General features: G+C 35.8%; 13 protein-coding genes, 1 long non-coding RNA gene, 7 other non-coding genes and 1 pseudogene across 71 annotated transcripts in view; 8 read left to right on the top strand and 14 right to left on the bottom strand.

Annotated features, from left to right (window-relative positions):
* LOC126715062 (AAA-ATPase ASD, mitochondrial-like) overlaps window positions 1-8,287 on the bottom strand; it is an 11,147-nt gene extending 2,860 nt beyond the window's left edge. The window contains exon 1 of the mRNA XM_050415491.1: window positions 8,019-8,287. Within this exon, the coding sequence (XP_050271448.1) occupies window positions 8,019-8,180 (162 nt within the window). The 5' untranslated portion in view covers window positions 8,181-8,287. The remainder of the gene's footprint in view (window positions 1-8,018) is intronic.
* A 65,731-nt stretch (window positions 8,288-74,018) lies between these two features.
* On the bottom strand, window positions 74,019-76,107 carry LOC126715060 (AAA-ATPase ASD, mitochondrial-like). The gene has a single exon (XM_050415489.1). The coding sequence runs from the start codon at window positions 76,045-76,047 to the stop codon at window positions 74,446-74,448; it is 1,602 nt and encodes a 533-aa protein (XP_050271446.1). The 5' UTR covers window positions 76,048-76,107; the 3' UTR covers window positions 74,019-74,445.
* A 40,441-nt stretch (window positions 76,108-116,548) lies between these two features.
* On the bottom strand, window positions 116,549-118,511 carry LOC126715061 (AAA-ATPase ASD, mitochondrial-like). The gene has a single exon (XM_050415490.1). It carries the CDS (start codon window positions 118,460-118,462, stop codon window positions 116,909-116,911), a length of 1,554 nt encoding a protein of 517 aa, XP_050271447.1. The 5' UTR covers window positions 118,463-118,511; the 3' UTR covers window positions 116,549-116,908.
* A 26,646-nt stretch (window positions 118,512-145,157) lies between these two features.
* Window positions 145,158-145,251, bottom strand: LOC126716211 (small nucleolar RNA R64/Z200 family). Its single transcript, XR_007652030.1, has one exon. It is a non-coding gene; the product is annotated as a small nucleolar RNA R64/Z200 family (small nucleolar RNA).
* A 45-nt stretch (window positions 145,252-145,296) lies between these two features.
* Window positions 145,297-145,383, bottom strand: LOC126716208 (small nucleolar RNA U54). Its single transcript, XR_007652027.1, has one exon. It is a non-coding gene; the product is annotated as a small nucleolar RNA U54 (small nucleolar RNA).
* A 108-nt stretch (window positions 145,384-145,491) lies between these two features.
* Window positions 145,492-145,569, bottom strand: LOC126716276 (small nucleolar RNA SNORD18). The gene has a single exon (XR_007652079.1). It is a non-coding gene; the product is annotated as a small nucleolar RNA SNORD18 (small nucleolar RNA).
* Window positions 145,570-145,682: 113 nt separating this feature from the next.
* Window positions 145,683-145,760, bottom strand: LOC126716275 (small nucleolar RNA SNORD18). Its single transcript, XR_007652078.1, has one exon. It is a non-coding gene; the product is annotated as a small nucleolar RNA SNORD18 (small nucleolar RNA).
* Window positions 145,761-145,873: 113 nt separating this feature from the next.
* Window positions 145,874-145,951, bottom strand: LOC126716274 (small nucleolar RNA SNORD18). Its single transcript, XR_007652077.1, has one exon. It is a non-coding gene; the product is annotated as a small nucleolar RNA SNORD18 (small nucleolar RNA).
* A 114-nt stretch (window positions 145,952-146,065) lies between these two features.
* LOC126716206 (small nucleolar RNA Z199) lies at window positions 146,066-146,150 on the bottom strand. Its single transcript, XR_007652025.1, has one exon. It is a non-coding gene; the product is annotated as a small nucleolar RNA Z199 (small nucleolar RNA).
* Window positions 146,151-153,187: 7,037 nt separating this feature from the next.
* LOC126707209 (thaumatin-like protein) lies at window positions 153,188-154,364 on the bottom strand. The gene is made up of 2 exons (XM_050406803.1): window positions 154,296-154,364; window positions 153,188-154,066 (listed from the first exon to the last, which is right to left on the bottom strand). Exons 1-2 carry the CDS (start codon window positions 154,360-154,362, stop codon window positions 153,351-153,353), a joined length of 783 nt encoding a protein of 260 aa, XP_050262760.1. The 5' UTR covers window positions 154,363-154,364; the 3' UTR covers window positions 153,188-153,350.
* Window positions 154,365-166,808: 12,444 nt separating this feature from the next.
* On the bottom strand, window positions 166,809-168,149 carry LOC126703494 (thaumatin-like protein). Its single transcript, XM_050402456.1, has 2 exons — window positions 167,982-168,149; window positions 166,809-167,642 (listed from the first exon to the last, which is right to left on the bottom strand). Exons 1-2 carry the CDS (start codon window positions 168,147-168,149, stop codon window positions 166,989-166,991), a joined length of 822 nt encoding a protein of 273 aa, XP_050258413.1. The 3' UTR covers window positions 166,809-166,988.
* A 1,851-nt stretch (window positions 168,150-170,000) lies between these two features.
* LOC126703484 (uncharacterized) lies at window positions 170,001-172,670 on the bottom strand. Its single transcript, XM_050402448.1, has 3 exons — window positions 172,405-172,670; window positions 170,774-172,348; window positions 170,001-170,292 (listed from the first exon to the last, which is right to left on the bottom strand). The coding sequence occupies exons 1-3, from the start codon at window positions 172,668-172,670 to the stop codon at window positions 170,001-170,003; spliced, it is 2,133 nt and encodes a 710-aa protein (XP_050258405.1).
* Window positions 172,671-179,876: 7,206 nt separating this feature from the next.
* Window positions 179,877-181,126, bottom strand: LOC126715059 (thaumatin-like protein). Its single transcript, XM_050415488.1, has 2 exons — window positions 181,052-181,126; window positions 179,877-180,806 (listed from the first exon to the last, which is right to left on the bottom strand). Exons 1-2 carry the CDS (start codon window positions 181,113-181,115, stop codon window positions 180,091-180,093), a joined length of 780 nt encoding a protein of 259 aa, XP_050271445.1. The 5' UTR covers window positions 181,116-181,126; the 3' UTR covers window positions 179,877-180,090.
* Window positions 181,127-184,598: 3,472 nt separating this feature from the next.
* On the top strand, window positions 184,599-187,633 carry LOC126715058 (serine/threonine-protein kinase D6PK). Its single transcript, XM_050415486.1, has 2 exons — window positions 184,599-185,738; window positions 186,616-187,633. Exons 1-2 carry the CDS (start codon window positions 185,053-185,055, stop codon window positions 187,481-187,483), a joined length of 1,554 nt encoding a protein of 517 aa, XP_050271443.1. The 5' UTR covers window positions 184,599-185,052; the 3' UTR covers window positions 187,484-187,633.
* Window positions 187,634-196,736: 9,103 nt separating this feature from the next.
* On the top strand, window positions 196,737-198,067 carry LOC126715057 (uncharacterized). 2 transcript variants are annotated; one of them, XR_007651790.1, is made up of 2 exons: window positions 196,737-196,937; window positions 197,284-198,067. It is a non-coding gene; the product is annotated as an uncharacterized LOC126715057 (long non-coding RNA). The 2 variants fall into 2 exon arrangements; XR_007651791.1 differs by having other exon boundaries at window positions 197,191-198,067.
* Window positions 198,068-199,162: 1,095 nt separating this feature from the next.
* LOC126715050 (7-deoxyloganetin glucosyltransferase-like) lies at window positions 199,163-201,246 on the top strand. Its single transcript, XM_050415482.1, has 2 exons — window positions 199,163-200,014; window positions 200,105-201,246. The coding sequence occupies exons 1-2, from the start codon at window positions 199,498-199,500 to the stop codon at window positions 201,034-201,036; spliced, it is 1,449 nt and encodes a 482-aa protein (XP_050271439.1). The 5' UTR covers window positions 199,163-199,497; the 3' UTR covers window positions 201,037-201,246.
* An 815-nt stretch (window positions 201,247-202,061) lies between these two features.
* On the bottom strand, window positions 202,062-269,547 carry LOC126715054 (uncharacterized). 50 transcript variants are annotated; one of them, XR_007651758.1, is made up of 9 exons: window positions 269,349-269,547; window positions 268,575-268,660; window positions 266,597-266,815; window positions 263,604-263,663; window positions 261,629-261,701; window positions 256,953-257,115; window positions 253,624-256,855; window positions 218,193-218,409; window positions 202,062-202,440 (listed from the first exon to the last, which is right to left on the bottom strand). It is a non-coding gene; the product is annotated as an uncharacterized LOC126715054 (transcript). The 50 variants fall into 50 exon arrangements; XR_007651761.1 differs by lacking the exons at window positions 218,193-218,409; window positions 253,624-256,855; window positions 256,953-257,115; ... (3 more) ...; window positions 268,575-268,660; window positions 269,349-269,547 and adding exons at window positions 204,816-204,915; window positions 205,013-205,175; window positions 206,121-206,174; window positions 222,446-222,499; window positions 259,131-259,385 and having other exon boundaries at window positions 202,062-203,043; XR_007651759.1 differs by lacking the exons at window positions 202,062-202,440; window positions 218,193-218,409; window positions 253,624-256,855; ... (4 more) ...; window positions 268,575-268,660; window positions 269,349-269,547 and adding exons at window positions 204,597-204,708; window positions 204,816-204,915; window positions 205,013-205,175; ... (1 more) ...; window positions 222,446-222,499; window positions 259,131-259,385.
* On the top strand, window positions 215,111-216,972 carry LOC126715049 (7-deoxyloganetin glucosyltransferase-like). The gene is made up of 2 exons (XM_050415481.1): window positions 215,111-215,754; window positions 215,844-216,972. Exons 1-2 carry the CDS (start codon window positions 215,235-215,237, stop codon window positions 216,773-216,775), a joined length of 1,452 nt encoding a protein of 483 aa, XP_050271438.1. The 5' UTR covers window positions 215,111-215,234; the 3' UTR covers window positions 216,776-216,972.
* Window positions 235,595-237,389, top strand: LOC126715051 (7-deoxyloganetin glucosyltransferase-like; annotated as a pseudogene).
* On the top strand, window positions 250,220-252,035 carry LOC126715048 (7-deoxyloganetin glucosyltransferase-like). Its single transcript, XM_050415480.1, has 2 exons — window positions 250,220-250,931; window positions 251,021-252,035. The coding sequence occupies exons 1-2, from the start codon at window positions 250,412-250,414 to the stop codon at window positions 251,950-251,952; spliced, it is 1,452 nt and encodes a 483-aa protein (XP_050271437.1). The 5' UTR covers window positions 250,220-250,411; the 3' UTR covers window positions 251,953-252,035.
* A 6,511-nt stretch (window positions 269,548-276,058) lies between the features above and the next one.
* LOC126715053 (probable prolyl 4-hydroxylase 7) lies at window positions 276,059-281,225 on the top strand. The gene is made up of 8 exons (XM_050415483.1): window positions 276,059-276,429; window positions 276,522-276,608; window positions 276,697-276,754; window positions 276,941-277,045; window positions 278,514-278,571; window positions 278,668-278,843; window positions 279,029-279,089; window positions 280,674-281,225. Exons 1-8 carry the CDS (start codon window positions 276,323-276,325, stop codon window positions 280,979-280,981), a joined length of 960 nt encoding a protein of 319 aa, XP_050271440.1. The 5' UTR covers window positions 276,059-276,322; the 3' UTR covers window positions 280,982-281,225.
* Window positions 281,226-284,351: 3,126 nt separating this feature from the next.
* LOC126707197 (transcription factor MYB35) lies at window positions 284,352-286,575 on the top strand. The gene is made up of 3 exons (XM_050406797.1): window positions 284,352-284,525; window positions 284,634-284,763; window positions 285,720-286,575. Exons 1-3 carry the CDS (start codon window positions 284,393-284,395, stop codon window positions 286,573-286,575), a joined length of 1,119 nt encoding a protein of 372 aa, XP_050262754.1. The 5' UTR covers window positions 284,352-284,392.
* The last annotated feature ends 1,783 nt before the right edge of the window (window positions 286,576-288,358 follow it).

The raw sequence follows: 288,358 nt of genomic DNA, 5'->3' as shown, positions 1-288,358 counted from the left end.
ACAGTTGATCAAAACTCACTCACACCTAATTCTAGAAGCTGTGAAGCACTTGAATCATATGAACATAAACTCCTGAAACACAACAATACACCATGATCATTGTAAGCAGAAAATTATAAATGCATATGAAACAGGCAATAGGAGATCAAGCATAAGATGGAGTTAATAAACAAACCATGGCTTGATCAACCAGGTGAACACCACAAGGTAGTGATCACAGTGTTCATTCACACTTGGAATGATCACAAGGACATACAAGTTAACAAGCACAAGGCAAGACACTTGTATGTACAACACTCAACCAATGCATAGCACACAAGGCATATGCATCTAGGAACAATCCTACAAGGGCACAAGAGTGACAGTACATAAACCACAATGCAGAACATTTGGATTTAAAATACTGATTTCACATAGCATAAAGGCTGCACTTAAGCATGGTACAAACCACATGGCCTACAAACTTATGCATAAAACATAAACCCTCAAAGCTTACAAAAGCATATGGGTACAAACTAACAAATACCAGAATAACAGTTTTACAAAACATAGTATATCAACTTAAAGAGAAGAAGGAAACAAAAAATAAAGACACTCCCCCTTAGATAGTGACACTCCCCCTTAGGGTAATATCCTCCCCCTCTGATTATGCCTATCACTCCCCCTTTTTGTCATGGAATAGGCTAGTCATCCTCTTCTAGTTTTCTCGGAATCTGATCCAACTGAGTCTGAAGAGAAGTAAACTTCATGTCCCATCGGTTGCTTTGATGGTGTAGAGAAGCTGTGAGTCCAGACATCTTTGTATTCACCTCGTGGACAGAGGAAACAATGCGATCAAGTTTCTCATCGAGGGAGAGATTGCTGAACTGAGAGTCACTGTGAGATGCAGAAGTTTCTAGGACATAGATCGTCATAGACCGGTGATTGACGAAAAATTGGTCTATTAATGTGAAGAATTTCGGCCAGGTATGTAGGAGAGACAGAAAAGCTCTTTTGCCGAACCCAGCACTTAAGTTCATCTCCCTCCACAATTGCATTAGCATAAAATTCTTTAACCAACTCGTCATACACGATATCCGGATCCGAGAGAAGGTAATTCCAATCCTTGTGAGCAAAGCATATCGGGATGTCAGTGTTATGAAGTGAAGGCAAATCCACTGCTCTCTCTAGTAGTGGTGTGGCATGAAGAAAGAAGTTCTCATATGACTGATATGCTGAATAGGATCTGAACTTATTGGGATCGAATCGCTGTGATGAAGAGCGAGTCACTTTCGGGAGAGGTGTGTCTTCATCAACATCAATTACAGGTTCCTTCCCTTTGGAAGAACCTTTTTTCACAGCAGCCTTTTTGAATGGAGACATGACCAGTCTGTATTATAAACAAGAGAAATGACAAAAACACAATCCAACAGACTATATCAGCAGAGGGTTAGTGAAAATGTAGGAACAATGGAGAAACCCTAACAGCTGGATGAGTATGGTCAGAAAAAAAATTAGGGACACCAAAGGCCCAACTTAGAACTACACAGTAGAGAGATCAAATATGCCTACAAAAACAGCTGTAAAGGGACGAAAATCAACACCACATTAACAAGATACCACACAAGATCAAAGGGAAATATGATAGCAACAACAGATCAGACAAAAATTAGCTAACCCTAGCTAAGCATATGATGAAGAACACAGCCAACAAAATAAATGAGCTTAAAACCAGAAGCACAGGTTATCATAAGCTAAGAAAGGACAACGATGACATCAAAGCCCAACACAAAACCCACATTCAGAAGTGAATAATCCAGAGGGAAAAACATAACAACAGGACAATTAGAGTGCAAGACAAGGAACCATACCTGTGAGTCGACGATTTTTAGCGGAGAAGAAGCAAACAATGGAGATCGACAATGAAGGCACGGTGAGAAAGGGAAAGTGCAGAAGAAGAAGACAATGAACAGTCACAAAAAGATCGAGGGAAAAACAGAACATTTTAAAAACTGCCCCTGTATGACCAAAACACGCGATTTTCGCGACTGGGTCAAGTCGCCACACAGTCGCCAGCTCAAGCCGCCAAAGCACTCAAGATGAAAATTGTGAAAAATTTTTCTAAGTGTTTTTCGCGACTGGAAGGTCTACCCGCGAGTGAGTCGCGAGCTGAGCCGCGAAAATCTCTGAGTGAATCTCGCGACTGGACCTTCCACTCGCGAACAAGTCGCCAAAACTGACCAGCGAAGATGCGACTGAAACACGCGACTTGACACACCCGCGACTGAGCCGCCAAAACAGGGCAAAACTGTATTTTTGAAATTTTCAGATTTTTCAGCAAAACACTTTCCAAAAACACCTAAAACACTCAAAAATCTTTTTGTGCTTGAATTAACAAAGATTGAGTATGTGAAAACACATTTTATCAAGTACAATCACACAAATGAATATGGCATTTATCAAACATAAACTTGTGTGTTGTGTGTGGATAACAACAATGAAATAGTCCTTTGTCTAATGTGAAGCTTCAATGATCAATTCAACCAAGGCATACACAATTAGCACTAGATCATGTGACCAATCTCAATTATAGAAATATGAATATATGACTTCCCACACAACTTGATAACATAACTTGGAGCCTTTCATTTGACTCCACTTTCAGCCATAACATTTGATCTTTTGAGGCAATCATCTCTCATTGTGAGAGGGATATATAACATTTTTCTTAGAAGAATAGGCCTTTGGCCCTTTTTGAAAGAAATTTCACTTTAAATATAAAGTCGCTTACCCTTTTTCCTAGTCAAATACTAGAATGTGCGACAGGCTTTTGCAGCTCAATATCTCTTGTCATTTGGAGATTTACATTTAGGGAGCTCTTTTTAGCAAAAAAAATAAAACATGGGAAGAGATATAGACACAAGTCTATGCAAGTTTCAAGATCAACATAACCATTTACTAATCATTCATGACAAGTTTGAAGATCTATTTACAACAATCACATAGATTTCAAGATTTTTCCCAAAGTGATATGAGTGCATGAAAACAAGCAATGCTCGACAATGCACAAAGCCATTAGCACAAAGGTACAAGGCAAAACGAGTTTTAAGACAAAAAAAAAAAACTCAACAAAGTCAATCAAGTGTTTTGATTTTCAAATTCTTTATGTGATTTTTGGATTTTTGACTCAAGAAACAAAAAGAATGAATCAGACACAAACAAAACCAGCAGCAAACACAAAAGAACAAGCAAGCAAGAAACAAGTTGCAAAAAAAATGTGTGCTCCAACACAGACAGATATATAAACAGTGAAGCACACAACACACAAGAGAGTCAAGGAATTGTACCGACACCAATGGTCTTACGGAGGGATTCAAACCGTGGACCATCGAGAGGCTTGGTGAAGATATCCGCCTTTTGATTGTCAGTGTGTATGAACTCAAGACACACAACTCTTTCCTCTACCAAATCCCGAATGAAATGGTAACGTATCTCTATGTGTTTGGATTTTGAATGCTGAACAGGATTTTTGGAAAGATTGATGGCACTGGTGTTGTCACAGAAGACACACATCGTTTCTTGAGGAATTCCATAGTCATGAAGTAATTTCTTCATCCAAAGAAGCTGAGTGCAGCAACTTCCAGCAGCGATGTACTCTGCTTCTGCAGTAGATAGAGACACTGAATTCTGCTTCTTGCTCATCCACGAAACAAGATTGTTACCAAGATAAAAACAGCCACCTGAAGTGCTTTTCCGATCGTCTACACTTCCAGCCCAGTCAGCATCCGAATACCCAGCAAGACACGCATTTGAGTCTTTTGAATACCACAGACCATAGTTTGCAGTACCACTCACATATCGAATGATTCGCTTAGCAGCAGTCAGATGAGATTCCTTCGGATTAGCTTGGTACCTGGCACAAACGCCCACACTGAAAGCAATGTCCGGTCTACTTGCTGTAAGATAGAGCAAACTTCCAATGATGCTCCTATACAACGTGGGACTTACTTCAACTCCTGATGAATCCACATTCAGTTTAGTGGCAGAGCTCATGGGAGTGGAGGCATGTTTTTTGGAGTCTAGGCCAAACTTCTTGACAATATTTCTGGCATACTTCTCTTGAGATACAAATATACCCTCCTTCTGTTGTTTGACTTGAAGACCCAAAAAGAATGTGAGCTCCCCCACCATGCTCATTTCAAACTCCTTCTTCATCTCCTCAGAAAATTCAGTAGCACGATCTTCGATAGTTGCTCCAAACACTATGTCATCAACATAGACTTGTGCCACAAGGAGATAATCTTCATCATTTTTGACAAATAGAGTTCGATCAGCATACCCTCTCTTGAAACCTCTATCTAGAAGATAATGTGTAAGACGGTCGTACCAGGCTCTAGGCGCTTGTTTTAAACCATATAGTGCTTTCTTTAATCTTAATACATGATCTGGAAAATGAGGATCCTCAAATCCTTTTGGTTGCTCAACAAAAACCTCTTCATTTAGATATCCATTCAGAAATGCACACTTAACATCCATTTGATAAAGTTTGAACTTCAAGGTGCACGCAATGGACATGAGGATTCGAATGGATTCGAGTCTTGCCACCGGAGCAAATGATTCATCAAAATCCACCCCTTCTACTTGTGTGTAGCCTTGAGCCACCAATCGAGACTTGTTTCGAATTATCTCCCCATCTTCATCAGTTTTGTTTTTAAAAATCCACTTTGTGCCTATAACATGAACGTTCTCAGGCCGTGGAGCAAGTTCCCACACGTCATTTCTCACAAACTGATTCAGCTCGTCATGCATTGATTCAACCCAATTCTCATCTAGAAGAGCCTCTTCAACCCTCTTTGGTTCAAACTGTGCAAGATAACAGTGATATGTTACATGATTGGCTAGCAGAATATTTCCTTTCCTGAGGCGAAGACCGTCATCAAGTGATCCTATGATATTACTTTCCGGATGATTCTTGAGAATTCTTGAGGAAGGCCTTTTTGAAGTGGAAACTTCATCACTACGAGAGATAGGAGGATGAACTTCTGGTGGAGTAAGAGGACTTGAAGTTCTAGACATCGATCTCGTTTCCCTTCTTGGGTTGATGGGAGTCGATTCTACTTCTGGTATAGGTTCTTCACCTTCTATATCCAAAGCTTCTACCTCAACATCAGGCTCTTCGGTGCTCGGCCCTTCTACATCATCAATCATTTCCACCTTAGGTAAGGCATCATCAATCTTGACATTTATGGATTCCATCACAGTCTTTGTTCTCTTGTTGAACACTCTATATGCTCGACTTGTAGTAGAGTAGCCAAGAAAAGTACCCTCATCACTTCTTGCATCAAACTTCCCAAGATTCTCTCGATCATTTAAGATATAACATTTACTTCCAAATACCCGGAAATACTTCACTTTAGGCTTCTTCTCATTCCATATCTCATATGCAGTCTTCTTTGTACCAGCTCGAAAGAAAATCCTATTGCCAATGTGACACGAGGTGTTGACAGCTTCTCCCCAAAAGTTTTGAGGTATTTGCTTATTAAGCAACATGACTCTTGCCATCTCCTGAATCACACGATTTTTTCTCTCTACCACTCCATTTTGTTGTGGAGTTTTGGGAGCTGAAAACTCTCTTTTAATACCACTCTTCTCACAGAAGGATTCGAATCTTGCATTCTCAAATTCTCTCCCATGATCACTTCTAATCTTGGCTATTGGAATCCCCTTTTCATTTTGTAGTTTCTTGCACAGAATCTCTAGCCTCTCACAAGCTTCTGATTTTTCTCTAAGGAATTCAACCCAAGTGTATCTTGAGTAGTCGTCCACAATGACCATGATATATCTTTTTCCCCCTAGGCTTTCAGTTCTGGTGGGCCCCATCAGATCAACATGAAGTAGCTCCAAGCAACGAGAGGTGGCTATCACATTTACCTTGTGATGGCTTGCCTTGGTTTGCTTCCCCATTTGACATGCACCACAAATGGTCTTCTCTACTTTTCCAAACTTAGGAAGTCCCTCAACTGCTTCAAGTTTGGAGACTTTGGCAACTTGTTTGAAGTTGGCATGCCCAAATCTGTGATGCCACAGCTCCAACATATCGACCCGAGCACTTCTACATGATATTGGTGCCGTGGGAACTATTCCATAACAATTATCCGTAGTCCGATTTCCTTCCAAAACCTGAATCCCCTCTTTATTGATGATCAAACATCCTTTCTTGGAGAATTGTACCAGAAAGTTGTCATCACAAATTTGAGTGATGCTCAGCAAATTTGCCTTCAGCCCCTTTATGAACAGCACATCTTTCAACAGAGGCAAACCGGGTATCTCAATGATTCCTTTGCCTAGGACTTGAGCATGGCTTCCATCCCCAAAGGTCACATAGTCACCCACCTTTTCTTTGAGTGACTTAAACAGTGACTTATCCCCTGTCATATGGCGAGAGCACCCACTATCAAGATACCACAGACAAGCATTAAACACCTTTAAAGAGGTATGCACAAAAATGTTCACATGTGACAGACACTCTTGACCTTCAAACACAAACTCATCATCAGGTTTCATGCTACTTTCAGATTGATTTTTCATTTTCAGATTCTCAATCATTTCACACAAAATTCTATTCTTTCTTTTATATTTCTTAATCAATGATTTTGATTCAGATATGCTACTGTGTAAGACAAGATTCTGATTCTCAAGAAATTTCAGCATGTGAACAAAAACTCTAGCATGTTTCTTAGTGTTTAATAACTCTACAAGGTCATCAGTAAGACACCTTTCAGTCATGTGCATAGAGACATTTTCACAAACACTTGAGCTACAATTCAACATGGTATAAACAAGAACAGCAACCACAACACCGGGGTCTAGGATCACACAAATGGTAATGACACCAAACAGCTGTGTACCCGCTCTGATACCAAATGAAAGTTCAAAAACGTGTACAAAAACACTTTTGAACGTTTAGACCCCCAAAAACCAATTTAATCAACACACGCAATATGTTAAACAATAGTGTGCGGAAACTTAACATATGCTATAACATGGTATTGATTAAACAACTATCTAAGCCACAACAAAATAAACCACAGCAGATAATGTAAAGGCAGAGATAGAGAGGAAGGAAGATGCAAACACAGCGATAACACCAGATATGTTATCGAAGAGGAAACCGAAGACCTCGGCGAAAAACCTCTCCGCCGCCCTCCAAGCGGTAATCAATCCACTAGAAAATACAGTTGGGATACAAGGACAGCAGTAGACCCTCCAAGCCTAATCTACCCAATGCACCTAAGCCCTCCAAGCTTCTTGCTCCAACGAGGTTGCGCCGAACCTTTTTCTTCTCTAGCTTTCCGGATTCCGCTACTACACCGTAGCATCCACCAATGAATATTGGCTCCTTCCTAACTGCTTCCCAGAACTCCAAACGTCTGTCTCACAGAGATGATAATGGTGAGAACCAGGTTTGGTATAATGGCCTCTCAAGGATTTGACAATGGAGAGGAAGAGAGTGAGGGATTTTGATGAGACTCTAAGGTAGAGATTGTGGGTGAAACAATCTGGTTTTTCTTTAGGGTTTCTCTCTCAAAATTCTCTCTGGAAGCTCTCTTTCAAACGTGGGTTAAAAGGGTATTTATACTGGAGAGGAGTGGAATGCGAAACGTCAGGTTTTACCAAAACAGGGGTGGCTCGCGGCTTGACCTCGCGGCTTGACTAAGTCGCGAGTTCCAGTCGCGAGTTAACCGTATGGCCAGTTGTCCTGTTTTGTCCTGTAGTGCTCCAGCTAGCATGACTGTTCATCTTCCAGCATGCTTGGCACGTGTGCATCTTCTGGCGGGTTGAAGCCGCGAGACCAGTCGCGAGTCCCAGCCGCGACACTCTGTTTTCTTGCACACTCTTGAGCAATCTTCACACTATCTCACTCACTACCCTTACAACAAACCCACCTAAATACAGGGTTACTAAATGCTGAATTACAAGCAAATTTGGCACGGAATAAAGCCAATTAGATGGTTGAATAAATTCAACCTTACAAACGTAATATTGATATAGGGGTACACGAAACTCACCAATTTCATACCATAACTAAGGATAGAGCTACGAAGATGATCAGGGAAATAGTTGTCAAACATTGTCCAAAAAAACATAGTGGTAGCAATCGATGTGCCAACTAGAGACCATGTTTCCCCCATCATCATCATTTTTCTCTTTGTGAAACCTTTTATGAATAGTTTGAGAATAATGCTTGCTCAAGAAAGAGTAACCCTGAGCTACATTTATTTAGAAATTTCGCCAGCTTAGGGCTTTTTATTATTATTATTATTATTATTATTATTACAAGTCCAGGGGCGGCGGTACGCTATAGTCAGGGTTCAAACCTGACCTGAAAATTATATATATATATATATATAATATTTTTTTTAAAAAAAATTGTTTTGAACCCCCTGCAATACAGATTTGCACCCCACCATCAACCTGACCCCTTTATTTTTTAAAGTCCAACTTAAACTCTAGAAAAAAAAAAAAAATTGGTCTTTAATCTTAGAAATAAAAAACCCATAAGTCAAAATTTGAAAATTCATAAATTAAAAAAAGGGTCAAATAAAATAGCTGCCTGACCTCCAAAAAGGTTGCCTCTACTTCACACACACCAAATCTACCGCTGCCTGACTGTCCTTAATTAATCTGCCGTCGCCACTTGTGTGAGTGTGTTTATAGGGTTTTGTATCGCCGCCCCTATGCAGTGTTATCTTTTGATTTTTTGTTGTTGAGTTTTTGAATCTTGAACTGTGTGCGGGAGCTATGGCGTTAAAAACTGTGTTCTGAACTTCTGATATTTGTTGTTGAGGAACTCAACTTGAGTTTTGAGTCTCTAAAATTTGACCGTGTGTGTGACTATGTGTGGGCCTGTGGGGTTAGTGGGTTATAGACTTATAGGACTTATTACTTTTATTACTTTATAGTGTTTTATTGTTGTTGAATACTTGAGTTTGTGTTTCTTTACTGTTAGGTGTTGGCATGTTGCAGAGTTGCTGTGAGTGTTTTATTGATTTGATATAAAGTTTTATTACTTGTCACTTTGACTATTTGGCTAATTTGTAATTTGTGGGTAGTTTTTTAATTTTTGTTGAATGTGTGTTGTGAGTGGTTATTGGCTATGTGATTTGGTCAATACATTTATACTAAAGACAATAAAAATATAAAATATTTAAAGAATTCTAAACTTATAAATTAAAGAATAACAAAAAAATCACTTAACAACAATAATTAATATATTTATTGTATTAGAAATTAATAAGTCAAATAAACTTATAGTTTATTTTTTGTTCTTTTGCTAGTACTATAGATAAATTTGTAATAAGGAAATCTCATAGGCTGCAAGATTCATTTTCTATCCAAGATTCATCTTCTAAGCATGGTCATGTTGATGTGAACAATCTTCTAAGCATGGTTGTGATATTGATACATTCAAATCTCTTTTATTTTAAATTTTATATAATTTACGTTTCTTATTAACTCCTTGAACAAAAATCCTAGAGCCGCCCGTACAACTCTAGATGGAGCAGTCACCCAAGTCTTGAATCCTTGTCTACCAAGTTTCCAAAGGTACTAATTATAAAATTCCCACTTCACAGTTAGCATACTAGGGAGTACATAGGGAGTCTTCGTCCTCGCATCCAACAAAAGCAACTTGTGTTTTTAATAGCGACCACAATAATTTTTATTAGCTCTCCATTTTGGACCACAATCTTATCCTGTTGCCAAAGTCTTTTGAGCTTCCATTACTTACAGAACAGTACCAAGGATAAATAAAAAAGAAGTATTATGATCACCTTACTTAATAGCTATTTTTGTTCCCCCTTCTGATCGATAGTTACAGTAATAGAAGAGAGAAATTTGTACCTTAATTTTTATCATAAGCAATTTATATATAATAATAAGAGGTGAAACTGAGAGAAATTCAAATTAAAATTCCAAATTTGAGTTCCAATTTTGTGTCATGTGTCCTAAATTATTTATTTTCAAATAGTTTTATTTATTAATTTTAGAATCAAATGTAGGACAATATCTATATATATTGAAAGTTCAATTAGTATGTAAAACACTAATGAATGTTTAGATCCCCAATTTTAACAATACCAACACAAGCTTATACACAAACAATATATGTGTGGAATGATGTATATAAGCTATAACGAAATAAGTAAAACACTCTAAACCATAATTAATCACAAACACAACAGTAATTAAAAGGTAAAGAGTAAGGGAAAAGAGATGCAAATACAAAGATAACACCAGCAAGTGTTATCGAAGAGGAAACTGGAAACCTCAGCGAAAAACCTCTCTACTACCCTCTGAGCGGTAAAATGATCCACTAAAAAATAAAGTTGGGATACATGAATAGCAGAAGACTCTCCAAGCCTAATCTACCCAATGCACCTAAGCCCTCCAAGCTTCTTACTCCAACAAGGTTACGCCTAACCTTATCTTCTTTAGCTTCCCGGATTCCGCAATAAGCCCATTGCATCAACCAAGTAAACTGGTCATCTCTGAACTGCTTCATATGCACCAAAATGCCTCTTCACTGATATGGGTATGGTGAGATAAGGATTTGGCAAAAAGTACCTTTCAAGGATATGTCAATGGAAAGGGTGAGAGTAGAGGATGTAAGGTTGAATTTATTCAATCATTTTGTTGGCTTTATTTCATGCCAAATTTGCTTGTAATTTAGCATTTAGAAACCTTGTATTTAGGTAGGAATCATGTAAGGGTAGTGTGTGAGAGAGTGTGAAGAAAAACTCAAGAGTATGCAATCAAGAAGAGCCTCACGACTAAATCTCATGACTGGCTTGCAACTGGCAAGTCGTTAGAATGGCACACGTGTGAAGCATGTAAGGGGAGCTGAAGGGTCACGCCAGCTGTTGCACTACAGGATAAAACCTCCAGTCTGGCAAGGCAGTTAGCTCGCAACTCAAACACGCGACTCGTTCCAGTCGTGAGATCGAGTCGCTAGAACACCCTATTTGGTTGTAACTGACTCTTCGCATTCCATACACACCCTACTATAAATACCCTTTGTTAAGACATATGTGATTCACTTGATAGAAACATATATCACTATTTTATGTAATTCACTAATCCTTTGATAAAACGCACTTTACTTGTAATTGGGTAGATCTAGGATGTATTTAATGCTTCAAAAAACCTTGTTTCAAGTTCAAGTATTAAAGTCATGCAAGTCTGTCCAAGATTCAAGTGCAGAAAGTGTTGTTCATTAAGGCTTGACAGCTAGCTTAATAGCTAGCCATCTATTGAGCCTTGAAGAGCTGTTCTAGCCCATGGCTTGACAGTAGCTTGACAGATTGGCATCTGTCGAGGTTTATGAAAAACAGAGTTTTAGTTATGTTTTGACTCCAATCCGTGATTATATGTTTGGGTTTTCTTTTCTCACAACCCTAGACATATAAAATGATTATTTTAAGGGCCGTCAAAGGTGGAACAAGTTGCACAAGTGTTGAGCAAAAGTTTTGTTCAAGGAAATTGTGACCGGAGATAGAATTTGCCCTAATTCATCTTTCCTGTGAAGAAGCTGTTGTGTTTATGCATTGTAGGGTTTTATAACCAAGAAACTTCTCGATCTTCATTGTGTAATGAATTGAAGAACTTTGCAGCCAACAACTTTCTCTAGTTAGTGATTGAAGTCGCGTACTGGGATCCACACAATTGGTTAGTCACGTACTAGGAGCTGTGCATTATAAAGAGAGATTGTCACTACAGAACAAGTCCAATTGGGTATTAGGGTAAGGGTTCAACTATAGGTTGGTATAAGGTACTGGGATTCCTTTACTTGTAACCGCTTGTTTTGATAATAGTGGATTCTCAGGAGTGGTGACTTTAAAATCACTCGGTGGGGTTTTTGTCATGTTTGTTTTCCCCATTCGTAAACAAATCACCGTGTCAATTTATTTTCCACTGCATAATTTAATTTATTGGTGATTTTTTTATGCTACCACGCGTTTGTATGTTAATTTGATTAATTAATAAACTTGGCTAATTAATCAATTAATTCATCACAAGGGGTTAATTCGTTTTTGGCCTATCAAGTGTTATCAGAGTAAGCACACTTTAATTAGGATTAACCTTTGTTGTGTGATCCATTGACCCCTATTGTCATGGATAGAGGACAGTCTCTCATTATACCTCCTTTATTTGATGGCATTAACTATGCATACTGGAAAGTACACATAAGAGCTTTCTTGCAGTCTCTAGATGAAAAAGTGTGGCAAGCTGTGGAGATAGGCTGGACCAAGCCGAAAGAAGCGCTGGTCGATTGGGATGATGACAAGATCAAGGCGGCAAACTTCAACAGCAGAGCATTGAATGCTTTGTTTAGTGCAGTCATTAATGAGGAATTCAAGAAGATATCCTCCACTAAAACTACAAAGGAAGCATGGACCATCCTCCAGACAACCTATGAAGGAACTAAGGCTGTCAACGATTCAAAGTTTCAGAGGCTCACTACAGGCTTCGAAGAGATCAAGATGGAGGAGGATGAGTCGTTCAATGATTTCTATGCCAAGCTTAAGGACATAGTGAACTTAGCTTTCAATTCTTGGGGAAACCATTCCTAAACCCAAGATTGTGAGAAAGGTGTTCAGATCTCTACCTGGAAGATTCCATGCTAAGATCACCGTGATCGAGGAATCAAAGGAAATCAACAAGATTTCTTTGACCAAGCTAGTTGGTAATCTGCAGACCTATGAGTTAGGTTTAATAAGAATTGGCAAGTCGGGTAAGGGCAAGAGCATGGCATTGAAGGCCAAGAGCAGTGGTACTGATGAGTCTTCAGATGATGAAGATTCTAAGATAAAGTCCTATATTACAAGGCAATTCAAGAAGTTCATGAAGAATGCCAATAGGAAGGGCTTTGACAAGGATCGCAGGCAATTAAGTTCCTCTTAGTTCAAAAGCCAAGACAAGGGGAAGAAGGATGCTAGGGATGGCGGTTAAAACACTGTTCTCGTAGGACCAAAGTGCTTTGGGTGTCAAGGCTTCGGTCACATGAAATAAGAGTGCCCTACATATCTCAAGACCATTGGGAAGAGCAAGTCATTTGCTACTACATTGAGTGACATCGAGCCTGAGGATGATTCCAACAACGAGGATGACGGAATCCTGAATGCCTTCACTACCACTGTCAATCCTATTAAGGGGATTGTTGAAGACATGGATGAAGAAAAAGAATTGGTGGAGTCCAAGTTTGAGAAGATGGATGAACAAGATGACATCCATACAGCCTATGAGAAGTTATACAAGGTCTCAAAGAAGCATGAGAAGATGTATAGGTTGACCACCAAGAAACTTAGTGATGTAGAGCTGGAACGAGAAAAGCTTTCCACAAAGTTTGATGAAGCCAATTAGACTATTGGAGCACTAAGGTTTGAAAATAATTTCTTGGCTGAGAAGACTAAGAAACTTGAGGCAGAACTATTCCAAGTCAGAGCTCAGTTGGAAAGGACTTCGATTTTTCTTCTCCTAGTATTGCTTCTACTAGTACTACTGTTTTTGTTCCTCCTGCTAATAATATTGAAACTGAGAAGAATGTTGTTAAAAATTATTTAACTAGTAAGAACATAGACAAGGGTAAATCTATCTCAAGAGCACCCCCTAAGTAGGATAAGAAATAAGCTAAAAATCCTAGGGCTAAGAAGGCTAACTTTCAAAAGTCTAAAAAAAAGAACCAGTATCTCTGTCATCACTGTGGAGTAATCGGTCATACTCGACCTAATTGCTATAAGTGGTTAGCCACTCAACAGAGTAACGGTATGATAGCATCAGGAAACTAAAATCAATTTCCATCCGCTTTTGCTCCTCTTAGAGATCTTCTCAAAGCCCTCATGTTCCTTTCGAACGTGAACGGTTTCAATTCTTCCCCCTCATCACCAGTTCAAGGGTTCACTCAAAGGAAAGGTTCTTCCAAGGTGTGGAAAGAAAAGGGCTCCAAGTGATTCTGTCACTTCTTCTTCTTCTCTCTCTCTCTCTCTCTCTCTCTCTCTCTCTTATTTTTGTTTGCATTACTTGTGTGTTTTGCTTTATTGTTTTGAGTCAGTCTAGTTTTTATGCTTTACTTTGTTTAACATGTTTTTGTTTGTTTTCAGTTTTGTTTATTTTGTTTTTCATATAAAAATAAAAAAAAAATTGAAAAATCAGAAAAATACAAAAACAGTGTGTGTTTTGTGTACATTGGTACTTGTATACTTTGGATGGCCAATGAAACAAAGTTTTCTAAACTTTGTATCTCTTGTAGCTTAGATGAGCATCTCTATGCACAACTAAGCAAGTGAGTTTTGTGGCTCTTGTTTGTGATGAGTAAGATCAAGTAATCTCTTGTACTTAACACTTGTATCACTCTTTTTGACGGAAAGGACTAGAAAATCTTAAGAGAAAGGCATAAATAACCATCTTACCACTGTTGCTCGCCAATCATGAAATGACATTTGTATGCAACAACATAACAAAAGTGAAATGTCAAATGCTTAACATAATTGGGTATTTCTTTTCTCTCTCTTATATGCTCATGCATGATTTGCTCAAAAAGAAAAATATGCAAAGAAAAATAAAGAGCAAAAAGATCAAAATATTTTATATATGATTGCAAGCGTGTATTCTAGAAGATGTGGGAGTTATAGAATGTACCTCAAAGGTGATAGTCCCCATCAAACAGTTATGATTGTGTGTGAGTTAAAGTGATTTTCTTATATCTCAAATCGTTATAACTTGTATACACTTATGCAATCTTACGATGTTTTTCACACGCAACCCATAATATTCTTTGTCACTCTTAATACATGTGCAGGTACAATTTGATTTGGCCATCACAAGGTTTACATGTGTTAATGTATGCTCACTAAACTGTCTTGACTTGTTTTTGAAATATAAAATTGGTTAGACTTTTTTAGTGTGCGTGTGTGTGTGTGTGTGTGTTTTTGGATCAAAATGCTTATATTTTTGTTGAGAGATGATTTTGAGAGTTTAAAATGTTGTTTGGATCCTTGGTTGAGTTGCATGCTTAATTGCATTAATGTTTGGATTTTTCCCTTCTTGAAAAACTATTTTAAAGCAACCTCGACAGATCCTCGACACCTTTCGACACCTGGCTTATCTGTCGAGCTCTTCAGTTGCTTTTTATCACAATCTTGACACCTCTCGATAGCTAGGTGGATCGATTGAGAAAGTTCCTGTCCCCTCGATACCTCCTCAATCCATCGAGCTTGTTTTGCTGTGGACACCTCTCGATAGATACATCTATTGAAGCTTTTAAAGCTCGACACCTCTCGACACCTCTATCTGTCGAGAATTACTGAACACCTATATATTTGTTCAGCGTGATCCGGTCTTCATTTTCTTGATCTCTCTCGATCTGTCCGTGCCTTTTCACCTTCCAAACTTCTCTCTCACACTCCAAACTTCATCTCAAAGAGATTTTCAGCCTTAATCAAGTTCTTCTTCATTTGGTAAGTATCTAAATCTCTCATATTCATGCATTTCATGATTTTTAACCTAAGTTTTTGGGTTTTTGAAAATTTTTTTGGGGTTTTTCAAAATTGATGAAGTTATTGTGAAATTTTTGGGTTGGTTTTTGTGAAAATGCTTTAATCTCTTCATGCATTGCATCCCATGTGCATTATCACTATATTTTCATGCATTTAGATGTGTGTTACATATGTTAAATTGTTTGTGTGCTAGTAGTTTTGGATTGGGCTGAGCCCATGATGATATTACTGTTGCACGTCACATGCTCATGCATTTTCATGCATACGTCCTTTACATTCAATATATTTTTGTATATTTGAATTGCTTTAGGACTTTTTTGAGTGTTTCTTTCTTCCCTTCCCCCCTCCCCCCCTTACTCTCTAGTTTACGTTAGTGCGTCATAGCACCAAAACGTAAGTCAGCTCTGTCTCGGAACCCTCTTCGTTCTGAGGCATCTTCGTCTTCTGATCCTACCCCCTCTTCTGTTCAGTTCCATGATAAGGATGCCTGAAAGGCCTTCTTGGAGAACTTTTCTCGACAAGGTGTTCATTCGAAACGCTGAGTCATTTTGTCGGACTTCTCCGACACTAACCTACCCACTGTCATTCACAGTCGGGGTTTGGAGTCACTGTATGACATCCCAGTCACTTGTCCATCTGTGCTGATCCAGGAGTTTTACTCCAACATGCATGGACTTGATTATTTAGTACCCCTCTTTCATACTCGCATTTGAGGTACGCGTACAGTGGTCACACTGGAGTTGGTATTCGATGTGCTCCGTGTCTTGAGGGTAGAGCATCCTGACTACCCCGGTTGTGAGCATCTGAGGACTGTGTCCAAAGACGAGTTGATTTCTGCTTTTTACGAGCGCCCTTCTGATTGGGGTGATCGTCAATTTACTCCATGTTCGACCTTTGCTAAAGGTCCTAGATTCATGAACATGGTTATGACTTTTGTTTTACACCCTCTTTCTCACTATAACTCTATCACAGAGCCTCATGCTCGATTTTTGCTTTCTTTGTTAGAGCACCTCACTATAGATTTTCCCTCACATTTCATTCTTTCCATTATAGATGTTTATAGGGATATGGCGACCTATGATAAGCTCATTTTCCCTTCAGCTATCATGTGGATTTTACGCCATTTTTCTATTCTCTTTCTCGTTTCTAACCATTTCTCCGTTATGTGTGCCATTGACGCTGCTACCGTTAAACAAAGCAAGGCATAGTTTCATTCGAGGCGGTCCAGTACGGCAACTCCTCCCATTCCTTCTGCTTTATCCACATTCAGTCCCTCCTCTTCTATGGGCCGTGTGACACTCGAGGACATCATGGGGCGGCTTCAGCGCATGGATGCTTGTCTTGACACTCTCAATGATGAGTTGTGTCAGGTGAACACCCGTGTTGGACGTATTGCTCGATGTCAGGCTGAGATGGGCGGTTACACCGTAACTTCCACTCCTATGGCCTTTGCGGATGAGAGTGATGGCTCCGACGGTGCTGATGATGCTGATGATGATGATGCTACTGCTTCCGATGATGAGGATGATGGAGATGCTAGCTCACCCAGCAATGATGAGATGTCTTCTTAACTATGAGGGTAGTCATAGTTAGGGGGAGAGTTAGTATAGGAGATTTTTGTTAAGAGGAGTGTGCACATTGAGGGATGTAGTGAGGCTTTGAGGTATTTTTTTTTTCTTTTCTTTATATTTGAGATACATCACATCTTGTATATTGGTCTTGTGACCATTATTGACATACATTGTACTTATATTCTTTACATATTGATGTGTGTTTTTTTTCTTTCACCTATCCTTACATGTATTGTTTCTTTTTTATCTTTATGCACATGTTTCTTGTACTTGTATGCAATCTATTATTTCTATTTCACACAAAGATGCCTTGACGAATTTTGTTTAAAGTGTTTCAGAAATACAGGTTGTCAAAGTCTTCTTGCCATAAACTCTCTTCTTGCAAAATTTTTCAAGAGTTTGTGTTAGGATAGATTTTATTGTATTTAACAAGTGAATATGAGTTGAGTGATTTATGACTTCTCTCATATCTCATTTGTTTGTTGTGTTTTTGTCACGGATTGCCAAAGGGGAAGATTGTTAGGACATATGTGATTCACTTGTTAGGAACTTATGTCACTATTTTATGTAACTGGTTAATCCTTTGACAAAACGCACTTTACTTGTAATTGGGTAGATCTAGGATGTGTTTAATACTTCAAGAAACCTTATTTCAAGTTCAAGTGTTAAAGTCATACAAGTCTATCCAAGATTCAAGTGTAGATAGTGCTGTTCATTAAAACTCAATAGCTAGCTCGACAACTAGCCATCTATCGAGCCTTGAAGAGCTATTCTAGCTCGTTGCTCGACAGCAACTCGACAGATAGGCATCTGTCGAGGTTTATGAAAAACAGAGTTTCAGTTCTGTTTTGACTCCAATCCGTGATTGTATGTTTTGGCTTTCTTTTCTCATAACCCTAGACATATAAAATGATTATTTTAAGGGTCGTCAAAGGTGGAACAAGTTGCAAATTGTGACTAAAGATAGAATTTTCCCTAGTTCATCTTTCTTTTGAAGAAGCTGTTGTGTTTATGCACCGTAGGGTTTTGTAACCAAGGAGCTTCTCGATCTTCATCGTGTGATGAACTGAAAAACTTTGCAGCCAACAACCTTCTCTAGTTGGTGATTGAAGTGGCGTACTAGGATTCACGCAATTGGTTAGTCACGTACTAGGAGCTGTGCATTACAAGAAGAGATTGTCACTACAAAACAAGTCCAATTGGGTATTGGAGTAAGGGTTCAACTATAGGTTGGTATAAGGTACTAGTATTCCTTTACTTGTAATCGCTTGTTTTGATAATAGTGGATTTTTGGGAGTGGTGACCTTAAAATCACCCGATGGGGTTTTTGCCGTGTTGATTTTCCCCATTCGTAAACAAATCATTGTGTCAATTTATTTTCTACTGTATACTTTTGTTCATTGGTGATTTGTTTGTGCTACCACGCTTTTGCATGTTAATTTGATTAATTAATAAACTTGGCTAATTAATCAATTAATTCATCACAAGGGGTCAATTCATTTTTGGCCTATCACCTTTATACCCACGAAATGTAGAGAGCTTCCAAAGAGAATTTGAAGAGAGAAACCCTAAAGAAAAACAAGATTGACTCATCCACAATCTTTATCATTTGATTCTCCAAATTCCTCTACTCTCACCCTCTCTATTGATACATCCTTGAGAGGTACATTTAGCCAAATCCTTATCTTACTATACCCATATCTATGAGAAAGTATTTTGGTGTTTGGAAAGCAGTTCAAAAGGGACCAATTCATTTCGGTTGATGCAATGGGCTATTGCAAGATTCGGTAAGCTAGAGAAGACAAGGTTCGGCGTAACCCTGTTGGAGCAAAAAACTTGGAAGGCTTAGGTGCACGAGATAGATTAGGCTTGGAAGGTCTTCTGCTATTCATGTATTCCAACTTTATTCTCTAGTGAATTATTGACAACTTGGAGGACGGCAGAGAGGTTTTACACCGAGGACTTCAGTTTCCTCTTTGATAACACATCGCTGTGTTGTTTTTGTGTTTGCAACTCTCTTCCCTTAATCTTTGCCTTTTAATTACTACTGTGGTTGTGATTAATTCTAGTTTAAATTGTTTTACCTATTCTATTTTAGCTCATTATCATTTTCCGTACATACATTGTTTGATTATAAGCTTGTGTTAGTAATTTATAAATTGGAGGTCTAAACGTTCACAGTTGTTTTATACACTATTTCAACATTCAGAGGAATTTGGACAATCAAATGATGAAGATTGTGGATGAGTCAATTGTTAGGACATATGTGATTCACTAGTTAGTACTTATGTGATTCACTTGTTAGGAACATATGTCACTATTTTATGTAATTGGCTAATCATTTGACAAAATGCACTTTACTTGTAATTGGATAGATCTAGGATGTGTTTAATACTTTAAAAAACCTTGTTTCGAGTTCAAGTGTTGAAGTCATGCAAGTCTGTTCAAGATTCAAGTGCAGAAAGTGTTGTTCATCAAAACTCGAGAACTAGCCATCTATTAAGCCTTGAAGAGCTATTCTAGCCCGTGGCTCAACAGCAACTCGACAGATAGGCATCTGTCGAGGTTTATGAAAAACAGAGTTTCAGTTCTGTTTTGACTCCAATCTATGATTGTATGTTTGAGCTTTCTTTTCTCACAACCCTAGACATATAAAAGGATTATTTTAAGGGCCGTCAAAGGTGGAACAAGTTGCACAAGTGTTGAGCAGAAGTTTTGTTCAAGCAAATTGTGACTGGAGATAGAATTTGCCCTAATTCATCTTTCTTGTGAAAAAGCTACTATGTTTGTGCACCATAGGGTTTTGTAACAAAGGAGCTTCTCGATCTTCATTGTGTGATGAATTGAAGAACTTTACAGCCAACAACCTTCTCTAGTTGGTGATTGAAGTCGTGTATTGGGATCCACACAATTGGTTAGTTATGTACTGGGAGCCGTGCATTACAAGGAGAGATTGTCACTACAAAACAAGTCCAATTAGGTATTAGGGTAAGGGTTCAACTATAGGTTGGTATAAGGTACTGGGATTCCTTTACTTGTAACTGCTTGTTTTGATAATAGTGGATTCTCGGGAGTGGTGACCTTAAAATCACCCGATGGGATTTTTGCCGTGTTGGTTTTCCCTATTCGTAAACAAATCACTATGTCAATTAATTTTCCGCTGCATACTTTAGTTTATTGGCGATTTGTTTATGCTATCACACGTTTGCATGTTAATTTGATTAATTAATAAACTTGGCTAATTAATCAATTAATTCATCATAAGGGGTCAATTCGTTTTTGGCCTATCATCAATCTATTTTTTTTTCCTCTAGGGTTTCTCTCTTAAAATTCTCTCTGGAAGCTCTCTATATTTCGTGAGTATAAGGGTATTTATAGTAGTGTATGTGAGGAATGTGAAAAGTCAATTTTCATCCAAACAGGGTATTTTGGCGACTTATCCTCGCGAGTGGAACGAGTTGTGAGTTTGAGTTATGAGCTAGAGTTACGAGCTAACTGCTTGGCCAAACTGTATATTTTGTTCTGTAGTGCTCTAGTTGTCGTGACCCTTCAGTTTCCTGCATGCTTCACATGTGTGCCACTTTGGCGACTTGCCAGTTGCGAGTTAGTCGCAAGACTCCTTTGATTGCACACATCTTAAGTTTTCTTCATACTCTCTCACACAAACCCTTACATAATTCCCACCTAAACACAGGGTATCTAATTGGTAAAATACAAGCAAATTTGGCACGGAATAAAGGCAACACGTGATTGAATAAATTCAACCTTAAAATCTCCCCCTTTGGCTATTCTGTGAGAAAACCCTAAAACAAACTCTAGACTTAAAATGTGAGTTGGGAACAGTTACCAAAACTCACTCACACCTAACTCTAGAAACTGTGAAGCTTTTGAACCAAACGAACAAGTTTTCCTGAAAACAATAGCACAAGATGATCACTGTAAGCAGAAATCTTGAAATACATATGGAACAAGCACAGTGCGATCAAGCAATAATGACTATAGCAATAAAGCATGGCTTGACCAAACATGAACAATCACTATAAATAGTGATCACAATGATCATTCACACAAGAAATGAACATCTAGACATGCAAGCAAATAAGCTCAATTCAAAATGTCATTTGCATGTCCAACACACAACCGATACAAAAACACAAAGGTACATGCATTGAGGATACAAGATCCAACAAGGGTACAAGTGTGGAGTACAAAAGAAAATACATAACATTAACTAAAAGTACCAGGCTACAAAAGCAAAGACACATAATAAAGTATGGTTTAAATAACTAAAGCATTGAAGCATTCATAACACACCATGTCCAAATATTTTAAAAGCCAAGTACTAATGTTATAGAGTACTTAAAATCCAAACTAAGGTACTAAAAACCAAATATTTTAAAAGCCAAGTACTAATAAAGCATTCAAGCATTCATAATAAAGTTTTTTTTTTTTTTTTTTTTTTTTTTGTGAGCTAACATTTGCAGGTGTGAACGAAATTTCAAAAAAAAAAAAAAAACAATTTAAATGCTTAAGGTAACTTCTTCCCTTTATACTTGAATTTATTTTGACTTTGATACATTGAGGACAATGCAATATTTTAGTTGGGGGGAGAGGTTTAAACTTTTTGCTACACCTTGCATGATTTTTCTTTCTTTCTTTTCAAATCCAAAAAAAAAAAAAAAAAACCTTGAATTTGAATGCTAAAGAGTTATAAGCTTTATTTTTATATCATGTGATGGAATGATTAATCTTGAGTTGGTTATACTATTTGCTATATTAAGACTCTTTCATGAAGAGCACAATTGGAAATTTTTTAGTACAATAGCTAGGTTAGCGGACGGTTGGATGTTGAATATGCATGGATCATGAACAAGCTAGATATAAGCTGAAACTCAACCCATATAAAGAGTTCTTGAGCCTTACGTTTCTTTGTGAGAGTATATCTTTGTTTGAACTCTTAAATTTCTCTCATATGCTTCAACTTTTGTAAAAGATCTCTGATAGTTTTTAGAACCCTTAAAACCACAATCAGATTAACCTAGATAATTAGCCAAGTGATTACTTACTCAAATTAACAAAACTAGGTTAACACAAATACATCATATCAATGTATAGCAGCAGAAAATCAAAAACACAACGATATGATAACCCAGGAAAACCAAACCGGTAAAAAAACCTGGGAGGATTTAACCCAGCTACTTAGACCACTAACATCCTATTGCTACCCACCAGTAGAAACTTACTAACACGACTACGTGCAAGCTCCGACACCACGGACTCCTTCTTTCTTTGGCCTTTGCAAAACACAAACACCCACGTTTGTGACTTTGAGATCCCATTCAAAGGTTTAGCAACACAAACTCTTCTGTTTGTGACTCCAAGACCACCCTTGAAGGTTTAGATCATCAGCACCTTTGATGACTAGAGAAGGCAACAACTTCAACAACACCGGATCTTGAGATTCTTCAAGGAATAACATCGGTAGAAGACATAAGAGAGCTTTTGGGTACAAAACCCTAGATCTACAAAAGAGGCACAAGATGCACTCTAATCTCTCTAAAAAACTCTCAAAACCCCACCTAGGATTAGCTTATAATGTCCTTTAAATACTGGAAAAAACAGCTCACAATTTAGGCTTCAAATGGATAAGTTATGGCCTTTTTACATTTGTTGATTTTGCTGATATGTGATTTTCGATCAATCGAAAATCACTAGCATCAATCGAGTATCAATCGAACCAACTAGCTTGTAACTCATTTGTTTTATCCTGAACTTGAGTTTTTTGTCTTGGGCTTCAATGTAGACCATTCTAAACTAATGAGACTTAGTTTTTGTCATGCTTTGTCATGGTTTGCCAACATTACAAACTCAAAACCTAAAAATCTCCCCCTTTGGCAATCCGTGACAAAACACACATACAACATAATGCCCATATACAATAAAATGCCCAAATATATCACAAATCCCAATCTAAGACTCCTAACCAAGAAGTTGAAAGAAGAGGTAGAAGGTCTTGATCAAAATGTACTTGTCTTTCTTGAAACACTCAACAAACACATCACCGCATGTGTGGAAAGAAAGACATATAAACAATAATATTAAACAGAATATAAAAACAAAAGTAAATTCTAACTCTCCCCCTAAGTTCGATAAATCAAAAAGTTTTTATATTCTCCCTCTTTCAAAAAAAAATAGGATTCCCACATTTCATTTATTTGTCCCCCTTTTTGTCACGTATTGACAAAGACAACTCAAACAAAGAGTAGAGTGACAGAAAAAAAAAAAAAAAAAAAAAAAAAAAAAAAAAAAAAAAAAAAAAAAAAAAAAAAAAAAAAAAAAACCCAAACCGAGGAAACATAAAACAGATTAGATCTAAAAAAAAAAAATAGAGACAACTCCCCCTATGAAGAACAAAGGTTAAAAACAAGCTTCTCCCCCTATAAAAATAGGAAACACAAAACAAGTGTTTGGGAAAAAAAAACCGTTTTGGGGAAAAATTTAGAAGGTGGGGAAAATAAAGACACACAAATCAAACTTAAAAACTAAGTTGAGGATACACATGAAGAAAAATATTCTCTCTTTCGATAAATGCAAACATGACACTATGTGACCCATAAACAATTGCATGAGTAAAGAAAATATTTGCACATTGATTATCCATCTTATCTCTTAAGAAAAATATTTTTTGCAGTTTACACATGAAAATAGCATATACTAAGAAGTACATAACTCAAAAATTAATCAATCAATTTTTAAATCAAGTTGAGTACCCAATTTAGCAAAGTGTATGCATGTTATGTGTGAAAACAATGAGAGATATGACAGCAAAATTGCAAGATGGATAAAGAAAACAATGCACTACATGTGAATCCTAAACATAAATGATGTATGAAAAAAAATTTTTGATCAAAAACTAAAATCAAGGAACTTTAATCTTGGATGGCCATAACAAGATCACACACAATATAATGTACCAAGTTTAGCAAAGAGTAACTTGTGTAGTGTGTGCAACTAGCAAAAGCTTGAGATATATGTGAGGTGATATGTAAATAGAAATCAATCACAAAGTCTACGAAATTCATCACATAGAATTTGAAAGAGATTATCACCTAAAGAGTTACATCATATAACTCCCACATCTCCTAGAAAACAAGCTTGCAATCATGTAAGTTTTTTGATTTGCCTCATAATATACACACTAATTTTGTTTGAGCAGAAACTTATTAAAATAGCCGAGATAATGTACACACCAATTTTATTTTTTTGATTTAACATTAAGTCCTGTTAGGTTCTAAATGTTTAGAACAATTGGCAAATCGTGAACACAAACTTGTCTAGATATAGATCTTAAAGTCTATAGGTATTATTAGATAATGCTCAAGGTGATTCAAGCCAAGATTCAAGAACATACAAGCTGCAGGAAGAAGATTTCATAATCTGTCTGGTTTGATCGATCGAAAGACAGGCTCGATCGATCGAAAGTCCTATCTACAGAATTTTAATTAAGCACAAACAGCAGTTCAAGCCCATTAAGGATTAGGGTTTCTAATTTACTTCTCCCAGTATATAAAGGAAACCCTAAGCACGTTTTTATGTGGCTTTTCAAAGAGAAAAGAGTGTGCCTCTTTTATATTTAGGGTTTTGTTCCTAAAAATCTCTCTTATGTCTTCTACTGATGCTATTCTTTGAAGAATCTCAAGATCCAGTATTGTAGAAGTTGTTGCCTTCTCTTGTCATCAAAGGTGTTGATGATCTAAACCTTCAAGGGTGGTCTTGGAGTCACAAATAAGAGAGTTTGTATTGCTAAACCTTTGAGTGGGATCTCAAAGTCACAAACGGGGGTGTTTGTGTTTTGCAAAGGCCAAAGAAAGAAGGAGTCCATGGATTCGGAGCTTGCACGTGGTCGTGTCAATAAGTTCTACTGGTTGGTAGCAATAAGAAGTCGAGCGTGGGGGCTTATAAGTCTTATTGTATGAACTTCGATTCTCTCTAGTGGATTTGTTTTTTACCTTGAGGATAACTAGGTCAAATCTCCCCCAGGTTTTTACCGATTTGGTTTCCTGGGTGATTATATCTTGTGTTATTTATTTTCCGTTGTTTTGCATGATTTGATCTTTGTTATTGTGATAACCTAGACTTGTTTAATTGGACTAAGTAACAACTTGGCTAATTACCTAGGTTAAATCAATTGTTTTAAGGGGTCTAAAAACTATCAAGTCCAATAATGTACACACCAATTTTAACAATTAAACTGAGGCTACACCTTATGTTCTTTTTGTGCATGTGCTACACTTTCTCGAGCACAAAATCTTACGATATGCACTAAGGTGTTCATGATTGGCTAGTAAACAGTGGTGAGATGGTTATTTATGCCTTTCTCAAAAGGTTCAAGTTCGACAATCAAAGACATGTGATTTCAAGATCAAGACAAAGTGATCAAAAACTATAAACATCTCCCACACCACATGCACTACAAAGCTCAAACTAGTAAAGTGCAATAAAAGAAGCTCATCCAAGCTAAACAAGGTACATAAACATGTTATGTAAAGATAATATGGCCAAACCTTGATTATAAATCCAAGATGTGAAATACAAAACACAAAAATCTTTTTGGTTTTTAAAAAATTTATGACCAAAAACAAAAAGCACACATTATGCTAAATGAACAATGCAAATGCAATGCATGACAATGCTTAACTAAGCTATAGAGGGTACACAAACAAGAAATATCAATTTCTTAATTAACCCATGAGTACATGTACAAACTAGTACATACTCATACAAAATTATAAATAGCTTAGCACTTATATAACACATACTATTCAAGTTTCTCCACAATGTCAAGCATGTTCTAAATCAAGAGAAATATCATAATTCATGTAATCCTCAAGAAAAATAAAACAAGACTCAAAATAAAATATTTTTGTCTTTTTGAAATTTTTCAATGTTTTTGGATTTTTTTTTAATAAAAAAACAACCTAAAAAATAAAACAACCAAAAACAAAACAAAACATGTCCACAAACAATTGAAAGAATTAAATCAAGGACAAGTAAACAATACTCACATTAGTAAGTCTTTTCTCACCCATATAGCACGAGTCTTTGGCTTTGTAGGTAAAAATCCATGAGAGACCGAGTGTATTTGAGGGATTACACCAATCTTCTGAGAGAGACTGAAATCCTACAAATTCCTTTCACAAGCCAACAAGTCAAATTTTTCAAAAGAATATGAAACAATTTATATGGACTTATGGCAGGATAAATATCATCACAAATCCTAGACTAAAACACAGAATGCTTAAATTTCATTTTATGACAATTAGGACGAATGTGACCGGAGACACCACAAAAGTGACAAACAGGAACAAATTTAGGAACATCAGTATTCCTAACAACAAATCTGGTCTCAGATTTTGGTTTTTGCCTCAACAAAGAACAATTTGGTCTAATATGACTAACAACACCACAAAGATGAGGTAGGCACAAAAACATATTTATTATGCTCTCTTACAGTAAGTTCAGACTTAGGTTTAGAAACTTCAGCGTCTACATCAGAACTTTTACCTTTGTCTAACCTAGCAAAATAAGCATTTTCTTTATTATTTCTCTTAAAAGGAGGGATATAAACTTTCTCAGTTTTAGGCTTAAGAGAAACAGAAATACTTCTGTTATCAACAACAGGCTTGGTACTAGTCAAATTTTCAATTTTAGCTTTAAATTCAACCAACTCTTGTTCCAAGCTTTTCATCTTCTCATTTTGAGAGGAAATTTGATTTCTCAAAAATTCATTCTTTTTATTTGATTCATCTAATCTTGATGGTTTTTAGACCCTTTAAAACAATTGATTTAACCTAGATAATTAGCCAAATTGTTACTTAGTCCAATTAAACAAGTCTAGGTTATCACAATAAGAAAGATCAAATCATGCAAAGCAACAGAAAATATATAACACAAGATATGATCACCTAGGAAACCAAACCGGTAAAAACCTGGGGAGGATTTGACCTAGCTATCCTCAAGATAAACTTGAATCCACTATCTTGAAAGAATCGAAGTTCATACAATAAGACTTACAAGCCCCCACGCTCGACTTCTTATTGCTACCAACCAGTAGAACTTACTGACACGACCACATGCAAGCTTCGAATCCACGGACTCCTTCTTTCTTAGATTCACCACCAGATACAAGCACACCCGCTTGTGTTTTCTTTAAACTTCAATGGCAACAACTGAGTTGATCATCAAGGTGTAGATAAAATCTCTTCCTTGAAAACCCTAAGTTTGTGTAAAGGAAAACTTCTCTAGATCTCATAAGAGATTTACACAAACCGCAATATGAGCAACACTAAAATGTGACTAGGGTTTGCCTTTTATACTTAGGACAAATAAGAAACCCTAAAAACGTTTTAAAACACCTAGGGCTGAGTTAGAAAAATCTGCAGAAAATCATTCTGCCCGAGCTTCGATCGATCGAGCCAGACCGAAATGCATTAATCTTTTCTGCATTCAGCTCGATTCCAACTTTACATAAACGGACAACTTTGAGCAAGACTAAAACACTTCTAAACACATTGTTTTGATCATGGTTTGCCAACAATACAAATTAGAGTTCTAAATACATAAAAACCTAAGTCTTTAGAACCTAACAAACTCCCCCTTTGGCAATCCATGACAAAACACAACTAGACGCTCAAAGTTTACAAAATAAAAAGCCCTTTACAAAAATACTGCTCATAAAACAAATTCAATCCTAACTACTATCCATCAGTTGCAAGTGTAGACAGCAGCTCAATTGAATCAACCTGTATATTTCCTGAAACACTAAACAAAATGCATAACCGCATGTGTGGAAACAATACAAGTAAACAAAATAAATTCTTGAAATCAAACAACACACAATAAAGACATATATCAATGAATAACTCATAAATATAAATCAATAAACAGTTTGAAACAAGAAACATATAAAATACCAACAAAAAATATACTACTCCCCCTAACATGAATATCCCATCAAAAACATGGCAAGAGCTAAAAAGGTAAAGTACAAAGTGATACGCCCGACCAAAATGGTAATCGTCCACACAAGGCAAGATAGGGATGATCTTGATAAAATCGTCCCAAGAGAGAAGGTCGTCGCTCAAACATCCGGACACTCGTTCCCACTCTTCGCGGAGCGGTTACAAGACATTAATCAATCTTCAGACCGTTGGGAATGGCAACTCATCATTAACACCCAGCAAAGACGTTACCAGGCTAGATTAAAGCCTCCATCAAGACTCCACCAACGGCTAGAAGAAAGGACCTGCAAACACACATATAAAAGAGCTAAACCCCGAGAGGGGCAGGGTAAGAAAACACTCTAGAAAATTACTCCCATTGTTCTCCTTTGTCAATCTTACTGACTTTGGCATCGGAGACCTTTTTGCAGGCACAACGCCGGCAAACTACTTCCTTTCGTTCGTTCACGAGTTGCAGAAGATTGGTCTGGCGAGGAACAGTTTCATCTGGACGATCATAAATCAACTGACGATCAAATCATCATCAGTTTGGCGCCGTCTGTGGGAACGACGATAAACGTAATCTGTCCCCAGTCCAAATGGAATCTAGTACAAACCCAGACCCTGCTGCGCTGGCCCTACAAGTCCAGTCGCTGTCAGCAACCGTGGAAGAACTCACAAGACAGAACCAAGAAATGAAACAACGACTACTACAAGAAAGCAATCGTGCGGATAGGGGAGACGATGAAGACAGCAACAGAAGGCGGACAAGTACTCCAGAGGAAGCAAGTTCGGACCTATTGAGAGAAATGAGGAAAGAGATGGACGAGCTAAGAAACGCCATAAAAGGAAAGACGGACCAAAGTTTGGAGAGAATCGTCCGGAAGACGGATTCGCCCTTTACCATAGCTGTCCAGGAGTGCCCTGTACCCTCCAAATTCCGTCTACCACAACTAGAACCTTTCGACGGGCTGAAAGACCCCTTGGATCACCTGAATACCTTCAGGACGACCTTAGGCCTCCAACAGCCACCTGACGAGATCTTCTGTCGCTCATTCCCTACGACCCTCAAAGGAGCAGCTAGGGAATGGTTCAACAAGTTGCCAACATCGTCCATCGAAAATTTCGAACAGTTGAGCAACTCCTTTGTCCGTCACTTCGTGGGGGGGCAGCGACCAAAGAGAACTGCCGACCACTTACTTACCATCAAACAAGGAGAGAAGGAACCACTGAGGTCCTACGTGACACGCTTCACCCGAGGAATGTTGGAAATAGATGAGACGGATGACAAGGTACATCTCACAACCTTCAAAGCAGGATTGAAGTCCAGGGATTTTGTAGCATCCTTGGCAAAAAACCCCCCTAAGACGATGGCCGAGACACTGTTAAAGGCTCAGAAGTACATGAACGCGGAGGAAGCTCTGGCAGCTATTGATGGAGCAGATAAGAGCAGGGAAAAGAAGAAGGAAAAGGAGGACGATCGAAGAGGGCTAAAACGAGAACGTCATGACAGGAGAAATGACGATCGAAGAAGGGACGATAAAAACCCTCGTCCGTCAAAGTTCACCCCGCTGGCGATGCCCGTAGATCAAATTCTAACAGAAATAAGGGACGAACCATCCCTAAAGTGGCCAAAACCACTCCAGTCAGCACCTGGATTACGCGATAAGAGGAAATACTGCCATTTCCATAAAGATCATGGGCACTACACGGAGGACTGCAGGGACCTGAAAGAGCAGATTGAAGAGCTCATCCGTAATGGGAAGCTACAACAGTATGTAAAAAGGGGGGATTTCAGCAGGTACGGACAGAAGAGCCAGCCAGTGAATGCACGAAGAGACGAAGATCGCCCCCAACCTCGTCCACAGAATGCGCTAGGGGAAATAAAAACCATCGCCGGGGGACCAACCGCCGGAGGGTCATTCAAGTCTCTCAGGAAGTCATACCAAAGACAGGTAAACAGCGTCCACAGTGTACCACCGTCAAAGCAAAGACGCACCAGTGAAGACTTGCATTTTTCTGAGGAGGATGCCAGAAGTGTGAAGCAGCCCCATGATGATCCACTCGTCATTATGATCATGATCGAGGGGTTCAACACGCGAAGAGTCCTGGTCGACAGCGGAAGTTCTGCAGATATAATCTATCTTCCTGTTTTCCAACAACTAAAGCTGGACCCAAAAAGACTTCGTCCTTTTGAGTCTCCCCTAGTCAGCTTCAGCGGAGACAAAGTGTACCCCAGAGGAATCACGACGTTAACAGTTACAGCCGGGTCATATCCCCTTCAGGTAACCAACCAGCACAATTTTCTAATAGTAGACTCACCCTCGTCCTACAATGTGATCATTGGCAGACCAATGCTTAATCGTTGGAAAGCTGCTATCTCCACATACTGCCTAAAGGTGAAGTTCCCAACAGAGCATGGAATCGGGGAGATTAAGGGTGATCAAGTGCTGGCCAGGGAATGCTACCATGCCGTCCTGGCCTCAAAGGAAAACCATACGTGGACGATTGAGGAGAAGACACCAGAGATTATGGAGAAACTTGAAACGATAGATCTGGCTGAAGGGAACCCTCCAAGGACGACCCAAATAGGGACGAGCATGAGCCAAAAGACGAAAGACGAAATCGTCAGCTTTCTGAAGAGCAACCTCGACATTTTCGCCTGGAGTCACAGGGATATGCCAGGAATCCCAGCAAGCCTCATCCAGCACCATCTGAATGTTGATCCCGAAAAGAAACCTGTCCAGCAGAAAAGGAGAGTATTTGCTCCCGAGCGAAATAAGGCAGTAATGGACGAGGTAAATAAGTTGCTTGCAGCAAGATTTATCCGAGAAGTTCACTATCCAGAATGGTTGGCCAACGTAGTCATGGTCAAAAAGTCAAATGGGAAGTGGAGGATGTGTGTCGACTTCACAGACCTGAACCAAGCATGCCCAAAAGATAGCTTCCCGCTGCCCAGAATCGACCAGCTAGTAGACTCCACAGCAGGACACAAACTTCTCACATTTATGGACGCGTTTTCAGGATATAACCAGATACAGATGGCCGAAGAAGACCAAGAGAAGACCGCTTTTATCACCAGCCAGGGACTCTACTGCTATCGAGTCATGCCTTTTGGGCTCAAAAATGCAGGGGCCACCTATCAAAGATTGGTGAATCAGATGTTCGAGAAGCAAATCGGGAGAAATGTGGAGGTTTACGTTGATGATATGCTCCTCAAGAGCAAGGAAGAAGAAAACCATCTGGACGACCTCAGAGAGACGTTCAACACTCTCAGACGATATAGCATGAAACTAAACCCGTCCAAATGTGCCTTTAGGGTTTCCTCGGGAAAGTTTCTCGGGTTTGTAGTATCACAGAGAGGGATTGAAGCAAATCCCGAGAAGGTCAGGGCCATCCTGGAAATGTCTTCACCCAGGACGGTCAAAGAAGTGCAGTCCCTGACAGGGAGAATTGCGGCCCTCAACCGGTTCGTCTCGAAGGCAACGGACAAATGCCTTCCGTTCTTCAAAACTTTGAAGAAAGCGTTTTCATGGACGGAGGAATGCGAAGCGGCCTTCCAAGAGCTAAAAAGTTATCTTAGCAACCCGCCCCTCCTGAGCCCGTCCAAAGAAGGTGAAGAGCTATTCCTGTACTTAGCCGTCTCAACCACAGCTGTCAGCGCGGCATTGATTAGAGAAGATGGTGGTTTACAACTTCCTGTGTATTACGTTAGCCAGGCCTTCCAGGGCGCCGAGGCACGGTACCCGCGTATGGAGAAGATCACCTTCGCCCTGATTATGGCCTCAAGGAAACTCCGTCCGTATTTTCAAGCCAATCCCATCGTCGTGATGACGGATCAGCCCATTAAAAAGGCAATGAACAAACCAGAAGCAGCAGGAAGAATGGTGCAGTGGGCAGTCGAGCTCAGCCAATTCGACATAAAGTATCGTCCAAGGGTGGCAATAAAAGCACAGGCACTAGCAGATTTTATAGCAGAGTTCACCGTCCCTGAAAACGTAGAGAACATCTGGACGGTTAATACTGATGGATCGTCCACCTAACACGGAGGCGAAGCCGGCATCGTCCTCACTTCTCCCGAAAAGAATGTTATCAAGTATGGAGTCCAACTTAAGTTCCCGGTGACCAATAATGAAGCAGAATATGAGGCACTGCTGGCAGGGTTAAGAGTGGCTCGAGCACTAGGAGCTGAGAATGTTGTGCTCAGGAGCGATTCCCAACTCGTCATTGGACAAGTAAGAGGGGAGTACGAGGCAAAGGAAACAAGGATGCAGAAATACCTCAAGCTGACAAACCAATTGATCAGTTCCTTCAAATACGCAGAGTTCGTCCAAATCCCTAGAGAACAGAACACAGAAGCTGATGAGGTGGCCCGAAGTGCCTCAACGGACAGTGGAGGTAAGAAGTCCGATTGGAGGATGGAAGAACAGAACCATCCCAGCATACTGGAACTTCAGATTTCCACCGTCCACACAGACAGTGGATGGACGAATCCGATAATCACCTTCCTTCAAGAAGGACGACTACCGGATGATCCAGAGGAAGCTAAAAAGATCAGAAAACGAGCAGCCAGATTCACGATACTTAATGACGAACTTTATAAAAGAGGCTACTCTCAGCCGTATTTGAGATGTGTTGAAAAGGAGGAAGCCAGGTACATCCTTGAAGAAGTGCATGGTGGGATCTACGGAGATCACGCGGGGGCAAAGTCTCTCTCCAGAAACATCATGAGAGCTGGCTACTTTTGGCCAACAATGCAACAAGACGCAGCTGACTTTGTGAGGACGTGTGACAGTTGCCAGAGGTATGGGAATGTTCAAAGAATCCCCGGAGAGAAGATGACCACAATATCATCTCCCTGGCCATTTGCGCAATGGGGGATCGACATCATGGGTCCCTTACCTCAGGCAAAGAGACAGGTGAAGTTTCTGCTCGTCGCCATCGACTACTTCACAAAATGGGTGGAGGCAGAAGCTCTGGCGACAATCACCGAAGCAAAGGTACAAAATTTTGTTTGGAAAAATATTGTTTGCAGGTTTGGTATACCAAGGACGATCATATCAGACAACGGTCGTCAGTTCGACAGCCAAAGCTTCAGGTCATTTTGCTCGAACTTAGGTATCAAAAATAAGTATTCATCACCAGGGCATCCCCAGGCCAATGGACAGACGGAAGTAACCAACCGGATCCTGCTGAAGATCATCAAGTCCCGATTGGTGGGGGCAAAAGGAATGTGGCCTGAGGAACTGCCAGGCGCCCTATGGGCATACAGGACGACAGCACGGACACCAACTGGAGAAACACCATTCAGTCTAACATATGGCACAGAAGCAGTCATACCAGTCGAAGTTGGTCTCACAAGCTTGAGGAGGGAATTTTTTAACGAACAAACCAATGAGAACCAATTGAAGGAAAACTTAGACAGCCTGGACGAGATCAGAGATCAGGCAGCTGAGAAAATGGCGAAGTACCAGCAGAAGATAGCAGAATATTATAATCAAAGAGTGAAGCTAAGAAGATTCAACATTGGTGACCTCGTCCTTAGAAAAGTCACCCCTGCCACAAAGGACCCAACACATGGTAAGTTGGGACCGTCCTGGGAAGGACCCTACAGAGTCGTACATTATTCGCGTCAGGGCAGCTATCACCTGGAGGATTCAGAAGGGAAAAGACTACCTCGTCCATGGAACGTTGAGCATCTAAAGAGGTATTACGAAAAGGAACCATAAACTTCATTGTAAAACCAATTTGATACTTCTATCTTATGTAAGCAATTGTTCGAGTTATAAGTATTATCCAGCATCCTTTGAATATTATCGAGCAAGTCATTCATCACTGTTCCAAAGATAAGCACAGGCGATCGTCCCTAAAAAAGCTTAATGACGATAAAATTCCTTAAATGGATGTACATCGTCCCTAAAAAGCTTAATGGCGATAAAATTCCTTAAATGGATGTACATCGTCCCTAAAAAGCTGAATGGCGATAAAATTCCTTAAATGGATGTACATCGTCCCTAAAAAAGCTTAATGACGATAAAATTCCTTAAATGGATGTACATCGTCCCTAAAAAGCTTAATGGCGATAAAATTCCTTAAATGGATGTACATCGTCCCTAAAAAAGCTTAATGGCGATAAAATTCCTAAAATGGATGTACATCGTCCCTAAAAAGCTTAATGGCGATAAAATTCCTTAAATGGATGTACATCGTCCCTAAAAAGCTTAAGGACGATAAAAATCCTTAAATGGATGTGCATCGTCCCTAAAGAGCTTAATGACCATGAAACTCCTTAAATGGACGTACATTGCTTAGTGACGATAATGGATGTGCGTCGACCCTGAAAGCTAAATTACGTCCTCAATGGATACAAATCATGAACAAAATTACGTCGTCTAAAGAATAATGACGGCAAAATTCTTTGGACGAATTACATCGAAGCGCCACGACGACAAAAGTTCCTTAAAGAGATGGACGTCGCCTCTAAGGCTAAATTCCCTCGATGTCCATGTACATCGCACAACATGGTCTCATTTGTACAGAAGAGCAAGAGGGACAAACCCTTCAAATTGATCAACACAATTTTATCCATACAGGACGACCAAAAAGTCAGGTAATGGGAAACATTTCCAAAAATCAAAAGAGCAAGCACAGACATTTATAAATTCAAATGTAAAGTTAGATTGTTCAAAAAGGGGCCCCAAAAACAGGAGGGGCATCCAAACAACTGCTGTTCTTCACTTGGTGCATAAAAAAAAAAAAAAAAAAAAAAAAAGGAAATTTCCTTAAGGCAAACTAGGCTGAAGGGGGAATTTCATCGTCCTGGGTAGTCTGAGGTGGTTCGACGCCGGTGGACGCTCCTGTTTGAGCCGCCTCGTCCTCCTCAATCTCCTTATCAACGGCTTCAAAGTCCAGATCGTCAAGGCTCACGGCAGGACCATGCTTGACGAGATACCTTCGCAGCAGCTCGAACCCTTTAAAGTACCACTGGAAGAGAAGGGTGTTGTATTCTTCAGAGGATTGGAAGGCAGTGATGGCTTTGGCTACTGCAACCTTCATCTTCTGAGCAGCCGTCGCTAGAAGTTCGTCCTTCTGCTTCACGGTTTGTCTCTCAAAATCCAGCTGCTCCGTCAGCACGCGGACTTGCTCCTTAGAAGCGTTGAGAGAGTCCATAGTTGTGATCAAGTCCTTGCGCAAACCAGAAGCTTCAGCCTCCAAAGCGTCTACCTTCGAGTTGGCCACGACGGCCTTCTCCTCATTTGCCAGGTACTGAGTGGTGATGTGCATGGTCTCCCCCAACACCTATGGACGAATACAAAGTTAATAAAAGTTAGCTCAATAAAAAACGACAAAGATGAAAAACGAAAAAAAAACAAGATGTATGACGATTCACCTGCACGAGTTTGTGGACGTGGCGGCTCACCATCTCGTGTGAAGGAATGCTCGTAACTTCCCTCATCTCAGCAGGGGTAAAGAGCTCGGTAGCACGGTCCATGGCCGTCCCTGCATCTGACCAAACGCTGGCATCAGCTTTCCCTTTTCCCTTGCTAGCAGCTTTCTGCTTCTTCGAGGGACGAGCAACCTCCTCGATTAAAACTCCAGGAGATGCAACCAGACCTTCGTCCAGATCAAGGGTAGGTGTGGACGACCCTCTCTCCACTACCTCTTTCTCCTTCTCCCTATTCGTGATCCTCAGCCGCTTCTGGCCTATGCTGGAAAGGGGCTCATTCTTTTTGCCCTTGATTTTAGCATACATCTCCTTGTTGAATTTTGACGTCATTTCTACCAAGGACGAATAAAAAAAAGAGGCGTAAGGACGAGTAAAAAGAATGCAAGCAAACACAAAGAAAAAGCGTGAAGTGCAACTTACGTTTTCTCTCTTCACGGTCAAGAGTACTGAGAACGTAAAGTGAAGGTTCTGGCCCCAGGCAGTGACGAGCCAAGGTTCGCGGATCAATCAGCTCTCCAAAATCTTCTATCGTCCTGGCGTATTCAAGAGCAGCCTGCACTCGCTTGGCAAACCTGGCCTCTAGCTCCGGACGGTCTTTCACTGCAAAAGGACGACGTCAAGACACAAGCTAAAAAAAAAAAAAAAAAAGAGGGCCCAACAACATTGGGAGACACGCACCAATCAACGGGGTCTCCCATCGTCGCAGCAACCTAGGAACATTCCCCCACAGATCGTCGGGCAATGTCTCCCAACCGTCCCCAGATACAAAGAAGTATCTTGACTTCCAGTAGCGAAAGGACGATGGAAGGTCAGCTACCAGACGGGCCTTCCTAGACCAAGGGACGAACTCGTAGTACCCAAACTCCCTGGACTCTTTTAGACGATACAAGTAGACAAACTCATTAACTGAGATCATATCCCCGTCAGCAATGGTCGTCCAGATCACCATGCAGCTAATCACTATTCTCCAAGAGTTAGGCATAAGTTGCCCCGGTGCAAGGTTAAAATGGTAAAGAAGCTCCATTATGAATGGATGGACGGGGAATCGGAGGCCACACGAAAAAGCTGCCTCGTAAAAGCAAACTTCTCCGTGGGCAAAGGCACAAGCTTTTTCGCCCTTCCTGGGTAGACGAGCCTTAGTTCCCTCTGGAAATTGAAATCTGTCCTTAAACTTACTAAAAACCTCAACTTTTAAGGAGCAATTTTCCTTCAGGGCATGAAATCGACGGGCCGTCGCCGGAACAGGGGAATGGGAGGACGAAGGAGCACGGGAAGGAGTGGTGGTTATAGCGACGATCCCGGTCTCTTCCTCAACCACATTTGAGGACGAACCCCTCTCTAGATCACCTAACCCTTCTTCTAAACCCATATTTTCCCCTCTTAGTTGCCCTCTAATAGACCGGAACCAAGCCTGAGACTCCAACAGAAGGGGGTATAAAACACCCAACGCCGAACCTAACCCAGAACCCCTATTAACAAATTCCTCCACCACTGGGTACGAACCGGCGAGGGAAGGCGCACCCAATAGGTCACCAGAAAGCTCTACCAAGGAACCTAGGCGGGCAAGGAGAAAGGCTACGGAAGGGAAGCTACGCCTAACTTCGAAGGTGTCCACCATTAAAGGAGAGAAAAAGAAAAAAAAACTAACCCCACCACTCAGTGAGAAGAGAAACCAGTACAAAAAAGGAAAAAGAATTCAAGTGACACAAATGCAAGGGAAAACTGAAAAGGAAAGAAAAGCGTAAAATGGGGTGGGCGTACCTGGAAGTTAGGAAGAAAACTGAGGAGCAAAATACGCGTAGGAGAGAACAACTGCACAGACAATGGAGAAATGAAAAAAGGAAAAACCAAAAGAGATCAAACGTTTCTGCCTTGGAAAGTGCGGGAAAACTGAAAAGACACTCACCGGAAACGAGGCACTCCTACCAGTAGAAACCAAACACGTGGCGCTGAGAGGATTCATAGCCGCCACTACGCAATCAATGCGGAGCAGAATTCCAAGCGCCATTACTGAAAAATAAATGAATAAAAAATGAATGGTCATAACAAACTCTTCATATTCCTATAATCATCCAAATAATGGACGACCATGGAATAGGGGGCAGCTGATACGCCCGACCAAAATGGTAATCGTCCACACAAGGCAAGATAGGGACGATCTTGATAAAATCGTCCCAAGAGAGAAGGTCGTCGCTCAAACATCCGGACACTCGTTCCCACTCTTCGCGGAGCGGTTACAAGACATTAATCAATCTTCAGACCGTTGGGAATGGCAGCTCATCATTAACACCCAGCAAAGACGTTACCAGGCTAGATTAAAGCCTCCATCAAGACTCCACCAACGGCTAGAAGAAAGGAACTGCAAACACACATATAAAAGAGCTAAACCCCGAGAGGGGCAGGGTAAGAAAACACTCTAGAAAATTACTCCCATTGTTCTCCTTTGTCAATCTTACTGACTTTGGCATCGGAGACCTTTTTGTAGGCACAACGCCGGCAAACTACTTCCTTTCGTTCGTTCACGAGTTGCAGAAGATTGGTCTGGCAAGGAACAGTTTCATCTGGACGATCATAAATCAACTGACGATCAAATCATCATCACAAAGTAAAGCACCTAGATACAATCTAAACTCCACAAGCTCCAACCAAACAAAAAACTCTCCCTGAAATAAAAAACTCAACAAAGTACTCCCCCTTTTTGTGACGGAATGCCAAAGGGCAAACAAAATCCATCATCAAAAGAGAGGTGGTCTAAACTGCGCTAACTCCGCACGTAAGGCACGAATCTCATCTAGCACGTCCACCAAAATCTGTCCATGAGCCGCCTGAACGGTCAAGACATGATCCAACATACGACGAATGTCTGAATCATCTGAAGCAGTCGGTGGAGGAACATTAGCAGCAGCATCAGCACTTGTAAAAGAGGGAGGAGGGGGAACAGCACTAGATGACGCACCTCTAGGACGTGAAGGAACAACTCTCAAGTGAGCAGCCCTCTGTCTAAGAAAGGTGGCACCCATGGGAGCAACAACATGCACAGGCTCACCAGAAGGGAAACCATCTAGACCTAAAAAGAGCAAAATCCTATGAATGAAAATAGGATGAATAAGCGCATGCCCTACGGTAGAACTCCTATGAACCTCGTTCAAAGAACGAAGGAACAGATGTGGAAAACTGATAGACGCTCTAGAAACGAACGCATACAAAAACACATATCGCTCTAAAGGGATGGTGTGAAAGTGAGAAATAAGCCATAACGAATGACACGCTATCTTAAAGAAAAGATAGGCAGTCTCGGTAAGCTCAGCTGACGTGATCCGAGGATCAGAACCCCATTGGATAGATGACCCAGTGATGTATGACATGACAACATCTAAAGAGGGTGACTCATCATAGGGATAGTCAGGCTCCTGAACAACCGGAACACCAAGAGCCTCAGCCACTACCCGAGGGGTAATGGTGAACTCAACACCTCGTATCCAACTCCTAACAAGGGTGTTGGAATCATAGACGTGGCAAGAGAGGTTCGAGAAGAACCCTCTAATCAAGGCGGTCGGGGGTGGATGATCTATCTCTAAAAGAGACAATCAACCTCTAGACTCAAAATTAGCCCTAATGGCCTGATCAATCTCATCTAAAACTACAGCTCGCTCAGCCCATATCTTACGCTTACTGTTCAAGGTCTCAAAGGCTTCTCGACTCTTATCATTCCTAAACACCTCACTCCTAGAAGGAGACTCAGAGGAAGTGGAAGGGGTCCTATGAGCTCTAGTTTTCCTAGGCATGGTGCTAGGATAAGGACCAAAACACAGAGCAAAAGAACAAAAACACAAAAGACAAAACCAATGGCAGACTGCAAGTTAGCACAAAAACAAATATAGAATAAAAATCTATATGATGCATGAACAAATTGAATGGTATGATGCATGTTCTAATGCAGTGCAATTAAGTCCAAAAAGTTCAAATTCACAAAATTGGCTTGAACATAGAGGTATTAACACAAATACCCCAAAATTTGGAAAACCACTTGTTCAATTTTGGAAGATATTGACGAATTGATCAGCATACATGATAGAGTTCAAAAAATAATGACCAAATACATCAATTTAACAAGCCAATTTCATCAATTTAACCCAATTTTGACAAAATCCCCAATTCGGATCAATTTCAAACCCTAGAATTTCCAATTTTTCAAAAACCATAAAATTGATCAAATTAACCATCAAGGATCATTAATATAACATCCTAGAACAAAAACCCAATGATCAATTTCACCACAAAAGGTTTGAATCATCAACAACCCCAAAATATGAAAAGTGCTGAAAATACCCAATGAATATGCATGAAAAATGCATGAAATCATGAAATAAAATGCAAAAGGGCAAAAAGGACTTACTGGCCTTGGAAGACAAAAACCTTGCAAAAATCTCGGAAGAAAACAACAAAAAATCTTTGGAGGAAGACTAAAACACTTCTAAACACATTGTTTTGATCATGGTTTGCCAACAATACAAATTAGAGTTCTAAATACATAAAAACCTAAGTCTTTAGAACCTAACATCTTCTCATCATGAGAGGAAATTTGATTTCTCAAAAATTCATTCTTTTTATTTGATTCATCTAATCTAACAACCAATTCCTCTTTTTCAAGATTAGCCAATTTTAACTTTTCCTTGAATTTCTTAGCAATTTTCATAGATTTCAATAATTCCTTACCACTTGATGGTTTCATAGATTTCATCGCTCTGATATCACTTGATGGTTTTTAGACCCCTTAAAACCACAATCAGATTAACCTAGGTAATTAGCCAAGTGATTACTTCGTCAAATTAACAAAACTAGGTTAACACAAATATATCATATCAATGTATAGTAGCAGAAAATAAAAAACACAACAATATGATAATCCAGGAAAACCAAACTAGTAAAAAAACCTGGAGAGGATTTAACCTAGCTATCCTCAAGGTAAAAAGCAAATCTACTAGAAAGAATCGAAATTTTACAATAGCGACTTAGACCACTAACATCCTATTGCTACCCACCAGTAGAAACTTACTGACATGACCATGTGCAAGCTCCGAGACCACGAACTCCTTCTTTCTTTGGCCTTTGCAAAACACAAACACGTACGTTTGTGACTTTGAGATCCCACTCAAAGGTTTAGCAACACAAACTCTCCTGTTTGTGACTCCAAGACCACCCTTAAAGGTTTAGATCATCAGCACCTTTGATGACTAGAGAAGGCAGCAATTTCTACAACACCGGATCTTGAGATTCTTCAAGGAATAACACCAGTAGAAGACATAAGAGAGTTTTTTGGTACAAAACCCTAGATCTACAAAAGACGCACAAGATGCACTCTAATCTCTCTAAAAAAACTCTCAAAACCCCACCTAGGGTTAGCTTATAATGTCCTTTAAATACTGGAAAAAACGGCTCGCGATTTGGGCTTCAAACGGATAAGTTATGGCCTTTTTACGTTTGTTGATTTTGTTGATTTATGATTTTCGATCAATCGAAAATCACTAGCATCAATCGAGTATCAATCGAACCAACCAGCTTGTAACTCATTTGTTTTTACCCCGAACTTGAGTTTTTTGTCTTGAGCTTCAATGTAGACCATTCTAAACTAATGAGACTTAGTTTTTGTCATGTTTTGTCATGGTTTGCCAACATTACAAACTCAAAACCTAACAATCTCTATATATTTTGGTTGACTACTGGAAATATTATGGGGAGATATACCATGATCTTACTTATTTTTTTCCATGGGCATACTGGTTTATGTGGAATTTTAGGAGATGAGAGACTAAGGCCATCAATCTTTTGCCACCAACTATACAAATATTCAACTTACCTTTACATTAACCATTGTCACTATCATTTGAGCCATGAGAAATATTTCCACAATACCAAAAAAAAAAACATTTTTATTTAGGGGTGTTCTCTTGGGAGTTCAAGTTTTGAGATATTGAAGCATTTAGATGCCACCATTGTCTCTCTTTTCTTCCAAAAAAAAAAAAATCGAAAAAAAAAAAGAAAAAAAAAGAAAAAAAAAAAGAAAAAAGAAAGAAAGAGAAGACATACATAATCAATCAATAAATCATTGGTGTCCTACACATCTTTCATGTATTTCAGAAGGGTTATATTGTTGAGTAAATGTTATTTTGATTCAAGTTGGTTGTTATCGCTATGAGTTGGGTTTGGCTTGAATTTTCTACATTTGATTCATATACCTCATATTTCAAATAGAGCAATTCGCCTTCATAAGATTATACTACCATCGAACTTAAAGTCCTACTTGATCCTAAAGGTGCATGGCTGGTATGTGATTGGGATAAAAACTAAGGATGAGAATGGTATTTACCTCATGTTTCCAGGAATTCAACATCCTTTCCAAAAGATCTTTTTTCCATTGTTTTAGCGGCTGTTTTTGTATACACATGTGATATTCTTAAAACTTCTTCTTTTCTTTTTGTTCACATGTGATTTGAAGAGAGAAACCATTACTTCTATATGTGTTCTTTCAAAGTGTTGATGACTTAGGAGAGGTTTTGGAGTAGAGGCTCTAATCTAGATTATTCTTGGTCTATGCATGTTTGGAAAAGCCGGTTTGATTGGATGGACTATGCACACTCACACTCCAAAAGTGAAGCTAGTGAAAACTCTTTAATATGATAAATAGTATCTCAGCTCAAAATTGAAAGTCCATTTGTATGATATAATGATAAAGCAGACTAACATTTGCTACAGGAATTTTCAAGAAACCTTTGACTTTTGTGGGTAGAGTCATTGCAAACCCTCACGAGAGTAAACTCTTCTACCAGGGTGACCTAGGGGTTCAAAGACTTGCTGCACATGAGAAGTGCAGTCATGTAGCCCACAAAAATAACAATATATTAAGGCGCTAAGGTTTAGAGATACAACACATTTATTGGTAGTCTTAACAATATTTATTTTATAACTCAACTAAAATTCATAAGAAGGATGATCTTAGTCAGATGATTTAACAATAAGAACTCAAGAATTAGTTGTCTAAGGTAGTTTTATGAAATTGATTGATTTTAGGCAAAACAAAACTAGTAAATTAGTTCGTAGGAAAAACTAAGCATTTAACGTGCCTGGTGTCTACAATAAATCAAAGAATTATACAGAACTAAACACTTTTTCTAGATGAGTAAGTAAAACAATCAAAAACATAAAAACATAAGCATTAAAACCAATAAATAATTGTTAAGAACATACCAATAAATAGTTGGGTTTCACTACTTGCCTTAGCAAGGCTTCTAGTAAGCCATAACACAAATAAAACTCTAAAAATTGTAAATAAACTTTAAGAAAACCTAAATTATGTTCTACGGCAGCTCTCCCTTGAATTTTGCCCTAAAGAGCCTTTAAGGTCAAGGAATCCTATTACAAGTTGAATTTCCGTTTGGAGAAAATCTCAAGTTTTTAGGCTTCACTTAACCAACGTTTTTGGCCCATTTAACTTCACAATTCAGACTTTTCGTAAACTAAAACGTTGTAGCCCTTTAAGTTAACTTTCCAGCCTAACTTGAATCATCTCGATTAGACATCTGAGCTGAAAGTTATGCTTGAAATGCTAACTGGTGGGCAGGCTAGAATCCTAATCTGAATTGGACTTGGATTTGGTATAAATTTCCTTTGATTTCTTACCCCAACTAGACTCGAATTTAATTGGGTTGGCCTTCTTTGACTTCATCATGGGCCATGGCTCTTGTAAAAGTAAAGTCCATTAGTTTTCTTCTTTGCACAAATCCACTTATTTAATTTCATTATCCTACAAAAGACAAATTCACGCATTAAAATTCAATTAAACACAAAATTGATTATTCAGTATTATTCCAAAACCAACTATAAAATGCATGTATTAACTCAAAATAAGTATGATAATACTTTTTAATAATGATATAAATATGTAAAATTAAGTTATTATCAACATCCTCTGAGGCTTTGAACATTTCAACTACCTTTATTTGAGGTTTTATATTCTGGAGATGAAACTCATACAACTAAGGCTCTAAACCTGTGAGGCCCATTCTAAATTGTTCCCCATACATCAAACTAATACAGAAATCTCAATTGCCAGTTTTACAAATGTGAATTAACAACACAATCACTCTCTAATCCAATAACATTCATGAGCTTCTCTTTCACATTCCCTCAGAAAGATAGAGTTCGAAATGAAAGGCAATTTTCAGAGGTTGAAAACAATGAAACAGAGAGGTTGAAGATGAGAGAATTACAGAGAAGCCAGAGAAGGAGATCTGAGAGAATTAATGATTACAATTGGTTTAAGGCTTAATTTATACATCTAATCCCGTAACAAATTTACAAAGCTAACTGATTTTCTGATGTGTATAGACCGGCACCAACCAACCCTGTAAGCAATACGACTGCGTTTCATATCTCAGTTCTTTTTTCTCTTAGTTGATAAAACGACATCGTAGGACTTTTAAGTCTGCGACATCGTTTCCTTTCATGCTTGATTAGTGAAACTGTATTGGAACTTGGATGGTGAAAACGGTGCTATTTGGTTCTTTTGGTTAACAACCTCGTGATGTGGTTCTTTCTTTTCATCCATATTACATCAGTATATAACTACAATGGCAAAATATGTTACACACAGTGTGTGTTACCGGTGTGTTTTCATAACTAAAAACATGAGTTAATTAACCTCACGTTTTCAATTTACAAAAACAAAATTGAAAAGACACAGTACACTGTGCGTAACAACTAACACCGCCTTAATTGCATATAATATTAATCTTGTTTCTTCCCCTCTTGGCATCTTCAGTTTTGCTTTTGAACGTAAAACTATTTTAATCTTATAGTTGAAATGCATTTTAAAAAATCTAATTGGCCAGGGTGAGTTAGCCCATTCAATTTTTGCAATAGGGCATTCAAAGCCTCTTCTTCAGCTTCACAATGCATCTATTTTCTTTTTATGTCCGTTCTTTTTTGGATTACATCTCTAGCCAGTATTATCTGGCAAAGCTATTTTCAGGGGGGAAAAAAGTTTTTTGAGTCTTTTTTGAATCTTTAAATCCCACAACTTTTTCCAATACCTATTTTCTATATGACTATTTTCTTTGACCCCTATTCAATTGGGATAGTTGATAGAACAACTTCATTGAGAGCTTGAAGGATCGGGGACCTATAAGAGAGTTTTCCATGTTGGCCTTGAGATGGATGAATATGTAGGATTTTCCTAGTTTATTCTCTGTGGAAGGTTTTCCAAACTTCTTTCATTACATCTAACTCAAATTATATATGACATGGAATTTTTTTTTAATCTAAGATTGAAATATACTCTAACTTAATATAAGTGAATATATATGTGAAATTTCCTACTGTCCTTGAGATAGATAAATATGTAGGATTTTCCTAGTTGATTCTCTGTAAAAGGTTTTCCAAACTTCTTTCATTACATTTAACTCGAATTATATATGACATGGAATTTTTTTTTTTTTTTTTAAATCTAAGATAGAAATATACTTTAACTTAATCTAAAGTAAATATGTATGTGATGTTAATTTCCTCCTGGAGACTTAAACTCTAACCCTTCCCCTCCCACTTCACAACCACTTCACAAGAACTTATACTTGTAAAATGACCACTATCCCAAGAGTATGCGATAGAGTAATAAAAAAAATTAATAAGATATTGATTCTTTCGCTTTCTCCTTCTTCTTTTTTCCATTTTATTTTATTTTATTGTTATCTTATTTTATTTTTATCATAATTTTGAATATACCATTCTCACCCAAAAAAATCTTGATTGAAGTATAACCCTATCATTCTAATTCAAATAATAAGTACAATAATGATGGGTAAATCAACTCCTAGACTCAACAAAGAATCATAGTGATAGTTCTTTTCTCTTAAAAAAAAATAAAGACTAGAATATCTAGCCTATGTTATTAAAATGCTAAATGAAAGATTTAAAAGATGACAACATCTATATATTACTAAAAGCTGAAGCGTAACATTTATTGTCGTTATGCTCACGCTGAGCCACATCAACGGCTATGTCATTATTTTCTTTTTAGTAATAAACTAAATTATTTTATTTCCATTAGTCTTTTAACGATTCTACAATTTTCACTTCAGCTTCCATAACACCCCAATCCTTTCAACTTCCCAAGCTCTTTAATGCCTTAGACTCTCCCTCTCCTCCTATCTTGGCTCTTCATCTTCTCATTGAATCCAACCAGTTCATACCTATTCAGTTGCCACCATCATTCCTATAAAATCAAAGAGATGATATATAAACCGTTAGACGCCCTCTATCTCTTTTAATCGGAAGATGAATGGTTTTAAATTTAGCTCTTGTCAAAAAAGAGCTCATTTCAAAGTAGTAATCTTATATTCTTGAGTGGGTATATCACTTTGATCCTTAAAATCATATGGTATGTCAAGTTTGATTTATATATTAGAGTATTATATGTTTTTATTTTTTGTTTTTATGTCTCTTTTACTATGACAGCAAAATGGCTTACTCTCTATTTCAATGCTAAATGTAATCCCAAAATTTGCAATTCTTTGTTTCCACGTGTTTGATAAAATGACTAAGAAAAGGATTTAAAAAAAAAAAAAAAACAAAAACAAAAACAAAGATGGTTGTAGGGATGAAGGACCTAGAAGTGTATATTAGGCCGTGGGCCTTGTCCGAGGATAGGTAAGCTTTAACGGAAAGGTACCAATTGGTGAGTTATGGGAGGATTCTGGTTATAAAGGTATGGTAAGGTTGTCTTAGGAGAAATTCCTCCTCGACTAAGTAGAGCAGAGGTTAGAAGGTTTGGTTTGCCATCAGGAGCTACGCTCCAGACGATTCTACTAGTAAGAATAAACATCAGGAGGGAATAGGACAGAGGGAAGCTAAGAAATATCTAAGATAAAGCTGCTACCACCGCAATAAAAGCTCTGCAGCTAGTCTCTAGCCGCATTAATGTGGAGATGATACCTAAACAGTTATATTCAGTCTTACAATTATTCCCAATGATTTCAAGAAGGTGTTGATGGAACAAGGATAGAAGCCAGCAACTTGATCTACACGTGGAAGGTTGAGATGAAGCAAACAGGGTAATATAAAGGAGAAAGACCCCAATTACAAAGGGGCATCAGAGAATCTGTAGAAAGAAAAAGACTGTAGCACTAAGAACTGGATTTGTAATCAAGTCTAAAAGAAATATATTCAAGAACTACTCTCCTCGAACTTTGCCGAGGAAGGATTTCTTCACACAAAACCTGTTTTTCTTTGTTTTTATTTCCATTTTTAATTCATTGTGAGCATTGTCCAATTCATTGAAACCTAGTTTTCAACCTACTCACTACAAATTCATTGTATTGGGCTTTTTGGGCCTTAATCCTTTTACCTTTTGGGCCCATGATCCAAAAAATACCCTTACAATTGGCACCGTTTGTGGGAATTACTTGAGTTTTAGTGAGATCAACATTCAGCCATGGTGGGTTCAGGTCCTAACCGGGGATAATCTGTTGGTTCCTAGCGCCAAGATCATTTCCTCAACCTTGAACATAGGAGAGATCGTGAAGTTAGTGTACATACTACTCAAACTAGTAGGAGCCAATCTTGAAGTGGGAGTCATGTCTCTCATGAAGAGAATACTAAAAGCATGCAGTTGGAGATTGACCACCTACAGAGGAGGTTACGACGCGAGCGATGGAGAAAGACTCCTTCAAGCTCTAATCCTTCTTGTGACGATGATAGGGATGACAACTACAAGTCTAGGTCAAGGAATCCTCCCAGTAAGACTTTTTCATATGATAAGGATCACCATTATAAGCGTAGAAGTAAGAGCCCATCTCGTAAAGGTCTGGGTAACAATGCTATGAGTGAGGCATTGAACCAAATTTCTAAGTCACCTTTTACACGTAGAATTGAAGGAGGAAAGCTTCCTTGGCGGTTTACTCAGCCAACATTCACCATGTATAATGGCAAAACGGACCCTGTGGAACATGTTAGTTACTTCAATCAGAGAATGACTGTTCACTCAAAGAATAAGACTTTGATGTGCAAGGTGTTCCCATCCAGTTTGGGGCCCGTGGCAATGAGGTGGTTCGATGGTCTACAGGGAGGTTCTATTAACTTCTTTAAAGAACTTACCGGAGTGTTTGGGGCTTGTTTTGTTACTTGTAGTAGATTTCCTCGGCCCTTAGACTCCCTGTTATCTATGACTATGTGAAAGGAGGAGAAAACATATTTTGAAGATACTAGGAAATGTTTAATGAGATAGATGGAAACTTTGATGATGTGGCTATAAGGACTTTCAAGGTTAGCCTACCTGCCGAGCATGATTTGAGAAAATATTTGACAAGGAAGCCTATTAGAAGTGTGTGTCAGCTTATGGATTGCATTGACAAGTTTAAGCGGATCGAGGAGGACCAATAATAGGGGAAAGGGAAAGCTAAGGTGGTCCCACAAGATAGAAGGGATTTTAGGTTGGATAGATACAACAATAACCGACCTTGGAGACATTTTGCTAGACAATCCGGATCTCTTGCTACTCAGGTGGTCAGCACTGTGTTCCGAGAGCCTGTGCACCAAATCCTAGAAAAAAACAAGAGTGAACCGTACTTTAGCTGACCAAATAAGATGAGGGAAGACCCCATGAGGTGTAACCAAATCCTTCACTGCCAATACTACCAAAAGCCGGGGCACACTACAAAAGATTACAGGACGTTGTGGAATCATTTGGAGAAATTGGTTAGGATTGGGAAGTTAAAGCAATTATTGTATCAACCCAATGGACAGGGTAGTCAGGCAGGGTCGGGAGCTTAGAGAAATGCTTCTACAAGACCACCTCCAGTTACAATTAGTGTCATTCTTGTTGCTCCAGGAAGGACTAGTTCTCAGCCATTTAGGGTGATGTCTATAGCTCGGCCATCTGTAGAAGACTCGTCCCCTGATCCAAAAAGGGGTAGAATGGAGGTCCAACCAGCATTGAGCTTTTCAAATGAAGATAAGGTTGGAACCTTGCAGCCACATAATGATGCCTTGGTGGTCACCCTCAAGATAGGTGGGTATGATGTGAAGAGGGTGTTGGTAGATCAAGGCAGTGGCGTAGAGATCATGTACCTTGACCTGTTTAAGGGGTTGAAGTTGAGGATCGAGGACCAAGCCTGCTATGATTCCCCTCTAATAGAATTTGATGGGAAGATTGTCTTTCTGAAGGGCCAAATTCGACTACCTTTTCAGGCATGGTCAAAAGTCATAGAGGTGAACTTTATCGTGGTAGATGCCTACTCCTTCTATACTACTATTGTGGCAAGACCTTGGCTTCATGCCATGGGGGCCGTATCTTCCGCCTTACACTTGAAGGTGAAGTATCCTTCCGGGGACCAGGTTGAGGAGCTGGTTGGGAGCCAATCTATGGCTAGGCAATTCTTGGTGGCTGCAATTAGACATCAAATTGGAGGTGAGTCCTCGGCCTCTGCTGAACAGGGTTTATAGCAATCAACAATGCTAATGTTGTCCACAGATATGGTGATAGAAGGGACAAAGTGTGAGGATTTGGAAAAAGTTATCATTGGTGATGACGAGAAGAAGTTTTTCCAAGTCGAAGTTCGATTGCCTCCTCAAGAGAAGGAAGAGCTGATGGTATTTCTTAGGAAAAAGGCTGATATGTTTGAATGGAGTGCCTACAAAGCTCTTGGGGTAGATCCAAATTTCATTTGCCATCATTTAAACTCCAATCCATTTGTCATCCCCAAAAAGCAACCACCTCGGCGCTCATTTTAGGGAACATTCTAATGCTGTCAAAGAGGAGGTGATCAAGCTTAAGTGAGCCGGGGCCATTAAAGAGGTGTTTTACCCTGAGTGGTTAGCCAATACAGTGGTGGTGAAGAAAAAGAGTGGGAAATGGAAAGTATGTATAAACTTCACAGATCTAAACAAAGCTTACCCAAAAGATCCCTTCCCCATGCCTCGAATAGATCAATTAGTGGATGCAACTGTAGGCCATCCTCGGATGAGCTTCTTGGATGCTTTCCAAGGATATCATCAGATACCATTAGCTTTGGATTATCAAGAGAAAACTACTTTCATTACACCTACTAGAAATTATCATTACAAAGTGATGCCCATCGGATTAAAAAATACAGGGTTAACTTATCAAAGAATGATGACCAGGATGTTTGAACCTCAATTGGGCAAAAATATTGAGGTCTACATAGATGATATGGTGGTAAAGAGTAAAGTAGAGTCCGAGCACATGAACGACCTCGAGAATATTTTTGAAATACTGAGAAAACACAAATTGTGCCTTAATACTTCTAAGTGTTCTTTTGGCGTTGGCTCGGGCAAGTTTTTGGGTTATATGGTCACTCATCGTGGAATTGAGGTCGACCCTAATCAGATTAGAGCAATAACAATCTATAGCCTCCTTGGAATCTCAAAGAGGTCCAGAAGTTGACATGAATGACTGCTGCTTTGAATTAATTCATTTTTCAGTCAGAAGATAGGTGTAGGCCTTTCTTCCAATTGTTGCATAAGTGGAAGGGATTTGAGTGGATGGAGGAATGTACCTCAGCCTTTCAACAACTGAAGGAATATCTTTCTCGGCCACCCATCATGTCCAGGCCCGAGGAGGAGGAGGTCTTATTTGCTTACATTGTTGTATCCTCTCATGCGGTGAGCCTAGTACTAATACGGGTTGATAATGGGGTACAAAGACCAGTTTATTATGTGAGCAAATCGTTGCATGAAGCGAAGCTGCATTATCTACCATTGGAAAAGGCCATCTTGACAGTGGTGCATGCTACATGGAAGCTCCCTCATTACTTCCAGGCTCACACCATTGTGGTTCTCACCTAACTTCCTCTTTAATCACTACTTTGGAAAGCTGACTACACAGGGAGAATTGCAAAAGGGGGTACGATCCTAGGAGCTTTCGATATCAAGTATATGCCTCGCACCTCCATTAAGGGCCAGGTCCTTGCAGATTTGGTGGCTGAGTTTACTGAGTCTCCAGTGGAAAAGGATAGGGAAAAGCAATGCATGGATGGAAAATCAGCTGGTGTGGTCTCCCTGCAAGAGCCTTTATCCTTGAGGGTATACGTTAATGGTGCAACAAATCAAAGAGGATCTAGAATAGGGCTAGTTGTAGTATCTCCTGAAAATATCATTATTGAGAAATCCCTTAGGTTGGGTTTCTTGGCCATGAACAATAAGGTTGAGTATGAGGCTCTATTGGTAGGAATGGCTATGATTTAGAGAATGGGAGGAAAAACAGTGAAGGTATTTTCATATTCGAGGTTGGTTGTAAGCCAGGTAAAGCGAGAATTGGAGACTAGGGATTTGAGAATGCAAGAGTATTTGAATCAAGTTAGGCACATGCAATTAGGGTTTGAGTCCTTCACCCTATTGCAAATCCCTAAAAGCAGAAATACGCATGCTGATTCTCTTGCCACTCTAGGAACCTCATCGGTGCAGAGTTTACCTCGGTTTATCCTTGTTGAGAATTTATGTAAGCCTACTAAGATAAAGAGGGGGAATGTCCAAATTCATCAAATTAGGGTAGGACCTAGTTGGATGGATTCTATTATGCTATTCCTTAAGGACGACATCTTGCCCGAGGAGAAGGGGGAGACTAACGAAGTGCAAAGAAAGACTCCTTGTTTTTGGCTATCTAAGGATCAAAAGTTATACAAGTGCTCTTTTTCTAGGCCATATTTGCTATGCGTCCATCCTGAGGCAATAAAGCCACTCCTAGAAGAGTTACACAAAGGGATGTGTGGAAGTCATACTGGAGACAGATCATTGTCTCACATGGCCCTCACTCAAGGGTATTAGTTTCCAAATATGCAAAAGAAAGTACAAGAATACTTGAAGAAGTGTGACCAATGTCAGAGATTTGCTCCAAACATTCATCAGCTAGAGGGTGTCCTTAATCCTCTCTCTAGTCCCTAGCCTTTTGCTCAATGGGGCTTGGATATTCTAGGGCCCTTCCCTAAAGCAGTAGGAAATAGGAGATGGCTTTTGGTCGGCACTGATTACTTCACCAAGTGTGTTGAAGTTGAGCCACTAGCAAATATTAGGGATGTGGATGCCTACAAGTTTATGGGGAAGAATATTGTCACTCGATTTATGATTCCTCATACCTTCATCTTAGACAACGGTCTTCCGTTTGATAGCAAATCTTTTAGAAGATATTGTTGTGAATTGGGTATCAAGAATAGGTATTCGACTCTAGCTTATCCATAAGGAAATGAACAAGCCGAGGCTGTCAATAAGGTTATAGTAAATGGACTCAAAAAGAGGTTGGATGATGCAAAGGCTAAATGAGTGGAAGAGCTGCCACATGTTCTTTCGACATATTGGACTACCTCTCGTAGGTCGACAGGGGAAACACCATTTTTAATGACTTATAAGGCCGAGGCTGTGATTCCTCTAGAGACTGGATTCCCAACACTAAAGACAAGCTTGTTCACTCCAGATAGTAATGACAACCAATTGGGAAAAAGTCTAGATTTGATTGAAGAGTGGAGAGAAAATACGAGATAGTTCAATTAGCATATTATCAACAGAAGCTCAAACAGGGGTATGACTCAAGTGAAAGATTAAGACCATTAGCACTTAGAGACTTGATGTTAAGAAAGGTGTTGGGCACTGCAAGAAACCCAGCATGGGGAAAATTAAGGCCCAATTGGGAAAGGCCATACCGTATCACCTTGATAGCTGGTATAGGTGCATATTTCCTAGAAAATCTAGATGAAAATGTTGTACCATGCCTATAAATAACCTGCAAAGGTAATATTATTAACGAAAGGCAGTTCTGCCATGTTTTTATTTATGGCATTATGTGTTATGTTTATTACTTGTTTGAACATTAAATAGAACCTTGGTCATGCCTGACTCCTCGGACCACATACCTTAGGTAAATTAATATTCCTTATTACTTGTTTGAATATTAAACAGAACTTTGGTCATGTCTGGCTCCTTGGGCCATGTATCTTGGGTAAATTAATATTCCTTATTACTTGTTTAAACATTAAAGAGAACCTTGGTTATGCCTGACTCCTCGGACCGCATACCTTGGGTAAATTAATACTTCCTAAACAAGTATTCATGTGTTAAATAGAACCTAGGTCAACTTTGGTTCCTCGGACCATATACCTTGGGTAAATTAGCACTATTCAGCATCTCTCTAGGTGTTAAACAGAACCTTAGTCATATTTGGTTCCTTAAACCACATGCTATGGGTAAATTAACACCTATCCTTGTTTTGGTGTGTTGTCAAGTGGATGAGCAGGTAAAACTGTAAGTAAATGCATGGTTCACCATTATTTAATATTAAAAAGAAGAGCCTAAAGCACACATGGTCAAGTGAATAATTTGTTTCATATGTATAAGCCATGTTTTTGAGGTTAAGAGTATATTCTGACAAAGGTTATGGGCCTAAAAGACTTAACTTATTAGGTTATTGATTGCATAAACTATGGTAGTTACGTTATCACTTGAGTAAGCAATTGTTAAAGTCCAGAATGATAGTATATCATGAATTGAAAGGGATTATAGATTGTCCTTATATTGATTAAGTGCAGAGTAGGGCAACAATTATATTTCGCTTTGCACAATTGTAATAAAGCATGAAAGAAAGTTAACACTTGTCATTAGATAAAGCCTTGAAAAAGGGGCAAAATAAGTACAACTTTGAAGATAAAAGCCACATTTACAAAAAAACAAAAAGTCTATACACTTTAGCCTAAGCCCTATTTGATCTTCAGGGGAGGGTTGTCTTTTCCTGTGGCCTTTGTGGATTTGACAGTTTCAGCTATTGTGGAGGCTAGACCTTTGCCCTTGAGGTCCTCCTTGGCAGGTATGGGAAGGGTGGCTAGAACAATCTCAAGGTTCTGAGAGGCCTCTTTACCCTTAGAAGGGTCCTTGGGTGCAGCTGGAGGCCTAGTAGCTTTAAAGACCACTCCTTGGGTTGTATCTTTTTCTTTCTTAGTGGCCTTGGCTTGCTCTACTTCCTTAGGAGGACTGTTGGAAGAGGGAAGGACCTTGGCAGGGCTGCCCTTATCATCATCTACCTCTTTGGAGACAACATCAACATTAGGGCTCGAGGTACTTAAGGCACGAATCGCTAGAGGATAGTAGACATGCTCTACTCTCCTAAGGGTAGATGAGGCCTTAAACCCAGCCTGGTTGAGAACCTCATTCCACACTTGGAGGCAATATGTTCTACATACCCCCGAGACCTCAGCCCTGAGTGCTTCATCGGTCTCTATGACCCCTAATTCATAGCCATCTTGTTCAGCCTGGTCCCTGACCTTCTTAGCCTCTTCCAGCTTCTTCTTCTTCAGGATCCCAATCTGCTCCTTGGCTACAAATAGCTAGTCCTCGGTCTGGCAAAGCTGTTTACGTTGACTCTCCGCCTGCCTCTTAGCTCCTTCTAGGGTGACCTCAGCTCTCTTTTTGTCCCTATCAGCCTTTGTTAACTTGGCATTCAACTCTTGAATCCTCTTCTCTACCACATTGAAGGCTTCCACAGCAACTATGTGCCTGCCCTCCTCCTCCTTCATCTGCCTATGGGAGCTGTTCACCAGCTCCTTGACCCTATGCGCAACTTGAACAGCCTTTCAAGAAAAGAAGTATAGTGGTTAAAGCATATAGTTATAATCTTAAATATAAGAAGACCAGTTAATAGAATTACTAGTGCAAGGTCCTTTTTCCAACTGAGAAACATTTCGTGTTTCCTCATTGATCTCAGGTCGGCCATGTCCCTAGGCAATAGTAAAGCCTGTTCCACAACGTTGGCCATGTATCCAACCTTCCCATTCTAGAAGTCCTTGATGGAAGCATTGGTGGGTAGGGGAGCTCCGTCCAACACTATGGAAGGGGTCTAGCTGGAACTTCGGCTTGGTGGTCACTCCTCTTGTCCATAATAGCTCCTTCACTAGAGGACCTTGTTTGTGTGGTCCTGGTGAGTTTGCTCCCTTTCTGGGGCTTAGCTTCCTTGGAGGGAAGACCCTTTCTCTCGTCCACCACCTCCTTCCCCTTCTGGTCTCGTTTCCTCTTCTTGTTAGTAGGGTCAAGTTAGGAAACCTAGGCAGAAAGAGGAGTGGGGGGCTTGGTCTGAACTACCTTCTCGAGCACTGTTAGGACATATGTGATTCAATGTCAGGAACACATGTCAATATTTTATGTAATTGGCTAATCCTTTGACAAAATGCATTTTACTTCTAAATAGGTAGATCTAGGATGTGTTTAATACTTCAAGGAACAAGGTTTCAAGTTCAAGTGTTAAAGTCATGCAAGTCTGTCCAAGAAACAAGTGAAGAAGTGTTGGATTTTAAATTTCGACAACTAGCTTGACAGCTAGTTTCTATTGAGGTTTAAAAAGCTGTTTCAGCCCAATGCTCGATAGCTACTCGACAGTTAAGCTATCTGTCGAGGTTTATGAAAAACATATTTTCTGTTCTGATTTTCATCCAATCTGTGGGTATATATTTAGGCTTTCTTTTCTCACAACCCTAAACATATATAAAGATTATTTTAAGGGCCATCAAAAGTTGCCTTAGTTCATAAAAATTGTGACCGGAGACAGAATTTGCCCTAATTCATCTTTCTCTTAAAGAAGCTGCTATGTTTGTACACCGTAGAGTTTTGTAACCAAAGAGCTTCCTGATCTTCATCATGTGATGAATTGAAGAACTTTGCAGCCAACATCTTTCTCAATTTGATGAGTAAGCCGCATACTAGGAACCGCTCATCAAATTGGTTAATCACGTACTAGGAGTCGTGCATTGAAAAGGAGAGATTGTCACTACAAAACAAGTCCAGTTGGGTATTGGGCTAAGGATTCAACTGTATGTTGGTATAAGTACTAGGATTCCTTTACTTGTAATCTCTTGTTGTGATAATAGTGGATTCTCGAGAGTGGTGACCTTAAAATCACCCAATAAGGTTTTTGCCGTGTAGGTTTTTTCCCATTCGTAAACAAATCACCATGTCAATTTATTTTTCACTGCATTTAGACATTTGGTGATTTGTTTGTGCTACCACGCGTATTGCATGTTAATTGAATTAATTAATTAACTTCAATAATCAATCTATTAATTCATCACAAGGGGTCAATACATTTGTAAGGTTGAATTTAATCAACCATCTTGTTGGCTTTATTCCGTGCCAAATTTGCTTGTATTTCAGCATTTAGTAACCCTGTATTTAGGTGGGTTTTGTTGTAAGGGTAGTGAGTGAGATAGAGTGATTGAATGCTCAAGAGTGTGCAAGAAAACAGAGTCTCGCGGCTTGATCTCGCGGGTGACTCGCAACTGCAAGCCGCCAGAAGCAGCACACGTGCCAAGCATGCCAGAAGTCAAAGCGTCATGCTAGCTGGAGCACTATAGGACAAAATAGGACAACTGGTCGTTCTGTTATCGCGCAGCTGGAACTCGCGACTCAGTCAAGCCGCAAGTCCAAGCCGCGAGCCACCCCTGTTTTGAAAAACCTGACATTTCACATTCTTTTCTCACCCCAGTATAAATACCCCTCATACCCACAAATGAAAGAGAGCTTCCAGAGAGAATTTTGAGAGAGAAACCCTAGAGTAAAACAAGATTGATTCATCTACAATCTTTACATAAGAGTCTCTTCAAATTCCTCAACTCTCTTCCTCTCCATTGTTAAACCCTTGAGAGGCATTTTACTAAAAGCTTTTCTCACCATATCCATTACTGTGAGAGGGCTATTTGGTGTTCTGGGAAGCAATTAGGAAGGAACCAATCTACATTGGTTGATGCTATGGTCAAGTAGCGGAATCCGGGAAGCTAGAAAAGAAATAGGTTCAGCGCAACCTCGTTGGAGCAAGAAGCTTGGAGGGCTTAGGTACATCGGGTAGATTAGGCTTGGACGGTCTATTGCTGTTCATATATCCCAACTACATTTTCTAGTGGATTATTTACCGCTTGGAGGGTGGCGGAGAGGTTTTACGCCAAGGGCTTCGGTTTCCTCTTCGATAACACATCGTGTGTTGTTCTTGTGTTTGCATCTCTCTTCCCTTTATCTTTGCCCTTTATTTTCTACTGTGGATGTGATTTTAATTGGGTTAGAGTGTTTACCAATTCTGTATTAAGCTTTTATTTCATGTTCCGCACATTAATTGTTTGATATAAAGCTTGAATTGTTAATTTGTAAATTAGGGGTCTAAACGTTCAGGGTGTTTTTACACTATTTGAACTTTCAACATTCTTGGCCTATCTAATGGTATCAGAGCAGGCACACTCTGATTAGGGTTAATCTTTACTATGTGATCCATTGACCCCTATTTGTCATGGATAGAGGAAAGTGTCTTATTATACCTCCTTTATTTGATGGTACTAATTATGTATACTGGAAAGTACGCATGAGAGATTTTTTGCAGTCATTAGATGAAAAGGTGTGGCAAGCTATGGAGATAGGCTGGACCAAGCCTACGGAAGCGCCAGCCGACTGGGATGATGCTAAGATCAAGGCAGCAAACTTCAACAGCAAAGCATGGAATGCGTTATTCAATGTAGTCACGAATATGGAATTCAAGAAAATTACCTCTACTAAAACTGCTAAGGAAGCATGGACCATTCTCCAGAAAACCTATGAAGAAACCAAGGCTGTTAAGAATTCAAAGCTTCAGAGGCTTACTACAAGCTTTGAAGAGATTAAGATGGAGAAGGATGAGTCATTCAATGAGTTTTATACCAAGCTTAAGGACATAGTGAACTCAGCTTTTAATCTTAGAAAAAACATTCTCGAACCCAAGATTGTTAGAAAGGTTCTCAGATCTCTACCCAAGAGATTTCATGTCGAGATCACCGTGATTGAAGAATTGAAGGACATTGACAAAATTCCTTTGATAAAGCTTGTTGGCAACCTGCAGACCTATGAGTTGGGTTTGACAAGTATTAGGAAATCAAGCAAGGGCAAGAGCATGGCATTGAAGTCCAAGAGTAGTGACACTGATGAGTCTTTAGATGATGAAGATTCTAAGATGAAATCCTATATCACTTGGCAATTCAAAAAGTTTATGAAGAATGCCAATGCTAAAGGATCTGACAAAAACAGAAAACAGTCTAGCTTGTTTCAATTCAAGAACTAAGACAAAGGAAAGAAGGATGCTAGGGATGGCGATCAGTACATTGTTCCCTCAGGACCAAAATGCTTTGGGTGTCAAGGCTTCGGTCACATGAAACAAGAATTCCCTACGTATCTCAAGACCATTGGGAAGAGTAAGGCACTTGCTGCTACATTGAGCGACACTGAGCCTGAGGATGATTCTAATAATAAGGATGATGGAATCCTAAATGCCTTCACTACCACTGTAAATCCTACTAAAGGGATTGTTGAAGATGTGAATGAATAAGAAGACTTGGTGGAGTTTAAGTTTGAAAAGATTGATGAACAAGATGACATCCACACAGCCTATGCAAAGTTATACAAGGTCTCGAAAAAGTATGAGAAGTTGTATAAGTTGGCCACCAAGAAGCTTAGTGAAGTGGAGCTTGAACGAAAAGAAATCTCCACGAAGGTTGATGAAGCCAATCAAACCATTGGAGCACTGAGATTTTAGAATAATTTCTTGGCTAAGAAGACCAAGAAGCTTGAGGCAGAATTGTTCTAAGTCAGAGCCCAGTTGGAAAGGACTTCAAGTGCAAAGTTCGATGAGATGCTCAGTCTTCAGAACTCTGCTTTCAATCGAACCGGTTTAGGACATGATTTCTCTTCTCCTAATATTGCTTCTTCTAGTACTATTGTTTTTGTTTCTCCTACTAATAATGTTGAATCTAAGAACAATGATGTGAAAAATGTGTTAGCTAGTGAGAACATAGACAAGGGTAAATCTATCTTAGGAACACCCCCTAAGTAGGATATGAAAGAGATCAAAAACCCTAAGGCTAAGAAGGGAAACACTCAAAAGCCTAAACAGAAGAAGCAGCATCTTTGTCATCACTGTGGAGCGATTGGACATACTCGACCAAATTGCTATAAGTGGTTAGCCACTCAACAGAGCAAAAGCATGATCTCGTCGGGAAACCAGAATCAATTTCCATCCTCCTTTGCTCCTCTTGGAGATCTTCTCAAATCCCTTATTTTCCTTTCGAACTTGAACAGTTTCAATTCTTCCCCTCACTGCCAGATTAAGGGTTTGCAAAACAAAAAGGTTCTTCCAAGATGTGGAAGGAAAAAACCTCCAAGTGATTTAGTCACTTTTTCTCTCTCTCCCTTTGTTGTTTTTGTTTTTGCATTACTTGGGTGTTTTGCTTTCTTGTTTTGAGTCAGTCTAGTTTTATGCATTGCTTTGTTTAACATGTTTTTGTTTGATTTTTTTTAGTTTTGATTTATTTTGTTTTTCATAAAAATAAAAAATAAATAAATAATTGAAAAATCAGAAAAATACAAAAACAATGTGTGTTTTGTATACATTGGTACTTGTATACCTTGGATGGCCATTGAAACAAAATTTTCTAAACTTTGTATCTTTTGTAGGTTAGATGAGCTTCTCTTTGTGGCTCGTGTTTATGATGAGTAAGATTAAGTAATCTCTTGAACTTAACACTCGTATCACTCTTTTTGACGGAATGGACTAGAAAATCCTAAGAAAAAGGCATAAATAACCATCTTACCACTGTTGCCCGCCAATCATGAAATGACATTTGTATGCTTCAGTATAGCAAAAGTGAAATGTCAAATGCTTAACATCATTGGGTATTTCTTTTCTATCTCTTATATGCCCATGCATGATTTGCTTAAAAGAAAAATATGCAAAGAAAAATATAAAAGCAAAAAGAATCAAAATGCTTTATATATGATTGCAAGCATGTCTTCTAGGAGATATGGAAGTTATAGGATGTATCTCGAAAGTGATAGTCCCCATCAAATAGTTATGATTGTGTGTGAGTTAAAGTGATTTTCTCATATCTCAAATCGTCATAATGTGTAGACACTTATGTAATCTTGCGATGTTTTTCACGCACTATGGAAGGGGTCCAGGCTGGAACTTTGGCTTGGTGGTCACTCCTCTTATCCACAATAGCTCCTTCACTAGAGGACCTTATTTGCATGGTCTTGGCGAGTTTGCTCCCTTTCTGGGGCTTAGCTTCCTTGGAAGGAAGACCCTTTCTCTCGTCCACCACCTCCTTCCCATTCTGGTCTTGTTTCCTCTTCTTATCAACAAGGTCAAGTTGGGAAACCTGGGCAGAAAGAGGAGTGGGGGGCTTGGTCTGAACTGCCTTCTCAAGCACTGTTAGGACATATGTGATTCAATGTTAGAAACATATGTCAATATGTTATGTAATTGACTAATCCTTTGACAAAACACATTTTACTTGTAAATGGGAAAATCTAGGATGTGTTTAATACTTCAGAAACAAGGTTTCAAGTTCAAGTGTTAAAGTCATGCAAGTCTATCCAAGAATCAAGTGAAGAAGTGCTGGATTTTAAATCTCGATAGCTTGCTCGATAGCTAGTATCTATTGAGGTTTAAGAAGCTGCTTCAGCCCGATGCTCGACAGCTATTCAATAGCTAGACTATCTGTCGAGGTTTATGAAAAACAGATTTTTTTGTTCTGATTTTCATCCAATCCATGGGTATATGTTTGGGCTTTCTTTTCTCACAACCTTAAACATATATAAGGATTATTTTAAGGGCCATCAAAGGTTACACAAGTGTAGAGCAAAGTTGTGTTCATGAAAATTATGACCAGAGACAGAATTTGCCCTAGTTCATCTTTCTCTTAAAGAAGCTACTATGTTTGTACCCCATAGGGTTTTGCAACCAAGGAGTTTCGTGATCTTCATCATGTGATGAATTGAAGAACTTTGCAGTCAACATCTTTCTCAAGTTTGTGAGAAAGCCGCGTACTGAGATCCACGCATCAAATTGGTTAGTCACGTACTAGGAGTCGTGCATTGAAAAAGAAAGATTGTCACTACAAAAAAAGTCCAATTGGATATTGGGGTAAGGCTTCAACTGTAGGTTGGTATAAGGTATTGGGATTCCTTTACTTGTAACCGCTTGTTGTGATAATAGAAGATTCTCGGAAATGGTGACCATAAAATCACCCAGTGGGGTTTTCGACATGTAAGTTTTCCCCATTCGTAAACAAATCACCATGTCAATTTATTTTCCGTTGCATTTAGATATTTGGTGATTTGTTTGTGCTATCACACGTATTGCATGTTAATTGAATTAATTAATTAACTTGGCTAATTAATTTGTTAATTCATCACAAGGTGTCAATACGTTCTTGGCCTATCAGGCACATTCCCTCCTCCGTGAGACTTCAGCAGATCCAGGAGGCTTGATCTGGCTTTGTGCTGCAGCACCATGGCTTTAGGAACCCTGGAGGCTTCTTGGATGTGGCTTACTTGAGTTGGGGGACTGTGGCTGAAATCACTAGTTGGGACTTCTAAGGATTGATGCTGGTCAAAGACTTCGAAGTTGTCCTCGAAGTCGGAGACTTCAACTATTTCTTCTTCTTCCCCTTCCTTGATGGCTGGTTGGGAAGGGGTTGCCTCCTCGGCTATGTACTAGAGAGGCAGTTTTACCTCTTGTACAGCTTTTGGAGTAGGGCCTGAGTTAAGGAAACCCGGTACATCAACGTTGATCAAGTGTAGACGGTAGTCTTTCACCTTGACCATGTACTTAGGCGCCTGAAAGCTAGTTGACAAAGGGTTGTAGCCAAGGATGAGAAGAGTTGCCCTCAATTGCCCATTTTGTGAACAAAAATCTCGGCCTTGAGTATTGAAAGTTCAAAAACGTGTACAAAAACACTTTTGAACGTTTAGACCCCCAAAAACCAATTTAATCAACACATGCAATATGTTAAACAACTAGTGTGCGGAAACTTAACATATGCTATAACAAGGAATTGATTAAACAACTATCTAAGCCACATCAAAATAAACCACAGCAGATTAATGTAAAGGCAGAGATAGAGAGGAAGGAAGATGCAAACACAGCGATAACACCAGATATGTTATCGAAGAGGAAACCGAAGACCTCGGCGAAAAACCTCTCCGCCGCCCTCCAAGCGGTAATCAATCCACTAGAAAATACAGTTGGGATACAAGGACAGCAATAGACCCTCCAAGCCTAATCTACCCAATGCACCTAAGCCCTCCAAGCTTCTTGCTCCAACGAGGTTGCGCCGAACCTTTTTCTTTTCTAGCTTTCCGGATTCCGCTACTACACCGTAGCATCAACCAATGAAGATTGGCTCCTTCCTAACTGCTTCCCAGAACTCCAAACGACTGTCTCACAGAGATGATAATGGTGAGAACCAGGTTTGGTATAATGGCCTCTCAAGTATTTGACAATGGAGAGGAAGAGAGTGAGGGAATTTGATGAGACTCTAAGGTAGAGATTGTGGGTGAAACAATCTGGTTTTTCTTTAGGGTTTCTCTCTCAAAATTCTCTCTGGAAGCTCTCTTTCAATCGTGGGTTAAAAGGGTATTTATACTGAAGAGGAGTGGAATGCGAAACATCAGGTTTTTCCAAAACAGGGGTGGCTCGCGGCTTGACCTCGCGGCTTGACTAAGTCGCGAGTTCCAGTCGCGAGTTAACCGTATGGCCAGTTGTCCTGTTTTGTCCTGTAGTGCTCCAGCTAGCATAACTGTTCATCTTCCAGCATGCTTGGCACGTGTGCATCTTCTGGCGGGTTGAAGCCGCGAGTCCAATCGCGAGTCCCAGCCGCGACACTCTGTTTTCTTGCACACTCTTGAGCAATCTTCACACTATCTCACTCACTACCCTTACAACAATCCCACCTAAATACAGGGTTACTAAATGCTGAATTACAAGCAAATTTGGCACGGAATAAAGCCAATTAGATGGTTGAATAAATTCAACTTTACAATCTCCCCCTTTGGCTATTCCGTGACAAAACCCTAAAACAGACTCTAGACTTAACATGTGAGTTGGGAACAGTTGATCAAAACTCACTCACACCTAATTCTAGAAGCTGTGGAGCACTTGAATCATATGAACATAAACTCCTGAAACACAACAATACACCATGATCATTGTAAGCAGAAAATTATAAATGTATATGAAACAGGCAATATAAGATCAAGCATAAGATGGAGTTAATGAACAAACCATGGCTTGATCAACCAAGTGAACGCCACAAGGTAGTGATCACAGTGTTCATTCACACTTGGAATGAACACAAGGACATACAAGCTAACAAGCACAAAGCAAGACACTTGTATGTTCAACACTCAACCAATGCATAGCTCACATGGCATATGCATCTAGGAACAATCCTACAAGGGCACAAGAGTGACAGTACATAAACCACAATGCAGAACATTTAGATTTAAAATACTGATTTCACATAGCATAAAGGCTGCACTTAAGCATGGTACAAGCCACAAGGCCTACAAACTATGCATAAAACATAAACCCTCAAAGCTTACAAAAGCATATGGGTACAAACCAACAAATACCTGAATAACAACATCAAACATATATATAAAAGTTTATCCAAGAGTATATGAAGAAAGTTAGAAACAGTTATACACCAAAACACAGTGTATCAAAACCAAAATAACCATTAGTTTAGAAGATAAGACGAAAACAAAAATATGTGTGTGTGTGTACTCCCCCTATCGCTATGCACACTTCCCTTTGAACTTTTCTCCCCCTTACTGAATGCTCTCCCCCTTTTTGTCACGAATAGCTAAAGACTCTCGTCCAACTTTCTTTGAATCTCATCTAGCTGATTCTCCATAGTCTCGAGTCGCATTTGGACATGGTTTTTTGTGGAGTAGAGAAGTGCCACAAGCTCATCAATCCGTTTCTGAATATGCTCAAGAACACTGCCGACTCTGTCAGTAGGAGAAGCAGTTTGTGCTTGCGGAATACCAGCCGGTGAAGCTTCAGGAACATCACGAGATGCAGATGTGGTATGTGCAGGTGTCTCTGAGTCAGGGGCAAATGAAGGACCCGGAGAGATATGAGCATGTCTTGGTGATTTGGAGGAGTGACTTCTGCTTGCTTGAAGAGTGAACAAAGAAATGGGACGTTGACGAGTCAACATTTTACCATCTGCAGGAGGAGTAATGCCTGCATTAAGGATGAGCTTCATGACGAGACTGCAAAATGGAATGATTCCTCGAGCTGTAGATCGACAAGCGGTCTTCCTCAGGTTGTAGTAGATGTGAGCACATATATCAATGGGGGCTCCGGTAATGAGATCACACAGAAATATAGCTCTCCCAAGATTGATGAATGTAGTGTTGGACAGTGGGTAGAGGTTGGTGAACATGATCAACTTCAGTGTGGTCAACTCAGGTGCAAACTTTGCGGTGCTGATTGAAGTTCCTGCACTAGACACCTCATGATCGTGTCCTAGGATTTGTAGAATTTCCCCAACCTCTGGATTTCGTTCATCATAGGGAGTTAAATTCACATTCTGAGGTCTGGTGATGCTGAGAAGATCTGCGATGGAGTCTGGGGTAACACTAAACTCTGTTCCTCTGACCCAGAAAACGAGGACAGGTCCAAGATCAGAGGCATTGGAGAAGCATTCTTTGACCAGCTCATCCATTGGATCATCAAAGTTTCCGAACAAGTTTGCCCAGTCTCGTTTCTCAAAGATTTGAGGGATGAATGTAGTCCCTAAGGTGTTGAACTCTACTACCCGCTCCACTATAGTTGTTGACTTGTCAAACACATTTGAGTAGGCGTGTGAGTTCAGGGGAACTCTGAATCTATCCTCATTGGGATCTTGAGATGCTTGAGATGATAGACGAGTCCTTTTAGCAACTGGGGATGCTGATTCGTCAGCAACAATGTCTTTACCCCTGGAAGATCGACGAGACATCTGCAAGAGAACAGACCAACAGAAAAGAACCAAGCAACAATACCCCACAAAAGATTGTCAACAAGATTCAGTATAAACAATATTTCAATATAAAAACCCAGACTGAATATAGTGCAGACCCAAACAATCCTTCCAACAAACCACAGAAGCACAAATCAATACGTGCATCAAACTTGGTGAAAGTGCACCAAGACAAAGAGAGACGCAACAACTGTCATTGAGACAGGTTAACATGACCATGATATGCAATAACAAACAGCATATGAACATTTAGAACAGATAGCAAACATCACTCCAACAGAGACATGAACATGGGGAAAATATTTCAATCATGAAGAAACCTAACATCCACACATCAATATTCAGGCAAGAGTAATGAGTAAGTCACATAAACACCAAACCCATTTCAGAAAAGATTCTCAGATTCAATAATCAGCAAAAATTCAGAACAATGAAAAACACATTGACTGCTCAGCATGAAAACGGGTGAGAACAATATCAAAAACAGGATACTCCAAACCCATTACACATAGAGATAAGAATAACGAACACAATACCAGTCCAAACAGTAACAGAAATATGCAGGAAAAAGAAACTGAGATTGAAAAATCAAAACCCATACCTTTTCTTGATGATTTGGAGAAGAAATGAAGCACCAAAAGGGTTTGAAAAATGGATTCACGAAGAGGTTTGGGAGAAAACAGCAGTTTTAAGAGAAGATGAACAGTTACAAAAGTTCGAGGGAAAACTGAAAGAGGTTTAAAAACTGCTCCCGTTTCTGCAAAACACGCGATTTTCGCGACTGGTTCAAGTCGCCACACAGTCGCCAGCTCAAGCCGCCAAGGCACTCAAGAAGAAAATTTTGAAAAATTTTTCTAAGTGTTTTTCGCGACTGGAAGGTCTACCCGCGAGTGAGTCGCGAGATGAGCCGCGAAAATCTCTGAGTGAATCTCGCGACTGGACCTTCCACTCGCGAACAAGTCGCCAAAACTGACCAGCGAAGATGCGACTGAAGCTCGCGACTTGACATACCCGCGACTGAGCCGCCAAAACAGGGCAAAACTGTATTTTTTGAAATTTTCAGATTTTTCCAGCAAAATACTTTCCAAAAACACCTAAAACACTCAAAAATCTTTTTGTGCTTGAATTTACAAAGATTGAGCATGTGAAAACACATTTCATCAAGTACAATCACACAAATGAATATGGCATTTATCAAACATAAACTTGTGTGTTGTGTGTGGATATCAACAATGAAATAGTCCTTTGTCTAATGTGAAGCTTCAATGATCAATTCAACCAAGGCATACACAATTAGCACTAGATCATGTGACCAATCTCAATTATAGAAATATGAATATATGACTTTCCACACAACTTGATAACACAACTAGGAGCCTTTCATTTGACTCCACTTTCAGCCATAACAATTGATCTTTTGAGGCAATCATCTCTCATTGTGAGAGGTATAGACAACATTTTTCTTTGAAGAACAGGCCTTTGGCCTTTTTGAAAGAAATTTCACTTTTGATATAAGGTCGCTTACCCTTTTTCCTAGTCAAATACTAGAATGTGCGACAGGCTTTTGCAGCTCAATATCTCTTTTCATTTGGAGATTTACATTTAGTGAGCTCTTTTTAGCAAAAAAATAAAAAAAATGGGAAGAGATATAGACACAAGTCTATGCATGTTTCAAAATCAACATAACCATTCACTAATCATTCATGACAAGTTTGAAGATCTATTTACAACAATCACATAGATTTCAAGATTTTTCCCATAGTGATATGAGTGCATGAAAACAAGTAATGTTCGAAAAAGCACAAAGCCATTAGCACAAAGGTACACGGCAAAACGAGTTTTAAGACAAAACTCAACACAGTCAATCAAGCTTTTTGATTTTCAAAGTTTTACGTAATTTTTGGATTTTTGACTCAAGAAACAAAAAGACTGATAAAACACAATTAAGAAATATTCACAAACAAACAACCAAAAACAAACACAACAAGCATACCAAACAAACATAGTCACAAAGCATAGGAAGTATTAATGCATGGACATGTTGTAATGCTTACGCATGAGTACCCCTTTTCACCCACACGTCACTTGCGTTTGGGGTGATTTCCTTAAAGGATTGGGTACGGGAGTTAGGGCTTTCAAACCTTCGTGAGAAGCTTTCCAAGCAGTTGGTGAATGCACCAATCATCTTCATCACGTCCATCATTCCGGGATCTCCATTTTGCTCTCTAGGTTGATCCCCTGCCCAAGTTCTCCTATCAACTCTTGGTCCTCCTGACCTTTGAGGAGTAGCACTGTTCATTGCCCTCAGCTTTTGGCAATTTGGTTGAGTGTGCCCTTGAAGTCCGCAATAATGGCACACATACATTCCTCTAGGACCTCTTTGTGGTCGTGGACGTGACTTGGCACGAGACTCGGACCTGCCCATAGACTGATTCCGATGATTCAGCATCCGTTGGTCCACCACATTCTTCTTTTTCTCCACCTCGAGGTTCACACTCGTAGAGTTAGCTACAACTGGATCTTTGGACTTCACAAACTTCACTTCTTTGGTGATATTTCCAGTTGAGCTACTTCCTCCGGTATATCCCAGTCCGGATTTGTCTGAGAAGCTCTTTTGAGATGATATAACATCATCAAGCTTCTTGGTGGTGACCCTTTCTATTTTTGCATTTGCTTGAACAACCTCATTCTCAAGGAATCTCACTTTAGTGTAGGCTTCGGACAGCTCACCATTAAGAGTTTCAATCTCGCATTTGGCCTCCCTATACCGGATTAGGAGACTTTTGTAGTCCTCCTCAGCCTTCTTCATCTTTCTCACAGCAGCCTTGGCTACCCTTGTGTATTCACCTGATTTCTCCAAAAGTGAGTTGTAATTTTCTTGAAGAGTTGCTGTGCTTTCTTCTTCTTCAGCTTCAGATTCTTCAGCAATTCCTAGTGAGTCATCCTCACTATGTTCTCCAAGGTCTTGAACAAGCAAATTCAATTCATCCGAAGACTCAACATGAGCAATAGTCATGAAAGCTGAGTAGTTTCCTTCTCCATCACAGCTCTCTTTAGATTTCGAGTCGGACGAGTCTGAATCACTCAAGGTCGTGGCATACACCTTGCCTTTTGATTTCAAATAGTTAGGACATTCCCTCTTGAAGTGTCCATGCCCGTTGCATTCAAAACAAGTAACACCTTGTGTGGATTGGGATTCTTTTCCATCTTTCCTTTGGAAATCCCTCTTCTCCCTTCCAGAATTTTGGAATTTTCTCTTATCATCAAATTTTCCATTGTTTTTGAATTTCAAAAACTTCTTGAAATTTTTAACAAGATAGGCTACATCCTTGTCCACCATATCTTCTCCCGAAGAGCCTTGATCTTCCACCTTCTCATTAACGGTCTTTAGAGCAATGGATTTACTCTTCCGTTGATTTGGCAGCGACATTTCATAGGTCTGTAGAGAACCAACCAGCTCCTGCACCTTGATGTCATCAAGATCCTTGCTCTCTTTAATGGCTGTCACTTTAGCACGGAAGCTTTCCGGCAATGATCGAAGGATCTTCCTTACAATCTTAGAGTCCTCCATCTTCTCCCCCAAGTTAAACTTGCTGACAACTACTTCATTTAACTTCCCATAGAACGAGTCGAAGGACTCATCCTCACTCATCTTGAGTTCCTCAAACCGAGTGGTCAGCATTTGTAACTTGGTATCTTTCACCTTCTTCGTGCCTTCATAAGTTGTTTCCAGAATCTCCCATGCATCTTTGGCAATAATAATGTGAGAAATCCTGTGAAATTCATCTGGAGACACACCACAGAAAATAGCATTTAGTGCTTTACTGTTAGCATTAGATGCAGTAAGTGCTGCCTTATCCCATGTGGATTTGGTTGCTTCAGGTTTGGTCCAACCCATCTCAACAGCATCCCACACGGATTCATCAATAGAGCATAAAAAGGCTCTCATACGAACCTTCCAAAATGCATAATTACTTCCATCAAAATATGGAGGTGCATTAAGGGATTGAGACCTATCCATCTCAAACAGAAAGGGAGTCAAGGATCACACAATGGTTATGAAACCAAACAGATGTGTACCCACTCTGATACCAATTGAAAGTTCAAAAACGTGTACAAAAACACTTTTGAACGTTTAGACCCCCAAAAACCAATTTAATCAACACATGCAATATGTTAAACAACTAGTGTGCGGAAACTTAACATATGCTATAACAAGGAATTGATTAAACAACTATCTAAGCCACATCAAAATAAACCACAGCAGATTAATGTAAAGGCAGAGATAGAGAGGAAGGAAGATGCAAACACAGCGATAACACCAGATATGTTATCGAAGAGGAAACCGAAGACCTCGGCGAAAAACCTCTCCGCCGCCCTCCAAGCGGTAATCAATCCACTAGAAAATACAGTTGGGATACAAGGACAGCAATAGACCCTCCAAGCCTAATCTACCCAATGCACCTAAGCCCTCCAAGCTTCTTGCTCCAACGAGGTTGCGCCGAACCTTTTTCTTTTCTAGCTTTCCGGATTCCGCTACTACACCGTAGCATCAACCAATGAAGATTGGCTCCTTCCTAACTGCTTCCCAGAACTCCAAACGACTGTCTCACAGAGATGATAATGGTGAGAACCAGGTTTGGTATAATGGCCTCTCAAGTATTTGACAATGGAGAGGAAGAGAGTGAGGGAATTTGATGAGACTCTAAGGTAGAGATTGTGGGTGAAACAATCTGGTTTTTCTTTAGGGTTTCTCTCTCAAAATTCTCTCTGGAAGCTCTCTTTCAATCGTGGGTTAAAAGGGTATTTATACTGAAGAGGAGTGGAATGCGAAACGTCATGTTTTTCCAAAACAGGGGTGGCTCGCGGCTTGACCTCGCGGCTTGACTAAGTCGCGAGTTCCAGTCGCGAGTTAACCGTATGGCCAGTTGTCCTGTTTTGTCCTGTAGTGCTCCAGCTAGCATGACTGTTCATCTTCCAGCATGCTTGGCACGTGTGCATCTTCTGGCGGGTTGAAGCCGCGAGTCCAGTCGCGAGTCCCAGCCGCGACACTCTGTTTTCTTGCACACTCTTGAGCAATCTTCACACTATCTCACTCACTACCCTTACAACAATCCCACCTAAATACAGGGTTACTAAATGCTGAATTACAAGCAAATTTGGCACGGAATAAAGCCAATTAGATGGTTGAATAAATTCAACCTTACAAGTATTTTGGTCAGGTCTGGCTTGTTGACAAGGCCAAAGTTCGGAATAGCAGAATACTTGTCTGCAAATTCATCAAAAACCAAAAGTATTATTATAAAACAATACATACAAAGGGAAAAGTAAATTACAAGTACCAATAGAAAGGTTGAGCAAAGAGAATGTTAGTTAAAAAAAAGGAGGTATTGTTAGAATCATAAGCCTAGACCTAAAGTACCCCACCTGGTGTCCCTTCTCTAGTTGGATAGTGAAGCCCATCGTGCCACTCTCCTAAGACAATTAGAAAGTCCTTATTCATGCCCTTATTAGACTCAAGGAGACACGATATGAGCCTAACCGCGGGAACTCTAGTTTTTAGGTAATACCCCTACACCATTAATTTATAATGGTTATAAACCCAATTAACGTCATGATAGGTGAGGTTCACACCCATCTTCTCATTGAGAGCATCTACGCTACCTAAGATCCTAAACATATTAGAAGCACACTGGGTGGGGGAAAGTATATGGGCAATTAAATAATCCCTAGTTAATCTACCCATAGGGATTCTCATCCCCCCCCTCTATAAAGGCGATCATAGGGATTACAACTTCTCCCTCTTGTCTCAAGGTATGTCATTCCCCCTGTTTACGATACCTAATCGAAACCCTGGTGGGATTCGATATTGAGCTTTGAAGCTCTCTATGCCCTCGGAGTATCTACTAAGTAAGGGAATCTACCCATTTGGAATAAATGACAAAAGGAATAGGTGGATGAGATGGAGTTAGAGTAGCCGAGGAAGAAAGGGTTCTAAATAAAAAGGAACATAAGAGAAAAGGAGAAGATGAAAAGAAGAGAATGCTAAAGATGACTTACGGAAAGGAAGAAAGGCTCCTCAAACTAGCTCTTGATGTTTGAGTGTACAAAAAGTGAAGTAGTCAAAGTTTTCAAGCAATATATATATATATATATATGAAAAAGAAAAGCAAGCAGGAAAACTCTCGCTCAAGTCCCCGTAAAATCCTTGGCCGTTGGATCTCCATCGTACCGTGGAACGTGGGGAACATGGAGCCGCAGAAATTAAATGCAGGCGCGTCCCAGATGTCGAAATGTCAAGAGCGTGCTTCGAGCAGTTGAAAAGACACCTGCATAGACATAAGTGACGTATGAGAAGAGCAGAAAAATTGCTGTAACATCGAAATCCTCCTTTTTTTTGAGGAGCAAAAGAGGAAAATTTCGAGGGGCTATTATAGGGATGAAGGGCCTAGGAGTGTATATTGGGCCGTGGGCCTTGTTCGAGGACAGGTAGGCTTTAATGGAAAGATACCAATTGGTGAGTTATGGGAGGATTTTGGTCATAAAAGTTTGGTAAGGTTGTTCGAGGAGAAATGCCTCCTCGGCTAAGTAGAGCAGACCATCAGGAGCTACGCTATGGACGATTCTACTGGTAAGGATAAACATTAGGAAGGAATAGGATAGAGGGAAGCTAAGAAATATATAAGATAAAGTTGCTACCACCACATTAAAAGCTTTGCAGCTAACTGTCTGACCACATTAATGTGAATGTGATACCTGAACAATGATATTCAACCTTACAGCTATTCCCAAAGATTTCAGGAAGGTGTTGATAGGACAAGGATAGAAGCCAGCAACTTGATCTACACATGGAGGGTTGAGATGAAGCAAACAGGGTAATATAAAGGAGAAAGACCCCAATTACAAGGGGGCATCGGAGAATCTATAGAAAGAAAAAGACTATAGCATTAAAACTGGAATTTTAATCAAGTCTGAGAGAAATATATTCAAGAACTACTCTCCTTGGACTTTGCCGAGGAAGGATTTTTTCGCATAAAACCTATTTTTCTTTGTTTTATTTCCATTTTTAATCCATTGTGAACGTTTTCCAATTCATTGAAACCTAATTTTCAATCCACTCTCTATAAATTCATTGTATTGGGTTCTTTAGGCCTTAATCCTTTTACCTTTTGAGCCCAAGATCCAAAAGTTGCCCCTAAAATGGTCATGTAGAAGAACAAATAGGAAGAACAAATGTTGAAGAATACTATTATGTTAGTAAACTTCATTCATAAATGGGTTTTCAATGCTATGAAAAGTTCCTAAGGTGTGTTTCATTGGATTTATTGTTGTAATGAATATAGTAAAAAGAATATTAGGCAACAATAATTTGGATTCATTACCCTCTTCTCCATTAACATGTTCTAGCAGTTGTTGGTTTTTTTCCCCTTTTACTACTTGGATTTCAGAATTTGAAATAAAGAATAAAAATTTGCATAACATACACTTCATATTGGGGTGCGTTGCACCAAAAAAATAACAAGGCATATAATATACTTATATTACAAATAATTTTTATTTTCATTATCCACATCATCTTTGTCAAAACAGAATAAACTATCTAAAAATTTTGTAACTCTAATAATAATAATAAAATTCCTGTCTAAAACAATTCATCGAATATAGAAGTCATCAAACACGATAAAAATGACTCTTTGTTTACTTAGGTAATACAAACGTATGAATATATGAGTATGTTCTCTATTTTTTTTTTTAAATTACTTTAAATTGCAATCAATTGTCTTCTCCTCCATTATATTAGAAAAAAGAATTTAGGTTTTAATTATTTTTTTTATTATTTAGTATCAATAAATCACAATAATCATTCAAATAATAGTTACATTCTTACTCATCTAGATATCTATAACCAAATCAACATACTATAACATGGAGTCCACAAGTATAGGAGTAATAGTCAAGTCTGATTTATATATTAGAGTATTATGTGTTTTTATTTTTTATTTATATGTCTCTTTTACTATGATTTGCTGTCAAGCAAAATGGTTTGCTCTCTATTTCGATGTTAAATGAAATGTACGATTTGCAATTCTAGGTTTCCACGTGTTTGATAAAATGACTATAAAAATTATTCCAAAAAAAAAAAAAACCAAAGATGGTCATGTAGAAGAACAAATAGGAAGAACAAATGTTGAAGATTACTATGATGTTAGTAAACTTCATTCATAAATGGGTTTTCAACGCTATGAAAAATTCCTAAGGTGTGTTTTATTGGATTTATTGTAGCAATGAATATAGTAAAAAGAATATTAGGCAACAATAATTTTGATTCATTATCCTCTTCTTCATTAACATGTTCTAGCAGTTGTTAGTTTTTTTTCCCCCCTTTACCACCTGGATTTTAGAATTTGAAATAAAGAATAACGATTTGCATAACATATATTTCACATTGGGGTGCATCGCACCCAAAAAATGACAAGGCAAATTATATACTTATATTACAAATAATGTTTATTTTCATTATCCACATTATTTTGGTCTAAACAGAATAAACTATCTAAAAATTTTGTGACTCTAATAATAATAATAATAATAATAATCAAATTCCTATCTAAAATGGTTCACCGAATATAGAAGTCATCAAACACTATAAGAATGACTCTTTGTTTGCCTAGGTACGTAATACAAACATATGAATATATGAGTATGTTCTCTATTTTTTTTTAATTACTTTAAATTACAATCAATTGTCTTCTACTCCATTATATTAGGGGGAAAAAAATTTAGGTTTTAATTTTTTTTTTTTAATTACTTAGGGTGTGTTTGGATAGAACTTATTTTGTTGAAACTGAAAACTGAAAACACTGTAGCAAAATAATTTTTAAATATGTGAATAGTACTGTGGGACCTATTTTTAATGAAAAAATTGATAAAAAATGAAATTTGTGGATCCATGAACAGTGCACGGATGCACTGTTCATGAAAAACTGGTCAAGTATTGTGACTACTGTTTATGTATCGTACATGAACAGTAGCCGCTTGTGAGGGGGAAAACACGTAAAAAAAAAAAAGCAGAAAACGCTGAAACGGAGCAAACGCAGCAAACGCAGTATGCAAACAGGTACTTAGTATCAATAAATCACAATAATCATTCAAATAATAGTTACATTCTTACTTATCTAGATATATATGAACAAATCAACATACCATAACATGGAGTCCACAAGTATAGGAGTAATATTCAACTGCAGAAAAATTTACACTAAGATTTGTCTTCTTTTCATTTTCTACATTTTTTTTATGTCAATTTAAATTCATTATTTTTGTAAAACCATGTTTACTCTACACTATTTAATTATGAAGTTTCTAGGGCATGTCATATATATAAAGGCTGATTTAAATGATTTCTTGACAAATCTTTTTTGAATAATTTAATAAGTTAACGTTATATATCTTTGGTTATTTTTTTTTAGTAATGGTAGTTTATTAACTTATTTGGTAAGAATTTCCTTTTGATGATTCACAAAATGATCATTAAAAATATTTCCACACATCGTGTGGATTTGTGACTAGTTATTATATATTATGGTGATCAGAGGAAAGAAAGAACACGTAAACAATGTCATTCTTATTTAACAAACTAAGACACATACAATGTCTAGTATCTAAGAAATTTCTGACCATCATAATACTATTATACAACATCGCCCCAGCAAGGCCAGTATGGTACACGTGGTATTACCCATTACTATCACGTGGCATAGGGTCGATGAGCCCACACTGGAGACCCCCTTTTTTTTTAGCAAAAAAGGAAAAAAAATACTATTACACAACATCCATCTTTCCCTTTTACTCTTTTTTTTTTTTTTTTTTTTTTTTTTTTTTTTATGAACCTATTACACAAAAACCTAGTACACCAAGCTATTCAACTTATTACACGACGTCCATTCAACCTATTTTATTATACATATAATGCAGAGCACACAATAACACCTATTCACGTCATTCCTAATTGTATGCTAGTTAACTTCAGGCGGTGACTCCATTTTCTTTCACCTCATTAGCCAACGTCTTATCATCTTTCACAACTTCAACACCATTCTCTTTCGCATCTTTAGCTAAAGACTTATCAATTTTCACATCTTCTTGAGTAGCTTCTAGCTTCTCTTTCTCTTCTTTCTCTGCCTTTAACCGTGCCTCTTCCTCAGCCTTCTTTGTTGCTTCCTCTTTGGCCGTCTTAATAGCTTCAATCAATTTCTTCAAACAAGCCTCAGCATCTTCATTCAGTGACTTGGGCATCAAATTCTCAGCAACATCAGCAGGAGTAATATTGGTTTCCTCCAACAAGTGGCCAATAGTCGCAAACAAAGGGTGTGAGTCAACATCCAAGTAATTTTTGGCAAGAACCTTGAATGCTTCAAAGCCACAATAAGACAATTCTATGTGCTTATCCATACGTCCCCTCCTAATGAGAGCCGCATCAAGCTTTTCCACGTAATTAGTTGTGAAAACAATGATCCTCTCTCCCCCAATAGCAGACCAAAGCCCATCTATAAAATTCAACAACCCAGAGAGAGTGACCTTACTATTGCTGTCTTCTTCACCTTTGGTCATTTTACTAATAGGATCCTTGGCTTCTTCATCCTTCGCTTTCTTTTTTTCATTCTTTCGTTGACCCGTAAGATCAAGTGAGCAATCAATATCTTCTATCACAATGATCGACTTACCTGTGGTTTCGATCAAAAGCTTTCTCAGCTCTGTGTTGTTCATAACCGTTGTCAATTCAAGATCATAGATATCATACTCCAAGTGGTTGGCCATGGCAGCAATCATGCTTGACTTACCAGTTCCAGGAGGACCATAAAGAAGATAGCCGCGCTTCCAGGCCTTGCCAATCTTTTTGTAGTAGTCTTTTCCCTTGCTGAACTTTTCGAGGTCATTGACGATTTCCAACTTTTTCTTTGACTCCATGGCCAAAGTGTCGAAAGTTGCTGGGTGCTCAAAAGTCGCATGGCTCCATTTCCGTGCTCTGTACCTTTCCCAACTCTGGCTAGGATTGTTAGTGTACAGCTTCCTTTGTCGATTGCTCACCGTTATTGCCTTCCCTTTTTGAATTACATGATTGATGTAAGTCCCATTGACAAAATCTCTGTGCGACTTATGGAAAGTGAGCTGGTAATACCTCTTCTCGTCCATCTGCGGGTAGTATGAAAATGACTGCTGGGTTCTTGTGTATTCTTTCTGGACAGCCCACGAAAGCTTTACCCCTTCAAATTCATCAGTAACTCCTTCGTTCTCGTCCATGCTCAGTTGTACAGGTTGACTGCTGTCTTTGACATCTACTGCCTTAAGATATTTAGCTTCCCTGGAGGACTTTCCACTGAGGTATGTTTCAATGGCAGCATAGGCATCACTACGCTTGACACCCATGTACTCCTCACTGTCGCCTATGAATTCAGGGAACCTAATATAGATATAGGGGCTCACGAGACTCGCCAATTTCATACTGTAACTTATGATGGAGCTACGAAGATGACCAGGGAAATATATTTCTAATATTTTCCAAAGAAACACTATGGTAGCAATCTGCAATGAGCCACCTAGAGACCATATTCCCCCCATCATCGTCATTTTTTTCTCTCTCAAACCTTTTATGAATTGTTTGAGAATAATGCTTGCTCATGAAAGTGTAATACGGAGCTGCCTACATTTATATAGAATTTTCGACAGCTTAGGGCTTTATTTTATTTTATTATTAATATTACAAGTCTAGACGGAGTAGTTACCCAAGTCTTAATCCTTGTCAACCAAGTTTCCAAAGGTACTAGTTATATACTAGGGGAGGTATTGTGCAAATCAGCTTCCTTCAACCATTCAAATTAGTTAGTTAGGCACGTTTTCAAACAATTTAGAAAACTAACATCTTGAGTTTTTGAAACTCGAGATCCATATTAGAACTCGAGTCTGAAAGACTCGCTTTATATCTCAAGTCTTAAAACTCGAGTTTCATGCAAAAAAATTTAACCTATAGTGGCGTTTTTAAGACTTACAGTGACGTTTTAAAACCCTATAGCGACGTTTTCCTGCAAAAAAAATTTTTTATAAGTGCAGGCTTAAGGAGTCCTATAGTGGCGTTTTTAAGCCCTATAGTGACGTTTTATAGACCTATAGCGGCGTTTTTTGCAATTTATGAAAATCGAGTCTCTAAAACTCGATTTTCAGCGCAATTTTTTTTCTCCATATCGAGACTTAAAAACTCGAGTTCCAGATGTTATTTTTCAAAATTGTTTTGAAATATGACAATTAACTAAATTGTTTAATATTTATTGTTATTTTAAAAAAAAATTCTATACTAGGGAGTAGGAACCACAATAATTTTTAATAGCGACTCGTGTTTTTAATAGCGACCACAATAATTTTTACTAGCCCTCCATTTTGGACCTTAATCTTAATATTTTGCCAATGTCTTTTGTGCTTCCATTACTTACAGAACACTCCCAAGAAAAATTGAAGCACGTTTTAGATGCTAGGGTAGGGACCATTCACTCAACCCGTCTTCGTCCTCACTTCCAACAAAAGCAACTTGTGTTTTTAATAGCGACCACAATAATTTTTATTAGGCCTCCATTTTGGACCTTAATCTTAACATTTTGCCTATGTCTTTTGTGCTTCCATTACTTACAGAACACTCCCAAGAAAAATTGAAGAGAAGCATTGATCACCTTAATTAATGGCTATAGTTTTTTTTTTCCCCTCTGATCGATAGTTACAGTAATCGAAGAGAAGAATTCGAACCTTAATTCTTATTATAAGCCATTTAGCTAAGTTTAGCAGTAGTACTAAATTAGTGTTGATTACCCATCCAAGCGCCTTCGTCTAACCTTATAGAACTAATTCAAATACGTAATTTTTTTCTTCTTAAGTGAAAGTTAAAGGGATTCGAACTCCCGAATTTAAACCCAATAAAAGAGGATCGTGCTTGGATAGATCAATTGCCAAAAAATTATAATATACATAATTATATAGGAGTTTAAAGTTTGAGGCAACAAAAATTATATATTTTTCAATCCAAACATGAATCTTTTCTCAATTATAAATCTTCCTTCTACATTTTTTATCTTTTATATTTTTCTCCTTTTATAGGTTTTAGACCTGTAATAGATATTGATAAAATAGAAAAGATTTACTTTTTCTTTTTTGGCTAAAATGTAAATTGCATTCTCTAAATTTGACTGAAATTCATTTCAATTCCTTAACTTTATTTTTTAATTACAATTTTTTAATGAAATTGGATGAAAGACCTTAATTGAATAAATTTATAATTTAGAAAACTCAATTAAATGAAAAGTTAGAGTATTGAAATGAATTTCAGTCAAACTTAGAGGATTTGATTTGCATTTTAGCTTTCTTTTTTTAAATGAAGTTTGACACACAATATTTTACTAGTTTTTCTTCTTTTTCCTTAAATATTGAAAAACTTTTAGTTCATATGTTAGCCCCAAAAATAAAAATCCGAGTTCTATTTTTATATCATAGGAAGTTACCCTTGGTATATAGAGTTGGTAGGTTTTGCTTAGATCTCTTGAATCTAACTTTGTTGTATTGTTGTATTATGATCATAGTTATTAGAACTACATCAAATATCAAATGGTCACGGAACTGTGGAAGTGATTATTTGAGTTTTTAAAATATACCAAATATTGAAACTGATAAAATATTAGTGTTCATAAATTTATTCAAATGTAGAATTTATTGATTTTTTATTATTTAAGTTTAAAAGAAAATTTAGAAACCTATAAATAAAAGGGCAATTGAAGAAAGACATGGTTATTTAGTCAAAATAACATAATATATAAAATAAAATAAAAAATACTTGTAAAAAATCTTGCAGTTCAATTGACACTTCAATTCCATTAAAACCATACTGTTTGATAATTTTAATTACCTATCATTTTTTTCACTGTTTAATTGATTTTGTTTTCAAATCCAATATTTCTTTTTGGACAAAATTTAGTAACAAAATTAGTTGTAGCCTAAAACTATAAACTTACTTAATAAAATAAATATTACTACATATTTTGAAAATCTAATCGTTGAATTACATGTTTTTTACACTCTTAATACATATGTCAAATTTTGTGTCAATCAGATATTATTTACTATATAATCTATAAGCTTATATTTTATGCATAATTTTAAACTACAAAAACTTGTAATTTAAACAATTTCTTGATGACATAGCTATTGACCTTTAATTTTCTATAAATTTTGCAAGTATAAAGGATATACGAAGAAGATAATTTTAATAATTTTAATTAAAACCATATTGTTTGATAATTTTAATTAACCTATCATTTTTTTTATTATTTAATTGATTTTGTTTTCAAATCCAATATTTCTTTTTGGACAAAATTTAGCTGCAAAATTGGTTGTAGCCTAAAACTATAAACTTACTTAATAAAATAAATATTACTATATATTTTGAAAATCTAACCGTTGACTTGCATGTTCTTTACACTTTTAATACACATGTCAAATTTTGTGTTAATCGGATATTATTTACTATATAATCTATAAGTTTATATTTTATGCATAATTTTAAACTACAAAAACTTGTAATTTAAACAATTTATTGATGACATAGCTATTAATCTTTAATTTTCTATAAATTTTTCAAGTATAGAGGATATATGAAGAAGATGTAATCCAATGGAGGATTTATCAAAATTCACTTCTTATAAAAAGATATTGGGTAAGTTTTTAACTTTAGGCTACAACCAATTTTGTAGCTAAACTTTGTCCTTTCTTTTTTATCAATCCAAAATTTTACACAGGTCAACAGTAATTGGATGATACAAAAATGGGTTAGGTAACTATGATTTCGACCCCTCAAAGTTAGGTTGGAAAGCAGCCACAAAGCTACTCTATTGTTTGTTCATCTAGTGTTACTAGGTAATTTCATAGTTGACGTTAAGGAAACCACATGTGCTCTAAAACTATTGTAGTGAAAAGATATTTCTTAAATTTGGATTTCCATTACCACCAGGGGCGGCTCTACCCTTTGTTCAGGAGTTCAAATGAACCCCTTGACTTCCCAAAAAAAGCTTTTATATATTTATAATATTTTTTTTGTTAGTTTAATTTTTTAATTTATTCTTAAAAATATTTTTGCACACCCTAACTTAAAATTTATATACCTTTATTACAAGTATTTCTAACTCTAGAAGTGCGAGTAAATGTTTGTGAATTGTAAGTGCCAGTGAATTGTAAGTGTCACTTTTTATTATAAATTTATATTATATGTGTGTGAGTGTGTTTAATATTAATTGTATGCATTACTTTTTTTTTTTAATGTTATTTGTGTGAATTTACTCAAAAAAAATGTTATTTGAGTGAATAATGATGTGTGTGGATATTTGTGTATACAATATGAATATAATATAACTTTATATAATTTAATAATTAGGAAATAGAGAGGGTTTATTACATGTGTGTATATTGTTATCATATTATAATAACTTTTTGTTATAAAGTCAAAAAAACTATAAAGTTAATGTATTATTTTATGTATGAATGAGTGTAGTTGTATGCGTCAATAATTAATACAAAACCAATGAGTTAAGTTTATTCATTTAGTTTAAAATATTTTTTATAAAAACAATGAAAAATTAATAGATAATAACAACTGCATAAAAATAAAAATGTTAGACAAACTTAACAAAATAAAATGGTCAAAACTACCCACATTTGCAATAAATACTCATAATGAACAATCTTTCTTTCTTTTTTTTGCTTTTTTTTTTTTTTTTTTTTTGTTTCCCACAATGTTTTCTTAAAGCTTTCAATCACAGACTAATCACCATTCAAAATTTGAAACTTGTAAAAGGAAATTATAAAACTTCATAATTTTTTAGTCAATAACTTGATAATTTCAAGTTCTATTTTTATTTAAAAAAAATTAATTTAAATTTCTTAATGACCCTCCTAAACAAAATTCCTAGAATAGCCACTGTTTACCACCATTAATAATAGTCTTGTATCTATAAAGGAGTTTTTAAGCGGATGGCATGTACAAGAACAATTTTAACCCCTTTATACAAAGAAATAGCATGGTTTTGAAACCCAAAGAATTCAAAAACCTAGACAAAAGAGAAACTCAAGGTTTTTAAGCGAATGGCGCATTTTCTGTTGAAGAAATTTCTTTGTGGAGGAACCATGAGAAGAACTTTCACATTAACTTTAAGAGAGAATCTTGACTAAAATATTTTGTTTACATATACAGACGTTATATTCAAAATTCTTTCAAAAGTGAGCCTAGCAAGAAGAAAAGGACTTCAGAGTTATTTTTAGATTTTTTTTCCAACAACAAGTCTACGAAGAAGAAAAGACTTGAGATGTTATTTTCAGAATTATTCCAACCACAAGCCCCAACAAGTCTAGCTATGTCCAGCGTCAAGAGTGATGAAATATATATATATATATATATATATATATATGATCACAAGCATATGAAACATCAGCACCTAATTAAGGACTATTTTCTTTAACTTGAATCAGTTTATCTTCCTTTCCTTGTCTCCTAAACCTATTATATTTGTTGTTCAACTTGTTAAAGCCCAGTTTTTCAACCCACTCTCAACAAATTCATTGTATTAGGCATTTTGGGCCTAAGTCCATCCACCTTTTGGGTCTGGGACTCAAATTTTGTCCTTACAATTATTATATACTAAATTTAGAAGTTTGGTAGTAGGTTTTATTTTTTATTTTTTATTTGGTATCCTCTAGCTCATCTTTGAATATTCCATTTTTATGTCCCCTGGTCTCATTTTTGGGGTGGGTTATTGCTTTGCTTTCGACTTTGTTGAATATTTTTTCATAAATAACTTTGTTGAATATTTTGAGAGGACAACTTGTTAAGTGACTTATAATGTTCACAACCCCTATTTGATTACATATAATGTTTAATAATAATGCTTGGAAGCAATCTTATTATGGAATCGTGATCGATATGTACCAAGGAGTACACCATTAATTCTTACGTTATATGATAAAGAAATGAGTCATCGTTTGGTTTAAGTACAAAAACCATTTTAACCCTTTTATACAAAGAAATAGCATGGTTTTGAAACCCGAAGAATTCAAAAAACTGGACAAAAGAGAAACTCAAGGTTTTTAAGCAAATGGCGCGTTTTCTGTTGAAGAAATTTCTTTGTGGAGGAACCATGAGAAGAACTTTCACATTAACTTTCAGAGAGAATCTTGACTAAAATATTTTGTTTACATATACAGACGTTATATTCAAAATTCTTTCAACAGCGAGCCTAGCAAGAAGAAAAGGACTTAAGAGTTATTTTCAGAATTCTTTCCAACAACAAGTCTAAGAAGAAGAAAAGACTTGAGATGTTATTTTCAGAATTATTCCAACCACGAGCCCCAACAAGTCTAGCTATGTCCAGCGTCAAGAGTGATGAGATATATATATATATATATATATATATGATCAGAAGCATATGAAACATCAGCACCTAATTAAGGACGATTTTCTTTAACTTGAATCAGTTTATCTTCCTTTCCTTGTCTCCTAAACCCGTTATATTTGTTGTTCAACTCATTAAAGCCCAATTTTCCAACTCACTCTCTACAAATTCATTGTATTAGGCTTTTTGGGCCTAAGTCCATCCACCTTTTGGCCGGGTCTGGGACTCAAATTTGGTCCTTACAATTATTATATACTAAATTTAGAAGTTTGGTGGTAGGTTTTATTTTTTATTTTTTATTTGGTATCCTCTAGCTCATCTTTGAATATTCCATTTTTATGTCCCCTGGTCTCATTTTTTTGGGGTGGGTTATTGCTTTGCTTTCGACTTTGTTGAATATTTTTTGATAAATAACTTTGTTGAATATTTTGAGAGGACAAATTTTTAAGTGACTTATAATGTTCACAACCCCTATTTGATTACATATAATGTTTAATAATAATGCTTGGAAGCAATCTTATTATGGAATCATGATAGATATGGACCAAGGAGTACACCATTAATTCTTAGGTTATATGATAAAGAAATGAGTCATCGTTTGGCTTAAGTACAAAAACCATTTTAACCCCTTTATACAAAGAAATAACATGGTTTTGAAACCCGAAGAATTCAAAAAACTAGACAAAAGAGAAACTCAAGGTTTTTAAGCAGATGGCGCGTTTTCTGTTGAAGAAATTTCTTTGTGGAGGAATCATGAGAAGAACTTTCACATTAACTTTAAGAGAGAATCTTGACTAAAATATTTTGTTTACATATAGAGACGTTATATTCAAAATTCTTTCAACAGCGAGCCTAGCAAGAAGAAAAGGACTTAAGAGTTATTTTCAGAATTCTTTCCAACAACAAGTCTAAGAAGAAGAAAAGACTTGAGATGTTATTTTCATAATTATTCCAACCACGAGCCCCAACATGTCTAGCTATGTCCAGCGTTAAGAGTGATGAGATATATATATGATCACAAGCATATGAAACATCAGCACCTAATTAAGGACGATTTTCTTTAACTTGAATCAGTTTATCTTCCTTTCCTTGTCTCCTGAACCCGTTATATTTGTTGTTCAACTCATTAAAGCCCAGTTTTCCAACCCACTCTCTACAAATTCATTGTATTAGGTTTTTTGGGCCTAAGTCCATCCACCTTTTGGGTCTGGGACTCAAATTTGGTCCCTACAATTATTATATACTAAATTTAGAAGTTTCGTGGTAGGTTTTATTTTTTTATTTTTTATTTGGTATCCTCTAGCTCATCTTTAAATATTCCATTTTTATGTCCCCTGGTCTCATTTTTGGGGTGGGTTATTGCTTTGCTTTCGACTTTGTTGAATATTTTGAGAGGACAACTTGTTAAGTGACTTATAATGTTCACAACCCCTATTTGATTATATATAATGTTTAATAATAACGCTTGGAAGCAATCTTATTATGGAATCATGATAGATATGGACCAAGGAGTACACCATTAATTCTTAGGTTATATGATAAAGAAATGAGTCATCGTTTGGTTCAAGTACAAGAACCATTTTAACCCCTTTATACAAAGAAATAGCATGGTTTTGAAACCCGAAGAATTTAAAAAACTGGACAAAAGAGAAACTCAAGGTTTTTAAGCGGATAGTGCGTTTTCTGTTGAAGAAATTTCTCTGTGGAGGAGCCATGAGAAGAACTTTCACATTAACTTTAATAGAGAATCTTGACTAAAATATTTTGTTCATAACAGCGAAACTAGCTAGAAGAAATGGACTTGAGAGTTATTTTTAGAATTTTTTTTCCAACAAGTCTATGAAGAAGAAAAGACTTGAGATGTTATTTTCGGAATTATTCAAACCACGAGCCCTAACAACTCTAGCTCTGTCCAGCATCAAAAGTGATGAGATATATGATCACAAGCATATGAAACATCAGCACCTAATTAAGCACCAAACTGAGAACCCAAGGCATCCTCCAAATTAAGTTATGAACCCAGCGAATAAATTCATTAATAGATTCTGTAAATAATATATTTATCATTCTTTATTACATTCTTTCTATGCACAACAAATATATAATCGCATCATTCCCTCTTCAAAATAATAATAATAATAATAATAATAATATTGATATTATTATTATTATATACTAAATTTAGAAGTTTGGTAGTAGGTTTTATATTTTATTTTTTATTTGGTATCCTCTAGCTCATCTTTGAATATTCCATTTTCATGTCCCCTGATCTCATTTTTGGGGTGGGTTCACTACCAAAAAAAAAAAAGACCTATAGTGGTGTTTGTGAAATGCCACTATAGGTCCTAAAAATGCCACTATAGGCCCATTTAGGCTATAGTGGCGTTTGTAAACCCTACTCCACATACACATCCATGACACTCTTGCCCCATCACTTGAGCATAGGCATCATCTGATGCCTAAAGAACGCCTCCACCACGACTACTCTCTCCAGTTAATTGGATTCCAACACTTAGCAGTTCTTACATCCTCCCATTTTTTTCATAATTTTACCAAATGACTTATTAGATTCTACATATAGTGCAAAAAAATATGTTTATTTATAAACATCAATTTCCTTGTCAATTTAAAAAATAAGCAAGTCACGAAGGATTAATAAAAAAAATACTTACAATGTTTTCAGCGGCTCTATCTGTTATAGGTGTCCCATCTTTACGTCTATAAACTTTGTCATATAGTACAGCACGCTCCACTGGCGCACCTTTTTTTTTTTTTTCCCTACAACACGTTCATTATATCCATTAATTATTGTGCTAAGTACACCTCTTAACAAGTAAGACAACATTCAAAAAAACACAAAAAAAAAAGTAAAACAAGCTGCCTTATTTCTATATGTTACAAATCTGAAATCTTTAGGAAACAAATACATGAAGCAGATTGCAATGCTTATATATTGGTTCCAAGATCATGCATGGTTGAATAATAACATAATGACTTTGGCTTGGCATTGTAGAAAACATTAAAATATAAATTTTTCCATACTTGAGAGAAAATTTGAAAGAGAGCAAAAAGTTCTACCATCAATGCTTTTAGAACCTTCATTTGGATCCCTTGATACAAATATCTCCTCCCATCACCCTTTAGCACTTCAAATGAACTTTAAGCCCCTCTAAGGGGCAAATAATAATTAGAAACAGATATTGATAAGTTATTTGTTAGTAAACATGGTTTATAAAAATCAACAGCCAGTGTAATATTAAATTCAATGATAGATTCTAAACAATCTTCCCAAAAGAATTGTTGACAATTTCTAAAATTGATCCCAAAACTGTGACTATATGTCATGTATGGATTGATTCCCAAATATTTTCCAAGGGTATAAGTAAAAATTATTTTCTTTAAAAAGAGAAAAAATTATTTGCTAAGTAAATACGAAGGAGACGAGTAGATCAAGGCCTTATGATGTAGAGCTTATATTGTCTATAATTTCCTTAAAAAGTAGTCCAAGATTAATAAATCAAATTTGCAAGTATGGTTGCTAAGAAATTTTCTTTTTCAAAATTAAATTCGGACTTTCACAAACCACTCTCTAATAGATGAACTTATATCAACTAACGCAACACAAACTATAGCAGCTCCATTCATAATATGCTTAGCCCAAGATAAGGCTTATGAGTGTTAAACCATGATATAGCTTTAGAGCAAGGCCACGAACAATGAAGCACATGACTTTTTCAATAAAAGTAACCTATTTAACATATTTGCTTTTTGATATGATTATTATGGTAGGAGACTGAATTGTCAGAATAGCATAAGAAAGATAGATAGATAGATACATAGATATATGTATATATATATATATATATATATACATTGTAGCACTAAATCTCATATTTAAATCAATAGCCTATTTAACATATTCAGTTTTTGTTTTTTCATAGAAGTAATGTAAGAGGTAGAGATCATACTATTTTAACAACCAATTGTGTGTAACTTCTTGGTTCAGTCATAGGTATTTCCTTTTGGAGTCCATGGCTGGCCTTGTTCTTCAGAGCCTTTGTCTATGAATGCAATCACACAAATCACCACCAAACAACATCATCAATCTAATATAGTACATAAAGTCCAATAATATCAACTCATTATTACCGCAAATAATATAAAGGCAAAAAATGTTAGTACCTATATTTCCTCTTTAAACCAGTATTCCACCAACTGCTTCCACTAATCTTCATCACAATTTTGTGGTTTACTGTTCACAACCTGTTGTTGTGTCATACTTTCCAAACAACGTTCGACCTTTAGCTTGGTCCTACACTCCCTTCTCAGGTTCCCCAATTGTTGCATTGCCCAGTCCTCTTATTTCGCTGGCAAGACTTTGTCTGCAAGGATGTCCCATCGTCTCTAGAAAGAACACACTTAGTCAACATACATGTTAAAATTGATCCTAGTTGAAATTATAATTAGTACAGCTACTCATAATGATACTCTAGTCTATATTACTTCATCTAGCATAACTACGCATAACCATAATTACTTATAATATGATACTATTAAAGCAACATGTCAAAGTTGTTGTCACTATTACCTCAATCTCCCCCCAACACTCTCGTCTATACTAGATAGACACTTCCCGCCAATCAATAGGCACTAGTGGGCACATATAGTACAACCTCGTAATAGTGCTTACACACCTTTTGAATGTCGCCCCACTTTCCCCAATTGGTTGGCCTTCGCCATTCAAATGTAGTACATGTTTTGTTCTCAGCAGCAAATTCCAAATGTCTCGTAGTAGCGTACTACCACGTTTTATACGTCTTGCAGCATTAGCAGGGGTTGCTATCACATCATCTGTATATAGTGAATCACAATGAGAAACTGTTTTCCAATATTCACACACAACTAGTACACACATGGAAGCAAGAATTTGAAAAGTAGAGTTCATACCTGGAGGTTGTGTGGCATCATTGTCACATGTAGTGCCATGTGGAATGTCTTCCTCTAGTGCAACATCATGTGTCTCTTCTTGTTAGCTCCCTACTGCATGAGAAGAGCCCTACCCACTTTCCACTAACTGTAGCTGCCGTTTTCTACCCATTCCTTCCTCTAAAACTTGAAAAACACAAACATAATAATAATTATACACCAATAATTGCATTGAAAGGAAGTACGAAGGCTACAATGCTTATAGTAACAATGAATACCATGTACTTAGTTAGGATATACTTCAAGCAAGTAATCATCTACCATATTAAATAACTATCATTAAAAAATACCATGTGCTAGATTTAAAGGTTTGAACATAAAGGGACATATGCTATCAACAATTTAGGAATACATGCTTTAGTAAACTGTACATACATGTAATAAATAATATCTACAGATCATCAATGTACTCATAATCTTCTTCGTCGTCATTAACGTCATTCTTGTCTATGTCATCCTATCCAGGAACGGCTATGTCCTCAATGACTGAGACGTCAATTGTTATGCCCTCTATATCATCTCGAGCCCAGCCTTGGTTGTCATTTGCACCAACTAAATAATCATTCGTACTTATATTGTAAGGATCTTGCTCACAATGTGTATATGCATCATCGTCATCACACTGTGGGCTAGTACCACTATCAAACATATCTCTCGCTATAGTTTTAACAACAACATACCAATCTTTCTCCCTTTTGTTTGCAACATAAAATACTTTTGAAGCTTTAGATGCCAAGACAAATGGTTCATCAATTATTTTATCCTTACGATGTATCAAGCAGGTCAAATTTACCATAGGAAACCCAAACTCATCAACCTTATATCCCCTAGTACTATGAACGTCAACCCATCTAGAAGTACGAGTAAGACGTGTCTTATACGGTCACTATAATTCAACTCAATAATATCAATTAAGACACCATAGTATGTTATGCCACCTTCCGTGACAACACTAACTCCACTATTTTGGGTTTTTCTATATGCCTCATCATCCACACATCTGAATTTTAATCCATTTTTTACATAATGCTTCATCTGCTTCACTGTCTCATATGGCCATCTAGATAGTGTTATTATTGTATCACTCAGTCTCGCCCTATCAATATTAGTCATTTTCACCACCTAACAGAATCAAGCACATTTATTATTAGTAATACAATACTAATTATTACAATGTTACGAATAATTAAGGTGCATGTTTCAAACGTACGTGACATCTAAGCCAACTACAGAACTACTCCATGTAGTGCTTATTTATAACATCCTCGGATATACGACGGTGGGCATTTTGGAGTTCTTCCTCCACCAATTTTCTATGCATCTTGTGTAGGAAATTATGTTAGTCTTATGATGAGCTAGCATTATTGGATTGACATGCAGCGATATCGGTAAACTTCTCTATTGCTTACTCAATGAACTTGGTAATTTCTTTGCTACTAAATAGAACATATCGATGAGCTTAGGTTAATTCCATATTCGCTAGTTGCATGCTTGACACACCCCCTATAGATTTTTCTCAAACAACCTAGTAGATTGATTGGATATAGTTTTAACTCCTTCCATGTTCCATGCACAAAATGTTAAACACTACTCCATAAAGTACCCCTCAGCAATAGATCTCTCTTGAGCAGCTCTATTTCGCACGTAGAATTTAAGTTGGGAGAGGTACCTAATTAGAATAAGAATATTAAAATTTGAACATTAAATTTGAATGAAACCATGAAGCATGTACTGTTTTACATATTTCTTACCTCTCAATGAGATACATCTAATGGTTGTGAACTGGCCCACACATCTTGGCCTCGGTGGCCAAATGTATTACCAAATGTACCATAACTATGAAGAATGATAAAGGAAATATCTTTTCAAGTTCACACAACATCACTACAATGTCCTTTTCAAGATTCTCAATCTCGAAAACCTTCAACGTTTTCTAACAAATTTCCTTGAAGAAATAGGATAACTTAATCAAGGGCCTGGTTACCAAAGCCAGCATTGATTCGTGTAATGCTATTGGGAGGAGTTGCTGCATCAATATGTGATTATCGTGACTCTTCAACCCTGAAATCATGCAGTCTTTGAGATTGACACGTCATGAAATATTGGAAGCATACCCATCGAGAACTTTTACATCCTTCAGAACTTGTAGGAACCCACCTTTATCTCTTACAATCATATTAAAACAAGCGTGCAGTATCGTATATTTATTGTCGATGCTTGATTTTAGGTGAAGAGCACTTTGTATACCCATGGCCTGTAAGTCAAGGCATGCCTTTGGATTATCCTTTGCCTTGCCCTTCAAACTTAGCAACGTGCCTATTATATTGTCTATCATGTTCTTTTTTATGTGCACAACATCAAGATTGTTACACAACTTTTGATCCCTTCAATAAGGCAATGTGACTAGTATTCTTCGCTTATTCCAAGCACCTACATTTTCCTCCCCTCTCTTTCTTTTTTTGAATGTAGCTTAAGCTTTCTTACCTAGACCGCGTCCAACTAAAATTTCTGTATCCATAAGTATACCTAACCCCAATGGTGGCATAGGAGCCAATCTCATATCTTAAGTACCATCAAAGTTTGTATCTTCTTTCCAAAATGGGTGATCTCTATCCAACCAACGCTGATGTCCCATGTAACAGGCTTTGTGGCCATGTTTTGAAATAGCAAGAGTCTGTATCAATGGCACAACAAGGACAAGCAAACATGCCTTTCGTACTCCAACTAGACAAATCCGAGTATGCAAGAAAATCATTTATGGTCTACATTAGTGCTGCATGCAATTGGGATTTGTTTTAGAAGATGCATCATACGCCTCTACTCCAACATCTTATAACTTCTTAAGTTCCTCAATTAAAGGTTGTAAGTACAAATCTATAGCTATTCCAGGTGAGGAAGGACCAGGAACAACTAATGAAAGCATCAAAGATGACATTTTCATGCACATCTAAGAAGGGAGATTGTATGGGACCAAAATGACCAGCCATGTATTGTGATTGGTACTTAAAATGCCAAACAAGTTGAACCCATTTGATGCTAATCCAAGTCTAACATTACGAGGCTCAGATGAGAAATCTACATACTTAGTGACAAACATTTTCCATGCTTCTGAGTTAGTGGGATGCCGCATTATCCCATCATCAATATGCCCAATCGCATGCCACTTCATATATCCTACTAAATCGGGTGACAAAAATAGCCGTTGTAATCTTGGTTTCAAAGGGAACCACCGTAGCATCTTCGCAGCTTTCTTCTTCCCCTTATTGGATGATGCATTATTCGGTTCTCCAAAAGTTGTGTTCTGTTCTTTCCACCTAGACTCTCCACAAAATTTGCAAGCCTTTAGGTTAGCATACTTCTTCCAAAACAACATGCAGTCATTAGTACAAGCATGAATGTAAGTCTTGCACAACTTGAAGCAACAAGGTAAATGATTTGTTGGACCAACCACAAAGAGACTTCAGCTAGTACAACACAATGATGGCTGAGAATATTCTAAATTTTGTACATGCTTTGTATAAAGGTTTCTCCACATCTTCTATCATTTTGTAAAACCTTTTTGCATCATCATTAGGACCTTCTACCAATTGTTGCATGCTAGGATCTTCTACCGGTTGTTGCACACTAGGACCTTCATCCATTGGTTCCGGTGCCATATCATGCATGGCGAACAAATTATGCAACATCCCACCAAAATTCTCGTATTCATTCAAGTTTTCCTGCACATGACTACTCCTAACTTTAGCAGGTGTCGTGGTCAACTGTAATTCCCCATGCATCATCCAAGTTCTATAATTAGAAAGAATCCCAAAGTCTTTTAGGTGACCACATACAACTTCTGCCGGAAGGAGTTCACTATGCACACATTTGCAACAAGGGCACAGCATCTTCCCATCGTGTGCATTAAGAGACACAAATTCCACGAATCTTTTGACACCTTCAAAATATTCCCTAATACCCCTCTTCTTGTCCATCCAACTCCTATCCATTGCTAAACAATATCTTAACACAATCTCCTACAACACCGCTTCATTAGTGCACATATAAACCAATGGTTAGATCCTAATCTCTTAACATCTATAGCATTAAACATAAACATAAGATATGTAGATGACTTATAAATGTAATATACTAATCATTTTAGTCATAAGATTATATTTAAGTAATAACTGCGTACACAAGTATATAGTAACTTTTATACATGTTCATTCAATATATTCTGGATTCTCAATTTCATAAAGCCATAACCATAAATAGCAACTCAACGTATACATCTATTCCAGAATTTGAATACATTAATATTATAAGAAGTTAACCAATGGCACACAATATGCTACACAGGAATCATCAAATATATAAAATACATAGAACGCATTCAACACTCCCAATATACACTAAAAACCACCTTATATCAACACACAAGCCACCCGCTTGCACCAATTCAACAACCCACCATATGACCATAGAGCAGATATATCACATATAATTGATCTTGTAACAACCCACACAAGACGCAAGTCACCTGATGCAAAACACCTCTCAATACAGAGGGGAAAAAACGTTAAACTAGTAAATAAAAAATAATATTTATTATCATTGTTTCTATGTACCATTACTAGTCCTATGCTTCTACCCTCAATCTAGTTTCATCAAATTTTGTCGCTTTCCATTCATAACACTTAATATCAACATAGATGACAAATTTAATTGAAATTACTCTGCCAAATTATGATAAACGAGTTAAGATTAAATCATTGTAAATGTGCATGCTAATAGTAAACAAACATCCTTTGACCACAAGAGAAAGAAAAGAAGGAAACTTATAAAGTCAGATACTAAGTAGGATAATGCATTACGTAAAAGACAAATAATCATATAATAGGTTGCCTTAAAATTTCTGTAACTCAGATTGCATAAAAATCTTGCTTATTATTTAACACTCAAGCCAAAAAATTAATTGATGTTTTCAGGAGACAAGATTTGAATCCATCATTAGTATAAATAAATAAACAAATAAACCCTCCAAAACCATTCCCCCACTTTTCGCAGATAATAGAAAGCTAAAAAGTGAAATTGTTTTTGAAAAGGACAAACCATCTATATTAATTTTTAACATAAATCAAATGTTAAATATTTGTAAAGTATATGTTTATTTGTGAGAACACTTAAGTAATTGAGAAAAAAAACCGAGATAGAATGAACGAAATGACCTAAATGTAGGATTTTATTGGATCTTGAAAGATTCTTGCCTTTTTTATATTCATATATATAATCTGTAATAAAATCATGGGAACTAATGCAAAATAAAAACTTTCACCATTAAACAATGAGTTTTACAACAATAATCTCCTGAATAAATGCTAAAGGCTATCAAGAACATATCATTCTTGAATCAGGGGATAAAATAGACCATTACTTCAATTAAGGAGAGCCACAGTATGAACACACACACACACACACACAAAAATCATAAAAATTAAAACTATCATCAACTTAGTATTAACAAAATAAAAAATGAAAAGACATAAAAATAATTGTTTCTTTAATACTGTTGAGGGGAAAATTTTGATGTTCCCAAATAGAATATGGGGTAGCCAAGCTGAAACTTGACGATGGGCCCTTGAAATAAAGCCCAAAGGCTATCGGTGTGGTGTAAATCCACCCAAGCAAGAGATAGAGGTTGCACCCTAACAAGAAGACAACAATAAAGCATAATAAACACGTTAGTGTTGTTAGTTTGTTATATTATTAGTCCTTTTACAGTATGATAGTTCAAATCAGTCCTCCAACGGTAAGAGTAAAATTACACTTAGTCCAGAAAAAACAGATTTAAACAGTCCAATGGTTAATGATTAAATAAGTTTAGGAATGTGTTAACTCCTGGGAGTCCTTTCATGTCTCGGTCAGGGGAGTTCATTATACTTTCAACCATCATTACATCAATGTGAGGGAAAAGTTCAATTGTTACATATACGTTATATCCTTCAACTGTAAAATAAAAAGTAAAAATTAAAGGTTCCATAGGAATAGATAGTTTCCAGAACATTATGGCCTTCATCATAATAATACTAAACAAGGATTAAAGTCTCATAGTTACAAATAAAAGAGGAAAAAAAAGGATGGAATGAAGGGAGAGAAAGATCTCCAACTCAGTGCAGCAAGTATTAAGCTAAGATTTTGGTTGGTATGTGTTTATAAGGCATGAACGAGGTGAATGTGGACTATTTTGAGTGAGTGGGATAAAATTAATACTAAGATTGAAGCTTTTTGTGAGTAATGGGCTATTTGTGTCTAGTTGGAGGACATTTTTGAGCTGTGGTTGTGTAGACGGGTGAGAAGAATATATGGGATTAGATGAGTGTAGGCTGAAGATGATGAGTGGTGAGCTTAAGGAGAGCTGAACCACCAACAAAAATGGCCAACGAATCCAAAGTCTCAAAGGAGGGTAGCTGTAACACCCCAACCCAATTTTATAATTAAACTATGTGTTTGAGTGGTTAATTATTATTTTTAAGCCACTTACTTTCTAAAATTAATATAAGAGTATTTAATAAACATATCCACCAATAAACATATCTAGAAATCTTGATGGATCAAGAAGCTGTCGAGGATTCTGTCGAGACCTGAAGAAGAAACCTTGATAGAAAGGAAGCTGTCGAAGATGTGTTAGAAGCTGTCGAGCTTGAAGAAAAAAGGTTTTTCAAGAAGGGAAAAACACATAGAGATTAATGCAATAAACAAGCTACTCAAACAAACATCTAAACCACATATTAAGCTCTCAAATCTCATCTCAAACAAGATGCAAAGCATTCATAGATCCAATAATACACACACACGCTAAACAAGTCTAACCTATTTTATATTTCAAAAACAAGTCAATATAGTTTAGTGAGCATATATCAACACATGTATCTCCTGTGATGGTCAAATCACATTGTACCTAGACATGTTTCAAAAGTAGCAAAGAGTTTGCGTGTTGTGTGTGAAACATAACAAGAGTGCATAAGTGTCTCATATAATGAAGATTTGAGACTAGAGAAAATCAATTACACTCACACACAATCATAAATGCTTAATGGAGACTATCACCTTTGAGGTACATCCTATAACTCCCACATCTCCTAGAAACACGCTTGCAATCATATTAAAAGCATTTTGATCTTTTTATTTTTATTTTTTGCATATTTTTCTTTTTGAGTATAGCATGCATGGGCATATAAGAGAGAGAAAAGAAAATACCCAATTATGTATGTTTAACATCCCAAGTTTGCTGTGCCAAAGCACACAAATGTTATAATTGATTTGTGGGTTTTAGTGGTGAGATGATTATTTATGCCTTTCTCTTAGGATTTTCTAGTCCTTCCCATCAAAAAGAGTGATATAAGTATGAGATATAAGAGACAATCTTAATCATATTCATCACAAACACGAACCACAAGACTCACTTGCTTAGTTGTGCATCGAGATGCTCATCTAAGCTACAAGAGATACAAAGTTTAGAAAACTTTGTTTCAATGGCTATCTAGGGTACACAAGTATCAATATATACAAACACACACTACTTTGTATTTTTCTTATTTTTCAATTTATTTTTATTTTTATGTAAAACAAAATAAAGCAAACTGAAAACAAACAAACAAAAACATGTAAACATACAAAGCAAAAACTAGATGCAAATGCATGAAAAGGGAGGAAAGAAAAAGTGACTGGATCACTTTGAGCCTTTTTCTTTTCAAACTTTGGTTTTGAAGGAAGATCATTTCCTAGAGTTGAACCTTTGTTACGGAGGTAAGGGGGAAGAATTGAAATTGTTCAAGTTCGAAAGGAACATGAAGGCCTTAAGAAGATCTCCAAGAGGACCCAAAGATGGTGAAATCTGACCTTAACCACCAGATGATAACACACTATAGCTCTGTTGAGTGGCTAACCACTTATAGCAATTTGGACAAGTGTGTCCCGAAGCTCCACAGTGATGACAGAAATGTGGTTTCTTTGGTTGAGACTTCTTATTTTTAGCCTTTTTGCTCTTAGGGTTTCTAGTCTCTTTCTTCTCTATGGGTGCTCCTAGAATAGATTTTCCTTTGTCTAGATTGTTCTCACTAGCTATCTTAGTTTTAGTTTCATTTTTCTCAAGATTTTCATTATTAGCAGGTGAGACAAAAACAGTCTTACTAGAGGAGGCAATATGAGAAGAGTTAGGGAGTTCATACCCCAAGCCAATTATGTCAGAAGTTGATTTTTGGAGGTTCAGTATTTCATCCAGCTTTGCACTAGAAGTCTTCTCCAATTGAGCTCGAACTTGGAACAATTTTGCTTCAAGCTTCTTGGTTCTTTCAACCAAGAAGTTGTTCTCGAACCTCAATGCTCCAATGGTTTGACTAGCTTCATCAACGTTTGTGGATAGCTCCTTTCATTCCAGCTCCACTTCACTAAGCTTCTTAGTAGACAGCCTATACAACTTCTCATGCTTTTTAGATACCTTGTATAACTTTGCATAGGTTGTATGGATGTCATCCTGTTCATCCATCTTCTCGAACTTGGATTCCACTAAGTCCTCTTCTTCATCCACTGCTTCTACGATCCCCTTAGTAGGATCCACTGTGGCAGTGAAAGCACTCAAGATTCCCTCATCATCACCATCATCTGACTTAGTCTCAAACTCAGTATCACTCAAGGTAGCAGCAAGAGCCTTGCTTTTCCCAATCGACTTGAGATATGTTGGACATTCTTGTTTCATGTGTCCAAAACCTTGACATCCAAAGCACTTTGTTCCAGAGGGAATAGTATACTGACCGTCATCCTTAGCATCCTTCTTCCTTCTATCTTGACTTTTGAATTGAGAAGAACTAGATTGCATACGGTCCTTGTCAAAACCTTTCACATTGGCATTCTTCATGAACTTCTTGAACTACCTAGTGATGTAGGACTTCATCTTAGAATCTTCATCGTCTGAAGACTCATCAATCTCATTACTTTTGACCTTCAGTGCCATATTCTTACTTTGGCATTCAAAGCAATGCTGTTGAAGTTTACCGCTTTCATCTTAGCCTCATCCCAATCAGCCGGTGCTTCCTTTGGCTTCACCCAGCCAATTTCCACAGCTTGCCAAACCTTCTCATCTAAAGTCTGCAGAAAAGTTCTCATGTGTACTTTCTAGTATGCATAGTTAGTGCCATCAAATAAAGGAGGTATAATAAGAGACTATCATCTATCCATGACAAACGGGGGTTAATGGATCACATAGCAAAGATTAAACCTAATCAGAGTGTGCCTGCTCTGATACTACTTGACAGGCCAAAAACGAATTAACCCCTTGTGATAAATTAACCAATTAATTTAGCCAAGTGAATTAATTAAGTTAATTAACATGCAAAGCGTGGTAGCACAAACAAATCACCAATTAAACTAAGTATGCAGCGGAAAATAAATTGACACGATGATTTATTTACGAATGGAGAAAACTTATACGGCAAAAACCCCACCGGGTGATTTTAAGGTCACCACTACTGAATTCCACTATTATCACAACAAGCGATTACAAGTAAAGAAATCATAGTACCTTATACCAACCTACAGTTGAACCCTTACCCTAAAACTCAATTGGACTTGTTCTATAGTGACAATTTCTCCCTTTGATGCACGGCTCCCAATGCATGACTAACCAATTGTGCGGATCCTAGTACACGACTTCAATCATCAACTATAGAAAGTTATTAGCTGCAAAGTTCTTCAGTTCATCCCAATGATGAAGATCAAGAAGATGCTCGATCACAAAACCCTACGGTGCACAAACACAGCAACTTCTTCACAAGAATGATGAACTAAGGCAAATTTTATCTCCAGTCACAATTTGCTTAAACAAACCTTGCATAACACTTGTGCAACTTGTGAACACTTTGACAACCCTTAAAATAATCCTTTTATATGTCTAGGGTTGTGAGAAAAGAAAGCCCAAACACATAATCACAGATTAGAGTCAAAACAGAACTAAAATTCTGTTTTTCATAAATCTTGACAAATACCATATCTGTCAAGCTGCTGTCGAGCCACGGGGCTGAATAGCTCTTTAAGCTCGATAGATGACTAGCTGTTAAGCTTTAATGACAGGCACTTTTGAGCTTTAATGATAGGCACTTTTCAGCTTGAATCTTGGACAGACTTGCATGGCTTCAACACTTGATTTTGAAACAAAGTTTCTTGAAGTATTAAACACATCCTAGATCTACCTAAATACAAGTACGATACGTTTTGTCAAAAGATGAGCTAATTACATAAAATAGTGACATATGTTTCTAAACAAGTGAATCACATATGTCCTAACAATCTCCCCCTTTGGCAATCCGTGACAAAACCTGTTAGGACATATGTGTTTCACATGTTAAGAACATATGTCTTGATTTTATGTAATTGGCTTATCCTTTGACAAAACGCATTTTATTTGTAATTGGGTAGATTTAGGATGTGTTTAAATACTTCAAGAAACCATGTTTCAAGATCAAGTGTTGAAGCCTTCAAGTCTATCCAAGAAAACAAGCTGAAAGTGCAGAATTACTAAAGCTCGACAACTAGCATGTGTCGAGATTTAGGGAAGCTGTTCAGCCTGTGTGCTCGACACCTGCTCAACAGCTGCTTGACACCTCCTATCTATCAAGGTTTAAGAATTTTAGAATTCTGATCTGATTTTCTTGGGATCTGTGAATGTGTCTTTGGGCCTTCTTTTCTCCTAACCCTAGACATATAAAAGGATTTTTTTAAGGGCCATCAAACAGTTCACAAGTTGCTCAAGCATTAAGCAAACTCTGTTCAAGCAAATTGTGACCGGAGACGAAGTTCTTGCCCTAATTCATCTCTTTCTCTTGAAGAAGTTGTTGTGTATGTGCACCGTAGGGTTTTGCAACCAAGCATCTTCTTGATCTTCATCGTGTGGATGAACTGAAGAACTTTGCAACCAACAACCTTCTTAGTTGGTGATTGAAGTCGTATACTGGGATTCGCATAATTGGTTAGTCACGTACTTGGAAGCCATGCATTGAAAGAGGAACTGTCACTACAGAACAAGTCCAATTGGATATTGGGATAAAGGTTCAATTGTAGGTTGGTAAGGTACTTGGGATTCCTTTACTTGTAACCGCTTGTTGTGATAATAGTGGAGTTTCGGGAGTGGTGACCTGAAAATCACATGGTGGGGTTTTGCCATTAGGTTTTCCCCATTCGTAAACAAATTACCGTGTTATTTATTTTCTGCTACATAATTAATTTATTGGTGATTTGTTCGTGCTGCCACGCATTTGCATGTTAATTAACTTAATTAATTCACTTGGCTAAATTAATTGGTTAATTTATCACAAGGGGTCAATTCATTTTTGGCCTATCAAAACCACAACAAACAAATGAGATATGAGAGAAGTTATAAATCACTCAACTCATATTCACTTGTTGAATACAATAAAATCTATCCTAACACAAACTCTTGAAAAACTTTGAAAGAAGAGAGTTTATGGCAAGAAGACTTTGACAACCTGTATTTCTGAAACACTTAAAACAAAACTCATCAAGGCATCTTTATGTGAAATAAAAATGATAGATTGCATACAAGTATAAGAAGCATGTGTATAAAGAAAGAAAAGAAACAACACATGCAAGATGGGTGAAAGAAACATGCATCAACATATAAAGAAAATTAGTACATGTATGTCAATAATGGTCACAAGACCTAAGGTACAAGAATAAATGTATCTAAAGTAGAAAAAAGAAAAAAATACAAGTAATCCTCACTACATCCCTTAATATGCACTCTCCCCCTAACAAAAATTTCCTATGCTAACCCTCCCCCTAAGTATGACTACTCATATATCCAAAACTACTCCCCCTTTTTGTCACGAGTGACAAAGGGTAAGAGTGTCAAGTAGATATCTCGTCATCGCTGGCTGAGCTAGCATCACCATCATCCTCATCATCAAAATCAGCATCATCATCATCAGCAGCAGCATCATTAACATCACTCTCATCCGTAAGGGCCATAGGAGTGGAAGGCATAGTATAACCACCCATCTCAGCCTAACGTCGAGCAATGCGTCCAACACGAGTGTTCACCTGACACAACTCATCACTGAAAGTGTCGAGGCGAGCATCCATGCGCTGAAGCTACGCCATGATGTCCTCTAGAGTCACTCGGCTCAAGGAAGAGGAGGGAGCAGATGTGGATGGAGCAGAAAGAGTGGGAGGAGCTACCATACCGGACTGCCTCGATCAAAACTACGCCTCGCCCCATTTAACGATGGCGTAGTCAATGGCACATATAACGGGGAAGTGATTGGAAGAGAAAAAAGGAACAGAAAAATGACATAAAATATGCATGATAGCCGAAGGGAAAATGAGCTTATCACGGGTAGCCATATCCCTATACACATCTATAATAGAAAGAATGAAATGTGTAGGAAAATCTATAGCGAGGTGCTCTAACAAAGAAAGCAAAAATCGAACACGAGGCTCTGTGATAGAGTTATATTGAGAGAGTGGGTGCGAAACAAAAGTCATCACCATGTTCATGAATCTAGGACCTTTAGCAAAGGCCTTACATGGTGTAAACTAACGATCACCCCAAACACAAGCACACTCGCAAAAAGCGGAAATCATCTCATCTTTGGACACAATCCTTAGACACTCACAATCGGGGTAGTCAAGAAAATTTACCCTTGAGACACGAAGCACATCGGAGACCAACTCCGGTGTGACAACAATGCGTGTACCTCGAATGCGAGTATAAAGAGAGGTACTGAAGAATCAATTCCATGCATGTTGGAGTAAAACTCCTAGATCAGCATGGAAGAACATGTGATTAGGACGTCACAAAGTGACTCCCAACCCTAACTGTGAATGACATTGGGTAGGTCAGTGTCGATGAAGTCCGCCAAAATAACTCAGCGTTCCGAATGAACACCTCATCGAGAAAAGTTCTTCGAGAAGTCCATTCGGGCATCCTCATCATGGAACCAAATAGAAGAAGCAGTAGGATCCGAAGATGAAGTGGAGGCCCTATAACACAAAGGGTTCTAGGATGGAGCAGACTTACGTTTTGGTGCCATTAACGCACTAACGTAAACAAGAGAGAGATGGGGAAGAAAGAGACAATCAGAAAAGCTCTAAACAATTCAAATATATAGAATTATACTGAATGTAAGGTACATATGCATGAAAATGCATGAGCATATGATGTGCAAAGTAAAAAGCATCATGGGCTCAGCCCAATCCAAACCTACCAGCACACAAATAGTTCAACATGTATAACACAACTAAATGCATGAAAATACATTTATAATGCACATTTAATGCAATGCATGAAGTTTTTAAGATTAAATCTTCAAAACCCATCCCAAAAATTTATATTAAAAAAAAAAAAAAAAAAAAAAAAAAACTCAACAATTTTGAAAAACCCCAATTTTGCAAAAATCCCAAAAACTTAGGTTTCAAAGAATGAAATGCATGAAAATGAGGGATTAGAGACTTACCAAGTGAAGAAAAACTTGATTAATCTCTAAAAATGTTTGAGGAAGAGGTTTAAGGGAGAGAGGAGAGTGTGTGGGAGGTGAACAGCCACGGACAGATCGAGAGAGATCGAGAAAATGAAGTCCAAATCACACAAAACCTATATATAGATCCTCAGTAATTCTCGACAGATAGAGGTGTCAAGAGGTATTGAGACAAGTGTAAAGATAGGTGTCGAGGAAAAAAGGCATCGATAGATGAAGCTATCGAGGGACAATTCAAAAAAAGCTAAAAAGAATCTCGATCGATCCACCAACTGTCAAGAATCTATCGAGGGTTCAAGAACTTTCTCGACCGATCCACTAGCTGTCGAGACAGCAAACGAGATTGCGATAAGAAACAGCTTAAGATCTCGACAGATAGGCCAGGTGTCGAAAGGTGTCAAAGAGGTGTCGAGGTTGCTTAAAAAGAGTTTTTCAAGAAGGGAAAAACACAGATATGAATGCAATTAAGCATGCAACTCAACCAATGATCCAATCAACATTTTAAACTCTCAAAAACTTCTCTCAACAACAATTTTTAAGAACATGGATCCCAAAAACACACACACACTAAACAAATCTAACCAATTTTATATTTCAAAAACAAGTTAAGATAGTTTAGTGAGTATACATTAACACATGTAAACCTTGTGATGGCCAAATCACATTGTACATGCACATGTATTAAGAGTAGCAAAGAATATTGTGTGTTGTGTGTGAAAAACATCGCAAGATTGCATAAGTGTATATATGTTATGATGATTTAAGATATCAGAAAATCACTTTTAACTCACACACATTCATAACTGTTTGATGGGGACTATCACTTTCGAGGTACATCCTATAACTCTCATATCTCCTAAAATACACGCTTGCAATCATATTTAAAGCATTTTGATCTTTTTTCAGCAAATCATGCATGGGCATATAAGAGAGAGAAAAGAAATACCTAATTATGTTAAGCAATTGACATTCCAATTTTGCTATGCCAAAGCACACAAATGTCATTGGCATTGCACTTTTGCTATGCCGAAGCATACAGATGTCATTTCATGATTGGCGAGCAACAGTGATGAGATGGTTATTTATGCCTTTCTCTTAGAATTTTCTAGTCCTTCCCGTCAAAAAGAGTGATACGAGTGTTAAGTACAAGAAATTATTTAATCTTACTCATTACAAACAAGAACCACAAAACTCACTTGTTTAGTTGTGTATAGAGATGCCTATCTAAGCTACAAGAGATACAAAGTTTAGAAAAACTTTGTTTCAATGGTCATACAAGGTACACAAGTACCAATGTACACAAAACACACATTGTTTTTGTATTTTTCTGATTTTTCAATTTTTTTATTTTTATATGAAAAAAAAAATAAACAAAACTAAAAACAAATAAAAACATGTTAAACAAAATAAAGCATAAAACTAAACTGACTCAAAACATGAAAGCAAAACACACAAGTAATGCACACATAAAAACAAGAAGAGAGAAAGAGAAAAGTGATAGAATCACTTGGAGCCTTTTTCCTTCCACGCCTTGGAAGAACTTTTCCTTTGAGTGAACCCTTGAACTGGCGATGAGGGGGGAAAATTGAAACCGTTCAAGTTCAAAAGGAACATGAGGGCTTTGAGAAGATCTCCAAGAGGAGCAAGAGAGGAATGAAGCTGATTCTAGCTTCCAGATGCTATTATGCTATTGTTTTGTTGAGTGGCTAACCACTTATAACAATTTGGTCGAGTATGACTGGCAACTCCACAATGATGACAGAGATGTTGCTTCTTCTGTTTAGGCTTTTGAGAGTTAGCCTTCTTAGCCCTAGAGTTTTTAACTTCTTTCTTAACCTGCTTAGGGGGTGCTCCTAAGATAGATTTACTCTTGTCTATGTTCTCACTAGATATATCAATTTCAATATTAGTATTCTCAATTTCAACATTATTAGTAGGAGGAACAAAAATAGTAGTACTAGTAGAAGAAATATTAGAAGAAGATAGACCATACCCTAAACCTGTTTGATCAGAAGCAGATTTCTAAAGACTGAACATCTTATCAAGCTTTGCACTTGAAGTCATCTCCAACTGAGCTCTGACTTGAAACAGCCACTTCAAGCTTCTTGGTCTTCTCAGCTAAGAAATTATTTTCAAACCTCAATACTCCAATAGTCTGATTAGCTTTATCAAACTTTATGGAAAGCTCTTCACGATCAAGTTCCACATCACTGAGCTTTTTGGTGGCTAGCCTATAAAGTTTCTCATGTTTCTCAAAAACCTTGTATAATTTCTCATAGGCTGTATAAATATCATCTTGATCATCCATCTTCTCAAACTTAGACTTCACCAATTTCTCTTCTTCGTCCACATCTTCAACAATCCCTTCAGTAGGATTAACAATGGCAATGAAGACATTCAGGATTCTGTCATCCTCATTGTCGGAATCATCCTCAGGCTCGGTGTTGCTCAAAGTAGCAACAAATGCCTTACTCTTCCCAATGCTCTTGAGATATGTAGGACACTCCTGTTTCATGTGACCGAAACCTTGACACCTAAAGCACTTAGGTCCTACGGGAACAATGTATTGACCACCATCTTCAGCATCCTTCTTCCTTTTGTCTTGACTCTTGAACTAAGAAAAACTGGATTGCCTACAGTCCTTGTCGAAGCCCTTCCCATTAGCATTCTTCATGAACTTCTTGAATTGCCTGGTGATGTAGGACTTCATCTTAGAATCTTCATTGTCTAAAGACTCATCCGTGTCACTACTCTTGGCCTTCAGTGCCATGCTCTTGCCTTTACCCGATTTGCCAATTCTAATTAACCCTAGCTCACAGGTCTGTAGATTGCCAACCAGCTCTGTCAAAGGAATCTTGTCAATATCCTTTGATTCCTCGATTGTTGTGATCTTTGCACGAAATCTCTCAGGTAGAGATCTGAGCACTTTCCTCACAATCTTGGGTCCAGGAATGGTTTCCTCAAGATTGAAGGCTGAGTTAACTATGTCCTTGAGCTTGGCATAGAACTCATCGAACGACTCATCCTCCTCCATCTTAATCTCTTCAAAGCTTGTAGTAAGCCTCTGAAGTTTCGAATCCTTGACAACCTTAGTTCCTTCATAGGTTGTCTAGAGGATGGTCCATGCCTCCTTTGCAGTTTCAGTGGAGGATATCTTCTTGAATTCCTCATTAGTGACTACACTATACAAAGCATTCAATGCCCTGCTATTGAAGTTTGCCACCTTGATCTTGGCTTCATCCCAATCGGCTGGCACTTCCTTTGGCTTGGTCCAGCCTATCTCAACAGTTTGCCACACCTTCTCATCTAGAAACTGCAAAAAAACTCTCATGCTTACTTTCCAGTATGCATAGTTAGTGCCATCAAATAAAGGAGGTATAATTAATGACTGTCCTCTATCCATGACAAACAGGGGTCAATAGATCAACACAGCAAAGATTAACCCTAATCAGAGTGTGTCTGCTTTGATACCACTTGATAGGCCAAAAACAAATTAACCCCTTGTGATAAATTAACCAATTAATTTAGCCAAGTGAATTAATTAAGTTAATTAACATGCAAAGCGTGGTAGCACAAACAAATCACCAATTAAACTAAGTATGCAGCGGAAAATAAATTAACACGGTGATTTGTTTACGAATGGGGAAAACCTACATGGCAAAAACCTCACCAGGTGATTTTAAGGTCACCACTCCCGAAATTCCACTATTATCACAATAAGCGGTTACAAGTAAAGGAATCTCAGTACCTTATACCAACCTACAGTTGAACCCTTACCCCAATACCCAATTGGACTTGTTTTGTAGTGACAATTTCTCCTTTTGATGCACGGCTCCCAGTACGTGACTAACCAATTGTGCGGATCCCAATACGCGACTTCAATCACCAACTAGAGAAAGTTGTTGGCTGCAAAGTTCTTCAGTTCATCCCAACGATGAAGATCAAAAAGATGCTTGGTCACAAACACAGCAACTTCTTCACAGGAATGATGAACTAGGGAAAATTCTATCTCCAGTCACAATTTACTTGAACAAACTTTGCTCAACACTTGTGTAACTTGTGAACACTTTGACGGCCCTTAAAATAATCCTTTTATATGTCTAGGGTTGTGAGAAAAGAAAGCCCAAACACATAATCACGGATTAGAGTCAAAACAGAACTGAAATTTTGTTTTTCATAAACCTCAACAAATACCCTATCTGTCGAGCTGCTGTCAAGCCACGGGTTGAACAACTCTTTAAGCTCAATAGATGGCCAGTTGTCAAGCTAGCTATTGAGCTTTAATGACAGGCACTTTTCAGTTTGAATCTTGGACTGACTTGCATGGTTTCAACACTTGATCTTGAAACAAATTTTCTTGAAGTATTAAACACATCCTAGATCTACCCAAATACAAGTAAAGTGTGTTTTGTCAAAGGATAAGCCCATTACATAAAATAGTGACATATATATCTAACAAGTGAATTACATATGTCCTAACAATCATAATCAATTTAATTCTTATTTAAAATAAAAATAAATATATTAAATTATTAAAAATCTAAAATTTGAATAAAATAGTCCAATCAAATATAAAGAAATATTTGCAAATGTATTTTTCACCTCGTAACTTTCGTAAGGCAAATAAGAAATATTAAATTCTATGCAAACATAAATAAATATTGAGTTATATATATATATATATATATATGGATTCTATGGAGAAAAAAGTTTTGGCAATATTGTTTTTTGACATATTGAGAAGCATTGGGGCTTCTAGAAAAAGTGGCTTTAACAAGTTGGTTGGTATGGACCATATCATATAGGTCATAAGAGGATGCTAACACAATGGAATAGTTTAGTCTAGGATAGTACCCAGGGTAGTAAAACGGTTAGCAATGTCAATAAGGGAAGCAGGTTCATGTTTAATAATTTGTTTAGTAGTATCTGTAGTAGGGTGTTTATCTTTGGACCTTCTACTTGCCATTGTGGCATTACAGGAATTCATGGGTAAGGAAATCAAGGATGGCATTTTGAGAACCTTTAATATATTCAATATCAAAATCAAAAACACTTAAAACAGTTTGCCATCGGGCAAAAATATGTTTTGAAGCAATATTTTCAACATCTTTTTCTATAACATATTTAGCAATTTTGTAATCAATGCATAACAAAAGCTTTTGCTTATGCTTGGAAAATGCACCTAAATCCCACCGTGCAGGGGCTAACTTACTTGGCATAGTCATTGGCAAGGCCCGTGGCCTTGTTATTCCAACCTCAGTGACATATATATATATATATATATATACACACAGAGTCACACACACACGCATCTATGATTTATTGTAAAATTATTATGAGATAAAACTACATTAAATCCTAACCCAATAAACAAATTTATTGTGAAAATAGTGTAAAAGTAACATTACTTTAAACTGTAGCCCAATACAAATTTAAATTCTTTTTCTTTATATTCCCTCCCTTCACCTGCCACACATCACTCTCATCAACTTTACATCTGCATATACAAGGGTAAAATCCGTTACACAAAGTGTGCATTACATATTGTGTGTTTTCATAACTAAAAATATGAGTTATTAAAATCACGTTTTCATTTTGAGTTTAGATTCAGTCCAAAGCTGGCGTAAAACACTGCTTATACGCCAACCAATGGAAATATGCCACGTCGTTATTTGACTTATTTCACAATTCTTGTGTTTCATCTCTCTCCTCTCATAGACCTCCCATCTTCTTCTTCTTTGGATTTTCTTTCTCTCTCCATTCCTTCTATAACTCTCTCTTCTCGCCCTTTTTTTTTCCTTTTTCATACCATCAAATCCATTGCTTTCCTACTTGTGGTACTCATCTTCCCTGCACTGATCCATGCATCAACACAATGACAGTGGGCATTAAATTTGACAGTAAAAAGAGAGCCTGAAAACAAACATATCAAACTCAAGAAGTAAAAACTTTAAACTTTAAGCTCCTAAAAAAAAAAACAGTTTCAGCACCTAACAAAACCCACAAAAATTAATCATGAAATATCTCATATATAAATTCAAATCCACTTGAATTCATTCAAGATCAACTCTAAACTTAACATGAAGAGCTAAAAATCCTCCATCACAAAACAAAACACAATCAATAATATTACAAATAAATAGAGTTGTGATGGAGAAGGGAACTACTCCACATTTATGACTATTGCTCATGTTGAATCTTCAGAGGATTTGAACTTGCTTGTACAAGAACTTGGGGATCATAGTGATGAAGAATCAATGGGAGTTGTCTAAGAATCTGATACTGAAGAAGATGAAATTCAACCGGCCTTCAAGAGAACTATAACTCACTCCTTGAGAAATCAAGAGAGTATACAAGGATAGCCAAGGCAGTCGTAAAGAAGATGAAAAAGGCAGAGGAGGACTATAAAAGTCTTCTAGCGCGGTATAAGGAGGCCAGGTGTGAGATAGAAACGATGAATGGTGAGCTAACTGAAGCTTATTCAAAAATCAGATTTCTTGAGCTAGAGGTAGTACAAGCAAATGCCAAGATAGAGAGGGTATCCACGAAGAAGCTAGATGATGTTATTTCATCTCAAAAACATTTCTCCGACAAGTCTGAGTTGGGATATACTGGAGGGAGTAGCTCATCGGCCAATGTCACCAAAGAAGTGAAGTTTGTGAAGGCCAAAGAGCCGGTTATAGTTGTCTCTACTTCTGAGAAAGTAAAGGGTGAAACGAAGAAGAATGTGGCTAACCAACGGGTGCTGAACAAGCCTTGTAACCAATCAGTGGTTAGAACTGAAGCCAAAGGAAGATTACCTTTGAAATCACAAAGAAGTCCGAGAATGAACCATGTATGTCATCATTGTGGACTTCAAGGACATACAAGACCAAATTGTCATAAGCTGAAAGCATTGAATAATGCTAGGGATCAAAGGTCAAGAGGACCAAGAGATAACAGGAGGAATTGGATTGTTGGGCAACCACGAAGTCAAAATGAAGATTCTGGTGTGATGGATGTAATGAAGATGATTGAGGCATTCACCACATGTTTGGCAAACTTCAACAGCAGGTTTGAAGATCACAATTCACGTACCCAATTCTATAGGGATATCACCCCGAACGCATGTGACGTGTGGGTGAAGAGGGGTACTCATGCATGATTATCTCCCATGTCCATGCATCAATACTTCCAATGCTTGGGATCATAGGTTCATGCATCATATCATGCATTGATTTCTGTTTATAGCATGTCTTCTTTTACAAGTTTTTTTTTTTTTGTGTTATTTCAATTCTTGCTCTACTTTTGAGTGTGTTCAAAATTCAAAAACCCATAAAAATTGAAAAATCTTCAAAAAGTTTGATCGCTTGTCTTTGTGTATATCACATGTGAGTTTGGCCTAGTACCTTCGTACTAATAGCATAGTACATTTTCGAGCTTAGCTTGTTTCTATATGCACATCTATCTGTGTGGAAGAAATCTTGAAAACTATGTGTGATTGTTGTAAATAGATCTTCAAGCTTGTCATGAATGATTGGTGAATTGTCTTGATGATCTTGATACTTGCATAGACTTGTGCCTATATCTCTTCCCACGTTATTTTTTTGTTTTTTGCAATTGAGCTCTCCAAATGTAAATCTCAAAGTGAAAAAGAGATATTGAGCTGCAAAAGCCTATCGCACATACTAGTATTTGACTAGAAAAAAGGGAAAGCGACTTTTATATTGAAATGTATGGTGCTCAAAAAGCCAAAGGCTAATCCTCAATGTTGAAATATCAAAAATTTCAAGCACCGATCTCAAAAAGAGATGTATTTATCCAAAAAAGGATCGAATGTCATGTTTTATGCAGAAGCCAAATGTAAAGCTTCTAAGTAGTGTAATCAATTTGTGGGAGGTCATATATGTTCATTTCTATAATTGAGATTGGTCACTTGACTTAGTACTAGTTGTATATGACTTGATTGAATTGATCATTGAAGTTTCACACTAGTCTAAGGACTATTTCACACTTGATACTCACCCACAACACACAAGACTTTGATTCAATGAATGCTTATCTCATTTGTGTGATTGCACATGTTCAAATGTGATGCGTATGCTCAAGTACTTGATGATCAAACCCAAAAATATTTTTGAGTGTTTTATTTGTTTTTGAAAGTGATTTTATACTTTCGTGCTGTTTGTTTTTGTTCAAAATGCATTTTTGTGTTTTTCATCAAAAACTGGTTTAAAGGCTGTTTCACGAGAAGCTCACGACTTAGAGCTTCCCACGAAAGGTGCTTGAGGGAAAACAAAAATTATATTTTTCATACAAAAACTCTCGCTACTGCCTCGCAAGTATTTCACGACTAACCTCTTCTCGCGAAATGGTTTCTAGGCAGTAAGAAGCTGCTTCAAAGCCAACGTGATGCTCCTTGGTCAGATGACCAAGATATTGGCGAATACCACATATGATCAAGAAAAGAGTACCTATAATCACATGAAAACCATGAAAGCCAGTTGCTAAGAAAAAGGTAGAACCATAAATACTATCCGAAATAGTGAAGGGTGCTTGATAATATTCCATTCCTTGAAAGCCAGTGAATACTAGAGCTAGTGAAACGGTAGCTACTAAAGCATAAATTGCCCGTTTTTCCTTCCCCGCGAGTATAGCATGATGAGCCCAAGTTACGGCAACTCCAGAGCGGGCAGGCGATACGTCGCCTAGGTTGACAGGGGAGGAGCGAGCGAAAGCCAAGTCAAGAAAGGAAATCGAAGATTGTGCTGCCGAGCCAAAGACTATGAAAATAGTCCAAAAGAAGATAGTAAAAAATAGAATGAATAGACATCTTCTTCAAGTATATGAATGATCTAATATACCATCGGTAGAAGCTTCAATTGAGAATGCTAGCTTTTCTATTCCTTTCTCCAACACTTCGAGTCCTGCCACTAGACCGTAAAGCTGCAAGTAGAAAGAATGAGCCACACCACTGGGCCCTTTCAGTCTAGCGTATGCCTTTGTTTGAAGTCTGTTCTCCCGACCTTGACACTTGATCAAGAAGGCCTGGGCGATTTTTTATTCCAATCGTTTAGCTCTCTTTCTACTCGCCTGCCTACTATACTATACTCCTCTTGTAATATCCACCAAAATACCCGTCTCGCATCTCCGCGTGGAATCTCTCAACACAATATACATTGTCTCGCTGTCTTCGGCGGAATGGGCATAATAGCATTGTCAATCTCGCGATCCATCGCCTTATCGAATTAAGATCGGGCCAAGCTCTCCGGTTTACCCTGAATTGTATCTATTCTTTGGGGTTCATGATCTGCTTTTATCTTAGTAGGCCTACTTTATGGTGAGTAGCTCTTTCTTTTATGATATGAGAATTACTTTCTAACGCGCATGAAAATAGGCCAAAGAATAGGTCTCAATTCACAATTGCTTTTTTTTGGTACCAGTCGGACTTCCTTCTCATCATATTGGAAAGCCGCACTCGTCTCTGATGTATAGGAAGTAGTTTGCCTCACATACATCCTTCCCAACCACCCGGCTTTAGCGTATGTCGGCGATACCCGTGGGTGGAAGAAAGACCTCTTATCAAAAGAACGAGTGGCGTGACGCGATCTACTCAATTAATGGGGAACAGTCTACCGTGGTGGTTTAAACTTCAGAGAGCAAACACAAGAAGATTCTTGATTTTTGATCGATCTGCCAGTCTTTGAAGGAAGCATGCCCGTCGTACCAAAAACTGAATTTTTCTCAAAATCACACAGAAGCTATCGCGACTGTCTCGCTACTGTCTCGCGACATAAAGCTTCTCGCGAAAGGTTTTAAGCTTCAGTGGCTTTTCTCGCGACTGCTTCGCCACTGCCTAACCCACGAAAAACGCGTGTTTTCAGTCTAAATGTAGCAAATGTGACAGGTTTTCAAACATTTTTCTTTTCCCTTGCACAAGCCTCTCGAACCCCTTTCAACCCAGATTACTATTTCATTCAAACCCCAACATTTTCAAGCAAATTTCTGCAAAATCCTTTCAAGGTATGTATTTCTTACAATTTTCTCATCTTTTAGGTTCGGATTATGCAGAATTTATGCTTAGGGTTTTGAAAATTGGGGATTTTCGAAAATTGATTTGGGTTTCCTTTTCCAGTGAATTTTTTTTCAAAATCTTTGATTGGGCTGTGTTCCATCTGCTGTTTATGCATCTGTGTTGGCCCCATGTGGCATTTTGAGCATGTATTGAGGCATTTTTCCAAATGTTCATGCATTTTTCATAACTGTTGTGCATTGTTGCATGCTAGGTGCTTAACAGATTGTCTAAGTGACAGTTCTGTGTTGTTTTGGACTCAACTGAGTTCCAATCTTCTGTGTTGGGCTTGTTTGACCATTTGTATCATTCTTCTTAATCATCTTGTGTGTACTTTACACACTTGGTTTAGCTTGTGCCTCAATGCCATGCCATGCACACCCTAGGCACCCTCTAGGCACACTATCATGCATCAGCACACACACCCATATGCACACACATGCACACCTACTTAACATCATGCATTGTGTCTATGTGTTCTTAGTTTGACTATTTTAGCATGTTGGTTTATGTTATTTGTACTCCATTTAAGTTAGTTTTTACCCTGTTTTGAACTAACTTGAATCTAATCAAGTTTTTGTGCTTTGTTTTGTGTTTTTGCACATGTTTGTTTGTATGTGTTCATTTGTACAGATGGCACCTACTAAGCATGCAGCCACCAAGAAAACATCCAAACGTGCACGCACTGATTCTGACAACTTCAAGTCAGTAGAAGCAGATATGAAATACAATGATTGCTACAAGGGTGCAACCATTATCATGGAAAGGGTAGTACAATTGGAATCACTTGAGGACACTTTCATCCCTGAGGTGTTCAAAGAAAGAACTTGGACCAAATTGTTGAACCCGGTTGGGGTTGTGTATTCAGAGATTATCAATGAGTTTTTCTCCAATGCAGTTGTTAACGGGGATCACATTGAGTGTTGGGTGAGGCACAAAGAATTTGTAATCACAAGGGAAATCATCCAAGATTTTTTAGAGGTTCGTCCTCCCTCACAGCCAATTACAGTGCAATATGAGGATAGATTGGGGTCTACTAATGAGATAATACAGACACTTAGTGGCACACCGAAAAAGTCATCCATGAACACAATACCATTCTCACCAAAGATGAGGGCTTTGGCATACATGATGATTCATAACTTGTATCCGGTCACCAACCTCACTACACTGTCTGCTCCAAGAGCAAGATTTTTGTATGATCTCTTTACCTATAAAGAGATAGATATTTGTGGGCATATCATCCATGTATTGAAAAAGAGCATTGAGAAGCAGAATTCAAGGACTGTAATGCCTTTTCCCTCATTGATTATGGGATTGATTGTTAAGGCAAAACTGAAACTCCCGAGTGGTCTGACAGTAGTCCAGAGGGACTATCCTATTGGTGTACACATAGTAAATAGGAGCACAGCTCACATCAAGGGCTCTAAAACAGGTGTGCATACAATACCACGGGGTCGAGTTGAGGACATGGGTGGTGATACTGAGGAGGAGATTGATAGATTTACTTCTACTCCAAAGTCTTCAACACAGCCATCCTCTTCTGCAATAGCACGAGGACCAGATAGACTCGATCGCCTACTAGATAGAGTGGATCAGATGTTCACCATGCTAGACTCCCATGTGCAACACACAGTGACCCAGTTTGCGTACATCCAAGGACAAATCACTGCACTGTCTTCTCAGATTGAGGATTTGTCCATGGTGCGGGGATCGGATTCAGAGTCAGATCAGTTCTAGCCCTTTGGCCATTCCGGTCAAAAATTGGGAGAAAATTTTGAGGGGGAGCTGAGGAAGAGCTTGCACAATGTTAGGGGGAGCTGAGGAAGAGCTTGCACAATGTTAGGGGGAGCATAGGTTCAGACTTAGAAACATTGGTTTATTGGTTATCAGTTTATTTAGGGTTATTTTTGTTGCTTCTTTAACTACTAGTTTATGTTGATACTTGTATTGTTTTGTTTTAAAACCTCAACACATGTCATTTTAGTTAATTTCAGTGTTTATTCAGTATATTGTGTTTGTGAATTTCTCAATGCTTGTGTAGCATTCTCTGTGTACTTCTAGATATTGCTAATATGTCTTGAGTACTTCACACTTGTGCCCTTAGTAGGATTGTTCCTAGATGCATATATACTTCGTGTATTTTGCATTGGTTGTGTGATTGGACATGCAAGTAATCATAAGTGATTGCTTTGTTGTACATGTCCAAATGAACATTTACTTGTTATATGTTCATTGAAGTCATTCTTTAATGACTGCCCTTATTTGATCAAGTGTTTGTTTGCATGATATCTATTGTTTACATACTTGATCACACTATGCTTGCTCTTGTTCATACCTTGTGTTCAACTTGTCATAAGCTTAATGAAAGTTTTGTTTATGTGCGAGTGTTTCAGGTTACAGGTATAAACTGCAAGTGCTTCACAGTTTCTAGATTAGGTGTGAGTGAGTTTTGCCTTTGTTCACAAACTCACGTTTAAGTCTAGAGTCTGTTGTTAGGGGTTTTGTCACAGAATAGCCAAAGGGGGAGATTGTAAAGTTGTGATTTACAAATTTGTATTGTGTTGGCTTTTATTCCTTGCCAAATTTGATTGTAATTTTATTCAATCTTTTGTACCCTGTATTTGTTGTGGGAATTTATTGTAAAGGTTGTGTGATAGTGAGAGAGAGTGTGAAGACTCAAGCTATTGAAGAATGAAGTGTTTTTGCTGGTAGCTCGCGACTTAGCATCCCGCGAAGTAACTCATGTGCCCTGCACATGCTGGAATGTGAAGAGTCAGGCCAGATGGAGACAGCTGTGTCTCGCAAGTATCTCACGGGTAAGGCCTTCCCGCGAGACACCCACGAGACATTCTGTTCTGCCATCCTGTCCATTCTGATACACACTTTCTGTGCCTACACTATTTATACCCACATTACCCATAAATGCTTGAGAGAGCTTTAGAGAGAAAACCCTAGCTAAAACACTTGAGAGTTAGAAATTGTTAATCCAACAATTCTCTACACCTTTGTTTGTGGATTTTCCTCATCTCCTACCTCTCCATTTCCATACCATTGAGAGGTCAATAGCCCAAACACTTACCACACCTTTTGAGAGTGTCCAGTAAGGTTTTAGTGCTGCTAAGAAACATCGGAAGAAGCCAAAGATGGCAAATGCAATATGGAGCTTGTTGCAGGATTCGAAAAGCTAGACAAGACACGGTTCCGAGAAGCCTTGTTGGAGTAGGAGCTTGGAGGGCTTAGGTACAGAGGGTAAATTAGGCTTGGAGGGTCTCTTGCTTACCCATGTATCCCAACTGATTGTCTAGTGAATCGATTTCCGCTTGGAGGGCGGCGAAGAGGTTTTTCGTCGAGTTCTTTGGTTTCCTCTTCGATAACACGTCTCGGTGTTATCTATGTTTGCATCTCTCTTCCCTACTCTTGTTCATTTTATTTTACTACTGTGTTACTTTAAATATGGATTAGAGTAGCTCTCTTGCATGTTTGCTTGCGTTTACACTATTCCGCACTTAGTATCAAGTTAGTGTAAAATCAATCAAGCCGTAATTTGAATTGGGGGTCTAAACGAGCTCTAGTGTTTTCACACATTTCGAGCTTTCACCAGCCAAAATACAAACTTCGTCTAGAATGAGTTTTAGTGTTACTTTTCTTTTCCATCAACTTGTTTCTGTCTCTGAAACTTTCAGATTTAATGCCCACTGACATTGTGTTGATGCATGGATCAATGCAAGGAAGATGGGTACCACAAGAGAAGGAAAGCAATGGATTTGAAAGTATGGAAAATAAGAAAGAAAGGGGGAGAGAGAGAGAGTTACAAAGGGAAGAGAGAGAAAGAAAATTCAAAGAAGAAAATAGGTAGGTTGGACAGAGGAAAGAGATGAAACACAAGAATTGTGAAATAACGATGTGGCATGTTTTCATTGGTTGACGTAAAAGCAGTGTTTTACACCAACTCCAGAAAGAATTTAAACTCTTTCATTTTATGAAAACAAAACTAAAAACACACAACCCACTGTGTGTAACAGACACTGACACCGCCTTAACTGCATATAATATGAATTTTGTTTCTTCCTCTCTTAGCATCTTCAGCTTTGAACGTTGCACTATTTTAATCTAGTCATATATATAATTAAAATGCATTACAGAATACCTAATTGGCCCGTGTGAGTTAACCCATTCAATTTTTGCAATTGGGAAATCTATAAAAGATGCATCAAAGCCTCTTCCTCGGCTTCACAATGCATCCCTTTTCTTTTATGTACATTCTTTTTTGGATTACATATCTAGTCAGGATTATTTACCAAACAATTGGGTAAGCTATAAAAAGATGCATCAAAGCCTCTTCGTCGGCTTCACAGTGCAACCCCTTTCTTCTATATCCATTCTTTTCAGAGTTACATCTCTAGTGATCAGCATTATTTACCAAGCTATTTTCAGAGAAAACGTTTTTCTTGAATCTTTGATTCCAATAACTTTTTCTAGGCAATAACTATTTTCTAAATACCTTCTTCTTCTTCTTTTTTACCCCTATTCAGTTGGAATAGTTGATAAAACGACTTCATTAAGAGCTTACTTGAAGGATTGGGGACCTATAAGAGAAAATTTTCCATGTTGGCCTTGAGATAGATAAATTTGCAACTTCCTTATTCTCTATTGAAGGTTTTCCGAACTTTTGTTTCATTACAACTAACTCGAATTGTGTCATGAAATTTTGAAAAAAAAGATTTATAAGGTATTGATTCTCTTTTCTTACTTTTTATTTATTTATTTATTTTATTGTTATCGTACTTTTCAAAATATCATTCTAAAAATTAAATAAATAAATAAAAATATCTTGATTGGAGTATGACCCTATTAATGTAATTCAAATAATAATTACAATATTAATGGGTAAATCATCATTGTGATAGCCTCTTTTCGCTTAAAAAATGAAAGCTCGAAAATGTGTTAAAACACAAGAGCTGTTTAGACCCCCAAATTAAAATTACGGCTTTACTCTAACTTAAACTAAATGCGGAATAAAGTAAATACGAGCGAATAAACAAATAAATTACTCTAACCCATAATCATAAAACCACAGCAGTAAAATGAAAGGTAAAAGAGCAGGGAAGAAGAATGCAAACACAAGATAACATGCCGATGTGTTATCAAAGAGGAAACCAAAGAAGTTGGTGAAAAACCTCTCCGCCGCCCTCCAAGCGATAATCGATCCACTAGACAATCAGTTGAGATACACGAATAGCAAAAAACCCTCCAAGCCTAGTCTACCCAATGCATCTAAGCCCTCCAAGCTCCTACTCCAACAAGGTTTCTTGGAACCGTGTCTTGTCTAGCTCTCCGAATCCCACAATATGCCCGATTGCATCCGCCAAAGCCTGGTTTCTTCCAATACTTTCCAACAACACCAAAACCTTACTTAACACTCTGAAAGAGTGTAGTAAGTATTTGGGTTATCAACCTCTCAATGGTATGGAAATGGAGAGGTAGGAGTTGAGAAAAAACCACAATGGATTGTGTAAAGAAATGTTGGTATAACAATCTTTAACTCTCAAAGATAGTGACTAAGGTTTTCTCTCAGAAGCACACCTCAACATATATGGGTAATAGGGGTATATATAGTGTGGGTAATGATAGAGTGTATCAAAAATGACAATCTAGCAAAACAGAATATTTTGTGGGTGTCTCGCATGAAGGCCTTACCCGTGAGATACTCGCGAAAACCAACTGTCTCCATCATGTCCTGACTCTTCGCATTCCAGTCATGTGCAAGGCACATGCATCACTTCGCGAGAAACTTACTCGTGAGATACCCGCGAAAACAGCTTCAGTCTTCAATTAGCCTTAAGTCTTCACATTCTCTTTCTTTCACACACAACTCTTACAAATAAAAACCCCACATGAAATACATGGTACATAAGATTGAATAAAATTACAATCAAATTTGGCATGGAATTAAAGCCAACAAAAACATAATTGTAAATTACAACTTTACAAAAAATAAGGACCAAAATATCTAACCAAGTTGTTAAGATGACAAAAGGAAAGATTTAGAGGATGACAGTAGTATATATTGTGGCGATAAGAAGAAATAAAGAACACGTTAACACTGTGGTTCTTATTAAACAAACTAAAATACATATATACAAACAAACTTAGAATCATACATATATACAACGTCTATTCAACCTAGTATCTGACTAGTTTCTGACTACCACAAGACTAATTCACAACTATATAACTATTACACAAATTTAGATACATATATACATATATACAACGTCTATTCAACATAGTATCTGACTCGTTTCTGACCACCACAATACTATTACACAACTATAGAACTACTACGTCAAATTCACACTTAAGACTTATTTTATTATACATATACATTATGCACAGAGCATACCATAAAACCTATTCTTCACTTCAGTCCTTGTATCCTAATTTCTTCAAGCGATGACACCATTATCTTTCACAACTCCAACGCAATTATCTTTCACTTTAGCTAAAGAGCCATCAACTTTCAAATCTTCTTGCTTCTCTTTCTCTTCTGTCTCCGCCTTCAACCGCGCCTCCTCCTCAGCCTTCATTTTTGCTTCGTCCTTGGCCGTCTCAAGAGCTTCAATCAATTTCTTCAAACATGTCTCAGCATCTTCATTCATAGACTTAGGCATCAAATTCTCAGCAACATCAGCAGGAGTAATATTGGTTCCCTCCAACAAGTGGCCAATAGTCGCAAACAAAGGGTGTGAGTCAACATCCAAGTAATTTTTGGCAAGAACCTTGAATGCTTCAAAGCCACAATAAGACAATTCTATGTGCTTGTCCATACGTCCCCTCCTAATGAGAGCCGCATCAAGCTTTTCCACGTAATTAGTTGTGAAAACAATGATCCTCTCTCCCCCAATAGCAGACCAAAGCCCATCTATAAAATTCAACAACCCAGAGAGAGTGACGTTACTATTGCTGTCTTCTTCACCTTTGGTCAGTTTACTGACAGGATCCTTGGCTTCTTCATCCTTCGCTTTCTTTTTTTCATTCTTTCGTTGACCCGTAAGATCAAGTGAGCAATCAATATCTTCTATCACAATGATCGACTTACCAGTGGTTTCGATCAAAAGCCTCCTCAGCTCTGTGTTGTCCTTAACCGTTGTCAATTCAAGATCATAGATATCATACTCCAAGTGGTTGGCCATGGCAGCAATCATGCTAGACTTACCAGTTCCAGGAGGACCATAAAGAAGATAGCCACGCTTCCAGGCCTTGCCAATCTTTGTATAGTACTGTTTTCCCTTGCTGAACTTTTCAAGGTCATTGACGATTTCCAACTTTTTCTTTGACTCCATGGCCAAAGTGTCAAAAGTTGCTGGGTGCTCAAAAGTCACATGGCTCCATTTCCGTGCTTTGTACCTTTCCCAATTCTGGCTAGGATTGTTAGTGTACAGCTTCCTTTGTCGATTGCTCACCGATATTGCCTTCCCTTTTTGAATTACATGATTGATGTAAGTCCCATTAACAAAATCTCTGTGCGACTTATGGAAAGTGAGCTGGTAATACCTCTTCTCGTCCATCTGCGGGTAGAATGAAAATGACTGCTGGGTTCTTGTGTATTCTTTATTGACAGCCCACGAAAGCTTTACCCCTTCAAATTCATCAGTAACTCCTTCGTTCTCGTCCATGCTCAGTTGTACAGGTTGACTGCTGTCTTTGACATCTACTGCCTTAAGATATTTAGCTTCCCTGGAGGACTTTCCACTGAGGTATGTTTCAATGGCAGCATAGGCATCACTACGCTTGACACCCATGTACTCCTCACTGTCGCCTATGAATTCAGGGAACCTAATATAGATATAGGGGCTCACGAGACTCGCCAATTTCATACTGTAACTTATGATGGAGCTACGAAGATGTCCAGGGAAATATATTTCTAATATTTTCCAAAGAAACACTATGGTAGCAATCTGCAATGAGCCACCTAGAGACCATATTTCCGCCATCATCATAATTGCTCTTTTTGAAAGCTTTTATGAATTGTAACAATTGTTAGAGAAGGATGCTTGCTCATGAAAGAATAATGCTGAGCTACATTATATAGAAATTTCGACAGCTAGCTTAGGGCTTTTTTATTATTATAATAATTTTGTTATTATTATTATTATTACAAACCAAGATAGAGTAGTTTACGTACCCAAGTTTCCAAAGGTACTAATTATAATATTCCCACGCTTCACAAGTGGCACATTTTAGATACAAACAAAAGCAAGTTGTGTTTTTTATACCGACCAGAATAATTTTTATCAGCCCACCAATTTGGCCGAGCTTCCAGTTTTTTTTTTTTTTTTTTTTTTCTTATGAAATAGAAAACTTTATTGAAACAAAAGAGGGGCTGCCTTACGCAGATTTGCCGGCCTCCACCAAAATTATATAATCAAAAGCATCAGGGCAATGCCCTGAGCTTCCATTATTTATGGAACACTATTAAGGAAAAATAAAAAAGAAGTATTGATTGCCTTCATTGTTAGGGCATTTTTTTTTTCTACTACCGATAGTTATAATGATAAGAAAGAGGAATTTGAACCTTAATTATTATCATAAGCCATTTACCTTAATAGGCAAAGTTTGGCAGTAGTACTAAATTAGTATTGATCACCCATCCAAGCGCCTTTATATATCTAACTTTATAAAACAAATTCGAATACAGATTTTTTTTTCTACGTAAGTGAAAGTTAAGGGGATTTGAACTCCCAGATTAATGATATTTTAATATAAAAAATTCTGTAATAATAACATAATATATTCATTATATAACATTTTTCTATTTAAGGATTTTTTACACATGAATATATACATTTTTTTATTTTAAAATCTCACTTATGATGCATATAAAAGGATTGTTTGTTGCAAGATAAACTACAACTCATGTGAATTATGATATTTTAGTTAACACTCATAAAATATCAAATTCTTATAGTTCAAAAACTACACTAGCTATATGACCATATATACGCACCAAAAACTTTAAATTTTAAATTTTATTATGCGATTATCCTTATATTTTATTATATATGCACAAATATTTATGAAGAATAATAAACTATTCTATCAAAAATTTATACCAAATATTGAAACCAATAAAATTTATCCAAATGTAGAATTTTATTTATTTATTTATTTTTACACAAAAATGACTAAAAATAAGGCGTTTGAATTGATCTTTTGATTAATTATTTTAAGTTTAAAAAACTTTAGAAACCCATAAGTAAAAGTGCAATTGCAGAAAAATATGGTTATTTAGTCAAATAACGTAGTATTAAAAAAATACATGTCAAAAACTTTGTAGCTCAATTAATACTTTAATACTAATAAATCATATTGTTTAATACTTTTAATTAATCTGCCATTTATTTTTACTGTTTAATTGATTGTTCTCAAGTCCAATATTTCTTTTATATCAATCCAAAAGAAATATTTCTTTTATAGTTGGTTCCAAAAGGAGTAGGGACGTCGGAAAGCAACCACAGATTAGCTAATGCTACTCTTTTGTTTGTTCTTCTGGAGTTACTAGGTAATTTCATAGTTTTGTTGGAAGTGCCCTAATATTATTGCAGTGAAAAGTTATTTCTAAAAGAGTTTTTGAGCGGATGGTGTGTTATAGAATTCTGTTAAAGAAGATTCTTTGTGGATGAATCATGAAAAGAAATTTCACATTTTAAGAGAGAATCTGGACTAAAATTTTTGTTAGTACATAGAGATGTTATATTTTCAGAATTCTTCCAACAACGAGGCTAAGAGAAGAAGAAAAAACTTAGAGACGTTATTTTCTGAATTCTTCCGATAACGAGGCCAAGAAGAAGAAAAATATGTTTTTTTTATTTTTTTATAGGCAGAAGAAAAAGACTTAAGTGTTATTTTCCGAATTTTTCCAACAACGAGCCTAAGAAGAAGAAAATACTTGAGATGTTATTTTCAGAATTCTTCTAACCATGAGCCCTAACTAGAAGGAAATACTTACATCAAGAGGGATGAGATGATCTCAAGCATATAAAACATCAGTACCTAAGCACCAAACTGAGAACTCAAGGCATCATCATCCAAAGTTATGAATTAACCCAACGAATATATTCATTGATTCTGTAAAATAATATCTTTATCATTCTTTATTACATTCTTTCCATGCAAAACAGATATTTAAACCGCATCTTCCCTCTTCATAAATCTCATTATTATTATTCTTATTAGGGGTGGGCTATTGCTTTGCTTTCAACTTTGTTGAATTTTTTTTTTTTTTTTTTTTTTAGATACTTTGTTGAAATTTTAAAAGGTTGGTTGTAGGAGTTTTTTTTTTTTTTTTTGTTAATAGTGTTCTCTAGTTCATCTCTGAATACTCCATTATCATGTTCCTTGGTCTCATTTTAGGGGTGGGCTATTGCTTTGCTTTCAACTTTGTTGAATATTTTGAAAGTACTTTTAGGGTCAATTTGGTTTGGAAGATGGAAAAGTGGAAGGATAGAAAATTGAGAGATGATGAAAAAGTGGGAGGATAAAAAAAAAAAAAAAAAATAGTTTTTCTCATTTGTGTTTGGTTGGAGAGTAGAAAAATGAAATGATAGAAAATAGAGGTTGTATAAATTTACTTAAATACCCTTATTACATAATTTTTTATATATAAATATTTTATTAAGAAAATAAAGTATTGTTGGAATAAACAAATAAAACAACCTAAACCTTCAAAATGAAGGAGAAAAAAAAAGCTGAAAAAAAAATCACGTTAGTTTTTTTAGGGGTGGTGGTACGGTAGATGGGTAACTTCCATCCACTCTCCTCTCATCCCCATTTTCTCTCCAATTTTTTTAGGGGGACTAAAAAGTGGTGGGCCTAGAGAGAAAACAGTTGGATCCCACCATTTTTTTTCTCCCAAAATCTCCCCAACCAAACACCCCTCCCACCCAAAATCTCCCATATTTTCTCTACTTTATTATTTTCCATCCTCCCTATATTTTCACTCCAACAAAATGTAACCTTAATAGGAAACGAGTGAAGTGATTCATAATGTTCACAACGCCTATTTGATTACATATATTCTATGGTTTTGGTTCAATGGGGAAAGACCAAGTGGCTCGATGGCAAACACATTGTGAGTGTCCCAAATCATAACCTTCAAATTTTAAACATGTCGTCTTAACAACACTTGGAAGCAGCCTTATTTGGAGTCATCCTAGATATGAACCGAGTAAACCATTAATTCTAGGGTTATATGATGGAAAATGCATCATCATTTGAATTTGGTTTAAGTACAAGAACCATTTTAACTCCTTTATAAAAAAGAATAGTTGAACCAGAGATGAGTAAGTTGTTGGTACAAGATTATAATGGTATTATAGGCACCCAACCTCTCCTAATTAAATAGATTAATTAGTATGCACTAGTGTTATGACTTGAGTCCATATTATTCAAAGAAATCACCAAGTTAGATCCATAATCAAAACATGCATTGAGATAAATTGCATGAAAGAAAACATAATTTTTTTTTTTATAATTCGATAGTTATAATGGGAAATATGGGGATTTGAACCCTGAATATCTTTAAAATACTAAGGACATGTTTGGTAGACTATAATAAGCACTGTAATGTAATAGTTATTCCTATGATTTAGTTATTCTTTAGTTTGGTTATGTTTTTATTATAAGGAGTAGTCATTCCTTATGAATAGCTATTCTTCAAAATGAGGAATAATCATTCCTCTTTAAAAGGTTGTATTAGTTATTCCTTAGTAAGTACAATAATTTCAAAACTTAATATATTTCCAAATAAGCAAACTTTCCATATACATCTAACAATTATAAAAATAAAAAATCATAAAAAATAACATATATCTCTTTTAAATTTAAAAATAACAATTTTTAAGGAGATATAATTGTATAAGTAAGATATTTCCTAAAATAAATGTTAAATTTCATTCTAATGTTATAACTCACAACCAAACTAATGAATAGGTTTAGTTATTACATTACAACACATTTTATTACTAGTAATAAAGATTACAATTCCTATTGTAATTCTCATTCAGTGTACCAAACGTACCCTAAGAGATTAAAACTAATTTAGTTACAAGGTTTTTGACAAAAATAAAAACATTCCTATAAGGGTGAAACTTAAGTACATTACCTTATGTATAGTATATTAGCTAAATCCTCTAATGGAATTCAAATACATAACTATATATATATATAGATTATCTTGGAAATAATAATTATATTTTCTATATTTATTAGTCAATACAATTAAGTATTTGGATTTAATTAAAAAACCTATATAATGTATTGCACTTAAAACAGTGTACCGAGGTTATTGCTCTTTATATAAAATAAAATAAAAAAATAAAAAGAAGAAGAAGGAATCAAAAGAAAGCATTTCAACATAACAAACAAATTCAAAGAAGCAAATCATTTTCTATGCATGGAGTAGCAGGGACCCGCCATGTCCATGCTTCACGTGTACGTATGTATATATGCATGCTCAAATCATCAATATGCATGCATGTGTACCCATTTTTCATAATCGTTCATGAACTTTAATTATCTAGCTAATTAAATTCACAACTTCAATCCAAATTAGCATGTGTAATCATTTTCGATGGTGGTTTATAGGTGTTTAAGGAGTCAAAACAACCCAAATATTGAGTTACAAAGCAAATCAAATAAATATATAAAAACCATATATATGACCAACAAAACAAAACAGAAAAACCAAATAAATTTAAAAAAAAAAAACACTCATATTTTCTCTACAGAAATTTCTGCTCATGTTCTAAGTCGGGATAGCATGTATTTCCCTTTTCAAACATGTAGTGTGCATTTGGCTCATCTTAAAAAGCTAACTTATTTTACTATTCAACTTATTTTTACTATTATTTATGAGCCCCACTGCACTTTTGATACTATTCATAGGGTTCTACTGTACTATTTCAGCTAACTTTTATCTTTATCTATAGTACTTTCAACAAAAAGTTTTCAATTTCAGCAAAATATCATGGAAAATTTTTAATTTAAAAAAAATATAAAACAATTTAGGGTGTCCTATGATTGTTTCAAAAATTTTACAGGACAAAACTTGACTATAAATTTAGTTGTCGCTTAGGCCATTTTTGTGGTTCTTAAAGAATCAATTTCATACCGGATGTCATTTTGGTTTGGTTAGAAAAACGATATATTTCGGTATTGATCAATACCAATAAGCTGTCAAAGTTGAGATAAATTGTTAAATAAAAGAATTGAAAAAGTAAAGACAAAAACTAGTAAATAATAAATTAAAGTATTCTAAGCATTAATAATTAAATTTTAGTTAACAACAATAATTTAACTTAACAACAAAAAATATTAACTTTATTATAGTAAGAGATAATAAATGATTTTCACTTTTTTTTTTTATAAAGTTTCAACCTATAAGGTCTGCTTATGATAATTGTGATATTTATCATCAGACTAAAACACTATTCGGTTTTCACATCATAGTAGGTGACCCTTGGTAGTTGGTAGGTTTTGTTTAAATCTCTTGAATCTAACAGTATTGTATATATTGTTGTATTTTGATCATAGTGATCAGAACTACGAGTATCAAACGTTCAAGCGATCGATATATGTGCTGATTTATTAATTCAACCATTGGATAATTGATTCAATTGTTAGATTAATAGTTAATTAATTTAGTTTTAAAAGTATATAAATGCAATAAAAATGAAGACGAAGTACCAAAAAAATTGAATTGGTAATCAATTTAGACATAAATATACAATCATACCAAATATGGAAAAAATATATATAATTACCAAATATTGAAACTAATAAAATATTATTATTCATAAAATTTATTCAAAAGTAGAATTTATTTGTTTTTTATTTTTACACAAAAATGACTAAAAATAAGGCGTTTGAATTGATCTTTTGATTAATAATTTTACTTTTAAAATTTAATTTTAGAAACCCATAAATAAAAATTCAATTAAAGAAAAATGATCCAAAAATGGGTGGTTAGGTAGCTATGATTTCAACCCCTCATAGTTGGGTCGAAAAGGAGTAGGGTCGTAAAGCAACCACAGAGCTAGCTACTCTTTTGTTTGTTCTTCTGGTGTTTACTAGGTAATTTCATAGTTGATGTTGGGGAGACCACATGTGCTCTAACATTATTGCAGTGAAAAGATATTTCTTAAATTTTTGGATTTCCATTACCACCAATAGTCTTGTATATCTATAAAGTTCAAAGGAGTTTTCGAGTGGGTAGCGTGTTATTTTCAAAATTCTTCCAACAATGATGCTAAGCGAAGAAGAAAGAGACTTTATTTTCAGAATTCTTCCAACAACGAGGCCAAGAAAAAGAAAAAGACTTGAGATGTTATTTTCGGAATTTTTCCAACAACAAGCCTAAGAAGAAGAAAAGACTTGAGATGCTATTTTCAGAATTCTTCCAACCACAGGTTCTAACAATAAGGAAAGACTTACATCAAGAGGGATGAGATGATTAAGCATATGAAACATGATCACCTAATAAGTTCCAAATTAACTGAAAACCCAAGGCATCATCCAAAGTTATAAACCCAATGGATAAATTCATTGATTCTTAAAATATCTTTATCATTCTTTAATCTTTATTACATTCTTTCTATGGAAAACAAATATCTAATCCCATCATTCCTTCTTCATAAATCTCATTGTTAATTATTATTATTACTATTTTACTAAATTTAGAAAGTTGGTTGTAGGGTTTATACTCTCTCTCACACACACACTTATAGTCTCCAATAATTGTAGGGCTTTGACATCCACCAATCTGATTAAAGGAGTTATTTATTTGGTATTCTATGGGTCATATCTTTGAATATTCCAGTATCATGTCCATTATTGGTCTCATTTTAGGGGTGGGTTGTTATTGCTTTGCTTTCGACTTTATTGAATATTTTGAGAGGACTTTTAATAGGAAAGTGTTAAGTGACTCATGATGTTCACCACGCCTATTTGATTACAATATATTGTTAGGTTTTTGTTCGATGGGACAAGACCAAGTGGCTTGATTGCAAACATGCACGTTGTGAATTTCCTAAATCGTGACCTTCGAATGTTAAAGTTAAACATGTCATGTTAACAACGCTTGGAGTCATCCTTATATATGTACAGTATTATAACTTGAGCTACAAGGCTCTTAATAAAAATAAAAACATTTAGTGAAACTTAAGTACGTTACATTATATATATACACGGTACATTAGAATTTTTTATTTTTTATTTTTTGGAAATGGTTTCAATCTATGGAGTCGGTTCTTGATGATTGTTCTTTATTATTGAACCAAAATATCAATTAGTTTTTGTGTAGAGAAGGATCGAAGCTCATATCTCTTATTCGACCACAAGAAATTTTACCAATTGAACTAAACGGAACCCACATATTAGATTTTTTAATTAAACTTAAACACATAACTACACATATTAGATTCTTTAATTAAACTCAAACATATAACTACACATTAAATTCTTTAACTAGTATATATATACTAATTAAACTAACTAGAATCTACATATTAAAAATAATAATTGTGTTGTATTTTTATTAGTCAATGCAATCAAGTATTTAAATTTAATTGAGGAATCTATATCATGTATTGCGCTTAAAACAGCATGACTAAGGTCTGCTCTTTATATAAAGAATAAATATAAAAGAAGAAGAAGGAATCGAAAGAAAGCATTTCAACGTAACAATCAAATATCAAAGAAGCAAATAATTTTCTATGCATAGAGTAGCAGGGACCCATATTCACGTTTCACGCCTACGTATGCATGCTCAAATCATCCATACGCGGTGCATCTGTACCCATTTTTCATAATCGTTCATGAACTTTAATTATCTAAATTTACAATTTCATTGCAAATTAGCATGTGTAGTCATTTTGTATGGTGGTTACGTGTTTAAGGAGTCAAAACAACAAAAATATTGAGTTTCAAAGCAATTCAAATAAACATATAAAAACCATATGACTAAAAATAAAAGCTCTCATATTTTCTCTACAGAAATTTCTGCTCATGTTCTGAGTCGGAATAGCGAGTATTTCCCTTTTGAAGCATGTATTACTACTGGAGCAAATATCATGAAAAAATTTTAATTTAAAAAATATAAAACAATTTAAAGTGACCAATGATATTTGTTTTAAAATTTTCAAATATTAAGCAAAAAGGAAAATATTTTGCGAGAGATAACCAAATAAATAAATAAATAAAATCAGAGAGAGTTCAGACAGTGTTAAAAGTTCTATGTGATTTATCAATGTTACTCAGTCTTCCTACACTAGACCAAAAGTTAATGCTTTTTCTCTCCGACATGCCTTCACCAACAGTTCTGCGCATAAATATTTAGTGTGTTTGGCAAAAATTATTTCTACCAACTTATTTTTGTTACTATTCATGGGTCCCACTACACTTTTTTATACTATTTATGAATTTCCATGATTTTTTTATTTATAAAGTTTCAACCTATAAGGTCCACTTGTGATGGTTGTGATTTTTATCATCAAATCAAAACACTAATCGGTTTTTGATGTAAGTGAAAATTGAACTCTTGATCTCTTATTCAACTATCAAAGACTTTTCTAGTTGAGCTAATTATTGGATCCCATTGATTTCCAAGATTTATTCTTAATAGCAATAATTAATATCTTCAAAATAATATGCCCAATAAACTTATATTTTATCCTTTATTCCTTTGCTGATTATGAATAAATTTTTAATAAGGAAATCACATGTACTGAATGATTCATCTCCTACCTAAGATGAAACAAGAAAATATATTATAAGAGGTCTTTGTCAATCTCTTCAAAATGAATTTGATTACCCCTTAGAACATATTTTAAGAGCCACCATAGGTCAAGATAGAGCAATTACCCAAGTCTTGGTGCATGTACCTCTCGAATCCTTGTCCACCAAGTTTCCAAAGGTACTAATTATAAAATTCCCACTTCACAGAAAAAACATTTTAAATACTTGGGAGTAGGAACCAAGGGAGTCAATCTCGTACTGGAAGCTATATCGATTTGACCAATAGAACGATATATTTCGGTACCAATCAATACCGGTATACCGTTTTGGGTTTATCGCTATTTTATATATATATATATATATAAAAGTTTACCATAAAACATTACCTCAATTCAGAATAAATTATTAATGGTTTTAGACTTTAGCATCAAAAAAAAAAAAAAAAAAACAAAAAACACATACACACACAATATAAAACACAGAAAGCTTAATTGTTCATTGCATACTAAGAAAACAAATAATATGAATAAGTTAATGCAAATAAGTTACCATTCTGCTCTTACAAAAATTCAAAAATTACAAAATTTTAAAAAAAAATGAATAAAAAAAATAAAAATAAAAACTTTTTTTTTGTACCGGCCGGTATGCCTAGTACCAACCGGTACACCCAAAATCCGCCGGTACGTCCGGTACATAGCCAGTACGCCCGGTACTTAAACTAGTACGAAACGTTGGCATTTCAAAACCGGTACAATACATACCGGCCAGTACCGGTACAGTATCAACCACCTTGATAGGGACTACAAACTGTACGTATTCATTCTCACATCCAACAAAAGCAAGTTGTGTTTTTTCTATAGCGACCACAATAATTTTTATCAGCCCGCCATTTTGGACCTCAATCTTAACATGTTGCAAGTCTTTCGAACTCCCATTACTTACTGTACACTCCCAAGGAAAAATTAATAAAAAGAAGTATTGATCACCTTAATGGCTAAGGTTTTTTTTTTTTCCCCCACCGGTAATTACAGTACAGACAGTTATAATAATAGAAGAGAGGAGTTTGAATCTTAATTCTTATCATAAACCATATTAATTACCTTGATTGGCTAAGTTTAGTAGTAGTACTAAGTATTTATCAACCATCCAAGCACCTTCATATGTCTAATCTTATAGAACTTATTCAAATACACAATTTTGTTCATCCTAAGTGATGAAAGTTAAGAAGACTCGAACTCCTAAATTTAAACCCTTTAAAAGAGTACAGAACCTAGTAAGTCCTATGATTATTGGCCACATAACACAATTTTGCTATCTGTTTGACATGGTAAGATATATTTTTCAAATATATATATATATATATATATATCAATTGCCAAAAAATTATAATATACAATTATACATAATTCTTATTATATAAGATTAAACTTTGGGTTGACAAAAATAATACGCCACCCTAGCTCTCCCAAAAATTAATTTGGACATTTTGTTGAACCATATTTACGGCTCCGTTCTAAAATAATATTAATAAGTGGGTTCCAAAAGAAATTTCACATTTTAAGAGAGAATCTTGACTAAAATTTTTCCTAGTAGACTTTATTTCAGAATTCTTCCAACAACGAGGCTAAGTAGAAGAAAACACTTGAGATGTTATTTTCAGAATTCTTCCAACAACGAGGCCAAGAAGAAGAAAATGGCTTGATAGTTATTTTCAAAATTCTTCCAACCACGAGCCCTAACAAGAAGGAAAGACTTACATCAAGAGGGATGAGATGATTAAGCATATGAAACATGATCACCTAATAAGTACCAAATTAACTGAAAACCCAAGGCATCATCCAAAGTTGTAAACCCAATGCATAAATTCATTGATTCTATAAATAATATCTAAAAAGGAGAAAAATCACCATCGTCTATCATAAGGCAAAATAAGAGAAATTTAGCCAGCTTCGTCCATCATGCCAGCATCATCCATGTGATGAATGACTATAGCATACATTAACTGAGTTTCCCATAAATGACACGAGTAACGGTTAACGCGCCAGACAACAAAAGCATAACTGACAGACCAACGGGCAAAAAACCATTGAAATCTATAACGCCTCCACATTTATTACTAATAAGTGTTTATCATGATCGTCCATCTCTCGACGGACAGACGAATTAAATGCTATTCAATGCCATAAAAGACATTTAATGCCCAAGATAGCTAATTAAGGAATAACGTATGGGCACCAACGGTCGAATAGCCGTTGGCAAACAATAAAAACTAGTCATTAATACCAATGACTCCATATCTCATGAATGTAGATGTTCATTCAAACAATGAAGACAAGGGCTATAAAAACCCACACAAACCAAGGGCAAGGGGGTACACAACTCTCATCCCAAAAACTATTCCTAAGTTGAAATTCTCTGGCAATATACTTCAATTGAATCTCATTCTAACTTAATCATCGAAAGGTATTTGGAAAACACCACACCAATATATCCATATTTCTCTATTTCATATCTTATAGCAAGTTCATCTTTGGACAAATTCAACGCCTTCATCCTGTATTGACAAGGAGTTCAAATAACGATTTTCAGCACCAAAAGCTATATAGCCATAGAATAATAGCACCAAAAGGTTCGTCTTTGGACGAAGCCAACTCCTTCGTCCATCTGTATCGACGAGGAGTTCAATTATCGATTTTTCACATCATCAATATCTTTGTCATTCTTTAATATTTATTACATTCTTTCTATGGAAAACAAATATCTAAATACCATCATTCCTTCTTTGTAAATCTCATTATTAATTATTATTATTATTATTTTACTAAATTTAGAAAGTTGGTTGTAGGGTTTATTCTCTCTCTCCCCCCCCCCCCCCCCCCCCCCCCCAATAATTGTTGGGCTTTGACGTCCACCAATTGGATTAAAAGAGTTATTTATTTGGTATTCTATGGGTCATCTTTGAATATTCCACATTATCATGTCCCTTGCTCTCATTTTAGGGGTGGGTTATTGCTTTGCTTTCGACTTTGTTGAATATTTTGAGAGGACTTTTAATAGGGAACATGTTAAGTGACTCATGATGTTCACCACGCCTATTTGATTACAATATATTGTTAGGATTTTGTTCGATGGGACAAGACCAAGTGGCTTGATTGCAAACACGTTGTGAATTTCCTAAATGGTGACCTTCGAATGTTAAAGTTAACAAGAAACTTTACCAATTAAACTAACCGAAACCCACATATTAAATTTTTTAATTAAACTTAAACACATAACTAGACATATTAGATTCTTTAATTAAACTCAAACACATAACTACACATATTAAATTCTTTAACTGGTATATATATATATATCAGTTGAGCTAACTAGAACCCACATATTAAAAATAATAATTATATTTTATATTTTTATTAGTCAATGTAACCAAGTATTTGAATTTAATTGTAAAATCTATATAATGTATTGCGCTTAAAACAGCGTAACTAAGGTCTGCTCTTTACATAAATTAAGAATAAATAAAAAAGAAGAAGAAGGAATCGAAAGAAAGCATTTCAACGGATCAATAAAATATCAAAGAAGCAAATAATTTTCTATGCATGGAGTAGCAGGGACCCATATTCACGTTTCACGCCTACGTATGCATGCTCAAATCATCCATATGCATGCATCTGTACCCATTTTTCATAATCGTTCACGAACTTTAATTATCTAAATTTGCAATTTCATTGCAAATTAGCCTGCGTAGTCAATTTCTATGGTGGTTAATTAGGTGTTTAAGGAGTCAAATTAAACAACAAAAATATTGAGTTTCAAAGCAATTCAAATAAATATATAAAAACCATATGACTAAAATTAAGGCTCTCATATTTTCTCTACAGAAATTTATGCTCATGTTCTGAGTCGGAATAGCGTGTATTACCCTTTTGAAGCATGTATTACTCTTGGAGCAAATATCATGAAAAAAAATTTAATTTAAAAAATATAAAACAATTTAAAGTGACCAATGATATTTTCTTTAAAATTTTCAAATATTAAGCTAAAAGGAAAATATTTTGTGAGAGAGAACCAAATAAATAAATAAATAAAATCAAAGAGAGTTCAGAGAGTGTTAAAAGTTCTATGTGTTAGGTTCTAAAGTTTAGGATTTTATATATTTAAACTCTAATGTGTATTGTTGGCAAACCATGATCAAAACAATGTGTTTAGAAGTGTTTAAAGCTAGCTCAAAGTTGTGTGTCAATGTAAAGTTGGAATCGAGTTAAAGCAGGAAGCATTGTGCCTTTCGGCCTGGCTCGATCGATCGAAAGACAAGCTCGATTGATCGAAGCTCGATCAGAATGCTTTTCTGCAGATTCGTCCAACTCAGCCCTAGTTGTTTTAAAACGTTTTTAGGGTTTCTTATTTGTCCTTAGTATAAAAGGCAAACCCTAGCCACGTCTTAGTGTTGCTCATATTTACAGTTTGTGTAAATCTCTTGTGAGATCTAGAAGAGCTTTTCTTTACACAAACTTAGGGTTTTCAAGGAGAAGATTTATCTACGCCTTGATGATCAATTCAGTTGCTACCATTAAAGTTTAAAGAAAACACAAGCGGGTGTGCTTGTAGCGGGTGTGCTTGTAGCTGGTGGTGAATCCAAGAAAGAAGGAGTCCATGGATTTGGAGCTTGCACGTGGTCGTGTCAGTAAGTTCTACTGGTTGGTAGCAATAAGAAGTCGAGCGTGGGGGCTTGTAAGTCTTATTGTATGAACTTCGATTCTTTCAAGATAATGGATTCAAGTTTACCTTGAGGATAGCTAGGTCAAATCCTCCCCAGATTTTTACCGGTTTTGTTTCCTGGGTGATCATATCTTGTGTTATTTATTTTCCGCTGTTTTGCATGATTTGATCTTTTATATTGTGATAACCTAGACTTATTTAATTGGACTAAGTAACAACTTGGCTAATTACCTAGGTTTAATCAATTGTTTAAGGGGTCTAAAAACCATCAAGTGGTATCAGAGCAGGTAGCTCTTTTGTTGTTGATCTTTTGATCACTGAGCTAATCCTTGACCCCTTTGGTATGGATTTTTGGAAATTCTTTCTTCTTATTCATCAACTTGCTTTCTTTGTATATTTGTCTCTTGTTGAGTTTGTTAAATCTTTCCTTGAACATCTTGGTCTTATCATATATGGTAATAATTATTTGTGTTATACTGCCTTAACCGCCTTAAAGGCACGTGATTCTTGTCTTTGGTATTTGGATAGTGGTTGTTCCAGGCATATGACAGGAAATAAAGGATTATTCAAGACCATGTTTGAAGGAAAGATTGGGACAGTCACTTTTGGAGATGGAAGCAAATCTGTCATCAGAAGCATTGGAACTGTGGACATCCCAGGGTTACCGGTCTTTGAAGATGTTTGGTATGTTGATGGACTAAAGGCAAATTTACTCAGCATCAGTCAGATTTGTGACAATGGACTAAATGTTCTCTTCACTAAGCATGAATGTGAGATACTTGATGGTGGAGATGACTGTATGTGTGTTGGTGTACGAACAGTGGACAACTGTTATGAATTGACATCAAGCATAAGCAACAAGTGTTTTAGTGCAAAGATTGATCAAGTTGATTTGTGGCATCAACAGCTGGGGCATACAAGTCATAAGCAGTTAGAAAAGATTTCAAAATATGATGCTGTTGTTGGTTTACCTAAGTTTGAGAAGATAGATAAGTGCATATGTGGACCATGTCAGATAGATAAACAGATAAAATCTAAACATCCGTCTGTGGCTAGTGTTCAAACTTCAAGACCTTTGGAGTTACTGCATATTGATCTTATGGGTCCTGCTCGAGTTCAGAGTTTGGGAGGAAAGAAATATATTCTAGTGGTTGTGGATGACTTTACCAGATATACTTGGGTTGTGCTCTTGAAAGATAAAGCTGAGACTCCTGAGAAGATGATACATCTGTGTAAGAAATTGCAGGTTCAAAAAGATACAATGGTAGCCAGAATCAAAAGTGACCATGGAAGAGAATTTGAGAATACCAAACTAGCTACTTTCTGCAATGAACAGGGAACTCATCAAGAGTTTTCATCACCCAAGACACCGCAACAAAATGGAATAGTTGAACGAAAAAATAGGGTCGTTCAAGAGATGGCACGTGTGATGTTGCACAATAAAAAATTGCCAAAATCTTTCTGGGGAGAAGCAGTTAACACTACTTGCCATACACTCAATTGGGTGTATTTCAGACCTGATTCCAAGAAGACTCCTTATGAACTCTGGAGAGGAAAGAAGCCAGTAGTCAGGTATTTCAGGATTTTTGGCAATGATTGTTACATTCTACGTGATATAGAGCACCTAGAGAAATTTGATGCTAAGAGTGACAAAGGATATTTTCTAGGGTACTCCTCTACTAGTAGGGCATATAGAGTGTATAATCTGAGAACCAAAACTGTCATGGAATCTTCAAATGTTGTGATCAATGATGAAGTATGTCCAGAAGTACATCCAGAAAGTACTACTCAGGTTCAAGATAAGCCAGTGGAGGTTAATGACTCTCTCCCTGTTGATTATGTTGTGAAACATAGTGATGAGGAGCTAATGGTGTTGAATGATGCAATTTCTGTGCCATCAAGTCCTAAACCATCCACTCCAGTTCATGAGATTCAACATGTTCAACATGAGTTTAGTCCTTCATCAGAACAGAGAGGTACATCCACATCTCTAGTTAAAGGTCCTTCCTCTAGAGTAAGGCTTAATCATCCCTCCTCAAATATATTGGGAAGTCTGAATGACAACATGAGATTAAGGTCAAAAGCCTTAAGTGTAATTACACACTCATGCTATCTATTCCAATTTGAACTGAAGAAGGTAGATGAGGCACTTCAAGATGCTGATTGGGTAAATTCTATGCATGAAGAACTTCATCAATTTGTTCGAAATGATGTGTGAGAATTAGTTCCTAGACCAAAGGGTGTGAATGTAATTGAAACTAAGTGGATCTTTAAGAACAAGTCAGATGAACATGGCACTGTCATCAGAAATAAATCAAGACTTGTTGCTCAAGGCTACACACAAGTGGAAGGGATTGACTTTGATGAGACCTTTGCTCCAGTAGCAAGATTGGAATCCATTAGGATATTGCTGGCTACAGCTAGTCATCTGAACTTCAAGTTATATCAAATGGATATCAAAAGTGTTTTCTTGAATGGAATGTTGCAAGAAGAAGTGTATGTTGAACAACCTAAAGGATTTGTTGACCCTCACAGACCGGATGATTTGTATAAATTGAAGAGAGCACTGTATGGTTTGAAACAAGCTCCACGAGCTTGGTATGATAGATTAACTGCATATCTTACTAAGGATGGCTTCAAAAGGGGATTTGCAGACACTACTCTCTTCATAAGAAAGGATAAGAACAGTTTTGTTGTAACTCAAATTTATGTAGATGATATAGTTTTTGGTGCTACTAATGACTCTCTTGCTCATTCTTTTGCAGATGAAATGAAGGCAATGTTTGAAATGAGTATGGTTGGTGAACTGACATATTTCTTGGGATTACAGGTGAAGCAAACGGATTCAGGGATCTACATCAACCAAGCAAAATACGCAAAAAATCTAGTCAAGAGATTTGGACTGGACCATGCTGCCTATGCTAAGACACCAATGGCTGCCAATGCAAAATTAACAAATGATCCATCAGGTGAGTTTGTTGATGTTACATTATACAGAAGTATGATTGGATGTTTGTTATATTTGACTGCTAGTCGGCCTGATATTGCATTTAGTGTTGGTGTTTGTTCTAGATTTCAGTCTAATCCTAAGGTTTCACACTTAAATGCTGTCAAAAGAATAATTAAATATATTGCTGGAACTTGTGACTATGGATTATTTTATAGCAAAGAGTCTAATCTGTCTCTTGCTGGTTTTTCTGATTCTGATTGGGCTGGTAATGCTGATGATAGAAAAAGCACCACTGGTGGATGTTTTTATGTTGGTGCTAACCTTGTTGCCTGGATGAGCAAAAAGCAAAATTTTGTATCCTTGTCTACTGCCGAGGCAGAATATATTGCTGCTGGAAGTTGTTGCTCACAACTTCTTTGGATGAAAAAGGTTTTAACTGATTATGGGATATCCCAAGATACCATGGTGGTTTACTGTAATAACTCTAGTGCTATTGACATATCTAAGAACCCTGTTCAGTATTCTAAGACTAAGCACATAGAAATTAGGTATCACTTCATTAGGGATCTTGTTGAAAGAAAAATTGTGTGTCTTGAGTATATTCCTATTGAGCGTCAGAATGCCGACATTTTTACCAAACCTCTTGATAGAAGTAAGTTTGAGACTCTTTGTCAAGTGATTGGTGTGATTCTGTGTCCCTGATTTGTCTTTGTCCTCTTGGTCCTTGTGCTTCATTTGCTCTACCCTTTGTGACCATTGTTCTTTGGTTTGGTTTTGTTTTTTTTTTTTTTTTTTTTTTTTTTTTTTGTAGGATTTGCATAGCATAACATTCATGCATTTCATTCTAGGTTTTTTTTATTTTTATTAAAATAAAAAAAAATAAAAAAAAAAGGAAGAAAAAGGAAGCACATTTTGTTTTTGCACTATTCTTCTTGGTTTTTGAGAACAAGGTTGGTCAATTTATTTTCACATAACATGTCTTTTGTACCTTGTTTAGCTTTGATGAGCTTATTTATTACACTTTACTAGTTGAAGATTTGTAGTGCATGTTGTGTGGGAAAAATGTTTATGGTTTTTTATTACTATGTCTTAATCTTGAAGTCACATGTTTTTAAATGTTGGTCTTGAACTTTTAGAGAAAGGCATAAATAACCATCTCACCACTATTCACTAGCCAATCATGAACACCTTAGTGCATATCATAAGATTTTGTGCTCGAGAAAGTGTAGCAAGATTTTGTGCTCGAGAAAGTGTAGCACATGCATAAAAAAGAACATAAGGTGAAGCCTCGGGTTAAATTGCTTAATTCTTAAAATCAAAATTGGTGTGTACTATTAGGCTTGATGCCAAACTCACATAACTTAAAATTGGAATGTATATTATGAGGCATAAATACAAGAAACTTACATGATTGTAAGCTTATGATCTAGGAGATGTGGGAGTTATATGATGTAACTCTTTAGGTGATAGTCTCTTTTAAATTCTATGTGATGAATTTTGTAGATTTTGTGATTGATTGCTATTCACATATCACCTCACATGTATCTCAAGTTTTTGCTAGTTGCACACATTACACGAGTTACTCTTTGCTAAACATTGTACATGTTATTATGTGTGTTTATGATCTGACCAACCAAGTTATTGCAAATACTTTGAATTATGTGCAAACTTAATTTGTTGCTTGAAAATTTGTGAAGAATGCAAGAAATTTTGTTTTTGGGAATTTTGGACTTAAAATTCTTGATTTGAAAATCATATCATCTCATACTCATGCATTTTTGTTCTTAAATTTCAATACTTTGAGTTAAATCAACTTGTTTTTCAAAAAAAAAATTTGTGTTTTTCCTCAAAAATATGGTGAGCCTCTGCCTAATTCGATCAGTCCATTCTGTTTTTCGACCGATCGAAATTTTTAAAATTTAAGAGAGGGAGTCTCTGTCTGTTTCGACCGATCGAGGCTGATTTTCGACCGATCGAAACTCGTGAATCAGGTTTTTCAAAAAGGCAGAATTGGACTTTTTCAAAGTTACTTTTCAAATAGTTTTTTTCTTTTCTCTCTCTCCGCGTTGGCTCTAGGCTCCACCATTCAATTTTTGTCGTTTTCCTTCAAGATTTTGCAAGGTTTTTGTCCTTGGAAGCCGGTAAGTCCCTTTTGCCCTTCTTTTTCAAGTTTATTTCTTGATTTCATGCATTTTTCATGCATTATCTTGGGTATTTTCGGAACTTTCAACATATTGGGGTTTTTGATGATTCGAACCTATTCTTGTGAAATTGATCAATGAGTTTTTGTGCTATGATGCTATAATGATGTTCCCTATAGTTTAATTTGATCAATTTTGTGGTTTTTGAAAAATTGAAAATTCTAGGGTTTTGAATTTGATCCGAATTGGCGATTTTGTCAAATTGGCTTAAATTGATGAAATTGGCTTATCCAATTGATGTATTTGGTCATTATTTTTGTTATTATATCATGTGTAATGATCAATTCGTCAATATTTTTCAAATTGATCAAGTGGTTTTTCAAATTTTGGGGTTTTTGTGTCAAAAACTTAATGTTCAAGCCAATTTTGTAATTTAAACCTTTTTGGACTTAATTCGCTACATTAGAACATGCATTATGTCATTTACACTTGTTCATGCATCATATAGATTTTTATTCTATATTCTGTTTTTTGTGCTAACTTGCAGTCTGCCCTTGGTTTTGGTTTTATGTTTTTTTGTTCTTTCGCTCTGTGTTTTGATCCTTATCTTAGCACCATGCCTAGGAAAACTAGAGCTCATAGGACCACTTCCACTTCCTCTGAGTCTCCCACTAGGGTTGAGCTGTTTAAGAATGATAAGTGTAGAGAAGCCTATGACACTTTGAACTGTAAGCGTAAGATCTGGTCTGAGCGAGCTGTTGTGTTAGATGCACTTGATCCGGCCATTATGGCCAATTTTGAGTCTAGAGGTTGGTTGCCTCTCTTAGAGATAGATCATCCACCCCCGACCGCCCTGATTAGAGAATTCTACTCGAACCTCTCTTGCCACGCCTATGATTCCAACACCCTAGTTAGGAGTTGGATACGAGGTGTAGAGTTCACCATTACCCCTCGGGTAGTGGCTGAGACTCTTGGGGTGCCGGTTGTTCAGGATGCTAACTATCCCTATGATGAGTCACCCTCATTAGACGTTCTCATGTCTTACATCACTGGGTCATCTATCCAGTGGAGTTCTGATCCTCGGATCACGTCCGCTGAGCTTATCGAGACGGCCTATCTCTTCTTTAGGATAGCGTGTCATTCCTTGTGGCCTATCTCTCACTTCCACACCATCCCTCTAGAGCGATGTGTGTTTTTGTATGCTTTTGTTTCTGGAGCGTCTATCAATTTTCCTCACTTGTTCCTTCGTTCTTTAAATGAGGTTCATAGGAGTTCTGCCGTAGGGCATGCACTGATTCATCCTATTTTCATTCATAGGATTTTGCTCTACTTAGGTCTAGATGGTTTTCCGCCTGGTGAGCCTATTCATGTGATTGCTCCCATAGGTGCCACCTTTCTTCGTCAGAGGGTTGCTCAGTTGAGAGTTGCTCCTTCTCGTCCTAGAGGTGCGTCATCTAGTGGTGTTCCCCCTCCTCCCTCTTCTACAGGTACTGCTGCTGCTGAGACTTCAGGTGCTGCTGCTGATGCTGATGTTCCTCCACCAACTGCTTCGGATGATTCAGACATTCGTTGCACGTTGGATCATGTCTTGGCCGTCCAGGCGGCTCAAGGACAGATTTTGGTGGACGTGCTTGATGAGATCCGTGCCTTGCATGCGGAGTTGGCACAGTTTAGACCACCTTCCTTTTGATGATGGATAGCTTGTTTGCCCTTTGGCATTCCGTCACAAAAAGGGGGAGTACTTTGTAGGGTTTTTTTTTTCAGGAGGAGTTTATAGTTTATTTGTTTTTTGGTTGGAGCTTGTGGAGTTTTAGATTGTATCTAGGTGCTTCACTTTGTACTTATGCATTTTTAGCTCTTACCTTGTTTTTGATGGGATATTCTTGATAGGGGGAGTTTTATGTTTTGATTGGTACGTTATTTGTTTCTTGTTTTAAACTGCTTATTGATTTATATTTATGAGTTATTCATTGATATATGTCTTTATTTGTGTGTTGTTTGAAATCAAGAAGTTATTTTGTTTACTTGTATTGTTTCCACACGTGCGGTTATGCATTTTGTTTAGTGTTTCAGGAAATATACAAGTTGATTCAATTGAGCTGCTGTCTATACTTGCAACTGATGGATAGTAGTTAGGATTGAATTTGTTTTATAAGCATTATTTTGTAAAGGGCTTTTCATTTTGTAAACTTTGAGCTTCTAAGTTGTGTTTTGTCACGGATTGCCAAAGGGGAAGTTTGTTAGGTTCTAAAGTTTAGGATTTTATGTATTTAGAACTCTAATGTGTATTGTTGGCAAACCATGATCAAAACAATGTGTTTAGAAGTGTTTAAAGTTAGCTCAAAGTTGTGTGTCAATGTAACGTTGGAATCGAGTTAAAGCAGGAAGCATTGTGCCTTTCGGCCTGGCTCGATCGATCGAAAGACAGGCTCAATCGATCGAAGCTCGGGCAGAATGCTTTTCTGCAAATTCGTCCAACTCAACCCTAGTTGTTTTAAAACGTTTTTAGGGTTTCTTATTTGTCCTTAATATAAAAGGCAAACTCTAGCCACGTTTTAGTATTGCTTATATTTACGGTTTGTGTAAATCTCTTGTGAGATCTAGAGGAGCTTTCCTTTACACAAACTTAGGGTTTTCAATGAGAAGATTTATCTACGCCTTGATAATCAATTCAGTTGCTACCATTAAAGTTTAAAGAAAACACAAGCGAGTGTGCTTGTAGCTGGTGGTGAATCCAAGAAAGAAGAAGTCTGTGGATTCGGAGCTTACACGTGGTCATGTCAATAAGTTCTACTGGTTGGTAACAATAAGAAGTCGAGTGTGGGAGCTTGTAAGTCTTATTGTATGAACTTCGATTCTTTCAAGATAGTGGATTCAAGTTTACCTTGAGGATAGCTAGATCAAATCCTCCCCAGGTTTTTACCGGTTTGGTTTCCTGGGTGATCATATCTTGTGTTATTTATTTTCCGCTGCTTTGCATGATTTGATCTTTTATATTGTGATAACCTAGACTTGTTTAATTGGACTAAGTAACAACTTGGCTAATTACCTAGGTTTAATCAATTGTTTAAGGGGTCTAAAAACCATCACTATGTGATTTGTTAGTGTTACTAAGAGTCCGTTTGGTAATGTTGTTTAAATGTTGTGAAAATACACGTGGATGAAAAAGTGTTGTAGAAATACGTTTGGATAAAAAAGTGTTATGAAAATACGTGTTATATTGTTTAAATAATGAAAACTGTTGTTTACACAATACTAACAAAAAGACCCCAAGTCTTCCCATGCTAGACAAAAAGTCAACGTTTTTGTCTCCGACATGCCTTTACCACCAACAGTTCCGCGCATAAATATTTAGCTTTGATTTGGATCATATTTTTATGATTTATTCATCAATTCTTTTATGAATTTCCGAAAGACATGTTATTGTTATAACCTATATTTCACAGAACCGATATTGGTTTTCTAGTTACAACAATAACTCGGGAAAAGTTTATCAACTCAGTTGTTATAGATGTTACATTACTCAATATAAAATAAATAAATAAAAATAAAACCATGTTTATGCGTGTGTGTGGAGAGAGAGAGAATATGAATGAGAAGATGAAGACTGAAACATTGAAAACATATAAACAAACATAAAAGCTAAATTAGTCAAAAAATCAAAAATTTAGTCAACCCCAAATTAGCTGATATATGCAGCATTTGATTTTCAAATGATACAAATTTCGAACCAATTTTTGGGCCAATTCTATGTTTCTTAAGGAGTCACTCTTGTATCAAAAGCTATTTCAATTTAGTTGAGATAAAGATATATTTTCATACCAGTCAATACTAATGTACTATTTCGAAATTACCACTAATTTATATGATATTAAATTTAATATATACAAATATATACTTCATTTTTTTTATATTCATATACTTATAATTTTATTAAAGTTAGAACCCATGTTTCCAATTTAAAGTTTTTAAAAATATATATTTATATATTTATATTATAATCCAATTTATTTGGTCCAATACCATGATTCCATATCATTACCAATATTCCTTTTTTCTATAAAAATTATTATTACTAATACTATAATCAGTATAAAAAATTAAAATAAATAAATAAATAAAAACACATAAAGAAAAAGTACTTGTACTGCTTTTAGCTTATATATACATCTTTTTAAAATCTCAAAAAAAAAATTCACATTTTTAATGTACAAGTATATTTTAACACGTTTTTAGTAAAAAAAACTAAATAAGTTGTTTCCAAACGAAACTTTTAGTACAACTTTTTATAACTAGCTTATTACTTTTTAGTGTTTATGTACAGCTTTTTAAAAACTTATTCTCTCTCTCTCTCTCTCTCTCTCTCTCTCTCTCTCTCTCTCTCTCTCTCTCTCTCTCTCTCTCTCTCTCTCTCTCTCTCTCTCTCTCTCTCTCTAAACTTGCCACCAGAGCTGGATTGGACCGTTTTGCATGGAGATTGGCATGGTGAGGTCATAATGGCACAGTTGAGGTGGAGATCGGCGTGGTGGTGTGGAGATCGGCATGTTTTTTACGGCTTTCTAGATCAACAAGATTGGTAGTGGTGGGCTTTTGGGTTTGGTTGTTGTGTGTGAGTGTTTTTTTTTTTTTTTTTTTCTCTTGGTGGTGGTGTGGTGGCAATTTCTTGTCATTGATGTTGGTAATTTTTGGTGGTTTCTTTGTGTGCGTGTGTGTGTGTATTTTTTTCTTCTCTTGGTGGTTCTTGTGGTAGCAATTTCTTGCGGTTGTTGGTAGAGGTTTCTTGTTGTTTGTGGTGGGTTTGGTGGTTTTTTTATTGGGTTTTGGTGGTTGGTGTGGTGGTGGCATGGTTGTGACTATTGTGGTTATGGTGGTGGTCTCTGGCCAGTGTCTAGTGGGTTTGCTAGGATGTGAGTGGCGATGGTTGTGTGATGTTATAGTTGTTGGTTGCTAGTTGCTTAGAGGAAGAGGAAGAGAGAGAAATAGTAAAAAAAAAAAAGAATAAGAAAGAATATTTAAATAGAGTGAAAAAAAAAATAGAGTTTGAGATGTTAGATGTGTTGTAATTTGTAAAGTGATATGGTATAATAAATAAAGTAACTTTTAAAATGCTAAAATTGAATATTTTTTAGAATCCCCGATACTAAATTACTAATGCTCTTAGGTAACAATTTGTACGGTACAATATCTAACATGTACTCAGATTTATCTAATAATGGTTTTTCTGGGGTAGGATATTGAGTTTTTTAGCTGAGTTTGATAAGGAAATAGTGGACTTTTACGGGGGATAGGATGGGAAAGGATAGGGGGAAGCTAGGGGGTGCCTAGAATCTTCTTGTGGTGGTGGGGGGGGGGGGGGGGGGGGGGGGTGGGGGTGGGGAGGGGGGGGGGGGGGTTGTGGTGTTTGTATCATGTGAGGTTGTCTAAGAAGAAGAAAGTATATGGGATTGGATGATGATTGGGGTCAGAGATTGAAGGGTCATAAGCTTGTTCAAGTGTTTTTGTTTTGAAAACCGCTTGTTTTGATGAATGATGGTGGCAACTGGCAACTAGCAGTTTTAGACTGGAAAATATAATTGCATTGACTAGAACGGGTGTTACTTATAAGGCTATGTCGTGTGATGGTTCGGCACTTGCAATCAAGTGGTTGAATACTTGTAAGCTTGAGGAGAAGCAGTTTCATTTAGAGATGAACCGAATAGGCCAGCTTAGGCACCCGAAATTGGCACCACTTTTGCGGTTTTGTGTGGTAGAGGAGGAGAAGCTTTTGGTGTATTAAGTACATGCGTAATGGGACTTTGTACTCTTTGTTGCGTGACGTGGTATTGAATTGGATTGGCCAACTAGATATAGCTCGGCTGCAACATGGTTGCCATCCTCCAATCATACACCAAAACATATGCTCCAATGTGATCGTCTTCGTTGAGGACTTGGATGCTAGGATAATGGATTTTGGGTTTGCAAGTGTGATGACTTTTGACGATGTTTCTAAGAGTAGATTTGTTGATGGGAACTTGGAAGAACTTGGTTATGCAACTCCAGAATGCCTAAACACAAAGGCTGATTCTCTGAGAAGGGATGCTATTGGAATTGGAGTGATATTTCTGGAATTGTTGACTGGGCAAATACCTCATGAAGTGAGCAATTTTGAGGATAGACTGAAAAGTAACTTGGTGGATTGGGTGAATCGTCTCTCCACATCTAGTCGAATCAAAGATGCCATTGATAACACAGTGTAAAAGGTCATGACAAGGAAATTTTGCAGTTCTTGAAAATTGCATATAAATGTGTGGTTTCAAGGCCCAAGGATAAGTGGTCTACGTACCAAATTTATCAGTCATTGAAGAATATTTCCAAAGACCATAGTTTATCAGAAAATTATAATGAATTTCCATTGTTATTTGGTCAGCCAAAGAATGATTCAATATGACTTTGGAGCAGTGATAAATGACAAAGCAGATACATGCCCTCTACCTCTCATTGTAAGTTTTAGATGAAGTTTCAAAAATCGACAGAACAAAGAGTAGGAAATACTAAATATTTTGATTACATTTCAACTTATTAATTTTTTGAATTAAAATATGCTCATGAATACTGCATTTTCAACTTAGGAAAAACATTTATAGAGAATTACTTCTGTTAGTTTTTATGTAATTTTCCAGTGTGATTTGTACATCTCAAGAATGATAAGTAAAGACATTCTTTATTATCATTTTTCTCAACATGATCTTTTCTGAGAAAGTCCACATTAAAAAATGACAAGTATATGTATTTCTTTATAAATACCACAATCTATCAAAACATTCTCTTTTAACATTTTTTTAATTCAACACAGGGAAGCTTTTAGAAAATAATAATAATAAATTAAGTCGAAAAGCTTTAGATATTGAAGAGAGAGGTAAGAAAGAGACATTCTACATAAGGCAAATCATGGGAAGGCGAAATAACCAAACGAGTTCAACAGCGAAGGGCGACAAGATGCAATCACACACGAGAATTTCAGATAACCAAAATGTTCACCGTGATTCAAGTGATCATTTATTTTTCGTTTTCAAGTTTTCACGTTTAAAGAACCTGAGAAGGACTTTAGTTAATGACTGTCCTTAGGCATTCATTGAAAAAGCATCATATGACCCTTTTTTTAATAATAGGATAGTTTTATAAACGGAAAAGAATTTTTAAGTTTTAATTCTCTGTAAATTCCAGTCAGCACAATTGATAAAATCATATGATGAATAGGAGACCTAAAGTTTAACCATATGTTGAAACTATCTATGAAAAAAAAAAAAAAAAAAAAAAAAAAAAACCCTATAATACTCATCACAAGGAGGAAATACCATTGATCTTTGATTCTCCTAGTAAACCCAATAAACTACGAGGCAGGAAAACCAGATTTCCTATATTTAGTAATTTGTTAAACAGGATGTACAAGAATCATCAACACCTTTTGAAGTTAGAAAAAATGTTTAAAAAGTTCTGTTTAGTTATTTAATTTTTATCAATTTAGTCCATTTTAAAGATTGACCCTGAGAAAAATAATCTTTAGCTCTTAAGCTTAGTTAGCTTAGATATTTTTTGATGAAATTTTAATTATAAAAAATTGCATTTCTACTCAATAGGTGCTTCTAAGTTCTTAACATCCAGTGCAATTTTATTTTATTTTTGATCCGTAAACATGGAGTGATTCAAACTATAGTTCTCCCAGCAGAAACCTCCAAGAACAAGAAAATACACATTACAATCCGACTAAGCACAGCAAACTAAAGAGTTCTGCATTATCCATTTTACTAGAGCTCATGAAAGCCTCATTCGCTTCAATTTCGACCAAGGTAAAAAATAAGATGCAATTTAGCAATCACAACTAGTCTTATACTATTCACCTTCCTTTAGAGCATAGTGCATCCACACAGTGTTGAACAAAACTTTTATTCGCTAGTGCAGTATTTAGATTTCTAAGCACTAAGCCCCCAACAATGTTAATAATATCCAACAATAAATTATGCATACCATCAAACAAAAAAACAATTACATTTTCCCTTCCAATATTTTTGCCAAAAAACATATGCCCCAAAAGAAATAAAACAGAACACACAGATTATGCTCAGAATAGATGAATGTACTTCTCATTGATTGTAATAATCTCTGAAGTCTGACATGTGAATTTATTCATAATTCATCACAGCATAACAATACAACACATACACACACAAACCAAAATGACAAAATAAATAAAAGCTCTCATTTTCAAAATTGAATTTTCTGCTCATGTTCTGAGTCGGAATAGCGTATATTGCCCTTTCAGGCACGTAATCACAGAGCCAATATCAAAGAAAATTAAAAATTAAAAAAAAAATTATAGATCTATTAATTAAAAAGGCAAAATTTTTGGATGAAAGAACAAAAAAAAGATAGAAATTAGAAACAGAGAGAGATCAGAGAGTGCTAAAATGTTATCAGTCACGGTTAATTCAGAAACACGGACCAAAAGGTTTACTCATCATATCCCAGAAACATATAATCTAACAATTGATAAAGAGAACTAAATCAAAACACACAAACAAGCAAGAGTACTACACAAAAATGAAAACCCAAAAAAAAAAAAGCAAATAGAAACAGAGAGAGATCAGAGAGTGCTAAAATGTTATCAGTCACGGTTAATTCAGAAACACGGACCAAAAGGTTTACTCATCATATCCCAGAAACATATAATCTAACAATTGATAAAGAGAACTAAATCAAAACACAGAAACAAGCAAAAGTACTACACAAAAATGAAAACCCAAAAAAAAAAAAGCAAATAGAAACAGAGAGAGATCAGAGAGTGCTAAAATGTTATCAGTCACGGTTAATTCAGAAACACGGACCAAAAGGTTTACTCATCATATCCCAGAAACATATAATCTACCAATTGATAAAGAGAACTAAATCAAAACACAGGAAAATGTAAAAGTACTACACAAAAATGAAAACCCAAGAAAAAAAAAAGCAAATATAAAGTAAATAATCATCAGAGACTTAAATACCAATGAATCATGGAGCGTATCCAATCATATTGTTGCAGTTATTTTTTTCTCTCATCACTTGATTGTTGAATGTAACCCCACTTCAAATCTTAAACAACAAAAACTGAATCTTAAAAGCATAAAACGTACACAAACATGTTCATACGTGTGTGTGTGTGTATGTGTCCGTGTGTGAAAACAAGCGGAAAGAGGAAACTTGGGTGGAGGAGACGAGGACTGAAGAGGTTGGTTTCATCGTATTGCTCGGTTCTTGAGGCGCATATTTATAGCTCCGTTGGGATAAATTGCAAACCCTAAATCGAAATCTTAAGGGCTGCAGATTGGGCTGAAAAGACGGTTCTAGAAATATATAAGCCCAATATGACTTTTGGGTCCAATTTTTTATGGGGCTAAGCTTCAATGCTTTGTTCCAATGTACTGAACTGGTTATGGGCCCAACATGAACATGACTCGTCCAATGTCGTGGGCATGTTTTGAGCCCTATTTTTGGCTTTCAATTTTAAATTCCATATCACAATAAATTTTTCTATTTAATTATGGCTATGCCATTCTTTTGTGAATTATGAAGGAGTTTTATATATAAATATGAAATTCAATCTATGACATCTGTTTTATAATAACTAGTCGCTAACCCATGCGATGCACGGGATAATTTAAAGCAAGTTGTTGACAATTATTTTTGTTGAAAGTAAGTAATTAACCTACTGAAAGAAATAAGTTCTTGTTGACATTTTTCCTTCAGAATATTTTCATAAACTTAGAAGAGTAAGTGTTGCATTCCGTCAATGATCAATAGAATCTTTTTTTTTTTTTTTAAATCATACCCAACAGCTATATAAAGATGGCGGAATCCCAATTACACTACCAAAAATAACCTATAATTATATATATATATATATATATATATAAATTACATTCCCACTTTTTTTGACTTAACACACAAAAGTCATTATTAAAAAAATAATAAAATAATAACGCAATGATACAAAAAGAGAGAGAGGGGGGATGAAACATAAATTTGACATAGACACCAATTAATATCGAAAACTAAGAACATACTTAGAAACTTCAAACTTTAAAGAGAGAGAGGGGGGATGAAACATAAATTTGACATAGACACCAATTAATATCGAAAACTAAGAACATACTTAGAAACTTCAAACTTTAAAGAGTCTCTCAGGTATATAGAGCCCCTAAAACAATTGGGATAAAAAACCATTTTGAGAGAGGCATATATTCTTAGATCCCTTCATAAATTAAAATAATAAATGAAATAAGCCTTTCATAGTCATCATTATTATATTTCCATAGAAACTAAACATGATAATCACAATAACAAACTACAAAATTTGTACTAAAATTATAAACTTTGACACTTTCAATGACGATAACTATCAAACTGGTAGCAGGAAAAATTAAATTTGAAATCATAATGGAGATTAAATTATAAGCTTACCATTTCAATCAAATTTAATAGAAGATTGGAATAATCCCAAAAAAAAAAAAAAAAAAAAACCAAAAACCAAAAACCAAAAAGTAGCTCTTAAAATATGATTTTGAATAACATTTAGCACCAACTTAACAATAAATTAAGGATAATTAAAATATAAAATTTAAATAGTAAATTCATTTTGGAAATATCAGAAAGAAATCCAACGACACCAACACATATTAGAAAATTCATGTAAGGTTAGCACAAAATGTTGCTTAGATAAGCATATCAAAGCACTCTGCAAAATAGAAGTTTTAGCAAGGATGTGAAAAAGAATGGCTTACGAAATGGGCAAATAATGTCACCTACTTAGGATTATTAGGTTGCAACCAATTTGATCAACAGAACATTGTAGAATATAAAACATTGCAGAATAAAGCTGAAAGAAGCAATCTTTTTAAGCATAATTTTTTAATGTTACGATGTGCTCATGCTCATTATCTTGAGCATATATTAATCGTTTCCATTAATAAAATACCACAACTTATCAAACAAAAAAGTAATAATTTTTATGTAATTCTTTAGACTATCTTGTGTGTTTGTTATGAACAAAAAAGACTGATTGAAATGGTGAAAATTTCAACTGGATTTCACACTACAAACAATGATGCATGTTTAAAAGCATAGAAACAAACACAATATTGAATATACACACTCATATTAGACGTGTATTGTGCATATTTTGAAAGAGGAATTTTATCAAATAGTTGAACTGCATTCAACTGAGAAGCAAACCTTTTAAAGTCATATAAAATTTAAATAGTCAAGTCATTCTAAAAACATCATATAGCCAAGTTTTAACCAATATAATCAAATCGAATAACACCAATACATATTAGAAATTTCATATAATTCATACACCATGTTTCAACCTGTGTGTTTTTTCAAAATAATTGAAAGCTAGAAGGCAGAGAAGCAACTAGGAGGGGAATACCGAAGGTAGGGAAATGTGACCAATACCCAAATAGTGGAGAAGATACATGACTGGAGTGGAGACAAATAAGGCTGGCATTCTAGGGTTTGATCAAGGGGGAGCTAGTAGAGGAAGGCAAGGAAGAGAAGGCATAGTATCGTGAAAGGGAAAGGCAAAGCATCGTGAAAGGGAGAGGTAGAGTCGGCTTTTAGAAAAGTTTTATTACTTTTTTTTTTTTTTAATATTGAGCTGACATGGAAAATTGTGGAAGTTTCAGAAGTTTTGGTTATATATAAGATTCAAAGCTGAAATTATTAAAGCATAACGAAAATATTTGATCACACAACAGAGAAATATAAGAGAAAGATGTGGCTACACTCAAAAGAGTAATCAATGGCTATATAGTTGACAAATTCAATTATTGCAAAAAATGAACTCAAAAATTCAAATGTTAAAACTTTCAAAAGGCCAAAAAAATTAAAGAATCTAAATATTCTGAGTCAAAAAATTATTGAAACAAAAACAAAATATATATGTCTATGTAATTACACAGAGAAAGATGAGTTACTTTCAAAAGAATAATTTGTGGATATAGTTGTTGAAATTTGTTAGACAATTTCAGATCTTGCAAAAAAAAAAGTGAGAAATCAAAGAATTAGATGCTAAAATTTCCAAAAGTCCAAAAATAATAATAATAAATTAGATGATTCAAAGCCTAGAAATCATTGAAACAAAACCAAAGAATATACAACTTCACAATATAGAAATATAACAAAAAGATTGGTTACCCCTAGTGAAAATAGCTATAGCAACAGTGGAGACACTGGTATTGTGGTAGCGAGAGAACAACATCGAAGATGTGTTTGTTTTCTTGGTTTTTTAGAGACTTTTGCTTCATGTAGGATTTGAAGTCTAAGAAAAAGAACAGTATTATAATAGAAAATTTTTTCTCCCAAAGCCTTATCAACAAAAATCAATGAAACCCTGCTATAATAATCTAGTATCAGCTACAAAACTTTTTTTTCTTCAAATCTTTAATTCACAAATGCCAAGAAGAGGAACAAACATAAGTTAAATCATCAAACTAAAGCTAGCCCAAAGCATACATACATACATTCAGATATACTTATCATCAACTGCAATGTAACCCTAGCCAAATAATGTGAGAAACTATAATTCTACAATAGATTAAACCCTAAAAAGAACTTCGTTTTTTCAAATAGGGCTGTCCACGGGTCGGTCCGGGTCGAGTTTGTGCCCAACCCGGAACCGACCCGACCAGATCGGGTCTCCAAAACTTGGACCCGCAGCCGACCCGCCGAAGGCAGCGGATCGGGTGGTCGGATGTCATCGGGTTCCGGTCGGGTATTGGTCGGTTTCAGACTGTATGAATGGTCGCCGGATTTTACAAAAATCGTCGCCGGATTTTGCCAAAATCTTTGGTTTTTGCTGGATTTGACCGGATCTCAAAGAGATCTTGGCGGATCTCAACGAGATCAGGCCGGATCTTGAAGAGATCTCGGCAGATCTCGAATAGATCCGGCGAGATCTCAACGAGATCACGCCAGATCTCGAATAGATCCGGCGAGATCTCAACGAGATCACGCCAGATCTCGAAGAGATCCGGCAAGATCTCAGTGTAACTCGAGGAGATAGGACAAAATCAGACCGGTAACCACTCAAATCGGCGGAGAATAGAAATTCTGAAGAGTTTTCCGGTCGGGTCGGTTTTTCTCGGTTTTTCATGCTCAAACCCGTCAACCGACCCGCCGGTCTCGGGTTTTCTGGGCGAAGATCCGCTGCCGACCGTCGCCGGCATCGGGTCGGACGGTTTTCGGGCCGGGTCGGACGGATTGGGCGGGTTGATCGGGTTCCGAGTCTGCTTGGACACCCCTATTTTCAAATATAGTAAAAATTTCGAGTGAATTGCCGTAGCAAAAAACCCAAAATTCAAACCAAACTCTACACCAACCAATACATTCACACACACACACACACACACATGTATGTATATCATCATCTAGATCCTAAATTCAAATTTATTAAATGAAAAAAAAAATAGAAATAAAATAAATTATAATGAGGTGTAAATTTGTGAAGCCGATGGTTGTAGGTGAAGATACCCCAGAATAATCCATGACTGTTGGAAGTTCCAAAAGGCATAAACAATTAGAAGATTATAATCCTAAAATTTATTGAAACAAAACAAAACAAAAAAAATATGTGACTACTCAATAGAGATCAACCTTCACTGCACTAATAACAAATCCCTATGATCAGAACCATAATCTTCTTGAAGAGAACTATCAGTATTATGAGTTTCCATTAACGTCAATAATGTTGCTCCAAAAGGATATATATAAAGATAACTATCAATATCATGGGTTACCACGTCTAGATTGTATGTCTGTGTAGGGGCATGAGTGGAGCAATCATCAGAGGACAAACTTTTAGCGATAATGCTGCTTCAGATATGCTGCATCAGATGGAGATACAGCCGCTGGTTGTGTACTGCTTCAGATATGCTGCTTTAGATGGAGATACAACCGCTGGTTGTGTTCTGCTTCAGATATGCTGCATCAAATGGAGATACAGCCGCTGGTTGTGTTCTACTTCAGATATACTACTTCAGATGGAGATACAGCAGCTGGTTGTGTACTGCTTCAGATATGCTGCTCACGTAGGGTATTTTTTGGAGTTTTTAAAGGAAGGTTTTTTAATTAGTTTTTTTTTTTTTTTTTATAATATTGTGCTAACATTGAAAATTGTTTTTTTTAATATTGTGCTGACATGGAAAATTGTGGAAGCTTCAGAGGCTTCGGTTATATATATATATATATATATATAGATTACTACTTTTTAATTATTAAGTCAAGATACTAATTTTTTTTTTTTTTTTTTTAGCGTGGTTTTATCCTTAAATCTCTTATTTGACATTTCCTCAACTAAAAAAAAAAAAACTCTTATTTAACATTAAGAGATTTTATCAATAAAAGTAACTACACCCAACAAACTTGGACCGAACTTTAAAGATGCTAAGTATAGTTTAGCCATATATGCATATTCTTCTTTAGTTTGGATTGAGTTGGGATTTGGAAGAACTTGGCTTGGAGGCATAATTATCTGCCCGGAAAAAAATTCAAAACATAGGAAATCATAAATTGAATTTGGTCATGAAATTGTTTGTGCGCACAAGCTATTTGTGTTCACCAAATCTTTTGGTATTTATCTTTCATAAAATCCTAAGTTTCTACCAGTTGTGCACACAAGCTTTTTGTCTCTTATTTGACAAAAATAAATAAATAAATAAAAATTAGATTTTTCTTTTTTGAAGTCCTGAATAACACAGAATTTGAAATTTTTTTAATTGGCCTCAATCAATTTTTATCTTGAATTATTTTTTCATATAAAAAAGCCTCAATCAATGCATAATTTAAAAATGAGCCTCCATGTCTTTTTAATTATTTTTAATTTTTTCAAATTCAAATACATACATTCATACATATATATATATATATATAGAGAGAGAGAGAGAGAGAGAGAGAGAGAGAGAGAGAGATTAAATTCAATAAAAACGAGGTGTAAACCTTTTGGTTTACACCAGCCAATAAGGACATGCCACATAAGATTTTTACTTAAACTCATTGTTAAATCAATACATCCTAATACACCTAATAACATCTCAAAAAAAAAAAAAAAAAAAAAAAAAAAAAAAAAAAAAACCCTATTTCACTGATCTTACTACTTCTGTATAATACCTTGGGCAATGGCTTGATTCCCTCGTCATCTAGATAGCTGAAAATATCAACATTTTTCTTCAATTTTAATGCCAGAGAGAAATATCCAAACTCATCGAGCCTATCCTCTGAATAGGTAACATGGGTGTCCCATTGATTTTTCCAAAAGCTTATATTATCTCCTATTAAGTTTGGCCAATATTTTTCCAACTCGGTTATCAAGTGTTCGATCTGCCAAATTTAAACCATAATGATATTATGCATTCAAATATGATTAAAAGAAAGTGCATTACACACACGTATAATAAGTAAAACTGGAAAATTGGAGGAGTGCTGTGCTATATAGTATTTCTAGAAATTTACCTCGGAAAGATTGAAGGGACTCCTAGGGCATTTTAGTGGCTTAGGTTTGCAAGACTCAAGATAGTTGGCCACAATTGGCCTCAGGATTGTGGCTGGAGACACAAGAGCTAAGGAGGGAGTGAGATTTTAGGAAACACATGAAATATGTTTTTTTTTTTTTTTTGAAAATGTTATTAGGTGTATTAAGATGTATTGATTTTATAAAGAATTTAAGTAAAAGTCTGATGTGACATGTTCTTATTGGCTGGTGTACACTAAAGGGTTTATACTCCGTCTTTATTGAATTTAATCTCATAAATATATATATATATATATATATAATTGGAATAAAAAGTGCAAATTTTTAAAAACATTATTTTGTACTACAAGTCTACTATATATAAGTCAATAATTGAGCATTGCATTGTCAAAGCTATCACGATATATATCAAATGTCGACAATATGTATAATTACTTTCTTAACACTATTTTTCATAACAAGGCTACTGAGATGAAATGGAATATTTGAATCAATGTATGAAGCAAGCCTCTGTTACACAAACTCAAGTAGATTATAGATGAATGACCTTATTTCCAATTCATTTAAAGTAGGATGATCAGAACAAAGTTTGAGTTTTTGGTCTGGAGCTCCTAATACATCAAGAAGTTCTGCAGTCAATCCTTAGTACAAATTTATTGTATTAACTTGCATGACAAGCATCAGCCTATAATCAAATCAGAAAGTAGACACCCATAGAGATATAAGCTATATAACACACCCTATATGGATGTGTATGCATCACCCCAACCTGAAGGACAGAATGTTATCACATACTCTCCCGAGGCACAGTTTACCAATGGTGGGGGTGTGTCAAAAGCATAACTATAGTAACAAGGACAAGCATCCTTAAAGATTTTTGAGTAGACGCTAGGCTGGCACTTTTCTGGGGTCCCATATGCATTCCTACAGCAAAAGATGTCTTTATCAAATGCCAAGCAAGCACTTTTGCAGGCCACCACTTCCCCCTTTTTATTTAACACCTGAAGCTCTTGTGGGCACACGTCGTTCACACTTTGCAAGCACCCTCTAATGGTACATTGTTCTGGTGTTTGGCTTATTGTGACTGAAACGGGGATGTTGTAGCCATCAACCAAGCTCACATCATAAAAACTTGACTTGCTCTGATTTCCATGTAGTGCAATTTGCACTAGCGTGACTGGGGGTTTGCCTATAAGTCCATTGCATGCTAGTCTTCCTTTACAGTCACCGGTTTCACAGGCGGGTTTCCAATTGGATTTGAATTTGCAGCCTGTTCGGGCCCAAATCCGGCCACTCCATGTCAATGGAGCATAAATACGTTGAATCTTGCCTGATGGAAGATAGAAACCACCATCAGCTATCACTGGATAGCCAGTATTTGGTGCTGTTGCAGGCCATATAGGAAAAAGGCATTTGTTGTGCACGTTAAGTGTAACTTGATATGCGGCTACACTCCCTGCAATATTGTTTTCAATTACATCAACATGGTCAATTCTAGTTAGGAACCATAACTCATTGAAATTAAAAGGGAAATAGAAACAAAAGCACACACCAATTTTAAACTTCATAGAAAGTCAACCACACAAAATTGGCAGATCGATACTTGGGACTGAGTCATTAACATTGGCATATTACATCATTGTGATTAATTCACTGAATAAGAAAATTTCGTGTAATGAAATTACCAGTCAGCATCAAATGCGATGCCAGGAAGAGAAAGAATGCAGTAGCAGCTAGCTCTAGCAGCTTCATGTTGGATGCGATTGTGTGAAAAACAAGGTTTGGATATCGCATTTATATAGTTGAAGAGTAGGTGATGTTTCTTCTTTGATTATACTTCAAGGCTTGACGTGGGATCCTTGTAAACAAAAAAGAGCCATGATTATGTTGGCCTCTTTAAGTATTGTTATCTCTTAAAACTGAACCACCCACATAGGCTGCCATTTAGAGTTTGACAACTGCAAAGAACATTTAATACGATGCTTCATGAGAGGAAAATCACTAACAAAAATCAAGATCATAGGTAATTATTATCAATAGAATGAAAATAAATACATTTTGCGCAACACTTGGTGAAGATTTTTTATCTGCGTAATTTTGTAAAACGGAGAGAAAATAAACAAAAGATAATTTTTTTTACGTGATCCAACAGTGTGTCAACTTTACAAAGCAGCAGGTAATGCTTTTCACTATATATCAGAAAATTGAAATTATGAATATATCCTTACTGAATAGGCTTAAATTAAGTTGCATGTCAGGCCTCTATATTAGAGACCAACACTACTTTCTCATTCTCACTATCTCTAACAGAACTTCTCAGTTTTTTTGGCCATATATTTAACTGAATATGCACATGCATAAGCTTATTTTCCACCAAAGCATCAGTTATTATTATTACTAATAAGTCTGGCAACTTTATTAGCTCTAACATTCATGTCAACGTTTTTACTTCCTTTTTCTTTAAGGGTTAGGTAAAAGTTGTACAAAATTAATGTCATCATACAGTAAAGTTCAACCCATCTTTAATGTGCCGGCAAGATTTTTGGATTTTTTTTTTTTTTTTTTGGGGTTAACTGATGAAGTATGTCAGAATTTGCGTAAGAATATTATGATCAGCTCATGCAAAAATTTATATCCATTTTTAAGTATAAGAACTTACCTTTTTTTTTTTTTTTTTTTACATATTCACTTTTCAAAATACCTTACATTAGATTATCTATTTTACACTATATCTCATTAATTTTTTTTTTTTTTTTTTTTTTTTTACTTTCTTCACACAATATTATGTAAAACAAAAAACAAAAAATAAGGACAAAATTTAACTCCAAAATTAATTGTAGTCTTAATTAAACTACAACCTTACTCATTAGAGATGAATTATGACAAATCCACCATTGGATTACATTTTCTTCTTATATCCTCCATACTTGCAAAATTTCTAGAAAATTAAAGGTCAATAGATATGTCATTAATAAATTATTTAAATGTCAAGTTTTTGTAGTTTAAAATTATGCGTAAAATATAAACTTGTAGATTATATAGTAAATAATATCCAATTGATAAAAAATTTGACATGTGTATTAAGAATGTAAAAAAATATGCAATTCAACGGTCAAATTTTCAAAATATAAAATAATGTTTATTTTATTGAGTAAAGTTGTAACCTTAGGCTACAACTACAACCTTACTCATTAGAGATGAATTATGACAAATCCACCATTGGATTACATTTTCTTCTTATATCCTCCATACTTGCAAAATTTCTAGAAAATTAAAGGTCAATAGATATGTCATTAATAAATTATTTAAATGTCAATTTTTTGTAGTTTAAAATTATGCGTAAAATATAAACTTGTAGATTATATAGTAAATAATATCCAATTGATAAAAAATTTGACATGTGTATTAAGAATGTAAAAAAATATGCAATTCAACGGTCAAATTTTCAAAATATAAAATAATGTTTATTTTATTGAGTAAAGTTGTAACCTTAGGCTACAACCAATTTTGTAGCTAAACTTTGTCAAAAAATTAAATAACAACAAAATGAATTATGTTGGTTTAAATTTTACACATTTTTCTATTATTCACCCACTAAAGTGAATGCTCTTATATTATAATTTATAACACATTGTAATTTTTTTATTTTTTTAATTATTGGTAATAATGGATTTCACATTACAGATGATGAATAAGTTGGCTACTTTGTCTAACGAGTAAATCACTACAAAAAACACGGGCTATAGCCGTGTTTTTTTTAGCCACGTTCACAAAAAAACACAAATATAGCTAACCTATAACCGCATTTGTAAGTACTTTTAGCCGTGTTTTTTTGGATATGGCGTATTGCCACATTCAAAAAACGAGGCTATAGCTAACCTATAACCTTGTTTTTAAAATTTAGTTATAGGTTAAGTCTATAGTTGTGTTCAAAAACATAGCTATAGGTCTAGCCAAATAATATTAATACAAATATTCAAAACTTTCTCCGCTTAGCTAATGCGTATCCAATCATATATATATATATATATATATTTTTTTTGTTGGAGTTATTTTTCTCTCATCACTCTTGATTTTTTTTTTTTTTTTTTTTTTGATAAAACACACTCTTGATTGTTGATTGTAGGCTTTGTAGCCCACTTCAAATCTAAAACAATAAAAATTGAACCTTAAAAGCAAAAAAAATAAAGTACACAAACATGTTCATATGTGTGGAGGAAAGAGATACTTGGATGTAGGAGCTGAAGACTGACGAGGTTGGTTTCATCATACAGTTCAGTTCTTGAGGCGAAAATTTACCAGCTCCGCTGGCATAAATTGCAAACCCTAAATCGAAATGTTAAAGGGATACAGTTTGGGCTGAAAAGACTCTTTTAGAAAGATAAAAGCCCAATATGACTTGGGTCCAATTTTTTATTGACCTAAGCTTGGCAAGAATGGCCCATTACCATCAATTTTCAAAATAATTTGCCCAGAAACACTGTTTCCAAACTATATAGCAATATACCACTTTTTTAGGTACTCGAGCTTGGCAAGCTCGAGTACCATGTTTTTTTAATCCACTATCGCTCCATATTCAAGGAGCCCTATAGTGGCGTTTTTAAGCCCTATAGTGACGTTTTCGGGCCAAAAAAACGCCACTATAGGGCCCCTTGAACCTGTTATGGGGACTTACAAAAAAATTTTGCAGGAAAACGCCGCTATAGGGCCCAAAAACGTCACTATAGGGCTTAAAAACGCCACTATAAGGCCCCTTGAACCTGTTATGGGGACTTATAAAAAAAAATTTGCAGGAAAACGCCTCTATAGGGCCCGAAAACGTCACTATAGGGCCCCTTAACCTGGTATGGGGGCTTAAAAACGCCGCTATAAGGCCCGAAAACGTCACTATAGGGCTTAAAAACGCCACTATAGGGCTCCTTGAATATGGGGCGACAGTGGATTAAAAAAACATGGTACTCGAGCTTGGCAAGTTCGAGTACCTAAAAAAGTGGTATATACCTATATAGTTTGGAAACAATGTTTCTGGGCAAATTATTTTGAAAATTGATGGTAATGGGCCATTTTTGCCCCTAAGCTTCAATGCTTTCTTCCAATGTACTGGACTGGATATGGGCCCAACAAGACCATGTCCCTTCCAATGTAATGGTTCTATTTTAGGCCTTTCGGCCCCTTTTAAATTCCTTAGCACAAGAATTTTTTTTATTAAATTATGGCTATGCCATTCTTTTGTGAGTTATGTAGGAGTTAAAGAAAATATGTAGGATATTATTTACTTCTTTTTCCTAAAATTTGTTCTAAATTTATTTTTTGTCTTTCAAATTTACAAAGTTACTGCTTTTACTTTTTTTTTTTTTTTTTTTCAAAAGTATTGTCATTCTATTATTTTAATGTTAAATTTAATCCATACCATTTTCGTTCTAACTTGTTAATATATCACATCAATGTGCTAAGAGATTTGTAACTTAATGGCATTGTCTACTTTTTTTTTTTTTCTTTTTCTTTTTTTTATGGGACAAGCTCAATCTCATATTTGTTACTTTCGAGCCCTTTGGTTACAAAGGAAGGTTGTTAGAGTCTAGGTTTGTGGATAGATTCAGCAAGAAGGTGGAAAGACCCAAGCAGAGTTCCCCAACAGCATATAGCTTGGCTCACCTCCCCCTCTTCCACAATTTGGTAAAGACTAATTTCTAAGTTGAAGGGGACATGGGTGGGCCAAAATCAAGAAAATAAGAAAAAATAAAAAATAAAAGTTGGAATTCACCTCTAGTCCATCTCTTTAAGTAACTAGGACGTATACTATTCAAGAATTTTACATATCTCATTTATTTTAAGTTGTGATTTCTCTAAGAATTCTTTATAGGGGAAGAGGAGCTTATTTGGTGGACATAGTTCCACAGAGGAAACTAAAGGCAAAAGGAAAGCTTTTTCTTCCCGCTTGGACGAATCCATCCAAGTTTAAAACTTTCCACTCTGACAAATTTCCCTCCTCCATTGTTATAATTATTGAAAAATTATTAGTATTATTATTATTATTCAAACTACAACGTCTGCTTTATCTAGTCAACATACCAATGGAATTATTATATAGCTGAGATTTAAACTCGGGATCTCTTATTCGACAACAAAAAACTTTACTAAAGTATAGTTTAACCATATATGCATAGTCTTCTTTAGTTTTTAGTTTTTCTTCTTTCTTTCTTTTTCCTTTTTTTTTTTTTTTTTTTTGAGATAAATAAATAGTTTCAACCTATAGGTCCACTCTTAATGATTGCTCTTTAGTTTGGTTTGGGTTTCAAAAGAACTTGGCTTGGGGCATGATTATTTGCCCTGCAAACATTCAAAAACCTAGGACATCATAAATTTAATTTAATTTTCCTTTATTGTGTTCTATTTGAAAAAAATAAATAAAAACTAAAACTAAAACTGGTTATCATAAATCGAACAGGGTTGCATGTCTTCTTGCGCAAATCTAGTTTGACATCACATTCGGAACATCTTTTGCTGCTTCACAATCAATAAGTAGTAATCAATATATATATATAAAACCGAAGCTTTTGCAGGCACCACAATTTTCCACGTCAACACAATATTTAAAAAATAAAAAATAAAAACAAAAACATTATAACTCCTCAAAACCCTAGCAACCTTACCGCTCTCTCAAGTTAAGAAATATAAAGCCACGGTTTCTGCAAACTCTCAAAATAAAAACATTATAACTCCTCAAAACCCTAGCAACCTTACCCCTCTCAAGTTAAGAAATATAAAGCCACAGTTTCTGCAAACTCTCTCTCTCCAGACGTAAGAAGCCCTAAACGCACGATATAGCATTCAAGATCTACAATGCACGGTATAGATTTTAGCTTATAAAGTTCATCTTTTGTAAGGTTAGTTTTGTTTATATATTAATTAATACATAATACTTTGTTCACCATTGAATACTCATATAATCAATTTCCAATTCAGTGTTCAAGAATTAAACCAAAATTCTAACTGCGCTATCATAAAATATTATTATTAGTATGAATTTTATGGAGTTGCAGTGTTCAGGAATTAAACCAAAATTCTTTTAAATTATCTATAATATTTTGTCCTCCGAAAATTTTCTCTCTTTGATTTTAGTATATTGTGTTTCTTAAGCTATAGAGAGATTTTCTTTGGTTTTTGCAAACTCTCTCTCTCCAGATGTAGGAAGCCCTAAATGCACGGTATAGCATTCAAGATCTACAACTCACCGTATAGATTTTAGCTTATAAAGTTCAGCTTTTGTAAGGTTAGTTTGTTTATATATTTTGATAGAGAAACATGTTCAATGTGGTACAGCTTAATAATCGCATTAATATCCAATAGTTAATACCATTTGCAAATTCAATTCATGGAGTTGCAATTTTCATTAAATCTTTCTATGGCTTGAAGCACTTGCATTTTAACAAATTGGACATGTCTTTAAAGTCCTTTTATTTCTTTGGGGAAAAAAAAAGAAAAAAAAGGGAGAGGATATGTTAAAACTTGGCATCATCAACTTATAAGAGAGGATATGTTCTTAGATGGTAGGAATAGGACAAAATGGTTACACGTTTGTTACGCCTGACTGCCAAAAATTGCTCATAAAGATGTATGTACATGATCTACTTCCCTTTGCTTTTAGTGAAAGATTAAATGCACGCCAATGTTGAGATCAACCACTCTAAAAAAATAGTCTGTGCAATCATAAAATATTATTATTAGTATGAATTTTATGGAGTTGCGATGTACAGGAATTAAATTTTAAGGCTCAGTTGCACAATATGTGTAAATTCTTCAGAATGCTACTTTAAATAGTAAGTCAATGTGTCTCTTACATTTATGTATTAGTTAGAATTGTTTTCAAATGATTGTACCAATAAAGGTGAATGTATATAAATTTTGTTTAACTATCCCGTGCATCGCACGGGTTAACGACTAGTTATCTTAGTTATGAAATTTTTTGTTCACAAAAGCTATTTGTGGTCACCAAATCTTTTGGTATTTATCTTTCATAAAATCCTAATTTTCTACCGATTGTGTAAATAAGCTTTTGGTCTCTTATTTGATCAAAAAAAAACTTTAAATTTAAAATTAGATTTTCTATTTTTAATTCCTAACTCTTGAGTGGCACTGAATTTGTGAATTTGTAATATTTTAATTGGCCTCAATCAATGCATAAGTTTACAAATGGGCATCCACGTTTTATATATATATATATATCATTTTTTCCTTTTAAAATACAAATACAAGTCACTGCAACAAAAGTGGGCTATGGTGACGAAACATTTTGTCACCATATGTGCTTATTTCATCATCGAAGACATATGGTGACAAAATCGCATTTGTCACCTAAGCCCCATCACCAAATATCCTAATTACGAATATTTTTCATCACCAATAAAAATATGATAGGTGAAGAAATATTTTCATCACCAATAAAAAATGATAGGTGACAATTTTTTCATCACCTAATATTTTCGTCACTAAACCTTACTTTTCATGACGAAATAAATTTGTCACCAATGATTTTTTATTTGTAATTTTTTTTATTTGACCATATAAGGTGACGAAATATTTTGTCACCAATTGTATTTATTTATTTATTTATTTCAATTTCAATAAATTAGGTGACAAAATATTTCGTCACCAAATGTTTTTTTTTTTTTTCTAATTTCAATAGATTAGGTGACGAAGTTTTGCGTCACCAATTTCTACTTATAGTCAGATATTGGTGACGAACATTTTCGTCGCCAATTTATTTTTATTTATTAATGTTCTTTACCATTACATTAACCTATTCATTTCCAACCACTTCCGCAAACAAATCATCCATACAATTCCAACCACATCCATAAACAAATCATCCATACAATCTAAAAATGAAATAAAGAACCATTATACTTTTAAAACCATTGAACCAAGTTGTTCACAAAGTAATTACAACCATTTATATATAAATGATGTCTTCTATACTTTACAAAAAGTGATTTGAGTTAAAGTAGCTCCACAAAAACTGTCTTTTTGCCACCAATCCCATATCTACACAAGTATAAAGAAAAATATATTAATACCATATCTACTGGAAGAAGTAACTACTTGTACAACTAATCACAAGATTGCCCAAAGTTCAGCTAAATTTGATACATTAATATTACTATCATGGATCCAGTTTAAAAATAAAGTTTGATACAAGTAATTGATTTAACTAACGTAATTTCACATGAGATAAAATCCTGGAAAAATTAAGCTAATATGTCACCAATCTCAAATTCATTGAAGAAAATTTACATACAATAGAAACAAATTGCACTTATCAAGTCACTTACACAAGTGTCAATGCACTGTGAGAGTATAATTAAGGAAAGGCTACATTATACATAAAGAACGTGTGACAAAGATAACAGATTGCATGCATGCCACCACAATGCAAGATTTCAATACATGTTTCCCAATCTTTTGCACCTCCCCAGTGCTGTGTTGGTTATATTGATATGCTCAAAAACACAATGATAGTGTACTACTACCATGGCATAAAACAAAACTAAATCATATAGGGCTTCATATACACCCAAGTTAGAGAATAAGACTTTACAGTGATGTATTATCAACAAAAAATGAAGCACCAAATTAGAAACTTAAAACTCTCAACAACACAAAGGCGAGTAGAGGAATTACCAATAACAACAAAAGATTTATGGTCTAGTCCATTTAGATTGCAAATCTATATCCGTGATAAAATGTACAACAACAACAACAACAAAAAAAAAAAAAAAGAGTCATAACTATTAGTTAGACAATGCCAAAAATGTCCACAGAAAACCCAATAACAAACTAGACAAAATAATCATGATGCAACATCATATGAAGCCAAACTATAAAACTAAGAAGCACCATAACTCTTGCCATAAAAGATTTTTAAGTCATAGACACAATAATTTTTATATAGGGACCTACAATTCACAAAAGCCCTAATTAACACTGACCCAAATTAACAAATGCCCTTACTTTCAGAAAATGTACAACAAATCACATCAACTACAACCATATTGCCAAGATATTCAATCTCAACCAATGCAATTTACCTTGAAGTACATTTACATGATCTAAGAGCATAATCATCAAGTTCTCATTATCATTAATTCATTTATTCATTCACCTCTAGCATCATGCATATGCTAGATTATTACATAATGTAACTAGGCATGCTATCCAAATCACATAGCCGAATAAAACAAGAACTAACTATATTACTCAAACATGACCCAAACAACTAGAATCAAATAGAGATAGAGACAAAGAAATATGGTACCTCAATAGTACAAATAAAGAAAATCAAGAGAATATCCAAGAGTAACTAAGTTAGTAGATGAGCTCCCCCTAAAACCACAAATGTCATTGAAATCCATACTCTTCAAAAATTGTATAATGCCAGCTATTAGAGTATTTTGCTAGTCTATCTTCTCCTCCTGCCTCACGTTTGCATCCAGGAGCTCATCTATCTTCTCCCCTTACCTTAAGTTTACATCCTCAAGCTCATCTATCTTCCCCTCTTGCCTTAACTTTGCATCCTCGAGCTCATCTATCTTATCCTCCTGTCTTGAGTTTGCATCCTTGAGCTCATCTATTTAACCCTCGAGTTGTTGATATAAAGTTGTGATTTCCAACAAGCCTTTGTTGGCTTTAATTTCGTACCAAATTTGATTGTATTTTCTTCAATCATTTCCTTGTATTTATGTGGGTTTAATTGTAAGCAATGAGTATGAGAGATTGGTGAAGAATTAAGTGTCAAAAAAAGATCAATAAAGTTCGCGACTAACTCGCGAGAAGCTAGCGAAAAGAGTAACCCGCAAAAGGCCATGTGTGAAGCATATGACTAGAAGCTAAAGAGTTATGCCAGGCTGTCAAATTCACAAGTACTTCGCGAGAAAGGCCATCTCACAAGATACCTATGAAACTCTCTGTTTGGCAAAAAGAAAATGTGTTTTACCAAATTCTTTACCCACACTATAAATACCCTCATTACTCACGAAATGTAAAGAGTGTTTTTTAAAGAGAAAATCCTAGCAAAAACACTTGAGAGTTAGAGATTGTTATACCCACAATTATCTACACATTTTCTCTTGATTTTCCTCTACCCTTACCTCTCTATCTCTACATCCTTGAGAGATTCTTAACCCAAACACTTACCACACCTAATCTGAGTGTTGAGTCAAGTTTTGGTGCCTTAGGGAAGCATTGGAAGGAGCCATTAAGTGACAAATGCAATTGGGCTGAATTGCGGAATTCGAAAAGCTAGTAAAGATATGATTCCGAGAAGTTTGTTGGTAGTAGGAGCTTGAAGGGCTCAAGTACATAGGGTAGACTAGGCTTGGAGGGTCTTTTGTTATTCATGTACTCCAACTTTATTCACTTGTGGATCGATTTCGACTTGGAGGGTCGCGGAGAGATTTTTCATTGAATTCTTCGATAACAAGTCTTAATGTTATCTTATGTTTGCATCTCTCTTCCCTACTCTTTAAGCTTTTCATTTATTGTTCATTGTGGTTGGATATGGCTTAGAGTAGTGTTACAGGTTTATTACGCATATTTACTCTTGTTCCACACTTTGTTAAGTTAAAGTAAAAGCAATCTAACTATAATTTTAAAATTGGGGTCTGAACAAGTTTTAGTGTTTTCAAACTAATTTGAGCTTTCAATTAAAGGATAAAACCCTTTTTTGTCCCTACATTTTCACACGATTCTCACTTTGGTCTCTAACTTTTTTTTTCACTGCTTTTAGTCCCTATCCTGAAAAACGTGTCCCGTTTTAGTCCCTGACGTTACATCAGAGACGGAAATTGCACAGCTAGCAAATGGAAAAAATTAAAAATATTAAAATTATACACCCTGTGTCCATGTGGCTTTCCACGTCAGCCTCTAAATTAAAAAATTAATTTATTAATTCTAACTAAATAAAAAAATTAAAAACTCTCATAAAAAAAAATCAAAAACAAATTTAACTAAACCCAGCAAGAACAACAAGAACAACAAAACCCAGCAAGAACAAACTAAACCCAACAAATTTAAAACCCAGCAAAAAAAAGATCAACAAAACGCAAACACAGCAAATTTAAAACCCAAAAAATTAAATTCAAACCCATATTCAAACTCCCACACCACAAAACACTCTGAAATCCACCATACCCACGGCTACATCACACCCACACTCCGGAATCCACCATACCCGATACAGGCGGAGTGGGAGGAGACAGCGTCGCGAGTCACCACCAGAGAAGACTGGTTCTTCCTCGAGGTCTTGAAGTGATCGCGAGAACAGTAGCGAGGACTGGTTCTTCCTCGTGATCTTGAAGCGATATAGCGCGAGAGGCGGCGAAGAACGCAAAGCCAGAGAAAGCTTCACGAAGACGAAGACGAAGAACAAGAACAAGAACAACAACAACGCTACGATTCTTCTTCTTCGATGAGTTTTGTACAGAGAATGAGCAAGAAACCCAAACCCAAACCCAAACCCACAGAACTACAAAACAATTTCCATGGCCAAAGACCCAAAACCCAAGACCCACGATCTCCACCATGAAAGCACCTCCATGCAAACCCACATCCCAGGTAAACACGAGCAAGAAGAAAGCAGCGTCGGCTAAGAGAGGAGATGGTTTTGTTGTCAGGTGAGGTTGATTTCGTTTGGGTTTGATAGTTTTGAATCTGAGGTTGGGGGTGGTTTGGTTTCAACTCTAAGGTTTGGATCTGAGGTTTGTGTTTGGTTTCTCATAAAGTATAAGAAAATTTGGGTTTTGAGTTTTGAGTTTGGGGGCCGAAAATCTGGATTTGATTTTTGTGTTTGATGTTTTCATGGTGTGGGGGTTTGAATTTAATTTTTTGGGTTTTAAATTTGCTGGGTTTGTGTTTTGTTGATCTTGTTTTTGCTGGGTTTAGTTTTTATTTCTGGGTTTCGTTCTTGCTGGGTTTTGTTGTTCTTGTTGTTCATGCTGGGTTTAGTTTTAAATTTTTTTTTTTTTTTTATGAGAGTTTTTAATTTTTTTATTTAGTTAGAATTAATAAATTAATTTTTTAATTTTGAGGCTGACGTGGAAAGCCACATGGACACAGGGTGTATCATTTTAATATTTTTAATTTTTTTCGTTTGCCAGCTATGCAATTTCCGTCTCTGATGTAACGTCAGGGACTAAAACGAGACGCATTTTTCAGGATAGAGACTAAAAGCGGTGAAAAAAAAAGTTAGGGACCAAAGTGAGAATCGTGTGAAAATATAGGGACGAAAAAGGGTTTTATCCCTTCAATTAAATATATTGAGTTGAGGAAGATGAGGCAGAAGTCCCAAGAGATGAGGAAGGCCTCATGCCAAGTCCCTTTATGTAGCCAGATCTTGGCTTAAGAACCATCATAGATATCTCCTCTTCGGTCAAAAGCTCTACATCAAAAGTGCTACAATGCTCATTTTGTACTCTTAACATCTCTTGTTGTCTTTTCAAATAATAGAAACCATCAATTAGAATAGAAATACAAATGTTCTAGTTTTGCAAACATATATAGAATAGAAATACATATATTCTAGTTTTGCAAACTCAAGGCATGTACTGATATATGTACATATGTATTTTCACAATATGTAGTGTGCGCCCACTAGTTTGTCTTTGAATTGAAGTGGGTATCAAGGTAGACAATATTTTGTGATACAAATCTACTATAAGTCAATAATAAAGCACAACATTGTCAAAGCTATCATGATATAAATAAATGTCAGACAATGTGTAATTATTTTCTTGACATTATTTTTCATAAGAATGAATAAGGCTACTAAGATAAAATGGAGTATTTGAATCAATGTACTAAGCAAACCTCTATCACATAGTGGGTTCCAGTTAGCTCAATTGGTAAAGTCTCTGATGGTTGAATAAAAAATCTGGGGTTCAATCCTCGCCTATACCAAAAAAGTGATTGGTGGTTAGCTCAATTGGTAAAGTCTCTGATGGTTGAATAAAAAATCTGGGGTTCAATCCTCGCCTATACCAAAAAAGTGATTGGTGTTTTGGTATTATAATAAAAAGTTATTATCAAGAAAGCGGGCGCTGTAAATTGAAACTCTCTCTTAAAAATAAATAAAAACCTCTATCACATAAACTCAAGATAAATGACCCTAGCTATTTCCAATTATTATAAAATGGGATGATCAAAACATATATATAGTTTGAGTTTTTGTTCTTGAGCTCATGATGCATAAGGAAGTTCTGCAGCCAAACCTCAATACAATTTATTGTATTAAATAACAAAGCTTTGCATAACAAGCATCAGCTTCTAATCAAATTTGAAATTAGACACTCATAGAGATGTACGTTATGTAACACCCTGTCACCCTATATGGATGTGTATGCATTTCCCCACCCTGAAGGACAGAATGTTATCACATACTCTCTAAAGGCACAGTTTACCAATGGTGGGGGTGTGTCAAAAGCATAACTATAGTAACAAGGACAAGCATCCTTAAAGATTTTTGAGTAGACGCTAGGCTGGCACTTTTCTGGGGTCCCATATGCATTCCTACAGCAAAAGATGTCTTTATCAAATGCCAAGCAAGCACTTTTGCAGGCCACCACTTCCCCCTTTTCATTTAAAACTTGTAGCTCTTGTGGGCAGAAGTCATTCACATTTTGCAAGCACCCTCTAATGGTACATAGTTCTGGTGTTTGCCTTACTGTGACTAAAACAGGGATGTTGTAGCCATCAACCAAGCTCACATCATAAAAACTTGACTTGCTTTGATCTTCCTGTAGTGCAATTTGCACTAGCGTGACTGGGGGTTTGCCTATAAGTCCATTGCATGCTAGTTTTCTATCACAGTCACCAGTTTCACAGGCAGGAATCTGATTGGAATTGAATTTGCAACCCGTTCTGGCCCAAATCTGGCCACTCCATGTCAATGGGGCGTAAATACGTTCAGTTTGGCCTGAAGGAAGATAGAAGCCACCATCAGCTATCACTGGATAGCCAGTATTTGGTGCTGTTGCAGGCTGTAAAAAACAGAGAGACTAAATAGAATTGGGAGAATTTCATTGATTGAGAATGAATTACAATGAAATGAACTGAATGAATAAACATCTACACCTTACTCTGTTTATATACATCGAAAAAATAACTAACTCTACTATTGGCGCCAAAAGTAGTTATTTGAACTTTTTAGAGGCTGTACACGTGGCAAGCCTAAGTAACTAACTCCTAGATTTGTGGAACTAACTTCCTCAATGTTCCTGGATGAAAAACTCATGATGTGGCATGGACTCAAGCATTTCCAAGACTGCTGAGTTAATCATGTCCTTTGATGCAAGCTTAGTGGTCTGATCAGTGCGCACCTCATCAGCAAATGCTGTATTGACTGCTGCTCTTGTGGCTGAGCTAGTGCATCCTTCATCAATACCAGCTACACCACTAGCTAGCTGTGTGGCTTGAGGTATGCAACACTTCTTTGCATTCTTAATACTCCCCCTCAAGAGTACAGCTCTTGCCTTTTGATCTTCCATACCAGTATGAGGATATTCCACTTGAGAAGCAAAAATATTAATGACACCTAGTCTTCTAATCAGCCTTAAAAAACTTTCCACTCCCAAGGCCTTGGTAAATACATCTACCAACTAATTCTTAGTTGAAACATGGAAGGTTTTAAGTGCACCATCAAGGATCTTATTCCTTACAATATGGCAGTCAACTTCTATGTGTTTCGACCTCTCATGGAACACTGGATTTGCTGCTATATGAATTGCTGCTTGGTTGTCACAGTACATCAGCACAGGCTTATCATGTTTGACATGTAAATCTTGTAGCAGATGCAAAATTCAAGTCAATTCATAGGTGGTGTTAGCCATAGCTCTATATTCAGCTTCTGCACTGGACCTAGACACTATGCTTTGCTTCTTAGACCTCCAAGACACTAAGGCATCACCAAGAAATACACAATAGCCTGTTAGAGACTTTCTTGTGTCAGGGCACCCTGCCCAATCAGCATCAAAGTATGCCTTTAGGTGTAGATCAGATTCAGTGGGGAAGAAAACATCTTGACCAGGTGTTCCTTTTATGTATTGAAGTATTCTAGAGGCTGCTTTCATATGTGGTGCTCTAGGTTGTGCCAAGAACTGGCTGAGTCTATGAACTGCATATGTGATGTCCGGCCTGCTCAAAGTCAAGTACATAAGCTTCCCAATAAGCCTTCTATACTGTCCTGGATTGGTAAGTAAGTCCCCACTGCCTTTAGACAACTTCAATTGCTGTTCCATTGGGGTTTGGACTGGTTTACACCCTGTCATACCAGTTTCTTCAAGGACTTCCAAGGCATACTTTCTCTATGTTAAGCTGATCCCACTCTTGTTTCTTGTAATTTCTAAACCCAAGAAATACTTGAGTGATCCCAAATCCTTAATACCAAACTTTTGGTCTAAAATAGACTTGAGAGAGACAACACAAGCATGATCATTGCCAGTGATCACCATATCATCAACATAGACCAATAGAGCAGTGAACATGGACCCTTTGCTGTGCACAAATAAGGAGTGATCAGCCTGAGATTGAACAAAACCAAGCTCCTTTATTGTTGTTGACAGCTTAGTGTACCATTGCCTTGAAGCTTGTCTCAACCCATAAAGGGATTTAACTAATTTACACACCTTAGGAGCAATAGAAGAGGCTGAAACACACTCCCCCAAACTGTGAAAACCAGGTGGCAATGTCATATAGATCTCTTCATCCAAATCTCCATGCAAAAAGGCATTGTTGATGTCCAATTGGTGCAAAGGCCATTGCTTGGCAGCAGCAAGAGCAAGCAAGACCCTCACTAAAACTGTTTTAGCAACAGGAGAGAAGGTTTCAAGGAAATCAAGACCTTCCCTTTGAGTATACCCCATAGCAACCAGCCTAGCTTTGAACCTTTCAACACTACCATCAGGTTTAAGCTTAACTTTATAAACCCATTTGCAGCCAATGGGTAGCTTACCAAGAGGCAAGGTAGTCACATTCCAAGTATGATTCTGTTCAAGGGCCTGGATTTCTTTGTCCATGGCAGCCCTCCAAAGTGGATCTTGAACAGCTTGGGAAAAATTGGTAGGCTCTTTAGGACCAGAACTAACTGCCAGCAAATAAGAATGGTAGCATGGCTCCAAATGAGAATATGTAAGACATTGATCAAGAGCATAAGGAGCACCAGGTGCAATAGCAGTACAAGTATAGTCCTGCAAATAATCAGGAGGTCTGACATCCCTAGTGGACTTCCTTGGAGGCACTGAAGCAACTAGTGGTGATGAAGAAGGCACTGGACCAAAATGACACATCTGTATAGGACTAGAAGAAGAAATAGGATCAGAAGGTAAAACAATTGGAACATGCTAATGAGAAGAAGAAGGTGGATCAGTAAAATCCATGGAAGATGGTTCAAAAATGCTGACAGGAGTAACAAAATCAACAACACCAGCTGAACAAGAAGCTCCCACATCAGAAGATAGGAAAGGATCTGCAATATGAGGTGAAATAGAAGCAAAAGGGAAAGAATTTTCATGGAAAACCACATCCCTAGAGAGGAACACCTTGTTATTAGACAAATCAAGAACTTTATATCCTTTAACCCCAAAAGGATATCCCAAGAAGACACACTTAACAGCTCTAGGGGCAAATTTAGACCTATGATTTGAAAGAGTGGAAGCAAAACATAAGCAACCAAACACTTTTAGATGTGCATAGCTAGGTGGATGCCCAAATAAAACTTCATAAGGAATCTGATTTGACAAAACAGATGAAGGGATTCTGTTGATTAAGTACACAGCAGCTAGTATAGCATGACCCCACAAATGCAAAGGTAAGTGGGATTGAAACATGAGAGCTCTTGCCACATTCAAGATGTGTTGGTGCTTCCTCTCAACAATAGCATTTTGTTGAGGGGTTTCAACACAATTTAAATGATGCAAGATGCCTTTTTTTGCAAAAAAAATCTTTCATGATGAATTCAGTCCCATTGTCAGACCTTAAAGTTTTAATTTTCTTACAAAATTGGGTTTCCACCATAGTGCAAAATTGTTCTAAAACAGATTGTGTTAGAGACTTATGCTTTAACAGATAAACCCAAGTGGACCTAGAATAGTCATCAACAATGGTTAAAAAATACTTGCAATGATCAATGGTAGAAACCGAGAAAGGTCCCCACAAATCACAATGAATCAACTCAAAGCAAGATTTAGACAAATGAGAGCTTTTATTAAAGGGTAAACGTTTTTGTTTTGCAAGTGGGCAAATATTACAATCAAAGTTCTCAACAGAAATGAAACTAGGTATATCACTTGGTTTTATTGAAGCCAATTTGGCATTAGACAAGTGACCCAATCTGGAGTGCCAGATGTGAACCTGAGGACTATGTACAGAAGCAGCAATAGCAGGTGTAGAAGTGTAGCTCTTGTCCAGCAAGTAAAGTCCGTTGCTTTCTCTACCCAGACCAAGTGTGCTCCAATGAGCAAGGTCCTGGATAAAGCATGAATGTCCAAAGAAAATAAGGCAACAAGCAGTGGACTTAACTAACTGACTGACAGAAATGAGATTGAAACTAAAAGATGGGACACAAAGAACATTGTGAAGTATAAGATGTTCTGATATTTTCACAATGCCAACATGAGTAACAGAAGCAACTTCCCCATTAGGTAAATTGACAAAGGTGTTTAGAGTAGTAGTGATAGTGGTGAAATATGCAATGGAATGGACCATATGATCTGTAGCCCCTGTGTCTATGACCCAATCAGTGGCACAAAAGACTTCTCTATCAACTACTTTAGCAGAAAAAATTGAATGCTTCAAGGAAGGGGAAAAATGAAGCAATGAATTGATACCTGATATGGTGTCAACAAAGGTAGATTGAGCATAGTCTGAAGATGTCATAGATGTAAAAGGCACACCAGTTGCAGCAGGCACACCAGTAGCTCCAGAAAGCATGCTAGAGACAGCAGCACTTGTACTAACACTTGCAACATGGTGATTAGCACCTTGATCAGTTCCAAAATTGAAAAGAGTAAGTAATTGCTCACACTGTGCCTTAGAAATAGGACACTGAACAGATGCATTAGAAGGAACCTCAACAGCTTGACCTTGAGGATATGAAACTTGGTTAGCATTGGAATTAGGCTTCCCTTTGTGCTTGTAACCTGGTGGATACCAGTGGAGCTTGTAACACTTGTCCACAGTTTGTCCAAGCATGTTACAATGAGTACACAAAGGTCTCTCCTTCTTAAGGCCACCTTTATTGCCTGAATATCCCCTGGTATTGGCATACATTGCCACTGAATCAGGCCTAGGTGTGAAGGTAGAGCCATAGCCAATACCTTTGTGAGATTCTTCTTGGAGAACCAGAGCATATACCTTGCTCATTGAAGGAAATGGCTCAAGCATGAGAATGTGACTCCTCACTGTCTCAAAACTCTCACTAAGCCCCATCAAGAACCTCATCACATAGGATTTCTCATGTGCAATGCTCAGAATTTTCATTGCTCCACAAGTACAGGCTGGTAAAGGTTCATAATGAATCAATTGATCCCAAAGCTTCTTGAATTTAGAGTAATACTTAGTCACTGATAATTGCCCCTGAGTTATCTGTGAAATCTCTTGCTGAAGATTATAAACCTTTGGTCCATTTCCTTGTGAAAACACACGCTGTAACTCAAGCCACATCTCCCTCACAGTCTCACAGTACATGATACTACTTGAAACATCAACGAAAGCACCATTGTGTTACAACTTTCCCAATCTTCATACAGAGGAGAATCATCTTCAGGCTTTGCAATCTTGCCATTCACGAATCCTATCTTTTTCTTGGCAGTCAATGCTAGAACCATAGCCCTAGACCAAGATTGATAGTTCCTCATTCCCAAGAGTGGTTGAGTGACTAAGATATTTCCAGGATTCTCACTTGCACTAAGGAAAAAACGATTGGGAGAATTGATCTCTGTGTTAGACTGAGGAACTTGTTGTGTGGATTGATTGTGCGTAGGATCAGAGTCACTTCCTTCAGCAGAAGCCATTGATGTTTTTCACGAAGCTTGAATGGAACTTCTAATGAAATTGGAAATGGAAACGAAAAACAAGATTCAATATCAACAGAGATGAATTGAGACCTTGCAAATCAGAATTCAAGAAAACTCTTGAAGTAATCTCTGTTTGGTAAGCAAGAAAATTTTGTAACGAGAAGCGAAGCTAGCACATGCTAGGGCTCTGATACCATGTAAAAAACAGAGAGACTAAATAGAATTGGGAGAATTTCATTGATTGAAAATGAATTACAATGAAATGAACTGAATGAATAAACATCTACACCTTACTCTGTTTATATACACCAAAAAAATAACTAACTCTACTATTGGCGCCAAAAGTAGTTATTTGAACTTTCTGGAGGCTGTACACGTGGCAAGCCTAAGTAACTAACTCCTAGATTTGTGGAACTAACTTCCTCAATGTTCCTGGATGAAGAACTCATGATGTGGCATGGACTCAAGCATTTCCAAGACTGCTGAGTTAATCATGTCCTTTGATGCAAGCTTGGTGGTCTGATCAGTGCGCACCTCATCAGCAAATGCTGCATTGACTGCTGCTCTTGTGGCTGAGCTAGTGCATCCTTCATCAGTACCAGCTACACCACTAGCTAGCTGTGTGGCTTGAGGTATGCAACACTTCTTTGCATTCTTAATACAGGCCATATAGGAAAGAGACATTTGTTGTGCACATAAAGTGTAACTTGATTTGTGGCTACACTCCCTGCAATATGGTTTTCAATTACGTCGACATTGTCAACTCTAGTTAAGAACCATAAGTCATTGAAATTACAAGGCAAATAGAAACAAAAAATGCACACCCTTTTAAACTTCATAGAAATTCAACCACACAAAATTGGCAGATTGATACTTGGATTGAGTCATTAACATTGGCATATTACCTCAATGTGATGAATTCAATGAATAAGCAAAAGTTCGTGATATGAAATTACCAGTCAGCAACAAATGCGATGCTAGGAAGAGAAAGAATGCAGTAACTAGTTGATCAAGCAGCTTCATGTTGGATGCGATTGTGTGAAAAACATGGTTTGGATATCGCATTTATGTAGTTGAAGATTAGGTGAAGTTTCTTCTTTGATTATACTTTAAGGTTTGACGTGGGATCCTTGTAGACAAGAAAGAGACATGATTATGTTGGCCTCTTTAAGTATTGTCATCTCTTAGAACTGAACCACCAACAGAGGGTGCCATTTAGAGTTTGACACCTGCAAACTACTGTTAATATGATTCTGAAAAGCACTAACAAAAAGCAATAGCATAGGTGATTATTATGTATAGAATGAAAATAAATACATTTCGCGCAACACTTGTTGAAGATTTTTGATCTATGTAATTTAGTAAAATAGAGAGGGAAATCAAAAAAAGAGAATCTTTTACGTGGTTCAAGTTCAACAGTTTATCAACTTTACAAAGCAGCAGGTAATGTTTTTCACTATCAAAAAAAATGAAATTCTGAATAATATTTGAGACCAACTCTACTTTCTCATTCTCATTATCGCTAACAGAACTTCTCAGTTTTTTTTTTTTTTTTGCCATATATTTACCTGAATATGCAAAAGCTTTTTTTTTTTTACCAAAGCATCAGCTAATATTATTATTACTAATTAGTCTATCAACATTATTAGCTCTAACATTCATGTTATCGTCTTTACTTCCTTTTTCTTTAAGGCTTAGGCATACAAAATTAATGTCATCCTACAGTAAAATTAATGTCATCATACAGTAAAGTTAAACCCATTTTTGATGAGCCGGCCAGATCTTTGAAATTTTTTTTTTTTTTGGGGCTAACTGAAGTATGTCAGAATTTGTGTTAGAATATTCATCAGTTCTAAGAATCTAATTTTTTTATTTTACATATTTACTTTTCAAAACACCACACCTTAAATTATCTATTTCATACTATATAAATTTCATTAAAATATTAATTTTTTAATTATTTCTCTTTCTTCACACACAACATAAAGAAATAAAAAAAAAATAAAATAAAATAAAATGAATAGTGCAATGTAAATGTTACACGTTTTTCTATTATACGCCAGCTAATATGAGTGCTCTTATATTATAATTTACAATGCATGGTATTTTTTTTTTTTTTTGGCAATAATGGATTGCACATTGAAGGTGATGAATAAGTTGACTACTTTGTCCAACGAGTGAATGCAGATATTCAAAACTTTCTCCAGTTAGCTAATGCACATGTATCCAATCATATTGTTGCAGTGATTTTTCTCTCATCACTTGATAGTTGATTGTAACCCACTTCAAATCTAAAACAATAAAAATTCAACCTTAAAAGCTAAAAAAGTACACAAACATGTTCATATGTGCCTGTGTGTGAATACAGGAGAAAAGAGATGCTTGGATTTAGGAGCTGAAGACTGAAGATTTTGGTTTCATCCTACAGTTCAGGTTTCAAAATGTTAAGGGCTACAGTTTGGGCTAGATCGACACAAGCTCAATCTGACTTTTGAGTCCAATTTTTTATGGGGCTAAGCTTCAAATTTTAATGCTTTGTATGTACTGGACTGGAGATGGGCCCAACATGACCGTGTCTCGTCCAATGTAGTGGACATATATTGAGTCCTATTTTTGGCCGTTCGGCCAATTTAAAATTCCATAAAAAAAAAATTTTTAAAATCATTAAATTATGGCTATGCCATTCTTTTGTGATCTATGTAGGAGTAAAAAAAAACAAAAAAACAAAATTTAGCTACAAAATTAGTTGTAGTCTAACCTTACTCAATGTCTTTTTATTGGAAATAAATTTTGATAAATCCACCATTGGATTACATTTTCTTCTTATATTCCTCATGTTTGCAAAATTTCTAGAAAATTAAAGATCAATAGCTATATTATCAATAAATTGTTTAAATTGTAAGTTTTTGTAGTTTAAAATTATGCATAAAATATAAATTTGTAGATCATATAATAAATAATATCTTATTGACACAAAATTATGCATAAAATATAAGCATATAGGCTACAAAATCATTTACTTCTTATTCCCGAAATCTGTTCTAATTTTTTTTTTTCTTTCAAATTTACAAAGTTACAACTTTTTCTCTATATTTGTTTAACTTATTGTCATTCTATTATTCTAATGTTAAATTTAATCCATGTCATTGCCATATTAAAATCGATATCAATACGCTAAAAGATTTGTAACTTAATGGTATTCTCTACTCTTTTTCATGAGACTAAAGGCTAAAGCTCAATCCCTTGTTTGTTGCTTTGAAGCCCTTTGATTACATAGGAAGGTTGACAAGGACCTTAGGCTTAGGGTCTAGGTTTATGGATGGATCACGTGGTAAGACCCATGTAGAGTTCCCCAACAACATATGGCTTGACTCACCTCCCTCTCTTCCACAATAAGGGGACATAGATTGGCCAAAATCAAGAAAACAAGATATAAATAAAATAAATAAATAAATATTCAAAGAGAATGGTTTGGAAAAAAAGAAGAAGAAGAAAGAAAAAAAAAATCGGAATTCACCTATAATCCATTTATTTTATGTTGTAATTTCTCCAAGAATTCTTTACTAAGAAAGATGAGTTTATTTTGGTGGACATGGTTCCATAGAGGCAAATCTCCCTACCTCATCTATATTTATATATATTATTATTGTTATGTTTCAGTTAAGCGACATCAGTGCCATGTCATCATTTATTTTCTTTCTTTCTTTTTTATTTTTTGTTTTATTGATTGTCATTTATTGAGTCTCTTCATAAATTTAGATGTTACTTTATCTCCAAATCTATCGTGTGTCTCTCCATTAACCCAGACTCTTGAGACACCACTATTATATGGAATTCTTAAAGTCACTGATACTTTATCTCCAAATCTATCATGTGTCTCTCTATTAACCCAGACACTTGAGATGCCGTTATTATATGAAATTCTTATAGTCACCGATAGATTGCAACCTCCTCACCTCTCCTTTTTTTTTTCTATAAATTTTCAATTGTTCTCTCTTTACAAATTGATTGGTATGGCCTTCAATGTGATAGTTTTTTGAGTGTTTTTTCTGTTCTTTCGGTCATGGCTCAAGTCTGTCTACCAAAGCCCAATCAAATGAGTGCAAGAGACAGATAGTGACTCTAGAGCTTACAAACGAAACTAAAGTAAATGAGAGGTGAACATTAATAGCCCAAGTCCAAAGGGTATAAACTCAAAATGAGTTTTGCTATTTGTATTATTCTTATTCTTTTTTTATTTATTCCTATCTCACTAAAATGTTTTTTTTTTCTTTCTCAAAATTAGTTCTGCTATTTTTTTTTCTTTTTTTATTTATGGTTGCCCTTCTTTAGATTGTAGGAATGTTACTCTCAATATGTTTGCTATAAGGTATGATAATTAACTTCAATGTGATGTTTTTATTTTGGTCTTTGTTTTATAGTAAGAGTGTTATTCATTTTCATCAAAGAGAAATTGCTATTTTTCTCTTTTTCTAGTCGTCTTATATGCTGAACTAAATTTCATTTTTATCTTTGTTTCATTTGTCAATTCCTTGACAGATGTCAATGATCAAGGCTCGCTGACACTAGAGACTTTTTAATCTATTGAAGGTCATACTAATCAATTGGTAACCATTTTTTTATTAGAACCTTTTGAAGGAAAGAGGAATGAATTTGTTGCTTTTCTTGGGTGGTGCTTGATAATTTACTTTTTATGGTTCAATACACATCAGCTATAATAGATTTTCATTTCCTTATAACAATAATTTGTTTTATTGTTTAATTTGACTGTTTGGTGTCCCAAAAATTGTGGGAAAATGGAAGAGAAAAGAGAGTAGAGTTTGAATCTTAAATTTTTTTTGTGTACGCCACATGGGATGTAACAGTTTAAATTTTTTTATCTTAAATTTTTAAAGAAAATTCTAATTCTTCAAAGTACATCAGCTTAAGTAGACTGTTGTGTTGTGGCTAGGATTTTTGTTTTTGGGACCTTAGTTGGCCTGTTTGGTTGACGAATAATTTTGGGGATTGTTTAGCTTATGAGAAATTTTTTGGTATTTTAGAAGTGAGGAAATTCAAAGAACTGAATTATTTTTAAATTCCATTAGTACCTAGCTTTATGCTAATTCTTGTGTGGATAGAAAAACTAATTGGTTCTTGATTTTTGAATACCTATCTTTGATATTGTGTACATGAACAATAATTGGGTTTTTAGTTTTGGATTTTGAATTATGCTATTTTTTCAACAACTTGATTTTCTTTTTAGAATTTTCTCTTCTTGAATATGTAGAATACTATGTACATGAGTTTTAGACAAAACTTAACAATACTATTTCTTTTGGATTTTACTATTTCTTTCCTTATTAAACACAATATGATAAAGCTAATGTGTTCTAATGAAAGTAGAAGCAATTGCTATTTTTGGGGGATAGCAACTGATACAATCTAATAACTTCCCGTAGCCATTTGAAATTTATAACCTAGAATGCTGATAAACATCTTCTCCGAGGCATGAACAATTGGCCGAGTTTAGCAAGTTTTCCATCAACTTTGACCATGTTATGGCAATACAAGTTACTCACTTACTTACAATTCGTATACGCACTATTTTGATTTTTTGTGGGAATTCAGAACAATGACAATTGAGTGATTTGTACATGGACACATTGATAAATGTCTATAGTGGACATGGGTGGAATCAATGGCATATTACAATTTGACAATTTGGTTTTTGATAGAAATTGATTTAAGTGAGGGTCTATTAAATTTGATCATTTTGCTGAAATAAGGTTTGTTTAATATGTATTTTATTTATTTACCTTATTGTAAATAAGTTTTTGTACATTATGATTCTAACCTATAAAACTTCACTTTACTTTCTTTTTTTTGTGGTCTTATTCTTTTCTGTTGGCAACTAATTAGACATCACTTTTAGGAATTAAGGATTTAGCAACTAGTATGAAGGTTGCACCTCAAAATTTAGAAGAATTAAAATATGATACAATCTCATCATGGGAAGAAAAATAGGAAATCTAATGTTGTGTTGGCATGTCCCTCCATTATTGGGTTACAAATATCATATCTATAAAGAAAAAGGAAAAAAAAAAAAATATATATATATATATAATGATATATTTGTAGAGATAGAGAGTTGGAAAATACTTTTAGAAATAGTTCAATTTTTTAGGAGAAAACTATCTTCAATAAATTATGAATTATATCATATTACAAAATAATTATATATTTACACGCATTGCGTGGGTCTGCAACGAGTTATTATAATTATTGAAGAATTATTAGTATTATTATTTTTCAACATATAGCATTCGCTTCATCAAGTCGAGACATCAACTGATTTTTTATATATACTAGATTTGATTTCTAGATCTCTTATTTGACAACAAAAAATTTTACCAATTGAGCTAATTACGACCCACAAACTTGGGCTAAACTTTAAAGATGCAAGGTATGGTTTAGCCATATATGAATAGTCTTCTTTAGGTTTTTTTTTTTTTTTTTAGAGATAGTTTCAACCTATGGGTTTACTCTTATTGATCGCTCTTTAATTTGGGTTTCATAAGAACTTGGCTTGGGGGCATGATTATGTGCCCTACAAACATTCAAAAACCTAGGACACCATAAATTGAATTTAACTTTCCTTTATTGTGTTCTATTTCGAAATTTAAAAAAAAAATAAAAAACTGTTCATCATAAATCAAACAAGGTTGCTTGCCATCTTGCGCAAATTTAGTTTGACGTCACATTTGGAACATCTTTTGCTACTTTGCAATCGATACATAGTAAATATTTTGGTCATGAAATGTTTTGTGCACACAGGCTATTTGTGGTCACTAAATGTTTTGGTATTTATCTTTCATAAACTCATACAGGTTGTGCACACGAGCTTTTTGTCTCTTGTTTAGATTTTCTTTTTTTGAAGTACCGATTCTTGAGTGGCACTAAATTTGAAAAGTTTTCATTCTCAAAAAAAAAATTTTGAAAAGCTTTAATTGGCCTCAATCAATTTTTTAATCTGAAAAAAAAAAGCCTCAATCAATGCATAAGTTTACAAATGGGCATTATGTCTTTTATTTATTTATTTATTATTTTTACCTTTTCAAATTCAAATACATGTATATTTATATTATATATAAAATTTGAGTAAAAGTGCAAATTTTTATAGTCATTGTCAAAGCTATCATGATATAAATAAATTTCAGACAATGGGTATAATTACTTTCTTGACATTAATTTTCAATAGAGCAAGTAAGGTTTCAAAACATATATATAGTTTGAGTTTTTGGCCTTGAGCTCATGATACATCAGCCAAGCCTCGGTACAATTTATTTTATTAAATAACAAGGCCTTGCATAACAAGCATCAGCTTCTAATCAAATTTGAAATTAGACAATCATAGAGATATAAGTTATGTAAAACTCTATATGGATGTGTATGCATCACCCCAACCTGAAGGACAGAATGTTATCACATACTCTCTCGAGGCACAGTTTACCAATGGTGGGGGTGTGTCAAAAGCATAGCTATAGTAACAAGGACATGCATCCTTAAAGATTTTTGAGTAGACAGTAGGCTTGCACTTTTCTGGGGTCCCAAACTCATTCGTACAACAAAAATTGTCATCACCAAAAGCCAAGCAAGCACTTTTGCACGCCACCACTTCGCCCTTTTTATTTAAGACCTCAAGCTCTTGTGGGCACAACTTGTTCACATTTTTCAAGCACCCTCTAATGGTACATTTTTGTGATGTTTGCCTTGTTGTGACTGCAACGGGGATGTTATAGCCATCAACCAAGCTCACATCATAAAAACTTGGCTTGCTTTGATCTTCTTGAAGTGCAACTTGCACTAGTGTGACTGGGGGTGTGCCTATAAGTCCATTGCATGCTAGTCTTCCATCACAGTCACCAGTTTCACAGGCGGGATTCCAATTGGAATTGAATTTGCAGCCTGTTCTGGCCCAAATCCGGCCATTCCATGTCAATGGGGCGTAAATACGTTGTGTCTGGCCTGAGGGAAGATAGAATCCACCATCAGCTATGACAGGATTGCCAGCATTAGGGGCTGTTGCAGGCCATATAGGAAAGGGGCATTTGTTATGCACATAAAGTGTAACTTGAGTTGCTGCTGCACTCCCTGCAATATGGTTTTCAATTACATTAACATGGTTCTAGTACACAAAAAAATGTTTAGGAACAATGACTCATTGAAATTACATGGCACATGGAAACAAAAGCACACCCTTTTAAACTTGATAGAAATTCATTCACACAATATTGGCAGACTGATTCTTGGATTGAGTCATTAACATTAGCATATTACCTCAATGTGGTGAATTCAATGAATCAATGAACAAGCAAATTTTTGTGTTATGGAATTACCGGTGAGCATTAAATGCAATGCTAGGAAGAGAAAGAATGCAGCAACTAGCTCTGGCATCTTCATGTTGAATGCGATTAGGTGAAGGACATGTTTTGGATATCACATTTATATTGCTGAAGATTAGGTGATGTTTCTTCTTCAGTTCTTTGATTGTACTTCAAGGTTTGATTTGGGATCTTCGTAGACAAGAAAGATCCACCTCTAAGCATTGTCAATGTAATCTCTTAAAAAAGAAACACCAACATGAGGTGCGATTTGAAATTTGACACCTGCAAACAACTGTTAATATGATACAATATCTAGTTGCTTCATGAGGGAAAAAACCGCCAACAAAAAGCAAGATAACAGGTGATTATCATCAATAGAATGAAGATAAATACATTTGGGACGACACTTGTTGAAGATTTTTTTTCTATCTATGTAATTTAGTGAAATAAAGAGAAAAGAAAGAAAAAAAAAATCAACAAAAGAGAATTTTTCAAGTGGTTAAACATTGTGTCTACAATACAAAGCAGTAGGTAATGTTTTTCACTCTGTCAGAAAAAAGAATAGGTAGGTTTTGTAACATATCTATGCTTCCCCACTAAAAACCTTAACCTGGTACATTTGAAACTCTCAACACATCCTTACTGTATCGCAGTGGCAGACTTAAACTAAGTTGCATATCAGCCCTCTAAATTAGAGACCTACTTTACTTCCTCGGCTTTTTGGCCATATTTACCTGAATATGCATACGCTTATTTTCCATCAAAACATCAATTATTATTACTAAAATTTTTAGATAATGGGCAAGTCTAGCAACGTTATTAGCTCTAACATTCATGTCAACGTTTTTTCCTACATTTTTATTTTAAGGTTAGGTAAAAATTGTACAAAATTAGTGTCCTGGTCTTACGGATACAGTAAAAGTCTAACCCATCTAACCCATTTTTGGTGTGTCAGACCATTGGTTTTATGGCAAACTGAGGTGTGTCAGACTTTTGCATTATATTATTAGGAAATGCTAATAAATGTTTTTAGGGCACTAATTAAGAATTCAGTTAAAAAAAGTTTTTATGAAAAAAAAATAATAATAATTAATGTTTGACAACTTTTTCCATTTCTCATAAAAGTGATGTCAAAACTTTCCTAAAATGAATTATTAATGAATGCCCTTAAAGCACTTGTTAGTATGACCCTATATTATTTATAAGTCTGGTTAATGTGTATCGAACACATTAAACCATTTATTTTTTAAAATATTTTCTTGAAAATTGAAAAAATTGTTAATATTTTTTCAATTTTTAAAAAAATATTTCTAAAAATGGATGGGTTAATGTTTCCGGTCATGAGAGTTGGCTACTCAGTCTAACGAGTGAATGCAAATGTTCAGAACTTTCTCCATATAGCTAATGTGCATCAAAAACCATGATTGACCAAAGGTGGGCCTCTTAACTCTTCCCTCTAAAATTTTCGCTCTTGGGAATATCCAATGGAATCCATAAACGGATAAACCCACGACTTCCACTTAGCATACAAATACAGTACAAATCACAAACAAAAAAGCCCATGTAAATAATATTATAATAAGATTATCGATGATTCTCACCAATGGAAACTAAATAAAGTAATAAACAAAGCTGGTGTGACATCTCAGCCTTTTTGCTATGTTTAGCCGTAGGGAATCTGCGTAATCTTATTTCCATCAAAGCATCATTTATCCTTACGATATTTAGATAATACATAACTCTAGGAACATTATTAGCTCTAAAAGATTTATGTTACCTTTTTTAACCCCCTCTTTATTCCATTGGTTTCGTGCAGGGTATGGCTTATCTCGTACTTTTCTTAACTGGACATGTCATATATAATGACAAGTGATAGTGAGTTTTAATCTCTTCATTTTATTTAATTAGTGGATGATGTGGTAATTTTTCATTAAAATAAAAAAAGATTCCTTTTTAAAAAATACTAGAAGTAAGCCAAACTCATTAGTTCAAAGGAGTTGGTAAAAATCGTACAAATTAATGTGCATCCAGCAATGTTCAACTCATTTTTGGTGTCAGTCGTTTGCAACATATTAATTATTCCTTGCATTATTTTTTAGGTCATGCTAACAAGTGTCCTTAGGACACTTTTTAATAATCTATTTTAGGAAAGTTTTAATATCATTTTTATGGGAAATGAAAAAAAAAACTGTCAAAACATTAATTTTTTTTTCTTTTCCCATAAAAACTTTCTTTAACTAGATTTTTAACCAGTGCCCCAAGAGCACTCGTTAGCATTTCCCTTATTTTTTTTATAGAGTTTCAACCTATGACGTTTATTTCTGATAATTATACTTTTTACACCAATCGATTTTTTGTGTAAGTGAGGATTGTACTCCAGCTCTCTTATTCAACTCAGTTGAGTTAATAATCCATTTTAAAAAAGTTTTAACATCATTTTTATGGGAAATGAAAAAAAAAACTGTCAAAACATTAATTTTTTTTCTTTTCCCATAAAAACTTTCTTTAACTAGATTTTTAACCAGTGCCCTTAGGGCACTCGTCAGCATTTCCCTTATTTTTTTTATAGAGTTTCAACCTATGACGTTTATTTCTGATAATTATACTTTTTACACCAATCGATTTTTTGTGTAAGTGAGGATTTTACTCCAACTCTCTTATTCAACTCAGTTGAGTTAACTGAAACCCACTATTCCTTACATTGTTTATGCTATTAACATATGATAGTTCTTTTTAAAAAAAAAAAAAAAAAAAACATATGACAGTTTTTATTTATTTTTTATTTTATTTGGAAATTGATGGATTGCAGGGAAAAGGGTCATACTTATGCTTAGTCGGTATTAAATGTAGTGCGGCATTCACAATATTTTTACAATAATTTCATAACAAATTTTAAATAACTCAATTATTATTGGTTCTAATATAGGTTCATTACTGAAATTATTATTTTGCCCACTAATAAAAGTTAATAACAACTTACCACCTAAAATTTGTTGTGAAAATATTATCTTACATTTTTCTTGGCATAAAATGTAAACTTTAACCAATGACAATAAATATTCCAAATTTCTCTATTTAACAAATTTAACTAAAATAATAATAATTTAACCAGTGCTCTAAAATTTTGGTTCTAGGGAATATCCAATGGAGTCCACAATCCACGACTTACTGCCTACCATACAATACACCCTCTCCTTAGAAACCATCAACCTTTCCTCTACCATTATAATCCAAGTAATAACTTTTGCATTCTAAACTTACTGTTGATCTGACATACGAGCTTTCATATCAATGACGAGTACATTAACAATAATTTTCACAACAACTGAATTAACATCAAATCTATAATGTATACAATAATTTTTATAATAATTAATAAATTTTTACTAATTTTTATTTGGGTAGGCAAACTTTTGCCCACTAATAATAACTCGTAGCGTTGTAAAAATTTTAATGGAATTTCAGCCAATATTCATAGTTTATCCCCCAACAAGGCAACAACTCATACCATGATGTACCTCATTCTAGCTACAAATCCAAAACCCCAAAGTAACGGTATTGGCTGGGGAGGGGTTTTAACTTTTGAACATGTTCGTTTAGAAAAACTGAAAGGCTTTTGTCATCCTCGTAAACAGGGACTCTCTCTCTCTCTCTCTCTGATTCTCTTTCTGCGTTTTGTCTCTAAGCTGTAACATTGTCTAGGACAGTGCAAGAGAGAAATGGACTCAAAACCCAACTCATTACTCATTGGTTCTCTCACTCACTCTCACTCTCTCATCCCCTCATTTCAAATTTGAATACCCTTTTTCACCCTTTCCTTTTGGGTCTCTACGCTCAGCTCTCTTCACGCCCGCGTCTCTCTCGCCCTTCTTTGACCACCTCGGTCTCACCCCCACCCACCTTGACCTCATCATCCTCTCACATTTTAAACACAACAAAATCCCTTCTCTTAGACCTTTCATCAAACACTTTTTAAAAAACTTAAAAATTCCTTATATCTCCTTCCCTCAGGCATGGATAAACCAGTCCATAATAGTGAAAATAATGGCACCCAATCCATCACTAGCAACCTTCAAGACCTTAGTTTCAATGCCAGTGTTAGCACCAGTCTTTGTAGCAGTACAGTTTCTGGGTCTGATATCAGTGTGAGTAGCAGCAACATGAGCAATGCCAGCACTGTTGAGGCTCACAAGAATGCTGAACCTGTAGTGGACTGTGAGGAAAGTGAGATGAGTAGTTTGAGTTATGCAAGTAAATCTAACAGCTTTGATGGAAATGAATCAAGCTTTAGGAGTTTTCACCCTTCAAAGCCTCACAAAGGCAATGATATTAGATGGGATGCCATTCAGTGTTTAAAAGCTAAAGATGGGGACTTGGGTATAGGGAATTTCAGGCTTTTGAAGAAGCTTGGATGTGGGGATATTGGGAGTGTGTATTTGGCTGAGTTAAGAGGGATGGGTTGCTTGTTTGCAATGAAAGTTATGGATAAGGCTATGTTGGCTGGGAGGAAGAAGCTTGTGAGAGCTCAGACTGAGAGGGATATATTGGGTTTGTTGGACCATCCATTCCTTCCAACCCTTTATTCTCATTTTGAGACTGACAAGTTTTCTTGCTTGTTAATGGAGTTTTGCAGCGGTGGTGATCTTCACACGCTCCGGCAACGCCAGCCGGGCAAGCATTTTGCGGAGCAGGTAGCAAGGTAAGTCGTAAACTTTGAAATTCCCATTTGTTTCTTTTTGTTTATCTGATGAATATTGTTTTTGTTTGTGTTAAGTTGTGATGAAACAGTGTTAATTAGGTTAGATGCTACTGAAAAATACTAGTTTGTGGAACTAGAAAGAGAGAGGGAAACAAATTGTCTATTTTATGCATTAGTTTTCGATAATTAGGGAAAAGAATGCAGGTGGTATTACGTGTTACAGCTGTATGCAACTCTGTTCTCATATGCTTGTGCAGATGGGTCTCAGTCTCATACAGTCATACATATGTGAGAGGGGGTACAAATGCATGACTGTATGAGCTGTGACAATGAATCTTGAATGATTGCTGAGAGCTAGCAGAAATCATGGGTGTACTTGTGATAGTGATGGGCCTTGTTTGTTGTACGCATTAATCTAACTTCTCCTGACCTTAGTTATGAGTTCCACATTCAGTATTAGAATGCGAATTCTTGAATAACCACGGCTACTTCAATGCTGGAATATCCTTTGATGATGTTGTTTATACTCCTATTTAGCATCTCATAATGGAACTCTAGTGGACATTAAGAAAGTTGGTGATTTGTAGGGTATAGTTATCAACTAAACTCAGATTAATGAAATATGCTTTGCTAATAATGTAATTTTAGTTTGCCCAAGCATCCTTAGCACCATCCTCATGCACTCTAGGCTTGTTTATGTTCAAAATTTCTGATTATAAAAGACAAAAGGTGTGTGGTTAGAGACTGTTCAATAAATTAAAGTAAATGGTTTCTCTGGGTTATTTGTGAGTTTTCCAACTTGAGTTAAGAGGATGCAAATATTTACCATGTCACTAATCAAGAAAAATTTGTCTGATTTTCTCTTTTGCCCTTGCAGATTTTATGCTTCTGAAGTGCTTCTTGCGCTTGAGTATTTACACATGATGGGAGTGGTGTACAGGGACTTAAAGCCTGAAAATGTATTGGTAAGGGAGGATGGGCACATCATGCTCTCTGATTTTGACTTATCCTTAAGATGCTATGTGAATCCCACCCTTGTTCAATCCAGTGTAGATCCATCATGCCGGATATCTTCTTACTGTATTCAGCCATCATGCATTGATCCAGCTTGCAAATTACCCGTTTGTGTGGGGCCTTCTTGCTTACAACCTTCTTGCTTTAAGCCTAGATTTTTCAATTCCAAAATAACAAAGGCAAGGTGTGAAAGAATGACAAATGCAGATTCACTTCCTGTACTAATTGCAGAGCCAACTAGCGCTCGCTCTATGTCATTTGTTGGAACACATGAATATTTAGCCCCTGAGATAATTAGAGGGGATGGTCATGGGAGTGCTGTCGATTGGTGGACATTTGGTATTTTCTTGTATGAGTTACTACATGGGAGGACACCCTTTAAAGGCAATGGAAACCGCGAGACATTATTCAATGTTGTTGGTCAACCACTAAAATTTCCGGACGGATCAAGTATCAGCTTTGCAGCTAAGGATTTGATCCGGGGCCTGCTTGTAAAGGACCCACAAAAGAGACTAGGATTCAAAAGAGGTGCCACTGAGATCAAACAGCATCCCTTCTTTGAAAGTGTTAATTGGGCTCTCATTCGTAGTACTCACCCTCCAGAAATTCCAAAACCAATTGATCTTACATTTTTGAACAGCGCATTCAAGTCATCAGTGCCTCCCAATGACAAGGGTGCTACTGACTCAGATAGCTCATCTGGTCCTTACTTAGATTTTGAATTTTTTTAATGACTTCTAGTAGCCAAAGCAAAAAAGAGGTAATGGTTATCCCTGAGGAAGATTTTTTTTCATCTTGTCAATGAAATTTCATTCCTTTACATGATTATACCCTTTTTCCTCATAAAATTAGATATTTATGGTTCTTTTTCTTGCTTTCTAGTCTCTATTGTATGGCACATGGATGATGAATTTGAACTCACATGAATCCTTTCCAAATACTTAAAAAAAGGGGAGAAAAGAAATAAAGGGACCTGAAAATGAAGCTGACATTTGTTGAGTATGATTTTCATCCCCTAGCTTTTGTGAATCTTTTAGAAGAAGAGTTCCAAATGTAGTCCTTTAATGGTGGGTCTCAAGCCCTTTTTGTGATTCTCCCTTTTGCATGATCACAATTTGTCTGAAATGAGGCCCTCTAAATTTTTAAGCTTTGTCCACAAATGAACTTTTGTAAAAAGGCAAATTTGATTTAGACAACACATAAAAAAAAGTTATACCGTGTTGTGGGACTTTGAATGCACCCGACCATGAGAAAATGTGGTATCCCTGTCGCATAGGTCTTTAACAATGAGGGATTCTGCTTCCTTGAATTCTTCCAAGAAAGTGCATTATTCCTCTGCAATTACAGGCTTTTTATCAAAATGATACTTTAATCATAGTGTTCTTTACTGGACAGGGGTATCGAAATTAGTATGATGGTGATTAGTGAGGAATGATTGAGGCTTGACTACTAATATGACAAAGAAATTGCATGTAAAATGATATGAAGGAAATGATGCATTTGCCAATATTCTTATGCGTACATGTTCCCTTCATACATATTTTCACTGTCAATCAGTTTTAATTCTTGACAGCACTGAGACAAATCAGGCCTAGTTGATCTCAACTTAACAATTCTTTTCCAACTACTTTATGCAGATTCTTTAGTCAGTCAGCTCTAGAAATCTAGTCTAGACCAACGTATTTTCATAAACCGTAAAAATAAAAAATAAAAAAAAATCTATGGAAGAATGGGAGGTTAAATTACTCCCAATCACAACTTTTTTCATATCTGTAAAGGTGGAATGTTGTGATTCTAGCTGCATTACTTTAACATGAGTTTACTATAACACCATTTTTATTATAAATCAACCACAACAGTTATTAACAATTGTGGAAAGGAAAGCAAACTCGGTTGCATGCACTAGCCAAGTTTGCTGCTTGTCAAAAAATTTTGTAATAATTCCTTATGTTTTATGAGATATTTTCATTTTAGCACCCCCCCCCCCCCCCAAAAAAAAAAAAAAGGCTTTTATATTTTACTTGAGAACTACTAAAATTTATATATAAGTCTAAATTTGTTTTCCGCATTAAACCCGAAAGCTCAAAGTTTCTTCAACAAGGTATAAATTCATAAATATATATTAATAGGGGTGTGGGCGCAAGGGAGTACACTTCGGCCAAGTGAACCATGGCGGAGAAAAATGGAGTCGCCACCTAGATTAGGTCTAGGAACCATATTAGGACTTTTGGGCCAATCACTTACATGCATAGGTCTTCATACCAATTTTATGGGTACAACTTGAGAAGGTGTTAGACACCCAAGACTGTCTGACTTGAGGGCTGGCCTCCATTATGTGTTGCTAGACCATATTTAATTAAAGAGTTTATTAAGAGAGCCATAATCCTTAACCTAAACATAATACATCATGCACTTAAGGAAATAACACACACAACATATTAAAGATCACATCATAATATAAAAGGAAACAAATAAAACACAATCAAACATATACTAAAAAGGAAAAGATAACAATTAAATCACAAACATGGCAAAAAGATTCAAACAAACATGAAAAATAATTAAACATAAATAATTAACCTAAAACAAAGTCAAACAGAATCAAATTACATGTGAAAAATGATTAAAACAAATAAAAACAAGATTTTGCCTAATATGGGTTCAGGGTGCGTCCGCATACTCAACTATGCATACGCATGGTTAAACCATGTGCATGCATACTCAAAGATGCATACGCATCCTTTAGCATAGATTCGAAAAATTATATTTTTACAGATTTAATTATTCAAAGATATAAACATAAAATCAAATAAGCATGTTAGAACCCTAAACGCTAAACTAACATAAAGGAAACAAAACAAAGCATCAACATAAATAAATAGCCACAAGCAAACCAAATAAATATCCTAAACACACATAAAATAAATAACATGTTAAACTTTACATATAACTAAAATAATATAACAAGAACAAATAAAACATGGATAAAAAGATCATAAGATCAATCAAATATGGTAAGAACACTTAAGATAGCATCAAACAAAGAATCATGTGAATCCTATGTAGCAAAGTAACAAATCATGGGAAAGAGACCCACCTTGCTTTAGAATCACAAATTTGAGATTGTTTAACTGATCCCTCAGTGTTTACAACACAAAGATTAGATTGAGGTACTAATAATAATTAAAGAACACAACAATAGTTAGTAATCACAACTCAAGAACAAAAGGTTTTGAAAAGGTTTTAGAAAACAACTTGGAAAACAAGTTTTCTGCCTTAAAACTAGCTAAAGAGAGGTTTTAATTTTGTAAAAAAAAACGTGCTAAGGTGCTGCCCTAGGGTTTTGAAAAGAGAAAATAGGTTTTTAGAGAAGATAGAGGCCAAAAATCACTAACTCTAGCTAGAGTCTTGATTGGAAACATAAGATGAGTATTTATAAGTTAAAATTAGGGTTTTCGGGGCTTTTTAATGGTCTTTAGACATACCCAAGGGTCTAGGGGCCGGTCTAGATTAAAGAATGATATTTTGGGCCCTTAAAAATGAATTTCCACTGCCCAGAAAATCAGCCTGCATACTCATCTTTTGAGGGTGCACACGAACCCTTGATTCATGCGTAAGCATGCCCTAATTCTTGACAGTTTTGATGGTCCAACTTCAAACAGACATAATTTACTCAATATAAATCTAAATTAGGCAAAATTTGTGTTAAAATTGAAGCCAAGATTTCTACTTTTCAATGAAATAAACCTTACTAAAAAATTATTTGTAGATCAAAAGGTACGATCAAAACAGTGAGAAAATGTCATTTTTTAGAATCATTTTCAACGCGATTTGAGCACTTTTGAGTTGTGATTACTTCCAAACTATTGTGAACTCTTTAAATACCCTTGGTTGACATATGTCAAGCTCATCATTGGGACCAGAGATCAAATTTATTAATGGGTACAAAATAAGGTATCTACAAGGGGTCAGAATTTGTGTTCACATATCGTGTTGACTCATGAGTATTCAATTATGTAAGGTTCAATGTAATGTGCATTGTTAAGCCTTGTGGAGTTTATGATGTGGATTGTTGAATCCATGAAAAAGACCCAAGAACGGTTTGAGGAAAGAACATTTTATAGATTTTTAACACCTCTCAACACCTTTCAATCAATCGAGAATTATGTATCCTAATTCTAATATGGCCTAGTAATTCGTCTGTTTCAACTCTAATTCATGCCCAACATGCTAGACTATATAAGGACACATTATGGATGATCAAAACAAGAGAGAAAGAGCACTTTGCCACACAAATAAAGTTTCAAACCTATTTCTCTCTATTTTCAATATCAAATTTGAGTGCAAGAAGAAAATCTAAAGACAGTATCCTTGAAGATTGGTGATCAGGGCTAAAGTGTTACCACAAACTTCTTGATGTAAAATAAAATTTCAAGAGGTTTTTGGAGTCAATTAGAAGTTTCGGTCATAAACACAAGTGTGTCATCCATGAAGGCATCCATGTATTGAAGAGTTCAAAGTTTTTGGAGTAGTAGAAGGTTTCTACTATAAGCTTATCTATGGTTTGTAGAGTCTAAGTATAAAGGTTTTATACTAAATTGTAAAACTTCTCTTAATATAGTGCATTGTCTTTTTGGGGAAGGTTTCCTCCATAATGGGTTTTTCCTTATATAATTTTCCTTGGGTTTTCCACTTCATCACCATGTCAACGCCTCCATTGTGATTGATTTTATGCTATTAGTGTCACCATATTTGGTATGCCATATAATATATGTTCTAACAGTCACATGCATAATTGATAATTTGGCCTAACCAGATAAATTTGAATAACTTTGTTAATTTATTGTGAAATCAAAAACCGTAATCTAAGGGCCTGTTTGGTAATATTGTTCTAATAACATTGTTTAAGTGTTGTGGAAATACGTGTTATGTTGTTTAAATAACGAAAACTGTTGTTCAAACAACATTAACAAACAAGCCCTAAATAACTCAACAAACTAATAGGTCAACATAAACACGACATGCTTATTAATCAAGTTAAGAACCCTTGACCCTAACACGACCTATTTATTAAACAAGTAACACAACACGACTTGCATAACTTGTTTGATAAATAGGATGTATTATGGTAAATATGGATTGACACGACCCATTAGATTAATAAGTCATGTAACCAGCTAAACATGTTCTTTTGACAAATAATTTGTGAGCAATATTCTCATATTTCATTGAATGTATGTGTTGAGGGCCATTTGTAAGAATCCAGGTGGAAAGAAAGAAAGCCCAATAACCAGGGCAACAAAACAGACAGCAAAACCATTAGACCCGAGCGGCAGGAATAATGGATCACAGGCCCAGGAAGTAAACAAATGGATCTTGAAGAGGCAAATGGGCTTGAAGAAGCCCGGAAATAGAGAAATAGCATCCCAAGGGCAGTGTATGAGGAATAAAAGCGAGAAAGGGTCGCCGCAGGCCCAAAGTAATGCAAACTAAGAAAGTAAGGGGTTTATGGCAGGCCCATAAACCCCAAGGATGAGAATAAGGTTATTGGGTCGGGGAGCCCAATAAAGTTAGTAAAAAGCTCATGGGAATGCAGAGTTAGCGAAAGGGCCAAGGAAGCCAAAAGAAAGCAAAACGGGCCAAGGATGCCCAAAGGAAAGCCAAAGAGGACATAGGAGCCCATAAATAAAAGCAAGTCAGTGACCATGCTCAGCCACTGGGAGAAGGAATAAACGGCTGGCCTAAAAAAGGCCCAGCAAGATTAAATCATTACAGCAGGAATAACAGAACGATATTACAAGGAATGAGGGAAACCAAGGAATGGGCCAAAGAAATGTAAGGCCCATCATCAAATAAAGCCCAACTCCTGAAGGGAGTGGGAAAACAAAAAAGCAAGCCCACATAAGAGGTCAAAGAACACGGACGGTGAGCCTCCAGGCCACGGCAGATGAACAGGTAGCAGACAAGTTTTGGACACATATGGAATGAAGTCACACGCAAGGCCCAGGCACCACCAGCTTGTGCCCAACCAATACAGAGCATGGTGAGGTCGGGGGGTCAAAAATTCAAAGAATATAGTTTGGTGGTGGGGAGAGGGGAAAAATCTATTTTAAAGGTTCCGGCTCAGGCTCTTTCGGGGAGGTGTCCTACTGGGATGGCTTACTACCCAAAAGAGGCAAGCTGAGTTGGAACCATTAGGTGCATGCCATGAGGGATAGGGAGAGAGAAATAACCCAGGCAGTAGCAAGAAAGAGTGTCACGACAGACTAGCAAACAAAATACTCTTCCTTGTCTGGTGATGAGAGGGCGACACACAGACGAAACAATGATGGTCGGCCAGTACACCCAGACCAGACAAAGGAAGTTAAGGGCTAAAACAGTAAAATCTGGTCACGGCAGGCACTGTAAAAGGAGGGCCTTACCGTGAACAAAGGGAAGAGGGACAACAGAAACTTTGACTAAGAAATAGAAAACTTAAAAGAAAATAGCAAAGAAAACGAGTGAGAAGAAAGAAAGGAATAGTGAGAATTAGAACGGTGGGCATGCACCGGTAGATTGGTCCCTTCTCTCCCTCATGAAATCCGGCCCTCTATGAAAACCTCGAGAGTATTTACGCAGAAAACCACTCAGACACGTTTCCCTTAGGGCGGTTAATCTCCACGGCAGGACTCTTTCCTGAGAGATTGACTGCGTTGAGAAGGAACATTCTTCCCTTTGTGGTTTTGCTCCTACGGATTGGATTTTTGGTCGATTTTTCCTAATATTCTAACTAACCCATGCGAATAAACATTTGATATCCTCTGTTACGCTTTTTCCCTTCCGTAAAAAAGAAAACAATTAATATTGTTGTTGTAATTGGTTTTAAGGACTATTTGATCAATTCCCTATTAAGTGGCTAGATATTTTTTGTTTATTTTATTATTATTATGTTTGCCTGCCACGATTTGTCTGAAACAGTTTCGCCTGCTGTGAACAGTCCTTGGCAGACTTGGCCTAGTTTGCACACAAGCCGGACCAACCTAAGTTGAGGCTGGGCCGGTCTCGACTCTCTTATCCAGAAAACTTGAGCTTAGTGCAGCAGAAGGCAGCCCAATACCACTAACATAGCCCACCCCCTTACAGTATGCAATAAATCTAAATTCCACACAAATTAACCATTAAAATATGATTGCTTTCAAAAAAAAGGAAATAATTGTCTTTCTTTAAAATGATTTACAAACTCCAAAAGAGATTTGATTCATAGTTGTCCAAGACTCCAAGTTTCATGTTGAAGTTTAACCAAATCACCTTCTTCATCATCTAAGTCAATTTCATCAATAGGTTCACAAATCTTTCATGAATTTTGATTTTCATAATTTTTATTATAGTTTCTCCTTGGTTTTCACAATAGGCTCTGACAAAGTGTGGACATGGACAAAAAAGTCCAATAATTTTCATATGTTTGAGACTTTATAAAGGAAATGAAATGGAAAGAATGGCAAAAAATACACTTTACACCCTATAACTTTATTCAATTATCATTTTAGTCCATTAGGTTTAAAATCGCCATTAAATTCTATTAACTTTGATAACATGATCACTTTAGTCCTTCTGTTCATTGCCATTAGAAAATTTCCGTTAACTCCCTTAAGACAAAGTTGTTTGACATTTTTAATATTAAAAAAACAATTTGAGAGGTTATTTTTTTAATTTATTTAAATGAAAAAAAATATATGTTTAAACTTAGCGGACTAAAATGACAAATTATTCAAAGTTAATGGAATGAAATGACAATTTTTAAACTTAGTGGACTAAAATGACAAATTGATCAAAGTTATAGGATATAAATTGTATTTTTTTTTCTATTCTTTTCTATTCAGTAAAACATAATAGTGTTTTCTTTTATGATAAAATATTAATTTGTTGTCATGTATTTATAGAGGCACATGCATTTATTCTAAGTAAACACTTAAGTGGAATAAATTAGATTCTCCAATGAAATATAAACTTTTAGCTGCATTAAATTTAATTGTCATTGGAAAAAATAATACAGTTAGTATTTTATTGCTCAATGCAACAAGGTGTTTGAATTTAATTGGAAAACCTATTCTTTTTCTAAGATTTATATTTTAAAAATTATTTTTTTGGGAATATGACATTCTTGCTCAAGTTAATTACTCAGCAACAATTGAAGAAAAAACTAGCAAATCACAAAAGCAAATTTAATTATGAGTCCAAATTTGGTAAGGATGGGGTGTAAAACTCATATTTTACACTATTCAATAAGTGATTGTCACATCAACATTTTATATAAAATTTAATACACCCTACCACACCTAATAACATGTCAATATACTCTCAATTTGTATGGATTTATATATGAGTATTAGAATTGATTGGGTGTAGTTGTGCTTATTCTTGAATATGTCATAAGATGATGTGACATGTTGCGATTAGAGGGATAAAACATGAGTTTTACACCACATTCTTACAAAATTTAATCCTTTTAATTATACACGCTATAAAAAAAATATCGAAAATAATTATGTGATTAAGTTAATCAAATGATACTAAATATTTGTAAGCTCATTCAAATAGTATGTTCATGCTTGAATTATATTAATCATAATAATTCATATTTACTCACTTTTTAATGACTTGGAATATAACCAATTATCAAATATAATACTACCTAATGAATATGATATTTATACATAATGTATAAAAATAATTTTTTACAAAATATTTTTGAAAGCTCAATAGTAAAACTATTATTGCTTGTTTAAACCCCCAAATTAAAACTAACAGGTAGATTGCTTTTACCCTACTTAACTAAATGCAGAATAAGAGTAAGTGTAACGTAATAAAATCGGATCAACTCTCTAAAGCATAAGCATATACAATAAACAATAAATGTAAAGCTTAGAGAGAAATGGAAGAGAGATGCACTAGTGAATAAAGTTGAAGTACAAGGATATTAAAAGGACCCTCCAAGCCTAATTTACCTACTGTACTTGAACCCTCTGAGTTCCAACTACCAACGGACTTCACTGAGTCATTTCTTCACTAATTATTAGGATCCCACAATGAGCTCCAAATTGCATCCACCAATCGATGACTTCATCAAATGCTTCCCACATGTATCAAAACTTCTCTCAACACTCAGATTGGGTGAGGTAAGTGTTTGGGTTAAGAACCACTCAAGGATTTGTAATTGGAGAGGTAGGAGTAGAGAAAAACTAAAAGAAATTGTGTAGATAATTATAGGTTTACAATCTCTAACTCTCAAGTGTATTACTAGGGTTTTTGCTTTGAAAGTCTCCTTATAATTTCGTGAGTAATGTGAGATTATATAGTCTGGGTAAAGAAATGAGGAAAGCACTGTTTAAAATCATCCAGACAGAGAGTTTCGCGGGTCACTTGCGGGTTGGCCAAGTCGTGAAGTGACTCGTGAAATATAACCTAGAAAGAAACTGTTCAGTTTCTAGCATGTGCTTCTCACGTGACTTTTTGTAGGTTGTCCACTTGCGAGTCAGTTGTGAGCAAGTCTCAAACTTCACTGTCTTCACAATTCTTCACCAAACTCTCACACTCAACCCTTACATTAAATCCCACAAACATACCGATAAAAAATTGACAGAATACAATCAAATTTGACATAGAATTAAAACCAACAAAACATAGTTAAAAATCACAATTTTACAAATTTTAACTATATTACATATAATTTCGGTACGATGCATTCATTAGCTAAAGTCATAACAACTTTAACTATATTATTAGTTTATTACATATATCAATGGTTCTTTATCATCTGCTTTATGGCCTCCGCCCGGTAACAATTATTTTTTATTATCAGACTAAAATATCTTATAAATATTTGGTGTAAATGAGATTGATACTAGACCTCCTATTTTATGTCTAAAAACTTTTTTAATGGAACTATTTAAAACCCACTATATTACATATAATATTGGTGGTATGCATACATGGGCTAAAGTTGATATAAAATTAAAGAGCAGAAGAAAACAGCTGTCAAGCGCTTTGGCAGCAAGAAATTTTGTACTGTAGTAAAAACTGAAAAGAGCGCTGTTTTCTCACTCTCACATTCACACATTTCTCATTCCCACGACTCATCATCAGCTTCGCTAGCCGCTAGGGTTTTACCTCCGATCCAACTCGCCGGGTCCACTCTCCAATCTCAAAGTCAGTCTCTCTCTCTCTCTCTCTCTCTCTCATTTTATTTTTTTATTTTTTATTTTTTATTTTACTCTCACACTATCCACCCTAAAACATTTTAAAAAGAAAAAAATAAAATAAAAATCTGGGTTGTTTGGTATTTACCGATTCAGTAACATTTTGGCACATACTATTTCTTTACAGTGTCTCTCTGTTAAAAGTCGATGTTTGGTAGCATAATTTGAGATTAGATTTTTGTATTTTTTTTTTTTTTTGCTAGTTTTTTTGAAATACATGCGGTGGAAAAGTGTGAAAATGTAGGTAAGTTTGTTTGAAAGGTGAGAATTGATGTTTGAACTTGGTGACCAAACAGGCCCCAACCCCAAAACCCTTTTTTCTCTCTTTCTTTGAAGCTTGAAGGAACTAGCAATGTCAGACAACTTACCTGAACTCACCAAGTCCTTCACTGAAGATTTACCCAACGAAGAAGAATCGGTTTTGGACTGTCTGCCTCCCGAAATCCTACCAGAAATTCTCATTCGACTGCCTACAAAAGCCATCATCAAGTGCACCTCCGTCTGCAAGACATGGAAATCACTCATCCAAAGCCACAAGCCCAGAAAGTTCAAAACCAGAAAATCATCAAATCCCAGAAGCCACAACCCACACTTCTTCAATCACCAAACTCGCTTTGAAACCCAGAGCACGACCACCACACTTCTTAAATCACCACCCTCATTCAGTTAATCTTCAACCAAAGCGCCACCTTGAACCCATTTCAACTTCACTGGTTTTGCGTTGGGCCGCCGCCAACCATGCCGTGACAGCAACCGAATAAATACAAGGCCGATCTGCAAGTCAAGAGTCAAGATCCAAATCAATAAAAAGGCTGATCTGCCTCGTGACGGAGGTGGAGGACTGGCCAGAGGGATGAGGAAGATGATGCAGCGGTGGAGGGCATAGAGCTGAAGGCTAAAGCTCTCTGGTCTACAAATTGTTTTGATTTTGATTTTTGGGGTTTCAAGGGAATAATGGTTGATTGGCTTCAAAATGGTTCAGATTTGGGTTAATCTCAAAAACAACTTGGATGTGGGCTTCGACAATGTATGTGGGTTTTGGAAATTTGGTACAGATTAAGGTTATTTTCTTTCTACCAATGGTATTCTTTGTTGCTGGGTGTTCTTATTTGTTGAAGTTTCTTGTGAATATTGTTGTTTGCTGTGATGGGGTTTTGGGTGAGTAGAAAATGAGTTTTTTTTTTTTTTTTTTTTTTTTCGGGTTTTAGGCTTTGTTTACGGTATGGTTTCTGGGATTTTAGTTTTTTTTTTTTTGGGAGTTTCTTTGGTTGCTTTAAAAATTTCCCACCAAATGGAAATTAATATTAACATGTGAAATTAATCTGACATGTTCTGGAATGTTATTTAAATGTCAAAATATAAAAGAAAAGGAAAAGACCGAAAAGAGCAACAATAGAAAAGAAGATGGCAACAAGTGTATGTTTTGATTTGGGGAAGATCATTAAGAACAAGTTTCTTACCCAAAAATAATAATAATGAAAAGTAAAAAATGTTTTTAATTAAATGTTTTTATAATTTTATTTTTTTGTTTAAATTTTTTACATGACTTTTTTTTTAAATTAAAATCCTGATGTGGCATTTAAAAAATGTTAAATAATTTTTTAAATATTATTTTAATGGACAAATAAGGATCTAACATTAGCGGTGTATTTCATTTGTTATATATGATTCTTCTGTTAGTGGATTATCGGTAATGACCAAAATAAAATTAATTTTCTTTTTTTAGGAACTATATTAATAGTAAAATTATTTTAAAGATCATAATAGAAATCAGTTCAAAATATAGAAACAAAAAATGTATTTTTGCCAATATAATATTCTCAGAAAAAATATTATATATATAATATTTATAATAGAACTGATATTGATGCTTATAAAAAAAAAAATGATATTGATGTACGTATTAAATAATAATACTAAAATAGATAGTCTTACTCATTGTAGTGTTATGATACGTGGGCAGAGCACACAAATCGAATAAGTATTAAATAGTTAATGTTATATTAAAAAAACAAAAGAGGTAGAGTTTGAATTTTTGAATGATGTTCACGTGGACTGTCAGTGACTTATCACTTTTCAAGCACAAAAAAGAAAGAGAAACTACATTATAAGAGATAATATGAATGGGCATTACGCTTATTATGTGACAAACTATTGTCGGTAGTCATTTTTTATTAAGCAAAAAGAGAAAAAGTTGTCCATTATTAGAAAGAGTCAAAGAGTCTCATATGTTTGGTGTCCAAGGAAGAGAAGAGTCAAAGAGCAGCAATTGGATATTTCTCATATGTTTGGCGTCCAAGGAAGAGAGTCCAAGGAAGAGAAGAGTCAAAGAGCAGCAATTGGATATTTCTCATATGTTTGGCGTCCAAGGAAGAGAGTCCAAGGAAGAGAAGAGTCAAAGAGCAGCAACTGGATATTTCTCATATGTTTGGCGTCCAAGGAAGAGAATGTATATATTATAAAACTAGGCATATGCATTTTGCACTCACACACACTACAGAAGAAAGGAAATGGATTCAAAGACACAAGTAGCTCATAAGCCTCATGCAATTTGTATTCCATGCCCAGCACAAAGTCACATGAAGGCAATGCTAAAGCTTTCAAAGCTTCTCCACCATGAAGGGTTTCATATAACCTTTGTGAACACTGAGTTCATCCACCAACGTCTTATGAAATCCAGAGATCCCAACTCCTTAGATGGCTTGCCTGACTTTCGATTCGAAACCATTCCCGATGGCCTTCCTCCGTCAGATATCAATGCCTCCCAAGACATCCCTTCTCTTTGTGAATCCATTATGAACAACTTCTTGGCTCCATTTTCTGACCTTCTTGTCAAACTCAACAGTGCAACTTCAGATAATCCTCCAGTTACTTGTATTGTTTCAGATGCTGGCTTGGCATTTACCATTACTGTTGCTCAAGAATTCAAAATCCCTGTTGTGATGTTCTACCCTTTCTCTGCTTGTAGCGTAATGGGTACTCTGCAGCTTCCTTCTCTCAAGGACAAAGGCATCATACCTCTTAAAGGTGTAACAAAAAGTGCAAAATCCAATTGAAATCTTGCATTATTTTATTGTAATTAATCATTCAATGCTGAAAACTTTTTTGTCTTTGCAGATGAGAGCTATCTAACAAATGGGTATCTTGACACAATTATAGACTGGATTCCTGGTATGAGAGACATACGTTTGAGGGATCTTCCAAGCTTTGTACGAACCATTGATCCAAATGAAATTGTTTATAGATCTGTGGTTGATGCAGCAGAGAGAGCTCCTAGTGCTTCAGGGATTATTGTTCACACATTTGATGAGTTAGAGCAAGAAGTTTTGCATGCTCTCTCTACCATGTTTCCTCATGTATATGCTATTGGCCCTCTAGAACCACTACTCAATCACTTATCCAATGATCATTTGGAATCAATTGGGTATGGTTTATGGAAGGAAGAAACCGAGTGCCTCAATTGGCTTAATTCAAAGGCACCCAACTCAGTGATATATGTGAGTTTTGGTAGCATGGCTGTCATGACACCATCGCAATTAGTTGAGATTGGTTGGGGACTTGCAAATAGTAAGCACTCATTTTTGTGGATAATTAGGCCTGACTTAGTTGAAGGTGGATCAACGATTTTGTCACCTGAATTTCAGGAGGAAATTAAAGAAAGAGGTCTAATAACTAGTTGGTGCCCTCAAGAGGAAGTGCTAAACCACCCCTCAATTGGAGGGTTCTTGACACATAGCGGCTGGAATTCAACCATTGAAAGTGTATGCGCAGGAGTGCCAATGCTTTGCTTACCATTCTTTTCAGATCAGCAAACAAATTGCAAGTATACTTGCAATGAATGGGCCATCGGCATGGAAATTGACTTTGATGTCAAAAGAGAGGAAGTAGAGAAGATGGTAAGAGAATTGTTGGAAGGAGATAAGGGAAAGAAAATGAAGAAAAAGGCCATGGAGTGGAAAAAATTGGCTGAAGAGGCCACAGGTCCACTTGGTTCCTCATCCATTAACTTAAAAAATTTGGTAAGTGAAGTGCTTTTATCAAAAGGCTAATGGACCATGTTACTCTCATTAAGCTTAGGATCTATTACTTCGCTTGTCTTTAGACTCTCAATTTGGTCTTCCTTTTTTAAAGTTACTTTTAATATTTTCTTGTTTTTTCTTGTTTCTGAGGTTTGCCCTTTGTGGTTATTGTTAATGTTAATGTTTTTTAATAATAAACTGAAGGTATTATCTAAGATATAAACATTTAGATTTACTGCACTAGCACTCTCTAATTGAACTCAATTATATTACATCCTAAACATAACATTGAAAAACAAAAAGACACCAGAAAAGTCAATAGCTCTACTGCTTTGATCTCTACTCATTGCCAAAATATCAGTGCTGTTGATACCATATTCTCTTGGCTTTTAAATTTTAATGGAATTTTAAGTCTTGTATAAAGAGATTAACCAAATTTTATCCGCCCAAATTTTTTGTTGATTTCAATCAATTTTGATTGGATTAACCAAATTTAACTAAGATTTACCTAAAATCCAATCATTTGAATCTTTAATTGAAGTAATTTGGTTCTGTATTAAATATCATGAAACTCCCTTCAATCAAAAGTCGAGCTTGAATCGTTCACTACTACAATTTTCTATTGATATATATCATGGATTTTTCTTTTTTCTGAAACATTGTCATGCGTTCCTTTGTGGCTTGGCAAATCCCAAAATTTTAGACAAAAATTAACTCTTAATTGCCTTAATTTTTTTTATATTTTATATAATTTAATAGTTATAACAATAGGTAAAGAGAGCCTCAAACTCTGATTCTTTTAATAAAGGATTTGTAATTTTTATATAACTAGTTGCTAACTAGTGCGATGCACAAGTTTATATTATATTTGAACTATTCCTCTTATTTTTTGTCAAGGCATTGATATTTTGGATGAAAATATTTAGTGAAAAATTGTTCTTCAATTTTGCATACCCTAATTAAGGTTGAAAAAAAAAGGGGGGAGAGAGAGAGAGAGAGAGAGAAGAATCAGAATCATTCCACTACAGAGAAATACATTGTATAGACCAAAAAGGTGAAGGAAAAAGCAGTTTATTATAAAAGACATAAGATAAAGTTCTCTAACTAATTTTGCTGTTAAACACTCCATGTCTCCATAGCACGTACGAATCCATGTCTAGACATTTTTAATGCAAAATTTTCTTCAATTTTGCTTACCATGAGGTGCTTAGCATAAAAAAAAAATAATAAGCATTCTACAACAAAGAAATACACGGTATGGAATGAAATCGCAAAAAAAAAAGCTTATTACAACAGCCATTGGATAAAGTTCTATTTTGATTCGAACAGCCTCTTCTTCAACTCCTTGATTTGTTTTCTCAATGTTTTGATTTGATCTTCCAACCCAAACATTTTATGCTCATATGAATCCAATCACTTCTAACCACAGTTTACCTCTTTGTAATTTTCCCAACCATATAAATGCAGAAACTACACTGATAACATTAATTATATGGTAAAATACAAATTGATAACTTAAGAAAAGAATATATTCATGTTAGTCACTAGCACCACAGGAAAATGACAATATGAGCAAGTCCTTGTAATCAAAGAAGGGAGATGCTACAGATTAGGAGTTTCTTGCTTTCAATTATTATAGTGTTAACCTAAAAGAACATACTTGAAGACTATTTATCATGTAAATATCTCAAATACAAAGGATCATGAAGGTGATGACCTGAAATAACAGAATTGCAGAAGAGAAAGATGTGCAAGGTTTGCTTGAAATTAGCAACACATACCATTTCAATTATAAATCTCAACCACATCTTACATGAAATTCACCTGAAACAAAACTAGCCAAAACACCAAAAAAATTTACAACCCATAAAGCAAATGCACCACACACACAATGGCACAATATAATTCTAACTGCAACAGGAACAGGAGCTACTCAGCATTGGTATGGGTACCCTTCACTTACAGCTTCCCAAAGCCATAATGAGTGTGACTATGCTTTATTAATATGGAAAAACTTTTCCAAAGCCAAAATACCCACTGCAACAAATCATATATCTTACTTATTATCATAAACACTCTTCAAATACAAGGAATGAAAAATGGATTTCAACCTCTGAATTTTTTTTTCCTTTATGCCAGGTGACTGAATATCATGACTTAAAATAGTAAACAAAAATTGAAAAGCATAAATAGATTATGTTACACTACAAAATACTTAAACCCTTTTTACATGTTTAGATTCAGTATGAGAGATGTTGTCACACCAAATTTCATACCAAAAGCTCATTCTTGCATCATATTTCAACTCACTCAAAGTTCAGTGCTAAACTTCAATTCTTTAACCAAACAAACAATCTTTGAATCACATCAAATTTTATAGAAAATTAGTTCCTTGTGTTTTTCAGTTTCTTCCTTGAAATTTCAGGTCTTAATAACTCCCTTTCTACAATGACTAATAATAATTTTTAGGCTAGTTAATCTCTGTTGGAAGTAGAAGAAAATAACACTGTACCATGTTGTTGCCAGCTTAAAAAGGTCATCATCAAGTGATTTTCCATATTGTATAAAAAATGATAACTCCAACCTAGGAATCTTACGTCAAAATCTCAATTATATTAAACAGTAAACCAAATTACAGAAACACTCCATTATATTTTTTAATGGACCAATAGTCAATAAGTTTTAGCCCCTAGTTGAAACTCTTAGGTTACTCTAGATCCCAAATTCATCAATGTCTTGTTATCAAATAGGATTATAGAAATAACAAAAAAATTCTACAAAATCCTAAATATAACTTCTCTTTAGACACTAAAATGATTAGAAAGAAGAAATTTTTGTCGAAACTCTTAGGTTACTCTGACCACCTCATTGCATGATGTCCAAGAACAATTCTCTAGGGAGAAGTACAAATGCAATCTGATATATCAAGTTTGTCAGAAAAGCAGACCTTGTTTGATGCTACACTCAAAGAATGGGAATGAGAAGTGGATCATTAGAAAAATAAATAAGGCAATCTAAGGCTGAGAAAGTAGAACTGAAAGGTTTGCATGTTGCCCATGAGATGGCTTTGCAAAGTGAGATCAATCAATTGAAGGATGAACTCATTGAAAGGAGGGAAAATGTGGAAATTTTGAATAAAGATTTTGTCGGACTCAAACTGAAATTTGATATGCTAATGAAATCCAAATTTCATTGGGTGAACCCCTTTGCATAGCAGCATAAGCTTCCATGGCAGAAAGCCCTGGAAAAATGGCACATTGTCACTGTCTTCTCTATAAGTGCCCTAATCTTAATTTTGCGATCAGACTTTTGCAAACCAAGAACTGAGAGTAATTTGGTAGATAGAACCATAGAACATGAAAATACATGTTCTTCTCACTAAGACACAAATAGCTTAATTAACTTTATGACTAATCAACAACAGCAGGGTGTGGAAACTTTTACCAAAAAAAAAGAGTATCTAACTATCTGATAGGAAGAAAGTCACATAGATCCAAATTATGTATCTAACCATAAAGCAACAACAACATGAGAATCGATTTCAAAGTATTAATCTTAACCAAATATTGATATCACAATGCACAACAAAATTTAAAAGAAATCTGTAAATAGCATAGTGTGTGCATAAACAATTGGGTGCCACACATCCAATCCAAAGTTCAGTTTAAGCATTTCTTCAAACACTGGTGTTCCAATAATAATCTGCCAGAATTGAAAACCCAAAAGGAAAAGAAAAAAAAAATGAAATATTGGTGTTCCAATACCAAAGAGAGAGGGAGAAAGATTAGGTACTGTTGTCCATGATGTACCTTTCTCCATATTCATCTGGCCAATCTGATTGCTAAAGAGGACAATGTCGACGTTGTTGAAGCTCTTTGTGATGAGCTCTTCAATTGTGTACTGGTGGCACTGCAAGGTTGAAAGATAAGTGGGATGAAAAAATTAAAAACAAAACTAAAAGAATCATGGAGACCATATCATTTAGCTCAAAATCTTTAGTTCATACCCAGTGTTTTGTGAGTTCATTTGAACAATGGTGTAGTTGTTAACATCACAGCAAAAGATTGAATCATAATCTATGTCCATTGCATCTTTGGTTGTCCCCATATACCCAAAACTGCTATTGAACTTCTATCTTAGAAGACCCACAATATCAAACCACCCCCAAGCTGCCAATGACTAAGATACATCAGTAAATACTATTTAATCTACAATATATTAAACATAAACTGATATTATATTAATAGAAAAGGATGAAAAAGAGAGATAGGAATATGTGTTCATAAAACCCAAATGAACTCGCTGAAAGTTGTTCAAACACAAACGCAACAGAAAGAATGACCTAATATACAAACCCATGACCCACATCTACATATGCAAACATATTACTTCAGAATATTTAGAATTGAAGTTTATTTGAGTTGAGGTCAGAAACAATAACAAATCTTATGAAATTCGCAAGTTTAGCTATGAACAATTTGAGTCCCATATTGTTATTTGTAATGATTTTAAAAAAGCAAAAGCTACTTTATCCACCATTCTAAAACTTCAATAAAAACAATTTTTGTAATGGGTTTAAAAAAACAACTATTTTAACAGATTTAGGTATTCAATTGTAATTTACAAATAACATCAATTTTTGTTAGGTTTCTGCAACTGGAAAATATAGCCCATTATTGGCAGTAACTCACTTAATTAAATACACTTTCCAACCTCAATCCTAAATCTAAAATAAAAGAAAGCCAACAAATGCAAACTATTCTAAGTCTGAATTAAAAGCAATGGAAACAGAGCTGAAGTCTAGAACCACATATTTACTACACTCTTGACAAAGTGACCCTCCTCAGCCAAACAAAAAATCTTAAATGTTTACATCTCAGCACCAACAAACCAAACAAAGAAAAATATTAAATGTTTTTTATTCATATTTCTGAGATCAAAGATTTATAAACCCATCAAATTTCCTGTCATGCATGGGCTAGAACACAATTTCAAAAAAATCATAGCCTTGAAACTGGTCCTTGCAGTAATAAAAATCTGATAGTGAAAGAACATTAGAAAATTCTATATTGGTAAGGGAAAATTCATAAAATTAAAGTAAAAATATCACTAACCATTCTTTAAAGAGACAAAGCCCAAGTAGAATTTGATCTTCTATGGTTCTCCCCCTGAGTTCAAGAAAAAATAATAGAGAGGAAAGATCAAAATAAATATATAATAAGTTTTAAGTCTGCAAAGGGATTGAAGCCTTCTCTCCAATCATAAACTATTAAGCTTAAATGCTTTTTGAAACTGAAAACACTGGCAAATTTGACACTAAAGTTTGACATCTAGTGGTAAATTTTGAGAAGCCACCACCACAACTAATCCTAATGATTTTTAAGGATTCTGCAAAGGGATAGTAGCCTGCTCTCCAATGATAAACTATTAAGCTTAAAATGCTTTCTGAAACTAAAAACATAGCCATTTCCATGGAGATCCCATATAAGGACAACCAAGTAATGAGTTGCAAACAAAAGCAAGATCTACATCATATTAGAACAGCACCTTCCCACAATAAAATAATTCATGACAGCTAAAAATTGAAACAAAAAGAGACATTTTGTTAAGTATGCTTCAAACAAAACAAAGATGGAGACTATTTCAAAGCAATATTGGGTCCTTTCTGCAAGAATTTAATGCAAAGTCAACCGTACAATTCATGAGTTGCCCGTTAATGGAAACTGAGACAGTGCCTTAAAGAGGACACCTAGTTGTCTTCTTAGCCAAACACAGCTCTGAGTACAAAAAATCCAATCCAGCAGTAGATATAAATATAAATAAAAAAGACAGACAACTGATACAACAAACAAACAGAACCCACCTGAAATTAATTAGGCTCAGTTTGGATGCCCAGAAAACCAGACAAAAATTGATATTTTAAATTCTTTTAATATCATATTCTATTGTATTCTGGTTTCCTCAACTAAGTTAAACAATATCCCCCACCCCCAACCACCCAAAAAAAGACGAAAACTTTACCATCAATAGAACTAAATTTTCTTTCTTTTCCACATTTTCTCAGTGACCAAACAGAATATAAAGGCATATAAAGTCCAATAACAAATCTGATAACGAATATACAGAAACCACAACATTAAAGAAAAAAAAAGAATAGGAAAAACACTTTGTGGTTTCACGAATCCGCCAATGCCGCACCGTTGCAATCGATTTTGAAGATGAATTCAGCCATGGCACCCACGAGGTGATGGCTAGTAGGGTCTGTTGGGGTTTTCTAAAATATTTATTTTTGGTTACTACCGGCGGTGGTGATGGCAGCTGATGACGGTCGGTGAAATCTTTCAAGCGGTGCCGGCGAAGGACGTTAGTGGTGACCGGTAATAAGGGACTGGTGATGGAGGCTATTAAGACCAAAACCCATATCGGGAGAAAAAAGAAAATAGATCGGTGGACTCCATTGGCAGTGCGAACTGAGAAGAAATAGAACCTGAGAAGAACCACAGGTTGTGGGAGAGAAGAACTGATGAGGAGAGAGGAGGATAAACTGTCGTGAGTGAGAGATGGGTGGTGCTGGAGGAGGTGGAGGCGTCGAGTTTTGGGAGAGGATGGTCTGGGTTGTGGAGAGAAAACTGAGAGTGAAAGAGGGGAAGAGTATCATATTTCAGAGAACATTAATGCGTAAAAAACTCCAAATTATTCTGTACTTGTGTAACACGTCATTTGTACACTATTTAAGTAAGAAACTTTAAATTATTAAAAATTCCTGAGTTTGTATTTAATTTTTATTTAAAATTTCATGATTTTAAATAAGTGGGAGTCTTTTAATAGAATAATAATAGACCACATCACTTGTTTATTATGAAAACCTTATAATTTCTCCAATTTTAGGGCATGTCTCTTAAATTATTTATTCTTAAAGTGTTTTATTTTTTAATTTTAGAATTAAATGTGGGACCAGATAATAAATATTTATTCAAGTGAGTTATTAAATTTAAAAATCAAAAAGTTTAGAATAAATAAATGGTAAAAAAAAATGCTTCCCAATAATTAAAAAAAATGGAAGTTTAAAAAAAAATGGACAATTTACATTTTATACCTAAAAATGTCTTTATAAAATTTTTTAAAGAGTTAATAAAATATAAAAATAATTATCAATAGTATTTAAATTATATATATATGAATTATATTATGTATCTTATTGTATATATTTAAATGTATCTATTCATATGTATGAGGTTACAAACTAGTATATTTAATAGAGAAAAAAATAAACTGGATTTAAAAATTAAAAAAAAAATGCTGACGTGTAAAATTGTGGAAAAATCTATTAAAAGTCAAAGGTTTTGATTTTATATATACTAGCATTTAACCCATATAATACGTGGGAACATTATACATATTTAAAATACCATCAACTTGACATAGCAATGAATTAAAATACATTAAAATTAATCTGGGTAATGTAGTACATCCATTCATTTTATAGAACAATTAAATTTTGTATCTCAATTATAGCAAAGAACAATAATATTTACAACATTAATTTATTTATTTACAATATAACAATGGATGGTATAAAGAAAAAGAATTTAGTTTAAAAGTAAATTAATTTTAAATTTCAAAATTAAAAATTAAAAATAATCATATAAAAAAAAACGTAAGCAATGATCTTAGCATGGTCTACAGACTTGTGGAAAAGGGGTATTTGATCCAAACCTAATCCATAGTGTATATTGTGGGTTCTTGGTCCATGATAGGCAATATTGGCATGCAAATCTACAAAATCACCTCCACAAAAACAGAAAAGGAGAGAGTTCAAAATGAATGATTATGTAGTAATCATAACTATTCTATTTAGATGGAGAAGAATTTTAAATGCAGAATACAATCAAATTTGACATAGAATTAAAGCTAACAAAACATAGTTGAAAATCACAACTTTACAAATTTTATATGAACTTACAACGTATTACACTCGAAATATCCATATACTTGTAAAAGAAATTGTAGGTACTCAAGAATTCTTGCCTTTGGCTTTAGCTTTTTTGGCTTGATTGCCTTGCCTTGCCTTGGCATGATTTCTTTTGTCCCACATTAGAAAGATAGCTTTCCTCCTTCTACCTTATAAGGGATGAACCAGTGAGAAAGAGTACCACTAGTTTGGTTAATCCATATACTTGTAAAAGAAATTATAGGTACTCAAGAATTCTTGCCTTTGGCTTTGGCTTTTTTGGTACTCTTTCTCATTGGTTCATCCCTTATAAGGTAGAAAGAGGAAAACTATCTTTCCAATGTAGGACAAAAGAATTCAAGTCAAGGCAAGGCAATTAAGCCAAAAAAGCCAAAGCCAAAGGCAAGAATTCTTGACTACCTACAAAAAAATTAAGACAAAATAAAGAAATCTAAAGATAATATAATATAGATAAAACTTCTTTATTCGAGTGGTCATCTACATTACATTATAGTTTTTGGATATCTCTATCTCTCCATATCATAATTGAACACTCACATTTATATATGTTATTTGAAGCATTCTTGATAGTGCCAAACTATTTAATTGGCATAAGACGATGTCAAACTTGTTTGGGAAGAGGAGGTGGCAATCTCGATTGAGTTTTAGAGGTTACACTGCATGTCAAAAAAGTGTCTACCACTTTACATTCATAACAACTTAAACTATATTACATATAAAATCGGTACTATGCATACATTAGTTAAAGTCATAACAACTGTAACTATATTATTAGTTTATTATATATAACAATTGTTATTTATCGTCTACTTTATGACATCCACTCGATAACGATTGTTTTTTATTATCAAACTAAGACATCAATAAATTTTTGGTGTAGATGAGATTGATACTACAAATCTCTTATTTTATGTCTAGAAGCTTTTCTAATTGAGCTATTTAAAACCCATATTACATATAATATCGGTGGTATGCATACGTTGGCTAAAGTTGATATAAAATTAAAGGGCAGCTGCCAGTTATAATATGATTTTTTTTTTCTTAGGCCAAATGATTCGTCCTTTATAAGTAACTAGCATGTAACTCCATGCAAACGCATGGATGCATTTAAAATTAAACAAAATTTTATTATAAAAATATAAATAATTAGTCAAATTATTATTTTTAAAAAAAAACATGTAACACATGTATACGTATAGATACATTTAAAATTAAACACAAATTTTTATTATAAAATATAGATAATTAGTCAAATTATTTTTTTAAAGTAAATATAATTAGTCACATATTAAAATTCTTACCTAAATTTAATACTACTTATAATCATTTGTTTTTTCTAATTTTTAATAAGATAGAACGTGTAGTGATTTTTATTTTATTAATTTTTTGAGAAACATGTGGTGATTTTTATTGAGTATATGTAATTATATTTTTTAAAATTTTTATAGTTTATTAATATTAGATTCTTAGTATTTTGTACTCATTAACTCACTTGATACAAAGATTAAAAAACTTAAGTAGACACATGGCATATGCTTAAGTGAATAATTATGGTGTAGTCCCCACATAAATTTAGACATGTGCATAATTGGATTATAATTTCAAATTCTAATTCAACTTTCTCTAAGTTTTACCTATTATATATATATAGATGATTTATAAATTTGAATTTTTTTTTAGTTATATGATTATGTTTTTTATGGTTTATTATATTGGACTCCTCGTTTTCTACACTAAATTAATTAATTTGGCACAAAATTTTAAAAATTTAGATTAGATAAGATACGTGACGCAAAATTAAGCTCTAATTGAAATTCAATTTTTACACTAAATTAACTCACTTGGCACAAAATTCTAAAATTTAGATTAGATGAGACAAGTGACGCAAAATTAGACGTTAATTGAATTTCAATTTGAAATTTAATTGAATTTTCTCTCAGTTTTACCTATTATTATATATATAGATACTACGCTTACAACATTTTTACAACAAATCTTATTATGTGACAAACTATTGCTAGTAGTCATTCTTTATTCAGCAAAAAGAGAAAAGATTGCCCATTATGGTAATTTCTCATGTGCTTGGCGCAAGAAAGTCAATACCGTACTTGTTTGATTAAGGAAACGAAATATTTCGATACTAGTTAATACTGGTGCACCATTTCAGGCTTATAGCTAAGTATAAAATATATATATATATATATATATATATAGACCCGGTATCTTTCTTGTTTAGTGTTTGGTCAGCCCGTGTTAGCCTAGAGAGAGGCGTTTAGGGTGGTCCCCACTGTGTGGAAAGATTGGCAGTAAGAGGTTGTAGTGCTACCTGGGAATTCAAGCTACAAACCGCGAATTTTGGAATGCAAACCTGCAGGAGTGGCTGAATGCAAATGGAAGGATGTTTAAGAGTCTCATTGTTGGAAAGCCTCCTTGGAGTATGATCTTTCCTTTTGCGATTTGGAATGTTTGAAAAAGTAGAAACAACTTTGTGTTTAAAAGGAAGACCCAAAACCCAGGGCTGGCTGCTGAGATAATCAGGCAAACTAAAGAATTTTTGTATTGTGTACACTCTCCTAGAAGTCCAATCCGTAAAGTCATCAAAATAATCCGTTGGGAAAGACCACCTGAGGAAGTGGCAAAATTGAACACTGATGGTGCCTTCTGTACTCACTCGGGTTCAGCTGGGTGTGGAGGAGTTGTTAGAGATGACAGGGGTGAATAGATGGCTGGATTCTCCAGGCATATCGGTGCAACAAACAGCTTTATGGCTGAGTTATGGGGGCTAAGAGATGGCTTAATTCTCTGCAACAACTTACATCTACCTTCTTTGATTATAGAAATTGATGCCAAAGCAATTGTGAATGCTTTGCTTAATTTAAATTATAAGAACAATGTCATATCTCCTATATTGGAAGACTGTAGGCAGTTGGTGACTCAATTCCACCGGATTCAATTCAAGCATTGCTATAGCGAAGCTAACCGATGTGCGGATGTGCTTACTAGGAGGGGCACTAAGCAAGACATTGATTTTCTTTCTTTTCTTAGTCCGCTTGAGGACATTCTAAATGTGTTTATGGATGATCTTGCTGGCATGCACTTTAATAGGCAGTGCCATGATCCTGTTGTAATGTTTTAGTTTCATAATGAATCGTCTGTTTACCCAAAAAAAAAAAGTCCATATAATTTGTTTACAATATTTAAAATTATCAACTCATATCTTATTTAATAATTTAAACTCTACCTAAAATGTTAATTCATTATACTAGTAATATATAATATATAATAGACGAAAATATACTTTTGGTCCATACATTTTGGACTGATTAACATTTTGGTCTCTAAATTAATTTTGCTACTAATGTAGTCCCTAAAAATAGAAAACTAATTCTATTTTGATTATTGTCGTCAACCCTTTTATAGAAAAGTCTGCGTGGCAAATAGAATACACGGTTGACATTTTAAATGCATGTCCATTAAAATAAGAGTAATGATATATCCACAATATTTTTACAACAAATCTTAAGTGACAGGTTGTTACTGATTGTTATTATTAGGTCAAAAAAGTAATCTTAATGTTAAGTTCAAATTTGAACCAATAACAATTAACCACCTATGATTTGTTGTAAAAATATTGTAAAAATGTTGTAGACATAACACCTCTCTTAAATAATATTAAAAAAATTATTTGGCATTTTTTAAATGCCAGGTCAGTATTTAAATTAATAAAAAAAAGCCAGTCAGACAATTAAAACAAAAATTAAAAATAAACATTAATCTAATTAAATTAATTTTTTGTTTTACTTTTTTTTTCTTTTCTTTTCTTTTTTTTGACTTCTCATTTTTTTTCCGTAAGAAAATTCATTTCTTCTTTCCCCAGAACATGAACTTCATGTTCTTCCCCTCAAACAAACCAGCGAACCCATAAATTTTCTTGAGAAACAGACACAAAAAACCCAAAAAATTCAGCTCAAAAACAAAATCATAAATCTCAAAGCCCTCATTTTCTCAAACCCCAGCAAAATCATCAAATCCCAAAGCCACAAGCCCAGAAAGTTTAAAACCAGAAAATCATCAAATCCCAGAAGCCACAACCCACACTTCGTCAATCACCAAACTCACTTTGAAACCCAGAACCCGACCACCACACTTCTTAAATCACCACCCTCATTCGGTTAATCTTCAACCAAAGCGCCACTTTGAACCCATTTCAACTTCACTGGTTTCGCATTGGGCTGCCGCCAGCCATGCCGTGACAGCAACCGAATCAATACAAGGCCGGTCTGCAAGTCAAGAGTCAAGATCCAAATCAATAAAAGGCTGATCTGCCTCGTGACGAAGGTGGAGGACTGGCCAGAGGGATGAGGAAGATGATGCGGCGGTGGAGGGCGTAGAGCTGAAGGCTGAAGCTCTTTGGTCTACAAATTATCTTTATTTTGATTTTTGGGGTTTCAAGGGAATAATGGTTGATTGGCTTCAAAATGGTTCAGATTTGGGTTAATCTCAAAAACAACTTGGATGTGGGCTTCGGCTATGTATGTGGGTTTTGGGAATTTGGTACAGATTAAGGTTATTTTCTTTCTACCAATGGTATTCTTTGTTGCTGGGTGTTCTTATTTGTTGAAGTTTATTGTGAATATTGTTGTTTGCTGTGATGGGGTTTTGGGTGAGTAGAAAATGACAGTTTTTTTTTTTTTTTTTTTGGAGTTTCTTTGGTTGCTTTAAAAATTTCCCACCAAATGGAAAACTAGAACTAATTCAGTTTGAGTCACAACTCTGATTTCTCACTTTTATCACCTTAAGTGCTTCAAAAATTCACGAAACATGGACAACTTACTTTACTCGAAATTCATATTAATATGTGAAATTAATCTGACATTATCTGGAATGTTATTTAAATGTCAAAATATAAAAGAAAAGGAAAATAGCAACAATAGAAAAGAAGAAGGCAACAAGTGTATGTTTTGATCTGGGGAAGATCATTAAGAACAAGTTTCTTACCAAAAAAAATAATAATAATAATGAAAAGTAAAAACTGTTTTTAATTAAATGTTTTTTTTTTAAATTTTATTTTCTTTGTTTAAATTTTTTGACATGACTTTTTAAAAAAATTAAAACCTTGATGTGCCAAATAAATTTTTAAATATTATTTTAATGGACACGTTAGCCTCTGACACTAATAGTGCATTTCATTTGTCATGTATGACTTTTCTGTTAGTGGAGTAACAGTAAGGACCAAAATAGAATTGTTTTTTTTTAGGGACTACATTAGCAGCAAAATTATTTTAAAAATCCAAATAGAAATCGGTTCAAATAATTTTAAAGACCAAAATAGAACTGACATAACTTTTTTTTTTAAATATGCCAAATAATTTTCTAAATATTATTTTAATGGACACATCAGCATCTAACATTAACCGTGCATTTCATTTGCCACTAATGACTTTTTTGTTAGTGGATTGACAATAAGGACCAAAATATAATTATTTTTTTTAGGAACTACATTAGAAGCAAAATTATTTTAAAAATCAAAATAAAAATCGGTTCAAAATATAAAAACAAAAAGTGTATTTTTACCTATATAATATTCTCAGAAAATATATATATATATATATAATATTTATAATAGAATTGATATATTTTTTGTTTTGAGAAGGTAATAGAATTGATATTGATGCTTATAAATAAATTGATATTGATGTACGTATTAAATAGTAATACTAAAATAGGTCTAAAATATATAGTCTTAATCATTGCACTCGTAGTGTTCTGATATGTGGGCAAAGCACACAAATCGAATAAGTATTAAATAGTTTCTCAAAAAAAAAAAAGCATAAGTATTAAGTAGTTATAATGTTATATTAAAAAAACAAAAGAGGTAGAGTGTATTTTTGAATGATGTTCATGTGGGTTGACAGTGACTTGTCACTTGTCAAGCACACAAAAGGAAGAGAAACTATATTATAAGATATAAATGAATGGGCATATACGCTTATTATGCGATTGTCGGCAGTCATTCTTTATTAAGCAAAAAGAGAAAAAGTTGTCCATTATTTGAAAGAGTCTCATATGTTTGGCGTTCAAGGAAGGAAGAGAAAGAGTCAAAAGAGCTGTCTCATGTGTTTGGCGTTCAAGGAAGAGGAGTCAAAGAGCAGCGGTTGGATATTTCTCATATGTTTGGCGTCCAAGGAAGAGAATGTATATATTATAAGACTAGGCATATGCATTTTGCACTCACACACACTACAGAACGAAAGAAATGGATTCAAAGACACAAGTAGCTGATAAGCCTCATGCAGTTTGTATTCCACTCCCAATTCAAAGTCACATGAAGGCAATGCTAAAGCTTTCAAAGCTTCTCCTCCATGAAGGGTTTCACATAACCTTTGTGAACACTGAGTTCAACCACCAACGTTTTATGAAATCCAGAGGTCCCAACTCCTTAGATGGCTTGCCTGACTTTCGATTCGAAACCATCCCTGATGGCCTTCCTCCATCAGATATCAATGCCACCCAAGACATCCCTTCTCTTTGTGAATCCATTATGAACAACTACTTCTTGGCTCCATTTTCTGACCTCCTTGTAAAACTCAACAGTGCAACTTCAGATAATCCTCCAGTTACTTGTATTGTTTCAGACGCTGGCATGGTGTTTACAATTACTGCTGCTCAAGAATTCAAAATCCCTATCGTGTTGTTCTTCACTCTCTCTGCTTGCACTGTAATGGGTATTCAGCAGATTCCTTCTCTTAAGGACAAAGGCATCATACCTCTTAAAGGTATAACAAAAAGTGCAAAATCCAATTGAAATCTTGCATTATTTAATTGTAATTAATCATTGTATGCTGAAAACCTTTTGTCTTTGCAGATGAGAGCTATTTGACAAATGGGTATCTTGACACAATTATAGACTGGATTCCTGGAATGAGAGATGTACGTTTGAGGGATCTTCCAAGCCATGTACAAACCATTGATCCAAATGATATATTTTTTAGATTTGTGACTTATGGAGCAGAGAGAGCTCCTAGTGCTTCAGGAATTATTGTTCACACATTCGATGAGTTAGAGCAAGAAGTTTTGCATGGTCTCTCTACCATGTTTCCTCATGTATATGCTATTGGCCCTCTAGAACCACTACTCAATCACTTATCCAATGATCATTTGGAATCAATTGGGTATGGTTTATGGAAGGAAGAAACCGAGTGCCTTAATTGGCTTAATTCAAAGGCACCAAACTCAGTGATATATGTGAGTTTTGGTAGTGTAGCTGTCATGACACCATCGCAATTGGTTGAAATTGGTTGGGGACTTGCAAATAGTAAGCACCCATTTTTGTGGATAATTAGGTCTGACTTAGTTGAAGGTGGATCAACGATTTTGTCACTTGAGTTTCAGGAGGAAATTAAAGAGAGAGGTCTAATAACTAGTTGGTGCCCTCAAGAGGAAGTGCTAAACCACCCCTCAATTGGAGGGTTCTTGACACATAGCGGCTGGAATTCAACCATTGAAAGTGTATGTGCAGGAGTGCCAATGCTTTGCTTACCATTCTTTGCAGATCAGCGAACAAATTGTAAGTATACGTGCAATGAATGGGCCATCGGCATGGAAATTGACTTTGATGTCAAAAGAGAGGAAGTAGAGAAGATGGTAAGAGAATTGTTGGAAGGAGATAAGGGAAAGAAAATGAAGAAAAAGGCCATGGAGTGGAAAAAATTGGCTGAAGAGGCCACAAGTCCACTTGGTTCCTCATCCATTAACTTAAAAAATTTGGTGAGTGAAGTGCTTTTATCAAAAGGCTAATGTACCATGTTACTCCCCTTAAGCTTAGGATCTGTTACTTCGCTTGTCTTTAGACTCTCTCTCAATTTGGTCTGCCTTTTTTAAAGTTACTTTTAATATTTGCTTGTTTTTTCTTGTTTTCAAGGTTTGCCCTTTGTTGTTATTGTTAATGTTAATGTTTTTTAATAATAAACTAAATGTATTATTTAAGATATAAACATTTAGATTTACTGCACTAGCACTCTCTAACTGAACTCAATTATATTACATCCTAAACATAGCATTGAAAAACAAAAGGACACTGGAAAAAATCAATAGCTCTACTGCTTTGATTTCTACTCATTGCCAAAATATCAGTGTTGTTGATGCCATATTTTATTAGCTTTTAAATTTTAATGGAATTTAAGTCTTTTATAAAGAGATTAACCAAATTTTATCTGCTCAATTTTTTTGTTGATTTCAATCAATTTTGATTGGATTAACCAAATTTAACTAAGATTTACCTGAAATCCAATCATTTGAATCTTTAATTGAAGTAATTTGGTTCTGTATTAAATATCATGAAACTCCCTTCAGTCAAAAGTCTAGCTTGAAACATTCACTACTACAATTTTCTATTGAAATACATCATGGATTTTTCTTTTTTCTGAAACATTGTCATGCGTTTCTTTGTGGCTTGACTTATACCAAAATTTTGGACAAAAATTAACTCTTAATTGTCTTAATTTTTTTTTATATAATTTAATAGTTATAACAATAGGTGAGGAGACCCACGAACTTTGATTCTTTTAATAAAGGATTTGTAATTTTTATATAACTAGTTGCTAACTTGTGCGATGCGCAAGTTTATATTATATTTGAACTATTCCCCTTATTTTTTGTGAGCGCATTGATATTTTGGATGAACATATTTAGTGAAAAATTGTTCTTCAATTTTGCATACCCTAATTAAGGTTGAAAAAAAAAGGGGGGGGGGGGGGGGCCAGAGAGAGAGAGAGAGAAGAATCAGCATCATTCCACTACCGAGAAATACATTGTATTGTATAGACTAAAAAGGTGAAGGAAAAAGCAGTTTATTATAAAAGACAGGATAAAGTTCTCTAACTAATTTTGCTGTTAAACAGTCCATGTCTCCATAGCACGTACGAATCCATGTCTAGACATTTTTAATGCAAAATTTTCTTCACTTTTGATTACCATGAGGTGCTTAACATAAAAAAAATAATAAGCATTCTACAACAAGGAAATACACGGTATGGAATGAAATGGCAAAAATAAAATAAAAAGCTTATTACAACAGTCATCGGATAAAGTTCTATTTTGATTCGAACAGCCTCTTCTTCAACTCCTTGATTTGTTTTCTCAATGTTTTGATTTGATCTTCCAACCCAAACATTTTATGTTCATATGAATCCAATCACTTCTAACCACAGTTTACCTCTTTGTAATTTTCCCAACCATATAAATGAAGAAACTACACTGATAACATTTAATTATATGGTAAAGTACAAATTGATAACTTAAGAAAAGAATGTATTCATGTTAGTCATTAGCACCACAGGAAAATGACAATATGAGCAGTGCAGTCCTTGTAATCAAAGAAGGGAGATGCTACAGATTAGGAGTTTCTTGCTTTCAATTATTATAGTGTTAACCTAAAAGAACATACTTTTGAAGACTATTTATCATGTAAATATCTCAAATACAAAGGATCATGAAGGTTATGACCTGAAATAACAGAATTGCAGAAGAGAAAGATGTGCAAGGTTTGCTTGAAATTAGCTAAACATACCATTTCTATTATAAATCTCAACCACATCTTACATGAAATTCACCTGAAACAAAAATAGCCGAAACACCAAAAATATTTACAACCCATAAAGCAAATGCACCACACACACAATGGTACAATTTAATTCTAACCGCAACAGGAACAGGAGCAAATCAGCATTGGTATAGGTACCCTTCACTTACAGCTTCCCAAAGCCATAATGAGTGTGACTATGCTTTATTAATATGGAAAAACTTTTCCAAAGCCAAAATACCCACTGCAACAAATCATATATCTCACTTATTATCATAAACACTCTTCAATTACAGGGAATGAAAAATGGATTTCAACCTCTGAATTTTTTTTTTTTCCCTTTATGCCAGGTGACTGAATATCATGACTTAAAATAGTGAACATGAATTGAAAAGCATAATAGATTATGTTACACTACAAAATACTTAAACCCTTTTTACATGTTTAGATTCAGTATGAGAGATGTTGTCACACCAAATTTCATACCAAAAGCTCATTCTTGCATCATATTTCAACTCGCTCAAAGTTTAGTGCTAAACTTCAATTCTTTAACCAAACAAACAATCTTTGAATCACATCAAATTTTATAGAAAATTAGTTCCTTGTGTTTTTCAGTTTCTTCCTTGAAATTTCAGGTCTTAATAACTCCCTTTTTTTGTGTGGACTGCAGCTTTAGGGAATATTTTGACTATTGATAATCTTAGGAAACGGCAGATTTCGATTTTGGATTGGTGTTGTATGTGTAAAACAAATGGGGAATCTGTTGACCACCTCTTTATCCATTGCTCTATTGCTTTTCATTTATGGTCTATGGTGTTTACTCTGCTTGGCATTCATTGGGTTATGCCGAAAACAGTGGTGGATCTGTTGGCTTGTTGGCAAGGAATGTTGGGGAGGCATCGGAATTCAACTATTTGGATGGATGTGCCCCATTGTTTGATGTGGTGCATTTGGAGGGAGAGGAATAACCGGCATTTTGAGGATTTAGAGAGATCAGTTGCAGATCTTAAACTCTTCTACCTTAAAACTCTTCTGGATTGGGTTACAGTGATTGGCTTTCGATCTTTTTCTTCAGTCCATGGGTTCATGGACTTTTGTACTTTATGCACTTGATTTGTATTTGTCCTTGATGTATACTTCCTGTATACTCAAGTGACACCCCTCTTCTTTTTAATATATTCTTATTACTTATAAAAAATTTAAAAAAAAATAAAAATTTAAGCTGGTTACTCTGTTGGAAGTAGAAGAAAATAACATTGTACCATGTTGTTGCCAGCTTAAAAAGGTCATCATCAAGTGATTTTCCATATTGTATAAAAAATGATAACTCCAACCTAGGAATCTTACGTCAAAATCTCAATTATATTAAACAGTAAACCAAATAATCCTAAAACAAAATTACAGAAACACTCCATTACATTTTTTAATGGACCAATAGTCAATAAGTTTTAGCCCCTAGTTGAGACTCTTAGGTTACTCTAGAATCATCTAGACTCTATATCCCAAATTCATCAATGGCTTGTTATCAAATAGGATTATAGAAATAACAAAAAAATTCTACAAAATCCTAAATATAACTTCTCTTTAGACACTAAAATGATTAGAAAGAAGAAATTTTTGTCGAAACTCTTAGGTTACTCTGACCACCTCATTGCATGATGTCCAAGAACAATTCTCTAGGGAGAAGTACAAATGCAATCTGATATTTCAAGTTTGTCAGAAAAGCAGACCTTGTTTGATGCTACACTCAAAGAATGGGAATTGAGAAGTGGATCATTAGAAAAAGAAATAAGGCAATCTAAGGCTGAGAAAGTAGAACTGAAAGGTTTGCATGTTGCCCGTGAGATGGCTTTGCAAAGTGAGATCAATCAATTGAAGGATGAACTCATTGAAAGGAGGGAAAATGTGGAAATTTTGAATAAAGATTTTGTCGGACTCAAACTGAAATTTGATATGCTAATGAAATCCAAATTTCATTGGGTGAACCCTTTGCATAGCAGCATAAGCTTCCATGGCAGAAAGCCCTGGAAAAATGGCACATTGTCACTGTCTTCTCTATAAGAGCCCTAATCTTAATTTTGCAATCAGACTTTTGCAAACCAAGAACTGAGAGTAATTTGGTAGATAGAACCATAGAACATGAAAATACATGTTCTTCTCACTAAGACACAAATAGCTTAATTAACTTTATGACTAATCAACAACAGCAGGGTGTGGACATTTTTACCAAAAAATAAAAGAGTACCTAACTATCTGGTAGGAAGAAAGTTACATAGATCCAAATTATGTATCTAACCATAGAGCAACAACAACATGAGAATCTATTTCAAAGTATTAATCTTAACCAAATATTGATATCACAATGCACAACAAAATTTAAAAAAAAATCTGTAAATAGCATAGTGTGTGAATAAACAATTGGGTGCCACACATCTGATCCAAAGTTCAGTTTAAGCATTTCTTCAAACACTGGTGTTCCAATAATAATCTGCCAGAATTGAAAACCCAAAAGGAAAAAAAAAAAAAAAAAAAAAATGAAACATTGGTGTTCCAATACCAAAGAGAGAGGGAGAAAGATTAGGTACTGTTGTCCATGATGTACCTTTCTCCATATTCATCTGGCCAATCTGATTGCTAAAGAGTTGTTGAAGCTCTTTGTGATGAGCTCTTCAATTGTGTACTCGTGGCACTGCAAGGTTGAAAGATAAGTGGAATGAAAAAATTAAAAACAAAACTAAAAGATACATGGAGACCATATCATTTAGCTCAAAATCTTTAGTTCATACCCGGTGTTTCGTGAGTTCATTTGAACAATGGTGTGGTTGTTAACATCACAGCAAAAGATTGATTCATAATCTATGCCCATTGCATCTTTGATTGTCCCCATATACCCAAAACTGCTATTGAACTTCTATCTTAGAAGACCCACAATATCAAACCTCCCCCAAGCTGCCAATGACTAAGATACATCAGTAAATACTATTTAATCTACAATATATTAAACACAAACTGATATTATATTATTAGAAAAGGATGAAAAAGAGAGGTAGGAATATGTGTTCATAACACCCAAATGAACTCACTGAAAGTTGTTCAAACACAAACCCAACGGAAAGAATGACCTAATATACAAACCCATGACCCACATCTACATATGCAAACATATTACTTCAGAATATTTAGAATTGAAGTTTATTTGAGTTGAGGTCAGAAACAATAACAAATCTTATGAAATTCGCAAGTTTAGCTATGAACAATTTGAGTCCCATATTGTTATTTGTATTGATTTTAAAAAAGCAAAAGCTACTTTATCCACCATTCTAAAACTTCAATAAAAACAATTTTTGTAATGGGTTTAAAAAAACAACTATTTTAACAGGTATTCCATTGTAATTTACAAATAACATCAATTTTTGTTAGGTTTCTGCAACTGGAAAATATAGCCCATCATTGGCAGTAACTCACTTAATTAAATATACTTTCCAACCTCAATCCTAAATCTAAAATAAAAGAAAGCCAACAAATTCAAACTATTCTAAGTCTGAATTAAAAGCAATGAAAACAGAGCTGAAGTCTAGAACCACATAATTACTACACTCTTGACAAAGTGACCCTCCTCAGCCAAACAAAAAATCTTAAATGTTTACATCTCAGCACCAACAAACCAAACAAAGAAAAATATTAAATGTTTTTTATTCATATTTCTGAGATCAAAGATTTACAAACCCATCAAATTTCCTGTCATGCATGGGCTAGAACACAATTTCAAAAAATCATACCCTCGAAACTGGTCCTTGCAGTAATAAAAATCTGATAGTGAAAGAACATTAGAAAATTCTATATTGGTAAGGGAAAAATCATAAAATTAAAGTAAAAATATCACTAACCATTCTTTAAAGAGACAAAGCCCTAGTAGAATTTGATCTTCTATGGTTCTCCCCCTGAGTTCAAGAAAAAATAATAGAGAGGAAAGATCAAAATAAATATATAATGAGTTTTAAGTCTGCAAAGGGATTGAATTCTTCTCTCCAATCATAAACTATTACGCTTAAAATGCTTTTTGAAACTGAAAACACTGGCAAATTTGACACTAAAGTTTGACATCTAGTGGTAAATTTTGAGAAGCCACCACCACAACTGATCCTAATGATTTTTAAGGATTCTGCAAAGGGATAGTAGCCTGCTCTCCAATGATAAACTATTAAGCTTAAAATGTTTTCTGAAACTAAAAACATAGCCATTTCCATGGAGATCCCATATAAGGACAACCAAGCAATGAGTTGCAAACAAAAGCAAGATCTACATCATATTAGAACAGCACCTTCCCACAATGAAATAATTCATGACAGCTAAAAATTGAAACAAAAAAAGACATTTTGTTGAGTATGCTTCAAACAAAATAAAGATGGAGACTATTTCAAAGCAATATTGGGTCCTTTCTGCAAGAATTTAATGCAAAGTCAACCGTACAATTCATGAGTTGCCCGTTAATGGAAACTGAGACAGTGCCTTAAAGAGGACACCTAGTTGTCTTCTTAGCCAAACACAGCTCTGAGTACAAAAAATCCAATCCAGCAGTAGATATAAATATAAATAAAAAAGACAGACAACTGATACAACAAACAAACAGAACCCACCTGAAATTAATTAGGCTCAGTTTGGATGCCCAGAAAACCAGACAAAAATTGATATTTTAAATTCTTTTAATATCATATTCAATTGTATTCTGGTTTCCTCAACTAAGTTAAACAATATCCCCCACCCCCAACCACCCAAAAAAAGATGAAAACTTTACCATCAATAAAACTAAATTTTCTTTCTTTTCCACATTTTCCCAGTGACCAAACAGGAATATAAAGGCATATAAAGTCCAAAAACAAATCTGATAACGAATATACAGAAACTACAGCATTAAAGAAAAAAAAAAAAAAAAAGGAAATACACTTTGTGGTTTCACGAATCCATCAATGCCGCACCGTTGCAAAGTGCTGACGTGTAAAATTGTGGAAAAATCTATTAAAAGTCAAAGGTTTTGATTTTATATATACTAGCATTTAACCCGAACAATGCGTGGGAACATTATACATATTTAAAATACCATCAACTTGACATAGCAATGAAGTAAAATACATTAAAATTAATCTAGGTAATGTAGTACATCCATTCATTTTATAGAACAATTAAATTTTGTATCTCAATTATAGCAAAGAACAATAATATTTACAACATTAATTTATTTATTTACAATATAACAATGGATAGTATAAAGAAAAAGAATTTAGTTTAAAAGTAAATTAATTTTAAATTTCAAAATTAAAAATTAAAAATAATCATATAAAAAAACATAAGCAATGATCTTAGCATGGTCTGCAAACTTGTGGAAAATGGGTATTTGATCCAAACCTAATCCACAGTGTATATTATGGGTTCTTGGTCCATGATAGGCAATATTGGCATGCAAGTCTACAAAATCACCTCCACAAAAACAGAAAATGAGAGAGTTCAAAATGAATGATTATATAGTAATCATAACTATTCTATTTAGATGGAGAAGAATTTTAAATGCAGAATACAATCAAATTTGACATAGAATTAAAGCCAACAAAACATAGTTGAAAATCACAACTTTACAAATTTTATATGAACTTATAACGTATTACGCTCGAAATATCTATATACTAGTAAAAGAAATATCAAGACAAAATAAAGAAATCTAAAGATAATATAATATAGATAAAACTTCTTTATTCAAGTGGTCATTTACATTACATTATAGTTTTTGGATATCTCTATCTCTCCATATCATAATTGAACACACACATTTATATATGTTATTTGAAGCATTCTTGGTAGTGCCAAACTATTTAATTGGCATAAGAAGATGACAAACTTGATTGGCAAGAGGAGGTGGCAATCTTGATTGAGTTTTAGAGGTTACACTGCATGCCAAAAATGTGTCTACCACTTTACATTCATAACAACTTAAACTATATTACATATAATTTCGGTACCATGCATACATTAGTTAAAGTCATAACAACTTTAACTATATTATTAGTTTATTATATATAACAATTGTTATTTATCGTCTACTTTATGAGATCCGCTTGATAATGATTGTTTTTTATTATAAGACCAAGACATCAATAGATTTTTGGTGTAGATGAGATTGATACTATAGATCTCTTATTTTATGTCTAGAAGCTTGTAGGGACACAATTATTCAGCGACCCAAGAATGACATTGGGCTCGATGTAAAAGGCCCGAACAATATAATTCATAGAGAGTGGGCTAGAAAGGCTGGACCTTGGTTGTTGGACGGCGGTTTAGTCGTGATTTTCATGGAAGCTCATACGAAGGTAGGTTTGGCCAGAATAGCTAGGTTTCACATCGGTGTAGCTCGGAGGGTTTGAGTCCTCGGACTTAGTCTGAGGAGCATCACGTTCTTCCCACTCTTCTTTTTGTGGGATCCTTTTTCTTCCCCCCCTTTCTCCCCTAGCTCTCTTCCCCTTTTATACCAGTGTTTACTTCCCGTTTTTTGTCTATGTGTCAGTTTTGCCTTTTTGGGGTATTGACTCGTCCTATCAATCCATACGTCAGAGTGGTTGGGGGTGGTTGGGAAAAGTTAAATAGCATGGTCTAGAGTATGGGCTTGTCAGACGCAGGGCTCCACATTACGGTATTGGCAGCTTTCTCCCTTGTACTGCTCTTGTACTGAGTTTGTCCTTTTCTTTAGGCGTTTTGTGAGGTGTTGAGCATGAGATCGTCCTCGGCCACATTCTTGGGCCTTTGAGGGGCTTTCATCATACGTCCTCGGCAGTAGGGCTCCTCGGCCTAGGCTTTGAGCCTTGAATACAAAGTGGGCTGGGACCTCAGATTTAGGGCCCCACAATAGCCCCTCAAAATCTTACTGCCCGGCCTTGTTGTTGGGGAGGAGGGTTTTGGTAATGTTAGGCCCAAACCATGACTTGCCCAGCTCAACATTTCTTTAATGCCGGGGATTCTTCGTTTGCATGGGGGGCGCGCCAAATTGTGAGACATCCCTTTAGATTTTCTCACGCGGCGCCTTTGACGTTTTAGTGTTCGAGGCGTGCCATTAATATGTCTCCTTCACGAGGCTATCCAAACTTTATGGTTCCAGGCGGCGCTGGGAGCTGAGCAAAGACTGTCTCGTCCATAGCATTTCTTAGGAACATGCGTAGATTAAATGCCACCAGTTTGCCCTCTGTATAAATAGGATAGGGGGTTACTCCTCCTACATATAAACCCTTTGGCCTCCTCCCAATTCATAATCCTTCCGCCATATTCACAATCTCCATCTCCAGTGCCATCCACCCTTAGAGCAATATGTTTGAGGCATGGCTGGGGATGAAGGATCTATATCCGCTTCAGAGGCACCGAATCCTTCCAAGACTCAAGGTGTTGCGGTCTGGATAGGGAAGACATAGACTCAAGAGGATCTTTCGCTCTGATAAGGTGGGGATGGTATCTCTGTCTCTTTCAATCAAAATCCGAAGCAGGCACTGGTCGCATCAGATTCTTGGTGCGTCAGAAGTAAGGTTTTCCGTCATCAGCGCCGTCTGCTTTATTGCAGGCGTGTAACATGGAGGCTCATCAACTTCTGGCTCCCTGCACCTTTTCTTCAACGGTGCCAGCCTCAAGTTGGGCTCTCTGCACCTTTTCTTCAACGGTGCTAGCCCCAAGTTAGGTTCTTTTGCTGCTTGAGTTATAGGCATGTAAAAGTATTGAGGAATGGTCTCCTTAGACAACATTTTGGAACGGCAGCACCCCTCTTCTCTACACCTCTTCTTCGGCTTTTTCTTCATTCTCTTGTATCTTTTCTTTTCGCTTATGTAATTAGCTTTTAGTATAAGCTTATTCAAGCTTTTTTCATTGTACGTTGTACTATTTCTTTGTGCTAATAAAAGATGAATTTGTTTCCCTCAAAATACTTTTTCCTTTCTGCGGTAGGATACCTTGTCCACTGTCCATCATGAGCATCATTCTTCAAAATTTCAAACCAGAATTTATGAAAATACCTATTTTCTCGTGGGAAAATATATGCATAAAATTCTGGGTCAATTGTGAATAGATGGGGTACTTGGGTCCAAGTGAGAAGGTGTTGTTTATGCATGAGTCCCTTTGAAGACCATCTGAGACTTGGTATCTGATGAAGGAGAATGGATATGCTACATGTGTATGTTCCTTTAATAATACTTAGGACAAGAAGCCTTGTAACAAAAAGCCATTAATTTGAACCTATTGAAACTATCAAATATAATAATATCAATCAATAGCAGATTAAACTTATGAGACTAACCGAGGTAACAGCTGAGTGTACCGTGACGCATGTGAGGCAGTTGCTCGAAAATGAGAAACCCAAAATAAACCGTCCAAGATGGTTGCCGAGTAGTGTGGAATTTTGGCCGTGTTTTCGATAACACCTGGCCTCTGATCCGAGGACCGAGGTATGATTGTACCGAATTGTGTCCAAAACTTGTATTTTTTTCTTTTTAAGTAGTTGATTTCCCCATAGGCTTAAGTCCGAGGACCATACAAGGCCTTGGTTCTGTCCAAAACTTGTATATATATATATATATATATTTTTTTTTTTAAGTAGTTGGTTTCCCCATAGGCTCGAGTCCGAGGACCATACAAGGTCTTGGTTCTATCCAAAACTTGTATTTTTTCTTTTAAGTAGTTGGTTTCCCCATAGGCTTGAGTCCGAGGACCATACAAGGCCTTGGTTCTGTCCAAAACTTGTATTTTTTCTTTTAAGTAGTTAGTTTCCCCATAGGCTTGAGTCCGAGGACCATACAAGGCCTTGGTTCTATCCAAAACTTGTATTTTTTCTTTTAAGTAGTTGGTTTCCCCATAGGCTTGAGTCCGAGGACCATACAAGACCTTGGTTCTGTCCAAAACTTGTATTTTTTCTTTTAAGTAGTTGGTTTCCCCATAGTCTTGAGTCCGAGGACCATACAAGGCCTTGGTTCTATCCAAAACTTGTATTTTTTCTTTTAAATAGTTGATTTCCCCATAGGCTTGAGTCCGAGGATCATACAAGGCCTTGGTTCTGTCCAAAACTTGTATTTTTTATTTTAAGTAGTTGGTTTCCCCATAGGCTTGAGTCCGAGGACCATACAAGGCCTTGGTTCTGTCCAAAACTTGTATTTTTTCTTTTAAGTAGTTGGTTTCCCCAAAGGCTTGAGTCCGAGGACCATACAAGGCCTTGGTTCTATCCAAAACTTGTATTTTTTCTTTTAAGTAGTTGGTTTCCCCATGGGCTTGAGTCCGAGGACCATACAATGCCTTGGTTCTGTCCAAAACTTGTATTTATTTACTTATTTATTTACTTTTCGAAGGTTAGCCCCTCGACCAAGGTGGGGAGAGTTAGCATGATGTTGGAAGCCCCTAGAGCTGCCCGCGCCATCGGCATTGCGAGGCGTAGCCCCTAGTGAAAATTTATGTCAGAGCAACAACTGCATGTCGCTGGAAATGGAGGAACCTTTGCAGACCTTTGCTTGATAGAGGCTTGACTCCACCGCCACCTGCGCCAACGCGCAAGTCTTCCCACAAACGGCGCCAATTGTAAGGACACAATTATTCAACGACCTAAGAATGACATTGGGCTCGTATGTAAAAGGCCCGAACAATATAATTCATAGAGAGTGGGCTAGAAAGGCTGGACCTTGGTCGTTGGACGGCGGTTTAGTCGTGATTTTCATGGAAGCTCATACGAAGGTAGGTTTGGCCAGAATAGTTAGGCTTCACATCGGTGTAGCTCGGAGGGTTTGAGTCCTCGGACTTAGTCCAAGGAGTATCACGTTCTTCCCACTCTTCTTTTTGTGGGATCCTTTTTCTTCCCCCCCTTTCTCCCCTGGCTCTCTTCCCCTTTTATACCAGTGTTTACTTCCCGTTTTTCGTCTACATGTCAGTTTTGCCTTTTTGGGGTATTGACTCGTCCTATCAATCCATACGTCAGAGTGGTTGGGGGTGGTTGGGAAAAGTTAAATAGCATGGTCTGGAGTATGGGCTTGTCAGACGTAGGGCTCCACATTACGGTATTGGCAGCTTTCTCCCTTGTACTGCTCTTGTACTTTGTTTGTCCTTTTCTTTAGGCGTTTTGTGAGGTGTTGAGCGTGAGATCGTCCTCGGCCACATTCTTGGGCCTTTGAGGGGCTTTCATCATATGTCCTCGGCAGTAGGGCTCCTCGGCCTGGGCTTTGGGCCCTGAATACAAAGTGGGCTGGGACCTTAGATTTAGGCCCCACAAAGCTTTTCTAATTGAGCTATTTAAAACCCATATTACATATAATATTGGTGGTATGCATACGTTGGCTAATGTTGATATAAAATTAAAGAGCAGTTGTCGGTTATAATATGATTTTTTTTTCTTAGGCCAAGTGATCCGTCCTTTAGAAGTAACTAGCATGTAACTCCATGCAAACGCATGGATGCATTTAAAATTAAACAAAATTTTTATTATAAAAATATAAATAATTAGTCAAAATTTTTTTTTTTAAAAACATGTAACACATGCATACGTATGGATACATTTAAAATTAAACACAAATTTTTATCATAAAATATAGATAATTAGTCAAATTATTTTTTTTAAGTAAATATAATTAGTCACATATTAAAATTCTTACCTAAATTTAATACTACTTATAATCATTTGTTTTTCCTAATTTTTAATAAGATAGAACATGTAATGATTTTTATTTTATTAATTTTTTGAGAAACATGTGGTGATTTTTATTGAGTATATGTAATTATATTTTTTAAAATTTTTATAGTTTATTAATATTAGATTATTGGTATTTTGTACTTATTAACTCACTTGACACAAAGTTTAAAAAACTTAAATAGACACATAGCATATGTTTAAGTAGATAATTATGGTGTAGTTCTCACATAAATTTAGACATATGCATAATTGGATTATAATTTCAAATTTTAATTCAATTTTCTCTAAGTTTTACCTATTATATATATAGATGACTTATAAATTTGAATTTTTTTTAGTTATATGATCATGTTTTTTATGGTTTATTATATTGGACTCCTCGTTTTCTACACTAAATTAACTAATTTGGCACAAAAATTAAAAAATTTAGATTAGATGAGACATGTGACGCAAAATTAAGCTATAATTGAAATTCAATTTTTACACTAAATTAACTCATTTGGCACAAAATTTAAAAATTTAGATTAGATGAAACACGTGGCGCAAAATTAAGCTCTAATTGAAATTTAATTTTTACACTAAATTAACTCATTTGGCACAAAATTCTAAAATTTAGATTAGATGATACACGTGGCGCAAAATTAGATTTTAATTGAATTTCAATTTGAAATTTAATTAAATTTTCTCTCAGTTTTACCTATTATTATTATTATTATTATTATTATTATATATATATATATGCTACGTCCACAACATTTTCACAACAAATCTTATTATGTGACAAACTATTGCTGGTAGTCATTCTTTATTAAGCAAAAAGAGAAAAGATTGCCCATTATGGTAATTTCTCATGTGCTTGGCGCAAGAGAGTCAATACCGTACCCGAGACCGTTTCGGTTTGATTAATGAAATGAAATATTTCGGTACCAGTTACTACTGGTGTACCATTTCAGGTTTATAGCTAAGTATTAAATATATATATATATATATATATATATTAGTTCTATATCCATTAGTCAAAGTCCATATAATTTGTTTACAATATTTAAAATTATCAACTCATATCTTATTTAATAATTTAAACTCTAGCTAAAATACACTTATGGTCCATATATTTTGGACTGATTCCCATTTTGGCCTTTAAATTGATTTTACTACTAATGTAGTCCCTAAAAATAGAAAACTAATTCTATTTTGATCATTGCCGTCGACCTTTTAATAGAAAAGTATACATGGCAAATAGAATACTATATTGACATTTGAAATGCATGTTCATTAAAATAATATTAAAAAAAATTATTTGGCATTTTTAAATGCAAGGTCAGTATTTAAATTAATAAAAAAAAGCCAGTCAGACAATTTAAACAAAAATTAAAAATAAACATTAATCTAATTAAATTAATTTTTTGTTTTACTTTTTTTTTTTGTAAGAAAATTCATTTCTACTTTCCCCAGAACATGAACTTCATGTTCTTCCCCTCAAACAAACCAGCGAACCCAAAAATTTTCTTGAGAAACAAACACAAAAAACCCAAAAAATTCAGCTCAAAAACAAAATCATAAATCTCAAAGCCCTCATTTTCTCAAACCCCAGCAAAATCATCAAATCCCAAAGCCACAAGCCCAGAAAGTTCAAAACTAGAAAATCATCAAATCCCATAAGCCACAACCCACACTTCGTTAATCACCAAACTCACTTTGAAACCCAGAACCCGACCACCACACTTCTCAAATCACCACCCTCATTCGGTTAATCTTCAACCAAAGCGCCACTTTGAACCCATTTCAACTTCACTGGTTTCGCATTGGGTTGCCGCCAGCCATGCCGTGACAGCAACAGAATCAATACAAGGCCGATTTGCAAGTCAAGAGTCAAGATCCAAATCAATAAAAGGTTGATCTGCCTTGTGACTGAGGTGGAGGACTGGCCAGAGGGATGAGGAAGATGATGCGGCGGTGGAGGGCGTAGAGCTAAAGGCTGAAGCTATTTGGTCTACAAATTATTTTTATTTTGATTTTTGGGGTTTCAAGGGAATAACGGTTGATTGGTTTCAAAATGGTTCAGATTTGGGTTAATCTCAAAAACAACTTGGATGTGAGCTTCAGCTATGTATGTGGTTTTGGGAATTTGGTACAGATTAAGGTTATTTTCTTTCTACCAATGGTATTCTTTGTTGCTGGATGTTCTTATTTGTTGAAGTTTCTTGTGAATATTGTTGCTTGTTGTGATGGGGTTTTGGGTGAGTAGAAAATGAGAGTTTTTTTTTTTTTTTTTTTTTTTTTTGGGTTTTAGGCTTTGTTTACGGTATGGTTTATGGGATTTTAGTTTTTTTTTTTTTTTTTTTTTTTTGGAGTTTCTTTGGTTGCTTTAAAAATTTCCCACCAAATGGAAAACTAGAACTAAGTGCTTCAAAAATTCACGAAACACGGACAACTTACTTTACTCGAAATTCATATTAATATGTGAAATTAATCTGATATGTTCTGGAATGTTATTTAAATGTCAAAATATAAAAGAAAAGGAAAAGACCGAAAAGGGCAACAATAGAAAAGAAGAAGGCAACAAGTGTATGTTTTGATTTGGGGAAGATCATTAAGAACAAGTTTTTTACCAAAAAAAATAATAATGAAAAGTAAAAAATGTTTTTAATTTTATTTTTTTGTTAAAATTTTTTAATATGACTTTTAAAAAAAAATTAAAATCCTGATGTGGCCTTTAAAAAATGCTAAATAATTTTTTAAATATTATTTTAATGGACACGTCAGTATTTATTACTAGCAGTGTATTTCATTTGCCACATATGATTTTTTTGTTAGAGCATTAGCATTGGAGAATGCTAATGCCATATCTAAGGGAAATTTGGAATTTTAAGCCCCAAAACCATCTGCATTGGAGAATGCTAAACAGCAGTATTGCAAATTATTTTGCAATACTGCTACAGTGCAATTCTAAACATAGAATTGCACTGTAGCAAGTATTGTAACAAAATAATAATATTTTATCTGACTCTCTCTCCTCCATCTCTCATCTCTCATCTTTGTCTCTCCATCGCCAAACCTAGCACCCGCAACCTAGCACAATATCATGCCATCCGCAATCGCCACCCGCAACCCAGCACCACAAAGCATAGCCACTCCATCGCCGAACCTAGAACCCGCAACCCACACCACAAAGCACAGCCACTCCATCGCCGAACCCAGCACCATATCACGCCATCCGCAACAGCCTCCCGCAACCCAACACCACAGAGCACAGCCACTCCATCGCCGAACCCAGAACCCGCAACCCAGCACCACAGAGCACAGCCACTCCATCGCCGAACCTAGCACCTGCAACCCAGCACCATATCACGTCATCCGCACGGCGAAACCAACATGGCGATCCACGACCCATGATCCACGACCCACGAATTCGCAATCCATGACCCACGATCCACAACCGGAGCAGTGCGAGTACGAGCTCGTCATGGAGCGAATGAAGTTTTGGGTTTTATTGAAGCCGAGTTGTGAAATTTAGGATTTTTTGTTTATGAGTTTTGTTGATTGATGTGTTTTTGGTTGATCTATGAAGTTTTGGGTGTTTGAGTTGATGGGTTATTGTTGGACTATTTCACCACCTCGCCGAAAATGAAGGCTCCGGCAGAAGTTACAGATGGAAGAGAGCTGAAAATGAGAGAGAGGAGAGAGATGGGAGAGAAAATATAATTTTGAGATATAATATTTTATTATGTAGATATATTATTTTAATGAGTAAAAGAGGAAAATAGAAGTTTGGGATGTGGAAGTATTGTAAAATGGTATAATATAATGATAAAATGACTTTTTAGAATTGTAAAATAGAGTAGCATTGGAATTTTCCAATGCTGATGCTTTTAGTGTATTGACGGCAAAGACTAAAATAAAATTGATTTTCTTTTTTAAGGAACATTAACAGTGCATTTCATTTGCCACGTATGATTTTTCTGTTAGTGAATTGATGACAAACACTAAAATAAAATTGTTTTTTTTTTTTTAAGGATTATGTTAGTAGTAAAATCGTTTAGAGAACAGAATAGAAATAAGTTCAAAATATAGAAATAAAAAGTGTATTTTTGTCTATATAATATTCTCAGGAAAAAAAAAAATAGTTAGGTTCAAGTTACATCCGGTGTAACTCCACAAGAATTACACCTTTTTTAAGCCGTAGATTTATGAGAGATCCAACGGATACAAACAAAACACCAATATCTATTACAACATTAAATACTTACCTAATTAATAGTCTCCTCATTAAATATTTCTTATGTCTCTTTTTCTCTCTCCTTATTAAGTCTTTCTTTCCATTTTCTTTACAATTTCTCCTACGTTTCTACTTTCTTAGTCAAAAGCTTCTGCCGTGAACTGAATGGCCACACTGCAAAATTGTTTAGCAGTTTCTTCTTTTAGCTTCTGCCGTGAACTAAAATAAAGGAAGTCAAAATCTTCCATGTTTTATTGAATGTATTCCAATTATATCATCCTGTTATGCTCTTAGTAATAAATTTGTGAAACTGCTTGGTTTTTTTTTTTTTTTTTTGGTTTTTTCTTTCTGTCGGTATGATAATAAATTTGTAAACACAAGTTTTGTTTTGTTTTGTTTTTTTTTTTTTGAGAAGCCAAACACAAGTTTTGTTTGTATGAGTGTCATTCTACTAATTTCAATATTTGTAAAAATATGAATAATTTAACTTCTTCTGAATAGACTCTCAAAAAAAAAAAAAAAAACTTCTTCTGAATAAAATGGAAAGTCAGCGGTAGTAGAGTTAAACAATTGGGCCTATCTTGAGTTTCTCTCTCTTCTACATCTGGAGACGTTTAATAAAGAGAAAGGTATTTAAGATTGTAAGAACTTGTAGGCCTCTAGCCATACTATTGTCATACGATGAGGGTAAACATTAGGATGAATTTGAATTACAAACAAATTCTAATTGGATCAAATTTGGATAGTTAATTTCTATCTTATTGTAATCTATACAATCTGATAAAATTTGGTTTACTGTCTTCATCCATTTTTCTCTACTAATGTTTTTTTATTTCTCCTTATTTCTGCACTTTTTGGCATCCTTGAACGTAATTCATTTTTTTTTTTAAATATTTGTTAGGAATTTAGATACAATAGTACTTACTCCTTGAAAATTTTATTTCGTTTTTTTTCAGTAATTTTCTAAACATACTATCAAGGAGAGAGAAAAGAGACATAAATCTACGATGAAGTGATATTCATGGATGATTTGTTGGAGAAATTGTAAAGAAAATGGAAAGATCTTAATAAGGAGAGAAAAAAAGAGACAAAAGAAATATTTAATGAGGAGAGAGATAATGAGGAGACTATTAATTAGGTAAGTATTTAATGTTGTAATGGATAATGGTGTTTTGTTTTTATCCGTTGGATTTGTCATAAATCTACGGCTTAAAAAAGGTGTAATTCCACAAGAGTTACACCAGGTGTAACTTGAACCCATTTAAAAAAAATATATATTTATAATAGAACTGATATTGATGCTTATAAATAAATAAATAAAAAATTGATATTGATATACGTATTAAAATAATAATACTAAAATATGTCTAAAATAAAGTCTTTTTTTTTTTTGAGAAATAATTACAATATGTTGCTAATCTCGCGCAACTCGACACTTTTTGCCCTAAACCTCTAAACACTTTGTGCATGAGGAGGTGCCAACTCAACTACAAGGTCTTTGACTAAAATAAATAGTCTTTTTTTTTTTTTTTTGAGAAAACTAAAATAAATAGTCTTAATCGTTGTACTTGTGGTGTTTTGATACGTGGGCAGAGCACACAAATTGAATAAGTATTAAATAGTTATAATGTTATATTAAAAAATCAAAAGAGGTAGAGTTTGAATTTTTGAATGATGCTCACGTGGGTTGTCAGTGACTTGTCACTTGTCAAGCACACAAAAGGAAGAGAGAGTATATTATAAAATATAATGAATGGGCATATACGCTTATGTGACAAACAATATTAAATAGTTATAATGTTATATTAAAAAAACAAAAGAGGTAGAGTTTGAATTTTTGAATGATGCTTACTTGTTAGTGACTTGTCACTTGTCAAGCACACAAAAGGAAGAGAGAGTATATTATAAGATATAATGAATGGGCATATACGCTTATGTGACAAACTATTGTTAGGAGTCATTTTTTATTAAGCAAAAAGAGAAAAAGATGTCCATTATTTGAAAGAGTCAAAGAGTCTCACATGTTTGGCGTCCAAGGAAGGAAGAGAAGAGTCAAAGAGCAACAACTGGATATTTCTCATATGTTTGGCGTCCAAGGAAGAGAATGTGTATATTACAAGACTAGGCATATGTATTTTGCATTCACATCCACACTACAGAACGAAGGAAATGGATTCAAAGACACAAGTAGCTCATAAGCCTCATGCAGTTTGTATTCCATGCCCAGCTCAAAGTCACATGAAGGCAATGCTAAAGCTTTCAAAGCTTCTCCACCATGAAGGGTTTCACATAACCTTTGTGAACACTGAGTTTATCCACCAACGTTTTATGAAATCCAGAGGTCCCAGCTCCTTAGATGACTTGTCTGACTTTCGATTCGAAACCATCCCCGATGGCCTTCCTCCGTCAGATATCAACGCCTCCCAAGATATCCCTTCTCTTTGTGAATCCATTATGAACAACTTCTTGGCTCCATTTTCTGACCTCCTTGTAAAACTCAACAGTTCAACTTCAAATAATCCTCCAGTTACTTGTATTGTTTCAGATGCTGGCATGGTGTTTACAATTACTGCTGCCCAAGAATTCAAAATCCCTGTTGTGTTCTTCTTCCCTATCTCTGCTTGCAGCGTAATGGGTGCTCTACAGCTTCCTTCTCTCAAGGACAAAGGCATCATACCTCTTAAAGGTGTAACAAAAAGTGCAAAATCCAATTGAAATCTTGCATTATTTTATTGTAATTAATCATTGTATGCTGACAACTTTTTTGTCTTTGCAGATAAGAGTTATCTAACAAATGGGTATCTCGACACAATTATAGACTGGATTCCTGGTATGAGAGATATACGTTTGAGGGATCTTCCAAGTTTTGTACGAACCATTGATCCAAATGAAATTGTTTTTAGATATGTGGTTAATGTAGTAGAGAGAGCTCCTAGTGCTTCAGGGATTATTGTTCACACATTCGATGAGTTAGAGCAAGAAGTTTTGCATGGTCTCTCTACCATGTTTCCTCATGTATATGCTATTGGCCCTCTAGAACCACTACTCAATCACTTATCCAATGATCATTTGGAATCAATTGGGTATGGTTTATGGAAGGAAGAAACCGAGTGCCTCAATTGGCTTAATTCAAAGACACCCAATTCTGTGATATATGTGAGTTTTGGTAGCATGGCTGTCATGACACCATCACAATGAGTTGAGATTGGTTGGGGACTTGCAAATAGTAACCACTCATTTTTGTGGATAATTAGGCCTGACTTAGTTGAAGGCGGATCAACGATTTTGTCACCTGAATTTCAGGAGGAAATTAAAGAAAGAGGTCTAATAACTAGTTGGTGCCCTCAAGAGGAAGTGCTAAACCACCCCTAAATTGGAGGGTTCTTGACACATAGCGGCTGGAATTCAACCATTGAAAGTGTATGCGCAGGAGTGCCAATGCTTTGCTTACCATTCTTTTCAGATCAGCAAACAAATTGCAAGTATACTTGCAATGAATGGGCCATCGGCATGGAAATTGACTTTGATGTCAAAAGAGAGGAAGTAGAGAAGATGGTAAGAGAATTGTTGGAAGGAGATAAGGGAAAGAAAATGAAGAAAAAGGCCATGGGGTGGAAAAAATTGGCTGAAGAGGCCACAGGTCCACTTGGTTCCTCATCCATTAACTTAAAAAATTTGGTGAGTGAAGTGCTTTTATCAAAAGGCTAATGTACCCTGCTACTCTCCTTAAGCTTAGGATCTGTTACTTCGCTTGTCTTTAGACTCTCTCTCAATTTGGTCTTCTTTTTTTAAAGTTACTTTTAATATTTTCTTGTTTTTTCTTGTTTTCGAGGTTTGCCCTTTGTTGTTATTGTTAATGTTAATGTTTTTTAATAATAAACTGAAGGTATTATTTAAGATATAAACATTTAGATTTACTGCACTAGCACTCTCTGACTGAACCCAATTATATTACATTCTAAACATAGCATTGAAAAACAAAAGGACACTAAGAAAAATCAATAGCCCTACTGCTTTGATCTCTACCCGTTGTTACCAAAATATAAGTGGAAGTCTTTTAATGGAATGATGGATCACATCACTTGTCCACTATGAAAACCTTATAATTTCTCCAATTTTAGGGCATGTCTCCTAAATTATTCATTCTTAAAGTGTTTTATTTTTTAATTTTAGAATTAAATATGGGACCAGATAATAAATATTTATCCAAGTGAGTTATTAAGTTCAAAAATCAAAGAGTTTAGAATAAATGAATGGTAAAAAAAAAAAATGCTTCCCAATAATAAAAAAAATGAATAATTTACATTTTATACCTAATAATGTCTTTATAAAATTTTTTAAAGAGTTAATAAAATATAAAAATGATTATCAATAGTATTTGTGGGGCCCGGCCCAAAAATGATGGGCTATTCCAAACTCAGGCCCGTCCGAGGAGCGTCCTGTCCAAAGAGAAGCCTCATATAACGCGCTATTCAACCCCAATAGCGCCAAGGAAACCTGTCCGAGGAGTAACTCCTCCTCGGACATCACGAAGCCCAGACGAGGAGCTTGCCCCAGCCATTTCAGCTCATCTTCCCAACATATAAAATGAATTAAATCCAAAATATCTCACGGAAGGCTACCACCACATTAATTGCGCCCCAACCACCCTCTTGGCCGCATTAATGAGGAAAAGACTCCTGAACAGTACCGCCTTGGCCTCTGCAACTCACAAAGGGTCTGATGAGGGCGTCTGATGGGACAGGTGCTCAAGTGGATGCTTGGATGATTAACAGGTGTAAGGTTGAGATGAAAAGAAGAGAAATATATAATGTAGTGGAGTCCCTCAAAGAAGGAGAGGAGAGAACTGTATCAGGAACAAAAAGAAATAAAATCAGACTTGAGAAAGATCAATTCTTGTGTTTTTATTTTCTTTTTGCAAACCATACTGTCCATGCATTAGACCGAACAAGTTCACTGAGGCCAAGTTCTTTAACCCATCCTCTACAAATAATTATTGTGGGTTGCGCTTTGGGCCAGGGCCTAATCAACATAAGTTGGGCCAGGAAAATCGTGTAACCACAATTGGCGCCGTCTGTGGGAAGAGCTAAGGCATCAGCTAGTGCAACGGTCGAGCATGGAAGAACTAGATCCACACCAGGAGGATCCTCACCAAGCTAACTCCCAACGGACACGACCCGCCGAGTCCCAGAGGTAAAATAACCCAACCAACCCAGGCGGCAGGGGGAATCGTGAGGGAAGTGTGCATACTACCCGGACGAGCCAGAGTCACACTCAGACAGGGAGTCACGTGTCTCAGAGGCGAAATAGTCACCAGGCCATGTAGCGAGAGATAGATGACTTAAAAAGGAAGTTACGACGTGTACAGCGAAGACGATCTCCCTCTGGCTCAGGCGAGTTTTCTAATGCGGAGGACATGAGTTACAGACGAAGGTCAAGGACCCCCCCAAGTGAGACCTTTTCTTACGAAAAGGAACCACGCCCAGTACGGAAGTATGAGAGCCCATCCAGCAAAGGTTCGGGGAGCGACGCCATGAAAAAGGCGTTGGATCAGGTCTCAAGGTCACCCTTCACGAATAGAATCGAAGGGGCTAAGCTGCCAAGACGCTTCAACCAACCGGTATTCGCCATCTATACCGGCAGAACAGACCCGGTGGAGCACGTGAGTCAGTTCAACCAAAAAATGGCGATTTATTCGCAAAACGAAGCCCTAATGTGCAAGATCTTCCCATCCAGCTTGGGATCGATGGCAATGAGGTGGTTCAACAGCCTGAAGACAAACTCCGTAGGCTCCTACAAGCAGCTCACTCAAGCTTTTTGCTCCCGTTTCATTACAAACACCAGAGTCCCTCAACCTCTCAGTTCGCTACTGTCCTTATCTATGCATGAAGGAGAAACTCTGAAAGCATACTCGGATAGGTATTGGGAGGTGTATAACGATTTGGACGACAACCATGATAATGTTGCGATCAGCACGTTCAAAAGCGGCCTCCCTACCTGGCATGGCTTGAGGAAATCCCTCACCGGAAAACCAGTTACTGACATCCAACAGCTAATGGATAGGATCGACAAGTACAAAAGAGTGGAGGAGGATCTGCTGCAAGGGAAGGGAAAGGAGAAGGTTGTCCCCCTTAAAGCAAATGATTTCAGGACGGAACGTCACAATCCTGGTCAGCCGAGGAGAGATTTTCCGCGACAGGCTGGGCAGAGCAACCCGCAAACAGTGAATGCCATATTCAGAGAGCCGGTACAACAAGTACTGGAGAAAGTAAGGGATGAACTCTATTTCAGATGGCCGGGAAAGATGGCTGGAGACCCTGCCAGACGTAATCAGAACTTGTATTGCCACTATCATCAGGACCACGGGCATACTACTGAGGACTGCAGGAATCTGTGGAATCACCTGGATCAATTGGTCCGAGAAGGAAAGCTACGTCACCTGCTGCACCCATCGAGCGGCCATTCCGGCCAAGCAACACAAGAGCCTCGAAGGGACGTGTCTTTAAGACCCCCCACCGAGACGATACATGTCATCCTCGCTGCACCGGGAAGAACTGGGCCACCCATCCCCAGGGTATTAGCCGTGGATCGCCTTCCCTCCGAGGGCAGGCAAAGGGAGCCCAAAAAGTTAAAAAAGGGAAGCTCTTTGATACTGGGGTTCTCGGATGAGGATAAGAGAGTAACAATTCAACCTCACGATGACGCCTTGGTGGTCACATTGCGGATTGGGGGTTTCGATGTGAAAAGGGTATTAGTAGACTCTGGAAGTGCGGTGGAGATAATGTACCCCGACCTATACAAGGGACTGAATTTGAAGCCGGAAGATCTGACAGCTTATGACTCCCCCCTCCTCAGCTTCGAGGGGAAGCTTGTTACGCCAAAGGGGCAAATCCGACTGCCCGTACAGACTGGGGCGGAAGTGGTGGAGGTGAATTTCATTGTGGTCGACGCTTATTCACCCTACACCGCGATAGTTGCAAGGCCATGGATCCACAGCCTAGAGGCCGTGACCTCCACACTTCACCAGAAAGTGAAATACCCATCCCGAGGAAGAGTAGAAGAGATCCGAGGAGATCAGGCCGTGGCCAGGAAGTGTGTGGTGGCCGCCATTTTACATCGGCCCTTGGTCGAGTCCTCGGTCCCAGAGAGCTTATAGCAACCAACCTCCTCGGCAGAACAAGACGAGGGGCTGGTCGAGGAGATAAGGTGTGAAGGTTTGGATAAGGTTGCTGTCAGCAATGACCCGGAGAAGTTCTTTCAGGTCGGCTCTGAATTGCCCTCTCAAGAAAAGGAGGAACTGGTCAGATTTCTCAGAGAAAATGTCGACATATTCGCTTGGGACGCCTACGATGCCCCGGGAGTTGATCCCAGCCTCAACTGTCACCACCTGAACGTCAACCCCTCTTCTACTCCGAGGAAGCAGCCACCCCGACGCCCTTCAAAGGAACACACTAGTGCCGTAAGAGACGAGGTGGCAAAGTTGAAAAGAGCAGGGGCTATCAAAGAGGTCTTTTATCCCGAATGGTTGGCGAACACAGTGGTGGTAAGGAAGAAGACGGGGAAATGGAGGGTCTGCGTGGACTTCACGGACCTGAACAAGGCGTGCCCCAAGGACCCATTCCCTCTACCCAAAATCGATCGATTGGTGGATGCAACCGTGGGGCACCCCCGAATGAGCTTCCTGGACGCCTTCCAGGGCTACCATCAGATACCCCTCGCGCTAGAGGACCAAGAGAAAACGGCTTTCATGACGCCCATCGGAAATTATCATTATAAGGTAATGCCATTCGGGCTAAAGAACGCGGGTTCAACCTACCAAAGGATGATGACTCGGATGTTCGAGCCACAACTGGGCAAGATCATTGAGGTATATATAGACGATATGGTCGTGAAGAGTAAGAGGGTGTCCGAGCACGTAGAAGACCTTGGAACAATCTTCGCTATCTTAAGGGAGCACCGGTTGCGGCTGAATGCCTCCAAATGTTCGTTCGGGGTCGGGTCTGGGAAATTCCTAGGGTACATGGTCACCCATAGAGGAATAGAAGTAAGTCCCGACCAAATCAAAGCCATTAACAGTCTACAGACTCCTCAGAACCCGAAGGAGGTACAGAAGCTCACTGGCATGATTGCGGCATTAAACCGGTTCATATCGCGATCGGTGGATCGATGTCGGCCTTTTTACCTTCTGATAAACAAGTGGAAAGAGTTCAAATGGTCGGAGGATTGCGTTCAGGCTTTCCAGCAACTTAAGGACTACCTGTCCCGACCACCCATCATGTCCAGTCCGGAGGCTGACGAGGTGCTGTTTGCCTACATCGCCGTAGCTCCCCACGCCGTAAGCCTGGTACTAGTACGGGATGATAATGGGGTGCAGCGACCGGTGTATTATGTGAGCAAATCACTACATGAGGCCGAGGTACGATACCTACCCTTAGAAAAGGCAATTCTGGCGATAGTGCATGCAACCCGGAAGCTTCCTCATTACTTTCAGGCGCACACGGTCATCGTCTTGACTCAGCTTCCACTTCGAGCCGTGCTTCGAAGCGCTGACTACACAGGAAGGATCGCCATGTGGAGTGCTCTTTTGGGGGCTTTTGATATTAAATATATGCCCAGACCCTCCGTCAAAGGACAGGTCCTCGCAGACTTGGTAGCGGAGTTTGCTGAGCCCTCTATAGAAACGATGACCGAGAAGAAAGACCTGGGTGGAAAACTGATTGGCGCAATTTCAGCCGGGGAGACCATGCATTGGAAGGTCTACGTGGATGGCGCAGCCAACCAGAGAGGATCAGGAGTTGGGATAGTTTTAATATCGCCGGACGGCGCTGTCATCGAAAAATCATTAAGACTCGGATTCTCGGCTACGAACAATGAAGCCGAATACGAAGCCTTCAAGGATTGGTAATGGTTCAAAGATTGGGTGGAAGAGTAATAGAAGCCTTCTCGGACTCCAGATTAGTGGTCGGACAAGTGATGGGAGAGCTAGAAGCTCGAGATACTAGGATGCAAGAGTATCTGGCACAAGTCAAACGGCTACAGACGAGTTTCGAATCTTTCAGTCTGACGCACATCTCCAGGAGTGTAAACACTCATGCCGACTCGTTGGCCACTCTTGCCACGTCCTCGGCACGTAATTTGCCACGAATGATCCTAGTCGAAGATCTAATCAAGGCCAGTCCCATCAGCGGCAACCCGACCCAAGTCCATCAGATTAGACAGAGTCCCAGTTGGATGGACCCCATAAGGAATTTCCTCAAAGACGATATCCTTCCGGAAGAAAAACTAGAAGCCGAGAAGATACGTAGAAATGCTCCTCGTTTTTGGCTATCAGAGGACCGCAAACTTTATCGGCGCTCCTACTCTGGACCGTACTTACTCTGCGTACATCCAGAAGAGTCCGAGTCTCTTCTTGAAGAATTGCATGAGGGAGTGTGTGGAAGTCACACCGGAGGAAGATCGCTGGCGCACAGGGCACTCATCCAAGGATACTGGTGGCCGAACATGCAGAGACAGGCCCAGGAATACGCTAAGAAGTGCGATCAGTGCCAAAGATTCGCCCCAAATATCCACCAACCTGGAGGGGTTCTCAACCCACTCTTCAGTCCATGGCCGTTCGCGTAATGGGGTCTTGATATTGTTGGGCCTTTCCCCAAGGCTGCGGGGAACAAGCGATACATAATAGTCGGAATCGATTACTTCACTAAATGGGTGGAGGCTGAACCTTTGGCCAACATCAGGGACGTGGACGCTCAGAAATTCATCTGGAAGAACATAATCACCCGCTTCGGAACGCCGAGAACACTCATTTCCGACAATGGTCTTCAGTTTGACAGCAAGAATTTTAGGGAGTATTGCCGTGAGTTTGGGATCATTAATCGATATTCCACCCCCGCATACCCCCAAGGAAATGGGCAAGTCGAGGCCGTAAACAAGGTCATAGTGAACGGATTGAAGAAAAGACTGGATGAGTCAAAGGGGAGATGGGTAGAAGAACTACCGCACGTCTTATGGACCTATCGGACAACGCCGCGGCGTTCAACCGGTGAAACCCCCTTCTCAATGACTTACGGGGCTGAGGCTCTGCTTCCGATCGAGAACAATTTCCCCACGTTGAGGTCTAGCTCGTTTACCCCAAGCGATAACGATGAGATGCTAGGAAGAAGTCTGGACCTAGCAGAGGAAAGAAGGGAAAAGGCCACGATTCACATGGCCTATTATCACCAGAAGCTAAGACAGGGGTATGATGCTAACGTCAAATTGCGGCCTCTGGGTCCAGGTGATCTCGTGATGAGGAAGATTCTTGGCAGCGCAAAGAACCCCTCTTGGGGCAAGTTGGGGCCCAATTGGGAGGGACCATACCGTGTCACATCCGTGGCCGGAATATGCGCCTACTACCTAAAAGATTTGGATGAAAAAGCTGTACCTCGACCATGGAATGTAAATAACCTCAGGAGGTATTATTATTAATAAGAATGGCTTAGCATACGTTTTCTTTTATGACTATTTGCCGCTTGCCAGTCTACATTACAATTATTTATAAGTTTTAAACAGACCCTAAGTCCTGCATGGCTCCTCGGACCACAGACTTTTGGGGAAATTATTACTCATGACAGTTCATAGTTTTAAACAGAACCTAAGTCCTGCATGGCTCCTCGGACCACAGACTTTGGGGGAAATTATTACTCATGACAATTCATAGTTTTAAGCAGAACCTAAGTCCTGCCTGGCTCCTCGGACCACAGACTTTTGGGGAAATTATTACTTGTGATAGATTGGGAGATTATTACTTAAAGAAAATCATTTTAATGCGTGTGCGCAGTTTAGTACCATTGTAATCATCAAACGCGCAGCGCCAAAAACCCATTTCTGTTTTGACTAATAACTTGTGTCTACGTTGTTGCAAATGTTTGAAATAAAAAAGAGCAATACTAGCGCACATCCGTAGTAAGCAAAACGAGCATTTTATATTAATATTCCGAGTACATTAGAAAGAGAGGTCCTTACAAAAAAGGAAAAAGTAGGATAACTCTCATTTAAAAAAAAAAATGCATATAAAATAAAATAAAATAAAACAAAAAATAAAAACTATTTACAGAGACTGAAAGCCTAAAGGGCTAGGCTTGAGCAGGAGGATCTTCTTTCTGCTCGGGCTGAGGAGGAGGAACCTCGATGGTAGAGTCTGCGGCAGGATCCTTCGCCATATCAGGCACAAGGACGGCATCAGGCACCGCCAGGTCCTGCTCTGAAGCCACTTGGGCGTCTTCAGGATTCGCACGGATCTCCCGAGGATAGAAGATGCTCTCGGGCAGTCTTAGTGCCGAATCCGCAGGAACTCCTGCAGCGTCAAGAGCATGAGCCCATGAAATGTCGCAGTACTCTCTGCATACCTCAGGAATCTCCTCAGACAGCCTGGCCTCCGTCTCTTCGGCCCCGAGCTGGCGAGCAGCATTCTTCTCAGCCTCTGTGGCCTCTCGGATCAGCTGGGCCTCCTCCTTTGCCAGCCTCAGCTCATCCTCTACCTTTTGCAGGGCAGTCCTGAGATCCTGCACTACCTGCCTCTCGGTGACGAGGTCAAGCTGCGTCGTGTACAGCTCTTTGCGCTGGTCCTCCGCCTGGGTCTCAGCGCTTTTTAAACCAGCCTCTGCACTTTTGCGCCGGTTCTCCGACACCTTGAACTCATCCGTGAGTTTAAGGTGCTCATGCTTGAGGGACCCCAAGGCTTTCTCCATCTCCGCCCGAGCCTGGGTCTCAGCCTCAACCCGACTACGGCTATCGCGGCAGAACTCATCAGCCACGAACACCTGCTGAGTAATCTGCGAACGAAACAAGGTTGCTTTGAAAAAGAAATATAACGGGGATAAATAAATTGATAAAACAGTAAAAGGATTACTTACCAACGCGAGATCCCTTTTTAGGGATAGGAAGAGCTCGGGCTGAGAGAATCGCCTATAGGCCTCCATGTCCCGAGGAAGGAGTAGGGGTTGCTCTAAGGCATCCGCCACGTACCCTGCCCGGCCTCGGTTATACTCTCGGACCGAAGCATTGTAGGAGATGGCAACCCCATCCAGCTCCAGCTTGGGGTTCCATACACGAGGGGAGGCGCGAACGTCAGCAAGGTTCTCTTCATCCCGGCTTTCCGAGGAGTTACCCCTTCTGCTCCTTGGCGCCCGCGTGGTCTTTTGCTGCTTGGTCGGCTGGGCAATCACCTCACCCTCCTCAGTAGTGTCAACCGGCCTCTTCTTCTTCAGGTCCGGATTAACCTTTAGACCAGGGTCCGAGACGCCCTGGAGGACCACAGGGGGAAGGGATTTGACCTTTGATGGACTTGGTCCCTTCGATGGCTGAACCTTTGATGACTGACCTTTCCCTCGGGAGGACATCAGCTCCTTTAGAGTCTTTCCTTTTCCTGCCATGGGCTCTACCTCTTCGTCTGAAGTATCGTCCGAGCAGATAACGATTGAGGGAACACCAACAGCGGAATGTTGGTCCTGCTCTACTTCGGGATTAGAAAACTCCACCAAGGGGTTTTGCTGAATTTCCTCCTCGAAGTAGAACTTATCTATCTCCTCTTCAAGGGAAAGACGAGATGATTCAGCCTCTTCTTCAACCAAAACAGCAGCACCAGGCTCGTTTACCGGAGGTAGCTGCTCCGCTAAGTAGGGATTTCTGACACCTGGCAACACAACTGGTGGCAAATCGTGGTCAGCTAGGAATCCGTCCTGGGACACGTCAATTCTAGCCAGCCTCGGACTGCCAGCCCTTATAGCGTGACCGACTGCCTGAAAAGCGCTGCTCAGAGGTTGGTAACCCAGAACCAGATGGGCCACACGCAACTGTCCGTCCTGGGCGACGTAAATCTCCGATCTGAGAAGATAGTTCAGCGCTGGCACGTTCACAAGGCCTATCCGAGGAGCAACGTGACTTTTGTCTGCAAACAAACCAAGAAAAGTGAGGTTAGACCATGAAATTTTCCAATTACAAAGAAAGCAAGAAAAACAACCCCTCAACACTAAATCCTTTCCCCAAAAAGGATCAATCCTAAAAGCGCCGCACTTGGGTTTCCTGCCCGAGTTGGACAATGAATACCGTCGAACCACTCCCCAGAAGCAATGAGGAAGTCATTCTTCACGGTCTTATTGGAAACTGGAAGACAAGAGATCAACCTAACGTCCTCGTTCCGGGATTTAAGATAATACCCATCATCCCCGAGGCGGTGACATTCGTACAGATAAGCCACATCGTGCTAAGTAAGGCCTAGATTCATCCGCTCGTTTAAGACATCTACACAGCCTAGTATCTTGAACATATTTGGGGCACACTGATACGGCGTCAACCTATGGTTGAACAGGTATTCCCTTGTGATCCTACGCATGGGGAGTGTCATCCCTCCCTCTATGAAAGTAATCATGGGGATAACGACTTCTCCCACAACTCTATCTGTCAATACTCCTTCCAGAGGACAGTACCGCAGCCTAACCCCAGGGGGAATGTGATATTTAGCCCTAAAGGCCTCCATAGCGGCTGGAGTTTTAACTAATTTTTCGAATCTACCCATCTGATCTGAAAGGGGGAAATGAAAGTAGAGAGTAAAGTCTGAGGAGGGAATTGAAACGGAGAGAAAAGCGAAATGTACTGGTACCTTCACAAAACGCTCAAGGGGACGCCTGGAAATCTCTCTTGGACGAAACGCTTCACAAAAACGGCTACGGCGGCGTAACGGACGCAAGTGTTCGTATATCTCTGGGATTCGATGGAGTTCTCTGGAGTCTTTTGAGGTTTGTGAAATGCAGATGAAAGAAAGAATTGAACCCCTCTGACGTCTTATATAGCCGGGAGGAGAGAGAAAAGATCATCCCTGCCTAAAAATACGGGAAAAAACGATGGCCGTTCGATCCACGCCAAGCCGTTGGATGAAGGGAACATAACGCCTCCAGAAGTTAATGGCCACGCCTTGTAAATTGTAGCGCGTCAAAAGTAACGGTCCGCACGCGCGCCCCACGATCTCCTTATTTCCCTCCACTCACAAACATCAAAACCCCGCTTTTCCCCTCGGAGGGAGGTAAAAACCGGAGTTTTGAGGGGCTATTGTGGGGCCCGGCCCAAAAATGATGGGCTATTCCAAACTCAGGCCCGTCCGAGGAGCGTCCTGTCCAAAGAGAAGCCTCATATAACGCGCTATTCAACCCCAATAGCGCCAAGGAAACCTGTCCGAGGAGTAACTCCTCCTCGGACATCACGAAGCCCAGACGAGGAGCTTGCCCCAGCCATTTCAGCTCATCTTCCCAACATATAAAATGAATTAAATCCAAAATATCTCACGGAAGGCTACCACCACATTAATTGCGCCCCAACCACCCTCTTGGCCGCATTAATGAGGAAAAGACTCCTGAACAGTACCGCCTTGGCCTCTGCAACTCACAAAGGGTCTGATGAGGGCGTCTGATGGGACAGGTGCTCAAGTGGATGCTTGGATGATTAACAGGTGTAAGGTTGAGATGAAAAGAAGAGAAATATATAATGTAGTGGAGTCCCTCAAAGAAGGAGAGGAGAGAACTGTATCAGGAACAAAAAGAAATAAAATCAGACTTGAGAAAGATCAATTCTTGTGTTTTTATTTTCTTTTTGCAAACCATACTGTCCATGCATTAGACCGAACAAGTTCACTGAGGCCAAGTTCTTTGACCCATCCTCTACAAATAATTATTGTGGGTTGCGCTTTGGGCCAGGGCCTAATCAACATAAGTTGGGCCAGGAAAATCGTGTAACCACAGTATTTAAATTATATATATAAGAATTATATTACGTATCTTATTGTATATATTTAAGTGTATCCATTCATATGTATGAGGTTACAAGTTAGTATATTTAATAGAAAATAAATAAATAAATTGGATTTAAAAATTTAAAAAAAAAATGCTGACGTGTAAAATTGTGGAAAAATCTATTAAAAGTCAAAGGTTTTGATTTTATATATACTAGCATTTAACCCGTATAATGCGTGGGAACATTATACCTATTTAAAATACCATCAGCTTGACATAGCAATGAAGTAGAATACATTAAAATTAATCTGGGTAATGTAGTACATCCATTCATTTTATAGATCAATTAAATTTTGTATCTCAATTATAGCAAAGAACAATAATTTTTACAACATTAATTTATTTATTTACAATATAACAATGGATAGTATAAAGAAAAAGAATTTAGTTTAAAAGTAAATTAATTTTAAATTTCAAAATTAGAAATTAAAAATAATCGTATAAAAAAACGTAAGCAATAATCTTAGCATTGTCTGCAGACTTGTGGAAAAGGGGTATTTGATCCAAACCTAATCCATAGTGTATATTGTGGGTTCTTGGTCCATGATAGGCAATATTGGCATGCAAATCTACAAAATCACCTCCAAAAAAACAGAAAAGGAGAGAGTTCAAAATGAATGATTATGTAGTAATCATAACTATTCTGTTTAGATGGAAAAGAATTTTAAATGCAGAATACAATCAAATTTGACATGGAATTAAATCCAATAAAACATAATTAAAAATCACAACTTTACAAATTTTATATGAACTTATATCGTATTACACTCGAAATATCCATATACTAGTAAAAGAAATATCAAGACAAAATAAAGAAATCTAGAGATAATATAATATAGATAAAACTTCTTTATTCAAGTGGTCATCTACATTACATTATAGTTTTTGGATATCTCTATCTCTCCCTATCATAATTGAACACACACATTTATATATGTTATTTGAAGCATTCTTGATAGTGCCAAACTATTTAATTGGCATAAGACGATGACAAACTTGATTGGCAAGAGGAGGTGGCAATCTTGATTGAGTTTTAGAGGTTACACTGCATGCCAAAAAAGTGTCTACCACTTTACATTCATAACAACTTAAACTATATTACATATAATTTCGGTACTATGCATACATTAGTTAAAGTCATAACAACTTTAACTATATTATTAGTTTATTGAGAAACAAACACAAAAAACCCAAAAAATTCAGCTCAAAAACAAAATCATAAATCTCAAAGTCCTCATTTTCTCAAATCCCAGCAAAATCATCAAATCCCAAAGCCACAAGCCCAGAAAGTTAAAAACTAGAAAATCATCAAATCCCAGAAGCCACAACCCACACTTTGTCAATCACCAAACTCACTTTGAAACCCATAACCCGACCACCACACTTCTCAAATCACCACCCTCATTCGGTTAATCTTCAACCAAAGCGCCACTTTGAACCCATTTCAACTTCACTGGTTTCGCATTGGGCTGCCGCTAGCCATGCCGTGGCTGCAACCGAATCAGTACAAGGCCGATCTGCAAGTCAAGAGTCAAGATCCAAATCAATAAAAGGATGGTCTGCCTCGTAACGGAGGTGGAGGATTGGCCAGATGGATGAGGAAGATGATGCGGCGGTGGAGGGCGTAGAGCTGAAGGCTGAAGCTCTTTGGTCTACAAATTATCTTTATTTTGATTTTTGGGGTTTCAAGGGAATAATGGTTGATTGGCTTCAAAATGGTTCAGATTTGGGTTAATCTCAAAAACAACTTGGATGTGGGCTTCGGCTATGTCAGTGACTTGTCACTTGTCAAGCACACAAAAGGAAGAGAAACGATATTATAAGATATAATGAATGGGCATATACGCTTATTATGTGATTGTCGGTAGTCATTCTTTATTAAGCAAAAAGAGAAAAAGTTGTCCATTATTTGAAAGAGTCTCATATGTTTGGCGTTCAAGGAAGGAAGAGAAAGAGTCAAAAGAGCAGTCTCATGTGTTTGGCGTTCAAGGAAGAGAAGAGTCAAAGAGCAGCGGCTGGATATTTCTCATATGTTTGGCGTCCAAGGAAGATAATGTATATATTATAAGACTAGGCATATGCATTTTGCACTCACACACACACACACTACAGAACGAAAGAAATGAATTCAAAGACACAAGTAGCTGATAAGCCTCATGCAGTTTGTATTCCATTCCCAATTCAAAGTCACATGAAGGCAATGCTAAAGCTTTCAAAGCTTCTCCTCCATGAAGGGTTTCACATAACCTTTGTGAACACTGAGTTCAACCACCAACGTTTTATGAAATCCAGAGGTCCCAATTCCTTAGATGGCTTGCCTGACTTTCGATTCGAAACCATCCCCGATGGCCTTCCTCCATCAGATATCAATGCCACCCAAGACCTCCCTTCTCTTTGTGAATCCATTATGAACAACTACTTCTTGGCTCCATTTTCTGACCTCCTTGTAAAACTCAACAATGCAACTTCAGATAATCCTCCAGTTACTTGTATTGTTTCAGATGCTACCATGCTATTTACAATTACTGCTGCTCAAGAATTCAAAATCCCTGTTGTGTTGTTCTTCACTCTCTCTGCTTGCAGCGTAATGGGTCTTCAGCAGATTCCTTCTCTTAAGGACAAAGGCATCATACCTCTTAAAGGTATAACAAAAAGTGCAAAATCCAATTGAAATCTTGCATTATTTTATTGTAATTAATCATTGTATGCTGAAAACTTTTTGTCTTTGCAGATGAGAGCTATTTGACAAATGGGTATCTTGACACAATTATAGACTGGATTCCTGGAATGAGAGACGTACGTTTGAGGGATCTTCCAAGCCTTGTACGAATCATTGATCCAAATGATATTATTTTTAGATTTGTGATTTATGTAGCAGAGAGAGCTCCTAGTGCTTCAGGAATTATTGTTCACACATTCGATGAGTTAGAGCAAGAAGTTTTGCATGGTCTCTCTACCATGTTTCCTCATGTATATGCTATTGGCCCTCTAGAACCACTACTCAATCACTTATCCAATGATCATTTGGAATCAATTGGGTATGGTTTATGGAAGGAAGAAACCGAGTGCCTTAATTGGCTTAATTCAAAGGCACCAAACTCAGTGATATATGTGAGTTTTGGTAGCGTAGCTGTCATGACACCATCGCAATTGGTTGAAATTGGTTGGGGACTTGCAAATAGTAAGCACCCATTTTTGTGGATAATTAGGCCTGACTTAGTTGAAGGTAGATCAACGATTTTGTCACCTGAGTTTCAAGAGGAAATTAAAGAGAGAGGTCTAATAACTAGTTGGTGCCCTCAAGAGGAAGTGCTAAACCACCCTTCAATTGGAGGGTTCTTGACACATAGCGGCTGGAATTCAACCATTGAAAGTGTATGTGCAGGAGTGCCAATGCTTTGCTTACCATTCTTTTCAGATCAGCAAACGAATTGCAAGTATACTTGCAATGAATGGGCCATCGGCATGGAAATTGACTTTGATGTCAAAAGAGAGGAAGTAGAGAAGATGGTAAGAGAATTGTTGGAAGGAGATAAGGGAAAGAAAATGAAGAAAAAGGCCATGGAGTGGAAAAAATTGGCCGAAGAGGCCACATGTCCACTTGGTTCCTCATCCATTAACTTAAAAAATTTAGTGAGTGAAGTGCTTTTATCAAAAGGCTAATGTACCCTACTACTTTCCTTAAGCTTAGGATCTATTATATCGCTTGTCTTTAGACTCTCTCAATTTGATCTTCCTTTTTTAAAGTTATTTTTTTTATATTTTCTTGTTTTTCTTGTTTATGAGGTTTGCCCTTTGTTGTTTTTGTTAATGTTAATGTTTGTTGTTTTTGTTAATGTTAATGTTTTTTAATATTAAACGGAAGGTATTATTTAAGATATAGACATTTAGATTTACTGCAGTGGCACTCTCTGACTGAACCCAATTATATTACATCCTTAACATAGCATTGAAAAACAAAAGAACACTGGGAAAAATCAATAGTTCTACTGCTTTGATCTTTACCCGTTGTTGCCAAAATATCAGTGCCGTTGATACCATATTTTATTGGCTTTTAAATTTTAATGGAATTTAAGTCTTGTATAAAGAGATTAACCAAATTTTATCCACCCAAATTTTTTGTTGATTTCAATAAATTTTGAATGGATCAACCATATTTAATTGAGATTTACCTGAAATCCGACCATTTGAATCTTTAATTGAAGTAATTTGGTCTTGTATTAAATATCGTGAAACCCCCTTCAGTCAAAAGTCAGGCTTGAAACATTCACTACTACAATTTTCTATTGAAATATATCATGGATTTTTCTTTTTTCTGAAACATTGTCATGCATTTCTTTGTGGCTTGGCTGAATTTTGGACAAAAGTTAACTCTTAATTGTCTTTTTTTTTTTTTTTTAATTATATAATTTGATAGTTATAACAAAAGGTGAGGAGAGCCTCAAACTTTAATTCTTTTAATAAAAGATATGTAATTTTTATATAACTAGTTGCTAACTATGCACAGGTTTATATTATATTTGAACTATTCCCCCTTTTTTTTTGTGAGGCCATTGATATTTTGGATGAACATTTTTAGTGAAAAATTGTTCTCCAATTTTGCATACCCTAATTAAGGTTGAAAAAAAAAAGGGGGGGGGGGGGGGGGGGAGAGAGAGAGAGAGAGAGAGAGAGAGAAGAATCAGCATCATTCCACTACAGAGAAATACATTGTATAGACTAAAAAGGTGAAGGAAAAAGCAGAGTATTATAAAAGACATAAGATAAAGTTCTCTAACTAATTTTGCTGTTAAACACTCCATGTCTCCATAGCACGTACGAATCCATATCTAGACATTTTTAATGCAAAATTTTCTTCACTTTTGCTTACCATGATGTGCTTAGCATAAAAATAATAATAAGCATTCTACAACAAAGAAATGCACGGCATGGAATGAAATGGCAAAAAAAAAAAAAAACAAAAAAGTTTATTACAACAGTCATCGGATAAAGTTCTATTTTGATTCGAACAGCCTCTTCTTCAACTCCTTGATTTGTTTTCTCAATGTTTTGATTTGATCTTCCAACCCAAACATTTTATGCTCATATGAATCCAATCACTTCTAACCACAGTTTACCTCTTTGTAATTTTCCCAACCATATAAATGAAGAAACTACACTGATAATATTTAATTATATGGTAAAATACAAATTGATAACTTAAGAAAAGAATATATTCATGTTAGCCATTAGCACCACAGGAAAATGACAACATGAGCAGTGCAGTCCTTGTAATCAAAGAAGGGAGATGCTACAGATTAGGAGTTTCTTGCTTTCAATTATTATAGTGTTAACCTAAAAGAACATACTTGAAGACTATTTATCATGTAAATATCTCAAATAGAAAGGATCATGAAAGTGATGATCTGAAACAACACAATTGCGGAGGAGAAAGATGTGCAAGGTTTGCCCGAAATTAGCTAAACATACCATTTCTATTATAAATCTCAACCACATCTTACATGAAATTCACCTGAAACAAAAGTAGCCAAAACAACAAAAAAAATTTACAACCCATAAAGCAAATGCACCACACACACAATGGCACAATATAATTCTAACCGCAACAGGAACAGGAGCTACTCAGCATTGGTACGGGTACCCCTCACTTACAGCTTCCCAAAGCCATAATGAGTGTGACGATGCTTTATTAATATGGAAAAAAAATTTCCAAAGCCAAAATACCCACCGCAACAAATTATATATCTTACTTATTATCATAAACACTTCAAATACAGGGAATGAAAAATGGATTTCAACCTCTGATTTTTTTTTCCCTTTATGCCAGGTGACTGAATATCATGACTTCAAATAGTAAACATGAATTGAAAAGCATAAATAGATTATGTTACAATACAAAATACTTAAACCCTTTTTACATGTTTAGATTCAGTATGAGAGATGTTGTCACACCAAAAGCTCATTCTTGCATCATATTTCAACTCACTCAAAGTTCAGTGCTAAACTTCAATTCTTTAACCAAACAAACAATCTTTGAATCACATCAAATTTTAGGGAAAATTACACTTTACCACCCTAAACTACGCACTAGATTACACTTTGCATCCTAAATTATCCAACTGCACACTTTGCACCCTAAACTATCACACTTATCACACTTTGCATCCTGGTGTTATTTTTTCTATTATATTTAACAAAATCTTGTTGCATGTGATAAACACATGCTTCTTGCTTAGGTGGAACAAAGTTAAAACACTAAAAACACCCTTCTTCAAAATCAATTAAAACAAAACCCATCCTCTTCCCCAGATTCAGTTTCAAAATATTTAAAGTTACCTCTCTGATTCCATGGCAGAATTTATTCACAGTACCCCATCCACCTTCCCCGAATCATTGTTTGTTTTGTTTTCATCGTTGGACAGACATTACAAATGCTTCCTTTTGACCCTCAAAACTAAGCCCAAATTGGAAAACTGAGCCACAGAATGTATTATTGATATATTGAAAAACTATACGGAAAAAATCTTCAAAGATTGACCTTAACCCACCTCAAATGGAAGAATGAGCTATATTAATATAAAAAGAAAGAGAAATATTATGGTCTGTGTGGCTTCAAAAATAAGAAAAGAGCCTTTTCACTGATATGAGCCTTCAAAAATAAGAAATATTAAGGATTCCTTTGCGCCAAGGTCCTTTTCAAACGCAAGCAACAAGATTGATTTTAAACATTTTGAAACTGAATTTGGGGAAGAGGATGGGTTTTGTTTAATTGATTTTGAAGAAGGGTGTTTTTAGTCTTTTAACTTTGTTCCACCTAAGCAAGAAGCATATGTTTGTCACATCCAACAAGATTTTGTTAAATATAACAGCAAAAATAACACTGGGGTGCAAAGTGTGATAAGTGTGATAGTTTAGGGTGCAAAGTGTGCAGTTGGATAGTTTAGGGTACAAAGTGTAATCTAGTGCATAGTTTAGGGTGGTAAAGTGTAATTTCCCCCAAATTTTATAGAAAATTAGTTCCTTGTGTTTTTCAGTTTCGTCCTTGAAATTTCAGGTCTTAATAACTCCCTTTCTACAATGACTAATAATAATTTTTAAGCTAGTTACTCTCCGTTAGAAGTAGAAGAAAACAACATTGTACTATGTTGTTACCAGCTTAAAAAGGTCATCATCAAGTGATTTTCCATATTGTATAAAAAATGATAACTCCAACCTAGGAATCTTTGGTCGAAATCTCAATTATATTAAAAAGTAAACCAAATAATCCTAAAACCAAATAAAAGAAACACTCCATTATATTTTTTAATGGACCAATAGTCAATAAGTTTTAGCCCTTAGTTGAAACTCTTAGGTTACTCTAGATCCCAAATTCATCACTGGCTTGTTATCAAATAGGATTATAGAAATAACAATAAAATTCTACAAAATCCTAAATATAACTTCTCTTTAGACACTAAAATGATTAGAAAGAAGAGATTTTTGTCGAAACTCTTAGGTTACTCTGACCACCTCATTGCGTGATGCCCAAGAACAATTCTCTAGGGAGAAGGCACAATTGCAATCTGATATTTCAAGTTTGTCAGAAAAGCAGACCTTGTTTGATGCTAAGCTCAAAGAATGGGAATTGAGAAGTGGATCATTAGAAAAAGAAATAAGGCAATCTAAGGCTGAGAAAGTAGAACTGAAAGGTTTGCATGTTGCCCATGAGATGGCTTTGCAAAGTGAGATCAATCAATTGAAGGATGAACTCATTGAAAGGAGGGAAAATGTGGAAATTTTGAATAAAGATTTTGTCGGACTCAAACTGAAATTTGATATGCTAATGAAATCCAAATTTCATTGGGTGAACCCTTTGCATAGCAGCATAAGCTTCCATGGCAGAAAGCCCTGGAAAAAATGGCACATTGTCACTGTCTTCTCCATAAGAGCTCTAATCAATTTTGCAATCAGACTTTTGCAAACCAAGAACTGAGAGTAATTTGGTAGATAGAACCATAGAACATGAAAATACATGTTCTTCTCACTAAGACACAAATAGCTTAATTAACTTTATGACTAATCAACAACAGCAGGGTGTGGAAATTTTTACCAAAAAAAAAAAAAAAAGAGTATCTATTTATCTGGTAGGAAGAAAGTTACATAGATCCAAATTATGTATCTAACCATAAAGCAACAACAACATGAGAATCTAGCTCAAAGTATTAATCTTAACCAAATATTGATATCACAATTCACAACAAAATTTAAAAGAAATCTGTAAATAGCATAGTACGTGCATTAACAATTGGGTGCCACACATCCAATCCAAAGTTCAGTTTAAGCATTTCTTCAAACATTGGTGTTCCAATAATAATCTGCCAGACTTGAAAACCCAAAAGGAAAAAAAAATTTTAAGAAAATGAAACATTGGTGTTCCAATACCAAAGAGAGAGGGAGAAAGATTAGGTACTGTTGTCCATGATGTACCTTTCTCCATATTCATCTGGCCAATCTGATTGCTAAAGAGGACAATGTCGACGTTGTTGAAGCTCTTTGTGATGAGCTCTTCAATTGTGTACTCGTGGCACTGCAAGGTTGAAAGATAAGTGGAATGAAAAAATTAAAAACAAAACTAAAAGATACAAGGAGACCATATCATTTAGCTCAAAATCTTTAGTTCATACCCGGTGTTTTGTGAGTTCATTTGAACAATGGTGTAGTTGTTAACAACACAGCAAAAGATTGATTCATAATCTATGTCCATTGCATCTTTGGTTGTCCCCATATACCCAAAACTGCTATTGAACTTCTATCTTAGAAGACCCACAATATCAAACCTCCCCCAAGCTGCCAATGACTAAGATACATCAGTGAATACTATTTAATCTACAATATATTAAACACAAACTGATATTATATTAATAGAAAAGGATGAAAAAGAAAGTTAGGAATATGTGTTCATAACACCCAAATGAACTCACTGAAAGTTGTTCAAACACAAACCCAACGGAAAGAACGACCTAATATGCAAACCCATGACCCACATCTACATATGCAAACATATTACTTCAGAATATTTAGAATTGAAGTTTATTTGAGTTGAGGTCAGAAACAATAACAAATCTTATGAAATTCGCAGGTTTAGCTATGAACAATTTGAGTCCCATATTGTTATTTGTAATGATTTTAAAAAAGTAAAAGCTAGTTTATCCACCATTCTAAAACTTCAATAAAAACGATTTTTGTAATGGGTTTAAAAAAAACAACTATTTTAACAGATTTAGGTATTTAATTGTAATTTACAAATAACATCAATTTTTGTTAGGTTTCTGCAACTGGAAAATATAGCCCATCATTGGCAGTAACTCAATTAAATACACTTTCCAAACTCAATCCTAAATCTAAAATAAAAGAAAGCCAACAAATTCAAACTACTATAAGTCTGAATTAAAAGCAATGAACACAGAGCTGAAGTCTAGAACCACATATTTACTACACTCTTGACAAAGTGACCCTCCTCAGCCAAACAAAAAATCTTAAATGTTTACATCTCAGCACCAACAAACCAAACAAAGAAAAATATTAAATGTTTCTTATTCATATTTCTGAGATCAAAGATTTATAAACCCATCAAAATTCCTGTCATGCATGGGCTAGAAAACAATTTCAAAAAAATCATACACTCGAAACTGGTCCTTGCAGTAATAAAAATCTGATAGTGAAAGAACATTAGAAAATTCTATATTGGTAAGGGAAAATTCCTAAAATTAAAGTAAAAATATCACTAACCATTCTTTAAAGAGACAAAGCCCAAGTAGAATTTGATCTTCTATGGTTCTCCCCGAGTTCAAGAAAAAATAATAGAGAGGAAAGATCAAAATAAATATATAATGAGCTTTAAGTCTGCAAAGGGATTGAAGCCTTCTCTCCAATCATAAACTATTAAGCTTAAAATGCTTTTTGAAACTGAAAACACTGGCAAATTTGACACTAAAGTTTGACATCTAGTGGTAAATTTTGAGAAGCCACCACCACAACTAATCCTAATGATTTTTAAGGATTCTGCAAAGGGATAGTAGCCTGCTCTCCAATGATAAACTATTAAGCTTAAAATGCTTTCTGAAACTAAAAATATAGCCATTTCCATGGAGATCCCATATAAGGACAACCAAGCAATGAGTTGCAAACAAAAGCAAGATCTACATCATATTAGAACAGCACCTTCCCACAATAAAATAATTCATGACAGCTAAAAATTGAAACAAAAAGAGACATTTTGTTGAGTATGCTTCAAACAAAACAAAGATGGAGACTATTTCAAAGCAATATTGGGTCCTTTCTGCAAGAATTTAATGCAAAGTCAACCGTACAATTCATGAGTTGCCCGTTAATGGAAACTGAGACAGTGCCTTAAAGAGGACACCTAGTTGTCTCCTTAGCCAAACACAGCTCTGAGTACAAAAAATCCAATCCAGCAGTAGATATAAATATAAATAGAAAAGACAAACAACTGATACAACAAACAAACATAATCCAGAACCAGAACAAACAGAACCCACCTGAAATTAATTAGGCACAGTTTGGATGCCAAGAAAACCAGACAAAAATTGATATTTTAAATTCTTTTAATATCATATTCTATTGTATTCTGGTTTCCTCAACTAAGTTAAACAATATCCCCCACCCCCAACCACCCAAAAAAAGACGAAAACTTTACCATCAATAAAACTAAATTTTCTTTCTTTTCCACATTTTCTCAGTGACCAAACAGAATATAAAGGCATATAAAGTCCAAAAACAAATCTGATAACGAATATACAGAAACCACAACATTAAAGAAAAAAATAAAAAAAAGGAAATACACTTTGTGGTTTCACGAATCCATCAATGCCGCACCATTGCAATCGATTTTGAAGATGAATTCAGCCATGGTACCCACGAGGTGATGGCTAGTGGGGTCTGTTGGGGTTTTTTAAAATATTTATTTTCGGTTACTACCGGCGGTGGTGATGGCAGCTGATGACGGTCGGTAAAATATTTCTAGCGGTGCCGGCGAAGGACGTTAGTTGTGACCGGTAATAAAGGACTGGTGATGGGGGCTATTAAGACCAAAACCCAGGAGAAAATAGGTAACTAGCACTAAAACACTAACTATTTAGTTAGTAGTTAAGGTTTCAAAACTAATTGTTTTTCTAGCCTCTCGAGTCTTTTAAACTCAATTTTGGCCAATAAATCGACCATCAGACGCTCGATTTCTATGCTCTGATTACTGCCGACGTGGCAAACTTTGCCACATGGGAACACAGAAATCGAGTCTCTAAGACTCGATTTCTAAGTGTACACTCAGTGAGGAACCACAACGTCAGGCAAGAAAGCAGAGAAAAAAAAAAAAAAAAAACAAGAAATAGGAAGAGAGATCGGCGAGACCCAGGCCGCAGATCGGCGAGACCCAGGCGCCGCGCGCGGCCTGGGTCTCGCGAGCCCAGGCGAGACCCAGGCAGCGCGGCGCCTGGGCTCGCGCTGCCTGAAAGCAGAGAAAAAAAAAAAAAAAAAAAACAAGAAATAGAAAGAGAGATCGGCGAGACCCAGGCCGCGCGCGGCGCCTGGGTCTCGCCGATCTGCGGCCTGGGCTCGCGAGACCCAGGCCGCAGATCGGCGAGCCCAGGCGAGACCCAGGCGCCGCGCGCGGCCTGGGTCTCGCCGATCTCTCTTTCTGTTTCTTGTTTTTTTTTTTTTTTTTTTCTCTGCTTTCTTCCCTGACCTGACGTTGTGGTTCCTCACTGAGTTATGTATAACACTTAGAAATCGAGTCTTAGAGACTCGATTTATGTGTTCCCATGTGGCAAAGTTTGCCACGTCGGCAGTAATCAGAGCATAGAAATCGAGCGTTTGATGGTCGATTTATTGGCCAAAATCGAGTTTAAAAGACTCGAGATGCTAGAAAAACAATTAGTTTTGAAACCTTAACTACTAACTAAATAGTTAGTGTTTTAGTGCTAGTTACCTATTTTCTCCCCAAAACCCATATCGGGGAGAAAAAAAGAAAATAGATTGGCGGACTCCATTGGCAATGCGAACTGAGAAGAACTGTCGTGAGTGAGAGAGGGGGATAAACTGTCGTGAGTGAGAGATGGGTGGTGCTGGAGGAGGTGGAGGCGTTGAGTTGTGGGAGAGGATGGCCTGGGTTGTGGAGAGAAAACTGAGAGTGAAGAGGGGAAGAGTACGTCAAATTAGGATTCCAATTTTGCGTATTAAATTATTAATTTTTAAAGAGTTTAATTTTTTAATTTTAAAATTAAATGTGTGACCATATTATAAATATTCATCTAAATAAATTATTAATGGTCTGTTTGGAAGTTTAAAGAGGGAGGGGAGTAGTGGAGATGTTTTTAAAATTAGTAAGGGAGAAAGGAGTAATTAGCCCTTCCTCTTGTTTGAATGTTTTAAAAACTAGTCGTTAACCCGTGCGATGCACGGAATAGTTAAACAAAATTTATACACATTCACCTTTATTGGTACAATCATTTGAAAACAATTCTAACTAATAACCAAATGTAAGAGACACATTGACTTACTATTTAAAGTAGTCTTCTGAAGAATTTACACATATTGTGCAACTGAGCCTTAAAATTTAATTCCTGAACACCACAACTCCATAAAATTCATACTAATAATAATATTTTATGATTGCACAAACTATTTTTTTAGAGTGGTTGTTCTCAACATTGGCGTGCATTTAATCTTTCACTAAAAGCAAAGGGAAGTAGATCATGTGCATACATCTTTATGAGCAATTTTTGGCAGTCAAGCGTAACAAACGTGTAACCATTTTGTTATATTCCTACCATCTAAAAACATATCCTCTCTTATAAGTTGATGATGCCAAGTTTTAACATATCCTCTCCTTTTTTTTTTTTCTTTTTTTTTTCCCCAAAGAAATAAAAGGACTTTAAAGACATGTCCAATTTGTTAAAATGCAAGTGCTTCAAGCCATAGAACGATTTAATGAAAATTGCAACTCCATGAATTGAATTTGCAAATGGTATTAACTATTGGCTATTAATGCGATTATTTAGCCGTACCACATTGAATATGTTTCTCTATCAAAATATATAAACAAAACTAACCTTACAAAAGCTGAACTTTATAAGCTAAAATCTATACCGTGCGTTGTAGATCTTGAATGCTATAATATAAAACCAATCTGTTACGGTAAATCAGTCAATAATAAGATTATAAAGAATGATAAATATTCATACTCATATCCAACTTATAATGAATGCCAAATACATAAGAAGAACGAATTATATATATATATAAATAAAAAAAAATAAAAAATAAAGAGCCAAATGCATCTTACCTGCTCATCACTTGCTTGTTCGGTTGTTCCTTAGTACCTGCACTGTTGGCTTTGTCGGGTAAAACTATACTTTCTACATAAGAATCAACAAAAGTTTATTGATATCAGGAAATGTCAAGATCGTTAGAGAGCATGAGAGAAAATAGAATGCAGTCATTATATTTCTTAACTTTAGAGAGGGGTAAGATTGCTAGGGTTTTGAGGAGTTATAATGTTTTTATTTTGAGAGTTTGTAGAAACTGTGGTTTTATATTTCTTAACTTGAGAAAGGGGTAAGGTTGCTAGGGTTTTGAGGAGTTATAATGTTTTTATTTTGAGAGTTTGTAGAAACCGTGGCTTTATATTTCTTAACTTGAGAGAGGGGTAAGGTTGCTAGGGTTTTGAGGAGTTATAATATTTTTATTTTTATTTTTTAAATATTATGCTGATGTGGAAATTTTTTTTATTTTTTATTTTTTAAATATTGTGCTGACGTGGAAAATTGTGGTGCCAGCAAAGGTTTCGGTTTTATATATATATATATATATATATATATATTAAGTTGAAGAGGAGAATAAATGATTTAAATAGACAAATTTACCTCTATTTGAAAATAAACTTGCAACATTGGTTTATAATTAATTTATCAGTTTTTAAAGTCTTGAACCTGATTATCATTTGTCCAAATCTTAGAATATGTTAGTGAATTTTTTTTTTTGGGAGAAGCATAAATAAAATTAAAAAAATAAAATAAAACAAAATAAAACGGAGTTGACGGGGAGAGTGATGAACATCGACGATCCTAGCCTCCGGCGTTGTGGCGAGGAGAATTTGTGGTAGAGCTCATAGTGGATGTGTTCTCTTCTGCCTCCGTTGTCCAGAGAGATGAACCCGCCAGCGCCGGAGGGTTTAGAGGAGTTGAAGCTGAGAAAGCTAAACAACAATGAGATTCAAATTTTTTTTTTTCATTCACCTTAAATTTTCTCAGGAAACAAACAAAGATTATTTATATAATGGTTTGTAATTTTGTTAATTTAGAAATGATAAATTAGGAATTCATTTGGTCAATAATTTATCTATCCTACTCTCCCTCCAAATCTTTCCAATTTGGAGGAATTAAAAACGAGGGGTTAGAGGTAGTTGAAACCCCTCTAAATCCCTCCAAACCCCTCCCCCTCCTTCCTTAAGAAACTTCCAAACAAGTAATTGAATTACTCTCCCTCCCTTTACTTTACTCCCTCTCCTTTTTTAAACATCCAAACATGCCATAAGTTCAAAAATCAAAGAGACTAGAATAAATGAATCGTAAAAAAAAAAAAAAAAAAAAAAAATGCTTCACAATAATTAAAAAAAATAGACAATTTACATTTTATACCTAATAATATTTTTACAAAATATTTTAAACAGTTAACAAAATATAAAAATGACTATCGATAGTATTAAATTATATATATAAATTATATTATGCATCTTATTGTATATCTTTAAGTGTATTTATGCATATGTATGAGGTTACAAACTAGTATATTTAATAGAAAAAAATAAATTAAATTTAAAAATTAAAAAAAATGCTAACGTGTAAAATTGTGCAGAGATCAATTAAAAGTCAAATGTTTCGATTTTATATATACTAGCATTTAACTCACACAATGCGCAGAAACATTATACATATTTAAAATACCATCAAATTGACATAGCAATACAAAAAAATGCATTAAAATTAATCAGGGTAATGTAGTACATCCATTCATTTTATAGAACAATTAAATTTTGTATCTCAATTATAGCTATACTATCTAAAGAACAATAATATTTACAACATTAATTTATTTATTTACAATATAACAATGGATAGTATAAATTAAAAAAAAAAAGATTAAAAGTAAATTAATTTTAAATTTTAAAATTAAAAATAAAAAACAATCGTATAAAAAAACGTAAGCAATGATATTAGCATGGTTTGCAGACTTGTAGAAAAGGGGTATTTGATTCAAACCTAATCCACAGTGTATACTGTGGGTTCTTGGTCCATGATAGGCAATATTGGCATGCAAATCTACAAAATCACCTCCACAAAAACAGAAAAGGAGAGAGTTTAAAATGAATCATTATGTAGTAATCATAACTATTCTGTTTAGATGGAGAAGAATTTTAAATGCAGTTAACCTCCTACTTCAAGTCTATAAAACTTACAAAATCATTAATGCGCACAATACAAAACAAACATCAATTGATTAATTTGATCTATTTGTAATAAAAATAGAATGAAGTATTTACGTTTATACAATGCTCTACTTACATCTAGAACAACATTAACATTTTGTTCATAGTGTTTATTTATTTGTAGCATGGGTTCTTGGTTTATGATAGGTAATGTGGGCATGTAAGATATACTTAGGTTCAGGCAAATCTGCAAAATCACCTGCACAAACACCAAAAGAGAAAAAAGAAAAGAAAAGAAGAAAAAAAGAGAGTTTAAAATGAATGTTTGTGTGGTAATCATATTTGTTCAATTTGGATGGAGACGAATTCTAATTGCAGGTCCGGTCCCCTCCTCCTTTGAGTCTGTAAAATTTACAAAATAATAGATGCAATTCAAGCAAACACCAACTGATCTGATTTGTCTGTGATAAAATTAGAAGGAAGAATATATGTTGAGATTATGCTATTCCTTTTTATTTATTTCAAAGATTAATGACTTTCCTAATACTTGAACAACTTAGACTTTTAAAAAGAAAAAAAGTGAGGACCAACCACAACAAATTATCAACTGTCCTTAGTTTTTGAAAAGTTGGTCATCTCTTAGACTCTTACAAATGTTTTGATTTTGAATTTCTTTTTTTTTTTTTGATAAATAACGTAAGAATATTATTAATAATAAAAAGATTGCCAAGCCGAGTACATTGGGGATATATTATGGGGGCACAAATCAAGAAACAAAAGAACAACGATCAAGAAAAATAGAAAAGGAAGAACAAGAAAAATGAGAAAAAACCTCACTCCATTCAAAGAGAGTGTTTAAGAAAAAAGACTTAATCTCCAGCAACAAGCGTTCACAACCCTTAAAGCTTCTAGCATTCCTTTCATGCCAAATGCACCAAATCAAGCAGTGAGGCACTAATTTCCAAACATCAATGTGACGATATCGCGCAAACTTTCCTTGCCAAGCCTCAAACAACTCAATAACAGTATGAGGCATAACCCATTGAATACCAAACAAGTAGAAAACCAAAGACCACAACTCCCAAGCTATGGAGCAATGAAGTAGAAGATGATCCACTGACTCCCCACACCTCTTACACATATACACCAGTCAAGCACTATCACTTGTTTTTTACGAAGGTTGTCTGTTGTTAAGATCTTACCTAAGGAAGCAGACCAAAAAAAGAAAGCTACCCTTGGAGGAACCTTCAATTGCCATATCATTTTCCATGGAAAGAAAACAAGATTAGGAGGGTAAAAGGAGTTATAATAACCTCTAACCTCAAAACCTCTACTCCTTGCAGGTTTCTAACAAACCTTATCTGGGCCAAACCCCCACACTGATGAAGAATAGACCAACACCATAAACCAGTTAAAGGCTTCTTCTTCCCAATCTTGTGGTGGACGACGAAATTGCACATTCTAGTGAAACCTCCCAACAGACCAACCCATAAAACTTCAGCCACCGAGGAATCCTTTGACCTACTAAGACAGTAAAGCTCCGGAAAGGCCTCTTGGAGAGTACAATCCCCACACCACACATGCTTCCAAAATTTCACTCTAGTACCATCCCCCACATCATAAACAAGGAGTTTAGAGAAATTCAACCAGCCACTTCTAATGTATCTCCACAAGCTAACCCCATAAGGAGTTGTCACCTTTTTCGTACACCAATCACCCCAAATGTTCCCATATTTTGCCTCTATAACCCTCCTCCATAAAGCATCAATCTCCGTGCCATACCTCCACAACCATTTATCTAACAAGGCAGAATTAAAGTTTCCCAACCATCTTATACCCAACCCCCAACCTACAAAGACCTACAAACCTTGGCCCAATTAACTAAATGAATTTTAGGTTCACCACCAATCCCATTCCACAAAAAATCTGAACTCCAAATGTTTTCCTTGTTCATGGCAGTCGGTTGTTATTTGTCTAATACCATTTTGCACTCCAATTTTCTTCGATTGAACAAAGACACAAAGAAAATGATAAGATAGAAAGAATGACATTAACACATTGAGATGTAAGCATGATCTACCTAAAAAACCCCTAACCATAACTACAATTAAGCAAAAAAAATTAGGTTAAAATTACAACTGAGTTCAAAACTAGAATCACAAATATTACATCATTTGAATTTCATGTTGATATAAATCTTAGGATATTCGGAATATCCTCTGACAAAATCGAAAATTTAATGAAAAATATGGTATAAATAAACTAAAACAAAAATCCTCCAACAATTATAAAACCATAACCTAAATATAGAATATTAAATCTCTCATAATCTAAAAGAAAACAAAAAATAAAGTAAATAACAAAAGGGTACAATGAAACGAAATTGAGAACAGGTTACCTTTGTTTCACTTTTTAATTCTTAGCACGAAACAGATTGCTAATCTAATTTTAAGAATGGAATACAATTTTAAAAAACTATAAAACCGAGCATTGTAAACAATCAAATCAACAGTTAAAAATTTCTTAAGAATAAATCTCTATCAAAACCTAAAAGTAAATAACATTATACTTTCAAATTTCACAGTTTTAACAAAGCGACAAATCCTTCAGATTTTTCAAACAAAACCACTTAGGAGAAACAAATGTAGTCAAATGTATTCAGTAAACTGTATCAATAGGATCAAGTTTCCAAATCAAAGAAACAGATGACGGAACCACTCAGGTTTATAATAAATAAATAAATAAATAATATATTAGAAAATTATAGCTTCTTCTAAACTATTTATTCATAACAAATTCAGATGCGAGCATAACGGTTAGTATTACCTAGGTATAGTCTTCTCGTTCTTCTTCTAGCCATCCTTTAGAACCTTATCTTGGATCTAGTGTGGCATCAACATATTTGAGTCACTAATCTCTTTCAAATTAGAACAGATTTTAGTTCCCTTGTCCAATACAGCGAACTTGGAATTAGTTTTTTGCTTCCTAGATCTTCTAGTAACCTTTGTTGGACATGTTTTGATTCCCTCATCTACTCTTTGGTATCTAGGCATATTGAAAAATTAATAACAGATAACAGGAAAAAAATACTCAATATCAAAGCATCATAAATAAGGGGGTGGGAAATAACTGCATCAAGCATTTAAAAAGAAAAAAATCTAAACGTCTAAATCCACCTTTGCATTTGTGTTTTACCATTGTCATTCCACAGTTGCCAAATTGCAATGAAATTTTCAATGTTAGACGTGAAATCAATGTCGATGGAAATTTGGAAGCCCTACCAAAAGGTAAGCATAAACAAAGAAACCAAGATTTTGAATCAGAAATTTAACAAAAACCAAATGATCAAAGATACCCATTGATGAAAAAAAAAAGAAAAAAAGATTTAATAATAATAATAATCACAGATTAGAATTTGGATTTCCAAAAGACACGAATTCAAAAGAACCATTCCCAAAAATACTCTCTGCTTCCTACGCTAATAGGAAATACCTGCTAACTTACGGTTACATTAAGTGGAATAACGTGTTTTTTCACATGTGGTATAAGTTTAAGTGGGTATTTATCCTACGTGGCATAACATGAGACATTTTAATAAACCATCAACTTAATTGTTAGTATTATAACAGGGGGGCATTATTGAAATAATTTGGTTCCTTCCCTTTATATCTACAACTCTGTATGTTTCACTTTTAAAAATTTTGAAATATGCAGCAAAAACACGCATGTGCAGAATTTGGGTAGAAGCAAAAAAAAAAAAAAAAAAAAAAAAAAAAGCTTGTCATGTCGAATGCTCATAGGACCAAGACTAAACAGGTTTAAAATGTAAATTCCATGTTTAGCAAGCATTTGATTGTAATTTAAGCAGTTTTTTTTTTTTTAATTTAATTTTTTTTATTTTTAGTGAGAGGCTTTCAAACGTTGTAGTAGTAAAAGTTAAAATTTTAAGATTACTGAAACAATGTATCATGTGGGTCTTTTAACTTAAAGCTGTAAATAATCTGCATATCAATAATTATGAACATATATAAAACTGATTTAGGAGTAACTAGTAAGCATTGTTTTAAGAAAATAACTCACTCAGAAAAGATGGATTGTGGATAGGAATTTCAAACACATAGCACAATAAAAAAACACACATACACAAGAGAAAAAACCAATAGATCATTTACTCAAAAAAACTCAGATGTCAAACACTTAAAAGCAAAAAAAGAAACACCACAAATTTATGCATAAATCCATGCCTATATAACTTTTAAATCATCCAAATGCAGCAATATTTGAAGCAATTTTAAAGATTTTTTCCTCCTCTCAGTGGCTCCCATTCATTCCTTTTTTTTTTTTTTTTGTCTTTTCAAATCTATTAATCGTTCTGCAACATGAAAATCACAATCAATACGTATAAATCTCATCAAGCACAAATAATGTATTTATAAATGTTCTACTTGTCAATTGAAAACAGTCCAAAGTTTACTACCAACAATGTAGGAGTTATCGCCATAACTGGAGACAATGCTAACTTCCATAAATATATGTATCTTTGCCTAAAAAAGCTTGTAATTCCACACCAAAAAAGAAAAAAATCTAGGTAGTCTTAAACTTAGACTACAAAAATCTAATTCCATCCAAACCAAGAAAAGAAGAAAAATTGTACTTCATCCAAAATGTTTTCTTTAAAGAACATTATACTTTCAGATTTCAAAATCCAATAATTTCAATCCCCCTTACAAATAACAAAACAGGTAAGAGGGAAAACAAAACTCAACAATTAAAGTGAAATGATTAAGTTTAAAGGATTACTCACCATTAAAACTCATGTAGGATTTCATTTGGTGGGTGTTTCCACTGATTTCAACAGATAGGGATGAAAAGGGTTATGAGTCAAAATTCCTAAATTGACAACAAACCATAATTGAAGAGAATATTAGGAAAAGAAATTAATACCTCTAACTCTGCTTTTGCTTTGATGAAATTAGAGGCTATAGATTGTAGAAAGATTCCACATCATCTCGGCAGAAAAAGAAATTGAATGATTTAAATCAAAAAGAGACGAATTCAAAACAAACCCATTACTGAAAATACTGAATAAAAATAGTCACATATCAGACTTTTGAACCGGTAAGTTTTTTTATTTTGAGAAACTTGAAATCAGTGTTTTAATGAACTTGAAACCTAGTAAGCATTCTGTTTCTTTATAGTAAAAACCCAAAAATGAAAAAAAAGAAAAAGGAAAGTTCAATTGCAGCAATCTATAAAACATAACAAAAGCAAATATGATTTAATAGGCTTATTGCAAATTAAATCGAGAAAGACAGATTTTGAGAGAAACCAAAAAAAAAAATCAATACCTAACGTAACCCAAATACCTAAACTTTCAATAATTGTACACTAAACTTTCAGATTTGAAAGCATAAAACGTTAATTAAGGGCAACTTTCCTAATGTTATTAAAACAAGTAAAACAGAGATTATAATCGGAGACCAAAGCATCCAAAGAAAGAGAATAAACAGCCAGGTTTTAATTCAAATTCGAATACGAAAGAGCACTGGTGAGAAGTTCCAAGAAAATCAGTGCGTACCTTCGGAATACACCATTGAAGAGAAGGGATGGGGGCAGACAACTAATAGAGTAGAGAAGGGATGGGGTTGAGAACGATTAGTGCAGCAACTAAGATGAAATTGAAACCATGGAGTGAAGGAAATTGCTTTTCGCTGGTCTCTGTTTAGTTCTGTTGATCTCTTTCTTCTCTCTCTTTCTCCGCACAGCAGGCAAGTCTTTTGATTGTAATTTAATTAAGTGGTTTATTTATTTTTTTTTTTATTTATAGTGGGAGGCTTCCAAACGATGATATAGTAGTAAAAGTTAAAATTTTAAGATTATCTTGCGGGTGTTTTAATTTAAAGTTGTATACGTGTCAATTTTTAAAGTAGTTTTTTTTTTTTCTATATGGCAACTCGACCTTAATGGTAAGGAAAGACTTCTATATGATATGATACTAATTACTATCCATGCCATAATCTATTAAATATGAGAAGTTGTATTATGCCTAATGATAGAACCTACAATATGATATAATTCAGTGCTTAGCACCCTGTGTAATTATGAACTCAAATTCATTGTTTCAAACTTTTAATATCATTATGGTTTTACATGCAGTAGCTGCTCTGGATATAGCAACATTTCCTTAAAAAATAGCAACTAACATAAACATTTAACAAAGGGAAGGAAATCCTAAATGACAACTCTTCCTAGAAGATTTGCCAACTTATGCAAGGTGTTTGGAGCAATCATAATCGATGATGAGATCTACATCTCTATTCTGGTTGCACCCATAAGAAATCTAGGTTGAATCTTGTGAAAGCCATAAAAACTTATAGGTAAAATGTCACACATAGTTTGCTCTATTATTGAGATTTGAAGGTCTAGTACATTATCCTATGAAATGCTTCCATATTCTCTTTAAATTTGTATTTGCCCTAAGCTCCACTAGCATAAAAATCATAATGCTTTTTTTTGGAAGGACTTCCCTACCCAATTATTGGAGCTCTTTCACATTAATTGCCCTACTAGATGCTTGTGCTTCAAGTGGAGTGTGTTGACTTTGCTTAATTATAATATTCACTTTCAGCTATTGCACTAAAATCCACAAATAGTCCTTCTTGCCGTCTTTGAACTTTGAGTGCTGATACATGTCTCATTTAGAAAGGTACAAAAGAATCAAGATCATGCCTAGTAGGACTTTGGAGGACTTCTCTTAGAGCAATACCACTTGAAATAGATGTTTTATTTTCATGAATATCGTTACTTAAAAATTTATAATAATAATAATAAAATTTCAAAAAAAAAAAAAAAAAAAAAAAAAAAACAAACAAACAAACAGTTTCTTAAATTTAATGGTATGTGATATACACTTGCCTTTACTAGAATTGGAACAAGCATGGAAGAGAAGACGAACCAAGACCTCATCAAGTTCTTAAGGAAGAGCATTGATGTTTTCGCGTGGAGTCATGAAGACATGTTGGGTATTGACCTAAGTGTCATTATCCATCGTCTGAATGTGTATCCTTCCTCTAAGCCTGTCCGTTAGAAGAAGAAGGTCTTTGCTCCTGAACGAGATAATGCTATCAAGGAAGAGGTCCAAAAGTTAACCACAACAGAATTTATTCGGGAAGTTTATTACCCAGATTGGTTAGCTAATGTAGTGATGGTCAAGAAGGCTAATGGTAAATGGAGGATGTGTGTAGATTTCACCAATTTAAATAAGGCTTGCCCTAAGGATAGCTATCCATTGCCACGTATTGACCAGCTAGTAGACTCAACAGCGGGTCATTAATTGCTAAGTTTCATGGACACTTTCTCAGGTTATAACCAGATAAGGATGGATGAGACAGATCAAAAGAAGACATCTTTCATTACTAGTTAAGGCCTATTTTGCTACAAAGTGATGCCTTTTGGTTTGAAGAACACGAGGGCAACCTATCAGAGGTTGGTCAATCATATGTTTTGTCCATAGATAGGACGAAATCTAGAATTATACGTGGATGACATGTTGGTAAAAAGTTTAGGCGAGAAGAAGCAACTGGACAACTTTCAAGAGACTTTTGATATGCTTAGACGATATAACATGAAGTTGAATTCAAGCAAGTGTGCCTTTGGGGTTTTGTCAGGGAAGTTCCTAGGATTTATGGTTTCTCATGGGGGAATCAAAGCAAATCCTGATAAGATCCAAGCAATACTAGATATGGAGCCACCAAGAAACATCAAGGAAGTCCAATCTCTCACTAGACGAGTTGCAGCCCTTAACAGGTTTGTTTCAAAAGCTACTGACAAATGTTTGCCATTTTTCAAGGTTCTCAAAAAGGCGTTTGAATGGACAGACAAGTGTTAGAAGGCCTTCCAAGACCTTAAGACCTATCTTACAACGGCTCCTCTACTAAGCCCGTCTATACCAGGTTAGGAATTGTATTTATACTTAGCAATATCCCCACATGTAGTGAGTTCGACATTAATTAAAGAAGAAGAGAAGATATAGAAGCCTGTTTATTATACAAGCCGAGCGCTAAGGGGAGCAGAAGGACGATATCCTATGATGGAGAAGCTAACCTTTACACTAATAACAACTTCTAGGAAGCCAAGACATTACTTCCAGGCTCATGTCATCAATGTCTTAATAGATCATCTATTCAAGAAGGCAATGAACAAGTTGGAAGCCATAGGATGACTCATCCAATGGGCTATAGAACTTAGTGAGTTTGATATCAGGTATCAACCAAGAAGTGCGATAAAGGCTCAAGCTTTGATAGATTTCATTATAGAATTCACTCATAATCATGGTGATTTAGACGAGATGGATGAAGCTAAGAAGTGGGTTGTCTATGTAGATGGTTCATCCACACAATGTGTAGGAGGTATAGGAGTTATACTGAAATCTCTGGAAGGGAATAAGTTAAAATATGCGGCTCGTTTATAGTACCAAACAACTAACAATGAAGTTGAATATGAAGCCCTCCTTAAAGGGCTGGAATTGGCCAAGTCCTTTGGGGCAAAGTCAATAGTTGTCCAAGGAGACTCTAAGTTAATCATGGGTAAAGTGAATGGAACATGTGAAACTAAGGAAGAATGGATGTAGAAGTATCTTAGTAAGGTGAAGCAGCTTATTAAGAAGTTTAAGGAAACCAGTTTTCTTCAAGTTCCAAAGGAGGAAAACATGGAAGCAGATGCCTTAGTAAAAGGCAGCCTTAGTAGAAGGGTCAGTGGACGAGTATGACGAAGTCTAGTATATGCCAAGCATAGATCTTCCAGAGGTGCAGCAAATTGAAGGAGAAGAAAATTGGATGACCCTAATAGTGGCTTACCTCAAGGATGGAACGCTTCTAGAAGAAAGGGATGAAGCCAGAAAGTTAAGAATCAGAGCGGCTAAGTATGTTCTCATAGACGAGGTACTGTATAAAAGAAGCTTCTTTCAGGCTTACCTAAGGTGTTTAGCTCCAAACGAATCAAACTATGTATTGAGGGAGGTTCATGAAGGATTATGCGGAAACTATTCAAGAGCAAGAGCTCTCATCCATAAGGTCATTCATGCAGGTCGTGCGCACCCAAAACGAGACTAATTGGCTGACTCTACCTTGGGCTCACAATCTATTTGTAATGTAGGTTTTGGATTTCTTACACTGGGTGATTCTTGCTTAGAGGCCCAGCAGCAACTCTCAAACCTTTGTATTATTTTCCCTACACTCTTATGGCTCTATCACTCTCAGTTCTAAGCACCCCTCAGAACCTTTCAACAACCCCCCACTCTTCCTTTAGCTTCTCATATATATAGCCAAGCATTAGTGGAGGGATTATGATTGCTCTCAGAGTTAGTGCAATAGGAGGTCCAATATCGTTGATCGTAGGTGGGTGTTTAGGTGGGAATGGGATGTGGTGAGAGTGACTTTGGAAATGGTTTCCACTTCAGTAGGTATGCTCGGCAGTGGTAATCCTCGGCAATGCCGAGCAACCGAGAGACAAAACAACTGAGCAATCACTTTCTTGTTACGGAAGCAGATCACCGGATGGGATCTTGGAGGTGTAGCGTGGTACGAATTGATGAAGATCATTTGTTCAATGGGCTTATAGGTGACTTGAGGCCTGGGCCTAGGGGCAATACGGGCCATATTGTCAGGTTGAAGCCTGAAGCTCGAATGTGTCCGGATATCACAGGGCCGTACATAGGTTATTACTGGCCGACCATTCAGGCAGATGCTAAGGCTTATGTTAAGGTGTGTGATCAATGTCAACGCTTCAACAATATCCATAGGCAACCATCGGAGTACCTCACCCTAATGATGGCCCTATGGCCCTTTGCAAAATGGGGATTAGATATTTTGGGTCATTTTCCAATAGGAACTAGGCAGATGAAGTTTTTAGTAGTAGGGATCGATTAATTCACTAAATGGGTGGAAGCTGAACTCTTAACAAAGATTACATAGCAGAATGTCAAGAACTTCGTCTGGAAGAGTATCGTCTGCTGAGAAAGCAAAAAGCTTGGGTAGTTCCCCACTCCTGCTCTGATATCATGTTAAATTACCGATTATTTAGAAAGCAAAAAGCTTGGGTAGTTCCCCACTCCTGCTTTGATACCATATTAAATTACCGATTGTCTAGAAACCTTGGGTAGTTTCACCCTTGTCTCCTCCACTTCTGCTCTGATGCCATGTTAAATTACCGATTGTTCAAAAACCCTCTACTGCCTATAGGTCGAAGAAGCATAATTACATAAGTGACTATTGAGACTTCAAGCGACATCAAACAAAAAGAATGTTCTTACAGGAATCAAAAGCTTGGGGATGGTCACCTAAACTCCATATCATGGGAAAATGTTTCTTTCCAAACTAATTTAGAGAGAAACCCCTCAAATTCCTCTTATATCTTTTTATTGGATGTGAATTTTAAAAATTTAACCATTGGATTGCATGTTTTTATTATATCCTTCATGTTTGTAAAATTTCAAGAATATCAAAGATATATGTTGTCAATAGAATGCTTATATTAAAGAGGTTAGTGTAATTGATTGTGAGAAGTAATAATAAATAATTATGACACTTTGAAAAAGTAATTAAGTAAAAAACTATAATAATAATAATAATAATAATAATAATAATAATAATAATAATAATAATAATAATAACAATTATTATAATAATTGTTATTATTATTATTATTTTATACAAGATAGAAATTTTATAATAATTGTTATTATTATTATTATTTTATACAAGATAGAAATTTTATTCTAACTTAATCTAAGTGTATATGTGTATGAAACTCCCTTCTGGAGACTTGAACCCCAACCTTGGCCTCCCATACCTAACAAGCACTTATACTTGTGAAGTGACCATCGTACCAAGGGTGTTCGATGGTAAACTATTATTATTATTAAGAAGGTGAAACCATTAATATGAAAGAAATTTCTATATATATTTTGACATTTTTGGTAATTTACACCTTAAACCATAATTTTGATAAGTGCTAGCAAAATACTCAGCTTTTATTAATTAAGAACTTTTTAATATTTTTAGCAAATACAAAAACATAACTTTCATATTGCACTTTTTATAACTGCCATTTTCAATGTGATGGTAAATTATTATTATTATTATTAAGAAGGTGAAACCATTAATATGAAAGAAATATATATATATATATATATATTTTTTTTTTTTGTCATTTTTGGTAATTTACACCTCAAACCATAATTTTAATAAGTACTAGCGAAACACTCGACTTTTATTAATTAAGCACTTTTTAATATTTTTAGCAAATACAAAAACTTAATTTTCATATGAGAGATGCTACGTCTACAACATTTTTACAACAAATCACAGGTGGGTAGTTGTTATTGGTTTAAATTTAAAACTAACACTAAGATTACTTTTTTACCTTAACAACAACAACTAGTAACAAACTGCTACTTAGAATTTGTTGTAAAAATATTGTAGACATATCATTTTTCTTTTCATATTGCACTTTTTATAACTGTCATTTTCAATGTGATGGTAAATTATTATTATTATTATTATTATTATTAAGAAGGTGAAACCATTAATATGAAAGAAATTTATATATATATATATATATTTTGTTATTTTTGGTAATTTACACTTCAAACCATAATTTTGATAAGTACTAGCAAAACATTCGACTTTTATTAATTAAGCACTTTTTAATATTTTTAGCAAATACAAAAACGTAATTTTAATATTGCACTTTTTATAACTACCATTTTCAAAAAAGTACAATTTCAAAAAGTTAAACCAAACTCACCTTATAAATAGCAACAGAAAAGTAATGGGTTAATATAAAAATGACCAACAATTTATAACATAATATAGCTGTGTTTTATCAAAAAAAAAAAAAAATGATAGCTATGAGAAAGAATGTTGTGAAAGGTTGTTATCTAAAATAACTTACCCTTTTATTAGTAAGATATGAGATGGAGTGTGAATAGGGTTTCCAAAATTTTGACTATTGACTATATATAATGAATAATATTAAGATTATAACTTTTGTCACAATATATGCCACAACATGCTCCCGTGGTAATTCATGAGCAGTGAAGTTATGGACTTATATAAATTGTGGACCCATCATTTTTACTCTACCACACACACCTTACTATGTAAATAAATTACTGCAAAACATTGAAACCTCTGACTAGAAACATGTGAAGACTGATGACATTATAATATTATATTTGACTCTGTTTTTATTTGAGGGAACATTGTATTTGACTTGGTTACTTTAATTATTGTCCTAAAAACCTAAACCATTGGCGTTTACCATAAGAACCTTCCAGAATCCAGAACTGAAGAACACGGCAGTTACAATTCATACCACATTGCAAATTCCTCAAACACCACATAACGTCACAATCCAATGTGCGCCCAATTAGAATTGTCTTAAATCAGCAACACTGCTTTTCTTTTTGATTTCACCCCTAGAAAATAAAATTGTATAAAACCTCAAAACCAAAGCAAACCTTTGTCTTTCTCAGATTGTTAAATCTCTCTCATGGATTCTCGAAAATATCTCGCACTTTCTCTCTGTTTCCTATTCCTTTTTCCTGATCTGTCCCATTCGAATATTCAATTGCCCGGATGGCTTGGGGACAACAAAATGTGTGGTTCTCTCTCTTTCTCTCTGTTTGTTGTGTATGTGTTTGTGAAAATGCCACTGAGAATTGTTTTTCATTTTTTTTTTTTTTTTTCAGGCAGGGATCGGTGCTGAAACTCAAGAAAGGTGTTTCCTCTGCTACGTTTGATCCCTCTCGTGTCACTCAGCTCTCATGGCATCCCAGGTCTCTCTCTCTCTCTGCTATTTTAATAAATTTTAGTTCTTTTTGGTGGGCTGTATTGACTTTTCTTGGGTGCATTTTAAATCTGAAGGGCTTTCCTTTATAAGGGATTTCTGAGTGATGAAGAGTGTGACCACCTAATCAATGTGGTAAGACAAATTCTTAAAATTCTTCATTCAAGTTGGTATTTTTTTTGTTTTGTTTTGTTTTTATTTTGATTTTTTTTTTGGTTTCCAAACATAGAAATAAATGAGCTTAATTAGGAATTTCATTTTATTAAAATGTAGTTCTTGTCCTAATACGATGTGGGTTTGTGTTAATTTTGGTGGAAGTAGGCAAGGGATAAGCTGGAGAAGTCGATGGTGGCAGATAATGAGTCGGGTAAGAGTATTATGAGTGAAGTTCGAACGAGTTCTGGCATGTTTCTGCGGAAATATCAGGTATATTTATGGTTTTTTTTTTTTTTTTTTTGGAGATTATGTTTTTAAATTCTGTGTTCAGTATGACAGAAACTTATTGCCATAGCTTTTTAGTGTTGAGAATTAAAAGAGTCATATGCATTGGCAACATGTTGTAGTAAATCTTACTGTGTGAAATCTTGTATCTATGGTGATCTTGAATAGAGATCCGATCTAATTGTACCTATAAAAAAAGAAAAAAGAAAAAAAGAATAGTGACCCGATTGTGAGAGAATCGTATGCAGAATTTTGGCTTTTAGAAAGTGATATTAGTGGATGTTTTATTTTTAATTTGGAGGTGGGAAGGTATGGTCTATTTTAGTTTGTAGTAAGTTGGCATGATTTTTGAATTCGTTTCAGAGGTGATTAGATACATTATTTGCTTAACTAGTCAACTTAATGATTGAGTGAAAGATAAACAAAGGTTTACAGTCCATAGGTAATTGGTATCCTAGAAAGACGCATGTAAGGTATTGAAATCTTAATGAAAATGGTGGGTTGAACTGCTTCCTTTTGTCTGTGTAGAATCAATATTTTATGGCTTTAAGTCAAGCACTTCAGCATTGATTGGTATAATTTTGAATCTGTGTTACCTTTGCCAAGTAGTTAACTGATAACCAGCCATAATATGGGGATATATAGGATGGATTTTTGGTTTTAATATTTCTTTTCTGCCTTTTGCTTTGTCATAGGGAATTTTCTGTCTGAAATTCATTAGTTATAAGGACCTACTTCAATCCATAAAAGCCTGCAGCAGCATGCTGTTGCTACTTGGACAGGGGCACGGGGCACCCCAAGACCAAACTTCACTCTCATTAGAAACATGCTGGGATCGCTATATTATCATTTGAATCTTTCTATGTATCAACTAACTTGTTAATAATTCTACAAACATGAGTTCTGCAACTTTGCTATAGTATCTTGAGCCTTGCGTGCTTCTTGTAGGACACTCCCTTTAGAGAATTCTCACAATTTCAGGTTTATCAATGGGTCACCTCTATTTTGTCCCACCCATAAGTTTCTTCTAACAAGTCATCACCTTGTCTTTGTAGAGCATAACTCTCTGACTTTTTCAGTGACTCCAAGTTGTGGAAATAAAATAGCCTTGGTTCACCTTGGCTCAGGAAACAAGGTTCATCCATGGCATTCCATAGACAACTCTTTTAAATAATTTAATAGGTGGGAACCAAGCCCAATGCATAATATAATGCAGATATCTCTGTTGTATCTAATTCAATCTAAGTTTAGTGTTTGTCATTTTTAGCAAAAAAATTGCTTTCTGCCTTGGATGAAGTGGCATGAAGCTCTGTTAGTTATGTTGGATGTGATATGCACGTAAACAAGTTTTGTTTATTTAGTTAATCTGTGTTCATAACCATTCTGCTAAGTATGCATTTTCCAATTATTTTAACTTGGAATGCTTACTCGGTGTCTTTGTTTCACCTTGAAGGATGAAGTAGTCGCTGATATTGAGGCCAGGATTGCTGCATGGACGTTCCTTCCAATAGGTAACATCATTACATTCTCCTTGTTGATTTATAATTTATACTTATATTGCAATAAAAAATTTTATTTCATCTTTCTTAACTGGATCACGTAACCAGAAAATGGGGAGGCCATGCAAGTACTGCACTACCTGCATGGGGAGAAATATGAACCACATTTTGATTATTTTCATGACAAGGAGAATCAAAAATTGGGTGGCCACCGAGTTGCCACTGTATTGATGTATTTGTCTAATGTTGAGAAGGGTGGGGAGACAGTCTTTCCCAATGCAGAGGTAAAGAATTTCTTTTGACTTTGATTATCTGATGGTCTTCCTTTTCTGTTTTCTATATGTTATAAATTCCATGGAGAGCTTTTATCTAATTACACAAACACAGCTGCGTGTCTCTGCGTGTAACTTTTCCTTTGTTCCCCTCTTTCCACTTAACTAAGTCAGCATTTGTTTATCTTCTCCTACAGTCAAAGGTGTCTCAACCAAAAGACGATGATGTGTCTGATTGTGCTAAAAATGGCTATGCAGGTATTAAGTTTTTGATCTATAGCAAACCTGAATTTCTCTTTTATTGTTTCACCTAAGTATATGCCTTTTTATTGGTAAAAAGAATTCAGAGTGGTATCTCCTTAAATTTCTGTGGTAGAATCTCAGTAAAATACTGAACTAGACATGAGTACCTTAAATACATTTAGTGAATGAAAATACGTGGTCTTCCCTTAAATTGATGCTATGTTTGGATGTTGGGGGGAGGAGAAGGAGTAGAGTACAAGGAGGGAGAGTAATTTAATTACCTTATTTGGATGTTTTTTAAGGAAGGAGGGGGAGGGATTTGGAGGGGTTTGAACTACTTCTAACCCCTCATTTTTAATTCCCCCAAATTGGAGAGATTTGGAGGGAGAGTGGAGCATAAAAATATGCTTGACCAAATGAATTATCAAATTTACCCTTACTATGTTAACAAAATTACAAATGAAAAGACTAATTATTCCTTTCCCCCTTACTTAATTTTAAAAACATCCAAACAAGGTGGAGGATAATCATTCCCTTTTACTCTCCTCTCCACTACTCTCCTTCCCTCTACTCCCCTCTACTCTCCTCTCTCTCAAAACTTCCAAACATAGCATAAGTGTTGGTTGTTTGCTAATTGCTTTTGTAAACAGATCACTGGTCATCTCTGAATTTTTTTTGGGCAATAAAATAGTTGAAGATTGAATCAACTCATACATGTTATCAGATGCCAATGCCTTTTTATTGGTAAACGAATTCAACTAATACATGCCTTTTTATTGGTAAGCGAATTCAGAGTGGTTTATCCTTAAATTTCTGTGGTAATATCTCAATGAAATACTGAACTAGAAATGAGTACCTTAAATACATTTAGTGTGTGAAAATATGTGGTCTTTCCTTTTTTTATTTTTTTTTCTTGAGTTAGGGCATGGGAAATTAGGTATAGGTTGTGTGCTAATTGCTTTTGTAAACAGATCACTAGTCATCTCTGAATTGTTTTTTGGCAATAAAAGTGTTGAAGATTTAATCAACTCATATGTGTCATCAGATCCCTGTGCCTTTTTATTGGTAAATGAATTCAACTCATATATGCCTTTTTATTGGTAAAAAAATTCAGAGTGGTATCTCCTTAAATTTCCATAGTAGAATCTCAGTGAAATACTTAACTAGATATGAGTTACTTAAGTACATTTAGTACATGAAAATATGTGGTCTTCCCTTTTTTTTCTTCTTGAGTTAGGGCATGGGAGACTAGGTCTAGGTTGTGTGCTAATTGCTTTTGTAAACAGATCACTGGTCATATCTGAATTGTTGGTTGGCAATAAAATTTTGAAGATGTAATCAACTTATATATGATCTTCAGATCCCAGTGCAAACTTATTCTTATCATGCGCAAAACCCACCAATTTTTTTTCCTTGGTGTTGCAAGTTGCACCATATGATGGTACCTATATAGGAGTGAATGTAATCACCAGTTCTGCTGATCCATTTATATGTTCAAACCTTTTTCTATAGTGTTTTTGGTCATCCAGTTGTATAGAATCTAGGTTTTCTCCCTATCATCATCATGCAATCTGAAATTTTATCTTTGTAACCATGCAGTGAAACCCAAAAAGGGTGATGCCTTGCTGTTCTTCAGTCTTAATCCCGATGCAACTACAGATACACGCAGCTTGCATGGAAGTTGCCCTGTTATTGAGGGAGAGAAGTGGTCTGCAACCAAGTGGATTCACGTAAGGTCCTTCGAGAAACCAAACAAGCAAGAAGGCATGGGAGGCAAAGGGGATTGTGTGGATGAGAATGAGAACTGCCCTGTATGGGCTAAGGCTGGTGAGTGTAAAAAGAACCCTCTTTACATGGTTGGTGATGATGGAAAATGTAGGAAGAGTTGCAAGGTTTGCTCATCCTAGGAAGAACATTTCTAGTTTTTCCTTTGTTCTATACAGGGCGAGGGAGATTTAATCCTCTAAATGTTGTATATAACATTGAGCTGTGGCTTAGTAGGATCTGTACCAGAGTTGGTTGGACTAACCTGCCTCTCTTCCTCGTATGAATTTTTTTTTTTCCATCTTGGTTTTTACTTTTTAATGTACTCTTAAAAAAAGAAAAAGATGAAACTATAAATAAGTGCACCCAGAAAAAGGAACTTGCATATATTCTACTTGTACCTGATTACAAAATTTTGACCATGAAAATATTTTAACCTTGGGTGGATAATTCTATGGAGAAGGGGAGGGTGTTTGTTTAACGATTTTTGCGTAAAATTATCCAGCGCTGTTGTATCTAATGAGCTCTGTTGTCCTACAAGAATGAATAGAGGGTGAGGATGTAATTAAAATTCAATGGTATGTGTGCAACTTATTAAATCATGGGTTTTTCATGAAACAATCATGCTTTTCTTACCACTGATTTTCAATCATGCATTTCTAGTCGCTCACAATTAATTGAATAAATTGTTTAATAGAATCTAAAATTGACCCAATTTTGTTTGAAAAATACATTAGGGAGGATTTGGATTTGGTGCAATACCACTGGGTGCAATTATCCAATGCTTTTCTCATAACAGATTTTTATCATTCTCACTTTTTAACTTTTTCTCACTTATTTTATTCAACCGTTGAGATTGAAAGTTGTTTCTTTTAACTCTCAATTTCAACCATTGAAAGCAATTACATATGGTGCAATACTTAGATATTGCACTTGATCTCAATTTCACTGGGATTTCAATACTTAGTAGATTATCTTTGTACCTATCACCTGGTGTCTAAGTTCACTCTTTTTAAGAGTTTGATAGTAGAACTAAATACTGATTGTATTTTATTTTTAACAATTGCATTGGGTGGAATACTTAGATATTGCACTTGATTTCAATCTCACTAGAAGTTCAATGCCTAGTAGATTATCTTTGTATCTACCGCTTGGTGTCTAAGCTCACTCTTTTTAGGAGTTCGATAGTATAACTAAATACTAATTATATTTTATTTTTAACAATTGTATGAACAAATATCACTTGTGTACATAAGAAAAATCTATTTCACTATATAAGATATAATATCCTAGGCTAGTTTCATATAAGTATAATAGCCGCCTTAAAGGTTTTAAGCAAAATATGTCATTGATTGATAATTTTATTAAAGAGCTTTTCTCCTTCCCTTAAATTTGAAAAAAGGTTTAAAGTTAAACTACATATAGGAATGCCTGAACACATACTTATTTTTTAATATAATATAATATTTTGTACTCATCCATTTTGAAAAAGAGAAAGAGCTTAATAATAAAAAATAAAATAAATACTAATCATCAATTAAATTAATTGCATTCTCAAAAAAAAAAAAAAATCAATTAAATTAATTGAATTCAAGTATCAAACATATAACACTTTCAGTTTTTTTTTTTTTTTAACCTCTAAAAACTCTTTATTGATTGGGTTATGAAATGTGTGTAACAATTATAATTTTTTTTTTATCATTATAATTTGTCAAACATTTTAAATGCTAAAGAGCTTTTATTATAAAAGAGTTTTAACTATAAAAAAAACTCTCTATAATAAACGCTCAACCGCTAAAGCTATAGAGCTTAAAACTTTGTACAATAAAAAATAAACAAACCAACTAACTCTCTGACTTAAGTTTTGCCGCGTTGCAAACTCACATGTCACATCATTCAAACCATTGACCATTCTTTGGTCTTTACAACTTTTATCTTATTCTTTTGACTTTTCTTAATTGAAAATGTATAATAATAAATTGGGTTAAATTTCGTGGCACCTCTTTGCATTGTATTGTATTGTGTTTTGATGCAATGGATAGAAGCCATGTAATAATAAATTATATATGAGACTATGTGAGGAAAACTATTTGTTTATATGAATAGTGCATGAGTGTTAGAATTGTGTTTTTTTTTTTTTTTTATTAGTATTTTTTTAATAATACTCAGTATTTTAACATACACACGAGGTGAGGGGATAAAGTTTTTTAAAGAAACTTACAGTTAAACAGTTGAATTTGCCATATTCTAATAGTTTAAGTTTTTGACACAATTAATAATTTAATATGGTATTAGAACAAGAGATCTTAAATTCGATCCATTATCCTGATAGCTTAAGCTTGAAATTAATCAATAATTTAACAATGCAATGTAAATGGTAAAACCATGTTAACTACAATGTACCTCTTACACACACTCGTAACAATTATCCTTTTAGAAAAAAGAAGTTATACACTATTGACAAGCTAGACCCAATTGATGGTATTGATTGCTCTACATTTATAAAAAAAATATTTTATGCCGTCACAGCAAATAATTTTTAAACTATTGACCATTCTTTTGTATTTACAACATTTATCCTATTATTTTTATTACATTTTTAATTAAAAATACGTACTATATTATGAGAAGCTAATTTCAGTTATTAATTTTTTTTTGAGAGAGTTTCAACTTATAGTGTCCGTTCCTGATAATAGTTCTTTATAATCAGGCCAAGACAACAATCAATTTTTGGTGTAGATGGAGATTAAATCCTAGATCTCTTATTCAATTATTAAAGATTTTACCAGTTGAATTAACTGAAACCCAATATTTCAATTATTAATTATAAATACAAGTTAGTCTCAATTTGAAATTCAAGTAATAACTTAGTGGTAATATCAACTTTTATATTATTTTATGTCTACCATTTGAACTCCCTTTCCCATCCCCTACTATATATCTGCCCAGAAGAACAAAGTAAGCTCCAATTTTGATGATATTGATTCTGCATGTGTACTAAAAGTGTCCTATGTGTAACATTTTTTCATAAAATTTATAATATCCATATTAATAATTTCCTTTCAAAATAAAAAGAAGAACGTTGTATGTAATAGTTACATAATATATTACCTTCCACTGAGTGGTATAGAAATTGCATCATTCACTAGCCTAATAGCCTAAAGAAGCCATTTTGTTTTCATGTCAAACATCACCAATTGAAAGCAATTAATATTTAATTGCTTGAAACTTAACAAAATAATTCACCCAATTTGAACCTGAATAGAGTGCTCTTGCAGCCAAGCCAGAAAGAGCTAGAGAAAGAGAGAGAAGCTTGCATTATTTTGTGATGTCATTTCAAACCGTTTTTTTTTGAAGAAGATGAAAATAATCATGCAAATGTGGTTAATTGGAGCCAAATTGCATGCTTTTCTTGCCTCCTCATTTGATAAACGTTTCCTTTCCTTTTATTTATTTATTTATAATCTACCTTGCAAAGGTTTGAAATTACATCACCATTACATAGTTACCTTCATCTCTCTCTCTCTCTCTCTCTCAAAACCATTAACCCTTCAATGGGAAGACCACCTTGTTGTGATAAATCAAACGTCAAGAGGGGCCTTTGGACTGCCGAGGAGGATGCAAAAATACTTGCATACGTATCCAACCATGGGGTTGGAAATTGGACCTTGGTTCCCAAGAAAGCAGGTTTTATTTGGCACTCTTTGTTTGGTTTTTCTTTTAATATTTCATCGTTTGTAAGACTAATCTACATTGTGTGAAGCTGAATATATGTATGCATGAGCTTATGTACAGGACTCAATAGATGTGGGAAGAGCTGCAGGCTTAGGTGGACCAATTACCTTAGATCTGACCTCAAGCATGACGGCTTCACACCCGAAGAAGAAGAGCTCATTATAAACCTTCACAAAGCTATAGGAAGTAGGTGGGTCTTCAAGTATATATGTGACTCATATTTTTACTTGTTCTTAGTGAACTCTCTGAGCTAATTTGTAAACTTTGACCAAAAAAAAAAAAAAAACTTGAATGGTTGATTTTCACATCTCTTTTCACTAGGAAATTCATGGTTTTGAGAAACCCATCTCTCTAAAGAGGTTTATTTTGTCAAATGTTGAATATCTTGAATATAACAAGTTTTCTTTGGCAGATTTTCAGGGTAGGGTTACTAGAATTTTCTCTTAGAAGATTTTTTTTTTGTTAGGGAGAGTTTATCTTCATTGGTTTATTTGACTTTAAAAAATAGCTAAACAAAGAGTTTTGTAATTCAATTAGCACTTTTTCATATTTCCGTTTAAATTCTCTATATCCAACTATCAAAATAAAATAATAAATAAATAGATAAAATTTTGTTAAACAAATTAAAACCATAGTACTTTAAGAAGTTGTACATAATAATTTAATAAGTCAAATAAGTTGGAATAAACTGAAAATAAGTTATAAAAAACAGGAACTGAAAGACTTAGGTCTTATACTATATGCAAACACAGGTAGATCTTGAGATATTAGTACTTCTTACTCCCTATTCCTTCTTTTCTTTTCATTTCTTTTTTATTCCTTTTCTTTTTAACCGGCAAATGTAATGCTTTATATATAAGGTTTAAGTTATAATACGTTGAACTATCCCCCATGAAATGAGGAAAAAAATTTAGTTTTTATATATTTTATTGGTGAGGTAACCACAACCCTAATGTGCACCCTCAAACCCTGAAACTACTAGTGCATGCACATAAGAGGTGAAACCTAGCTATTATGCATCACCTAAGTCTTAGAAGATCATAACAACTGTCAAACAGCCTGTATTCTGTAACCAGTGCAAGTCTAATGACTCTCTCTCTCTCTCTCTCTCATACAACCCTTATAGTTATTAGTTATGTGGTGCAGGTGGTCTCTAATTGCAAAACGACTACCTGGAAGAACAGACAATGATGTCAAAAACTACTGGAACACCAAGCTGAGGAAAAAGCTTTCCAAAATGGGAATTGATCCAGTCACTCATAAGCCATATTCTCAGATCCTTTCTGATTATGGAAACATTAGTGGCATCCTAAACATAGGAAACCAGATTGGACCTCTCAATATCAATAAAAACTTAAACTATGCACCAACACCCAAACCAGAACCATCTTCAGTCCTCACATCATTCCCAAATACCAACATGCCTATGGAATTCCAAAATAGCCCCTATAATGAAAACATAGTTCCCTCATTGGATTTCATGTCTCATCAGTTTCAACAAGTCAATATTAACCAGGAGACCATCCAACCACATTTCTTTAATGAAGCTACCTCTTCTTGTTCATCATCATCTTCTTCCAATGTCACCCAATTAAGCCCACTGCCGCAATCGTATTCTTGCCAACCGTCTCAAGTGCAAAATGCACCATCTTCTTCCTTCAATTGGAGCGAGTTTCTCATCACTGACCCTCTCCCATTCCCAGGCTTTCAGCAACAGCAAGATCGCCATTTCCCGGGTTTCTCATCATCAACTAACCCGTCAACTTTCGCCCAAACACCCCCATTAAACTTTGCTAGTGGAAATGAATATGGCTTAAATCAAGTTGGACAAGAGGAGGGTATTGGGAATTTTGACGTTGGATCAACCATTGGGGGCCATACAAACAATAATATGTTGGAAGTTTCATCATCTGTGAGTTCATTCGTGAATTCTATCTTGGATAAGGATAGTGAGATGCAGGCAGAATTTCCAGATATTTTAGATGAATCTTTTGATTACTAAGTACCTGCTCTTATGATTTTCTATTAAAATTTAAGTATCTATTAATCACCTCCTGGACCCCATAAAAGTGAGAGTTTTATATAATAAGTATGACGTTTTAATTCTCTCAAAAAAAAAAAGTATAAGGTTTTAATTATCTGAAAGTATCAAAACATAGACAATCTGTGAGATATGAGTATTATTAGCATTGACTATTAAATTTCTTCCTATCCTAATAATGTGTTATAGCCGAAGAGTCAAGCTTCATGAAAATTATTTTGACTGTTGAAAAAATAGATTACTAGTTGAACAAAATTTTAAATTCTCTACAAGTTGGACTGCGCAATTTTGTTTTTTCAGCAATCAACAGCAATCACAAATATATTTCTGAGTCATCCAAGAAGATTTACATACGTCAAATTTTTGCTGAAGCCTACAAATTTGTTTTCATTTGATATATAGATCATGGGAGTGTATATGGTGTCATGTCATCATTTAAAATTTGGTGACACTAAATACACCTTTAGATTTGTAATACTTATAATGTGAACTATGAAATATATCAAATATCAATTTCAAATTGAGATGATGCTTTTGCATACTGAGTTTGTTAACTGATACTTTTAAGTGCAATAGAACCTCTTTTTGTTAGCTATAATGGGATATTTGATGGCTAGAAAATAGGCCTACAGGGATTGAACAACAGGATTTTTATAACCATCAGTTTTAACGTACAATATTAATCGACCATGACCATTGTTGTTAGCGCCTAATAATAGCCCTAACAACATTCAAAGCGACAAGTTATTCTAATTTATATCCATCTGTCAACCATTTACCATTTGAAGGCTGGACAAATTAACCAAATATGTCTCAAATTCAGCCAATTTCTATGTTAAACCAATCACATGTACAGACAAGAAAAACATAGAAAATTCAAACAAGAAACCGTTAATAAGTTAGTTAGAAGGGAAGAGAGTATTTACAAAAAATATAATCAAGAAACTGAGAGCGACATAAAAGAAAAAGAAAAAGGGGACACCAGCAGACACAAGGATTGATTTTAACATCAATCCATGATTACATTGCAGAGATCAGATGTCTCATTCCGGAGGCAAGGCTCGTCCGGTCTCATTTGGGACGATCGGCTTAAGATGCTCCAGCGAAAGCCTGGTGCCCTGTACAACACCGAGAAAGGAGAACAGAAACACACCCAAGACCTTAAGAGAAAAGAGATTGATTCATCATCAGCAGCTTCTCGTTCTAGACGTGAAAACAAGACTCAAGGATGTTCTTTTTCTGCTCTCTTTGGAAGATGCAGTGGGTCTCGTACATCCTATTAGAATGTCTCGGTTATATTCCTAACAATCTTCATGTGTATAAATTCCATATAAACTTTTTCCCTCACAGATTTTATTTTTATGGGATTTGTGATGCGTGAATGTCTGTCATTACCTGTTTGTTGTATTATGGGATTTTTTTATTTGAGAGAGGTGTTAATTTATTTCATACATGCTGACCAAAACTCATAAATGTGTTTTTGTTTAACAATGTTCTATTGATATTTTCCTTCTCAAGTTATTTTGTTAAAAATTATTAGAAATTTTCTCAAATTACTATTTGCATTTGGTGTTATTGAGTTTCAAATGTTGTGAAAGGAAATAATTTTTCCTTGGATGTGGAAGAAATTGAATTTTCTTTGGTATGAAATGAAAGTTTCTTATTAAAAAAGTAACAGGATATACAATGTCCATGGAGGAATTTAATTGGTGTCTTATAAATAGGCATTATTGTAGAGTTTAAT

Source organism: Quercus robur, chromosome 2, assembly GCF_932294415.1.
Source record: "Quercus robur chromosome 2, dhQueRobu3.1, whole genome shotgun sequence".
NCBI classification, from domain to species: Eukaryota; Viridiplantae; Streptophyta; class Magnoliopsida; order Fagales; family Fagaceae; genus Quercus; species Quercus robur.
This window is presented reverse-complemented; position numbering and strand designations above follow the sequence as displayed.

What these genes read in the sequence shown, in the direction of transcription:
- LOC126715060 (XM_050415489.1), bottom strand. Translation starts at nt 76,047, where the DNA reads ATGACGATGATGGGGGGAATATGGTCTCTAGGTGGCTCATTGCAGATT.
- LOC126715050 (XM_050415482.1), top strand. Translation starts at nt 199,498, where the DNA reads ATGGATTCAAAGACACAAGTAGCTCATAAGCCTCATGCAATTTGTATT. An exon ending in AGGCATCATACCTCTTAAAG is followed by an intron (nt 200,015 to 200,104) that starts GTGTAACAAAAA and finishes TTGTCTTTGCAG; the next exon opens with ATGAGAGCTATCTAACAAAT.
- LOC126715059 (XM_050415488.1), bottom strand. Translation starts at nt 181,115, where the DNA reads ATGAAGATGCCAGAGCTAGTTGCTGCATTCTTTCTCTTCCTAGCATTG. An exon ending in ATTGCATTTAATGCTCACCG is followed by an intron (nt 180,807 to 181,051) that starts GTAATTCCATAA and finishes ACCATATTGCAG; the next exon opens with GGAGTGCAGCAGCAACTCAA.
- LOC126715058 (XM_050415486.1), top strand. Translation starts at nt 185,053, where the DNA reads ATGGATAAACCAGTCCATAATAGTGAAAATAATGGCACCCAATCCATC. An exon ending in TTTGCGGAGCAGGTAGCAAG is followed by an intron (nt 185,739 to 186,615) that starts GTAAGTCGTAAA and finishes TTGCCCTTGCAG; the next exon opens with ATTTTATGCTTCTGAAGTGC.
- LOC126715061 (XM_050415490.1), bottom strand. Translation starts at nt 118,462, where the DNA reads ATGATGATGGCGGAAATATGGTCTCTAGGTGGCTCATTGCAGATTGCT.
- LOC126703494 (XM_050402456.1), bottom strand. Translation starts at nt 168,149, where the DNA reads ATGGAAGATCAAAAGGCAAGAGCTGTACTCTTGAGGGGGAGTATTAAG. An exon ending in ATACAGCATTTGCTGATGAG is followed by an intron (nt 167,643 to 167,981) that starts GTGCGCACTGAT and finishes TGTTTTTTACAG; the next exon opens with CCTGCAACAGCACCAAATAC.
- LOC126707209 (XM_050406803.1), bottom strand. Translation starts at nt 154,362, where the DNA reads ATGAAGCTGCTAGAGCTAGCTGCTACTGCATTCTTTCTCTTCCTGGCA. An exon ending in ATCGCATTTGATGCTGACTG is followed by an intron (nt 154,067 to 154,295) that starts GTAATTTCATTA and finishes ACAATATTGCAG; the next exon opens with GGAGTGTAGCCGCATATCAA.
- LOC126715048 (XM_050415480.1), top strand. Translation starts at nt 250,412, where the DNA reads ATGAATTCAAAGACACAAGTAGCTGATAAGCCTCATGCAGTTTGTATT. An exon ending in AGGCATCATACCTCTTAAAG is followed by an intron (nt 250,932 to 251,020) that starts GTATAACAAAAA and finishes TTGTCTTTGCAG; the next exon opens with ATGAGAGCTATTTGACAAAT.
- LOC126715053 (XM_050415483.1), top strand. Translation starts at nt 276,323, where the DNA reads ATGGATTCTCGAAAATATCTCGCACTTTCTCTCTGTTTCCTATTCCTT. An exon ending in GTGACCACCTAATCAATGTG is followed by an intron (nt 276,755 to 276,940) that starts GTAAGACAAATT and finishes TGGTGGAAGTAG; the next exon opens with GCAAGGGATAAGCTGGAGAA. An exon ending in ATGGACGTTCCTTCCAATAG is followed by an intron (nt 278,572 to 278,667) that starts GTAACATCATTA and finishes TCACGTAACCAG; the next exon opens with AAAATGGGGAGGCCATGCAA.
- LOC126703484 (XM_050402448.1), bottom strand. Translation starts at nt 172,670, where the DNA reads ATGGCTTCTGCTGAAGGAAGTGACTCTGATCCTACGCACAATCAATCC. An exon ending in CCTGAAGATGATTCTCCTCT is followed by an intron (nt 172,349 to 172,404) that starts GTATGAAGATTG and finishes TGTTTCAAGTAG; the next exon opens with TATCATGTACTGTGAGACTG. An exon ending in TCTACCATTGATCATTGCAA is followed by an intron (nt 170,293 to 170,773) that starts GTATTTTTTAAC and finishes TTCAAATCATAG; the next exon opens with GTCTAAATTTGCCCCTAGAG.
- LOC126707197 (XM_050406797.1), top strand. Translation starts at nt 284,393, where the DNA reads ATGGGAAGACCACCTTGTTGTGATAAATCAAACGTCAAGAGGGGCCTT. An exon ending in CTTGGTTCCCAAGAAAGCAG is followed by an intron (nt 284,526 to 284,633) that starts GTTTTATTTGGC and finishes GCTTATGTACAG; the next exon opens with GACTCAATAGATGTGGGAAG. An exon ending in CACAAAGCTATAGGAAGTAG is followed by an intron (nt 284,764 to 285,719) that starts GTGGGTCTTCAA and finishes TATGTGGTGCAG; the next exon opens with GTGGTCTCTAATTGCAAAAC.
- LOC126715049 (XM_050415481.1), top strand. Translation starts at nt 215,235, where the DNA reads ATGGATTCAAAGACACAAGTAGCTGATAAGCCTCATGCAGTTTGTATT. An exon ending in AGGCATCATACCTCTTAAAG is followed by an intron (nt 215,755 to 215,843) that starts GTATAACAAAAA and finishes TTGTCTTTGCAG; the next exon opens with ATGAGAGCTATTTGACAAAT.